Source organism: Chiloscyllium plagiosum, unplaced genomic scaffold, assembly GCF_037043375.1.
Source record: "Chiloscyllium plagiosum isolate Xiang-an unplaced genomic scaffold, Cpla_swu_hap1 HiC_scaffold_44, whole genome shotgun sequence".
NCBI classification, from domain to species: domain Eukaryota; kingdom Metazoa; phylum Chordata; class Chondrichthyes; order Orectolobiformes; family Hemiscylliidae; genus Chiloscyllium; species Chiloscyllium plagiosum.
In genome coordinates this window covers 46,740,357-47,028,714 of record NW_028270182.1, presented here as the reverse complement: position 1 = coordinate 47,028,714, position 288,358 = coordinate 46,740,357, and positions in this window count along the sequence as shown.

Genomic DNA, 288,358 nt, shown 5'->3' with positions numbered 1-288,358 from the left:
CCCCAGCACCACAGATATATTTCCCTCCACACCCTTATTTGCTTTCTGTAAAGACCATTCCCTCTGCAACTCCCTTGTCAGGTCGACACCCCACACCCCATCAACCCACCCTCCCCTCCTGGCACCTTCCTCTGTCACCACAGAAATTGCAAAACCTGTGCCCCCAACTCCCTCTCACTTCCCAAGTGCCCTAAAGCAGCCTTCCACATCCAACAGAGCTTTCGCTGCACTTCCACACATGTCATTTACTGTACACATTTCTCCCGATTCAGTCTCCTCTACATCGGGGATACAGGTCGCCTACTTGCTGAGCTCTTCAGAGAACATCTCCGGGGCACCCCCACCAACCAATCCCACCACACCGTGGCTGAAAACCTCTCAACTCCCCCTCCCACTCCGCCGAGGACATGCAAGTCCTGGGCCTCCTCTATCACTAAACCCTAACCACTCGACGCCTGGAGAAAGAATGCCTCACATACTGACTTGGGACATTGCAACCACTCACTATCAATGTGGATTTCACCAGTTTCCTCATGTCTCCTCCCCTTCACAATTCCCTCCACCAATCCCAGCCCCAACCTTCCAAATCGGCACCACCCTCTTGACCTGTCCTACCTGTCAATTTTCCTTTCCACCTATCCAATCCACCCTCCCCTCCGATCTTTCACCTTTGCCCCCAACTCCAAACACTTACTGAACTCTCAGCTCCCTTACCCCCTCCCCATCTCCCATTTATCTCTCCAACCCCTTGGCTCACAGCCTCATTCCTAATGAAGGGCTTTTTGCGAAAATGTCGATTCTCCTGCTGTTCGAATACTGTCTGACCTGTTGTACTTTTGCAACACCACATTCTCGACTCTGATCTCCAACATCTGCAGTCTTCACTTTTTCCGAGACGTTCATCTGCTTGATCCTTCTATCCCTAGAATCACTAGCTCACAGCCTCGGGAGTAATCCAGATATTACTACCCTCGAGGACCTCTTTTTAAAATTCCTGCCGAACATTCTATCTCCTCTCTTCAGCATCTCATTCTTTTTCCTTCCTGTTTCGTTCGTTCCAATGTGCACAGTGACCTGCTGCTGGTTCCACTGCCTTTTGAGGATATTCTGCCTTGATCCTGGAAACAGGGAGGCAACATACCATTCTGATTTCTCGCCATTGGCTGCAGAAACATCTGTCGGTGCTTCTGACTACAGAGTCCCCTCTCACAATCGATCGCTTGGTACTTGACATATCCCTCGTAACATTACAGCTTGGTTCGGTCCCAGAAACTTTGATGTTCATGCTTTCACACCCTACATTTTCCAAAACAGCCGACTTGTTTGAGATCGGGTTAACCACAGGAGACTCCTGCACTACCTGCCTCCCTCTCCTACTTTTCCTGGTTTTTCTCCCTTCCTTAAAATTACAATCCGTCAGATGCACCTAGCTCCTGTAAATTCCTCATTGCCTCAAACTGTCACTCCAACTGATCGATGCGATCTGATAGGATTCAGAACCAAATACACTTACTGCTGACATAATCATCAGTATTAAGGAAATTCTCCCTAATCTCCAACAGCTCTCAGGAAGAGTACATCACTCCACTTAAGTCCATCTTTGTACTTTAACAACCTACAGAAAATAGCATAGCCTCATGCACTAAAAAAAACACTAATCCAGTCTAACCTATTTTCTATGTTTCATATTTTTAAATTTTAATCAAAGGACAGATCTCAAAAAAAAAGAACAAACAAAACCCACTCCACTCACTGTTAAAAACGACAGCAATATTACACTTAAAAACCATGCACTTATCTGCTCCTGTGCTGTATGCTTCCAACATAGGTTCCTCGAATGTCAGTTGTGAATTTTGCTGTTTGTTAACTTTTCTTCAACGCACTCCAAAGTCCGGAAACACTTGAACTCAAACAGCAAAGACAGTAACTGTGCAGATTCACCGCTGCGTCAGTCAGCAGTGTAGGTTTCTTTCTCTCTGTCTCTGCCTCTCTCTCTCTCCCTCGCTGTCTCTCTCCCTGACCATGTGGTCACTACCTATGTTCACTTTCTTCTTTATAAAGTGCCATTGTTTTGATCTTTTCTCCCAAACTTCCAAAACAATGCAACAGCTTAAAAACAGTAATTACTGCTTATGGAATTCGAGGAACTCACTTTCAACACCTAAAATACCCGAAAAGCGAGCAGTTCCTACAGCCAAAACTTTTCCCATCCTCGATCGTGGATTACCCAAATCCTAATAGCTTTTGCTCCATCTCCATGTAAATCCTTATCACTCATCAATTGGGTTTCCCTTTTTCAGTTTGGTTACTTGTCTTCTAATCCTGATGAGTGTAGGGCAGAAATGTTCATTTTTGTTTTTCTCTTAGAAACATTTGGTTTTGTTCAGTTCTACAGCAATAGTGGGTGGCACCGTGGCACAGTGGTTGGCACTGCTGCCTCACAGCGCCAGAAACCCGGGTTCAATTGGCGCCTCCGGCGACTGACTGCGTGGAGTTTGCACATTCTCCCTGTGTCTGCGTGGGCTTGCTCCCACAGTCCAAAGATGTGCAGATCAGGTGAATCGGCCATGCTACATTGCCCGTAGTGTTCGGTGAAAGGATAAATGTAGGGGAATAGGTCTGGGTGGGTTGAGCTTCGGCGTGGACTTCTTGGGCCGAAATGCCTGTTTCCACACTGTAAGTAATCTAATTACCCACTATCTTCTTTTTAAAGACCTTTCCACTTCTCTAATGGCTATATTTATCGCCTTCAGTTGTGAGGAATATTATTCCCTATTCTTGAAGAAATGAGTCAATCTTGTACCAAGCTGGTTGAATATCAGACAGATCAGGGAGTCAGGCATCATTCACCCCTAGAGATACACTGACAAGGAAAGCCCAGACTTCAATCAGGTTTTTTCTTGTTTCTCACCAGCTATTCCTTAAGATACTGAAACTTGACTGTCCTCCAGTCCATTTCTGGAGTTCTTAATCCATGAACCTTCAACCTTCAGTAGGGCCAATGGTGAAATGCCACAGTGGGGGTGATACCTTCAAAAAGGAATTAACTTGCATCAGAGATGCTAAAATGGCTCAGTATATCTAATGCAAACTAAATTTATTTGACTTTTATCGAAAATATTAAACCTGTCTCACACAGGTTAATTAACCTGAGCATAAACAGACTCAGTGAACATGGCTTGGGCCTGGATGTGGTTAACAGCACAATCTCATTGCTTTAGTTCGTTATGAACACGTCGGTGTCTCAGCAGGTTGAGGGAGTGAGCAAACCCTTCTTACACACGGAGCAGGTGATTGGCCTCTCCCTGGTGTGAACTCAGTGATGTTTGATGTCAGACGATTGACTGAACCTGGTCCTGCAGTGAGAGCCCCAGAAAGGTTTCTCATCATTGTGAACATGTTGATGGAATATCAGTTCCCTGGAACCTTTAAAGCGCTTCCCACAGTCTGGACATTTAAAAGACCTCGTCTCAATAAGAACTCACTGGCCTCCCAGTAGGGCAGAAGATTGAGTAAATACCTCCCTAAACACAGCGCAACGAAATGGTCTCACCCTTGTGTGAACTCACCGGTGTTTTTGCACATAGGATATGGTACAGAATGCCTTCTCATTCGGCTCAGGGGAACAGTCTGAGTTTGCCGATATATCTGCAGCTGGATGACTGAATGAACGCCTTGCCGCAGTCAGAGCAGGTTCTCAGCCTCTACCCAGTGTGATCTCGCTGGTGTGTAGTGAGTTGAAATGATTGTCTGAACTTAATGCCGCAGTGAGAACTCCTGAATTGTCTCTCCTCTGTTCAAATACGTCAATGGCACATCAGATGTCCAGAATTTCTATGGCATTTTCCACAGTCTTGTCATTTAAAAAGTTCTTTTACTGGGTGAACTCAATGGTCTACCTGCAGTAGAGAAGACTGAGTGAATCCTTTCCCAAACTTGGAGCAAATGAATGGTCTTTCCTCAGTGTGAGTGCACTGATGAATTTCCGGTTGAGGTGGGGACTTGAATCCTCCTTCACCGTCCTCATATTCCCATACTTTCTCCCCAGCGTGACTGTGATTATATCTTGACAGTTCAGATGATTTCATCCACACACAGGACAGGTGCACAGTTTCTCCTCACTTGGTGTTTTCTCCTTCCAAATTCAGAATTGAATAATATTCCAGTCATAAAATAAAAATCAATCTTTCCAATTCTAAAATGATACCTGGTTCTGTTTCCTTACCACAAACTGTCACCTTTACATATTCTGTGAAGCTAATTAAAGAGAAGGAAAATGAGTGAGAGAAGACCACAATCTGACTGAATGGTCATCACTGAGGTAAAAACAGGTAAAAACAATGGCTGCAGATGCTGGAAACCAGATTCTGGATTAGTGGTGCTGGAAGAGCACAGCAGTTCAAGCAGCAGCCGAGGAGCAATAAAGTCGACGTTTCGGGGAAAAGCCCTTCATCAGGAATACAGGCAGAGAGCCTAAAGGGTGGAGAGATAAGTGAGAGGTGGGTGGAGGTGTGGAAAAAGTAGAACAGTACAATCAGTGAGTGGGGGAGGGGATGAAGGTGATAGGTCGGGGGGGAGGATGGAGTGGACAGGTGGAAAAAGAAGATAGGCAGGTAGGACAAGTCATGGGGACAGTGCTGAACTGGAAGTTTGAAACTGGGGTGAGGTGGGGGAAGGGGAAATGAGGAACCTGATGAAGTCCACATTGATGCCCTGGGGTTGAAGTGTCCCGAGGCAGAAGATGAGCCGTTCTTCCTCCAGGCGTCTGGTGGTGAGGGAGTGGCAGTGAAGAAGGCCCAGGACCTCCATGTCCTCCGCAGAGTGGGAGGGAGAGTTGAAATGTTGGGCCACATGGCGGTGTGGTTGATTGGTGCGGGTGTCCCGTAGATGTTCCCTAAAGCGCTCTGCTATGAGGCGTCCAGTCTCCCCAATGTCGGGAGACCACATCGGGAGTAACAGATACAATAAATGATATTGGTGGATGTGCAGGTAAAACTTTGATGGATGTGGAAGGCTCCTTTAGGGCCTTGGATGGAGGTGAGGGAGGAGATGTGGGCAGAGGTTTTGCAATTCCTGCGGCGGCAGGGGATGTTGCCAGGATGGGAGGGTGGGTTGAAGGGGTCGTGGTCCTGACCAGGTAGTCACGGAGGGAACGGTCTTTGTGGATGGGGGAAAGGAGTGGGGACGGAAATATATCCCTGGTGGTGGGGTCTGTTTGGAGATGGCTGAAATATCGGCGGATGTTCCAAACTTCCAGCTCAGCACTGTCCCCATGACTTGTCCTATCTGTCTATTTTCTTTTCCGCCTATCCACTCCACGCTCCACATCCCGACATATCACCTTCATCCCCTCCCCCACTCACCTATTGTACTCTATGCTACTTTCTCCCCACCCCCACCCTTCTCTCACTTATCTGTCCACCCTTCAGGCTCTCTGCCTGTATTCCTGATTAAGGGCTTTTTCCCGAAAGTGGGCAGCACGGAGGCACAGTGGTTAGCAATGCTGCCTCACAGCGTCAGAGACCCGTGTTCAATTCCCGCCTCAGGCGACTGACTGTGTGGAGTTTGCACATTGTCCCCGAATCTGCGTCGGTTTCCTCCGGGTGCTCTGGTTTCCTCCCACAGTCCAAAGATGTGCAGATCAGGTGAATTGGCCATGCTAAATTGCCCGTAGTATTAGGTAAGGGGTAAATGTAGGGGTATGGGTGGGTTGCGCTTCGGCGGGGCGGTGTGGACTTGTTGGGCCAAAGGGCCTGTTTCCAAGTAATCTAATCTAATCTAATCTAATTTAATCGAAATGTCGATTTTACTGCTCCTCGGATGCTCCCTGAACTGCTGGTCAGCACTGAGACCTGGCTGCAGGATGAAGTTCTAGGACATTCCTGAAGAGGGCGCGCGATGTCTAACCCCCCCCCCCCTCCCCCCCCCCAGGACACCAGTGCGCAGGCGCTGGATTGAGCACTTTGGAGCATGAGAGATTTAATGAAGGCCCCTTTTTCTGTCTCCAGATAATGGCGGGGAGGGAGTGCTCCTGGAGGTATAATAGAGCCAGCGATGGGAGAGGTGGTGCAATCCGTCTCGGTAATACCCAGTAAAGATCCCGCGAACCGAATAAGAATTAGCAGGTCCCGCGGGTTCATCCCTGATTTTAATTCCCGGGACCTGGGCCGTGGCCACCATTTTGTTTGGGACGAGGCGCATGCGCGGTTATTCTGGTGACACACAGCGAGGGGGCGGGGCCTCCCGTCCCATTGACGGAGACAGTGGAGGTGGGGAGGGGGATGTGGCAGTGACCCCAGGAAGAGGGAGAGCCTGGAGGGGCTGGCATTCACAGGTCTGGTGATGGTGAGGGAAACATGACAGGGACAAATAATTCACCAGTACTGGAATGGTCTGAACTTCTCTCCTGTACTGACAGTGATCACTTTAAAAAACTTCTTTTACAGGGGATCAGGAGAGGGCTAGAGAAAGGAAACTCAAACCAAACCAAAAACAGTCAAAATCTGATACAACACAATGAATCAGGAACTGAATGTTATCGGTGTTTGAACGTGGAAGCAGAAGTTTACAACCAGATACACAGCCTCGGAAAAGCTTTGCACCATTCACAGCAGACAGGACCTGGACAGCATAGAGTTACAGAGATCTACAGCACAGAAAAAGGTCCTTGAGCCCTTCAGCAATTTAAACCAAACACACAGAAAAACTCACCTTGCCTCGTAATCTGTTAAAGTATGAGTGACAGAAGACTCCCAAATTCCACCATTTAAAGAAAATTATCAATGTTATTCTTTATCCCTAAACGTGAATATGAAACATTAAACAAAAGTGAACATTTAAATGAACATTTTAATTGGGGAAAATGAAATTATGACAAGAGTTGGGAAGTACAAACTGGGAACAATTGTTCCACAGAAAGGGCACAGCAGACATGTGGAGACTATTTAAGGAGCGGTTGTTGCAAGTGATGCACGAAGTTGTTCCTCTGAGACAGGTAAGAACGGGTAAGATTAAGGAATCTTGGATGACAAGAGCAGAGGAGCTTCTCATCAAAAAGAAGAAGGCAGCTTACGTTAGATGGAGGAAGCAAGGATCTCGCACAGCTTTACAGGATCACAGACGTGCTAGAAAGGAGTTCAGTAATGGACTGAGGAGAGCCAGGAGAAGGCACGCAAAAGGCTTGGCAGGAAGGACTAGGGAGGACCCAAAGGCATTTTACTCATAAGTGAAGAATAGAGAACGATCAGGGAGAAGATAGGGCCAATCAGGGGTAGAGTAGGGAACTTGTGCGTGGAGTCTGAGCAGATAGGGGAAGCCCCAAAAGAGTTTTTTTTTTGCTTTGGTTTTCACTAAGGGGAGGGACCTTGTTAATGAGAACTTTGAGGAGCTAGGATACAGGCTGGAACAGATCAAGATTGATGAGGTTCACGTGCTGGACATTTTGGCAAACATTAACATTGATAAGTCCCCAGGACCAGGAGAAAATGAGGACTGCAGATGCTGGAGACCAGAGTTGAAAAATGTGGTGATCGAAAGGCGCAGCAGGCCAGGCAGCATCCGAGGAGCAGGGGAATTGACGTTTCGGGCATAAGCCCTTTTTTCAGGATTGAGGCTGATGTGCCAAGCTTGGCACACCAGCCTCATTCCTGAAAAAGAGCTTATGCCCGAAACTTCGATTCTCTTGCTCCTCGGATGCTGCTTGGCCTGATGCGCCTTTCCAGCACCACACTTTTCAACTCAAGTCCCTAGTACCAGACCAGATTTATCCTAGGCTACTACGGGAAGCAAGAAAGGAGGTTGCTTACCGCTGGTGAAGGTCTTTGCTTCCTCACTCTCCACAGGAGTCGTTTAGGAGGATTGCTAGGAGGCGAATGTTGTTCCTCTTTTCAAGAAGGATAATAGGGAAATCCCTGGCAATTACAAACCAGTCAGTCTGTGGTCAGCAAGGTTTTGGAAAGAATTCTGATGACTATTTGGAAACGCATAGCGTGATTAAAGGCAGTCAGCATGGCGTTGTGAGGGGCAGGTCATCCATCCTAAATCTTATTGAGTTCTTTGAGGAAGTGACAGAACAGATCGATGAAGGTCAAGCTAGTGGATGTGATGTATAAGGACTTCAGCAAGGCATTTGATAAGGTTCCCCATGGTAGGCTCATCCATAAAGTCAGGAGAGGTATGGGTTTTGGGAGATTTGGCTATTTGAAATCGGAATTGGCTGGCTGACAGAAGATGGAAAGTATTCTGCCTGGAGGTCAGTGTTGAGTGGGTTCCCACAGGGGTGTGTTCTTGCGCCTCTGCTCTTTGCAGTTTTTCTAAATGACTTGGATGAGGAGATTGAGGGGTGGGTTAGTAAATTTGTAGATGTCATATAGGTTGGAGGTGCCATGGTAGTACCGAGGGCTATTGCAGGCTGCAGCACAACATAAACAGGATGCAGAACTGGGCTGAAAAATGGCAGATGGAATTAAACTCGATAAACGCGAAATGATGCAATTTGAAAGGTCAAACTAGAATGCTGAATCCAGGATTAAAGACCGGATTCTTGGCAGTGTGGAGGAACAGAGGGATCTTGCTGTTCAAGTACATAGTTCCCGTAAATATGCCACCCAAGTGGATAGGGTTGTTAAGAAAGCATATGGTGTTTTGGCTTTCAATAACAGGGGGAAATAAATTTAAGAACCGAGAGGTTTTGCTACAGATCTACAGTTCCCTGGTGAGACCACACTTGGAATATTGTGTCCAGGTTTGGTTGCCCGACTATTGAAACTGATTGGTTGATTTCAAATGGTGGTCAAACTACTGAGGTATAGAGTTTACAACCAAATGTTACATATTTTCAATTTTCTAGTACACTCTGAGACTGCTACTCAGTCACACGACAGTTGCTCTCGCTGCCAAAACATCTCCCTGAAAGGTACAGTATGCATCTTCAACTTCATAGCAACATCTTAAATATTTGGAGAGTTTCTCCTTCTGAACCCCTTACAGACAGTGAGTTCCCGTTTCCCAACCACCCTGGGGCTGTGTTTGTGTGTGGGCAAGGCTTTAACTGATCACCCAAACTGGAGACTAGCAACAACATCAGTACCACAGGGAAACCATGTAAACATGGGGATTGTGGAAAGGCATTCAAATACTCATTTCTGCTGAAAATGCATCCGCACAGTCACACTGGAGAGAAGCCATTCTCCTGCACTCAGTGTGGGAAAGGATCCATTCAGTCAACAACTCTGCTGACATACCAGCTATTTCACACAAGGGAAAGGCCATTCACCTGTTGTCGCTGTGAGAAAGGATTCACCTAGAGTGACTGGTAGATCAGGTTCATACTGAGGAGAAGCTATTCATTCCCCTGTTCCATTTGAGAGAGGGATTTACTCAACTGTCACAACTACCGATCCATCAGCATGTTCTAACTGCGGAAAGAATATTCGTCTACCATGTGTGAGAAAGGATTCACTATTTCATCTAAACCTCTGACCCATCAGTGAGTTCACACTGCGTCGAGGCCATTCGCCTGCCCTGTATGAGAGGAAGGATTCACAACTTCATCCAACCTCTGACACATCAGCCGATTCATACCTGGAGTGACCTCTTCAACCTGTGCAAGTAGATTTAGTCAGCTCACACGCCAGCAAGTCTATGTGTGACTGCAGAGGTTGGAATATTCCATTATTCCTGTTGCTCGTGACATCCAGCACTGAATCAGGTATGTCCATACAGTAAGGGTTTGTTTCTGCTGAAGTTACTTCCTTATCACTAGAGTAGAGTTGAAGATTGTTGTCATTGTAGCTGACAGCGTTCTTCGGGGTATAGTGACTTTTTAAAACCAGCTCTCTGTGATCATTCTGCCAAATTCAGACAAAGTTCACAGACAATTAGTATGCAACTAATATTGAATTTCTGCTTCAAATGGAACTTGCTCCCTGGTAAAAGAACTGAAATTTAATATCTGAAATGTTCCCTTGGGATTAAAATCTCCAGTAAGAAAATGATGATGAATCCTTGCTGACAAATCTTACTGACTTGAATATTGCACACATGGCCCTACTTTCCTACCAGGAAGAATGGGAATCAAAGTTTATGTCAGACTCGAGGAGATTGGTGTCAGTGACTGTGGGGCTGGTTTACATCAGACCGGGGGAGATTAGTGTCAGTGAATAAGGAGCTGATTTATATCAGATAAGGGGAGATTGGTGTCAGTGACTGCAGGGCTGGTGGAAATCAGGTGCGGGAGATTATTGTCAGTGTCTGTGGGGCTGGTTTCAACCAGACAGGCGGAGATTGGCGTCACTGACTGTCTGGCTAGTTTATATCAGAAGGGGAGAGATTGGTGTCAGTGATCTAGGGGCCGGTTTATATCAGACAAGAGGAGATTGGTGAAAGATTTTGTGGAAATGTTTTAAATTGGACAGGTGAAGTTTGTTATCACTGCCTGGGGGATTGGTTTATATCAGGGGAGATTGGTGTCAATGAATGAGGGGCTCGTTTATATCAGACAGGGGAAGATTAGGGGGAGATGTATTTAATAATGAGAGGTGTTCATAAGGTAGATAGTGAGGAAATTTTCCCCTTGGACGAGGGAGCTTATTCGCCCCGAGACTTCAGGACTTGGGGACATATTTTTACAGTCAGAGGATAAAGATTTAAAAGGGAAATGAGTGTCAACTTTTCTGCACAGAGAGTGGTTCATGTGTGAATGAACTTCCAGAGGAATTAATGGATGCGGGTACAGTTCCAATGTTTAAAAGGTATTTGGACAAACAGGAAAGAATTGAAGGGATATGGGCCAGGAGCAGGCGGTGGGACTAGTTTTGTTTGGGATTATGGTTAGCATTGACTTGAGGGGAACCAAAATGTCTGTTTCAATGCTGTTTGACTTTATCACTGACATTCCCCTTAAGTCTCCTCCCTCTTAGCTTAAATATCTGCACTGCCTTACAGTCTTTACAGCATTTGTCTTAATTGGTTCCTCCATCAAGGGGAATATTTCCTTACTGTCTACCCAATCAACACCTCGCATTATTTTATATATCTCAATGATGTCATAGAGTCAAACAGATGTACAACAAATAAACAGATCCTTCAACCCAACTCATCCATGCCGACCAGATATCCGAAATTAACCTAGTCCCATTTACCAACACTTGGCCCTCTAATCCCTTCCAATTCAAGTTAAAAATCACACAACACCAGGTTATAGTCCAACTGGTTTATTTGGAACCATTAGCTTTCGGAACGCTGCTCCTTCGTCAGGTGGTTGTGGAGTTTTCTTCTACACTCCCGATGCCTTTTATATGTTACTAGCCACGTACTGGCCTGCACTTCCTCTTGCATACACGCACCGCCTGTTGCATGAAAAAGTTGCACCTTCGGAACCTTGTAAGTCTTTCTCCTCTCACTCTAAACCTAAGCCCTCTAGTTCTGGACTTCCCCAACCGCCCCCCTCTCCCCACCCCCACCAGGGAAATGACCTTGTCTATTAACCCTATCCATGCAGCCATGATTTTATCAACCTCCAGAATGTCACTCCTCAGCCTTCGACACTCCAGGGAAAATAGCTGCAGCCTGTTCAGCCTCTCCCTGTAGTTCAAACCCTCCAACCCAGGCAACATCCTTGTAAATCTTTTCTGAACCCTTTCAAATTTCACAACATCCTTTTTGAGGAATCAGAGCAGAATTGCACACAATACTCCAAAGGTGGCCTAACCAATGTCCTGTACAGCCACAACATGACCTCCAAGCTCCTTTACTCCGTGCTCTGACTAATGAGGTAAAGCATCTCAAATGCCTTCTTCACTATCTTATCTACCTGTGACTCCCCTCTCAATCTCTCTGGCCGAAGGAAAACGACCCAATCTTTCCAGTCTCTCTTCATAACTGAAACTCTCCAGCTCAGACAACATCTTTCCAAGTCTTGAGAGCTAACATATCCCTTCTTAAATGTGGATTCCAGAAATGCAGACAACAAGCTAGCTGTCCCCTAGCCAATGTTTTAAACTGTTCCAACATAACTCCCCAGCTCAAACTTTGTGCTTAATAACGAAAGCCGAGCTTATCACCTATTCCGGTGCTTAAATGACTGGTGGACAGGCACATCAAGGTCCCTCTGATCTTCAGTGCTTTCCAGGGTCCTAATGTTCATCATGTATCCCCTTGCCATGTTTGTCCTCCTATGATCTAAGCCTATCTTCCTCATTTGCCACCACACTTGTTTTCATACCATCTATGAATCACTGATCAATCCTCCTACTTTCATGTGGAAATTATTTCTATTAACCCAGAAACAGCAAGGACACAATACTGGCCTCTGCAAGATCCCTCTGGGCACAAGCTTCCAGTTACAGAAACACATCTCAACCCCTGTCATTCTCTGCTTCCTGCCACTCAGCCCATTGTGTATCCAGTTTGCAAACTTTACTTGGAATCCATGGGCTCTTGTCTTTGCCATCAGTGTCCCGTGCAGGACCTTAACAAAAGACTCACTGAAGTCCAAGGAGACTACATCAAATGCATTGCTGTCATCTAAACGTCTGGTCACCTGTTCAATAAATTCAATCAGGTTGGTCACACATGACCTTCCTTTCATAAAACCACACCTAACATTCTTACTTGACCCCTTCATGCTGCAAGTGCAGATTCATTATGTTCCTAATTATTGATTCCAACATTTTCCCCACCGTCAGTCTGATTGGCCGGTAGTTTCCCGGTTTCTCCCTCCTTCCTTCTTGAAGACCTTGTCACGTTGGCTGTTTTTAATTGATGTCTGCAGCCAAGTGTTAGGTCTCTTGTACAACTTAGCGAAGGTGGAAAGGGACAGTGGTAGCGACTTTACCTCTGAGCTAGGAGATCCAGGTTCAAGTCCCACTTGGTCAAGAGGAATATCGTACCATCACTGAACAGTTTGGTTGAGAAATTATCTCCAAGGTGTTTTTGATCCAACTGGAATTGTTTGCTGCTCTCCTGAAATGACTTAGTTAATCCAGAATAGACATTCCAATAATACCTCTGCACCTGAATGGCACTATCTCTTCTCAATCTAATGTTACTTGTACCTTCCATCCCAACCTCTTTTGGGAGCTGTACAACACTCACTTTACTCTAGTTGTGACATTTGCAGCTTTTAAAAACTTTCACATTTGTATCTTTGCCAGTTTTATTTTGAAAATCAAAGACCAATCAACCTGAAACAGTAGCAGGAATTTATCTTCTTGGATACACAATATAACCACACACACACATGTTTTGATGGATAGATGATTTCTTCCAGGACTGAACCCTAAACTTGGATGATAACTGCAAATGACTTCCTGGATCTTTTTGTGCAGCGCCCATTGCATCGACAGCATTGGTCTGTTTGTGTGCCTGCTTTTTTAAAGCGTGGCCAAGCAACAAGTGATTCATAACAGTTTTCCTCCAATGCATGTTTAATGCATGTGTTTGCGTTATGTTTCACTGAGTGTTGATCTAGTCTTCTAAAATGGGGAGTGGTTTCCATCCCATATTACCACACCAGCGTGCCTTTAGGGCCCTGAGGAAATGATTAGGGAAGTGTATGTGTACCGTTCCAACTCCTGCACCCTGTACCGCCAGATAGTGCTCCCTCTGTACCTCAGAAAGCACCTCCTCAGTATACTTACCCCTAAAGTATCTCGAAAAACATTCATGCCTTCAACGCCTCAGAAAGCAAACCTGTTTCCCCCTTGGACCGTGTTCATCCCCAAATCCCTTCTCACTGTGATGATCCACAGCCGCCCCCAAGATTGGAGCCCAGGGCCCAGAACATTATTTGGGTCTCTGGATTGATCACAGAATCCATACGATGTGGAAGCAGGCCATTCGGACTATCAGGTTCACACTGACCCTTGGCAGAGCATCCCACCCACCTTCTCTATCCCTGGATCCCTTCATTTCCTCTGGCTATTCCACCTAGCCTGCACATCTTTGGACAGTGGTAGGGAACTGGAGCAACCTGAGGCAGACAGGGGGAGAATGTGCCAACTCCACACAGACAGTCGTCCGAGGCTGGAATCGAATCAGGGTGGGGTGAGGCAACACTGAGCTTCCGTGGCAATCACATCATCTCCTCCCCGTTGATGACCGTTTGATTTATATTTTCGAGGAGTATCTAACTTTTCTAGTGTTTATTTAAGAACAACGAGGGACAAGGACATTGTGTCCACACGTTCAAGATGCTCGATTCCGCTCTAAAAATGTTTCTATCAATTTCAAAAAATACTTTATTAATAAAAACGTCTTTATGTACAAACGTAGTTACTGAAGTTAAATTGATAAGGATCTTTGTAAAGTGCATGTAAATCTTTATTTGTTCTCCCATGTACCACGCCCTCCGAATACAGTACCTTACAAAGCATTAAACATGTTTGTTAGCTTTCAGCAGAAGCAGCCTCAGGGAATTGAACACAGACTGAATTGCTCAGTGACGCTTGAATCAGGTCAGATCAAATTCTCAAGCAAACAGATGGCTGGGGAAATTCAACAGATCATGCAGCAACGGTGAAGAGAGAGAGGAACAATTCGCATTTCAAGTGACCCTTCCTCAAAACGGTCTGTTCTGAAGGAACTTCCCGCAGAAATCGCTGGATTGAAAGGTGAATTCTCTCTCTGTCTCTTTCTCCCTCTCCCTTCAGAAATGCTGCCGGACATGCTTAGCTTCTTCAGCAATCTCTGTATTGATGTTTCAGGTCGCCAGCGCGTCCGGACAGGTTGGTTTTAGTGTTAAATTCCCAAGCTTGTTATATTTAAGGGATAGAATTCCTCTGTTACAAAGGAGGGTCAGTTACCTCAGCTAACAGGTTCGTGATGCCAACATCGTTGGCTCAATCTCTATCATGTCTGAAATTACCATGAAGGCCCCAACTTCTCAACATCGCCCCTCACCTGAGGTTTGTGATCCACCAGCCCTCTCTGTCTGACAAGGTAGCAGCTCTCGGGTCCTCCTGGTCTATATTAACTTTCTAACTTTAAAATGACACTCCAATAACAGAGCTCTTTACATGGTTCAGGTCAAAATCCTGGAGCTCCCCCCCTAACACCACTGTGGGACACCCAAGGATTGCAGCAGGAGAGGACAGCTCACTCCCACCTTCCAGGCAACTATTAGAGGGTGTGGTAATCATATGCAAGCCAAATGTCAAAATAAGTTTTATTACAGGGTCACAATGGATGGTCACTAAGACTGTTTCTTTACCTCTGTTGAAATCAGCATAATGAAGAAGCAAAGGGTGGGTTGAAAATGACAATGACAGCCTTTCGTAGGTTGGTGTTTATTAGAGTTTGTATCGACAGTATGAATGTTTGACCACTGATTCAAGGGCATGCAGGTAGCTGCCAGAGGAAGTGATGGGGGCTGGTACAATTGCGACATTTAAAAGGCCTCAGGATGAGTATGTGAATAGGAAGGGTTCAGAGGGATATCAGCGAAATGCTAGCAAATGGAATGAAATGAGATGAGCATATCTGGTTGGTATGGACGAGTTGGACAGGAGTGTCTGTTTCCATGCTTTGCATCTCTGTGACTCCGTACCACTAAATAGACGATTGCAGAGAATTTCAGACAGGGCTTGGTTTGTGTATCTCTCTCATGTTTCGCAGAATCTACAAACGCTATGTCTCCAAATTTCCACAAGACTCTAAGAAATAGAAAAAAGAGGGTCAGTTCTGAGGGAGTGCTGCACTGTCAGAGGGTCAGTACTGAGGGAGTGCTGCACTGTCAGATGGTCAGTACTGAGGGATTGTTGCACTGACAGTGAGTTAGTACTGAGGGAGTGCTGCACTGTCAGAGGGTAAGTACTGAGGGAGCGCTGCACTGTCAGAGGGACAGTACTGAGGGAGTGCTGCACTGTCAGAGAGTCAGTACTGAGGGAGTACTGCACTGTCAGAGGGTCAACACTGAGATAGTGCTGCACTGAATAAAGGTCAGCACTGAGGGAGTACTGCACTGTCAGAGGGACGGTACTGACGGAGTGGTGCATTCTCAGAGCGTTAGTGCTGTGGGAGCGCTACGCTGTAAGAATGTCAGAAATAAAGAAGTGATGTACTGTCAGAGGGTCAGTACTGAGGGCGTATCGCACTGACGGAAGGTCAGTACTGAGGGTGCACCACACTGTCACACTGTCGGTATGGGGGCAGTGTCGCACTGTCAGAGGGTCAGTACTAAGAGAGTGCTGCACTGTCAGAGGGTCAGTACTGAGGGGGTGCTGCACTGTCAGATGGTCAGTACTGAGGGATTGCTGCACTGTCAGAGGGTCAGTACTGAGGGAGTGCCGTATGTCAGAAGGGCGGTACTGACGGAATGGTGCATTCTCAGAGGGTGAGTACTGAGGGAGCGCTACACTGTAAAAATGTCAGAACTAAAGAAGCGCTGCACTGTCAGAGAGTCAGTACTGAGGGTGTATCGCACTGACAGAAGGTCAGTACTGAGGGTGCACCACACTGTCACACTGTCGGTAGGGGGCAGTGCCGCACTGTCAGAGGGTCAGAACTGAGGGTGTACCGCACTGTCGGTATGGGGCAGTGCCACACTCTCAGAGGTTCAGTACTGAGGGAGCTCTGCACTGTCAGAGGGGCAGCACTGAGGGAGTGCTGAACTATCAGAGGGTCAGCACTGTGGGATCACTGCGCTGTCAGAGGGTCAGTAGTGAGGGACTGCTGCACTGTCAGAGTATAAGTACGGCGGGAGTGATGCACTGTCGGACAGTCAGTAGTGAGGGGCTGCTGCATTACCAGCAGACCATCTCTGAGGATTACTACACTGTCAAAGGGTCAGTACTGAGGGAGCACCACACTGTCAGAGGTTCAGTCCAGAAGAAATGCCACACTGTCAGAGGGTCAGCACTGGGGGAACACGCACTATCAAACGGTCAGTACTGTGGGAGCGCTACACAGCGAGAGTGTCAGTTCTGAGCGAGTATTATTTCAGAGGGTCAGTATATAGAGGTTGCTGCACTCTCAGATGGTCAGTACTGAGGCACTACTGGACTATCAGAGGTACAGGACCGAGGCAGAGTGTCAGCACTGAGGGAGTGCTACACTGTCAATGGGTCAGTACTGAGGCATTCCTGGACCATCAGAGGTGCAGGAATGAGGCGGTGCCGCACTGTCAGAGTGTTAATACCGACGGAGTTTTGCTCTGCCGGAGGGTCAGTGCTGAGGGAGAGACTGTCGGAGCATCAGTACCGAGACAGAGCGGCACTGTCAGAGTCAGCACTGAGAGAGTTGCACTCTCAATGGGTCAGCACTGAGGGATTGCTGAGCTATCAGAAAGTCAGTACTGAGGGAGTGCTGCACTTCAGAGGGGCAGTAATGAGGGAATTCTGCACTGTTAGAGGGTCAGCACTGAGGGAGTGCTGCACTGTCAGAGGGTCAGTACTGATTAAGCGCCACACTATCGGAGGGTCAGTATAGGGCCACTTCGAAACTGTCAGAGGGTCAGTACTGAGGGTGTGCTGCACTGACAGAGGGTCAGTACTGAGGGAGCGCTGCACTGTCAGAGGGTCAGTACTGAGGGAGCGCTGCACTGTTAGAGAATCAGTATGGAGGGATTGCAGCATAGTCAGAGGGTCCGGATGGAGGGAGTGCTGTGCAGTGAGAGGATCAGTAATGATGAAGTGCACACTCTCTGAGGGTCAGTACTAATGATGGCCTTGCTGTCAGTGTGCCGCACTGTGAGAGGTTTACTACTGAGGGAGCGCTGCACTGTGAAAGGGTTAGAACTGAGGGAGCACCGGGCTTTGAGGGGTCAGTACTGAGGGAGCGCCACGCTATGTGTCGAACAGTCAGTACTGAGGGACTGCTGCATTGCCAGAAGATCAGTACTGAGGGAGCGTTGTACTCTCAAAAGGTTACTACTGAGGGAGCGCTATACGGTAAGTGCGTAGGTTTTGAGGGAGTGTTGGTTCTGAGGGTCAGTCCTGAGGCAGTGCTACAGTGCCAAAGGGTCAGTACTGAGGCATTCCTGGACTACCAGAGGTGCAGGAACGAGGAAGTGCCGTACTGTCAGCGTGTCAGTATCGAGGGAGTTCTGCTCGGTCATAGGGTCAGTATTGAGAGAATGCCGCGCGATCAGTGGGTCAGTACCGAGGGATTGCTGCCCTGTCAGAGCATCTGTATTGAGGGAGTGCCACACGGTCGGTGGGCCTGTACAGAGGGAGCGCCACACTGTCGGAGGGTCAGTACTGAGGGAATGCTGTTGTGTCACAGTGTCAATTCTGAGGGAGTGCTGCAGTGTCAAAGGGTCAGTGCTGAGGGAGAAATGCACTGTAAGAGGGTCGGTACTGAGGGAGTGCTGCACTGTCAGAGTGCTGGACTCTCAGAGGGTCAGTACTTTGGGAGTGCTGCACTGTCAGAGCGTCAGTACTGAGGGATTGCTGCACTGTGAGAGGGTCTGTACTGAGGGAGTGTTGAAGTGTCAGAGGGTCAATACTGAGGAAACACTGCACTGTCAATGGTCAGTGATGAGGGAGAACTGCACTGTCAGAGGGTCAGTACAGAGGGAGTGCTGCACTGCAACAAGGTTAGTTCTGAAGGCATGCTGCACTGTCAGAAGGACTGTACTGAGGGAGAGCTGCACGCTCAGGGGTCAGTATGATGGAGTGCTGCACTGTCAGAGGGTCAGTACGGAGGGAGTGTTGCACTGTCAGAGGGTCAATAGTGTGGGAGTGCTGCACTATCAGAGGGTCAGTAGTGAGGGAATGTTGCACTGTCAGATGGTCAGTACTGAGGGAGTGCTGCACTGTCAGTGTGTCAGTTCAGATGGAGTTCTACACTGTCAGAGGGTCAGTCCTGAGAGAGCTCTGCACAGCCAAAGGATCAGTACTGAGGGAGTGCTGCACTGTCAGAGGGTCAGTATTGAGGGCCGGCTGCATTGCCAGAGAGTCAGTACTGAGGGAGTAAAAAATTGTCAGAGTGTCGGGACGGAGGAAGCGCTGAAATGTCAGAGGGTCAGTACTGAGGGAGTGCTGCACTGTCAACGTGTGAGTACTGAGAGAGTGATGGACTGTCAGAAGGTCAGTACTGAGAGAGCTCGACACAGCCAAAGGATCAGTACTGAGGAAGTGCTGCACTGTCAGAGGGTCAGTATTGAGGGCCGGCTGCATTGCCAGAGAGTCAGTATTGAGGGAGTGCAATATTGTCAGAGTGTCGGGACGGGGGCAGAGCTGAAATCTCCGAGGGTCAGTGCTGAGGTAGCGCTGCACTGTCGGAGGGTCAGTACTGAGGCATTGCCGCACTGTGAGGAATCCTGAAGCAAGAGATTGCTGCACTGTCAGACGGCCAGTACTGAGGGTGTATTGCACTGTTAGAGTGTCAGTACTGAGGGAGTGCTGCACTGTCAGAGTGCTGTTCTGTCGGAGGGTCAGTACTGTGGGAATACTGCATTGTCATAGAGTCAGTACTGAGGGAGCACTACACTGTCAGAGAGTCAGTACTGACGGAGCGCTGCACTTCCAGAGGGTCAGTAGTGAGGGAGTGCTGCACTGTCAGAATTTCAGTACTGAGAGAGTGCTGCACTGTTGGAGTGTCAGTACTGAGGGAGTGCTGCACTGTCAGAGGGTCAGTACTGAGAGAGCTCTACACAGCCAAAGGATCAGTAATGAGGGAGTGCTGCACTGTCAGTGGGTCAGTACGGGTGGTGTTCTGCACTGTCAGAGTGTCAGTACTGAGAGAGTTCTACACAGCTAAAGGATCAGTACCGAGGTAGCGCTGCAGTGTCGGAGGGTCAGTACTGAGGCAGTGCCGCACTGTGAGGAATCCTGGACCAAGAGAGTGCTGCACTGTCAGAAGGTGAGTACTGAGCGAGTGCTGCACTGTTGGAGTGTCAGGACTGAGTGAGTGCTGCACAGCCAGACAGACAGTCCTGAATGCATGCTGCACTGTTATCTTGTCAGTACTGAGGGAGTGCTGCACTGTCAGATGCTCAGTACTGAGGGAGTGCTGCACTGTTGGAGTGTCAGGACTGAGTGAGTGCTGCACAGTCAAACAGACAGTCCTGAATGCATGCTGCACTGTTAGACTGTCAGTACTGAGGGAGTGCTGCACTGTCAGAGGGTCAGTACTGAGGGAGTGCTGCACTGTCAGAGCGTCAGTACTGAGGGATTTCTGCACTGTCAGAGGATCTGTAGTGAGGGAGTATTGCAATGTCAGAGGGTCAGTGCAGAGGCAAAGCTGCACTGTCAGAGGGTCAATACTGAGGGAGTGCTGCACTGTCAGAAGGTCAGTACTGAGGGAGGGCTGCACTGTCAGAGGGTCTGCACTGAGGGAGTACTGCACTGTCTGAGGGTCAGTGCAGAGGCAAAGCTGCACTGTCAGAGGGTCAGTACTGCGGGAGCGCTGCACTGTCAGGGGGTCAATACTGAGGGAGTGCTGCACTGTCACAGTATCAGTACTGAGGGAGTGCTTCACTGTCAGAGTGTCACTACTAAGGGAGTGCTGCACTCTCAGAGGGTCAGCACTTAGGGAGTGCTGCTCTGTCAGAGGGTCAGCACTGAAGAAGCTCTGCACCGTCAGAGGGTCAGTACTGCGGGAGCGCTGCACTGTCAGGGTGTCAATACTGAGGGAGTGCTGCACTGTCACGGTATCAGTACTGAGGGAGTGATGTACTGTCAGAGTGTCAGAACTGAGAGAGTGCTGCTCTGTCAGAGGGTCAGCACTGAAGAAACTCTGCACCGTCAGAGGGTCAATACCGGGAGAGTGCTGCACTGTCAGAGGGTCAGGACTGAGAGAATGATGTACTGTCAGAGGACCAGTACTGTGCATGCGCCTCACTGTCGGACGCTCAGTATAGGGCCACATCCACACTGTCAGAGGGTCAGTACTGAGGGTGTACTGCACTGTCAGAGCGTCAGTAGTGTGGGAGCGCTGCATTGTCAGAGGGTCAGTACTGAGGGAGCCCTGCACTGTCAGATGGTCAGTACTGAGGGAGTGCTGCACTGTCAGAGGATCAGTATGGAGGGAGTGCAGCATAGTCAGAGGGTCCGGATGGAAGGAGTGCTGTGAGGTGAGAGGATCATTAATGATGAAGTGCACACTCTCTGAGGGTCAGTACTCATGGATAGTCTTGCTGTCAGAGTGCCGCACTGTGAGAGGGTTACTACTGAGGGAGCGCTGCACTGTGAATGGGTTAGAACTGAGGGAGCACCGCACTCTCAGTGGATTAGTACTGAGGGATCACTGCGCTGTGAGGGGGTCAGTACTGAGGGAGCACTACGCTATCTGTCGAACAGTCAGTACTGAGGGACTGCTGCATTGCCAGAAGATCAGTCCTGAGGGAGTGGTGTACTCTCAAAAGATCACTACTGAGGGAGCGCTACACGGTAAGTGCATAAGTTTTGAGGGAGTGTTGTTTCTGAGGTTCAGTCCTGAGGCAGTGCTACAGTGCCAAAGGTACTGTACTGAGGCATTCCTGGACTATCAGAGCTGCAGGAACGGGGAAGTGCCGCACTGTCAGAGTGTCAGTACCGAGGGAGTGCTGCCCTGTCAGAGCACCTTCATTGAGGGAGTGCCACACTCTGTCGGTGGACCTGGACTGAGGGAGTGCCACACAGTCGGAGGGTCAGTACTGAGGTATTGCTGCACTGTCAGAGGGTCAGTATTGAGGGCCGGCTGCATTGCCAGAGAGTCAGTACTGAGGGAGTAAAGCATTGTCAGAGTGTCGGGACGGAGGAAGCGCTGAAATGTCAGAGGGTCATTACTGAGCGAGTGCTGCACTGTCAGACGGCCAGTACTGAGGGTGTATTGCACTGTCAGAGTTTCAGGACTGAGGGAGTGCTGCACTGTCAGATGGTCAGTACTGTGGTTTGCTGCATTATCAGAGGGTCAGTACTGAGGGAGCTCAGCTCTGTCAAAGGGTCAGGACTGACTGAGCGCTGCACTATCAGAGGTTCAGTACTGAGGGATTGCTGCACTATTAGAGGGACTGTACTGAGGGAATGCTGCACTATCAGAGGGTCAGTGCAGAGGCAAAGCTGCACTGTCAGAGGGTCAGTACTGAGGGAGTGCTGCACTGTCAGAGGGACAGTACTGAGGTATTGCTGCAGTGTTAGGAATGCTGGACCAAGTGAGTGCTGCACTGTCAGAGGGTCAGTACTGAACAGGCGCTGCACTGTTAGTGGATCAGTACTGAGGGAGTGCTGCACTGTCAGAGTGTCTGTACTGAGGGAGGACTGCACTGTCAAATGTTCAGTACTGAGGGAGTTCCACACTGTCAAAGAAGCAGTACTGAGGGATTGCTGCACCGTCAGGGAGTCAGTACTGAGGGAGTGCTGCACTGTCAGATGGTCAGTACGGAGGGAGTGCTGTACTGTCAGAGGTTTAGTCCTCAGTTTGTGCCTCATTGTCAGAGGGTCAGTACTTTGGGTGCGCCACACTGTCGGAGGGTAAGTATAGGGCCATTTCCCAACTGTCAGAGGGACAGAGCTGAGGGAGGGCATCACTGGCAGAGGGTCAGGATGGAGGAAATGCTGCATGTTAGAGTGTCAGTACTCTGCGTGTGCTGCACTGTTAGAGGGTCTGTACTGAGGGAGCGCCGCACTATCAGAGCCTCACTACTGAGGGAGTGCTGCACTATCAGAGGGTCAGTACTGAGGGCCACTTCCACACTGTCAGAGGGTCAGTACTGAGGGTGTGTGGTACTGTCAGAGGGTCAGTGCAGAGGCAAAGCTGCACTGTCAGAGGGTCAATACTGCGGGACTGCTGCACTGTTAGACTGTCAGTACTGATGGAGTTCTGCACTGTCAGAGCGTCAGTACTGAGGGAGTGCTGCACTGTCAGAGGGTCTGTACTGAGGGAGCGCCGCACTATCAGAGCCTCACTACTGAGGGAGTGCTGCACTGTCAGAGGGTCAGTACTGAGGGCCACTTCCACACTGTCAGAGGGTCAGTACTGAGGGTGTGTGGTACTGTCAGAGGGTCAGTGCAGAGGCAAATCTGCACTGTCAGAGGGTCAATACTGCGGGACTGCTGCACTGTTAGACTGTCAGTACTGATGGAGTTCTGCACTGTCAGAGCGTCAGTACTGAGGGAGTGCTGAACTGTCATACGGTCAGTACTGAGGGAGTGCTGCACGGTCAGAGGGTCATTACTGAAGAAGCGCTGCACTGTCAGAGGGTCAGTACTGAAGAGGCGCTGCACTGTTGGTGGATCAGTACTGAGGGAGTGCTGCACTGTCAGAGGGTCAGTACTGAAGAGGCGCTGCACTGTTAGTGGATCAGTACTGAGGGAGTGCTGCACTTTCAGAGTGTCTGTACTGAGGGAGGACTGCACTATCAAATGTTCAGTACTGAGGGAGTTCCACACTGTCATATAAGCAGTACTGAGGGATTGCTGCACCGTCAGGGAGTCAGTACTGAGGGAGTGCTGCACTGTCAGATGGTCAGTACGGAGGGAGTGCTGTACTGTCAGAGGTCTTGTCCTCAGTTTGTGCCTCATTGTCAGAGGGTCAGTACTTTGGGTGTGCCACACTGTCGGAGGGTAAGTATAGGGCAATTTCCCAACTGTCAGAGGGTCAGAGCTGAGGGAGGGCATCACTGTCAGAGGGTCAGGATGGAGGAAGTGCTGCATGTTAGAGTGTCAGTACTCTGGGTGTGCTGCACTGTTAGAGATTCAGTACGAAGGGTGTGCTGCAGTCTCAGAGTGTCAGTACTGTGTGAGTTCTACACTGTCAGAGGTTCAGTGCTGAGGGCCACTTCCACAGTGTCAGAGGATCAGTACTGAGGGAGCGCTGCACTGTCAGAGTGTCAGTAATAAGGGAATGCCGCACTGTTAGGAATGCTCGACCAAGGGAGTGATGCACTGTCAGCCGGTCAGTACAGAGCTAGTGCTGCACTGTCAGAGGGTCAGTACTGAGGGTGTGCTGCACTGTCAGAGTGTCAGGACTAAGAGAATGCTGCACTGTTAGAGTGTCAGTATTGAGAGAATGCTGCACTGTCAGAGGGTCTGTACTAAAGGAGTACTGCACTGTCAGAGGGTCAATATTGAGGGATGGCTGCACTGTCAGATGGTCAGAACTGAGGGGTTGCTGCACTGTCAGAGGGTCAGTACTGCGAGAACTCGACACTGCCAAAGGATCTGTACTGAGTGAGTCCTGCACTGTTAGGAATGCTGCACCAAGGGAGTGCTGCTTTGTCAAAGGGTCAGGACGGAGTCAGGTTCGCACTGTCAGACGATCAGAACTCAGGGATCACCGCACTGTCGGACCGACAGTATTGAGGGCCTACTGCATTGCCAGATATTCAGTACTGAGCAAGTGTCACATTGTAAGTGTGTCAGGACGGAGTGAAGGGGGTAGTGTAATTTTTAAACGGTTAGCTGCATTTTAGTCTTTTCTACCTTATAGTAAACACAAGCAGACACTCGAAACTGTTGCCGGACCTCCCCCATGTTTTTATGAATGAAACAATTGTAACAGCTTTCCTCGATAGTTGAGAGACCGCCCTCAACCACAGTTGTACAACATCATCCATATAAGGAAAGAACGGGGAGCTCGAACACTGATTGGCCAAGTGAATAACAAAATAATCGCAGGCACCAGAACCCAAATAAGGAAAACAGTGGGGAACCCTAGCACTCATTGGTCAAGACAGCAGTAGGAGACCCAGCCCACATATACGTGTATATAATGCGTGAAGATTACTATGCTTGTGTGTGTACCCACGGGAACAACACCCGACTTTGCAAAGTTGAATGAAAAGTTTTGGACAGACTCCTCCGTGTCTTTGTTCCTGGGAAGGGAAATAAAAGTTCCGGAGATGGGGCCGGACAGCCGCTTATCTCGCACAATTGGGGGCTCGTCCGGGATGAAATAATTATTGCCGGGGGGAAGTCTCTTCGGCTCACGGATCAAGCCTGATCACAACAAAGACGCGTCTAGTATATATTTATACTTCTTACTGATTAGCTTGGTCCGTCGGCCGTCGGCCAAGAGAGGATGTGACCTGGCTCATTTAAAAATAATTTTGAATCCTGGAAAAATGAACACACGGACGAGTGCTGGGACGACCGGTTAGTGACTATACACGGGGGTACACACATTTAAAAAGGCCAGACAACTCTGTGCAGGATCAAAGTAAGAGAGTTTCTTTTGTTCTTTCTTGTTGGCCACGTGGTTTTGACGGTCATCTGTGAAAACGCTTTGGGCGTTTAAGACCAGGACCGAAGATAAACCACGGGAAATTGTGGTTTTGACGGTCATCTCTGAAAACGTTTTAGGCGTTTAAGACCAGGACCGAAGATAGACCATGGGAAATCAGACTTCTAGATTTACTAAGGAGAAGTCAGGGAAGACTGCAAATGGGAAAGAAATACCCCCCGATAGTCCACTAGGTCGGAAGTTAAGTCTATGGACGGAAAGTAGTAGAACGAAGGACTTAAAGAAAGAGACCATGATAAAATATTGTTGTTTTATATGGACCAAAGAACCTATCCGCGCCCCCTCGGTAGTTTGGCCCGAGTAAGGGTCTGATGAAGACTGGGTGTGTCAAATCCTAAATGTATATGTTAACAGAAAACAACCGTTTGACCCAGAAGAGAGCAAATACGCCGCCGCCTGGTTGGCGGGCGACGGCGAGAGTCTCACGCGTCTCTATCCTCTGATTCCCCAAACAGACCGAGGAAGCCCCAGACGTCTTGGGACATCCTCACCGATGGTTTGCCACCGTCCGCCCCGCCCCCGTATATACCACCCGCGCACGACCAGGCGTCCAGCGCGGACCTCCCTCCTGCGACAGAAAAATCCGATTCCCAGCAGGCTACGACCAGTGAGGAAGGGACTGCTGGGGGGGCACAGGAGGGGGCGCAGAACCCACCCCAGGCACTAGGAAATCAGTCCGACTCGAGATGCGGAAAGGTCGAGAAGAGGGATTGAGAGCTGGGAGACCATAAGACCATAAGACCATAAGACATAGGAGTGGAAGTAAGGCCATTCGGCCCATCAAGTCCACTCCGCCATTCAATCATGGCTGATGCGCATTTCAGCTCCACTTACCAGCGTTCTCCCCGTAGCCCTTAATTCCTCGAGACAACAAGAATCTATCAATCTCGGCCTTGAAGACATTTAGCGTCCCGGCTTCCACTGCTCTCCGTGGCAATGAATTCCACAGGCCCACCACTCTCTGGCTGAAGAAATGCCTCCGCATGTCTGTTCTGAAATGACCCCCTCTAATTCTAAGGCTGTGTCCACGGGTCCTAGTCTCCTCGTTTAACTGAAACAATTTCCTAGCATCCACCTTTTCCAAGCCATGTATTATTTTGTACGTCTCTATTAAGTCTCCCCTTAATCTTCTAAACTCCAACGAATACAATCCCAGTATCCTCAGCCGTTCCTCATATGTTAGACCTGTCATTCCAGGGATCATCCGTGTGAATCTCCGCTGGACACGTTCAAGTGCCAGTATGTCCTTCCTGAGGTGTGGGGACCAAAACTGGACACAGTACTCCAAATGGGGCCTAACCAGAGCTTTATAAAGTCTTAGTAGTACATCTCTGCTTTTATATTCCAACCCTCTTGAGATAAGAGACAACATTGCATTCGCTTTCTTAATCACGGACTCAACCTGCATGTTTACCTTTAGAGAATCCTGGACTAGCACTCCCAGATCCCTTTGTGCTTTGGCTTTATTAATTTTCTCACCATTTAGAAAGTAGTCTATGCTTTAATTCTTTTTGCCAAAGTGCAAGACCTCGCACTTGCTCACGTTAAATTTCATCAGCCATTTCCTGGACCACTCTCCCAACCTGTCAAGATCCTTCTGCAGCCTCCCCACTTCCTCAGTACTACCTGCCTGTCCACCTAACTTCGTATCATCGGCAAACTTCGCGAGAATGCCCCCGGTTCCCTCATCCAAATCGTTAATATATAATGCGAACAGCTGTGGCCCCAGCACCGAACCCTGCGGGACACCGCTCGTCACCGGCTGCCATTCTGAAAAAGAACCTTTTATCCCCACTCTCTGCCTTCTGTTAGACAGCCAATCCTCAATCCATCCCAGCAGCTCACCTCGAACACCATGGGCCCTCACCTTGCTCAGCAGCCTCCCGTGTGGCACCTTATCAAAGGCCTTTTGAAAGTCTAGATAGACCACATCCACTGGGTTTCCCTGGTCTAACCTACTTGTTACCTCTTCAAAAAATTCCAACAGGTTTGTCAGGCATGACCTCCCTTTACTAAATCCATGTTGACTTGTTCTAATCAGACTCTGCTCTTCCAAGAATTTAGAAACCTCATCCTTAATGATGGATTCTAGAATTTTACCAACAACCGAGGTTAAGCTGATTGGCCTATAATTTTCCATCTTTTGCCTTGATCCTTTCTTGAACAAGGGGGTTACAACAGCCATCTTCCAATCATCCGGGACCTTACCTGACTCCAGTGACTCTTGAAAGATCTCAACCAATGCCTCTGCTATTTCCTCAGCCACCTCTCTCAGAACTCTAGGGTGTATCCCATCGGGGCCAGGAGATTTATCAATTTTAAGACTTTTTAACTTTTCTAGCACTATCTCTTTCGTAATGGCAACCATACTCAACTCAGCCCCGTGACACCCTTTAAGTTTTGGGATATTACTCATGTCTTCCACTGTGAAGACTGACGCAAAGTACTTGTTAAGTTCTCCTGCTATTTCCTTATCTCCCATCACTAGGCTTCCTGCATCAGTTTGAAGTGGCCCAATGTCTACTTTTGCCTGTCGTTTGTTTCTTATGTACTGAAAGAAACTTTTACTATTATTTCTAATATTACTGGCTCGCCTACCTTCATATTTGATCCTCTCCTTTCTTATTACACTCTTTGTTATCCTCTGTTTGCTTTTGTATCCCTCCCAATCTTCTGATTTCCCACTGTTCTTAGCCACTTTATAGGATCTCTCTTTTTCTTTAATACATTTCCTGACTTCCTTTGTCAGCCAAGGTTGTCTAATCCCTCCCCGGTTAATCTTTCTTTTCTTGGGAATGAACCTCTGTACAGTGTCCTCAATTATACCTACAAACTCCTGCCATTTTTGCTCTACTGTCTTCCCGGTTAGCCTCTGCTTCCAGTCTATTTTAGTCAGTTCCTCTCTCATGCCCTCATAATTACCTTTATTCAACTGTAACACCATTACATCCGATTTTACCTTCTCCCTTTCAAACTCCAGACTGAACTCTATCATATTATGGTCGCTACTTCCAAAGGGTTCCCTTACTTTAAGATCTTTTATAGAATCTGGTTCATTGCAAAGCATTAGGTCCAGAATAGCCTGCTCTCTTGTGGGCTCCATGACAAGCTGTTCCAAAAAGCCATCCTGTAAGCATTCCATGAATTCCCTTTCTTTAGATCCACTAACAACATTATTTACCCAGTCCACCTGCATATTGAAGTCTCCCATGATCAATGTAACCTTGCCTTTCTGACATGCCTTCTCTATTTCCCGGTACATGTTGCGTCCCTGGTCCTGACCACTGTTAGGAGGTCTATACACAACTCCAATTATGTTTTTTTTTCCTTTGTGGTTCCTCAATTCCACCCACACAGACTCCATATCATCCGACGCTATGTCATTCAATACCATAGATTTAATTTTGTTCTTAACTAACAAGGCAACCCCACCCCCTCTGCCCACCTCTCTGTCTTTTCGATAAGTTGAAAAACCATGGAGGTTTAACTGCCAGTCCTGACCCCCCTGTAACCAAGTCTCTGTGATGCCTACTACATCATAATCATTCACTATTATCTGTGCCATTAGTTCATCGGCTTTGTTATGTATGCTACGAGCATTCAGGTAAAGTGCCTTAATGCTAACTTCCTTATCATTAGAGATGTTGGAAGTCATATGTCCTAAGTTATCCTTGCTTTTTACTGCATTCTCAGTCTGCCTCAATTTTAAATCTGCCTGGAAACATTCTATCCTGCTGCCAATCTTGCCATTTACCTCCATACTCCCTGTTGCTTTCACTTTCCCTTCCCCCCAACTCAGAAGTTTAAAGTCCTACTGACTACCCTATTTATCCTCTTCGCTAGAACATTGGTACCTGATCGGTTCAGGTGGAGACCGTCCCAACGGTACAGATCCCCCCTGTTCCAAAACTGATGCCAATGCCCCATGAAGTGGAATCCCTCTTTCCCACACCAATCCCTTAGCCACGTGTTTACTTGCCTAATTTTCTTGTCCCTATGTCAATTGGCACGTGGCTCGGGCAGTAATCCGGAGATTATGACCCTTGAGGACCTGTGCTTCAATTTCCTGCCTAGTGCTTCATAATGCCCAAACAGGTCCTCCACCCTAGTCTTGCCTATGTTGTTGGTACCAACGTGGACCACAACAACTGGATCCTCCCCCTCCCGCTCCAATATCCTTTCAAGACGGTCGGAGATGTCTCGCACCCTGGCACCGGGCAGGCAACACACCATGCGAGACTCCCGATCCGGCTTGCAAAGGATACTATCTGTCCCCCTAATTATAGAATCCCCTATAACCACTACTTGTCTTTTTGCTCCCCCCTCTTGAATGGCCTTCTGCACCATGGTGCTTTGGTCAGTTGGCTCATCCTGTCCAGAGCCCTTTTCCTCATCCGAACAGGGAGCAAGAATCTCGTACCTGTTGGACAAGGTCAAGGGCTGAGGCTCCTCCACTCCTGAACTCCGGTTCCCCCTACCTGCCTCACTTACAGTCACACTCTTTTGTGCCTGATCACTAGCTGAATGTGAATTACTTAATCTCCCAGGTGTGACTGCCTCCTGAAACAAATCATCCAGGTAACTCTCCCCCTCCCGGATGTGCCGCAGTGTTTGAAGCTCAGATTCCAGATCATCAACTCTGATCCGGAGTTCTTCCAGCAACCAACACTTGCTGCAGATGTGGTCACTGCCGTTCACAATGGGATCAGCCAGCTCCCACATCATACAGCAACAACACATCACCTGCCCAGCCATCTCTGCTTAGTTAGTTAATTAGTTACTTTGTACAAGTATGAATGAGAATACCTTCTGATACCTCTCTGCTATAGTTTTTTTTTACCCTAAATAAGGACTTGATGTATACACACACAAAAAAAAAGAGTAAATTTTTAACTAGTCCCTGGTAAAGAAATAAAAATCCTTACCTTAAAAGAAAAAGCAGACTAGTTAAGAAGGTTAGAGGAGGAGGGTGGAGTGACAATATTGAACAGCTGAACCCCTTACGAGAGGTGCCGTCTGGGAACGAACGGGCCGGATTCGTAGTACAATCTTTAAATTCTGGGGATATCCGGCAACTCCGTAACGAACTACCCCGTCTACTGGACGACCCCGTCAGTGTGGGAATACAACTGGTCCAATTTCTGGGGCCCAGTATATACACATGGGCTGAACTGCAGGCCATGATGAGAATACTATTTATTTACGATGAAATTGTTATGATCCGGAATAGTGCAATGGCCATTTGGGATAGGGAGCATCAGGACGGCCCTCAGCGTGGAGAGCAGAGGTACCCCTTAGAGGACCCCCGGTGGGATCATAACGACGCGGGGAGACGGGCCAATATGACAGATCTCAGAAGCCTTATAATCAGGGGGATCCAAACCTGCGTGCCCAAACAGCAGAATTTAGCGAAAGCATTCGAAGTTGGACAGAAAAAGGATGAATCCCCGAGTGAGTTTTTAGACCGTTTGCGGGAGTCCATGCGAAAGTATTCAGGTTTAGACCCCGATGGGGAAATAGGCAAGGGCATGCTTAAGGTGCACTTTGTGACTAAGTCATGGCCTGACATTCAGAAGAAATTACAGAAAGTGGAGGTTATGGGCTGGAAAGAGGAACGTCGAAGGAAAGTTGGAGAGGGAGAGGAGCGAGACGGGGCAGAAGTGAGAGAGGAGGATCTTATGGAATTGAGCGGCCTCAGGTGGCCGGATGTTACCATTGCGGGAAACTGGGACACTTCAAAAGGGATTGTCCCGAGTTTAAAAGGGAATAAGAAGGGATGTATGAAATGGAGCGTGAACAAATTGATTAGGGAAGTCAGGGGAGGATCGGAACACGGACCTACCAAGAACCTCTGGTAAATTTACGGGTGGGCCCATTTAGAGAAGATGTTACCTTCTTAGTTGACACAGGCGCCGGCAGGTCCTCAATTCCCCTCCATCCTAGGGGGGGTTGGCTTCCAAGCTAAAACATTAAACATTTCAGGAGTTAAGGGTGGGGTTTTTAGTGCGAAAATATTCGAACCACAACCCTTGCGGCTGGAGGAGGAGAAGCTCCAGGTGGAACTCCTTCACCTCCCCCATCTTCCCTATGGGTTGTTGGGACGGGATTTGATAGTCCGTTTCGGATTACGAATAGAAGTGGGAAAAAGAGGAAGAATTAGCCGTTACCATGTCATACCTTAGTGAGTCCCGATTGACAGAGATAGACCCTAGGGTTTGGGTCGCCAAAGGGAACGGTTGGGGGACTCGCAATTCGACCTGTGGAGGTAAAATTAAAGCCCCAGAGCCCCAACGTCAGAGTGCGCCAATACCCCATCTCTTGGGAAGGGAGGCAGGGCCTGAAGACAGTTATGGAAAACCTAATAAAAGATGGATTGGTAGAGCCCTGTATGTCACGATACAATTCCCCCATCCTGCCGGTCCGGAAGTCGGACGGGAGCTACCGAATGGTCCAAGACCTAAGGGAAGTAAATAAAATTGTCCAAGTACGGCACCCCGTGGTACCGAACCCATACACTATTCTGGGGCGAATACCCCCGGACCACGGCTGGTTTAGTGTTATAGACTTAAAGGATGCCTTCTGGGCGTGTCCCCTGGACAAGGACAGTAGGGATCTTTTTGCTTTTGAATGGGAGGATCCTGATACTGGCAGAAAACAGCAGTACAGGTGGACCGTGCTCCCCCAAGGATTCACTGAGTCCCCGACTCTGTTCGGGCAGATTCTGGAACAATTATTGGAGGGACTAACCTTGTCCCCGGCCCTTAAGCTTATACAATACGTGGACGATCTCCTTTTATCCGGACCCGCGGAGGAGGACGTCCTACTTGGGACTAATGCCCTGTTAAATTACCTAGCTGAGAAGGGGTTAAGAGTGAGTCAGAAGAAGCTCCAATATGTCGAGAAAGAGGTTTAGTACCTGGAACACTTGATAAGCCAGGGACAGAAACGAATAAGTCCGGAAAGAGTGCGGGCAATAATCGAACTCGGCCTCCCAACGACCAAGAGGGAGTTGCGGAAGTTCTTGGGACTCTTAGGCTATTGTCGGTTATGTATAGACGACTATGCCTCCCTTATTAAAGACTTGTACCTAAAACTCATTGAGGAGGCACCCAACAGAATAAAATGGGAGGAGGAGGAGAAAAAGTTAATTGGAATCCTAAAAGAAAAATTGATGACCGCACCTGTTTTAAGCCGGGACCATCTACACTGACTCTAAGTATGCCTTTGGGGTAGTACACACCTTTGGGAAGATCTGGAAGGAAAGGGGAATGATAAATAGTAGAGGAAGGGAGTTGGTCCACGAGGAACTAGTAGCCATGATCTTGGAGGATGTGTTACTGCCACAAGAGATTGCTGTAGTACATGTGAAAGGGCACCAGAAAGACGATAAAATAGAGACCCTTGGGAATCAATTGGCAGATGAACAGCCAAAATTGGCCGGGATGGGGAAGGAAGTAATAAACTGCCTGGTAAGGATTCCCCAGATATCCGAAATTACCGAAGTGCCCACGTTTACTGACAAAGAAGAAAGTCTTCTTGCGTCTCTGGTGGGTACAAAGGATAGGGATGGGAAGTGGACCTTACCCGATGGCCGCCAGCTACTAAATCGACCGTTGACGCGGGACATTATTGCCCGTCTACACCAAGGGGGTCACTGGGGCGCCCAGGCACTGTGTGATGCCTTCCTGCGCCGATATGCTCACCCTGGTCTGTACACGGTAGCCAAGCAGGTCACAGGAGATTGCATAACATGTCGAAAGATTAACAATAGGGGGCTGCGGCAGCATGCAAGACAAGGGGGTAGGAGTCCGGCCTATAGGCCGTTTGAGTATGTCCAGGTAGATTACACTGAGCTCCCCCCCATAGGTCGCCTGAAGTATATATTAGTAATAGTAGATCACCTGACAGGATGGGTGGAAGCTTTCCCCACTGCCACGGCAACGGCAACTCAGGTTAGCAAAATTCTACTCGAACAAATCATCCCACGATTTGGGCTACCCCGCGCTATTGACTCTGACCAGGGGAGCCACTTCACCTCGACCGTCCTCCAGAATGTAGTGCAAGCAATGGGGATTGACTGGGATTTGCACACCCCCTGGCATCCCCCTCCTCGGGAAAGGTCGAAAGAATGAACGAGACCATCGAAAAGCAGCTAACCAAACTCACTAGTGAAATCGGCCTGCCTTGGACCAAATGCCTACCCCTTGCCCTATTGCAAATTCGCACCCAGCCAAGGCGAGATTTGGGCGTCTCCCCTTTCGAAATGCTGTTTGGCCTCCCGTTCCATGGGCCGAAGGGGGAACCTCCTGTATTCGAGTCTCAGGATATGTTTGTGCAAAAATATGTGGTGGCTCTGGGGTCTGCTCTATCTCGTTTACGCCTACAGGGACTTTTGGCACAGACGCCGCCCCTCGAGTTTGCGGTGCACACCGTCAAGCCGGGTCAGTGGGTCCTGATTAAAAGCTGGAAGCAACGTACCCTCGAACCAACTTGGGACGGTCCCTTCCTGGTACTTTTGACTACCGAAACGGCTGTCCGTACGGCCGAAAAGGGCTGGACACATTACACTCTAGTCAAGGGACCAGTGCCACAACCGACGGAGGACGAACGAACCTCTCTGACAAAGGCATCTAAGGAACAGAGACCCTGAGAACAAACTAATCGGACTTTGGCGAGTCTAAAGGAACTGTGCCCTCTGGCTACAGGTGTCGCGACAAAATGCGGTCAATCGCATTGTTAACTTGCTATGCCATTATCCTTGGGCTGGGTCATAGTGCGCGTGTTACCCAATTTGGCCTCTGGAAAAAAACAAACAGCGGACCGTCAGTGGTTCTCCATCTCCGTGCCTGCCAACAAGCCAACACAGACATTTAGCTTAGACCTATGTGGGTTGGTGCACTGTGGACTAAAAGAGAACTGAATCAAACTAAGCAGAACCTAGAGAGAGAAAGGGGATTCCAGGGTCAGACGTTAGTATTACAATTGCATGGTAGGGAAGGCATAAATAGGCCTCCAGCCCCCGGGGTCCAGGCTATGGTGTCAGTTGTCCGTGATCCCATCACCCCTGGACGGGACTGTGGGCAGAATCAGTGCAATCCGCTCTATCTGACCATAAAGAACTTGGGAAACAACGGGACGAGCCTTAATGGAACAATCCTGGGTATTAGGGTTGGGGGCCAGGCAGGACAGGAGGGGTTGCAGCTGTGCTGCACGCGTATCACGATCATTGAAGCTGAGTCTGGGGGCTCATCCGCCACCGATGAGCAGGAAAAGATTAGAATAATTGAGGTGACGGATTTGGAAAAGACCTTTGAAATAGAAACGGGATACGGGGAGGCGAATGCCTGGATGGAATGGGTCAAATATACTGTGAGGAGCATGAAAAAGAGTGATTGCTACGCATGCACGAGTGCCCGCCCTCACCCTCAGGTGGTCCCTTTCCCGATGGGATGGGAGAAACACCCATGAGCCTTGGACTGCATGATCAGGCTGTACCAGGACCGAGAGGCCTGGAACGACTCCACTTGTCGACCCTTGATTTTAAATTTTCCTCCGTCAGGTCTGAGGGGGCGCCCCGCCCGCCATCATTCTCAGGGGTAACGGGTACGCACCAGGCCTGCGTCTCTCGGACGGGACTACAGTGGGACAACGATGTGGGGACATTTGCAATGAAACTACCGGGGGCGGGAATTACTCCCACATTCATGTGCCTAGGGCAGACCTCTGGTGGTACTGTGATGGGAGGGTTCTGCGACCGACCCTGCCCAGAAAATGGACGGGCACTTGTGCAATCGTTCAATTGGCCATCCCATTCACCTTGGCATTCGAAAAACAAGAGCAACCCCGTTCCAGTGGAAGAACTGAGAGAGCATTGGAGACCTCTTTCGATGATAACATATATTTAGATGCCATAGGGGTCCCCAGGGGTGTTCCTGACGAATACAAGACTAGAAACCAGATAGGGGCGGGTTTTGAGTCGTCACTGTTCTGGTGGGTGACCATCAATACGAACGTGGATTGGATTACTTATATTTACTCCAATCAGCAGAGGTTCATTAATTATACCCGGGATGCAGTGAAAGGAATAGCAGAACAACTGGACGCCACTAGCAGAATGGCGTGGGAAAACAGGTTGGCCTTAGACATGATGTTGGCAGAGAAGGGGGATGTTTGTGTCATGATAGGCACTCAGTGCTGCACTTTCATCCCCAACAACACAGCCCCTGATGGGTCCATCACCCGCGCCCTGGATGGACTCACCACATTGGCGGACGAACTGGCCGAAAACTCGGGCATCGACTCAGGCCTCACGGACTGGTTGGAAGCTTGGTTCGGTAAATGGACGGGGGTGGTCGTTCCCTTTCTTGTCTCATGTATAGTGGTGGCAGGGGTACTCACTGCCCTTGGGTGTTGCGTTATTCCCTGCATCCGGGGATTAACTCAACGACTGATCGAAACTGCCCTTACTAAGAGGGATGTTCCCTATGGGCAGGTTGAACGAATGAATCTCGAGATGGAACAACGTGAATCCCTCTTGGGCGGGGGTAGTATTAGAGACGGGCAGGTTGATGAACAAGCTCGGGAGTTATTAAACGCCCTGGAGAAGAAACTTACGTTTTAAAAATTACAGGCCGTAAGAAAAGACACGGGGGATTTGTAGGGGGTAGTGTAATTTTTAAACGGTTAGTTGCATTTTAGTCTTTTCTACCTTATAGTAAACACAAGCAGACACTCGAAACTGTTGCCGGACCTCCCCCATGTTTTTTATGAATGAAACAATTGTAACAGCTTTCCTCGATAGTTGAGAGACCGCCCTTAACCACAGTTGTACAACATCATCCATATAAGGAAAGAACGGGGAGCTCGAACACTGATTGGCCAAGTGAATAATAAAATAATCGCAGGCACCAGAACCCAAATAAGGAAAACATTGGGGAATCCTAGCACTCATTGGTCAAGACAGCAGTAGGAGACCCAGCCCACATATACGTGTATATAATGCGTGGAGATTACTATGCTTGTGTGTGTACCCACGGGAACAACACCCGACTTTGCAAAGTTGAATGAAAAGTTTTGGACAGACTCCTCCGTGTATTTGTTCCTGGGAAGGGAAATAAAAGTGCCGGAGATGGGGCCGGACAGCCGCTTATCTCGCACAGGAGGAGGCGATGAACTGTCAGAGGGTCAGTACTGAGGGTGCGCTGCACTGTCAGAGGGTCAATATTGAGAGAGCTCTACACAGCCAAAAGATCACTGCTGAGGGAGTGCTGCACTGTCAGAGGGTCAGTACTGAGGGAGTGCTGCACTGTCAGTGGGTCAGTACTGAGAGAGCTCTACACAGCGAAAGGATCAGTACTGAGGAAGCGCTGCACTGTCAGAGGGTCAGTACGGGTGGAGTTCTGCACTGTCAGAGGGTCAGTACTGAGAGAGCTCTTCACAGCTAAAGGATCAGTACTGAGGAAGCGTTGCACTGTCAGACGGTCAGTATTGAGGGCCGGCTGCATTGCCAGAAAGTCAATACTGAGGGAGTGCAACATTGTCAGAGTGTCGGGACGGAGGAAGCGCTGAAATATCCGATGGTCAGTACTGAGGGAGTGCAGCACTGTCAGAGGGTCAGTACTGAGGGAGTGTCGCACTGTGAGGAATCCTGGACCAAGAGAGTGCTGCACTGTCAGAGGGTGAGTACTGAGCGAGTGCTGCACTGTCAGACCGTCAGTACTGAGGGAGTGCTGCACTGTCAGATGGTCAGTACTGAGGGAGCGCTGCACTGTCAGAGTGTCAGTACTGAGGGAGAGCTGCATTGTCAGAGGGTCACTACTGAGGGAGTGCTGCACTGTCAGAGGGTGAGTACTGAGCGAGTGCTGCACTGTCAGACCGTCAGTACTGAGGGAGTGCTGCACTGTCAGATGGTCAGTACTGAGGGAGCGCTGTACTGTCAGAGTATCAGTACTCTGGGAGTTCTACACTGTCAGAGGGTCAGTACTGAGGGAGTGCTGCACTGTCAGAGGGTCAGTATGGAGGGAGTGCTGCATTGTCAGAGGGTCAGGACGGACAGAGTGTTACACTGTCAGAAGTTCAGTACTGAGGGAGTGCTGCACTGTCATTATGTCAGTTCTGAGGAAGTGTTTTTTCAGAGGGTCAGTACTGAGTGAGTGCCAAAGAGTCAGTGCTGAGACATTCCTCGACTTTCAGAGGTGCAGGAACGAGGCAGTGCAGCACTGTCTGAGAGTCAGTACCGAGGGAGTTCTGCTGTGTCGGAGGGCCAGTACTGAGTGAATGCCGCGGTGTCGGACGGTCATTACAGAGGGAGTGCTGCTCTGTCAGAGTATCTGCATTGAGCGAGTGCCACATTGTCGGAGGGTCAGTACTGAGGGGGTGCTGCACTGTCAGCAGGTCAGTGCCGAGAGAGTGGTGTACTGTCAGAGGGTCAGTACTGAGGCAGCGCTGCACTGTGAGAGAGTCAGTACTGAGGGATTGCTGCACTGTCAGAGGGTCAGTATTGTGAGATTGCTGCACTGTGTGAGGGTCAATACTGAGGAAATGCTCATTCTCGTAGGGTCAGTACTAAGGGATCGCCATGCTGTCAGAGTGTTAGTACTGAGGGATCACCGCACTGTCGGATGTTCAATACTGAGGCAGTGCTACACTGTCAGAGGATTAGTACTGAGGGATCACTGCATTGTAGGACAGTCACTACTGAGGGCCTGCTGCATTGAGAGAGTTCTGCACTGGCAGAGGGTCAGTCCTGAGGGAGTGCTGTACTGTCAGAGTGTCAAAACTGAGGGAGTGCAGCACATTCAGTGGTTCAGTATGGAGGGGGAGCCCTATCTGAGGGTTCGGACAGAGGAAGCACTGAAATGTCAGAGAGTCAGTACTGAGGGATTGTCGCACTGTCATAGGGTCAGTACTGACGGAGTGCTGCACTGTCAGGTGGTCAGTCTGAGGCATGGCTGCACTGTTAGAGGGTCAGTCTGAGGGACAACTGCACTGCCAGAGAGTCAGCACTGCGGGAGGGCCGCACTGTCAGAGGGTCTGTACTGAGGGAGCGCAGCACTATCAGAGTGTCAGAACTGAGGGAGTGCTGCGCTGTCAGAGGGTCAGTAATGAGAGATTGCCGCAATGTCAGAGGGTCAATATGGGGGCAGTGCTGCACTGTCAGAGGGTCATTACTAATGGAGCGCTGCACTGTCAGAAGGTCAGTACTGATGGAGTGCCACACTGTTAGAGGGACATTACTGAGAGAACGCTGCACTGTCAGCTCATCAGTCTGAGTGACACCTGCATCGTTGGAGAGTCAGTATTGAGTGAGTGCCACACTATCAGATGAACTGAATGGCCTAATTTATGCTTCCATGTCTTGTGGTCTGAGAAGAATATGTGGAATTGTTCGGTGTATTTCTGCCTCTGCTTCCTACAGACCCTGCTCAGCAATGATTCCCACGTCCAGATTCCAGACACTGTGTTCAAACAGACCGTCTTCAATTGGATATTGATCTGAAAAGGTTCCACCCTCTTTTCCCAGGGATCGAGTTTTTGTTTCACGTGACTGGCCTGCCAGCTCAAAGGGATATTTTTATGTTGCAGGTCTGAGGTTTATTCCTCAGCTTCCATGTGCTCATGCCGAATGAAACCCACTGCCCCGCACTCAGCAGAGTGGTGTGTTTATTATTTCTGAGCTTCTCTGTGCTAATCCACATCCAGATTGACATCCCACCCTCCTCCAAATCGCATTGCAGGTTAATTGCCTGGGAGACAGGAGTGCTAAGAGGGCAACTAGAAATCTGAAAGTACCTTACAGTGATATGAAGGATGAATTGATAATGAGAGAAAGAGTACGTTGTGAAACACAGTGATAATGGATCCAGAGGCGATAGTGAATGGATGCATTATGTCAGTGCTCATCGGGACAGGGTTGATGTGAAATCGTGGAGATGCTCTGTGATACAATTAATGAATTAGCATATATATGGAAAGAGATGACTCTGAGTGGCCTGGCCTTCTTAAAACCAAATAAATCTCCAAAACAGTGGAAATTTATCTCTGTTTACCGAATGAAGTGTTGGAGGAAGTAGCAGGTGTGCTTGCAAACATGTTCAAAACCTCTCTGGCCACAGGAGAGTTGTCGTCGGACTGACCATGTGGTACTGTTAATCAGAAAGAGCATGGGGTATAACGGGCAGCTTCAGGCCAGTCCTCCCTCTCTTTGTCTCCACTCTCTCTGTCCCCACTCTCTGTCCACGTCTCTCTCTGACCCCTCTCCATCCCCCTCACAGTTCCCCCTCTCTCTGTCCCTCCTCTCTTTGTCCGACCTCTCTCTGTCGACCCACTCTATGTCCCCCACTCACTGTTCCCACTCTCTGACCACACTCTCTCCGTCCCACCTCTCTCTGTCCCCCCTCTCTGTCCGCCCTTTCTCTGTTCCCGCGCTCTCTGAACCCCTCTCTCTGCCCGCGCACTCTCCCCCACGCCACTCTCTTTTCCCTTCCTCTCTGTCCCCTCTCTCTGCCCCCTTTCTGTTGCCCTGTCTCGCTCCGTCCCCATCGCTCTGTCCTCCCTCGCTGTCCCCGTCTCTCTGTCCCCTTCTGTCTGTCCCCCTCTTCTCTGTCGCCCTCACTCTGTCAACCCCTCGCTCTCTACCCTCTCTGTCCCCCACCCTCTGTCCCCCTCTCTGTCCCCTCTCTCTCTGACCCCCTGTCTCTCTGTCCCCTCCTCTCTGTCCCCCACACTCTCTGTCACCCCACTCTCTGCCCCCTTCTTTTTGTCACCCCGTCTCTGTCCCCTCGTCCCTCTGTCCCCACTCTCTGTCTCCCTCTCTTTGTGCCCCCAACTCTCTGCCCCCATCGCTCTGTCCCACCTCTCTCTGTCCCCGCTCTCTCTGTCCCCCGTTCCCCCTCTTTCTGCCTCCAACCCTGTGTCCTCCCTCTCTCTGTCCCCTACTCTCTGTCCCCGTCTTTCTGCCCCCACGCTCCCTGTCCCCCCGCTCTGTTCTCCCTCTCTGTCACCCGTCTCTCTGTCCCCCTCTCTGTCCCCGACTCTCTGCCCCCTCTCTCTGTCACCCCCTTGCTCTGTCGCCACCTATCTGTCCACGTCTCTGACCCACCTCTCTGTCCCCCATTTCTGTCTCCTGTCTACTCTCCCCCTCCTCCCTGACCCCCTCGCTCTGTCACCCCTCTCTCTGTCCCAACTTTCTGTCCCCTTCTTTCTGTCCCCTCTCCTGTTCCCCCCTGCCCCACTCTCTCTGTCCCCACTCTCTCTGTCCCCACTATCTCTTTCCCCTACTCTCTTTCCCGTCTCTCTCTGTTCCCCACTCTCTGTCCCCCTCTCTCTGTCCCCTCTCTCTGCCCCTATCTCATTCCCTCCTCTCTCTATTCGCCCTCTCTCTGTCGCTCTGTCTGTCCACCAATCTCTCTATCCCCCTCTCTCTGTCCTCCCTCTCTCATTCCTTCTCTCTGTCCCCCACTTCTGTCCCCTCTCTCTGTCCTCCCTCTCTATGTCTCCACTCACCTTGTCCCCCACTCTCTGTCCCCGTCTGTTTCTGTCCCTCTCTCTGTTCCCCTCTCTCTGTCCCTCTCTCTGTTCCCCTCTCCCTGCCCCCCTCTCTCTGCCCCCCTCTCTCTCCCACTCTCTCTGCTCCCTCTCTCTGTCCCTCCATCTCTGTCCTCCCTTGCTATGTCTCCGCTCTCTCTGTCACCCACTCTCTGTCCCCGTCTCTCTCTGTCACCCCTCCTCTGACCCCCCTTCTGTCCTTCCTATCTCTGCCCCTCTTTCTGTCCCCCTCCCTCTGTCCTCCTCTTTCTGTCGACCCTCTCTCTGTCCCCACGCACTCTGTCCACTTCTCTCTGTACCACCTTTCTCTGTCACCCCTCGCTCTGTCCCCTCTCTCTCTCCGCCCTCGGTGTCCTACCTCTCTCTGTCCCCAAACTCTCTGTCCCCCTCTCTCTGTCCCACCCCTGCCCCCGCTCTGTCCCCCGCTCTCGGTCACCCTCTCTCTGTTCCCCCCTCTCTCTGTCCCCTCTCTCTGTCCCCCCGCCCTCTATCACGCCCTCTCTGTCCCACAATCACTCTGTCCCCCATCTCTCTGTCCCCCTCTCTCGATCCTCCCGCTCTCTGTCCCCCTCTCTCTGTTCCCTCTCCCTCTATACCCCCTCTCTGTCTCCCAATCACTCTGTCCCCCTCTCTCTCTGTCAGCCCTCTCTCGGTCACCCCTCTCTCTGCCACGTCCTCTGACCCCCAGATCTTTCCCCCCTCTCTGCCCCAATCTCTCTGTCCCCATCTCTCTGTCACCCTTCTCTGTCCCCCTCTGCCGCTCTGTACCCCTCCCTCTGCCCCCCCTTTTTGTCCCTCTCTCTCTGTCCCCCTCACTCTGTCGTCACTCTCTCTTTCCCCACCTCTCTGTCCCCTTCTCTCTCTGTTCCCCTCTCTCTGTCCCCCATCCCCCTCTCACTGTCCCCACTCTTTCTGTCCCCAACTCTGTCCCCTCTCACTGTCCCACCTCTCTGACCCCTCTCTCTGTCCGCATCTCTCTCTGTCGCCCCTGTCTGCCCACCCCTCTCTCTGTTCCCCTCTCTCTGTCCTCCCTCTCTCCGTTCTTCTCTCTCTGTCCCCCCTCTTTCTGTCCCCCTCTCTCACTTCGCTCACTCTGTCCCCCTCTCTCCGTCAACCTCTCTCTTTCCCCCCTTCTCCCTGTCCCCTCTCTCTCTGTGTCCTCTCTCTCTGTGCCCTTCTCTCTCCCCCACCACTTTCTCTGTCCCCCTCTCTGTCCGCCTCACTGTCCCCTCTCTCTGTCCCCGTCTCACTGTCCCCCTCTCTTGCCCCCCTCTCACTGTACACCCTCTCTCTGTCCCCCTCTCTCTGTCCTCCTCTTTCTGTCGACCCTCTCTCTGTCGAACCTCTCTCTGTCCCCACTCTCTGTCCCCACTCTCTGTTCGCCCACTCTCTGTTCCCGCGTTCGCTTCTTCCCTCTCTCTGTTCGCCCACTCTCTGTGACCCCCTCTCTCTGTCCCCCTGTCTCTGTCCCCACACACTCTGTCCACTTCTCTCTGTACCTCCTTTCTCGGTCACCCCTCGCTCTGTCCCCTCTCTTTCTCCGCCCTCGATGTCCTCCCTCTCTCTGTCCCCAATCTCTCTGGCTCCTCTCTCTGTCCCCTTTTCTATGTCTCCACTTTCTCTGCCCCACTCTCACTGTACACGCTCGATCTGTCCCCTTTTCTCTGTCCTCTTTCTGTGGACCCTCTCTCTGTCGACCCACTCTCTGTCCCCACTCTCTGTCCCCACTCTCCGACCACCTTCTCACTGTCCACCTCTCTCTGTCCCCACTCTCTGTTCGCCCACTCTCTGTTCCTGTGCTCTCTGTCCCCTATCTTTCTGTCCCCTTCTCTCACTAACCCCACTCTGTCCCCCTCTCACTGTCCTCTCTCTCTGTGCCCACGTACTCTCTCTGTCCCCCTCTGTGACCCCCTCTCTCTGCCTCCCTCTCTCTGTCCCCACACACTCTGTCCACTTCTCTCTGTACCCCCTTTCTCTGTCACCCCTCGCTCTGTCCCCTCCCTCTGTCCGCACTCGGTGTCATCCCTCTCGCTGTCTCCACTCTCTCTGTCCCCCTCTCTCTGTCTCCCCTCCCTCTATAACCCCTCTCTGTCCCCATCTCTCTGTCCTCTCTCTCTCTGTTCCCCCTCGTTCTGTCCTCGCTTTCTGTCCACCTGTATCTCTGCCCCCTATGTCCCCCACTTTCTGTACCCCCTCTCTATGTCCCCCCGCTCTGTCCTCCTCTCTCTGCCCCCGTCTGCTCTCACTGTCTTCCCTCTCTCTGAACCCACTCTCTCTGTCCACTTCTGTCTGTCCCCCTCTCTCTTTCAACCCCGCCCAATCTCTCTGTCCCCTCTCTCTGTTCCCCTCTCTCTGTACCCCTTCTCTGTACCCCCTCTCTCTGTCCCCAATCTCTCTGCCCCATCTCTCTGCCTCACCTCTCTGTCCCCCATCTCTCTGTCCCCACTCTTTGTACACGCCTCTCTGTGCCACCCCAGCCTCCTCTCTCTGTCCCCCCGTCTGCTCTCTCTGTCCTCCCTTTCTCTGAACCCACACCTCTCTGAACCCACACCTCTCTGTCCCCCTCTCTCTGTCCCCCCGTCCACTCTCCCTGTCCGCTTCTCTCTGACCTCCTCTCTGTTCCCCCTCTCTGTACCCCCTCTCTGTCCCACAATCTCTCTGCCCCCATCTCTCTGTCCCCCCTCTCTGATCCCCCTGTCTCTGTCCCCCTGTCTCTCTGTCACCCTCCTCTCTGTCCCCACCTCTCTCTCTGTCCCCTTCTCTCTCTGTCCCCCACTCTCTGTCCCCCTCTCACTGTCCCACCTCTCTGTCCCTCTCTCTGTCCGCATCTCTCTCTGTTGCCTCTGTCTGCCCACTCCTTTCTCTGTCTCCCTCTCTCTGTCCTCCCTCTCTCCGTTCTTCTCTCTCTGTCCCTCTCTTTCTGTACCCCTCTCTCACTCCACCCACTCTGTCCCCTCTCTCCATCACCCTCTCTCTCTCTCCCTCTTCCTTGTCCCCCTCTCTGTCCCCCCTTACTGTCCCCTCTCTCTGTCCCACCTCTCTCTGTCCCCCTCTCACTATACACCTTCTCTCTGTTCACCTCTTTCTGTCGACCCTCTCTCTGTCGAACCTCTCTCTGTCCCCACTCTCTGTCCCCACTCTCTGACCACCTTCTCTCTGTCCACCTCTCTTTGTTCCCCCTCTCTGTTCGCCCACTCTCTGTTCCCGCGCTCTCTTCTCCCCTCTCTCTGTCCGCCCACTCTCTGTCGCCCCTCTCTCTTTACCCCTCTGTGACCCCCTCTCTCTGCCTCCCTCTCTCTGCCCCCACACACTCTGTCCACTTCTCTCTGTACCGCCTTTCTCTGTCACTACTCGCTCTGTCCCCTCTCTCTGTCCGTCCTCGGTGTCCTCCCTCTCGCTGTCCCCACTCTCTCTGTCCCCCTCTCTCTGTCCCATCCCTGTCCCCTCTCTCTGCCCACGGTCCCTGTCACCCCTCCCTCTATACCCCCTCTCTGTCCCACAATCACTCTGTCCCCCATCTCGCTGTCCCCTCGCTCTCTGTTCCCCCTCTCTCCGTCCTCCCTTTCTGTACACCTGTCTCTCTGCCTCCTCTGTCCCTCACTTTCTGTACTCCCTCTCTCTGTCCCCCCGCTCTGTCTCCCTCTCTCTGTTCCCCCATATGTCCTCCTCTCTTTGACCCTGTCTGCTCTCTCTGTCTTCCCTCTCTCGGAACCCACGCTCTCTGTCCACTTCTCTCTGTTTCCCCTCTCTCTGTCCCCCTTCTATGTACCCCCTCTCTCTGCCCCCAATCTCTCTGCCCCATCTCTCTGCCTCCCCTCTCTGTCACCCGTCTCTCTGTCCCCACTCTCTGTACCCCCTCTCTGTCCCGCCCTCTCTGTTCTTCTCTCTCTTTCCACCCGTCTGCTCTCTCTGTCCTCCCTCTCTCTGAACCCCCCTCTCTGCCCCCCTCTGTACCCCCCTCTGTCCCCCAATCTCTCTGCTCCCATCTCTCTGTCCCCCCTCTCTGATCCCCCTCTCACTGTCCCCCTGTCTCTCTGTCCCCCCCCTCTCTGTCCCCACCTCTCTCTGTCCCCTTCTCTCTATCACCCTCTCTCTGCCCCCTCTTTCTGCCCCACCCTCCCTGAACCCCTCCTCTCGGTCCACCCTTTCTCTGTAACCCCATCTCTATGTCCGCCTCTCTTTGTTCCTCCCTCCCTCTGTCACACCCTCTCTCTGTCACCCTCTCTCTGACCCCTATCTCTCTGTCCCCCTCTCTGTTCCCCTCTCCCTGTCCCCTCTCACTTTTTCCCCGCGCTCTCTGTCCCCCCTGCCTCTGTTCCCCCTCTCTGGCCCCCTCTATCTGTCCCTCTGTCTCTCTGTCCCACTCCTCTCTATCCCCCACTCTCTCTGTCACCCCCGCTCTGTTCGACCTCTCTCTGTCCCCCCTCGCTCTGTCCTACTCTCTGTTCCCCCTCTCTCTATCCCCTCTCTGTCCTCCCTCTCTCTGTCCGCTCCTTTCTGCCCCCAGGCACCCTGCCCCCTCTCTGTCCACGCTCTCTCTGTCCCTCTCTCTCGCTCTGTCTCCCCTCGCTCTGTCCGCCGTCTCTGTCCCCGTCTCTCTGTCCCCCGCCTCTGTGTCCCCGTTTCTCTGTCCAATCTCTCTGTGTCACCCACTCGCTCTGTCCCCCCTCTCTCTGTACCCCCTCTGTACCCCCCTCTCTGTCCCCCAATCTCTTTGCCCCCATTCTCTGTCACCGTCTCTCTGTCCCCCTCTCTCTGGACCTACTCTCTCTGTCCCCAATTTCTCTGCCCCTCCCTTTCTCTGCCCCCCTCTCTGTACAGCTCTCTTGCTTTGTCCCCCCTCGCTCTGTCCTCCCTCTCTGTCCCCCTTCTGTCTGTTCCCCTCTCTCTGTCACCCCTCTCTCTTTATCCCCGATCTCTCTGTCCCCCTCTCTCTGACCCTCTGTCTCTCGGTCCCACTCCTCTCTGTCCCCCACTTTCTCTGTCACCCCACTCACTTCCCCGTCTCTCTGTCACACCATCTATGTCCCCCCTCGCTCTGTCCCCCCTCTCTGTCCCCTCGTCTCTCTGTCCCCTTCTTTGTCTCCCTCTCTCTGTGCCCCCTCTCTCTGTGCCCCCTCTCTCTGTGCCTCTCGCTCTGTCCCACCTCTCTCCCTCTCCCCCCTCGCTCTGTCCCCCCTCTCTGTTCCCCCACTCTTTGTCCCCCCTCGCTGTCCTCCCTCTCTCTGTCCCCCTCTCTCGCTCTGTCTCCCCTCGCTCTGTCCTCGCTCTCTGTCCCCCTTCTCTCTATCCATGCTCTGTGTCCCCGTTTCTCTGTCCCACCTCTCTCGCTCACCCCCTCGCTCTCTCTCTCTCTGTCACCCCTGTCTCTGTCACCCCTCTCTGATCCCCCTCTCTCTGGTCCCGTCTCTCTGTCCGCCTCCTCTCTGTCCCCTCCTCTCTCTGTCCCCCTCTCTCTATGCCCCTCTCTCTGTCCCCCTCTTTCTGTCCCCACCCTCCCTGTCCCCCCTGTCTGTCCCCCTCTCTTTCTCTCTGTCCCCTTCCTCTCGGTCCCCCCTTTCTCTGTATCCCCCTCTCTCTGTCCATCCACTATCTCTGCCCCACACCTCTCTGCCCGCCCCTCTGTCTCCTTTTCTCTCTGTCCCCGCACTCTCTTTCCCTTCTCTCTGTCCCGCCTCTCTGTCCCGCCTCTCTGTCCTCCCTTTCTGTCCTCCTCTCTCTGTCCCCCCAATCGCTCTGTCTCCCTCTCTCTGTCCCCACTCTCTCTATCCCTTTCTCTCAAGTCAGCCGCCCCCAGCTCGGTCTCGCTCTCTATGCTCCCCTCTCTCAGTCACCCCCCCCCCCCCCCCACGTCTGTCCCCCTCCCTCTGTCACCCGTCTCTCTTTCCCACTCTCTCTGCCCCCCCCTGTACACCTCTCTCGCTCTGTCCCCCTCGCTCTGTCCTCCTTCTCTGTCCCCTTCTCTCTGATCCCCTCTCTCTGTCCCCCTCTCTCTGTCCCTCCCTCCCTCCCTCTGTCACACCCTCTCTCTGTCCCCCTCTCTCTTCCCCATCTCTCTTTCCCTCCACTCTGTTGCCCTCTCCCTTTTTCCCGCTCTCTCTGTCCCCGTCTCTGTTCCCTCTCTGCCCCCTCTCTCTGACCCTCTGTTTCTCTGTAGCACTCCACTTTGTCCCCCACTTTCTCTGTCACCCCACACTCTACCCCCTCTCGCTTTCACTCCATCTCAGTACCCCCTCGCTCTGGCCCCATCTCTGTCCCCTCGTCTCTCTGTCCCCCTTCTTTGTCTCCCTCTCCCTGAGCCTCCTCTCTCTGTCCCTCTCGCTCTGTCCCACCTCTCTCTGTCCCGCCTCGCTCTGTCCCCCCTCTCTGTTCCCCTGTCTCTGTCCCCCTCTGTCCTCCCTCTCTCTGTCCCCCCTTTCTGCCCCCATGCTCCTTGTACCCCCTCTCTGTCATCCCCACTCTCTGTCCCCCTCTCTCGCTCAGTCTCCCCTCACTCTGTCCTCCTCTCTGTCCCCCGTCTCTCTATCCACCCTCTGTGTCCCCGTTTCTCTGTCCCACCTCTCTCTGACACCCCCTCGATCTGACCCTCTCTCTCTGTCACCACTGTCTCTGTCCCCACTCTCTGATCCCCCTCTCTCTGTCCCCGTCTCTCTGTTCCCCTCCTCTCTGTCCCCTCCTCTCTCTGCCCCCTCTCTCTATCCTCCCTCTCTCTGTCCCCCTCTTTCTGTACCGACCCTCCCTGCCCCCCTGTCTGTCCCCCTCTCACTCTGTCCCCCCCCTCTATCCCCCTCCTCTCAGTCCCCTCTTTCTCTATAACCCCCTTTCTCTGTCCACCCTCTCTCTCTGTCCCACATCTCTCTGCCCGCCCCTCTGTCTCCTTCTCTCTCTGTCTCCGCTCTCTCTGTCCCCCCTCTCGCTCTGTCCCCCTCTCTCTGTCCCCACTCTCTCTGTCCCTTTCTCTCGCCCCCACCTCTCCCCGCTCGGTCGTCCTCTCTCTGTTCCCCTCTCTCAGTCCCCCTTGTCTGCCCCCTCTTTCTGTTTCCCGTCTCACTGTCCCCGTCTCTCTGTACCCACTCTCTCTGTCCCCAATTTCTCTGTTCTCCCCTCTCTCTGCGCCCCTCTCTGTACACCTCTCTTGCTCTGTCCCCCCTCGCTCTGCCCTCTCTCTCTGTCCCCCTTCTTTGTCTCCCTCTCTCTGTGCCCCCTCTCTAAATGCCCCACCTCTCTATGTCCCCACTCGCTCTGTCCACGCTCTCTGTTCCCCCTCTCTCTGTCCCCACCTTTCTGCCCCCACGCTCCCTGTCCCCCTCTCTGTCTCCCCCACTCTCTGACCCCCTCTCTCGCTCTGTCTCCCCTCGCTCTGTCCACCCTCTCTGCCCCTGTTTCTCTCTCTCACCTCTCTCTGTCACTCCCTCGCTCTGTCCCTCTCGCTCTGTCACCACTGTCTCTGTCCTCCCTCTCTGATTCTCCACTCTCTGTCCCCCGTCTCTCTGCCCCCTCCTCTCTGTCCCCATCTCTCTCTGTCCCCCTCTCTCTATCCCCCCTGTACCCCTCTTTCTGCCCCCACCCTCCCTGACCCCCTGTCTGTCCCCCTCTCTCTAGGACCCCCTTTCTCTGTAACCCTCTATTGCTGACCACCCTCGCTCTGTCCCACACCTCTCTGTACGCCCCTCTGTCTCCTTTTCTCTCTGTCCCCCTCTCTCTGTCCCGCCCCTCTGTCCTCCCTTTCTGCCCCACTCTCTCTGTCTCCCCTCTCGCTCTGCCCCCCCCCCCCTCTCTCTGTCCCCACTCTCTACATAGAACATAGAACATAGAAGAATACAGCGCAGTACAGGCCCTTCGGCCCTCGATGTTGCGCCGATCCAAGCCCACCTAATCTACACTAGCCCACTATCCTCCATATGCCTATCCAATGCCCGCTTAAATGCCCATAATGAGGTAGAGTCCACCACTGCTACTGGCAGGGCATTCCATGAACTCACGACTCGCTGTCCTTTCTCTCGGTTCCCCGACCCCGCTCGGTCACCCGTCTCTCTGCCCCCCTCTCTCTGTCCCCACACTCTCTTTCCCCTATTCTCTGTCCCCGTCTCTCTCTGTTCCCCTCTCTCTGCCCCCCCCCCTCTGTCCCCCTCACATTGTCCCACTCTCTCTGTTCCCCTCTCTCTGTCTCCCTCACTCTGTTCCCCCGTCTCCCTCACTCTGTTCCCCGGTCCCCCTCCCTCTGTCTCCACTCTTTCTATCCCCCTCTCTCTGTCCCTCCTCTCTCTGTCCGCTCTCTGTCGCCCCACACAGTCCAGCCCTCTCTCTGTCCCCCTCATTCAGTCCTCCCTCTCTCTGCCCCTCTCTCTCTGTCTCCCACTCTCTGCCCCCTCTCTCTGTCATCCCGTCTCTGTCATTCCCTCGCTCTGACACCCTCTCTGTCCACTCGTTTCTCTGTCCCCCCACTCTGTTCCCCCTCTCTCTGCCCTCATCATCACTCTCTCTGTCTCCCTCTTTCTGCCCCACTCTCCCGGTATCCCCTCTCTGTCCCCCTCACTCTCTGTCCTCTTCTCTCGCTCTGTCCCTCTTCGCTTTGTCCTCCCTCTCTGTACCGCGGTCTCTCCATCCCCGCTGTGCCACTCTCACTTCCCCCCTCGCTCTGTCACCCCCTCGCTCTGTCCACATCTCTCTGTCCCCCCTGTCTCTGTCCCCCCCTCTGTCAAACCTCTCTCTGACACACATTGTCTCTGCACCCGTCCCTCCTCGCTCTGTCCCTCCTCTCTCTGCCCACACCCTCCTTGTTAGCAATCTCTGTCCCCCTCTCTCTGTGCACCTCTCTCTGTCCACACTCTCTGTTCCCCCTCTCTCTGCCCCCCTCTCTCTGTCCACCCTCTCTCTGTCCCACCTCTCTCTGTTCCCCTCCTCTCGGTCCCCCCTTTCTCTGTAACACCCTCTCTGTTCCCCCTCTCTCTGACCCCCTCTCTCTGTCCACCCTCTCTCTGTCCCACCTCTCTCTGTCTTCCTCCTCTCTGCCCACCCCTCTGACCCCTTTCTCTCTGTCTCCCCTCTCTCTGTCTCCCAGTCTCTGTCCTCCTCTCTTGGTCCCCACTCTCCCTGAACCCCTCTCGCTGCCCCACCAGGTCCCCCTCTCTCTGTCCCCGCTCTCTCTGTCCCTTTCTCTCTGCCCCCACCCCCCGGTCGCCCTCTCTCTGTGCCCCTCTCTGTTCCACCTTTCTCTGTCCCCCTCTGACTGTCCCCACTATCTCTTTTCCCTACTCTCTGTCCCCGTCTCTCTCTGTCCCCCACTGTCTGCCCCCACGCCCCCGGTCGCCCTCTCTCTGTGCCCCTCTCTGTTCCACCTTTCTCTGTCCCCCTCTGACTGTCCCCACTATCTCTTTTCCCTACTCTCTGTCCCCATTTCTCTCTGTCCTCCCTCTCTCTGTTCCCCCACTCTCTGTCCCCTCCCTCTCCCCCTCTCTGTCCACCCTCTCTGTCCTCCCTCTCTCTCTCCCCCCTCTGTCTGTCCTTCTCTCTCTGTACCCATCCTAACACCATCTCTGTCCCTCCTCTGTGTTCACCTCTCTCTGTCCCCCCCTCTCTGTCCCCTCTCTGTCCTCCCTCTATGTCCCCCCTCCATATCCCCCAATTACTCTGCCACGCATCTCTCTGTTCCCATCTCTCTGTTCCCCCCTCTCTCTGTCACCCTCTCACTTTGTCCCCCTCTCTTTGTCTCCCCACGCTCTGTCCTCCCTCACTGCTCCCCTGTCTCTCTGTCTTCCACCTCTGTCTCCCTCGCTCTCTTTGTCCCCTCTCTCTGTCAATCCTTCACTCTGTCCCCCCTCTCTGTCCCCCTCTCTCTGTGCCCCCTCTCTCAGTCACCCTGTATCTCAGTTCCCCTCCTCTCTGTCCCCACTCGCTCTGTCAAACCCTTTCTCTCACAACCCTCTCTCTGCCTCCCCTCTCTGTCGCCCCTCGCTCTGACTCACTCTCTCTCTGTGCCTCCCTCTCTGTGTGGCCCCCTCTCTTTGTCCTCCTATCGCATTGTCCCACCTCTCTCTGTCCACGCTCTCTCTGCCCACCCTCTCTCTGTCGCCCCCTCTCTGCCCACCTCTCTCTGTCCACCCTCTCTGTCTCTGATCCCCTCTCTGTCCCCCTCTCTCTGTCCACCCCTCTCTGTTCCCTCTCTGACCCCCTCTCTCTCTCTCTGTCCCCACTCTCTCTGTCCCTTTCTCTCTGCCCCCACCCCCCCCCCCGGTCGCCCTCTCTCTGTGCCCCTCTCTGTTCCACCTTTCTCTGTCCCCCTCTGACTGTCCCCACTATCTCTTTTCCCTACTCTCTGTCGCCATTTCTCTCTGTCCTCCCTCTCTCTGCACCAACTCTCTCTGTCCCCCTCTCTCTCCCCGATATCTCTGTCCCCTACATATGCCCCCCTCTTTCTGTCCCCGCTCTCTGTCACCCTCCCTCTGCCCCCTCCCTCTGTCCTCCTATCATTGTCCCCCTCCCTCTGTCCCCCTCTCTCTGAACCCCAATGTCTTACCCCCACTCTCTGTTCCACCTCTCTGTCCTCCTCTCTCTGCCCCCACTCTCTCGGTTCTCCTCTCTCTGTCCCCCTCTCTCTGCCCCCCCTTTCTCTGACGCCCTACCTCTCTACCCCTCCCTCTGTTCCGCTCTCGCTGACCCCACTCTCTGTCCCCTATTCTCTGACCCCCCAGAGTCTGCCCCCCCCATTCTCTGTTCCCCTCTCTCTGTCACCTTCTCTCTGTACCACTCTCTCTATCCCCTTTCTCTATCCCCTTCTCTTTGACCCGCTCACAGTCTCTCTCACTCTCTCTGTCCCCTTATTTCTGTCCCCTTCTCTTGTCACTCTCTCTCTGTTCCTCCACTCTATTACGCTCAACTCCCTTATCCCCTCTCTCTGTGCCCCCTCTCTCTGCCACCCATTCGCTCTGTCCCCCTCTCTTTGTCCCCCCTGTCTCTGTCACCCCCTCGCTCTGTCCCCCTCTCACTGTTCCCCGACTCTGTCCCCTCTGCCCCTCTCTCTGTTCCCCTGTCTCTCTGTCCTCCTCCTCACTATCCCCGACTCTCTCCGTTCCCTCTCTCTCTGTGCCCCCTCTCTCTGCCCCTCTCTGTCCCCCCTCGCTCTGTCCTCCCACTCTCTCTCCCTCTCTCTGTGCCGCCCACTCTCTGTGCCCCCTCTCTCTGTAACTCCATCGCTCTGTCCCACCTCTATCTGCCCATCCTCTGTCTGTCCACCCTCTCTGTTTCCCCTCTCTCTGCCCCCCTCTCTCTGTCTCCCCTCTCTCTGTCCACCTCTTTCTGCCCCCACTCTCCCTGTCTCCCCTCTCTGTCCGTCTCTCTCTGTCCCCCTCTCTCTGTCGCTCTCCTATCGGTCCACACTTTCTCTGTAACGCCCGCTCTCTGTCCCTCTCTTTCTGCCCCCACTCTCCCTGCGCCCCTCTCTGTCCCCCTCTCTCTTTTCCCCCTCTCTGACCCCTCTCTCTGTCTCCCCTCTCTCTCTGTCACCAATCTCTGTCCCCATCTCTCAATCCCCCCTCTCTCTGTCCTCACTCTCTATCCTCCCACTTTGTCCCCCTCTCTTTGTCCCCCTCTCTCTCTGTCCCATCCTCTGTCCCCCTCACTATGTCTCCACACTCTCTATTCCCCACTCTCCGTTCCCGTCTCTCTCTGTCCACCTCTCATTCTCTCCCTCTCTCTCCCCATTCTCTGTCCGCCCTCTGTCCTCCCTCTCTGTCTCCCTCTCTCTGTGCCCCCCTCTATCCCCACTCTCTCTGTCCCCCCTCTCTGTTCCCCCTCTCTCTGCCCCATCCTCACTCTCTCTGTCTCCCTCTTTCTGCCCCACTCTCCCTGTAACCCCTCTCTGTCCCCCTCACTCTCTGTCCTCTTCTCTCGCTCTGTCCCTCTTCGCTTTGTCCTCCCTCTCTGTACCGCCGTCTCTCTGTCCCCCCTGTCCCCCTCTCACTTTCCACCCTCACTCTGTCACCCACTCGCTCTGTCCACATCTCTCTGTCCCCCCTGTTTCGCCCCCCCCCCTCTGTCAACCCTCTGACACACACTGTCTCTGCTCCCGTCCCTCCTCGCTCTGTCCCTCCTCTCTCTGTCCACACCCTCCTTGTTCTCAATCTCTCTTACCCCTCTCTCTGTGCACCTCTCTCTGTCCACACTCTCTGTTCTCCCTCTCTCTGCTCCCCTCTCTCTGTCCACCCTCTCTCTGTCCCACCTCTCTCTGTTCCCCTCCTCTACGGTCCCCCCTTTCTCTGTAACACCCACTCTGTTCTCCCTCTCTCTGCCCCCCCCTCTCTGTCCACCCTCTTTTTGTCCCACCTCTCTCTGTCCTCCTCCTCTCTGCCCACCCCTCTCTCCCCCTTTGTCTCTGTCCCCCCTCTCTCTGTCTCCCAGTCTCTGTCCTCCTCTCTTAGTCCCCACTCTCCCTGAACCCCTCTCGCTTCCCCACCAGGTCCCCCTCTCTCTGCACCCCTCTCTCTGTTCCCCCTCTCTCTGTTCACCTCCCTCTCCCACCCTCTCTGTCCACCCTCTCTCTGTCCTCCCTCTCTCTCTCCCCCTCTGTCTGTCCTTCTCTCTCTGTACCCACCCAAACATCATCTCTGTCCCTCCTCTGTGTTCACCTCTCTCTGTCCCCCCTCTCTCTGTCACCGTCTCACTTTGTCACACTCTTGTCCTCCCTCTATGTCCACCCTCCATGTCCCCCAATTACTCTGTCACGCATCTCTCTGTCCCCATCTCTCTGTTCCCCCTCTCTCTGTCACCCTCTCACTTTGTCCCCCTCTCTCTGTCCCCCTCGCTCTGACCCACTCTCTCTCTGTTCCCCCTCTCTTTGTCTTCCTATCGCTTTGTCCCACCTCTCTCTGTCCACGCTCTCTCTGCCCACCCTCTCTCTGTCGCCCCCTCTCTGTCCACCTCTCTCTGTCCACCCTCGCTCTGTCCCCTCTCTGAATCCCTCTCTCTCTCTGTCCCCCTCTGTCTGTCCCCACTCTCTCTGTCCCTTTCTCTCTGCCCCCACCCCTCCCCTCCCCGTTCTCCCTCTCTCTGTGCCCCTCTCTGTTCACCTTTCTCTGTCCTCCTCTGTCTGTCCCCCCTCTCTCTTTTCCCTACTCTCTGTCCCCGTCTCTCTCTGTCCCCCACTCTCTGTCGCTCTCTCACTGTCTGCCTTCTCTCTGTCCCCCTCTATCTGTCCCTCCTCTCTCTCTGGCCCCCTCTTTCTGCCGCCACTCTCCCTGCGCCCCTCTCTGTCCCCCTCTCTCCTTCCCCCCTCTCTAACCCCTCTCTCTGTCTCCCCTCGCTCTCTCTCTCTCTGTCCCGAATCTCTGTCCCCATCTCTCATTCCCCCCTCTCTCTGTCCTCACTCTCTGTCCTCCCACTCTGTCCCCCTCTCTTTGTCCCCGTTCTCTCTCTGACCCCTCTCTCTGTCCCCCTCTCTCTGTCCCACCCTCTCTGTACTCCTCTCTCTGTCCACCCTCGCTCCGTCCCCTCTCTGAACCCCTCTCTCTCTCTCTCTGTCCCCCTCTCTCTGTCCCCACTCTCTCTGTCCCTTTCTCTCTGCCCCCACCCCTCCCCGTTCTCCCTCTCTCTGTGCCCCTCTCTGTTCCACCTTTCTCTGTCCCCCTCTGTCTGTCCCCCCTCTCTCTTTTCCCTACTCTCTGTCCCCGTCTCTCTCTGTCCCCCACTCTCTGTCGCTCTCTCACTGTCTACCTTCTCTCTGTCCCCCTCTATCTGTCCCTCCTCTCTCTCTGTCCCCCTCTTTCTGCCGCCACTCTCCCTGCTCCCCTCTCTGTCCCTGTCTCTCTGCCCCCCTCCTCTCTGTCCCCCACTCTCTGTCAACCCTCTCTCTGACCCCCCTCTCTGTGCGCCCTCTCTGTCACCCCCTCGCTCTATCCCCACTCTCTCTCTCCCTCTCTCTGTGCCTCCCTCTCTCTGTGCGCCCTTCTCTGTGTCCTCCCATCGCTGTCTCCCGCCTCTCTCTGTAACCCCCGCTCTCGGTCCACCCTCTCTCAGTCCTCCTACTCTCTACACGCCCCTCTGACCCCCTTTCACTCTGTGCCCCCTCTCTCTGTCACCCTCTCTCGGTCCTGCTCTCTCTGCCGCCTCTCTCTGTCCACGTGTCTGTCACCCTCTTTCTGTCCTCTCTCTCGCTCTGTTCACCCTCTCTGTCCCCCTCTCTCTGTCCCCCCTCTCTGTCTCCCTCTTTCTGTCCCTCTCTATCTCTGTCCCACTCTCTCTGTCCCATCTCTCACTGTACCACCCTCTCTCTGTCACCACTCTCTCTTTCCCATACTCTCTGTCCCCGTTTCTCTCTTTCCCCCCACTCTCTGTCCGCCTCTCACTGTCCCCCTCTCTCTGACCCTCCCACTGTCTTACCGCCCTTTCTCTGTCCCCCCTCTCTGCCCCCCTCTCTCTGACCCCTCTCTCTGTCCCCCTCTCTCTATCTTCCTCCTCTTCCTGTCCCCTCTCTTTTACTCCCCTCTCTCTCTCTCCCTCCTCTCTCTTTCGCTTGCTTTCTATCCCCCTCTGTGTGTCCCCCCTCTGTCTGTCCCCTTCTCTCTTTCCCCCACTCTCTGGCCCCCACTCTCTGACCACACACTCTCTGAACACGCTCTCTCTGTCCCCTCTCTGTTCCCGCCACTCTCTCTCTCCCCTTTCTTTCGGTCCACTTCTTTCTGTCCGCCTCTCTGTTACCCTCTCTCTGTTCCTCTGTCTCTGTCCCCTCTCTCTGTACCCCCATCTGTGCCCCCCCCGTTCTGTTGTTCCGCTCTCTAACCCCCCTCTCGTACCACCCCACTCTCTGCGACCCCACTCACTGCCCCCCTCTCTCTGACCCCTTCTCTCTGTCACCTCTCTCTCTGTTCCCCCTTCCCTCTGTTCCCCCCTCTGTCCTCTCTCTCTCGATCCCCCTCTGACCCAACTCCCACTTCTCTGTCCCCCTCTCTCTATCCCCAACTCGCTCTGCCCCCTCTCTGTTCCCCTCACTCTGCCCCCCACTCGCTCTGCCCCCCTCTGTTCCCCTCACTCTGTCCCACTCCCTCAGTAATTCTCTCTCTCCCTCCTATCTCTGTCCCCTGTTTTCTGTCCCCCGCTCTCTGTACCCCGACTCTCTTTCCCCCTCTCTTTGTCCACCTCTGCCTTCCCCTTTCTCTGCCCGCCTTTAGCTGTCCCCTGTCCCGCTGTCCACCCTCTGCCCCTCTCTGCCCTCCCTCTCTGTTCCCCTCTCTCTGTCCCCCTCTCGGTCCCTTCTCTCCCCCCCTCTGACCCCAGCTCTCAGTCCCCCTCTCTCTCCCCCTCTCTTTCTCTGTCCCCTATTTCTGTTCCCCTCTCTCTGTCCCCCATTTTCTGTCCTCCCTATCTGTGCCATGCCCCTCTCTGTTTCCCCACTCTCTGGACCCCTTCTCTCTGTCACCCCTCCCGCTATTGCCTCTCCCCTCTGTTCCCCCGTCCTCTCTCTCTGTCACCTCTCTGACCCAACTCTCTGTCCCGTCTCTCTGTCCCCCTCTATTTGTCCCCTTTTCTCTGTCCCCTCTCTCTCCGCCCCCTCTCTGTCGCCCTCACTCTGTCCCACTCCCTAAGTACTCCTCTCTCTCCGTCCTGTCTTTCTCCCCTGTTTTCTGTACAACCCCCTCTGTCCCCCCCACTCTCTGTGCGTCAACTCTCTTTCCCCCCACTCTCTTTCCCCCTCTCTTTGTCTGCCTCTCTCTTCCCCCCTTTCTCTGTCCACCTTTATCTGTCCCCGGTCTCTCTGCTCCCCGTCCACTTCTCTATCCCCTCTCTCTGTCCCCCTCTCATGTCCTCCTCTCTCTGTCCCCTTCTGTCCCCCCTCACTGTCCCCGCCTCTCTCTATCCCCCCTCTCTGTACTCCTCTCTCTCCCTCCTCTCACTGTCCCCCTCTCTCTGTCTCCCATCTCTATTTACCGCTCTCTGTTCTGTACTCTGCCCCCTTTCTCTGTCCACTCTCTCTGTCCCCCTCTCTCTGTCCGCCTCTCTCTGTACCCCCTCTCTCTGTACCCCTCTCTCTGTCTCTCTGTCTCTGTCCCCTTCTCTCTTTCTCTTCTCTGCTTCCCCCCTCTCTGTTACCCCTCTCTCTTCCCGTAGTCTCTGTTTCCCTCTCTCTGTCCCCCTCTCTCTGTCCTCTTCTCTCTTTCCGTTTTTTTGTTTCCGCCCTTTTTGTCACCCCTCTCTTTGCCCGCACTCTCCGTTCCCCTCTCTCTGTCCCCCTCTCGCTGACCATCTCCCTTTCTGATCCCCTCTCTCGGACCCCCTCTCTCTGTTTAAACTTCCCTCTGTTCCCCCGTCCATCCTCTCTCTCTGTCCCCCACGCTGTTCCACTCACTCTGTCGCACTCCCTCAGTACTCCTCTCTCTCCCTCCTCTCTCTGTCCCCCTTTCTCTATCCTCCACCCTCTGTACCCCCGTCTCATTTCACTCACTCTGTCCCCGCACTCTCTGTCCCCCTCTCTCTGTCCACCCTCTCTGTCCCCTCTCTGAACCCTTCTCTCTCTCTGTCCCGCTCTCTCTGTCCCCACTCTCTCTGTCCCTTTCTCTCTGCCCCCACCCCCCCCAGTCGCCCTCTCTCTGTGCCCCTCTCTGTTCCACCTGTCTCTGTCCCCCTCTGTCTCTCCCCACTCTCTCTTTTCCCTACTCTGTGTCCCCCTCTCTCTCTGTCCCCCACTCTTTGTCCCTCTCTCACTGTCCACCTTCTCTCTGTCCCCCTGTATCTGCCCCTCCTCTCTCTCTGTCCCCCTCTTTCTGCCACCACTCTCCCTGCGCCCCTCTCTGTCCCCCTCTCTCTTTCCCCCCACCTCTCTGAACCCTCTCTCTGTCTCCCCTCTCTCTCCGTCTTTCTGTCGCTCTCTCTCTGTCCCACTCTCACTGTCCCCTACTCTCTGACCCCGTCTCTCTCTTTCCCCCACTTTCTGTCCCCCCTCTCTGTCCCCCTCTCTCTGCCCCCTCTCTCTGTCCGCCCTCTCTCTCTTCCTCCTCTCCCTGTCCCCTCTCTTTTACTCCCCTCTCTCTCTCCCTCCTCTCTCTTTCGCCTGCTTTCTATCCCCCTCTGTCTGTCCCCCCTCTGTCTGTCCCCTTCTCTCTTTCCCCCACTCTCTGGCCCCCACTCTCTGACCACACACTCTCTGAAATCCCTCTTTCTCTGTCCCCCTCTCTCTGTCCCCACTCTCTCTGTCCCTTTCTCTCTGCCTCCACCCCCCAGTCGCCCTCTCTCTGTTCCACCTTTCTCTGTCCCCCTCTGTCTCTCCCCACTCTCTCTTTTCCCTACTCTGTGTCCCCGTCTCTCTCTGTCCCCACTCTCTGTCCATCTCTCACTGTCCACCTTCTCTCTGTCCCCCTCTATCCGTCCCTCCTCTCTCTCTGTCCCCCTCTTTCTGCCGCCACTCTCCCTGCGCCCCTCTCTGTCCCCCTCTCTCTTTCCCCCCACCTCTCTGAACCCTCTCTCTGTCTACCCCCTCTCTCTGTCCCCAATCTCTGTCCCCATCTCTCAATCCCCTCTCTCTCTGTCCTCCCATTCTGTCCCCCTCTCTTTGTCCTCCCTCTCTCTCTGACCCCTCTCTCTCTGTCCCCCTCTCTCTGTCCCACCCTCTCTGTCCCCCTCACTATGTCTCCACACTCTCTATCCCCCACTCTCCGTTCCCGTCTCTCCTCTCTCTGTGCTCCCCTCTCTCTGTCACCCGCTCGCTCTGTCCCCCTCTCATTGTACCCCTGTCTCTGTCCAGCCCCCTGTCCCCCTCTCTCTGTCCCTGTCTCTCTGCCCCCCTCCTCTCTGTCCCCCACTCTCTGTCAACCCTCTCTCTGACCCCCCTCTCTGTGCCCCATCTCTGTCACCCCCTCGCTCTATCCCCACTCTCTCTCTCCCTCTCTCTGTGCCTCCCTCTCTCTGTGCGCCCCTCTCTGTGTCCTCCCATCGCTCTCTCCCGCCTCTCTCTGTAACCCCCGCTCTCTGTCCACCCTCTCTCAGTCCTCCTGCTCTCTACACGCCCCTCTGACACCCTTTCACTCTGTTCCCCCTCTCTCTGTAACCCTGTCTCTGTTTCCCCCTCTCTGTCACCCTCTCTCGGTCCCGCTCTCTCTGCCGCCCCTCTCTGTCCCCGCCTCTGTCACCATCTCTCTGTCCTCTCTCTCTCTCTGTCCCCCCTCTCTGTCCCACTCTCTCTGTCCCACCTCTCTGTACCCCTCTCTGTCACCACTCTCTCTTTCCCCTACTCTCTGTCCCCGCCTCTCTCTTTCCCCCACTCTCTGTCCGCCTCTCTGTCCCCCTCTCTCTGTACCCCTCTCTCTGTCACCACTCTCTCTTTCCCCTACTCTCTGTCCCCGTCTCTCTCTTTCCCCCACTCTCTGTCCCCCTCTCGCTGACCATCTCCCTTTCTGAACCCCTCTCTCGGACCCCTATCTCTGTTCAAACTTCCCTCTGTTCCCCCGTCTCTCCTCTCTCTCTGTCCCCCACTCTGTTCCACTCACTCTGTCGCACTCCCTCAGTAGCGCGACAGAGTGAGCGGCACGGTGGCACAGTGGTTAGCACTGCTGCCTCACAGCGCCAGAAACCCGGGTTCAATACCCGCCTCAGGCGACTGACTGTGTGGAGTTTGCACTTTCTCCCCGTGTCTGCGTGGGTTTCCTCCGGGTGCTCCAAAGATGTGCAGGCCAGCTGAATTGGCCATGCTAAGGGTAAGGGTAAGGGTAAGGGTAAGGGTAAGAGTAGGGGTGGGTGGCGCTCCCGCGGGGCGGTGTGAACTTGTTGGGCCGAAGAGCCTGTTTCCACACTATAAGTAATCTACTCCTCTCTGTACCCCCGTCTCATTTCCCTCACTCTGTCCCCGCACTCTCTTCCCCCTCTGTCGGTCCACTGCTCTCTGTCTCCGTTTCTCTCTCTCTCCCCTATTTCTGTACATCTCCCTCTATCCCCCATATTTCTGTACCCCCCATGTGTGCCACCCCCTTCTCTGTTTCCCCGATCTCTGGACCCTTCTCTCTGCCCACCCCACTCTCTGGCATCCCCACTCTCTCCCCCTCTCTCTGGTCTCTGTTCCCCCTCTCTGTCCTCTCTCTTTTCCCCCCCCTTTGTCCAACTCACTCTGTCGCACTCCCTCAGTACTCCTCTCTCTTTCATATCTCTGTCCCCTGCTTTCTGTCCTCTGCTCTTCGGCTTCCACTCTCTGTCCCCCTCTCTCTGTCCCCCCTCTCTCTTTCCCCTCTCCCTGTCCCCTCTCTCTTTCTCTCCTCTCTCTCTCTCTCCTCTCTCTGTTTTCTGCTTTCTTTCCCCCTCTGTCTGTCCCCTCTCTCTGTCCTCTCTCTTTCTCTGTCCCCTATTTCTGTACTCCTCTCTCTGTCCCCCACTTTCCGACAGCCATCTGTGCCACCCCTCTCTGTTTCCCCGCTCTCTGGACCACTCTCTCTGCTCACCCCATTCTCTGCCCCCAACACTCTGTCCCCCTCTCTGACCTCTTTCTCTGTGCCCCCTCTCTCTGTTCCCCCATCCCTCTGTTTCCCCTGTCTGTTCTCTCTCTCTGTCCCCTCCTCTGTCCCCTTCTGTGTCCGCCCGCTCTGTCCCCCTCCATCTGCCCTCTCTCTCTGCCCCCTCTCTCTCTGACCCCGCGCTCTATCACTCTCTCTCTGTCCCCCTCTCTCTGCCCCTGTCTTTGTCCCCCTAATCTCTGTCCCCTCTATCTGTCACCTGTCACTCTGCACCCCCTCAGTTACCCCCTCTCTGCCACCCCTCTATGTTCCCCTCTCTCTGTCCACCTCTCTGTCTCCTCTCTCTGCCCTTTGCTTTCTGTCCTCCTTCTCTCTGTCCGCCATATCTCATCCCCCTCTCTCCCCTTCACCGTTCCCCTTGCTCTGCCCCCTTGTCTCTGTCCTCCTCTCTCTCTGTCCCCTCTTTCTGACCCCCACTCTCTGACCCCCACTCTCTGTCACCCCTAACTCTGCCACACTACTCTCTGTTCCCCCTCTCTCTGCCTCCCTCTCCCTGACCACGACACTGTCTGCCGCCCAACTCCCTGTCACCCTCACTCTGTCCCCCTGTCTCTGTTCCCCTGTCTATGTTCTCCTTTCTCTGTCCCCACTTTCTGTCCCACACTCTCTATTCCCCTCTCTCTGTCCCACCTCTCTCTGTCCCCACTCACTCTCTCCCTCTCTCTGTCCCACGTCTCTCTTTTCCCTCTCTCTGTCCCCCTCTCTCTGTTCCCCTGTGTCTCTGTAGCCCCCGCCCCCTTCTCTGTCCCCCTCTCTCTGTCCTCCTCTCTCGCTCTTCCCCCTCTCCGTGTCCCCTCTCTCTTACTCCCCTCTCTCTCTCCCTCCTCTCTCTGTCGCTTGCTTTCTGTCCCCCTGTGTCTGTCCCCCTCTGTCTGTCCCCTTCTCCCTTTCCCCCACTCTCTGGCCCCCACTCTCTGACCATACACTCTTTGACCCCCCCCCTCCTCTCTCTGACCCCCTCTCTGTCCCCGCCACTCTCTCTCTCCCGCCTCTTTCGGTCCCATTCTTTCTGTCCTCCTCTCTGTTCCCCTCTCTCTGTCCGTCTGTCTTTGTCTCCCCGTCTCTGTCCCCCCTATCTGTGTCGCCCCCGCTCTGTTCTCCCGCTCTCTGAGCCCCCTCTCTCTGACCACCCCACTCTCTGCAGCCCCTCTCACTGCACCCTCTCTCTCACCCCTTCTCTCTGTCACCCCTCTCTCTGTTCCCCTTCCCTCTGTTACCCAGTCTTCTCTCTCTCGATCCCCGCCGTCCCAACTCTCTGTCCCCGCCTCTTTGTCCCCCTCTCAATGCCCCCCTCTCTCTGTCCCCCACACTCTCTGCCCCCTCTCTCTGTTCCGCTCACTCTGTCCCACCCCCTCAGTAATCCTATCTCTCCCTCCTATCTCTGTCCCCTGTTTTCTATCACCAACTCTCTGTCACCCCACTCTCTGTCCGTTCACTCTCTGTCCCCCCACTCTCTTTCCCCCCTCTCTCTGTCCGCCTCTGTCCTTCCCCCTTTCTCCGTCCGCCTTTATCTATCCCCGGTCTCTCTGCAACCCCGTTCCTCTCTCTGTCCTCCCTCTCTGTCCCCCTCTCATGTCCTCCTCTCTCTGTCCCCCCTCACTGTCCCCACCTCTCTCAGTCCCCCTCTCTCTGTACTCCTCTCTCTCCCTCCTCTCACTGTCCCCCTCTCTGTGTCCCCCTCTCTGTGTCCCCCTCTCTCTATTTCCCGCTCTCTGTTCCGCTCTCGGTCCCCCTTTCTCTGTCCCCCTCCCTCTGTCTCCCTCTCTCTGTTCCTCTCTCTCTGTCCCTCTGTCTTTCTCCCCCTCTCTCTGTCCTCTTCTCTCTTTCCCGTCTCTCTGTTTCCTCCCTTTTTGTCAACTGTCTCTGCTTGCACTCTCCGTTCCCACTCTCTCTGTCCCCCTCTCTCTGACCACCTCCCTTTCTGACCCATCTCTCTGTTCCCCCTCTCTGTCCTCAGTCTCTCTCCCACCACTGTCCCCTTCTCCCTGTCCCCCCCTCTCTCTCTGCCCTCACTCTGTCCCCCTCTCTCTGTCCCCCAGTCTCTGTCCCCGTCTCTCTCTCCCCTCTCCTTCTCTGTCCCCTATTTCTCTACACCTCTCTCTGTACCACCCATCTGTGCCACCTCCTCTCTGTTTCCCTGCTCTCTCTTGACCCCGCTCTCTGCCCACCCCAATCTCTGCCACCCCCACTCTCTGCTCCCCTCTTTCTGTGCCCTCGCTCTGTTCCCCTTCCCTCTGTCCCCCCTCTCTGTCCCGCTCTCTCTGTCCCCCTCTCTCTCTTTCCCTCTCTTTGTCCCACACGCTCTGTCCCACTCCCTCAGTACTTCTCTCACTCCCTCCTATCTCTGTCCCTGCTTTCTCTCCCCCGCTCTCTGTCACCCTCTCTCTGTCCCCTCTCTTTCTCTGTTCCCTATTTCTGTACACCACTCTCTGTCTCCACTTTCTGACCCCCCCATCTGTGCCACCCCCTTCTCTGTTTCCCCACTCTCTGGACCCCTCTCTCTGCTCACCCCATTCTCTGCCCACCCCACTCTCTGTCCCCTCTCTCTGACCCCCTTTCTCTGTGCCCCCTTACTCTGTTCCCCCTTCCCTCTGTTCCCCTGTCTGTCCTCTCTCTGCCCCCCCCCCCTCTGTCCCCCTCTGTGTTCCCCCCTCTGTCCCCCTGTCTCTGCCCCGCTCTCTCTCTGTCCTCCTCTCTCTGCCCCCTGTCTCTGTCCCCCTACTCTCTGTCCCCTCTCTCTGTCCCCTGTCACTCTGTACCCCCTCTGTCACACCCTCTCTGCCACCTCTCTCTGTCCCCATCTCTGTCACTGACTCTCTCCCCCCTCTATGCCCCCCTCTCTCTGTCCACCTCTCAGTCTCCTCTCTCTGTCCTTTGCTTTCTGTCCTCATTCTCTCTGTCCGCCATATCTCAGCCCCCCTCTCTCTCCCCTTCTCTGTCCCCCTCGCTCTGTCCCCTTGTCTCTGTCCTCCTCTCTCTCGCCTCTCTCTCTGTCCCCTCTTTCTGACCCCCACTCTCTGACACCCACTCTCTGTCGCCCCTATCTCTGCAACACCACTCTCTGTTCCCCCTCTCTCTGACCCCCCTCCCTGACCACGCCACTCTCTGCCGCCCATCTCCCTGTCACTCTCTCTCTGTCCCCCTGTCTCTGTTCCCCTGTCTCTGTTCTCCTTTCTCTGTCCCCACTTTCTGTCCCCCACTCTCTATTCTCCTCTCTCTGTCCCACTTCTCACTGTCCCCCACTCACTGTCTCCCTCTCTCTGTCCCACCTGTCTCTTTACCCCCACTCTGTCCGCCTCTCTCTGTTCCTCTTTCTCTGTTCCCCTGTGTCTCTGTAACACCCGCCCCTTCTCTGTTCCCCCCTCTCTGTCCCCCCCCCTCTCTTCACCCTCTCCCTATCTGCCTCTCTCTTACTCCCCTCTCTCTCTCCCTCCTGTCTCTGTCGCCTGCTTTCTATCCCTCTCTGTCTGCCCCCCTCTCTCTGTCCCCTTCTCTCTTTCCTGGAGGAGAAAGTGAGGACTGTAGATGCTGGAGATCAGTGTTGCTGGAAAGGCGCAGCAGGTCAGGCAGCATCCAAGGAGCAGGAAAATCGACGTTTCGGGCATGAGCCCTTCTCTCTTTCCCCCATTCTCTGGCCCCCATTCTCTGACCATACACTCTCTGAACCCCCTCTCTCTCTATCCCCCTCTCTGTCTCCGCCACTCTCTCTCCCCCCTCTTTCGGTCCCCTTCTTTCTGTCCGCCTCTCTGTTCCCCTCTCTGTCTCCCTCTGTCTCTGTCCCCCCTCTCTGTCCCCGCATCTGTGCCACCCCCCGCTCTGTTCTCCTTCTCTTTGACCCCCATCTCTCTGACCACCCCACTCTCTGCACCCCCACTCACTGCCCCCTCTCTCTGACCCCTTCTCTCTCTCACTCCTCTCTCTCTTCCCCTTCCCTCTGTTCCCCCCCTCTGTCTTCTCTCTCTCGATCCCCCCTGTACCAACTCTCTGTCCCCGCCTCTCTGTCCCCCTCTCACTGTCCCCCTCTTTCTGTTCCCCTCACTCTGTCCCACTCCCTCAGTAATCCTCTCTCTCCCTCCTATCTCTGTCCCCGGTTTTCTGTCCCCCGCTCTCTATCCCCCCACTCTCTGTCTTTCCATTCTCTGTCCCCCCACTCTCTTTTCCCCCTCTCTCTGTCCGCCTCTGTCTTTCCCCCTTTCTCTGTTGGCCTTTATCTGGCCCCGTCTCTCTGTCCACCCTCTGCCCCTTCTCTTTTCCGCTCTCTGTCCCCCTTTCTCTGTCCCCCCTCTGTCTCCCCTCTCCCTGTCCCACACTCTCTGTCTGCCCCCTCTCTGTCCACCTCTCTCTGTTCACCTCTGTCTGTCCCTCTGTCTCTGTTCCCCTCTCTCAGTCCCCCTTCTCTCTTTCCCCTCTCTCTGTGTCCCCTCTCTCTGTCCCGCTCTCTCTGACCACCTCCCTCTCTGACCCATCTCTCTGTCATCCCTCTCTCTGTTCCCACTTCCCTCCGTCGCCCCTCTATGTTCCCTTTCTCTGTCCCCTCTCACTTCCCTCTGTGTCCTCTATCTCTCTCCGCCTCTCTCTGTCCCCCTTATGTGCCCTCGCTCAGTCTCACCTCGCTCCCCCCTCTCTGTCTCCCACTATCTCTCTCCCCTTTCTCTCTGCCCCCCCTCTCTCTGACACCCTCCCTCTCTGACCCCTCTCACTGTCACCCCTCTCTCTGTTCCCCCTCCCTCCGTCGCCCCCTCTAATGTCCACTCTATCTGTCCCCCTCTGTCTCCGATCTCTGTCCACTCACTCTGTTCCCCTCTCTCTGTCCCCCTCAATGTCTGCTCTCTCTGTCCCCCTTTCTCTGTCGCCCTCTCTCTGCACTCCTCTCTCTCCTCTCTCGGTCCCTAGCTTTCTGTCCCCTGTCTCTGTCCCCCTCGCGCTGTCCCCTCACTCTATCCTCCGCTCTCTGTAGCCCCATTCATTTCCCTCGCTCTGTCCCCGGTCTCTCTGCCCAACTCTCTCTGCCCCCCACTCTCTGCCCCCCCTTTCTGTCCCACACTCTCTGTTCCCTCGCTCTTTCCCCTCTCTCTGTCGCTCTCTCGCTGTCCACCTCTCTCTGTCCCCTCTCTCTGTCCCCCTCTCTATCCTCCGTTCTCAGTACCCCCATTCATTTCCCTCGCTCTGTCCCCGCTCTCTCTGCCCAGATCTCTTTCCCCTCTCTCTGTCCCCCCCTCTCTCTGCCCCCTCTCTGTCCACCTCTCTCTGTCCTCCTCTCTCTGTCCCCCTCTCTTTATCCTCCGCTCTCTGTACCCCCCACTCATTTCCCTCCCTCTGTCTCCGATCTCTGCCCAACTCTCTTTGTCCCCCACTCTCTGTCCTTCGCTCTCTGTCCCCAGCTCTCTGTCCCCCCGATGCTGACCCCCACTGTCTGTCCCCCACACTCTGTCCCCCTGTCTCGCTGTCCCCATTCTGACCGCCCCTCTCTGCCCCCTCTCTCTGTCCCCCCTCTAGATCCCCCACTATCTCTCTGCCCCTCTCTCTGTCCTCCATTCTGTGTGCCCCTCTCTCTCCCCCTCTCTTTCTATGTCCCCTATTCCTGTACCCCTCTCTTTGTCCCCCACTCTCTGTCCCCCCATCTGTGCCACGCCCCTCTCTGTTTCCCCGCTCTTAGGACCCCTCTCTCTGCTCACCCCACTCTCTGCCACACACACTCTCTATCTACCTCTCTCTGATCCCCTCACTCTGTGCCCCCTCTCTCTGTCCCCCCTTCCCTCTGTCCCCCCTGTCTGTCCTCTCTCTCTGTGTCCCCTCTATCCCAACTCTCTGTCCCCCTCTGTCCCCTCTCTCTGACCCACTCTCTGTCCCACTCACTCAATCCTCCTCTCTCTCCCTCGTATCTCAGCCCCTTGCCTTCTGTCCCCTGCTCTCTGTCCCCACTCTCTCTCCATCCACTCTCTGTCCCCCTACTCTCTTTACCCCGCTCTCTGTCCACCTCTCTCTTTCCCCCTTTCTCTATCCGCCTTTACCTCTCCCCCGTCTCTCTGTCACCCTCTCAGACGCCCTCTCTGTCCCCCCTCTGTCCCCGTATCTCTGTCCCCTTTCTCTGTCCCCTTCTCTTCCCCCCACCACCCCCCACCCCGTCTATCTGTCCCCCTCTATCAGTCCCTCTCTCTCACTGACCCCCTTTCTCTGTCCCCCGCTCTCTTTCCCACGCTCTCTTTCCCCGGTTTTCTGTCCCCCCTCTCTCTGTCCCCTTCTCTCTGCACCCCTGTCTCTGTCCGCCTATTGTCTGTCCCCCTCTCTTTGTCCCACCTCTCTCTTTCACCCCTCTCTCTGTCCACCTCTCTCTGTCCCCCTTTCTCTGTCGCCCTGTGTCTCTGGACACCCCAGGCCTCTTTCTCTGTCCCCTCTCTCTGTCCCGTCTCTCTGCCCCCTCTCTCTGTCCCACCTCTCTCTCTTCCCCTCTCCCTGTCCCCTCTCTCTTTAACCCTCTCTCTCTCTCCCTCCTCTCTCTGTCGCCTGCTTTCTTTACCCCTCTGTCTGTCCCACTCTCTCTGTCCCCGTCTCTCTTTCCCCACTCTCTGGTCCCCGCTCTCTGACCACCCACCCGCTGACCCCGCCTCTCTCTCTGTCCCCTTCTCTCTGTCCCCACCTCTCTCTCTCACTGCCCCCCCCTTTCGATCCCCTCTTTCTGTCCCCCTCTCTGTTCCCTCTCTCTGTTCCTCTGTCTCTGTCCCCCTCTCTCTGTCCCCCACTCTCTGTCCCCCCAATCCGTGCCACCCCCGCTCTGTTCACCCGCTCTCTGACCCCCTCTCTCTGACCACCCCACACTCTGCCACCACACTCTCTGTCAACCCTCTCTCTGTTCCCCTTTCCCTCTGTTACTCCCTCTCTGTTCCCTCTCTCTTTCCCCCGTCCCCCTTTGTATGTCCCCCACTCTCTGTCCCCCTATCTGTGCCACCCCCTCGCTCTGTTCCCCCGCTATCTGACCCCCCTCCCTCTGAACTCTTTTCTTTGTCACCTTTCTCTCTGTTCACCCTTCCCTCTGTCCCCTCTCTCTGTTCTCTCTCTCTGTCACCCCCTCTGTCCCATCCCTCTGTCCCCCTCTCACTCTGCCCCCTCTCTCTTTCCCCCGCACTCTGTCCCAATCCCTCAGTACTCCACTCTCTCCCTCCTATCTCTGTCCCCTGTTTTCTGTCAACCGCTCCCTGTTCCTCCACTCTCTGTCCGTCCAATCTCTGTCCCCCCCACTCTCTTCCCCCTCGCTCTGTCCACCTCTCTCTTTCCTCCTTTCTCTCTCCGCCTTTATCTGTTCCCGTCTCTCTGTTCCCCCCCCCTTCTGTCCCCCTCTCGCTGTCCCCCTCTCTCTCTTGTCCTCTCTCTGTTCCCATCTCTCTATCCCTCTGTCTCTGTTCCCCTCTCTCTGTCCCCTTCTCTCTTTCCCCTCTGTCTGTGTTCCCTCTCTCTGTGTCCTCTCACTCTGGCCGCACTCTCTGTCCCTCTCTCTCTGATCACCTCCCTCTCTGACCTATCTCTCTGTCACACTTCTATCTGTTCCCCCTTCCCTCTGTCGCCCCCTCCATGTCCCTCTCTCTGCCCCCCTCTGTCCTCCCTCTGTGTCCACTCCCTCTGCCCCGCTCTCTCTCTCCCTCCTGTGTCCCCTCTCTCTGACCTCCCTCTGTCCGCCTCTCTCTGTCCCCCACTATCTCTCTCCCCCTCTCTCTGTCCCCCCTCTCTATGACCCCCTCCCTCTCTGACCCCTCTCTCTGTCACCCCTTTCTCTGTTCCCCCTTCCCTCCGTCGCCCCCTTTATGCCCCCTCTCTCTGTATCCCATCTGTCCCCCTCTCTGTCCCCTCTCTCTGCACACCTCTCTCTGTCCCCTATCTCTGTCGCCCTCTCTCTGTACTCCTCTGTATCCCTCCTCTCTCTATCCCCGGCTTTCTCACCCCCCTCTCTATTCTCTGCTCTCGTAGCCCCCTCTCATATCCCTCGCTCTGTCCTCGCTCTCTCTGCCCACCTCGCTCTGTACCCGCTCTCTCTGTCCCCCTTTCTCTGTCCCCCTGACTCTGACACCCCACTCTCCCTCCCCCACTTTCTGTCCCCCACTCTCTGTCCCCCGTACTGACCCCTCTCACTGTCCCCTCTCTCTTTGTTCCCCTACTGTCTGTCCACTCTCTCTGTTCCCCTGTCACTCTGTCCCCCCGTCACCCCTCTCTGCCCCCTCTCTCTGTCCCCCTCTCTCTCTCCAACTCTCTCTATCCTCTCTCTATGTACTCCTCTCTCTGTCCCCCCCTCTCTCTCTCCTCTCTCTGTCCCTTGCTTTTTGTCTTCCTTCTCTCTGTCCCCCATATCTCTGCCCCACTCTCTCGCCCCCCTTCTCTGTCACCCTCTCTCTGTTCCCTTGTCTCCGGCCTCCCCTCTCTCTCTCGCCTCTCTCTCTCTGTCCACCTCTTTCTGTCCCCCACTCTCTGACCCTCACTCTCTGTCCCTCCTAGCTCTGCCACACCCCTCTCTGTTCCCCTCTCTCTGAACCCCCTTCTCTGACCACCCCACTCTTTGCCGCCCAGCTCCCTGTCCCCCTCTCTCTGTTCCCCTGTCTCTGTTCCCCTGTCTCTGTTCCCCGGCTCTGTCCCCACTTTCTGTCCCACATTCTCTCTGTTCCCCTCTCTCTGCCCCCCAACTCAATGTTCCCATCTCTCTGTCCCACCTCTCTCTTTCCCCCCTCTCTCTGTCCGCATCTTTCTGTCCCTCTTTCTTTGGCCCCCTCTCACTTTACTCCCCCGGACCCCTTCTTTGTCCCCCTCTCACTTTACCCCTCTCTCTTCCCCATTCTTCCTTACCCCTCTCCTTGTACCCTCTCTCTTACAACCCTCTATCTCTCCCTCCTCTCTCTTTCGCCTGCTTTCTGCCCCCCCTCTGTCTGTCCCCTCTCTCTGTCTCTTTCTCTCTGTCCCCACTCTCTGTCCCCCACTCTCTGACCACCCACTCTCTGACCCCCCCTCTCTCTTTCTCCCCGTCTCTGTCCCCACCTCTCTCTCTCCCCTCTTTCTGTCCCATACTTACTGTCCCCCTCTCTGTGTCCCCCTCTCTGTGCCCCTCTCTCTTTCCTCCTCTCTGTCTCCCCCCTCTCTGTCACCTTCTCTCTGACCCCCTCTCTCTGTCCCGACTCTCTCTGATCTCCTCTCTCTTGCCCCTCTCTCTGTGCCCCTCTCTCTGACCCTCACACTCTGAACTTAAGCTCTCTCTCCCCCTCACTGTCTCCTCTCTCTGTCCCCCACTCACTGTCATCCCTCTCTTTATCCCCCTCTCTATCCTCCTCGCTCTGTTCCCCTCTCGCTGTCCCCTGACACTGTCGCGCTCTCTCTGTCCCCCCCACTCACTGACCCCCCCTCTCTCTGACCCCCTCTCTCTCTGAACCCTATCTATGTCACCCCTCCCTCTTTCCCCTTCCCTCTTGTCCCCCATGGCTCCCTTCTGTTCCCCTCTGTCCCCTTCTCTGTCCCCCTCTCCGTCCCCCTCTCTCTGTCCCCTCTCTCTCTGCACCCCTCTCTCTTTCCCCCCCTCTCTGTCCCCCACACTCTGTCCTCCTCTCTCTGTCCTGCACTCTCTGTCCCCCTGTCTCTGCCCTGACTCTCTCTGACCCTCTCTCTGTTCCCTCTCTCTGTCCCCCCTATCTCTGACCCCCACTCTCTGAAGAGGAGAAAGTGAGGACTGCAGATGCTGGAGATCAGAGCTTAAAATGTGTTGCTGGAAAAGCGCAGCAGGTCAGGCAGCATCCAAGGAACAGGAGAATCGACGTTTCGGGCATGAGCCCTTCTTCATTCTTGAAGAAGGGCTTATGCCCGTAACGTCGATTCTCCTGCTCCTTGGATGCTGCCTGACCTGCTGCGCTTTTCCAGCAACACATTTTCAGCCCCACTCTCTGAACCCCAACTCTCTGTGCCTCCCTCAATGTCATCCCTCTCTCTGTTCACCCTCACTCTGTCCACCTCTCTCCGTTCCCCTCTCTCTGTCCCCTCTCACTGTCGCGCTCTCTCTTTCCCCCTCTCTCGGTCCCCTCTCTCCGTGTTCCCTGTCTCTGTCCCCCTCCCTCTGCCCCCCTCTTTCTGAACCCCTCTCTCTGACCCCCTCTTTCTCTGACACCTCTCTCTGTCACCCCTTTCTCTGTTGGCCCTTCCGTCTGTCCCCCCTCTGTCCCCCTCTCTCTGCCCGGTCTGTTTGTCCCGTCTCTCTCTGCACCCCTCCCTCTTTACCCCTCTTTCTGTCCTCCACTCTCTCTCCCTCTCACTCTATCCTGCACTTTCTGCCCCCCCCTCTCTGCTCCCTCTATCTGTCCCCCACTCTGCCCCCCCCCCCCCCCGGTCTCAGTCCCCTGCTCTCTGTTTCCCGTTTTTTGTCCACCGCTCTCTGTCCCCCGACTCTCTCTCGGTCCACTGTCTGTCCCCTACTCTCTTTCCCCCTCTCTTTGTCCGCCTCTCTCTTTCCACCTTCCTCTGTCCACCTTGATCAGTCCCCCTCTGTTTCTGACGCCCCACTGTCCACCTCTGTGTAACCCACCTTGCCCTCACCCCTCGCCTTGTCCCCGCTCCGTCTGCTCCACTCTCTCTTTCTCCCGCTCTCTGTCCCCGCTCTCTGTCCACTGCTCTCTGTCCCCCTTTTTGCCCCCCTCTCTCTGTCCCCCTGTCTCGGTCCCCCTGTCTCTGACCCCTCACTCTCTGTCCCCACGCTCTGTCCCCGTCTCTCTGTCCCCATTCTGTCCCACCCTCTCTGACCCATCTCTCTGTCACCCTCTCTCTCACCACACCACACTCTGCCCCTGCACTCTCTGTCCCCCTCTCTCTGACCCCCTCTCTCTCCCCCCTCTCTGTTCCCGCTTCCCTCTGTTCCCCTTCTATCCCCTCTCTCCGTCCCCCCTCTGTCCCTTCTCTCTGTCCCCCTATATCTCTGCCCCTTCTCTCTGTCCCCCCTCTGTCCCGAACCCTGAGTACTCCTCTCTCTCCCTCCTCTCTCTGTCCCCTGCTTTCTGTCCCCCGCTCTCTGTCCCCCCACTCTTTTTCCCCCTTTCTCTATCCACCTCTCTCTTTCCCCCTTTCTCTGTCTGTCTGTCTCTCTGTCCCGCCTCAGTCCCTCCTCACTGTTTCCTTCGCTGCCCCCTCTCTGTCCCACTCGTTCTGCCTCTTCTTCTCTCCCCCCATCTCTGTGTCCCCCTCTCTCAGTCATCCTCTCTCTTTCCCACTCTCTCTATCCCCCGCTCTCTGTTCCCCTTTATCTGTCCCCCTCTCTGTCCCCCGCGCTATGTCTCCAGCTCCCTGTCACCCGCTCTCTTTCCCCCGCTCTCTGCCTCCCACTGTCTCTACACCTCTCTGTCCCTCTGTCTCTGTCCCCCCAGTCTCTGTCCCCTCTCTCTGTCACCCTGTCACACTCTCCCCCTCTGCCAACCCCTCTCTGTCCCCTCTCTCTGTCCCCCACTCTCTATCTCCACCCCTCCACGACCCCCCTGTCTCTGTCCAACTCTCTCTCTCCTCTTTCTGTCCCTTGCTTTCTGTCCTCCCTCTCTCTGTCACCTATCTTTCTCCCCCTCTCTCTCTCCCCCTCTCTTTGTCCCCTCTCTCTGTCCCCCCGTCTCTGGCCTCCTCTCTCTCTCGCCTCTCTCTCTCTGTCCACCTTTCTGTCCCCCACTTTCTGATCCCCATTCTCTGTCCCCCATCTCTGCCAACCTCCTTTTTGTTCCCCCTCTCGCTGACCACCCTCTCGCTGACCCCCCCTCTCTCTGACCCACCTCTCTCTGAACACTCTACTCTCTGCCGCCCAACTCTCTCTCCCCCTCTCTCTGTTCCCCCGTCTCTCTTCCCCTGATTCTGTTCCCCTGTCTCCGCCCCCCTCTCTCTCCCCTCCTCTCTCTGTCCACTGCTTTCTGTCCCACTCTGTTTGTGCCCCTCTCTATGTTCCCCGCTCTCTGTCCCCCCTCTCTCCCCTTCTCTCTGTCCCCCACGCTCTGTCCCCCACTCTCTGTCCCCCACTCTCTGTCCACTCACTCTCTTTCCACCGTCTCTCTGTCCCTCTCACTCTGTCCCCCTCTCTCTGTCCCAACTCTCTTTGTCCCCCCTCTCACACCCACTCTCTGTCCCCTTGTTTTTGTCCCCTCTCTCTGACCACCCCTCTCTCTGCATCCCCACTCTCTGCTCCCTCTCTCTGTCCCCCTTTATCTGTCCTCCTATCTCTGTTCCCTTGTCTCTGTCCCTCACTTTCTGTCCCACACTCTCTGTCTCCCCTCTCACTGTCCCACCTCTCTCTGTTCCCCCACTCACTCCCCCACCCGTCCGCCTCTCTCTTTCCCCTTTTGCCTGCCCCCATTCTCTGTCCCCCTGTCTCTGTCCCCCGGTCTCTGTTTCCCTGTCGTTGTCCTCGTGTCACTGACCCCTGTCTCTCTGCGCCTCTGCCCCCCTCTCTATCCCCCTATCTGTCCACTCTCTATGCCCCCGCTTTCTGTCCCCCTCTGTCTGTATCCCTCTCTCTCTTCCCCCACTTCCTGCCCTCTCTCTCTTTCACACCTCTCTCTCCCTCCTCTCTCTGTCCCCCGATCTCTGTCCCCTACTCTCTGACCCCCGACTCTCTGAACCCCCCACTCTCTCCCTCTTTGTCGCCTTGTTTCTGTACCTCATTTCTGTCCCCCTCTCTCTCTGTACCACCTCTGTCTGTCCCCTCTCTCTGTCGCCCTCTCTCCGACCCCTCTTTTGGTCTCCCCTCTCTCTGTTCCCCACTTTCTGTCCCGTTCTCTCTGTCCTCCCCTCTCTGTCCCCCTCTCTCTGTCCCCTCTCTCTGTCACCCCTCTCCCTGACACCCTCTCTCTGTCCCCTCTCACTGTCCCCCTCTCCCTGTCCCTTTCTCTCTGTCCCTATCTCTGTCCTCCTTTCTCTGTCCCCTCTCTCTCTGTCCGCTCTCTGTGTCCCCCTCTCTCTATCCCTCTCTCTCTGTCCCACCTCTCTCCTTTCCCGTCTCTCTCTCCCCCTCTCTCTGTCCCCCTCTCTCTGGCACCCCTCACTTTGCCTCCCCTTTCCCGGTCCCCCTGTCTCTGTCCCCCTCTCTCTGTCCCCTCCCTCTCTGTCCCCCTCCCCCTCTCTCCCTCTCTCTGTCCGCATCTTTTGTCCCCTCTCTCTGACCACCCCTCTCTCTGCATCCCCACTCTCTGCTCCCTCTCTCTGTCCCCCTTTATCTGTCCTCCTATCTCTGTTCCCCTGTCTCTGTCCCTCACTTTCTGTCCTACATTCTCTGTCTCCCCCTCACCGTCCCACCTCTCTCTGTCCTCCGCACTCACTCTTCCCCCCTCACTGTCCGTCTCTCTCTGCCCCACTTCTATCTCCCCCCCCGTCCGCCTCACTCTTTCCCCTTTTGTCTGCCCCCTTTCTCTTTCCCCCTGTCTCTGTCCCCCGGTCTCTGTTTCCCTGTCTCTGTCCTCCTGTCACCGACCCCTGTCTCTCTGCCACCCCCCCCCGTATCCCCTCTCTATCCCCTCCCTGTCCCCGTCTCTCTGCCCCCTCTCTCAGTCCCCCTCTCTCTGTTGCCCTCTCTCTGTTCCTCTCTCTCTGTCCCCTCTTTCTGTCCCCCTCTCTCTGACCCCCTCTTTCTGTCTCCCCTCTCTCTGTCCCCCACTTTCTGTCCCACGCTCTCTGACTCCCTCTCTCTGACCCCCTCTCTCTGTCCCCCTCTCTCTGTCCCCCTCTCTCTCCCTCCCTTCTCTCTGTCCGTCTCACTCTGTCCCCCTCTCTCTGTACCACCTCTGTCTGTCCCCTCTCTCTGTCGCCCTCTCTCTGACCCCTCTTTTGGTCTCCCCTCTCTCTGTTACCCACTTTCTGCCCCCCTCTCTCTGTTCCCCCCTATCTCTGTCACCCCTCTCTCTGACACCCTCTCTGTGTCCCCTCTCACTGTCCCCCTCTCTGTGTCCCCCTTTCTCTGGCCCCTCTCTCTCTGTCCCCTCTCTATGTCCCCCTCTCTCTGAACCCCTCTCTCCGACCCCCTCTTTCTATCTCCCCACGCTCTGTCCCCCACTTTTGTCCCCACCTCTATTTCCCCCCTCTCTCTGTCCCTCTCTCTCTGTCCCCTCTCTCTGTCCCCCCTCTCTCTGACCCCCTCTTTCTGCCATCTCTCTCGGGCCCCCCTCTCTCTGTCCCACTCTCTCTGTCCCCTCTCTCAGTCCCTCCTCTCTCTGACTCCTCTCTCTGTCCCTCCTCTCTCTGACTCCCTCTCTCTCTCCCTGTCTCTCTGTTCCCACTTCCCTCTGTCACCCCTCTCTGTCCCCTCTCTCTGCCCCCCCGATTCTCTCCCCATCTTGCACTCTCACCCTCTCGCTCCCCTCTCCCTAATTTCTTCTCCCTTCGCTCACCTCCAGCTCCCTCTCCCCCTCCCATTCTCCGCGCTCTCTCTCTCCCGCTCTCTCTCCCCTCTCTCCTCCACTCTCCCACCCTCCTCACTCCTCTCTACCCCCAACCCCTCTCTCTCACCCCCTCTCTCACTCCCTCTCTTTTTTCACTCCTCCCCGCTCTCTCCCCATCCACTGTCCCCCCTCGCTCTCTCTCCCACTCTCTCTCCACATTTCTCCCCCCCTCCCCCTCTCTCTCCGTCTCTCTCTCCCTCTCTCCCCTACCCGCTATCTCTTTCAACGTCAGTCCCCACACTCTCCCACTCTCTCCACAATCTCTCCCCATCCCCATCTCCCCTCCCCTGCCCCCTCTCTCAAAACCGTCTCTGTCTCCCACTGTCTCTCCCCACTATCTCCCTCTCTTTCTCCCACTCTCTCCCCCCTCCCCACTCTCTATTCCGCCTCTCTCTACCCCATCTCACGCTCACCCTATCTTTCTCCACCCTATCTCCCCCTCTCTCCACCTGACTTCCTCTCCCCCCTCGCCAATCGCTACCCCTCTCTCTCGCCCCACTCTTCCTGTCTCTCCCCCTCCATACTTCAATCCCCTTCCCCCACTCTGCCCCCTCTCCCATCCACCGCTCTCCCCTCCGTCTCCCCTCCACTCTCTTCCCCGCCTCTCTCACGCGCTCCTTTCTCACGCCCTGCCCTATCTTGCCCTCCCCCTCTCGCACCACCCTCACTCAACCTCCCCTCTCTCTCCACTCTCCCCTTATCTCGCTCCTCTCTCCCCTATCTCTCACCCCTCTCACTCCCCACTCTCTCCCCTCTCTCTCCCCCTCTCTCCCCTCTCTCTCCCCCACTCTCCCCTCTCTCGCTCTCCCCTCTCTCACACCCCTCTCGCGCCTTTCTCACATCCTCTTTCTTCCATCTCTCTCTACTCCTCTCCCTCCCGGTCTCTCTCGCCCTCTGTTTCTCCCTCTCTCTCCCCTATCTCTCTCCCCTCACTCTCCTCCTCTCCCTTCCCCCTCACCCCCCTCACTTGCCCCCCACCTCTCTCCCACTCTTTCTCCCCATCTCTCTCCCTCCTCGCATTCCACTCTCTCTCCCCCTCTCTCACCTCCACCACCGTCCCTCTTCTCTCGCCCTCCCCTCTCTCTCCCCACTCTCTCCCCTCTCTCTCCCCTCTCTCTTCCCTCTCTCTCCCCCACTCTCCCCTCTCTCGCTCTCCCCTCTCTCACCTCCCTCTCTCGCGCCTCTCTCACACCCTCTTTCTTCCATCTCTCTCTACTCCTCTCCCTCCCGGTCTCTCTCGCCCTCTGTTTCTCCCTCTCTCCCCCTATCTCTCTCTCCCCTCACTCTCCCCCTCTCTCTTCCCCTCACCCCCCTCACTTGGCCCCCACCTCTCTCCCACTCTCTCTCCCCATCTCTCTCCCTCCTCGCATTCCACTCTCTCTCCCCCTCTCTAACCTCCACCACCGTCCCTCTTCTCTCGCCCTCCCCTCTCTCGCCCCCACTCTCTCACGATCCCTCTTCTCTCTCCCTCCCGTTCTCTCGCACTCCCCTCTGTCGCCCTCCCCTCTCTCTCTGACTTCTCACCCCTCCCCCTCTCTTGCCGTCCCTCTCTCTCCCTCTGCCTCTCTCGCCCTCCCCTCTCGCCCACACATTCCCTCCCTCCCCTCTCTTCCCTCTCTCTCCCACTCTCTATCCCCACTCTCTCTCTCCCGCCCTCCCTCTCTCTCACTCACTCTCCCATCTATCTCTCCCCTCTCTCCCCCTCACTGCCCCCTCTCTCTCCCGTCTCCCTCCCCTCTCTCTCCCCATTCGTCTCCTGCCCCTCTCTTGCCCTCCCACTCTCTCGCCCTCCCCCCTCGTCCTCCCGTCTCTCGCCCACTCCTCTCTCGCCCAGCCCTTCTCGCTCCCTTTCCTCTCTCCCGCCCTCCCCTCGTTTGCTCCCTCCCCTCTCTCACTAGCACCCATCTCTCTTGCCCTCCCCTCTCTCGCCTTCCCCTCTCTCGCCCTTCCCTCTCACGCTCCCTCCCCTCTCTCTTGCTCTCCCGTCTCTCGCTCCCACCCATCTCTCTTGCCCTCCTCTCTCTCGCCCTCCCTCTCTCGCCCGCCGCTCACTTCCTCCCTCCCCTCTCTCTTGCCCTCCTTTCTCTCGCCCTCCCCTCTCTCTCACCCTCCCCAATCGCCCTCCCCTCCCTCGCCTTCCCCCTCACTCTCCCCTCTCTCAACCTCCCCTCTTTCGCACCCTCCCCTCTCTCTCGACTTCCTCTCTCTCGCCCTCCCCTCTCTCACCCTCACCTCTGTTGCTCCATCCCGTCTCTCTCGCCCTCCCCTCTCTCGCCGTCTCCTCTCTCGCCCTCCCCGCTCTCACCCTCCCCTCTCTCGTTACCTCTCCTCCCTCTCGCCCTCCCCCGCCCTCCCCTCTCTCGATCCCTGCCGTCTCTCTCGCCCTCCCTCTCTCGCTCCCTCCCGTCTCTCGCTCCCTCACCTCTCTCTTGCCCTCCTCTCTCTCTAGCCTTCCCTTCTCTCTCCATCCCCTCTCTCGCTCCCTCCCTTCTCTTGCTCCCTCCCCTCTCTTTCGCCCTCCTCTCTCTCCCTCCCCTCTCTCGCCCTCTCCTCTCTCGCCCTCCCCGCCGCCCTCCCCTCTCTTGCCCTCCCCTCTCTCACTCCCTCCCCTCTCTCTCGCTCCCCTTCTCTCGCCCTCCCCTCACTTGCTTCCTCCCCTCTCTCTTGCTCTCCTCTCTCTCGTCCTCCCGTCTCTCTCGCCCTCCCCCAAACGCCCTCCCCTCCCTCGCCCTCCCCCTCACCCTCCCTCCTCTCTCCCTCCCCTCTCTCGCTCGCACCCCTCTCTCTCGCCCTACTCCTCTCTCCCTCCCCTCTCTCACCCTTTCCCCTCTCGCCCTCCCCTCTCTCTTGCCCTCCACTCTCTCGCCCTCGCCTCCCTCGCCCTCCCCCCACCCTCCTGTCTCTCGCTCCCTCACCTCTCTCTTGCCCTCCTCTCTCTCGCCCTCCCTCTCTCGCCCGCCACTCACTTGCTCCCTCCCCTCTCTCTTGCCCTCCTCTCTCTCGCCCTCCCCATCTCGCCCTCCCCAATCGCCCTTCCCTCCCTCGCCTACCCCCTCACTCTCCCCTCTCTCACCCTCCCCTCTTTCGCTCCCTCCCCTCTCTCTTGCCCTCCTCTCTCTCGCCCTCCCCCCTTGCCCTCCCCGCGCTCTCGTCCTCTCCTCTCTCACTCTCTCCCCTCTTTCCCTCCCTCCGCTCTCTCAGCCTCTCCTCTCTCGCTCTCCCCTCTCACTCACCCTCCCCCCTCGTCCCCCTCTATCTTGCCCTGCCACTCTCTTGCTCTCCTCTCTCTCGCCCTCCCCCTCTCTCTCCCTGCCACGCTCTCGCCCACCCCCTCTCCCGCCCTCCCCATCTCTCGCCCTCCTCTATTTTGCCTTTCCCTCTCTCCCGCCCTCCCCCTCTCTCTCGCCCTCCCCTATCTCTCGCCCTCCTCTCTCCCCTCACTGCCTTCTCGCCCTGCCACTCTCTCTCGCCTTCCTCCTCGCCCTCCCCTCTCTCGCCCTCCTCTCTCTCGCCCTCCCTCTCTCGCTCTCACCCTCTCTCACCCTCACCCTTCTCTCGCCCTCCCCTCACTTCCTCCCCTCTCTTGCCCTCCCCTCCCTCCCCTCTCTCGCTCCCTCCCTCTCTCCCCCTCACTCCCTCCCCGCTCTCTCGCCCTCCCCTCTCTTGCCCTCTCCTTCCCTTCGCCCTCAACTCTCTCCCTCCGCTCTCTCGCCCTCATCACTCTCGCCTCCCCGGTCTCTCGCCCTCCCCTCTCTTGCCCTCTCCTTCCTTTCGCCCTGAACTTTCTCCCTCCCCTCTCTCGCCCTCATCATTCTCGCCTACCCGGTCTCTCGCCTTCCCCTCTCTCGCCGTCTCCTTCCCTCTCACCCTCATCTCCTTCCCTCCCCTCTTGCACCTCACCTCTCTCTCGCACTGCCACTCGCTCTCGCCCGACTCTCTCCCCCTTTCGCCCTCTCCCTCCCTCTCACTCTCCACTCCCTCCTTCCCCTCTCTTGCCCTCCCCCTCACTTGCCCTCCCCTCTCTCGATCTCTGCCTTCCGCTCGCCCTCGCCACCCTCCCGCCCCTCTCTCGCCCTCTCCCTCTCTCACCCTCTCCCTCACTATCGGCCTCCCATCCCGCTCTCCCCCTCCTGCTCTGTCCACTCTCTCGCACACCCCTCTCTCACCCTCCCCTCTCTCGCCCTCCCACCTCCCTCCCTCCCCTCTATCGCCCTCTCCATCCCTCTTGCATTCACCTCCATCCTTCCTTCTCTCACACTTCCCTCTTTCGCCCTCCCCGTCTCTCGCACTCCCCCTCTGTCGCCCCCCCACTCCTGCCCTCGTCTCTCTTACCCTCTCCCTCCTTCTCCCCCTCCCATCTCTGGCCTTCCCCTATCTCGCCATCCCCTCTCTCTCCCTCCCTCTCTCTCCCCTCCCCTCACTCTCTCCCTCACTCTCGCCCTCACCTCCCTCACCCTCTTCTCCTCCCCTATCTTGCCCTCCCCTCTTTCTTCCTCCCCCTCCGTCTCTCCCTCCCCTCCCTCCCTCCCCTCTCTCGTCCCCCGCTCTCTCGCCCACCCCCTCTCTCCCATCCCCTCTCTCGCCCTTTCCCTTCCTCTCGCCCTCCCTTCCCCTCCCTCCCTCCCTCTCTCGCGCTCCACCCCTCCCCTCCCCTCTCTCGCCTTCTCCCTTCCTCTCGCCCTCCCCTCCCTCCCCTCTCTCGCCCTCCCCCTCTCTCGCCCTCCCCCTCACTTCCTCCCCTCCCTCCCCTCTCTTGCCCTATCTCTCCCTTGCCCCCTCCCCACTCTTGCCTTCTCCTCGCTCCCCCGTCCCTCCCTCTCTCCCTCCCCTCCTCTCCCTCCCCTCTCTCGACCTGCCCTTCCTCCCACCCTCCCCTCTCTCACCCTATCTCTCCCTTGCCCCCTCTCTCTCTCTCCCCCTCTTGCCCTCCCCTCTCTCTCCCTCCCCTCTTGCTCTCCCCTCTCTCACCCTACCTCTCCCTTGTCCGCTCTCTCTCTCCCCACGCTCCTTCGCTCTCTCTCTCCAACTTCTCTCACTCTCGACCCCCCTCAATCGGTATCTCTCTCTCCCCACCCCACTCTGTTTCTCTCTGACGAAATCTCTCTCCCTCCTCTCCCTCCCTCCCTCGCTCTCAGGCACACTCTGTCTCCCTGGTCCGTCCCTCTCCCTCCGACCCAGAGACTGGGGGATGGGGCGGGGGTATGGTGGTCGTGAGGCTGCGTGTGGGGTGTGAGATACGAGGAGAGGAAAATGGGGTCGAGATGGAACTGCTGGAGGGAGACAGAGTCGGCAGGACAGAGAGAGTGAGGGTGAGGGGAAAGGGAAGAGTGTAGGCCGGTGGAGAATCCGGGGTTGGGGGGTGTGTGTGAGAGGGGGAATGAGGGAGTGTGAAGAGGAGAGGTGGTGAGAGAGAGGGAGAGAATTAAGTAGAAAGAGTGGGGGGGGGGGGATGAAATGGGGAGGACAGGCTGCAATGGGGGCAGAGAGAGTTAAACCCAGCTCCTGAGCTCAGGGCCTGGTGCCCTCCCCTTCCCTGAGGACCAGGACTTGGGGCTGAATCTGCCTCTCTCCAACTCAGCTTCTCCAACACAAAGACACACAACAACATCGGTCACTCTGCTGCTCGGCACGCTTTAATCAACATTTTTATTGTTTACAAATGGAAGTGATGGATACAGTCAGTGGGATGGTACCTTTTCTCACTGGCAACTGAGTTGTCAGAAACATTGAAATGTGTCCCTGTAACCCCCCTGTGGGATAAGGATGGACAAACCAGCGCTACCCTCAGTCTGTTACCATAGCGACAGGCTGCTCCATCGCTGAAACACTGAACTGAAATGAGAAATCCCGGATGGATTGATTCATGATGGAATTTGATTGATGGATGGATTTGGGTGAAGGGATATTTCAGCACATTCTTCAGCTGCTGTCTGAACTTCGTCTGGGTCATGGCATAAATCACGGTGTTTGTGCAGCAACTGAGGAGCTGCAGCATGAAGCCCAATTCCCGCACAAATCGATGGACAGACACAGGGTTATCCACAATATCCCACATCCGTCTCCATATAGAATACAGCATGAACGTTGACCATAACAGGATGAAATTGGCCGAGATCACAAACAGTAAAATGATGGATTTTTTTCGGTTTCTCATTTCAGTGTCAGACTGAGCGTCCCCATTGGTGTGAGCGCAGAGTCTCCTGCGGGCTCTGCTGGTCACTAAAATGTGTCTGACGGTGAGAACATTGAGCAGCAGAATCAGGAGAAATGGGACACACGGGGTTAGAATGTGATGGAGGGACTCGATTGTGCCCCAGACAATGGAGTATATAACAGCGCGTGTTATTTCACAAAACCAGGGGCGGTTCCACAGGTAATACCGAGCCGTGAGTATAAAATACCAGAAAATGTTCATAAAACAGCTCAGCACAGTCACTGCTCCCAGAACCACAGCCGCCGTTTTCTCACTGCAATATTTACTTTTCAGCTTCTGGCAACAAATGGCCACAAACCGATCAAAGGTGAAAGTGACGGTGAACCAGACAGAGCAGTCAGTGGCTGCATAAAGCAGGACCGCGTGGATATTACACACGGGGACGGAGTCCTTCAGGAAATAAAACTGTTCCCGATAAACAATGGGAATGTGTCTCAGGATCAGGTCGAGGATAATGACCAGGAGATCCGCCGCTGCCATGGCCCCCAGGTAACGTCTGACACATGGACACAATCCACAATCTTTATAAAACAGGACGTAGATGGTCACTACATTAACTGTGAGGAAGGAAAACAAACCCATTATCCATCAGCCTGGAGACAAAGGGACCCGTTTGACTGGGGACACAGTGAGATTTTCAAATGTGTCCCTGTACTCAGGGATTTATTTAAATAATTGGAGCTGGAATAATAAATGGGAAGGCCTGAATTATAGACAAAAATGTGACATAAACCACAAGAACCCCTCCCTCCCCAAATACACAGAGACACATCCATAAAAACAGATGGTTTCGAGAACATTCCCACACACTCGATCACTCGAGAGCAGACAGGTCACTCCTTCCCAGTTCCTAATACGGAGGGTGGAAGCATTGTTGTCCTGAAGGATCCTCTCCCAGTTTCCTGAAGACAGACGGAGTTTGGGAATTTCTGTATTTTGGTCTAAATTGTGGTGGATCCTGTGTCGTGAAGAAATGTAAACACAGGGAAAATGTATTCAACCCTTTAACTGCCTGAGGGGCCTTCGGAACAGCATCTCCTTCTCCCTGGAACGGGATCTCTTCCGTCGGGATATTATCGTTTGTTCAATTCACTGACGTCCGGCCATTCACAAACAATGTCAGGGACAGAACGTTCCAGGGAGTGTCAGTTAAAGAATGTCGGGGATAGAACGTTCCAGGGAATGTCAGTTATAGAATGTCGGGGACAGAACGTTCTGTGGAATGTCAGTTATAGAATGTCGGGGATAGAACTTTCCAGGGAGTGTCAGTTATAGAATGTCGGGGATAGAACTTTCCAGGGAATGTCAGTTGGAGAAAGTTGGGGACAGTACGTTCAGGGGAATGTCAGATATAGAATGATGGGGACGGAACGCTCCGGGGAATGTCAGTTATAGAATGTTGGTGACGGAACATTCTGGGGAATGTCAGTTTTCGAATGTTGGTGATGGAACGTCTGGGGAATGTCAGTTATAGAATGTTGGTGACGGAACATTCTGGGGAATGTCAGTTATAGAATGTTGGTGATGGAACGTCTGGGGAATGTCAGTTATAGAATGTCAGGGACAGAATTCCTTGACCTGTCCATCACTTTCCACCCTACCCACCCCACCAACATCATGTACTGTGCCAGGGCATATTTTAACATTAATGGGGTGAGAGACGGTGGATCGAATCACGGGAATGGGAACTAAAGGCATTGTCAGATCAGTTGAAACGGTTAGATATACCACATTCTCAATCCAGCTCACAGAACCAGCCCAGACCCCATAAACCCAGAGTAGATATCTGTTCACCATGGGACACTGTGTAGTTCAGGCTAGTGTACTGCTCAGATTCATCCATTTCTCTGGTCAGTACAGTCCAGCAATCTGTCCAGAGTGGAGCACTGCACAGATCAGATCAGGGCATTGATCTATAAACCCGGAATAGATATCTGTCCAGCACGGGGAGCTGTGCAGACCACAGCAGGGCACTAACGTATAAACCTGAAACAAATATCCATCCAGCATAAGGAGCTAAACAAACCACAACATTGCATTATCAATAAACCTCAACCAGATAGTCTGACTAACACAGCAAAGTGCAGTGATCAGCCATGAATTAATCTGTAACCCTCCCAGCATGTAGTACTGTGTACCCCATCCCAGTGCACTGATCTGTAAACCAGGAGCAGTTACCCTCCCGGCATTTAGGACTGTGTACATCCCCACAGTGTATTGTTCAGTAACACTGTGTTAGATCAGTGCCCAGTGTGGGGAACATTGCAACCCATGCTAGAAGTGACAGTATGTGCAGCTCCCATCCATTTCCAGCTCCTTATCTCCATTGTGACATGACAAGGGGGTGCTGTGGGTGTGAACATCATTGCCAGAGAGATATGGCGGGGGAATCACTTTAAATATCAGCACATGGGAGGGGTTTGGGATATAGACACAGAGGGAGAGACTGAGAGACAGTGTCATGGAAGGATGTGTTCCCAGGTTGCAGAATGCTGGAATGTCGACACTTTGATAGCATTCTGTAACATCAGCCAGTCTTCCCAGGAAAGATTGTAAAAAGGGATATTGGTGTGAAGTCAGATGAGCATTTGTTCTGCATCTTTTTAACTGGAATTAGTTTAAACAGAATCTATGACTCATTGGACAGATTCTAACAGTAATTTGTTAGAATTAATGATATTTTCATTGAGTGTGACAGAGGGATTGTCTGTACGAGGCCGAGCTAGTTTCCTGGTGCTATAATTGTCGAACTCACCTCATTAACTATCCACCCCACCCTATGGTGTACCTCTCATTCAATACCAGCCCGATTCTCCCACCCATCATGGCTGAAGGTACTCAGCATTTCCCGGATGCCCCTGGGTATTCCGTGAGCCCTGGCACTGGCGCCATCTTTAAAAGGCCACTGGGCACACGGTTGAGCTTTCTCAGTTCGGAGCTGCCCTGCACAGTTTACCCCGAGCATGGCAGATAAGGGACAATTAAACGGCGGTTTGTCGATGGGGCACAGACGTCCTGGTGGATGGGGTAGTAGAGAGGGGGACCATTCTCGTCCCAGAGGGGGCCACACCACCAGACCCACCAAGCATGTTTTGAGCTCCCCACCCAGCTCAGTGCAAGATCTGCGGTCTGCAGAAATGTCCAGCAATACAGGACATGCATCAATAACCTTCCCCACTCTATCAAGGGTCACCGTATTCTCTCTGCTCCCACACACTCACTGTATATCTGTTATAGCACCAAACCCCGAACAAGTCTGTCCCTCTCTTCCTCTCCTCCCTCTCCCCCTCCCTCCCTCCACCTGCGACCCCCCCCCCCCCCCCTACGCCCCGCCACACACACACACACTAATAATACTGCATGGATACAAAACTGTGGACTGACTCCCTCCGGACACGTCACAATGGCCCTATCCCCCACCTACACCAGCATTAACAGCAGGAACACCCACTCCCACCCTCCCTCCTTTTCTCCCATTCAAGGAGAAACAGCCTGGAATAGGACAGAAAGTGCCAAGCCGGGTGGTGGAGTGCCTGATATCCGTTCCCTCAACCCCCTCCCCCAGCCATGTGGGGAAGACCCTGTTAGGAGCCGGAGAGGACAGGGACGCCTCGTGTGGAGATTCTGAAACATCCACGTCCCACCGACCGAGTAAGGAGCAATGTTCAGTGAAGGACAATTCTCACTTTAAACCCACTGGCAGTTCCGTTTCCCCCCGGCACAACTTAGAATTCGTGGCCTGATGCCATCTCCCTTTTGTGTCGAGCTGGTACAAATGGAATCCCCATGGTCTCGGTGGGCACGAGGGTGGGCTCACAACACATCGTCACCTCCACCTCCCAGGAAGGGAGCACGGAGACTCCCTTCTACACCTCCTCCTGTAAACAGTTCAGATACTGAAACTAATCTGTGATAGTTACTGCTCTCCCCACTTGTCCTGACATCTTCAATCATCTGTGCTCATATACACCAGCGCCCTCTGCTCCTGCACCCCCTTTATAACGGAACATCCTTTTTAAACTGTCTTTCATTGACTTTCCAACCAAAGTGCATCACCTCACACAGCTCTGCATTGATCCCCATCTGCCATAAACTTGAACACCACACCAACGTGTGATCGTACTGTTAGATTTCCATACTGTCTTCCACAGACTTCAGAGTTTTTCCAGGTTTGGTGCCATCTACAAACATTGACATTGTCATTGCATCACAGTCCCCATGAAACAACTGAAATCCTGCCATACTCACGAGTGTGAGCAAGTGAAATACTGATATGTTCCCACGGACAGAGTCGAATGGAGCAATGGAGCAACAGAGTCGAATGGAGCAACAAAAATCCTGACACATACGAGACAGAGTAGATGAAATAAGAGCAAGAGAAATCCCGATAGGTTCCAATTATCTATATTCATCAGGGTATAATGTGATGAAGTTGAAAGCGTGTACTGTACCTTTAAGAGAGGGTGAATGCTGTTATGAACTGAGAGTTTACACGCACCTGTGATATGAGAGGATGGCAGACCCAGAAACAGTATATTGTTATAGAGCTGGAGTCGGGTAATACACAGTTAAGAGAAAGGGGGTCTCAGAGTTGTGAATAGTTGATGTAAAATGTTCACTTTCAGAGTGAAAAAATAAATGGATGTTTTTATTTAAACAGTGGAAATTGGCAGATCTATCCTTAATATTTTAACAGCTTACGAGGCAAATTCTGCATTTGTTTATGTTTCATGTAAGTTACCAGATGAGCTTTACGCCGTGTCCTAACCATTCCCGTGTGTGTATCTGTGTGTCTCTGTGTGGAGCAGGTCTGGCCGTCTCTGTGGTGCTTAAAGTGATGCAATATCACCCTCTGCTGGCCTTCCCACACCACTGCACAGGCATTGGCAGAGGGTGAAAACCAACAGGGATACATTCAGAGAGCGGGAGGGAGAGGGCAGCTGCGCACAGCACCATCCAAACTGATGTCTTATCCATGTACTGATCTAAATGTCCTTTAAACATTGTGACTGTCCCTGCTTTCACGACTTCCTCTGGAAGTTCATTCCACATACAAGCCAGATTCTGCCTAAAATATTAACCTTTCAAGACTTTTGCAAATCTTTTTCCGTGCACCTTAAAATATCCCTCAGTTTTGAATTCCCCACTCTAGGGAAAAGACATCAGCCCTTCAGTTTCTCTATACCCCTCATTATTTTATAAATCTCTGTAAAGTTACCCCTTACTCTCATACTCTCCAGTGAAAAAAGCTCCAGCTTACCCAGCCTCTCCTGATAGCCCAATCCCTCCTTTCCCAGAAACATCCAGGTTAATCTCTTCTCAATCCTCTCCAGTTTAATAATATCAAGTCAATAATATCAAAGTGAATAGTCAAGGTATTTTCTAAGGGTATGGGGAGACCAAAACTTGAGGACATAGGCTTAAGTTGAGAGGGGAACATTTAAAACTGACCTGAGGGGCAGCTTTTTCACCCAGAGGGTGGTGTGTCTATGGAATGAGCCGGCAGGATGACCAGACTGGACGCAGTATTCCAGAAGAGGTCTCACCAATGTCCTGTACAACCACAACATGACATCGCAATTACGATACTCAAATACAAGTGCGTGAAACACCTTCTCATCCACGCTATCTATATGAGATGAAATTTTAAAAAATTATACCTGACGGCCTTGGTTTCTGTTCCACAACACTGCCAAAGGCCCTACTTTAAATTGTGTAGGTCCTGCTCTTGTTTGATCTCCCAAATCCAATAACTCGCATTAATTCAAACTAAATTCCAAACGCAACCCCTCAGCCCAGTGAGTGATATTACCACCTCCATACCTTACCCGTTTAATTTTAAAATTCTCTCCCCTCTCCAGGAGGCCTGCACACTCCGGCCTTTATTTTCACAAAGGCCCTGAGCTTGGGTGGCCTTGTGTGGTTAGGGGAGAAGGGGCAGATTGCAGACACAATCAGTCGGGAGGAGAGGCTGGACAGAAATCAACGGCCTGGTATCATTTCATGGTTTTAGGCAGAGGGCAGTCACACACGTTATTGGTACTTAAAATATGATCCAAAATCTTGGTATGGTAGTGTCCCTGCCTCTGACCCAGAGCTCTCGATTTGACTCAAATTCCTGAACTTGTGTCGTAGTGTTCCTAGCTCTGTTCTAGAATGTCTGATTCAAGTCCTGCCTGTTGCAGAGGTATGTCACAGCATGTTAGAACAGGCTGATGAGCAAATACACAGAAGAATAATGTTACAGCTTTATGCATATTGTCGAGTGGTGCTAATGACCCTACTTTCGGGCACAAAGGTCGAGGTGTAAATACCACAGATGTGTTTCATAATACATCTGAACAAATTGATTAAAATGGATTTAGAATTGTGACCTGAAGGAGAAAGAAGAGGTGTCAGCATTGAATTTCAGAATGTAGGCCCAGGATGACTGAAAGTACAGCTATTCGTGTTGATTGGAGTCACATTTCGCCACAGTAGCGGTTTATAAAATCTGAATGGTCATGGGTAGGGTGAGTAGTCAGAGTATTTCCCCAGGTTAGGGGCGTCCAAAAGTTGAGGGCGTTGGTTGAAAGTGAGAGGGGAAAGGTTTTGCAGAGGCCAAAGGGGCACCTTTTCACACAAAGGGTGGTGCACGTATGGAATATCAGAGGTAGTGGTGGACACTGGTATGAATAGAGCATGTAAAAGGCATCAGGATGCGGACAGACCTGCCGAGATTTTCCAGCAATTTCCTTATTTGTTAAAAAATGCATTTATTTTAACTCATGTATTCTGAATACATTAAACACTTTATTTCTTAATGACGCAGGGATATGTAACTCATCTTTAAATCGACCGAGAGCACTTTCTGCTAAGGGCATGGCTCTGTGTATGACAGCAGCAATGATGCATCCACATGGAACAGAGAATGCGATGGAGACATGGTTTGGACAATGTACAAGGAGACCTCACATGGTCCAGTTTGGGAGAGGATGACTTTACTGTGTGATTCAGCTCAGAGAGGGAGACAATGTAATCTGCCCGAGAAGGAACGGCCTCTTGCACTCTCTCTCCCTCATTATTGCTCATCACAGCAATGTGTGCGAGCTAAAACAAAACATCTACGGTCATCGTTACCATTCTTATAGAATCCCTGCAGTGTGGAAACAGACACTTCATCCCAATAAGTCCATGCCAACCATCCAAAGAGTGACCTTCCCAGGCCCGTTCCCTTACATTTACCAGTTACTAATGTTACAAACCAAAAATCCCTGAACACTATGGGCAATTTAGCATAAACAATCATCCCAATCTACACTGCGGGAAGAAACTGGAGCACCAATTAGAAACTCATTCAGACAGGGGGAGAATATGCAAACTCCACACAGACAGTTGCCCACGGCTGGAATTGAAACCAAGTCCCTGCTGCTGTGAGGCAGCAGCGCAAATCACGAAGCCACCGTGCTAATCTTTGGGCAACCCCTGACGAGAATTCATTGGAATTTCCTCACTGCCTAATGCAAAGGAAATTCAGCAAAATCCAATTGTTCCAGGATGAAATCCCATTGATAGCAGCTTGTGTGAGTAGAATATCTTCAGAAGCAGAATAACATTTTGAACAATCACTCAATTTTTCCTTTTGTCATGAGTTACACTAATATATGGGCAAAGTTATTTTAACTTCAAATTGCAGAGATTTTGTTTACCGGTGCGTGTGTATGTGTGTGTGTGTGCACCAGTGTTTTTAGAAAGGGAAATGTCGATTCTTTATTTGCAATACCCAAACAGTTTGCCATTCATCTTTCCATCATAGTTTGAGTAACATTCCTCTGGATCATAAACGTGCTATTTCATCTGATTAAAGACACTAGCTTGACTTGTTCCTAAAACTGACCATGACCCAGTCTGAGACCAATATCATCGGCCATATCACGAACCTTGTTACATTTCGAATTTGTTGTGAGCAGTGGAGGAGTGGGACTAGAAAAGGAAACAATGACCCAAAAAGCCGGGGAACTATAGACCGGTGAGCCTGATGTCAGTGGTGGGTAAATTGTAGGAGGGGATGCTGAGGGACAGGATTTACATACATTTGGGAAGGCAAGGGCTGATCGGAGTCGTCAACGTGGCTTTCTGCATGGGAAATCATGTCTCATTAATTTGATTGAGTTTTATGAAGAGGTGACAAAGGATATTGATGAAGGCAGTTTGGTAGACATTGTCTATATGGACCTCAGCAAGGCATTCATAACATTCCGATTGGTAGACAGATTAGCAAGATTAGATCTCATGGGACACAGTGGAAGCTGGTCACAATTGGCTTGATGATAAATGGGTTTTTTTCAGACTGGAATATTGTGACCAGAACTGTTCTGCATGAATCATTACTGAGTTCACTACATTCATCATTTATATCAAGGATTTGGACGTGAATATTGGGGACATAGTTCGTACGTTTACAGATGACATCAGAAAGGTGGTATAGTAGATTATCTCAGTGTACAAGACCACAATTAGATGGGACAAAGGGGAAAATTGTAACAGATGAAATTTAATTTCGAAAAATACAAAGTTTTGCATTTTGGGAAGGCAAATCAGGGCAGCATTTCTATACTTAATGGTAAGGTCCTGGGGGATGTTATGGAACAAAGGAACCCAGGGCTACAGGTACATTGTTCCTTGAAAGTGGAGTCGCAGGTAGACAGAGTGGTGCTGAACACATTTGGCACATTTGCCTTAATCTGTCAGAGCATTGAGTACAGGAGTTGTGGTGGCATGTTCCATCAGAACAGAATGTCGGTGATGCCACTTTAAGAATACTGAAAATATTTACACGGATGTTCCAGGACTGAAGGGTTTGAGTTTTAGGGAGATGTTGATTAGTTTGAGGTGGTTCCCCCGGAGTGTCAGAGGTTGAGGGGTGACATTATAGTGGTTTATAAATTCATCAGGGGCATGGATAATCTGAACAGCCACGTTCTGCTCCCCAGGATAGCTAGAGGGCGAATGCTTTAGAATGGACCTGAAGGTAAATGTTTCACACAGAGAGTGGTGCGTGTACAGAAAGTGCTGTCAGAGGAAGTGGTGAAGGCGGTTACAATCGCACATTTAAAAGGTATCTGAAAGAGGAGGGATTTTGGCCAAATGCTGATAAATGAGATAGGATCGGAGTGAACAGATTGCACTAACGGGTCTGTTTCCGTTCTGCATGACTCTCTGTTTCTTTGAGAGAAGGAAGAAAACTTCTGAAAGGACCTTTCAAGTCAGAATTCTCTGAACTGGAACTTTATCGTGCCTCTCTGTTCACATTGATTCAAAGCTGAGTTAGTTAAATATTTGACAGACAAGTGAATCACGGATAATGGGACAAAGACAGGAAAGTGTGGCTGAGACCATAACCTGATCAGCCACAAACTTAGTGGCTGGTGGAGAAGGCTCAAAGTGTCTAATGACCCACTCCTGCTCCTCAGTCCCATGTTTCTGTGTTCCATTCAGCACCTCAAACCTGCTCGACAGGAGCAGTTGGAGGCCACTTACTGTTATGACCTGGTACACAGAAATAGAGGACACCTTTCAGCCCCTCAAGTCTCTCACACACGCTTTGAGATGATTTGTGAAATGCAATTGGATATTAAAGAGGCCCCTCATCTCTCTTTCAGAGCTTCCCCTCTCCGCAACTTGTGCTTCATTTGTTGATCATGTTGTAGACCCAGATTCACTGTGAATACAGTCCACATACCTCACCCAGCAATGGCTCACAAAATCCTCTGGTCTCCCTGACTGCAACATTCAATAACAGAACATTAATGAAAATAACACCCACTAACTTTCCAATAACAGAATGTGAGAACATCAGAAACAAGAGCAGGTCATTCACTCCCCAGCCTGCCTTGCCCTCCACTAAGATCATGACTGATCTTCTCTTGGTCTCAAATCATCTTTCATACCCAATTCTTCATAGCCCTCAACTCTCTGACAGGTCGATATCCATAGACCTCCTCTTCAAATACTTTCAGTCATCTGGCTCCCCCAATACTCTTGAGAAGAGAAACCCAGACATTCAATAGCTCCTGTTTGAAGAAAACACTTGCTGCTCCTATATCATGGCCTATTGATGTGAACAAAAGATTTTGAGACAAGGGTTCAGCTAAAAATGACTGGCTCTGATATCAAGGCAATGGTTGACTTCTGTTGACATCAAGGAACTGTTCTTAATGGGAATCAGAGTAAACTGCTCAGTGTTTGGTGTCAAACATGGAAAAAGGAAGATGTTCATCATCTCAGTCTTGGGTCACCTCTGTGGGAGATCCTCAGGGTAGCGTCCTCTTCGCAAACAGCTTCAGCTGCTTCTTAAATGTCTCCCCGCCCCCACCCTCCCCACCATAAGATCAGATTTAGGGATGGTCACCGAAGATTCCACAATGTTCAGAACATTTTGTCCACGGTCAGCTTCTGAACTGGCCTGTGTCCATGTGCAGCAAGACCCAAACTGCATTGATGCATGTGCTGTTAAATGGTCCATATCATTCATGTAACAGCACTGCCTGATACTGCACATTGCCACAGTAAAATAAGAGTTCATTCAGCACCACACACTGGTTTCACAGGAATATGAAGAAGTCATTCAGCCCATAGACATTATTGGAGAATATCAGGGATAGAAATGTGTTGCTGGAAAAGCGCAGCAGGTCAGGCAGCATCTAGGGAACAGGAGAATCGACGTTTCGGGCATTACCCCTTCTTCAGGAATGAGGAAAGTTGGTCCAGCAGGCTAAGATAAAAGATAGGGAGGAGGGACTTGGGGGAGGGGCGTCGGAAATGTGATAGGTGGAAAGAGGTCAAGGTGAGGGTGATAGGTCAGACTGGGGTGGGGGCGGAGAGGTCGGGAAGAAGATTGCAGGTTAGGAAGGCGGTGCTGAATTTGATGGATTTGACTGAGACAGGCTGGGGGGGGGGGAAATGAGGAAACTGGTGAAATCCGAGTTCATCCCTTGTGGTTGGAGGGTTCCTAACCGGAAGATGAGGCGTTCTTCCTCCAACCGTCGTTTCGCTGTGGTCTGACGATGGAGGAGTCCAAAGACCTGCATATCCTTGGTGGAGTGGGAGGGGGAATTGAAATGTTGAGCTACAGGGTGGTTGGGTTGGTTGGTCCGGGTGTCCCAGAGGTGTTCCCTGAAACACTCCGCAAGTAGGCGGCCTGTCTCCCCAATATAGAGGAGGCCACATCGGGTGCAAAGGATGCAATAGATGATATGTGTGGAGGTACAGGTGAATTTGTGGCCGATATGGAAGTTTCCTTTGGGGCCTTGGAGGGAGGTGAGGGGGGAGGTGTGGGCGCAAGTCTTGCACCTCCTGCGGTTGCAGGGGAAGGTGCCGGGAGTGGAGGTTGGGTTGGTGGGGGGTGTGGATCTGACGAGGGAGTCACGGAGGGAGTGGTCTTTACGGAACGCTGATAGGGGAGGGGAGGGAAATATATCCTTGGTGGTGGGGTCCGTTTGGAGGTGGCGGAAATGGCGGCAGATGATGCGCTGTACATGGAGGTTAGTGGGGTGGTAGGTGAGGACCAGTGGGGTTCTGTCCTGGTGGCGGTTGGAGGGGCGGGGTTCAAGGGCGGAGGATCGGGAAGTGGAAGAGATGCGGTGGAGGGCATCGTCGACCACGTCGGGGGGGAAGTTGCGGTCCTTGAAGAAGGAGGCCATGTGGGATGTGCGTTTTTGGAACTGATCCTCCTGGGAGCAGATGCGGCGGAGTCGAAGGAATTGGGAGAATGGGATGGCGTTTTTACAGGGGGCAGGATGGGAGGAGGTGTAGTCCAGGTAGCTGTGGGAGTCGGTTGGTTTGTAGTAGATGTCCGTGTTGATTCGGTCGCCTGAGATAGAAATAGAAAGATCGAGGAAGGGGAGGGCGGAATCTGAGACTGTCCAGGTGAGTTTGAGGTCGGGGTGGAAGGTGTTGGTGAAGTGGATGAACTGTTCAACCTCCTCGTGGGAGCACGAGGCGGCGCCGATACAGTCATCGATGTAGCGGAGGAAAAGGTGGGGGGTGGGGCCGGTGTAGTTGCGGAAGATGGATTGTTCCACATATCCTACGAAGAGGCAGGCATAGCTGCGGCCCATGCGGGTGCCCATGGCTACTGCTTTCGTTTGGAGGAAGTGGGAGGATTGGAAAGAGACGTTGTTCAGGGTGAGGACCAGTTCAGTCAGTCGAAGGAGGGTGTCTGTGGAAGGGTACTGGTCGGTACGGCGGGAAAGAAAGAAGCGGAGGGCTTTGAGTCCTTCGTGATAGGGGATGGAGGTGTACAGGGACTGGATGTCCATGGTGAAAATAAGGCGTTGGGGACCGGGGAAGCGAAAATCATGGAGCAGATGGAGGGCATGGGTGGTGTCCCGAACGTAGGTGGGGAGTTCTTGGACTAAGTGGGACAGGACGGTGTCAAGGTATGCGGAGATGAGTTCGGTGGGGCAGGAGCAGGCGGAGACAATGGGTCGGCCAGGGCAGTCAGGTTTGTGGATTTTGGGCAGGAGGTAGAAGTGAGAGGTGCGGGGTTGTGGTAGTATGAGGTTGGAGGCGGTGGATGGGAGATCCCCCGAGGTGATGAGGTTATGGATGGTCTGGGAGATGATGGTTTGGTGGTGGGGAGTGGGGTCATGGTCAAGGGGGCAGTAGGAGGAGGTATCTGCGAGCTGGCGTTTGGCCTCAGCGGTGTAGAGGTTGGTGCGCCAAACTACAACTGCGCCTCCCTTGTCTGCTGGTTTGATAGTGAGGTTGGGGTTGCAACGGAGTGAGTGGAGGGCTGCGCGCTCCGAGGGTGAGAGGTTGGAGTGGGTGAGAGTGGTGGGGGAGTTCAGGTGGCGGTTAATATCGTGGCGGCAGTTGGCTATGCAGAGGTCGAGGGCAGGTAGGAGGCCAGCACGGGGTGTCCAGGTGGATGGGGTGTGTTGGAGGCGGGAGAAGGGGTCGTCAGAGGGTGGGTGGGAGTCTTGGTTAAAGAAGTAGGCGCGGAGGCGAAGGCGGCGGAAGAATTGTTCGATGTCACGCCACGTGTTGAATTCATCAATCCGGGAGCGTAGGGGAATGAAGGTGAGGCCTCTGCTGAGGACTGATCTTTCATTCTCAGAGAGGGGTAGGTCTGGAGGGATGGTGAAAACACGGCAGGGCTGGGAGCTTGGACCTGGTGTGGGGCTGGAGCTGAGTGTGGGGCGTGGTTAGGTCTGGGGGCGGGGACGGAGATAGGCGTGGGGGCGGGTTCGGGCGTGGTGATGGCGATAGGCGAAGGGGCGGGGTTAGACGTGGTGACGGAGATGGGCGTGGGGGCGGTGTTACGCATGAAGTCAGAGATCGGCGAAGGGGCGGGGTTAGGCAAGGTGACTCGCCGATGGGGCGGGGTTAGGCGTGGAGATCGGCATGGGGGCGGAGACACATGCGGTGTTAGTGACGTCAGTGGCTGCGGCGACAGCAGAGACAGAGTTATTCCCCATAGCCGCGGAGGTCGCGAATCTGTCGGCGATTGTCTTCATGGCGATCGCGGAGGCGGTTGTTTGGGCGGCGATCGCGGAGGCGGTTGTTTGGGCGGCGATCGCGGAGGCGGTTGTTTGGCCGGCGATCGCGGAGTCTGCGAGGTCGGTGGGGCGGAGGTGACGTCATCGTCGGCGGCGGCGGCAGGTATTGCAGCGGGCGATGTAACGGCCGCGTGCGAAATGGCGCCAGACTGATTTCGGAGGCCGATGGAAGATTCTGGAACAGTTGAGGAATCCGGAGTGTGGGGTAAGTACATGAAAGTTTTCGGTACTTCCTGTCTTTAATTTCCGATATGGCTAGGAAGAACTGTTTGTTTAGTTTATGGATCCTTCTGTGGATGAAGAACAGTAGAGGTCTTTTACAGGTCTGTGAGAGTGTTGTCCTGAGCTGGGGTAGGTCGAGTTGCAGGGAATGTAGATAACGGCGCATGGCTGCAAGCGTGGAGCGGAGGATCCGGAGGGACGTCTGTTGCTGGAGGCTTCGGATTTCTTGTAGGTACTGGTTGTCCTGGTTGGGTCCAAGTTTTATTGGTCGGAACGTAGTCCGGAGTCCGTGCGGGATCAGTCGGTTCCGTAGGCAGGTGCTGAGGAAGGAGATGTGGCTGTGGTAGCGAGTCTGTTTGAGAATGTGGCTGAAGAGCTTCTGTGCAGAGGAGATGACCTGGGCGGTGCAGTGAGAGAGGGACTCACTGAAACCTTTGTAGAGGGAGAAAGAGAGCTTCTTCAAGGAAGGCATCCTTGTAAGGGGATTCGCAGTAGGTTGAAATCTTTGAGGAGAAAGTGAGGTCTGCAGATGCTGGAGATCAGAGATGGAAATCTGTTGCTGGAAAAGCGCAGCAGGTCAGGCAGCATCTAGGGAACAGGAGAATCGCCATTTCGGGCATTTGCCCTTCTTCAGGAATGAGGAAAGTTGGTCCAGCAGGCTAAGCTAAAAGATAGGGAGGAGGGACTTGGGGGAGGAGCGTCGGAAATGTGATAGGTGGAAAGAGGTCAAGGTGAGGGTGATAGGTCAGACTGGGGTGGGGGCGGAGAGGTCGGGAAGAAGATTGCAGGTTAGGAAGGCGGTGCTGAATTTGATGGATTTGACTGAGACAGGCTGGGGGGAGGGGAAATGAGGAAAATGGTGGACTGAGACAGGCTGGGGGGAGGGGAAATGAGGAAACTGGTGGACTGAGACAGGCTGGGGGGAGGGGAAATGAGGAAACTGGTGGGCTGGGGGGAGGGGAAATGAGGAAACTGGTGGGCTGGGGGGAGGGGAAATGAGGAAATTGGTGGCTGGGGGGAGGGGGTAGACCACTCAGTGCCTGCAGCCTATTACTCAGGAAGAGAAGGTGTCTAGTGTGATGGTCCACACCAGAGCCCCTCGAAAATGTATGAAGGCGGTAACTTAGTCTATAATGTTTTTATATTTTAAAGGAAATGTAAAGTGTCTGTTCCAGATGCAATGTGACTGGTCAAACTGCTCGGTGTGAAGCAAAACACCATCTACTTAAACACGAAAGATAAAATGAAACCAAAGAAAAATGAATGTAGAATAACGTAATTCTATTGGACAAGTTAACAGAAAATTAGATCTAGGTACTATTACTAATGAACTGTCATAATCTAGGGAAATCCCATAAACACAGCCCTTGGCGAAAAGGAATATTCAGACACAGATTGTCACAAATATTTCTCCAATCCAGGAATTAAAAACAGCATCAAGAGAAATATCAGAGAGAGTAGCATCCAGGAGACATTCACTGACGCTTCCAACTCTGTGGAGACTCCAATTGTTTCTGATGTTGTCGAGAAACCAAAACCCAGAGATCCTAATCTTTGAGAGCTGGCCACACCCATTCAGTTTGCATTAAAATAAACCTAAGTCCTCCCAAGCTGTATACTCAAGTGGACTTAACTAGCCAGCTTGGTAACGGTCGTTCAATCTCTCTCTTAAAATAATCCAGGACAAAATAATTTCTTAAAGCTGTAGCATCATCACAGTAGTCAATACATCGAGCTTTCAAACAGGAACCAGGGGTAACCCAATCAGGCCCTTAGCCCTGTTGAATCGGACGAGGAAGAAGCCAGTCAGTCTTTTCAGTCACTTACCCGGCAACAGGATGAGGCCATTCAGCCCCTTGCGTCACTTACATAGGAACAAGGGGAGGCCGTTCATCCCCTTGAGCGACTTAGGCATGTGAGAAACAAAGCTCACACACTTCAATAATTGCAGTCCGAGACAAAATCTGAATCAGCTGTGTCCTTTATTTTATACTTGCAAGTGGGTGTGATGTCCAGGGACATTCACACCCCAAGTTCAATTAATACAGAACATTTATATAATTTGTTATCTTTTGTTTTACATTGCTCCTCCCCTCTTTACATCTTCCACTTCTCTAAGACCGGCACCCATTACTCCTGTTTATCTCTTGCCTTATCAGGCCTTGACTGTTACAAAATGCGTTTTCTGACCTTACAAGGCCGTTTGACCTCATCCCGCTGTAGGTCATTGTTAGGCATATTCTTTCTTCATCATTATCTACTCTCTCCATCTGTGACTTCCCCTACCATACTGATCCTTATGACCCTTATAATTGGGGTTTGTTCCTGTGTCTCTGTAAAAGTGGGAAACAGATGTTTATACCAACTGTTTGTACAGGCGTATCTCGCTTAACTTCCTCCCCTCACAACATCTTATCTATTCGCCTGTAATATCTACTATTGTTTTGCAGTCACGTTTCATTCTGGCATACAATTTTAGCTAATACAAAAACAATTATGTATTTCCTCCACATAGTTTCCATTCTTATTGACTCAGCTCTTGGCTAAAACAATTGCACACTGGTGTGAGTTCATTTACCTTGTATAAGTAAATGGAATTGCAGAAGTAACACTATTTTTCCCACATCCCACAATTTCCCCTTTTTCTTTAATTACTTTTTGTTATCTTCTGCAATTTTTCTTTTAAGCATCGCCCCCGAAATTCGCAAACATCATTCCGGAGATTTCATCCATCTTGGTCTCACTCATCCCTTCATTATTTCGTCGATAATGTTCCTCTGCCTGATTCCCTTTTCGGGGCATCTGTTTCGTCAAGGTTGTTTCAATCAGTCGTTGGGTGAGCCCTCGTATACAGGGTATGATACAACAGCCAATGGCCACCAATACCCCGACTACTACTATCAGGGAAGTAAGGATAGAAACCACCACCCATTCCATCTTCCAAACCATGATTCAAGCCATCCCGTGAGAGATGTCTCTACTCCTGAATTCTCAGCCAGTTCCTCTTCTAAGGTAGTCAATCCTCTTAAGGCCGGAGTAATTGAACCATCAGGTGCAGTGTTATTAGGAATAAAGGTACAACAGCTTCCTCCTAACATCACACGCACACATCTTTTTTCTGCTAAAATCATATCAAGGGCCATTCTGTTTTCCCATGCCATCCTATTTGTCGCATCCAGCTGTTCTGATATTCCTTTAACCACATCTCTTGTGTAATTTATAAATCGCTGTTGATTATAGAAAATGCAATTTATCCAATCTACATTTTTATTAATTGTTACCCACCAAAAGAGAGCTGACTCAAAGCCTGCTGCAATCTGGTTACGAGCCTTGAATTCATCAGGCACTCCCCTAGGGACTCCTACCGAATCGAGATAAACCCTGTCATCGAAAGAAGTGTCTAACAGTAATCTCTTACCCCTTCCTTTCTTCCCTACTATCTTTTCCTTCTCAAAGGTCAGGGTAAATGGAATTGCCAATTATACAATTGCACATTAGATTAGATTACAGTGTGGAAACAGGCCCTTCGGCCCAACAGGTCCACACCGAAGCGCAACCCACCCATACCCCTACATGTACCCCTTACCTAACACTACGGGCAATTTAGCATGGTCAATTCACCTGACCTGCACATCTTTGGACTGTGGGCGGAAACCGGAGTACCCGAAGGAAACCCACGCAGACATGGGGAGAACGTGCAAACTCCACACAGTCAGTCGCTTAGGGCGGGAATTGAACCGGGGTCTCTGGCGCTGTGAGGCAACAGTGCTAACCACTGTGCCACCGTGCCGCCCACATATCCCTCTCCAATCCGGAGGTAGCGTGGGTCTCAATATTTTGCCTCCACAGTACCAACACAGATCCGCTCGGGGAACCTTTAGTGCTGAGTAGTTCCCTCCTTTGTCCGTTTCGGTAACATTCTTAATCTCTGTACATAATTTCAGCTCCCCCAAATCTCTCGACCGACTTGTACCTCGTCTACGCACACACGACGCGTGATTTCCAACTGTGGTGGTAAATGTGGGGGGACGTTTGCATCTTCCTTCTCCAAGGGAGGGAACATCAGAGATAAGGAGGGACAATTCCTATCATTCCATGAAGTCTCATCCTGATACAGGGCTATCATGCATTTCATGTCCTTCCTATCTCGCTTCCACCCGAGCGGAAAGGGCCTGGGCCATTGGACTACCGGAGGCACATGCATAGCAATTGCTCTTGTTCAGACTTTTTCAGTATACTTTACCATTCAACCCAGGCATTTGCATCCCCGTACCCAGTTTCTATTTCGATTCTCTGTTTCAAGTCCTTTACATCTATAATTTTTACTACTTTAGGGTCATCAGAAGAGGTGAAAGGTTGTATCTTATTACCCAGTAGTTCTACCCGTTTTCCCTGTCCTACACCAATTCGAAAACAACAGCCCAAGAAATCCTTCCCATTTGCTTTCATTTCTATCCCAAATGTTTCATTTAATTGTATCTCATAGATGCCCCCCCCCCACCCCCCCGAATTGCTTCGTGCCATGTGGTTTTCGTTATTGTTAGGTATGTTGGGTTACACTTTTTATCGGGACAATCGCGAGCTGGTCGGAAGGGGGCCCGGTATACTGTGACGAGACCATTATACCAAGTAGCATCCCCGAGGCCATCCCCTTAGGACTTAAGATGTATGTCAGAGCTGCAGTACTGTCTCTGATTATCTACATACCCACAATTTACTAAGCTGCATGCATCAGCGTCTATTACTTGTGGATTATCAGACTCAGGAACCGTTAATAATACATATGAAATGATATTTGACAAAATCCCAATGCTAAGAGGGCGAGCATCATAACTCTAAGCATTCCCAGTATTCTAAACATCATGCTGAAGCACAAAAAGACTTAATATGCAATCTTACAGAAATAATCCCGCGCTCGCGTCACCACTGTATAATCAGTTACGCAAAGTCTCTTTAGTCTGAGTTTCAGCGGGTCTTGCGTTGATTTAGCTGTCCAGACTTCTTCCTCAACTGGAGGTTCCACTGGCCCTTTGATCTGAGTGTAATGAGTCAGCTTTTCTCCGCCGTCCTTATTGCCGTTTCAGTGGTCAAAAGAGCCTGGTACGGCCCTTCCCAGTCCGGCCACAATTTAGTCTTTATCCATGATTTTACTAAGATCCAATCGCCCGGCTGGATGGGATGAACGGTGAATTCAAGAGGTGGAGTCTGTCCCAATAAACCCTGTTTCCTGAGGAAAGACAAAGAGGAGGACAAGCCCAGTAGATATTTCTTTAAAAACAAATCTTTAGTTTCGGGAATTGGCAATTCTTCGTTCGTTCCCAGGTAAGGTAATCCAAATAAGATTTCATAGGGGGATAGTCCCAAATCTTTACTTGGGGCTGTTCGTACTCGCAAGAGAGCTATAGGTAAACATTGGGTCCAAGGGAGTCTGGTTTCTATTATCAATTTAGAGAGCTGACATTTGAGTGTTTGGTTCATTCTCTCAACCCTTCCCAATGATGGCGGGTGCCATGGAGTATGGAACTCCCAGGAAATTCCCAACACTACATTACCCCCTGTAACACTTTAGAGGTAAAATGAGTAATAGCCCAAATCGGGGAATTATGTGCTCCAATATTGTTTTAGACACCCCACTCGCAGTGGCAGTAGCTAGGGGGTATGCCTCAACCCAACCAGATAGATGATCTACTATAACCAACATATATTTAATCTTCCTACTCTGGGTAATTCAGTATAATCTACTTGTATACTCTGGAAGGGTCTCAATCCTGGGTCTATTACTCCCGGGGTCTGTTTTCTCAAGACTTTCTTATTTACCTTTCTGCATTTGATACATCCCTCACATATTTGTTTAGCAATTGTATATATCCCTTTACATCCATATTCCCTAAGAACTAAATCACACAATGCTTGTACTCCCCAATGGCTGCCTTGGTGTAGGACAACCATAATCTCTCGCATCATCATTTTGTTTAACATTTCCCTTCCATCAGGTAACCTCCAATGCCCGTCTGCTGTTTTAACAGCCCCTAAATCTCTCAATTCTTTTTCTTCACTTTCAGTAAATATAGGAGCTTCCCTAGGACCTGGGACAGTAGGTATTAGGGAATGAATCACCACTCCCTGTGGGTTCAGGGCGGCTTCCTCAGCCACTTCATCGGCTATTCTATTCCCCCTAACCTCTCGTTCATTTCCTTTCTGATGACCATGTACATGCACTACCGCTATTTCTTGGGGGAGTAATAAGGATTCCAAGACTATTTTAATCAATTCTTCATGTACTAATTCCTTCCCCCGGCTATTGATCAGTCCTCTTTCCTGCCATATCTTTCCGAAAGTGTACACAACACCAAATGCATATTTAGAGTCAGCGTATACTGTTCCCTCTTTATTTTCTAATGCCCTAAGGGCTCTCTCCAATGCATACAGTTCGCAGGTCTGAGCTGACCACCCATTTGGCAAACTTCCTGCCTCCACCACACTACCGTTTGGCCCGTCTACGACTGCATACCCATTATGTCTTTTCCCTTCAGTCACCCGGGATGATCCGTATATAAAAAGTCTAGCCCTTTCATGAAGTGTAACATCTCTCAGGTCCATGCAGACCTTAGTTTGTTATTCTATAATGTCAAGGCAGTCGTGCCCTGGATTCTGAGGACAGTCTCCTTCCCCTTTCCAAAGAAAGGCAGCTGGATTTAAACAAATTGTCCGTGACCAACACTAGATCATCCTTTTCTATTAATATTGCCTCATATTTCAGAATCCGCAAGTCTGTCAGCCATCGCCCAGCTTTTTGTTTTAGGATCGTTCTCACTTGGTGTGGGGTGCTTACTATTAGGGTTCCCCCAAATGTAAGCTTTCTGCTTTCCTCCACCAACAGTGCAGTAGCAGCCACAGCCTGCACACATTCATGCCATCCCCGGGATACTGGATCCTATAGCGACGAAAGATATGCGACTGGCTGTCTCATTCCTCCCCACCTCTGGGTTAATACTCCCAAAGCCGCTCCCTTATCTACGGTAGCAAAGAGGTGGAAAGGTTTATCTAGGGAAGGTAAGGCTAACACGGGGGCATGGATCAGATCTCTTTTGAGTTCCTCAACTCGTTCTGTTCCCTCATCATCCCAACTTAAACACTTTGGTTCCCCCTCTAATAGTTTGAGATATAATTTCTTAGTCTTCTGAGCATAGGAATCTATCCACAATCTGCAATATCCCATTAGACCCAAAATTGTGCGTAACTCCCGTTTAGTGCTGGGCAGTGGAATCCCCACTATTCCCTCTATTCGTTCTGGGCTTATCTTTGACTTTCCCTCACTATCTAAATGTCCCAAGGATTTCACTTCTTGCTCCACACATTGTAGTTTGTTTTTAGATACTCGCAGTCCCTGTTGGCCCAGGAAATTCAATAATTTGTTAATGGCTTCTACTACTCTTTCTCTTCTTTTTCCTGTTACTAAGAGGTCATCTACATACGCAACAGGGTAGTCCCCTTAGGCAGCAAAATTTCTCGAATATTTGTTCTAACATCTGTCCAAATAAATTCGGGGATTCCGTAAACCCCCTGGGGGAGCACGGTCCACCGGTATTGCTGTTTCCGTCCTGTCTTGGGGTCTTCCCATTCATAGGCGAACAAATTCCTACTTTCCTGCGCCATGGGACAAGCCCAAAAGGCATCCTTTAAATCTATCACACTAAACCATTTGTGGTCATGAGGGATCTTACTTAATAACGTATAGGGTTTTGGCACCACTGGGTGCCTGATCTGTACGATTCGATTCAATGTTCTCAAATCCTGCACCAATCGATAAGTTCCATCAGATTTCCGCTGGTAGAATTAGGGTATTATAAGGAGACATACATGGCTCCAACAGTCTATCTCTAATCAGTCCTTCAATTACTGGCTACAGTCCTCGTTTACCTTCCATGGAAATGGGATAGTATCGCTCACAGACAACGTCCCCTTTCCTTTTTAAATTTATTAGAAGGGGAGGGATCTGTAGTTTCCCACGATTCCCTTCTCTAGCCCATACAATAGGGTCTCTCTCTCTCTCCACATCCTCTGTCAACATTGCCATTTGTGCAACTAATTCTTTTTCCTGAATTCCTATCTCCAGTCCTAAGAGGATAATTAAGTCTCTCCCTAGTAAGTTACTTCCTATATCAGGGATATACAGCAGTTACTCTGTGACCCTATCCTTAGGACCTTCTATCATCATAGTTTCAAATACTGGAACAGTAAATCCTTCCCCTTTCACCCCGGAAACAGTAATTGACCGTGTCGACATTTCTACTTTCTTTGGTTTAAAATTCAGCGATGACTGTGCTGCCCCCCGTATCTACCTCTTCCCTATAGGGTCCCACCTTCAAGATTATCAACGGTTCCTGGTGGGCCCCCGAGGGCAGGAACCCCTGACACCCCTATTCTTCATCAAATTTCATAAGCGGAATTGCCCTTTCTTCCCTTTGTCGATCAGGACAGTTCCACTTAAAAAGCCCTATCTTTCCGCAATAATAGCATCCTGCCTGTGGAGACCTCCATCTCTGCCCCTGTCGCTCGAACCCTCTATCAAATGCTCCCCCTTGTCCTCTCCCTCTCCCTCTTCCTCTCTGTCCTACATGCTGCCACCCGCCGCTCCGGTTACTCACTATTGGTTTCATTCTTTTCTTAACTACCTCATCAACCATAGCTACCATCATTTTCACCTTCTGTTTTTGTCTCTCATCCTCTCTCTTTACAAACACTTTCTGTGCCTCTCTTAACAATTCATCTAATGGTTTTTTACTCCACCCTTCTATCTTCTGTATCTTTCTCTGTATGTCTGGCCATGCCTCTGTCACAAAATGGACTTTCAAAAGACTCTGTGCCACAGGGTCCTCAGGGTTCATTCCAGAATATTTCCGCATTGAGTCTCTTAATCTTTGCAAGAATGCTGAGGGAGTCTCATCCTTCTCCTGTCTAACTTTAAAGGCTTTAGTCAAATTCTGTGACTTCGGAACTGCCTCTCTTATTCCTTTTAGAATCAGGTCTTTCAATTCCCTCATGTCTTCTCTATGCTTCGGATTTTGGTTTTCCCACTGGGGGTCTCTGAGGGGAAACTTCACCTCTCCCTGTCCAGCATCCCCATCTCCAATCGGGTGTTCCCTGTCCCATATTTTAATGGCTGCTCCTCGTGTAAGTCCCCTTTCTTCCCCAGTAAATAGTATATTCAAAATAGGCATTAACTCAGCCCAAGTATACAGACTGGGCCCCAAGAATTGATCAATTTGGACAGACAACCCCACCGGATCCTCAACCAGGACCTTCATTTCCTTTTTAAATGTTCTGACCTCCCCACTGGTGAGAGGGGCACTTCCAAATCCCTATTGGTACCTCCCGAAGGTCGTTACGTTCATCCCTTTATTTTGTTTTCCCCCTTTAGGCTTTGATTTAGATCCTCCGGAGGCCTCCTCTATATCTACTGTAGCTTTCCTTTCTTTTGCTGACGATTGAGGGTCAGGAACAACAACATCCCCGTCCACCACGCCTTCGTCCTCCTCTTGTGAGTCATCTGTTCCCTGTCCCTGTCTGTCTGTCTCTCCTCCTCCCCCATGTTCACCTAACCTGATTTTATGGTACGGGGGTGGCAAACAGTCAAGAGGATCCCAGGGACTAGGTGGGGCAGTGGGGGAATCCTTTGTCTTTACTACCATCATTCCCAAACTGCCCTTCCAACAGGACGCATAGTCCGCCTCCTCTTGACTAAAAGGTTGTTTTTTTATTCACATAAAAATCTAAATACTGACAGACCCAATCCTCGTCCGAACCATACTTTGGCTAGAAGACTGCCGGACGAAGGATTGGATCTTTGGTCCATACTAAACAACAATATTTAATCATTTTCTTTTTATTCTTTGCCCTTGTACACGTATTGCTTGTCCATTCCCGCAAAATCCTCCCCACCGGACTTTCAGGAGGAATGTTACCAGGGACTTTTTCTTCTTCCTTTACTCCGTGATAGCTACTCTGCCTGCCCCCCATTTCGCGGGACCCTCGCCAGTCCCTCAGCGAGTAAATACCCCTTTTCCCGGCCACCAAGGCAATACTTAAAAGTCAGGTTTCTTACCTTGGTCTGTGCACAGAGTTGCCTGGCCCCTTTTCGCCGTATTTTCCATCGAGCTCCTATCACTGTCTGATTCAGATGTGTCTCTTGTGGGATCCGTACCAGTCGCCCAAGGGAGCAGACCTAACCGGGACACGAGCCCGCTCCTCAATTGGGAACGGGACGCGTCTTCCCAATGTCCAAGGCCAGCCACTCCCCACAGCGATGGAAGAATATCCCGGACAACCCCCAATTGTGAGAAACAAAGCTCACACACTTCAATAATTGCAGTCCGAGACAAAATCTGAATCAGTAGTGTCCTTTATTTTACTCTTGCAAGAGGGTGTGATGTCCAGAGTCATACACACCCCAAATTCAATTAATACACAACATTTATATAATTTGGTTTCTTTTGTTTTACATTGCTCCTCCCCTCTTTACATCTTCCACTTCCCTAAGACCGTCACCCATTACGTCTGTTTATCTCTTGCCTTATCCGGCCTTGTCTGTGACAAAATGCTTATTCTGGCCTCACCAGGCCGTTTGACTTCATCCCGCTGTCGGTCATTGTTAGACATATTCTTTCTTCATCATTATCTATTCCCTCCATCTATGCCTTCCCCTACCATACTGATTCTTATGACCCTTTTAATTGGGGTTTGTTCCTGTGTCTCTGTAAAAGTGGGAAACAGATGTTTATACCTACTGTTTGTACAGGCGTATCTAGCTTAACTTCCTCCCCTCACAGCATCTTATCTATTCACCTATAATAGCTACCATTGTTTTGTAGTAACGTTTCATTCTGGCATACAATTTTAGCTAATACAAAAACAATTATGTATTTCCTCCACATAGTTTCCATTCTTATTGATTCAGCTCTTGGCTAAATCAATTACACACTGGTGTGAGTTCTTTTACTTTGTATAAGTAAATGGAATTGCAGAGGTAACACTATTTTTCCCACATCCCATAGACAGGAACAGTACGAAGTCATTCCCCCATCAACGCACTTACAGAGGGACAGAATGATGTAGTTGATGCGGATTCCTGATGAAATACTTATGCCCGAAACGTCGATTCTCCTGCTGTTTGGATGCTGCCTGACCTGCTGTGCTTTTCCAGCAATCAACTTTCTACTCGTATCTCCAGCTCACTGTCTCCTAATAGATGCTCTAACATGTTGCACAAGTGGAGCAGAGGTTGCACAGACAGACTGGTCCACGCTGTTCCTCCTGGCTCCGTTGCTTATGATACACACGTGGGACTTTAACGTGGTTTTCTAGTGTTGAGGAGGGAAGCCATATGTCTTGTATGAAGTCTCAAGAAGACATCTTCCATCTCCGAGAAGCCAGCCTGTGTTCTCGATGTAGGGCGGAAGCTGATTGGAATGGCTACCTGTTTTAAATGGAAGGTATTGTGGCTGCTGTTGGGGATTATGAGCAACCTGACGTTCAGTACTGGGTTCACACGCCGACTGTCCAATAACATGGGGAGAGTTAATTTAGGCATATAATCTATTCGGAAAATCACGTTAGACTGATGAATGGGCTCTCCAAGTTCAAATAATGCTGATCTTGTACATGTTGATCGTGTCTAGTGCACTAGGAGAAAGTGAGGACTGCAGATGCTGAAGATCAGAGCTGAAAAATGTGTTGCTGGAAAAGCACAGCAGGTCAGGCAGCATCCGAAGATCAGGAGAATCGATGTTTCGGGCATGAGCCCTTCTTCAGGATTCATGCCCGAAACGTCTATTCTCTTGTCTCGTGCACGTCCTGTTCAATGTAACCTGCATGACTTACTCTGTCCAAGTCTATTTCCACCCTATTATCTGCCTGGCCATGCTTACTATGATCTGCCTCCACTGCTCATAAATAAAGTGTTTCCCTGTACTGAGTTACACTTGACAATAAATCAAACCAATCAATCCTGGGTAAAGTATGGAATTTCTCACCCAATCAATGTCTCTTTAATAAATAAAAGAGACATTGCTGCCACTCCTCGTGTTTCAGCGTCACTATTTCTTCGTCTCTCATAGTTCTACAGATTAAACACTCAGCTTCTTCACTCTGTCCTCATGTTACCATCACCCGTGTCCGTGGTAAGGAGATCATTCCTTACAAAGGTGATAAAATCTGTACAGAGTGCCCCAAATGCTCTCTCAGCAAAGCTCTACAACAGCAGGAAGATGGCTTTACTTATGTACTCGAATCATCTTACAATGAAGGGCAGCATACCATTGACTGCACCCATCACTTATACAGAGTTTGATTCAGAGCAGTCAGCATAGACTTGTGAGTTGGAGACAATGATTCCCAAATTTGTTAGAGTTATTTGATGAAGTGACCAAGAACGTTGATGAGGGCAGAGCGGCAGGTGTAGTCTCTATGGATTGCAGTAAGGCCTTTGATAAGATTCCACATGGCAGTATGCTCTGGTAGGTTATACCACATGGAATGCTGGGGGAACTGACCAATTGCATACACAGTTGGCTTGATGGTAGGAAGCAAAGGGTTTAGTGGAAGGATGCTTGTCAGTCTGGAGCATAGGTCCATTGCTGGTTGTTAACTATGATTTGGTTGAGAATGAACAAGGCATGATTAGAAAGTTTTCAGATGACACTAAAATAAGTGAGAGCGTGATCAGTGAGGAGGTTTATCAGAAATTGTAGCAGGACCTTAATCAGGTGGGGAATTGGGCCGAAAATAGCAATGCAATTTCATTAGATGCGTGATGTCTTGCATTTTGTAAACTCAAATCAAGGTAGGAGTTTCATGCTGTTCCAACAACCCACATATCATACATTACAATCTCAAGCCCACACAGTCTCCATCTTCCCCGCTGTGTTCACTCTTCCAGCTGCTGATCTCCCTGGGTCATTTTTTTTAACTACAAGTAGGCTTGACATGAGCATTTATCTTTCATAGAGGGTGTTTGAGATGGTCAGTTCGCACTTCTGCTCTACAGCAGTTACTCTGCTGTTGGATGGCAGTGGCTCTCCCTCTAATGTTCAAAATGCTGGGTTTATATACTTCCCATGATACAATAATTCTCATAATTTGGTTGCTTTCCAGGTGTCCAAACAATAATATTCAAATTCCGTTGGCTTCTGGTATCCTGAGCGTTATTTAAACTCCGTGATTGCATTCGAATTGCTGTCAAAACAGCAACCAAAACTCAGGTACCCATTCCCCAGCTAATTTTTACATTTCGAATAGTCTGACCTTTAGCTGGCATCTGTGGCTATACTTTATATTTAGCAAGACCCGTTCTGTCTTAAAGTGACCAGACATGATTTCGGATTCATAACATTTCCCACATTCATGAAAACAAATTTGAAGCAACAGAATGAAAAGATGGCTCCATTTCTTTTCCACTAATTCTTAATCCCATTTTTATGAAATACAAAAGTATTAATCTCAGTTATACCATTCATGTTAATTCTGCACACATATATAACACTGGAATAAGTCAAATTTTATCTAAACCTCTTCCCTTAACTTCACGATAACACACCTACTATAACATTTTTACGATCCACAGCATATTCATTTGAAAGTTCAAAGTCGGTTACATAAGATTCCAATGAAGTAGTCTAATGTTTCGGTCTTTAAATATCCAAAACAAAAATGCGACAGGATTATTATTGTTGTCCACAACAATCTCCGACAATTTATTTGTAATGGAAACATGAAAATACTGTCAGGCCAGTCCGAAACTCAATCATTCTTTCTCAATAATGGGGATGTTGTATCTATTTCTGGTGGATATTGAGTTTTTTTTTTCTACAAGTAGCGAATTGGCCATTCAATTCCATCATCATCTTTCTGCATTAATACATTTCTGACCTCTATATCCCCAGCATCAGACAATTTCCAAATGATTTCAAAATATTTGGTGCAGATAAAACTGGTGCAGTGATTAAGCCTGCTTTAAAATTCTCAAATGCCTCCTGGCATTGTTCTGTCCACCACAATTCTGTGTTCTTCTTTAATAAATCCATCATTGGTGCCAATACGCTGTTAAAAATTGCAACAAAGTTCCGATAGAATCCACTCAGTTCGAAAAACTGAAGCACCTCTTTCTTCGAGGATGGTCGTGGAAATTTCTCAAAGCCCTTCAATTTTGTTCCATGGGGTCAACTTTCCATGTCCAATGTAATGTCCCAAGAACATCACCTCTACCTTCGCGAATTCTGTTTTCTTTAAGTTTATTACCAAGTTTGCTGCTTGTAATCCTTCAACATGCTCTGCCAACTGTAAAATGTGAGCTTTCAATCACTTGCTAAAGGTCACTACATCATACAGATAAACAGCACAGTTTATACATCTGACCACAACTCTGTTCCTAAGTCTTAAATGTGGCTGGAGCATTATTCATTCACATGACATACTCGATAAAGTTTTTTGTCATATCTGGTATCTTTACCAGATAGTTTAATTGGCTCAACATTTTTTTAATTTGAAAGGGGCCACTAAACCTGGCTTTGAAGTGATTTCCGACCACTGCTGGCAATACTAATACGTCATCCTCACTTGCTTTACTCTATGCCGTGCCCACGTCATGTGCTGTTGAGCTAACTCACCTACTCCATTTAATCTCTCCCTCACCTCACATACATATTCCAAGTGTGAGATCTCCGACTTCGGTCCTGTCAATTTACATTTAATAAATTTCAAAGGACCTCTCACTTCATGTACGAATATTAAGACAAAGGAAGTAAACGGACTAGATTTACTTGGGGAATCTTCGATGATAAGCAATTTAATGGGACACCATTTTTCCAATCATTTGGCCAATTCTGACAGCTGTTAACATGGTCTTCAGTGTCTGATGCTAACTTTGCAATGCTCCCTGGAATTCAGGATGGGGCACACTTGATTTGAAGTGCTGTGCCTAAGCCATTCATGACTTCCTTAAACAGCTGAGAGGAAAAATGAGGCCCTTGGCCTGACTGAATCTCTCTTGGTAGGCAACAGCGAGTAAAGAAAGCTACCAACCCATCCACCTCCCGTTTTGCCTTAACACTCCGTAATGGAATTGCCTCTGGAAATCTGGGAGACACATGCATTATTAAGAGCAAATATTGGTTTCCACTTTTATTTTGGAAAGTGGAGCTACACATCTAATCATAACCCACGTGAAAGGTTCGTCGAATGCAGGAATTGGCAACAACGGTGCTGGTTTTATCACTGTCTGTGACTTACCTACCTTTTGGCATGCATGAAAAGTACAACAAAAGTTAACCACGTCCTTGTGCATTCCAGGCCACCAGAAATGCTTCTGTACCTTAGCATGATTCTTCCGTACACTTAGGTGACCACCTGCAGTTAATTCGTGTGCTATCCGTATCACAGTATGCCACCGGTAACACGATTTAGTGCACTTCGGCCCACTTCCCTTCTGAACTAACCTACCCTTTCTCTCCACGTTCAGGTGTTTTCCTGCACTATTACACCAAATAGGGTGTGAGTGACACGAACATCAACTCCTTTGTCTTTATCTTTTGTTTTTCCATCCTGCTGTAACTTATGACAGTGGTACCTTGTTAGTACACAGTGTGGAAAAATTCCTGGGTATATTTCGTTTAACTCCTCAGTTCCCTCGTTTTCATTTGACTTCTCCACCACAAAGTGTGTCTCTCCCACCTTGGATCCTGCTAAATCGTTTCCAAGAATAAACCGTATTCCTGGGACTGACAGTCTGTCACTCACTCTCACTTTTACTTCCCCAATCTTGATTTGGCACTCCAACCTGATGTTACTGTCCCCTAACCTTAATTTCTGTCCCCGTTCCACAAATTATCATGCTGTTGATTAACATGTGAGAAAGAGTGAAAATACTTCCATCTCTTATATTAGGGGCTGAGAGAAAGTGAGGACTGCAGATGCTGGAGATCCGAGTTGAAAACTGTGGAGCTGGAAAAGCACTGCAGGTCAGGCAGTATCCGGGATGCAGGAGAGTTGACATTTCAGGAACAAGTCTTTCATCGGGAAAGTTGGGAGTAAGGGGGGGCAAGGGAGCTGAGAAATAAATAGGAGGGTTGGGTGGAGCTGGGTGCAAGGTAGCTTGGAAGTTGATAAGTATATGCAGGTGGGGTGTGGTGGTGATAGGTCGGAGAGAAGGGTGAAGTGGATAGGTGGTAGGAAAGCTGGACCCCATAACTATACAACATCAACATCGACTTCACCGATTTCCAAATCTCCCCTCCCCCAACCTCATCCCAGATCCAACCGTTCAAATTAGCACCGCCATCTTGAACTGTCTTAATTGTCCATGTTCTTTCCCACATATCGACTCCATGCTCCTCTCCGACATATCACTATTACTTCCACCTACATCTTCTTATATCCTTCCCAGTAACCCTCCAGCCAGCCCAGCTCTTACCGTCCTATTTAACTTTCAGCCCCCTTGTCCCCAAACCACATACCTGACGATGGGTTTCCGCCTGATATGTCGATTGTCGTGCTCTTCAGATGCTGCCTGATCTGTTGTGCTTTTCTGGCGCCTCATTTCTCAACTATTAGAGACTGAGGAGATCTCGTATCTCACAAAATTTTAATTTTTTTGTCCTTCCCCCACCCTCACCCCCCCGCACCCCGCCCTTTCTGATAAAGTTTATCCACAGAGGCAAATTCTTTACAGAAAACCGGTACTAACTCCGTAACTAGCCCCTGCCTCGGCTGTACACTCTCCTGCAGCTCCTCGACTCCACTTGTGAAATCCTTTACCAGTTTCAGCAATGTCACTGGCTTAGCCTCTTTTACAACATCTTTTCACAAAGTGTCTTCCTTCAATGCCCATCACTGTGTGTCCCAACTTACTGCAGTGAAAACACATTTCTCCCACTGCCCTTCTTAAACCATCAGCACTGTAATTTTATATGTTCCACTCCGTTATAGTGAGAACACCTGAGGCCTTTCACCTCCTTTCAACCCCTTTGGGCTTCTTTTTTCACCTGCGATAAACTATTGTCAGCGTGCTCTACTGTTAACTTTGTAGTGTAGGATCTCACCTTCTCCCAACTTCTATCCTTCACCGGATGAAAATCCTCTCACATGCTAAATTTCATTTCATGCACCAATAGATTTTACCTGCCATTTCTGCCACGCTTCTCACTTCTTGAACTTTCTGTTCATTCACATTAATTCTTACCATCTCTGCCGGTGAGTTTTTAAACTTCTCCAGCAGAACAATCTCCCTTCGCGCCTCACAGGGCTTATCAATTTTTAAGGCCAGCACCCATCTATCAAAATGACTGTGGTCAATTCTTTCAAACGAACATAAGTCTGACCTGGTTTGGTCTCTATATTTCTGAACCTCTGTCTATATTCTTCTAGTAACAATGCATAACCACACAAAATAGCCAGTTTGACATCTGCATAATCTCTTGAGCCTACATCTGATAGCGACGCACATACCTCACTAGCTGTGCCCACCAGCTTAGTTTCAACGAGCATTACCCATAAGTTCATCTGCCGAGCCATTTTTAAAAAATAAAATATTAACAGATTTTGATATTTTTCTCACCGAAGTATGGCAATGTACTAACATAGCTGTATACATCCCGCCGTTCTCCCTTCATCTCTATCCTGTTAACTTAACTTTCTTGTCTAATTCCCAACATTTGAATTTCAAATTCTCTCTCTCTTTTCCTCTCTTTCCCTTTCTCTTCGTTCTCTCTCTGTTTCCGTCCCTTTTCTCATCTTCTAACTCCAGTTGCCATATTTGCAATTTAAGTTTTTTTTAATTCTACTGCAGTTGCCTGTTTCTCTGACACACCAAAGTGCTTGACCAACCCCATTACAATTTCAGCTTTCCTTTTGTCCCTGGTTAAACCCAATTCAAACCTATTTGCTAATTCTAAAAATATTCCTTCTTCTGTCTTTGTAAACTTCCTTGGCAAATTTGGGAACCTCTTTAGTAAAATTTAAAAATAAATCTCTCACTTTTAATTTAACCAACCACAAGTTAAAAAAATTAAATGAATTTTCCCACCGGATTAATTTGAAGATATATGTCACTAATTGCCACGTGTTGGAATCTGCTGGGAACTTTTGTACCGCAAATCTGTTCAACTCTGTCCAAATCCCATACGGCAAGGCCCCAAACTGTTTTGACATCAATGTCGAACCCCTCTGTTAATTAAAACCACACACCCAGAAAATCTCATCTCACATCATAATCTTTTAAAACGTGGGTGACAGAGAACTCCTAAATTCCACTAATTAACGAAAAATGGCAATTTGCATATATGCAAGTTAGTTCGCTGAGCATGAATGTTTGTTTTCAGACGTTTCGTCACCATGACTAGGTGACATCATTAGTAAAAGTTTCCGCTGAAGCGCTGGTGGTATGTCCCGCCTCTCTATTTATAGGTTTTGGTTTCTTAAGATGGGTGATGTCATTCCTTTTTTTTATTACAAGAGAAGGTAGATAGGATCCAAATTGATATGTTTATTAATGAACTTCTGGTGAGAATATCATTCCTCTAAGAATGTCCTTGCGTGTCTTGGTATGCACGTGTGTTGTTCCAGTCAAAGTGGTGCACTTCTTTGACTGTATTATGGAACATAGTGATAGTGGGTCATGTCTTTTGTTGGCCAGTTGGTGTTCATGTATCCTGGTAACAGGACAACAGGACGATTTCAATGGCAGAAAAACGATTTTGTATACATTGTTTAATCAATGAGTGTGCGTGAATATTTTTCATATGTGCACAACACATTCTAAATGAACAACAGAGACACAGTTATCGAATAATGATGCACATGATGTATACAATTTATAAACATTATTTGATGCTCATCTGATGTGATATGTTCCCGTTCTCTCAATGTTCCCTCCTTTTCTGGAATTCTCTACTGTAATCTCCCATTCTTATCAGGATGTATGCTCCAAATTCTTGTTTCTGGTGTCCCAACTTATTTCAGTTAATCCCCTTTAAAACCGGGAATTCAATATATTAGCGTGCTGGGTTATTTCCAAAGTTATTATCTGTCATATTATTGGAGATTAACATTCTGCTATGAGACCCAGCATTTGAACACATTACTCTGTTGTACATGCACTGACCACAGCACACAGGAATTGCCAAAACGCTGAGGGATTTGCATCTACTTCTTTCAATAATCTAGTTTTCTCATTTTTCACCTGTCCTCATCTATATCCTCTCTCTCGTTCTCTATTTGTATCTCGTTAAGAAATTTGCCAATTATTCTTTATGTCCCATCTCTCAAAACTACTTCTTTCGTTTTATATCCATTGTTGTCTTCTTGATGTTATGTGATTATAATTGAGCAATGTAACTAGAAAGACATGCGGAAGGAGCTGGCCAGAGATAATTGGAAGGGGTGCCGAGCAGGGAAGACCATGAAGCAGCATTGGCAGGAATTTATGTTCAATAATTCGGAGGATATCAGAAATTCTCCCAAAAAAAGATGAAACATACTCATAGGAGGACAAGGCAGCCATGAGTGATAAGGCATCAAACTATAAGAGGAAACATACAATGTGGTGAAGATGATTGGGAATTCAGAGAATTAATTGGCTCTGAAACTACAAAAGGCTGGCATCACTGACACTACAGAGGTCTTAATCACGGCCAGTGAGAGAAACAGAGGGAATCACATTCAATTTAAACACAGAAGATGGGATTACTCAAAGAAAAAGATTCAGATGAACTAAACAATTGAAGTAAAATCAGTTAAACATTTTTTATAGAAAGTGTCAGATTGGAAGCATGACCTCAGCAGAATGAGTAAATGAAAATGAAAGTGTTGCCATAACAGAAACCACAGTAGGTCACTGAGTACAGGGTTGATGGGTGAATGGGTCTCGATGTGAACTAGGGGACAGACAGCAGAATTGCATTTCAGATATTGCAGCTCAAAATTGCATATTCATGTAGTGCTGTAGACCACAGCAGCAGAAGAAGCAGCACACCATTCAACCACCACCTGTAACATTTTGCCCAGGGATAATTTCCTTAGTCTGCCATTACCATCAACACGATCTATGTTTCAGTAATGACTGTGGGTGAACATGTCAGGGTCAGAACCATGTGAACCTAAATATGATGCTAGCCTATTAATGTTACCGCACTTGACCAACAGATTTGATCGAAGCTCTGCAGTCCTGCCACATTCAGTCATAAATGGTGATGGATGATTAAACAAATGACTGGAGGAAAGGGATCCACAAACATCCCCATCCTAAATAATCGAACATGCCTACACATCAGAGTAAAAGACAATGATGTAGTATCTGTAAAATCCTGTGCTAGAAGTGTTGAGTTGATGATCCACCTCACTGTCGCCATGATGCCCACGGAACCACAGATGCCAATCTTCAATCAATTCGATTCGCTGCACGTGAGATGAAGAAACATCTGAACACAGTAGATAAGACAAAGGCAATGGGCACTGACCCCATTCCTACAATAGGACTGAAGACTTGTACTGCACAACAAACCGTGTCCTGGGAATGCTGTTTCATTCCAGCTCTAACTCTGATATCTCCCTGGTAATGAGGAAAATTACTCAACTACGTCCCGTTCCCTAAGACGGGAGTAATTACAATCTGACCAATTATTACCCCCTCAGTGCAATCACGATAGTCACATTGGTGGGAGTTCTTTTTGACAGAGCTATCAAGCAGCACAGAAATAAGCTGCTCAATGTGGTTTCTAATCGGTCCCCATGTGGAGATTGTGCTGTTGTCGAAAAGTCACTGGATTACTCATCCAGATCAGGTTAATGCTCTGGCAGCTGGTGGACGTTAAAAACAATTAATAAAATATGAACAAGCAAAATCTGGTAACTGTAATATGACCTTGAAGCCAATGTCGATTGTCAGCAGCAGTTTGCTTCTCCAATATACTTTCAGGAAGTGAATCTCTCGTGCTTTCCGTGTCTGGCCTAAAAGTGACTTCAGACACACAGACGTGTGATAAACTCATCAATGGTCTCTGAATCGGCCAAGCAAGTCACTCAATTGTATCAAACTGTTCCGATGTCTTCAGGATAAAACCAGACCGAACACCCGGCATCAGCCACGGTATCGGAAAAGGGAAAGATGTACACAATCCTGTTGACCCTGCAGAGACCTCCTTCCTAACAACTGAGAGTTTGTGACAACTTTCCCACAGACTACACAGAAACACCGGTAAAGAAGGAGGTCATACAACATATTGAGCCTCCCCCATTCCATGTTCAAACATCTCCTCAATGCACTTATCCCGCACAAGGAATATATCCCGTTAATGTGAGTAACCTTGGAAAGCTATACATAGGAAGTACAGTACTCCCTTTGGTCCATCATCTTTGCTACCCAATTCAATATAATGATGGCTGGCCTTTTATTTCCATACCGTTCTCCTGCTCTTCCACCATCCCTTTACTATCTCTAAACCCGTATTTATGTTCAGTGTGTTGGCTTCCAGATTCCACACATTCCCTAAGTCCACCAGTCTCTTAGTGCAGACAGTTATTGTCATCTCAATGCAGAGTGGCCTGTCTGTATCTAATGCTAACGTCCCCTGTTTTAGACAACACAGCCTGGGGAATTATCATCCCTGCTTCCAATCTGTCTCACTGAGATCTCCACCCATTTTCCTAAAGCCCATGAAATGCAGGCCCAGTCGCCACAAACTCTGCTGCCACAACAAGCCTGTCATCACAAAGATCGGTCTGGTCATCCTTCACTGCTCTCTCTCTTTGTCAGGTTTGTCCTTTGGTAGGTACAGAGACCAAAACTGCACACAATTCTCTACAATGTTCGAGATGGGGTCTCACTAAGGCCCTGTACAGCTGCAGGAAGACACCCTTACTCCTGGATTCAAATACCCCTGAAATGAAGGTCAACACAACATTTATCTTCCTAACTGCTTTCTTTCCTACAATATTGTTTTCAGTGACTGGTGTACAGGGAGATCCAGATCCTTTTCAATGCTGCAGCTCCCCGCTTGGTGGGTCGAAATACACTGGGCAGTGTGACAATGCCATTCCCAGTATTGACGTCTGGGTTCAGAACTCACTGTGCTGGAGGGACCTCGGAGGGCTGCACAGAAGGAAACAACAAAAAGGAGCACACGTCCCTTTGTAGATCAACATGTTTCAAACAATCCCTTTTCAAACGATAGGCTTCCAGGCTATTTTTCCCACCAAACGGCACACGGTCACCTCTACCCACATTGCTCTCCACCTGCAACGCCTTTGCCCATTCACTCCACTTGTCTTAGTCACCTTGAAGTTTTTTTGCAGCCTCCTCTCCCATTCACAATCCAACATCCTTTAGTTCTGTCAGCAGGCTGGGATATATCGTATTTGGTTCCAGCAACCAAATGTTTAATGGATACTGTGAACAACGGGGGCCTGAGCACCGATCCCTATAATACCTAAGCAACCTTCCTCTGTTATTTTTTAAAAATACTTATTTCCTGAACCAACTAAATGCAGTCAGATGGAATAAATGTATCATTTTGTTCTGGCAAATGTACCTTGTGTGGTGCCACAGATTTCAGTACTCATGCATGCATTAATTATTTTTCCTCAATATTATTACTCGGTTGACAGGATAGAAAATGCTGTAACCAATCTTTCAGATGACACTAACAACGGTGGGAAATTACTTCGGAATGGAGATGTCAGAAGTTTGAAAATGGATATGAATAATTTGGTTTAATGGGCTAACATTTCACAATAAAAATTAAAGTGGATAACTATGAGATTACTCAATTTGGCCAGCGAAATAGAAAGGCAAATTATTATCTAAATGGAGAGACACTTCAAAGTGCGGGGTACAGAGGGGTCTATGTGTTCTGGTTCATATCACAGAAAACCTGCATACAGCTACAGCAAGTAACGGGAAAGGCAAGCGTAGGTTCAGTTTTTATTTGTAAAAGGATAGAGTAGAAAGGTAGGGAGTGTTGGTGTAGCTATGCAAGACATTACTGACGCTGCAACTGGAGTACCGTTTGGGTGGTATGACTTGCGGAAGGATGCATCTGCATTGGAGGTTAATCAGAAGAGGTTCATTAGATTGATTCCAGAGATGAGGGGCTTGTCTAATGAGCAGCAGTTCAGGTCTATAGTCTCATGTTTATAATAATGAACGGAGATCTCATTGAGGTCTGTAAAATCCTAAATGTAATCAACAGTATAGATGTGGAATGGATAATTTTTCATGTACAGCAATCTACCACAACAGACCAGAGTTTCAGGATAGAGAGATGGCAGGAAAGTGGACAGAGGCCGGGATGACATCAGCCATGATTGTATTCAGTGGTGGATCAGGTTGGAGCGGCTGAATTACTGACTGATGTTTCTTATTCTTATTCACCCCTTCGAATGTGTTACACAGGAATGGGGAGGACTGTGTATCAAACAGGAAGCAGGCACTCCGGATAAATCAGTCTCAATCAGTTAACAGAACGTCACCAGTGGAGTCACACAATAAACATGCTGGGTCCTCAACTATTTACAATCTATATCAATGATCAGGAAGATGGAACAGATGTACTACTACTAAGTTTGGTGATGACTCTGTGATATTCAATACATTAAATTATCAAGAGAGGCAGGTGGAATATAACATGATATGACCTGTCATTACATTTACAGGAAGAATGGAGGGGAGTATGTTACTGAAATGGAAAGAGATTACAGGGCTTAGTAATACTGTGTATTGGGGAGTTCACTCAGACCAGTTCAGACATGGGAGGTTTTGCTCCATCTCTCTGATGGTCTGTTCCATGACATTCCCAGTGGACCAGTTGCTTTCAGTACATAGCCATATTTTAATATTGTTCGTTGGTAGTGTGGGCAGTGTTTTGAAACGTGTAGCAAGGGGACGGCCTTTAAGATACATTCATTTCTTTCTACAGGGAGACCGATGATGACGGAATAGTCTGACTGCTTCTGAAAGAAGAGGCTGTGGCTGCTGCGAGGACATGATGTACTGTGCATGGACGCTCTGTAACATTAATGGAGTGAAATGTCCTTCATTTCCCCTCCATCTCCTCAATGACATGGGGACCTGCAGAGCCATGTACATCATTGGGAAAATTACTGGGAAAACAAGGATGCACTCAGCAGCTCCCTGCTGAGGGAGAAAACACTGTATTCACCTCATCCGCCATATATATATACTCCGTCTCTGAATGGTGACATTGATGTCGACATACTGGGAAATGATGGATATGTCACCAGTCCTGCCTGGGAAGTTCCAGATCATAGAATTCACAACACCCCCTTTGAAAAAAAGTGAACAATCAATATGCAAAGGTGACTTCATTTTAAACTCCTTATTCTTACTGTTTCAGTAGACTACAATACATATATATTGTATTGACACTAAGCATGCCAACATTCGCAACTTCATTTTATATCAGTCAGTTTACTTCGGCCACAGAACGTCTCTGTCCTTCTTCATCCAAGTCTCGACAACTTGGCAGCAAGTACAGTTTCTCATCCTGTCACCTGTATAACTTCATAAGTGGATGGCAACAATACTAACCTCTACCTGAATAGCCCGGAGGTTTTCTCCCTAAATTTCTCCAAAAACGTTTAGGAGTTATGATCATATGTAGATTTGTCTCGGGCACGTTATTTTCAAGTTAAATGATGAAATGTTGTAATGCCAACACCAAGCTCACGGCCCAATTGTGAAATATTTCTGTTGATAGTTTAACCGGACACTCCAACCACACATTACATAATGGAGCAAATCCCATCTCTCCAATAGTCCTTCTCAATGACATGTCTCCTCGTGTCTCAGCTTACAAGATTTACATGCTTCTGTACTGCTCAATGCTGAAACCTATTTACCTGCTACTCCTGACCCATGCCAGTAAACCTTACTCTCACAGGTATATATTTTAAGATCTCGCACATTCTTCTCCACCCTTCACAGAAGCCAAACTTTGATTTATGGAACAACTGCTAATCATTAGTCATTTCAGCTTCTCGGCTTGCCATTTTAACTTTCTGCTCTTACGACTGCAGAAACTGATTTTTTGAACTCCTCCCAGGTAAAAGTCTCTCTAAGAGTGTCATAGATTGCTTTGTTTTTAATACCCTTATCCACCTTTCAAAATTACTTTATTTGATTCTTTTAAACCCAATGTACACTTCACGAGGAACGCTTTTTTCACCCCCTCATACTGACCAGATACCTCATCCGATAGGGATGCAAATACCTCACTCCTTCTACCGACCCGCTTTGTTTGGATCAACTAAATCCACTTGGTCAGTGCATCCGTTCAGCCACTTTCTCAAATGAAATTAAAAAGGCGTCTGCATCCTTCTCATCAGATTTAGATAATGCCTGGATGTATTTAAACAGATCCCCATCTGACCTTTGGCTACTATAGAGTTGCTTATCCTCACGCTCCACCTCATCCAGCCTACCGTCTGCCTTCATCTCCACCCTGCTAAGTCGACTTTCCTCTCTAATTGTTAACTTTTGAAGTTGAAACTCTCTCTCTCTTTCTGCTTTTCTTCTTTCTTTTTCTGTCTTTCTTCTTCCTCTCCTTTTTAAAAATTCTACTTTGAATAGTATTTCAAACTGTTTCAATTCCGTTTTGTGTTCAATCTGCCTCTTCTGCGATTTAATTCCAGACATTTCCAAAGATTCTGATGGTGTTTCCACGAAAATGTAAATGCCAAGCTACAGCTATAATTATCTCTCCTTCTCTCACTGACAAACACAAACCCAACTACAGCTTGTCTGCCATTTCTAAAACATTTGCCTTGCTCACCTTTTGTAAAATCTCTAACTTCACTTCTTTCACACGAGAACTCTTAGAGACAGAAAGGACCATTATACACAAAGCACTTTTCAAACCACCTGAATTCGACACCCGGAACAAAAGACACCAACAACTATCAAAAGCCGCCTTTGAGCCCAACAATCTCCCTTTGCACATTCTCCACCTCCCCACGTGGGTTTCCTCTGGGTGCTCAGTTTTCCTCCGACAGCCCAAAGATGCGCAGTTTCGGTGAATTGGCCATGTTAATTTGCCCATTCTGTTCAGGGATGTGCAGGTTAGGTGCATTAGTCAGGGGTAAATATGGAATAGTAGGATAGGGGAATGGGTCTTGGTGGGTTACTCTTCGGTGGATTGGTGTGGACTTGTTGGGCCAAATGGCCTGTTTCCACACTGTAGTGATTCTGAACCTGAACCCAATTTGGAAATATCGATTTCGAAACGGACAAGAGTCCGTTTGCTTTGGACCAGACCTGACTGCCTTAAAATTATTTCAGGTGGCAGCCTGGACGCCAACTTTGTTTTAAAGTAAAGATGGATGTGAAATGGGTGTTCCAGATGTGACGCAGCTGTTCAAACCACTCAACTTAAAGCAAAATACAATTTATTTAAACACACTAATAAAGATACATGCAAAAAGAAGAGGAATGTCGAGGAACTTTACTGGAAATCTCAACAGAACAATATAGTACCTTCTAGTAATGAACTGTTCCAATGTACAATCATCCCATTATCTCATCCCTTGGCAAAAAGACACATCCATGGCCAGTCAGTCATGCATGCAGTTCTCCACTCCAGGAGGAAACAGCATCAAGACAGATCTCAGAGAGAGTAGCAGCTCGGGATCATTTACTGAAGCATCCAACCCTTCTCCCACCCCAGGCACCTGGTGATTGTTACAGCTCAGAAAACTGGAAAGCCTGGTCTGTGCGAACTGACCATTGTTCTCACTATTTATAAACAAAACTAAATGCCTCCCAAGTTATTTACTTCAGCCGTTTTCAACAGGCAGTTCGGCCTTTAAGATCTCTCTTTAAAGAAAAGGAGCAAATATCCTTTATTTAAAGTGAAAGCATTGTCAGAGATGTTAGGTATCTGGTCCTTTAAAATAATACTCAAGGGGCTTCCTCGTGTTACTGACCACACGATCAGTTCAAAGCGACAAACACAGAAATCAGACGTTCAGTGGCCAGGCACAGATCAAGTTTATAAGATGTAAGTCAACACTGCTGAGAACCCTATCCAACATGGAACGCAACATGGGATACACCGGGAACTGAAGAACAACCCGACACACCTCCCCCTTTCTAACATGGAGCACCACACGGGATAAACCTGGAAGTGAACAACAGCCCGACACACACACCCCTTTGCAACATGGAGCAGCACATGGGATACACCGGGAAGTGAACAATAGCCCGACACGCACCACCCTCCCACCATCCATGGAGCACTATATGGGATGCCCCTCTAAGTGAACAACAGCCTGACACGTACCAATTCATTGTTTGTGAGCTTCACAATGCCAGCACTCGATACACGAGAGAGGTAAAAACCAAGGTCAAGGAAACTTACAGAGGGACAGAACGATTCACGTTAAAGACAGAAACAGACAGTTACTTAACTGAGATCGTGTTGTGGAAATACATAGATTAAGACTGGGTAGTGGGATGAACTGTTGGATTGAACCCTTAGAGAGCAAAATTACACGAATGTGAACATGAAACAAAGGTTTATTCAGATCAGCTGAAATGGTTTGTTTCATCAAATTTTGAATCGGCTTCACAGAATACTTCCATCAACGCAAACTGGAACAAGGTAATGGACTAACAGGGTGGGCTCTGCAGGCCATGCTAGTGTATTGCTCAGTAATCTGGATTATCTGGCCAGCATGACGATTATTGGTAACATTACTATCATATGCGAACGATGCACATATCAAATACCCACATCAGGAGAAGATTTCTATCTGCATTGGACCTGTATAAGGTGTGTGTGTGTGTGTGTGTGTGTGTGTGTGTGTGTGTGTGTGTGTGTGTGTGTGTGTGTGTGTGTGTGTGTGTGTGTGTGTGTGTGTGTGTGTGTGTGTGTGTGTGTGTGTGTGTGTGTGTGTGTGTGTGTGTGTGTGTGTGTGTGTGTGTGTGTGTGGTGGGGGCGTGCATTTGGGGTGGTTGAACCAGGTTAAATATGAACAACTGGCAGGGATTTGGATAATCGAAACAGAGAGATTGAGAGAAGTTTCATGGACAGATGAGTTATATTGCTTAAGAATATTAAAATAAAGGCATTGCCAGACACAATAGAGATATAGATCAGCGTGCACAGGATTTTCAGATGGATGTGATTTTGGGATGAGTTCGAATCAGATTTGTTTCTGCAGGCTTCAACCCGAGAGTATCAGCAGCAGTTGTTGCCATCGTTAAGTCTGTATTTCACAGCTCAATGTTCAAACAGCAGATGCGTTAAGCCAATGAAGTATATTCTGGAGCACCGAGTAGTTAAAGATAATAATGGTCAGGGCATGGTGTCAGTAATCAGCTCATGGCCAAAGGATCACCAAAGTTGTGATTCGTCTGTGTCAAACAGCACATGCAAGTTTCATCTCCCCCCCCACCCCCCACCCCAATCCCGCCCCAAGCTACTCATCGCGCTGATTTGGAAATATACTGCTGTTCCTTCACAGTCGTTGGGTCAAAATACTGGAATTCCCATCCTACTGGCATTGTGAGTCAACCAACAGCAAATGGACTGCAGCGATTCAAGAAGGCAGCTCACCCTCACCTTCTCAGGAGCAAATAGAAATGGGCTATCAATGCTGGCTCGCCAGCAACACTGAAGTCTCACAAATGAATAAGTAAAAATATGTTGGCCAGGGTTGGGATGGAATCCCTTTGAGGAAATGGAGTTTGTAAACATAATAGAGGACAATGACCTCCACAATCCCAAAATTTAAATAACACGGGCAGAGAGATGATGGTTCACATCTGAAAGTGAGTAGGTCAACATAGAGACCCACGAGTAATACAGCCAGATTCAAGGAGGAATACAGGAATTGAACTGGATTCAAAGTATCACCAGGTACACTATCAGTGGCAAGAGGTGTAGACTATATGAAGGAACAGTAATGCAGTCGTAACTAGCTTAAAGAAAAAAAAATCTGGACAGTGAGACTTACCAGGGACACCAACGATAGACAGGAGAGGATAATAAATGTATTGAATAATGCAAAGAGCATAGTAGATCCGCCATGATAACGACAACCGATCATAATATGTAGAAAGATACCAAACAGAATTGGATAAACCCCTGTCCATTTTTGGAACATTCCAGTCTAATGTTCTCAGATTCTGATCCATTGTTGGAATCTTCCAGGCTAATGTTCTCAAATTCTGATCTCTCTTGCCTGGAGCCACTAATCCCTGTTAGTACTGTCGGTGATGTTCCCACTCATACTGTGGAATAACATGTTGATGGAGCCTATTTATCAGTAAAAGATGGTAACCCTCCACTGGAATAATTACAATCCATGGAGACTTATATTAATCACAGTCATTGAACAAACAGGTTCAGTTAAACCCTTCTTTATATCATATTTCATATCATAATAAAACGGAACATTTACTCAGTCTGGATGGAATGGATGAGGGTTACTGATGGACCGACTATAAATCTTTCAATCTTTCTTTTTACCATTTACTTGTATCTGGGAGAAATTCCAGAGCTGTGCAAGGCTGTATAAGCTCCACTCTGTTCAGAATAGGAGACTGGGATAAAATAACTGACCAGCTGCATAAAATGTCTGGTGGGGAAATTTCTGGATACACTAACTCAAGGGAGAAATTGAGGATGGCAGATGCTGGAGGTCAGAGTGAAGAATGTGGTGCTGGGAAATGCACAGCCCTTCAGGCAGCACCGGAAGAGCAGAAGAATCCACATTTCATGTGTCAGCCCTTCATCAGAAATGAGGCTTGTCACCCAGAGGTGCTGAGAGATAAATGGGAAGGGGATGGGAATGGCAGAAGGTAGCTGAGGATGTGATAGGTAGATGAAGTTGGGGTGGAGGTGATATATCGGAGAGGATGGTGGAACAGAAAGGTGGGAAGGAAGATGGGCAGGAGGCAGGTCATGGGGGCTATGCTGAGTTGGAAGGTTAACCTCTGGTAAACGAAAATGAGGAAACTAATGAAATCCACATTGATCCCGTGTGGTTGCAGGCATCAGGTGGTTAGGGGGTGGTGGTGGTGGAGGCCCAGGACCTTGGCGGAGTGGGAGGGTATGCTGAAATGTTCGGCCATGGGGCAGTGGGGTTGGTTGGTGCGGGTGTCATGGAGATGTTCTCTAAAGTGTGCCGCATGTTCGCGTCCGGTCTCCACAATGTGGAGGAGACAAGATCGGGAGCAACGGATACAGTAGGTGCCATGTCTGGAAGTGCAGGTAAAACCCAGATGGATGTGGAAGGATCCTATGGGGCCTTGGACGGAGATGAGGGCGGAGGTGAGGACGCAGGTTTTGCAATTCCTGTGGTGGCAGATGAAGGAGCTGCGATGGGAGATTGTTTTGGTGGGCGGTGTGACCTGATGAGGTAGTCACGGAGGGAACGGTCATTCTGGAATGCAGATAGAGGTGGGGAGGGAAATATATCACTGGTGGTGGGGTCTGTTTATAGGTGGCGCTAATGGGAGAGGAAAATACATTGTATCTGGAGGATTGATGGGGTGGTATGTGAGGAACAGGGATGTTATTTTCCTATTGCATTAGGAGGGGTGGAATTCGAAGGCAGAGGTGTGGGAAGTGGATAAGATGCGCTGCAGGATATCGTCGACCATGTGAGAGGGGAAATTGCGATTTTTGAAGAAGAAGGCCATCTGAGATATTCACGGGGTTCAGAGTGTGGTGCTGGAAAAGGAGGCTAGATCAGACAACATCCGAGGAGCAGGGAATCGATGTTTTGACCAAAAGTCCTTTAACAGGAATCGGACTTTTGCCCGAAACATTGATTTTCCTGCTCATCGGATGCTGCCTGTTATGCTGTGTTTTTCCAGACCACACTCTCGACTCTAATCTCCAGCATCTGCAGTACTCATTTTCGTCTACTCACTAGGTTCAGCCACTTCTGTAATACTGCCTTGAAGTCAGTTCTCCCTGCTATAGAAAAGATATTGTTAAACCTGAAAGCGTGCAGTAAAGATTTACAACTATGTTGCTGATGTTGGGGGAGCGGCTGATGTTGACCTACACAGAGATTATGATTAGGTTGGAGCTATATTCCCTGTAGCGTTGAGTCTGAGGATTGACCTTACTGTGGTTTATAGCGTTGAATCCTAATGCTCCAGGGTGAGCAAGGTCAAAGACCAGGGAAATAGACAGGACAGTTATTCACATTATAACTGGACAATTACTCATTGGGCAAGTTGCCTAAACATACAAGTAGACTGAAAAATGGGACTGGCCGGAGGATTCGGAATTTGGAGGGTCCAATCACAAGAATGAGAACCAAAATAAAGGCATTGCCATATCGACTGAAATGATTAGTTATATCAGATTCTCAATCCACCTCAAAGAACCAGCCCTGACACGATAAGTTTGGAGGAGATATCTGTTCAGCATGTAGCACTGTGCAGACTAGGTTCGAGTTCTGCTGTGTACAACCCTGCAATCGTTCCAGCGTGGAACACTGTGCGGACCATAGCAGTGCATTGATCTATAAACCCAGATCAGAAAAGATTTCAACATGGAGCACTGTGCAGATCGGGCTGATGTACTATACAATAAAAGCCACAATCTACCCAGCGTGGAAAGGTATGCAGACCACTGCAATGCATTGATCTATAAACCCAGGTAAGACATGTGACCAGGGTGTGGAATTGTGTCCTGAAAATGTGTTGCTGGAAAAGCGCAGCAGGTCAGACAGCATCCAGGGAACAGGAGAATCGACGTTTCGGGCATAAGTCCTTCTTCAGGAATTGTGGAATTGTATCCACCAACCCAGTACATTGCTCAGTAACACTGTTTTAGATCACTGGCCAGGGTGGGGAAACTTGTAGCCCTTGCTGGGAGTAACAGAATGTGCAGCTAACATCCATTTACAGATCCATATCTACACTGTGCCATGTAAGGAATGCTGTGGGTGTGAACATGACTGCCACAGTGCGATCGCCTGGGAATCAGCTTAAATACCAACAAATGAGAGGAGTTTGGGGTATAGACAGAGAGGGCGAAATTGAGAAAAAATGCCATGGATGGATGTGTTCCCATGTTCCAGAATGCTGAAATGTAAACTTTTCAACAGTATCCTTCAACATAAGCCAGTGTTTCCAGGACTGATGGGTGAAAGGGATATTGGTGTCAGATCAGATGATGGAGAGTATTGGATGAGCATTTGTTTTGCAGCTTTGTAACTTGGAGAAATGTCAGCACAGACTTCGATTCATTTGGCTGAATCTAACAATAACTTGTCACAGTGACATTTTCATGAAGTGTGACAGAGGGATTGTCTGTACTAGGTCGTGTTAGTTTCCTGGTGCTATCTTATTGAACTCACCTCATTAACTACCCACCTACCCAATGGTGTCCCTCTCATTCAATGCCAGCCTGTTTTCCCACCCATCATGTCTGGAGGTACTCACCATCGTCCGGATATCCCTGGATGTTCGGTGATCCCTGGCATTGGTGCAATCTTTAAAAGGCCAATGGGCACACGGTTGAGCTTTCTCAGTTCAGAGCTGTCCCGAGCATGGCAGATAAGGGGTAATTACACCAGGGTTTATCAACAGGGGCAAGGAGGTCCTGGTGGATAGGCTGGTACAGAGGAAGACCACTTTCTTCCCAGAGGGGGCCACACCACCAGACCCACCCAAGCATGTTCTGAGCTCTCTCTCTCTCTCTCTCTCTCTCTCTCTCCCATCTCTCACTCACTCTCTCTCTCTCCACTACACCCCTTACACTAATAAGATTGCATGGACACATCACTGTGGACTGACTCTCTCAATACACCTCACCATGACCCCCTCCCTACCTGCACCAGCAATAACAGAAAGGCCATCCAGTCCCACTCTCCCTCCCTCCCTTTCTCCCAGTCCAGGAGAAACAGCCTAGAATAGAACAGAAAGGACCAAGCTGGTGGGTGGAGTGCCTGATATCCATTCCTTACACCTCCCTCACTCCTGCCATGTGGAGAGGACCACGGCACGAGCCGGAGAGGACCGGGACACCTCGTGTGGAGATTCTGAAATATCCACGTTCCAGCGACCGAGTAAGGAGCAATGTTCAATGAAGGGCAATTCTCACTTTAAACCCACTGGCAGCTCCGTTTCCCGCCGGCACGATTTAGAAGCCGTGGCCCGGATGCCATATCTCTTTTGTGTCGAGCTGGTACAAATGGAATCCCCACGGTCTCGGTGGGCAGGAGGGTGGGCTCACAACACATCGTCACCATCATCTCCCAGGAAGGAAGCACGGAGGCTCCCTCCTACATCTCCTTCTCGAAACAACTCAGATACTGAAACTAATCTGTGATAGTTACTGCTCTCCCCACTTGTCCTGATATCTTCAATAATCTGTGCTCATATTCATCCAGGGACTTCTGTTCCTGCACCCCTTTTATAACCGTACAGTCTGTTTATATTGTATTTCAATGTTCCTCCTACCGAAGTGCATCATCTCACACTGCCGTGCATTAATCACCATTTGCCATAAAACTGAAAACTACACCAGTGTGTCACTAAAATGTTGGAGTTCCACACTGTCCATTCCATCTTTTAATTCTTCCAGGTTTGGTATCTGCAAACATTGAAATTGTCCTACAGTCACACGCCACACAGAATTCACTCATTATTGTGATCAAGTGCAATACTAACACCCTCCCTGAGGACAGAATTAAATACTGATACACACCAGACAATGTAATTGAAATATTGACAAGAAAAACATGGAGCAAGAGAATTACTGACAGACACTCCATGTCTGTATGAGTTTCCGAGTATTAGTGGGTGTCTCGATTACTCTGTATTAGTGTTTGTGTATATCTGTGTGTATCAGTGTGGGGCGAGACTAACAGTCTCTGTGGTGCTTGAAGTGACGTAATATCCCCCTGACATGAGTTCTGAGGAAGCGTCACTCTACCTGTAACGTTAACTTTCATTTCTGTGCACAGATGCTGCCAGATCGGCTGAGCTTTCTGTTGTTGTTACTCTCTGCTGGCCTTCCCACACCACTGTACAGGTGCGAGTGGAGGGTGAAAATCATCAGTGATTCTATTTACGTGGGACAGAGTGAGGGCAGCAGCTCACAGCACCATCAACACACACAGACACACACATAGACACGCACACACACACACACACAGACACATAACATGCACAGACAAATAGATGCACACAAGAGGCACACAGAGACACATAAAGACACATAAACATAGACAAGCGCGAAAAGAAATATGCAGATACATGCTTGGACATACAAACACACACGGAGTCATAGAGTTACACTGGGTGTTTGGAAACAGACCTATCCGCTCATACAGTCCATGCTGATTATAATCTCAAACTAAACCAGTCCCAACTGCCTGCGCTTGGACCATATTTTCCCAAACCTTCTCTAATACTTGTACTTTATCAAATGTCTTTTAAACATTGTAACCCTACACACATCCATCACTTCTCAGGACATTCCTTCCATACACGAACCAAATGATGTGTAATCAAAATGCCCTTCATGGGTCCTGATCAGGTATTCATGACAACTCTGTGGGAAGCTCGGGAAGTGAGTGCTGGGAATCTTGATGACGTTCTTATCATCAATAGCCAAAGGTAAGGTTCTGGGAGACATGAGGCTGACTAACGTAGTACCATAATTAAACAAACTGGGAAGAAAAAGCCAGAGAACTATAGACCAATGATCCTGACATCGGTGGTGGGCAAGTTATTGGAGAGAAACCTGAGGGACAGGACGTTCATGTATTTGGAAAGGCAAGGACCAATTAGGGATAGTCAACATGGCTTTGTGCATGGGAAATCATGCCTCACAAACACGGTCATTTTTGCTTGAAGGAAAGGGAATGATGAGGGCAGAGTAGTTCACCTGATCTATATGGACTTCTGTAAGGCGTTCGACAAAGATCCTCATGGTAGACTGGTTAGCAAGGTTAGAGCTCATGGAATACAGGGAGAACTAGCCACTTGGATACAGAACTGGCTCAAAAGTATAAGACAGAAGGTGGTGGTGGTGGGTTGCATTTCATACTGGAGGCCTGTGACCAGTAGAGTGCCATAAAGATCGGTGCTTGTTCCACTGCTATTTGTCATTTATATAAATGATGTGGATATGAACATTTTTGGTATGGTTAGTACGTTTATAGATGACACCAAAATTTGGAGGCGCAGTGGACAGGGAAAAAAAGTTACCTCAAAGCATAACAGGATCTTAATCAGATGGACCAATGGGCTGAGGAGTGGCAGATGGAGTTTAATTTAGAGAAATGTGCAGTTCTGCATTTTAGAAAATCAAGGCCTGGCTTATACATTTAAATTTAAGTTCCTAGGGAGTGTTGCTCAACAAAGAGACCTTGGGTTGCAGGTTCATAGTATTTGGAAACTGGAATCGCAGCTATAGCGGATAGTGAAGAAGGTGGTTGATATGCTTGCTGCTGTTGGTCAGTGCATTAGATGTAAGATTTGGGAGGTCTTATTGCGGCTGTACAAAATATTGGCTAGGACACTTTTGAGTACTTCGTGTAATTACGGTTTCAATAATAGAAGAAGGATGGTGAAACCTGAAAGGATTCAGAAAAGATTTACGAAGGTACTGTCAGGGTTACGGTTCTGAGATTTATGGAGAGGCTGAGTAGGTCGGGGTTATTTTCCCTGGAGCATCAGTGGTTGAGAGGTGATCTTAGAGGTTCCAAAGTCATAAGTGGAATGGATAGTGTGAATAACCAAGATCTTTTCCCCAAGGGAGCACGTTCCAAAGCTAGACGGCATAGGTTGAAGTTGAGGGAGGAAAGACTTAAAACGTATCTAAGGAGCAACGGTTTCAATTAGAGGGTGCTGTGTATGTAAGAGCTGCCAGAGGAAGTTGTGGAGGCTGGTCATTTAAAAGGCAACTGCATGGGCACATGAATAGGAAGGGTTTAGGCGATATGGGCCAAATGCTAGCAAATGGACCTACATTAATTAAGGACATCTGGTCAGTAGTGACGAGTTGGATAGAAAGGTCTGTTTCCATGCTGGACAGCTCTGTGACAATATGTCGTCCGTTAAACATTCTCCTGTCATCTTAAAATTACCCCCAGTCTTGAAATCCACCACCCTAAGGAAAGGACACCAGCCATTCAACACTATCTATACCCCTCATTGTTTTATAAACCTCCATAAGGTTGATAAGGTCTCAACCTTCTATGCTGCAATGGAAAAGTTCCCAGTCCATCGAGTCTGTCCTTATAACTTAAAGACTCCATTCCCAGCAACATCCTGGTAAATCTTTTCTGAACCGTCTCCAGTTTTATAATATACTCAATGTAACTGACTGACCAGAACTGCACACAGTACTTCAGGAGAGACCTCACGAATGTCCAGCACAACCTGAAGATAATGTCCCACCTCCTGTACTCAAAGGTCTGAGAAATGAAGGCCAGCAAGTCAAACGCCTTCATACTTAGCCTGCCCACACATGATGCAAACTTCAAATAAATATACCAGATCCCCGAGATCTCTCTGTTCTACAACACCACCAATGGCCTGACATTGAATTGTATATGTCCTCTCGTTGTTTGTTTTACCAAATTCTGATACCTTGTATTTATCGAAACGATACTCCATCTGCCACTCCTCAGCCCGGTGAGAGTGATAGTACTGGGGAAGAAAGGCTGGAAAGTAGCTCACTGCCTTGGATTATTTCGTGGTTTTAAGAAGAGGGCAGTCACACGTTAGAGGCGCGAAAGAGTGAGTGGTGTTTTTGATCCAGAAAGTATGCTCTTTCTTCATCTCTGGTGTTCGGTGAGAAATATCTGTTCCAGATCCTATATCGTGCAGAGTGTGTATGCAGGATGCCTTTCCCTCATATTGCAGATGTTAGATAACAGCCACTTAAGGTGGAAATCATAGCCAAACAATTAAAGATATTCATAGTTTATCTCGAAGGCAGAGCACATAATCTCACCATCCTATCGTTGAGGTGAGTAACTTTCATCTGTTAAACAATGTAATTCTTTTAACTGTGTAAGTCAGTAAAAGTGAACCAAATTTTAATGAATCCACAACGAGCTGAAAGCTGACATTTGAAATCTTGACCCAAAATCTGGGCATGTTTTAAGTCTTGTGTCGTGGGCAACGCCCATGCATCTGAGCCAGAGCTCTGGGTTAGATTCCAATACCTGAACGTGCGTGGTAGCGCCGCTCACTCTGTACCAGAAGGTCTAGATTCAAGTCCTGCCTGTCAAGGAGGTATGTCACTGAATTTAAAACAGTCTGATGAACAAACACACAGGATAATAATGTTGCAGCTTTAGGGATTGTTGCAAAGTGGTTGTGGTTTCCCTGCCTCTGAACCCAAAAGTCTAGATTCAAATCCCACAGAAGTGTTTCAAAATGTGACTAAACAAGTTGATTAAAATGGTTTTAGAACAGTGACTTGATGCAGAAGGAAGAAGTGTCAGTATTGAATTTCAAAATTTAGGCCCGGGATGACTGAAAACATAGCCATTCGTGTTGATTCGAGTCACATTTACACATTCTAGTGGTCTATAAAATCATGTAGACCATGGATAGTGTGAACAGTCAGGGTCTTTATCCCAGGGTAGCGAACTCCACAACTAGAGGACGTAGATTTAAGGTGAGGTGGACAGAAGGTAGTGCATGTGTGCAATGAGATGCCAGAAGAAGTGGTGGAGGCTGGTGCAATTACAACATTTAAAAGGCATCTGGATAGGGACATGAATTAGAAGGGTTGAGAGGGATATGGAACAACTGCTCGAAAATGAAACAAAGTTAATTTACGACATCTGGTTGGCACGAATGACTTGGACCAAACGGTGTTCTGTATAACTTCATGATTCATTGCTGCAATTAATTATGATCTCTTTATAATCTTATGTGACCTTCTACACCTTCCACGAAATAACTAATCTTGGTGTCATCCGTAAACGTGCTCACAATACCTTCTATTATTTACATCTAAATTACTGATATAAATGACAACCAAAAGTGGATCCAGCACCAATCCCTGTGGAGCGCCGCTGGTCACAAGCCTCCAGTCCAAATGACAACCCTCTTCCACTACCCACTGTCTCCCGCCAATAAGCAGAAACTCACACACACATACAGACATACAGAGACACAGACTCAGTTCTGTCTTTAAGGCAGATATAGATACAATTTGATTAATATGTGGATCAAGCATTACAGTGAGAAGGTGGGAGAATTTTGTGGCGAAACATGTCGGCCATGATCGAACAGCTGATCAGACTCGATGGACCAAACACTGTCGTTCTGCACCAATTTTGTACTCTCTATGGTTTACACTATCGGAAATGTCGACCCAACAGAGCAGCGGAGGCTGAGTTTGATAAACACTTTACTGAACAGAGTCAATGAGAATGTGGGATAGGTTTGAGGAGCTGAATGGTCCATTTCTTTCCTGTTCGTTGTGCCCTCGTGTCTAAAAAAGAGAACCTGACTTGCTGTGAAGTTCATACACTTTTAAATTTAGAGGTTCACCCATTTAAGATTGAGATTATGATGTTTCTATCTCCTTAGGATTGTGCTGTCTGTGGTATTCTCATCCCCAGGGTGTAGTGAAGACTGAGCCATTGAAGATATTCCAGGCTGATCTTGACTGACCTTTGTTGGACAGGGGAGTCAGTGTTTATTGGCAATAGACAGGAAAAGAGTTTTTAGCCGCAAACAATCTAGCCATAATCATGATAAACTGATAGGCCGGCTGGAGTTCCTTTCTCATATGTTGTTCTCTCACTGCACCCCTTGGGCTTGTTACAGAGGGAGAGGAAGACCTCATTCAGCCAGTCAGTATCGCTGCAATGTGGCAGGAGGAGCCCATTCTGCCCCTCTAAGGAGATATACAGGAATAGAATGAATGATTCAGTCATAGTGTAATATAGATATACATCAGGGAAACATACTCTTAGGTTCAACTTATCTGTGCCAACCAGATGTCCTACAGTAATTTAGTCTCATTTGCCAGCATTTTGCCCACATCCCTCTGAATCATTCCTTTCCATACAGCCATCTGGATGATGTTAAATATTGTAATCACACCAGCATCCAGCAATTCCTCTGGCAGCTCATTCCATACACACACCATACACTTTGTGAACAAGTTGCCCCTTAGGTCCCTTTGATATCTTTCCCATCTCACATTAAACCTCTACCCCTAGATATGGACTCCCTTAGCCAAGGAAAAGGACCTTGCCTATTTACCCAATCCATGCCACTGATGATTTTCTAAACATCGATAAGGTCGCCTCTCAAAGACAATAGTTTTTTTTTTAAATGTGCAGTGAATGCGACAATTTTCCAACACAGCACCAACAGCCAAAAATGCAATTAATGATTAAGATTATTGGTTGAGTTGTTAAGGGGACGCATGTTAATCAGACTAATAGGAAATCTCTCCTCTTCCTCAGTGTCAGTCTGGTGAAAATTAAGTACATGACTGATATTGCAGAATGGTTCTATTGCTGCATCTGAAAGACCACATTTTTGACGGGGGAGCAATCCCTTCATATCTTAGTTTATATTTTGTGCTCATCTTTTAAACTCTCATTGATCAGGATCATTGACGGTATGAACTATACCTAATCATCGAACAACAAATGGCCGGAAGGAGGATCACTGAGATTAGAAACAAATCGACAATCAGCTACACAGCATGGCACGAGGCCATCAAAACATTCTGGGCAGGTACACAGGAACAGGGAAGCTCTGGTTAGCTACCAGGAAATATAGAATAGAGATTATTATTTATTTTCAGGTTGGAAAGCTGTCACTAGTGGATCTCCTCAGGGATCAGTGTTGGGTCATCAACAGATTGCAATCCAGATTATTGGTTTGGATGAAGGGGCTGAATGTACTGGAGCTCAATTTGCTCAGACAACAGAATAGTCATTAAATAAGATGTCAAGTGGTGACACGGTGTCTGCAATGGGATAAAGACATGGGAAGGTCGTGAGCAAACATTCAGCACAAAATAAAATGCGCAAAGTCGGTAACGGGAAGTTTGTGTTTTGGAGGAAGCATAAACCCACCAACACTCTCAAATAAAAACTAGCAAACTTAAGAGACCCTGTACATCTCATGTACAAAACCAACGTCGTCTACAAACTTCCATGCAAGGACTGCCACAAACACTTTGCAGGACAAATAGGAAGAAAGTTAGCCACCAGGATACACGAAGATCAGCTAGCCACAAAAAGACACGACCCTCTGTCCCTCGTAGCCCGACACACAGAGAAAAATAAACACCATTTCGACTGGGACAACACATCTATCCTGGGACAGGCTAAGCAAAGACATGCCAGAGAACACCTCGAGGCCTGGCACTCCAACCACAACGCCATAAACAAACACATAGATCGAGACGCCATCTATCAACCCCTCAGAAAACGAACAGGAAATGGCATTACCACAAACCCCAGGAACCCTATCCAGGAGAAAGATATAAATAGAAAGCAGGAGACAAAAGCTTCGCTTCACTTGGAGGTCGCCATTGATGATGATACCTAGCCAGGTAATGAAACGTCTGGAAATCAAACCTACAGCTCAGCGAGCAAACCTACACCCTAGCGATAGGATTTGCATGCAATTGTAGCTGCACCAACTGATTAGGGACAGTCAACATGGTGTTTTGCACGGGAAATCATTTCTAACAAAATTGATTGCGTTTTTTGAAGAGATGTACAACAAGTTTAATGAAGGCAGTGTGGTAGACGCTGTCCATACAGCCTTCAGCAAGGCATTCGACAGGATTCCACATGACAGACAAGTTAGTAAGTTTGGATCATAAATGGACCCAAGATAAGCTCGCCACTCCACGACAAAATTACAGTGAATGTAGCAGGCACAGGGTGGTAGATGACTGATTTTCAGACTGGAATCCTGTGGCCCATGGTGTAACACAACGTGCTGAGTCCACTGCTTTTGTCATTTAGAAAAAGTGAATTGGATGTGAATATTTACCTGTTTATTATGTTTACAGATGACATCAAAATTGGAGGTGCAGTGGTCAGCAAGATTTTACTTGGAGTACAATGGGACCCTGATCAGATGGAGCAATGGGCCAAGGAGTGACAGATGGAATTAAATTTAGATAAATGTGAAGTGCTGCATTTTGGAAAGGTAAAATACGGCAGGACATATACAATTAATGGTGAGGTCCTGGGTAGTGTTGTTGAACAAAAGGCTGCAGGATAATTGTTCCTTAAAAGTGGAGTTGCAGGTAGACAGCGTGGTGAAGAAAGGGTTTGGTATGCGTGCCTTTATTGGTCAGTACATTGAGTATGCGAGTTGGTAGATCATATTGCAACTGGGCAGGATGTTGATGAGGTGACGTTTAGAATATTATGTCTAATTTGGTTCTCACTGCTATAGGAAATATGTTATTAAACCTGAGAGGGTGCAGAAAAGATTTACAAGGATATTGCCGGGCATTGGAGGGATTGTGCTGCAGGGAAAGGCAGGACAGACTGGGTATTGTTTACTCTGGAGCATCAGAGGCTGAGGTGTAATATTATAGCGGTTTATAAAATCATGAGGAACATGGATAAGCTGAATACCCAAGGTCTTTTCCCCAGGATCGGTGAGTTCAAAACTATCGGACAAAAGCTAAAGGTGAGAGGGAAATACATTAAAGGGACAAAAGTTTTATGCAGACTGTGGTCTGTGTATGGAATAAGCCGTCAGAGAAAATGAGGCAAGCTGCTAAAGTTACATTTGAAAGGCATCTGGATGTGCTTATTAATAGGAAGAATTTAAAAAGCTATGGGTCGAATGTTGGCAAATGACTTGAGATCAGATTGGGATGTCTGGTTTACGTGGACAGGGTTCCCTTCTGTACGACACTGTAAGACAGATGAGGAGTAATTCTCAAAGGGCCACTTGAGTGGGAATCCTTTTCCACATAGGTATGTGTTGCCGCTTTGTTCACATTTATTCAAACTGAATTCATTAAATATTTGACAGAGATTGAGTCACGATAATGGGATACAGACAGGAAAGTGGGGCTGAAACCACAACCTGATCATCCACAAACTTAATGACTGATGGAGAAATTTCATAGTGTCGAGTGACCTAATCTTGCTCCAGAGTGTGATGTTCCTTTGTTCCATTCAGCCTCTCCAAACTGCTAGACAGAAGCAGTTGGAGGCCAGTTACTGCTATAACCTGGTGCACAGAAACTGGAAAGACCATTCAGAGACCTTTCAGTGATCTAGCTCCCCTGACTCTCCTGAATAGAGAATTCCCGACATTCACTCCTCTCTGTTTGAAGAAACCATTGCCTGCTCATACACCATGACCTATTGATATGAGAGATAGAGGTGAATACAAGGGCTGAGCTAAGCGCCACTGGCTCTGATATCAAGGCAGTTTTTAACTGAGAATGACATCAAGGATCCTGAGCAAAGTCGCACTTCATGAGAATCCATTGTAAACTCTCCAGTGTTTGGAGTCATTCACACCACAAGGGACGATATTTATCATCATTGGGCATCAATCATCTCAGCTGTGGAACATCACTGCCGGAGATCCTCAGTGTAGCTTCCTTAACCCAGGCATCTCCAGTTTGTCAGCGGGGAATCCATGCAGTGTGGAAGCAGACCATTCAGTCCATTGAGTTCACACCGATCAGAAGTGAGGATATTCACTCTAGGTTACACAATGTTCAGAACACTTAGCTATCCCTCAGGTCCTAAAGGAGTCTGTGCTCATGCGCAACAAGACCTGGACAACATTCAAGTTAATGTGTCGGCAACATTCATGGAACATTGCTGCCAGACACTGCACATTCGACAGTAAACGAAGGAGTTCATTTACACCTCAATCTGACTTCACAAGATGTGGGAAAGTCATTCAGCCTATCAAAACTATTGTGCAAAAATCGGGAAATCCCATTCAGTCCCTCCCACCTGTTACACAGGTATAAAAGGAGTCTGCTCACTCCCACACGTCACTTACTAAGGATCAGAAAGAGACCATTCCATCCCCGGAGTCATTAAAAAAGAACAGGAAGAGGTCATCCAGCTTCTCAAGTCACTAACCAGACACAGGAATATGTCAGAGATGCTCCAGTATCACAAACAAATGGAGCAGGGGCTTCACAGATAGACTGCTCCACCTTATTCTACGTGGCTTCATTATTCATAGCACATAAGTTTTGCTTTAACATGCTATCCTGGGAGTAGAAATGAAGCCAATTTTTAACTAATTTCAAAGGCATCTTCCATCGTTGAGAGAGCAGACCCATGTTCTCTCTGGAATTAAGAAGCTGGTGGGGAATGGCTAACTGTTTCAGAATGAAGGTATTATGGCTTCTGAAAGGATTGGGTACAATCTAACATTGAGTGCAGGGCCACACAGTAAGTGTGCATGAAACTGTTCAGAGTTCATTCAGAGCCTGTACCTCTCTGTCAATCGAAATGAGTTCTATGCACAGGAATCGAGCATCCTATGGAAAATATGGAATTTCTCACCTTATCAATGGCTGCTTGAGACGTAATGAGGGTCCATCCATAACCATCAAGTTTCAACTTCTTATTCTCTCACAGCACGGCAGACTAAAAACATAGTTACTGCAATCTCACCTTATGGTAACATCATGCTAGGGTTCAATCTGGTGAAAATACTTTGCACTGTCTCGGTGACATTGAGATCATTATTTATAAAGCAGACTCAGTCTGTACACCATACTGGCTAAATACTGACTCAACAAAACATTACCATTAAGTAAGATATATTTACTCTGGTACTTCAATATTTTTCCATGGTGGACCACATATCCTTTACAGTTAGAATTACATACTGCCCCATATGAATTCTGTTAGTGACTTATAACCAAGGAAATCCAGGTCCTTTTCAACAACAGCCCTTCCCAACCTCTCACCATTTAATAAACTTAAATGTGAATGATGGTATTTGTTCACATCTGAATCATTTTAATGCCGTGTACACAGCTATTGCACAAGAGCTGATCCTTCTGAGACCCCACAAGCATTCAGTCCAGACAAAATAAAAACTCTACTCTTAATGTTGCCCATTATCCAATATTTAATCCATTCGGGGTATTCCACCCTCACCTACCCATGGACTCTAACATTCTCCACCCACCTGCAATCAACGATGTCAAACTTCTTCTGAAAATTCAATTACTCCACTCCCACTATTTCTCAATTGTCAATGACACAACGGACAGAGTCCACAAACTCCAACTGGTTTATCAAAGATCATTTCCCTTTACTGAATCTAGGTCAAATCTATCAAATTATATCATTATTCTCCAAGTGTCTAGTTGTCACATTTAGTATAAAAGGCTACAATGTTTTTTTTCTCACAGCTGACATCAAACTATTTAGTTTTCTGTTTTCCCTCTCTGTCCTGTTTTAAATATTTATGTTTACAATAGATGTTTTCCAGACTGCAGGATCCTTTCCAGAATCAAACCAGCTCTGAAGAATAATTAGTAATTCTTTCACTGGCTCTGTTGCCACCTCCTCAATACTCTGGGATTGAACTCAGAGTAAGAGAGCTCAGAAGAGCCAGGAGGACATGAGAAGTTGTTGGCGGATAGGATCAGGGTTAACCCTAAGGCTTTCCATAGGTATGTCAGGAATAAAAGAATGACGAGAGTTAAATTAGGGCCAATCAAGGATAATAGTGGGAAGTTGTGTGTGGAGTCAGAGGAGATAGGGGAAGCACTAAATAAATATATTTCGACAGTGTTCACTATCGTAAATGAAAATGTTGGTGAGGAAGATACAGAGATACTAGACTAGAAGAGATTGGGGTTCACAAGGAAGAGTTCTTAGAAATACTGCAGAGTGTGAAAATAGACAAGTCCCCGGGGCCGGATGGGATCTATCCTAGGATCCTCTGTGAAGCAAGGGAAGAGCTCGCCGAGCTTTTGGCATTGATCTTCAAATCATCATTGTCTACAGGAATAGTGCCTGAGGGCTGGAGGGTAGCAAATGTGATTCCCTTGTTCAAAAAGGGTAGTAGAGACAACCCTGGTAATTACAGACCATTGAGTCTCACTTTAGGGGTTGGTAAAATGTTGGAAAAGGTTATACGAGATAGGATTGAAAACCATCTAGAAAAGAATAATCTGATCAGGGACAGTCAGCACGATTTTGTGAAGGGTAGGTCGTGCCTGACGATCCTTATTGAGTTTATTGACAAAGTGACCAAACAGGTAGATGAGAGTAAACAGGTTGATGTGGTGTATATGGATTTCACCAAGGCGTTCGATAAAGTTCCCCACAGTAAGCTTTTATACAAAATGCGGGGGAATGGGATTGTGGGAGACATAGCAGTTTGGATCAGTATTTGGTTTGCTGAAAGAAAACAGAGGGTTGTAGTTGATGAAACATGTTCATCTTGTTGTCCAGTTACTAGCGGCGTACCGCAAGGGTCAGTGTTGGATCCACTGCTGTTTGTCATTTTTATAAATGACCCGGATGAGGGCTGAGAAGAGTGGGTTAGTAAATTTGCTGACGACACTAAGGTCGGTGGAGTTGTGGATAGTGATGAAGGATGTAGTTGATTGCAGAGAGACATAGATAGGATGCATAGCTGGACTGAGAGGTGGCAAATGGAGTTTAATCTGGACAAGTATGAGGTGATTCACTTTGGATGGAGTAATCGGAATGTAAAGTACTGGGCTAATGGTAAGATTCTTAAGAAGGCATACAGTGTTTTGGCCGTTATTAATAGAGGGATTGAGTTCCGGAACCAGGAGGTTATGCTGCAGCTGTACAAAGCTCTGGTACGGCCACACTTGGAGTATTGTGTACAGTTGTGGTCACCGCTTTATAAGAAGGATGTGGAAGCTTTGGAAAGGGTGCAGAGGAGATTTACGAGGATGTTGCCTGGTATGGAAGGAATGTCTTACGAGGGAAGGCTGAGGGCCTTGAGGCTGTTCTCGTTAGAGAGACGAAGGTTGAGAGGTGACTTAATAGAGACATACAAGATAATCAGAGGGTTAGATGGGGTGGACAGGGAGAGTCTTTTTTCCAAGTATGGGGACGGCCAACACGAAGGGACACAACTTTAAAGTGAATGGAGATAGGTATAAGACAGATGTCAGAGTAGTTTCTTTACTCAGAGAGTAGTAATGGTATGAAATGCTTTGCCTGCAACGGTAGTAGATTGGCCAAGTTTAAGTGCATTTAATTCGTCATTGGACAGGCATATGGACGTACATCGAATAGTGTAGGTTAGATGGGCTTCAGATTAGTATCTCAGAGCGGCGCAACATCGAGGGCCGAAGGGCCTGTACTGCGCTGTAATGTTCTATGTTCTGGATGCAGCACCTTCCCTACCTTTAATTCGAATGGATTTTCAAAAAACATTCTCTTCATTAATTCTAGTTTTGTGCAGTTCCGCATGTTCACCAGACCCCCTGTTCCCTAGTATGTCTGGAAGTTTGCTTCTGTACCTTCCTCACGGAGATGGACTCAATGTCTTCCTCTTCGCTGGCACATGGTTTCTGACAGCCAGTGAATATTTCGGGGGACTGCACTTCGGAGATGATGAAAATGTTAACAACTCCTGCCTGTAATGTTCCCGAATTAACCCAGTTCACTTCATGGTGAGTGTCAGCACAGTCCTGTCTCTGGTGAGTTCATAGATTATACTGACGGAGGAGACGCAGCTCAGTGACCACATCATTTTTGAAAGGTTCACAGTTTATGTTTGAAATTGGTTCAGCTCAGAAAAATATTCCTGGAAATCCCAGGGAGGATCGTACAATGCCCAGCCCTTCCCCGTGTACAGAGCTTACCATCTGTATAGGTTCAGCTCCAGTTGTTTCCCATGGACCCAAACACGCTCTAAATGCAGTGTCCAGAATGAGATCACCAGACCCTCGGGTCTCTCTGAATGGATGCAGCAGCTGATAATACACAAACGCGAGGAAAGCATCAATGGAACCTTCCCTTACTGTCTAATGACAGGCGCAAGTCAAAACCTCACACACACACACAGTGCACCCATTTCATGTTGAAAATGTTTCTCTTCCTGGCTGAAAAAGCCGTTACATCTCTACACAATCCCACAGTAACAGTCCCTTTCTCTGAAGAAGCAGTTGACAATATAACATTACGTTTCTCAGTACCTCAGTAACTATAAGGACAACATCTGTATTAACAATGGAGTTTATCATCACACTCCGAGAAGAGAGATAGAGGGAATATAATTCACTTTTTAACAGGGGCATATCAAGATTGACGTGATATTCAGGAATAAGGGAGAAAGGGGTTATGTTAGAAGAAGCTCCCTTTTTATTTTCCTTCTACTTCGTTATCAGCTGTCCCTTTGTTTTCTTTTCAGTTCTTTCCCTGTATCTCTCTCTCTCTTTCTCTCTCTTGTTGGGACAGTTCTCCATTCATTCAAATAACATCCTCTTCACTCATCCAGCCGTCCCTGGTAGAAATAATATTATATCTCGGTTGCTTTCAGTGTTGATATAGAGTCACTAAACTTGCAACTTTATCTGTTTTTCTCCTGACAGAAAGGATGTTCTGTAATTTGAAATGGCTCAGAGAAAAAAGACATGATTAAACGGGATCGAAGTGACAGCTTTTTCAGGCACACAGTGATGTGTGTATGGAACGAGCGGAGAGAGAAAGTAATGGATACCGATACTATGACAACATTTAAAAAGTATCTAGATGGGTATCTGGACAGTAAGGGCTTAGAGATACATGGGCCGAATGCTTGTAAATGGGATGGATTTATTTCGATCTTCTGGTCAGCATGGATGAGTTGGACTGAAAGGTCTGTTTCCATGCTGTTCATCTGTATGACTTGAAAACTGTGCATTTTATAGAAGAGATGGTGCTGGAGGTTTTAAAACACAAAGCTATGTTAAGTCACAGAACCTGATTAAGTGTATCACAGGACATTGCGGGATGCTAGGGAAGAAATTGTGGATCCCCGAGCAAATGTACTTGGACCATTGACAGCCATGTGTGATGGGCTGGAAGGCTGGAGGGTGGAATAGTGGACAGTGAAGGAAGGTTGCTAAGATTACAAAGGGATTTTGATGACATGGATGAATGGGCTTAAAAACTGTGGATCGAATTCAATCTGAATAAATGCATTTTGTAAAACGAACAAGGCAGACCTTATACAATTAATGCTGGGGCTTTGGTTATTGTTTTAGAGCAGAGGGACTTCTGGGTTCAGGTACATAATTCTTGAAGCTTGCATCACAGGTCCTTGTTCTTTCAAGAAGGACATTTGCCCATCCTCAAGTGGTTTGCCCGACATACCCACAGCAAAGTGTTTGTCTCTCAATTACCCTCTGAAATGGCTGAGCAAGCTGTTCAGTTCCTGGGCAGCTAGTGCTGAAAAAGAAAGGCTGGTCAGCCAGAGACACCCACATCCCATACCTGATTTAAAAAAAAAATCATTAGGATGGTCCCACTTGAACCGTGCTGGGACCAGGGTCCTGGCCAATCATGTCTGTAGGTTTATGGACAGGGCTTTAAACTGACATAGAGGATGCAGGTATAGGGTTCAGGTCAAAGGAGTTTTCCAAAGAGAAAAGGTGAAGCATTGGAAACACAATGGGAATGTGGCTGAAGACTAGCGGAAAGGAACAGGAAGGGATAGAGTTTTACTAAAACTGCATATCAACGAATAAGGTTGTGAAAGGAAATTGTGGGAAAGAGTAAAGTATGTTTCTTTTGGAATGGACAAGGTCTCATCAATAATATAGATGGATTTGTGACACAGACATAAAAGCGATTTAGACACCAGGGAGACATGGTTACAGAGCGAACAAATGGTTCACAGCCTTGTGGATACTCAGGCAAAATGGACAACGCTAACAATAATGGATCACAAAGACACTGCAGAGGAAGCATTTGGCCTCAGATCATGAAGTAGAGTCAGTCTGAATGTACGTTCTGACTACTACTTGCCAAGGTCACAAGCAGCAGAACAGTTTTAGCCACTGAACAGCATTTCATTGCTCATCACTGCATTAAACAGGAACTCATTGGAATTTTTTAAAAAGGCACTATGATAAATTTGAAAACCTTCAGGATTTTCATAATCTAGGACAGTCACACTGACAACTGTGATATTGGAAGAGGAGTTCGGAGAATATTTTGCAGTGTCTCTTTGAATAACACATTGTGGAACTGGCTAGAGATGTAACTATCTCAGATCGACAGTTGTCATGAAACTTAGTAAATGAGAAAAATCATCTGGAGAGATCCTCTGGGAAATTCTGATAAAGTGCAGTTTAAAGGAATATAAAGTTTTAAAGTGAATGACAGAAAGGACAAGCTACAACTAGAAACAAAAATAGCCAAGTACATGAGCTTGAGGGAAGAACTGACCAAGGTAAAGAGGCAAAGCAGACTGAAACATGTGTCTATAAATGAACAGTGGAAAACATTAGGAAGAACAGTGTAAAACACTCATTGAAACAGACAAAGACAAGAAATTCACATCCGTCCCTCACTCAGTACAAAATGGATCGTATTAGATTATGAGGCTGAGAAAATCACCAAAACGTACTCAAAATCCTGAAGAGACAGAGTGTTTTCAGAGTATGTTTTAACGAGATTGCAAAGGATCTGCTAGCAGGAGGATGGCAGTGGGAATGGGAATCATTGTCAGGGTTTATTGACACGACAGGAACAGGGAGAGGTGAAGGTGCTGGAGGTGGTGAGAGTGTTACAGAGAGTGCTCAGGGCCTGAACAGTGTTACAAAGCCAGTACGGATTGCAGCAGCTGGAGGGAGTTGCAGAAGTAGGGAGGGACAAATGTATTTTTATGTATTCATTCATGGGATGGATCAGCAATCTTACCCCCGCTGCGAATTGTCCAGAGGGTAGCTCAGAGTCATCCATATTGCTGTGAGTGTGGAATCACATTTTAGCCAGACCAGGTTAGAATATTTGATGTCCTTCCCTAAAGGAGGTTAGTGAACCAGATTAGTCCTTCCGACAGATCAACAATGTTTTTTTATGGTGACCCCACCAGTGTCTTGTACAGCCACAACATGAACTTCTCAACTCCTACACTCAATGTTCTGCCCAAAGAAGATAAACACCCCAAGTGCCTGCTTCACTAGCCTGTCTACCTGTGACACCACTTTCAAAGAACTGTGTACCTGCATCCCTGGGTCACTAACTGACAACACTACCCAGGACCCGAACATTAACTGTACAAGTCACTCCCTGGTTTGTTTCACCAAAATGGAACACTTCACGTTTATCTAATAAAACTTCATCTGCTGTTCTTCAGCCCACTGTCCCAGCAGTACTGTCCATCCTGTTAACCTTCTTCATTGTCCACTTTACCACCAATTTCAGTGTCACCCAAAAAACTTACTTACCAGGAAACCAATATTCCCATCCAAACCATTTATCCAAATGACAGACAACAGAGGACCCACTACACCGCTGGTCACATGCTTCCAGTCAGAAAAACAACATGTTTCCCATCACCCTCTGTCTCCTACCATCACGCCATTTTTGTATCCAGTTCACTAGCTCCTCCTGAATGCCATATCCTTTTTACACTGATCTGAGTTTATTAGCCAGTTTACCATACGGAACTTAGAACACACAACAGTACAGCACAAGACCCTTCGGCGGTGATGCCATGCTAACCTTTTATCCGACTGTAAGATCAAACTAACCTACATTCCCTTTATGTTACTATCATCCATATGCCTATCCAAGAGTCTATTAAATATCCCTAATGTATCTAATTTTACTAACACTATTGTCAGTGCATTCCAACCACCTACCATTCTCTATCCTCTTATCTATCCTCAATTCACCTTAAAATTACACCCCCTTGTAATAGCCATTTTTGCCACAGAAGGAAAAGTCTCTGACTATTCACTCTCTCTGTGCCTCTCATCATCTTGTTCACCTCTATAAAGTCTCCCCGTCCCCTTCTTCACTCCAGTAGGAAAGCCTGAGCTCCCTCAACCCTTCTTCAGAAGAAATGCTCTCCATTCCAAGCAGCATCCTGGTAAATCTCCTGTGTACGCTCTCTAAAACTTGCACATACTTCTTGTAAATAGGGGACCAGAACTGAACACAATATTCCAAGTGTGGTTTCACCAGGATGCTATAAAGATGCAGTAAAACCTCACGGCTCTTAAAATCGATCCCCTTGCGAAGGGAAGCCAACGCAACATATGCCTTTTTAACAACCCTATCAACATGTGTGGCAACCTGAGGGATCTATGGGTATGGACTCAATGATCTTTCTGTTCCTCCACACTGCCAAGCATTCTGCCTTTCACCCTGTATTCTGTATTCAAATTCGACCTTCCAGAATGAGTCACTTCACACTTCTCCAGATTGAAATCCATCTGCCACTTCCAGCCCAGCTCTGCGTTCTGTCAATGTCCCAATGCAACCTACAACAGCCCTCCACATTATCCACCACTCCACCAACCTTCGTGTGATTGGCAAACTTACTAACCCACTCTGCAACATCCACATCCAAGTCATTTATAAAAATCACAAACAGCAGAGTCCTAGAGCAGATTGCTACAGAACACCACTGGTCACTGAGCTCCTGGCTCAATATTGTCCATCTGCTGCCATACTCTGTCTTCTCTGGGCCATCCAATCCTGTATCCGAACAGACAGATTTCCCTGTTTCCCATGTCTCCTCATTTTCTGAATGAGCCACCAACGTATTCTGTCATATCCTCAAATAATTCAATAAGGTTTGTGAGGCATGGACTGTTACTCATAAACTCATGCTGACTGTCTCTAATTTAACTATGGTTTACCAAGGAGTCATAAATCCTGTCTCTGAGAGTCCTCTCCAATAATCTGCACACCACAGACATAAGACTAAATCTGTAATTCCCAGGATTCTAACTCCGTAACATCGGATTCGACAAATCTCCCCTCCTCTGCCACGTTCCCCAGAATGGCACTGGAGTGTGGCGAGGGTTACAGAGGTAGAGAGGGATAACAGGGCGAGAAGGATTTTGCAGACATTAGGAGGTTTGCAGTGCCAAAAGGAGGCTTCAGTAATTGTGAGGTTTCATGGTGATGAAGGGATTTGAGGAGGGAGGGAGGGAGGATTGTAAGGAAATGAGGTGTTTCACAGTTCAGATGTTTTGTTAGGATTGCAGGAGGTTACTGAGTTGGAATGGGTTTAAGCAGTGGAGGATTTAACATAAACATCGAGGGGTTGCAATGACAGGAAGAGGATTAAGGAAGCTGGAGAGTATGGGGTCTGAACAAGCTAACACGAATGGGAAGATTTGTCAGAGATGGAGGTGTTTACAGAGACAGCAATGGCCTGATATGGAGGAGAGCACCCAGATTGGGAGGGGTGTGGGGACTGGAGGTGGTTTCACATGGAGAGAGGACCATAGACCCACAGGAGGTTACAGAAATATACAGAACTATAGGGCTGACAGGGGTTCATGGGATTGGGAATGTTGGGAGGGATGGTGAAGTATACAGAGATAAGGATGTTTGTAGGACAGCGCTGGATTACACCGACAGGGAATGTTTTAGGGAGCTAAGCAGATTACAGAGATAAAGATGTTTGTATCTGCTGGAGGAAAAAAACAGAGATATGGAGGGAAGTCGTGATTTAAGATGTTTATAGATATAGGAAGTCTGCGGTTCTTGGGGTTATTTAAACATGGAGGCTATGGAATATGTATTCTTTCTTCAGAGATTGGAGTAGCACGTTTGGTTGGACACAGTTTCACAGATAAGGGAGCATTGCATAAACCGGAGGAAGTTCCTGCTGTAGGGAGGGTTCTAGTGGAGAGTGATGTTTACACAGATAGGAGTGTAAGAGCTGGCGAAGGTTAAGCAGATGAGTAAATGTTTGGAGATATAGGGGGAGCTTACATTGTCAGGGTGGGTGATAGTGACGGGAGGATGTTACACAGTTAATGAGTCTTGTAGGAGCAGGACCGGGAGAGGCACAGGCATTGGAGTGGGTTCTACAGGTCGGGAGTGTTGCAGGGACCTGAGAGGATAACACAGATAGGGATGGAGGTAGGATCTCCACAGACTGATGGTGTTTTAGGGACTGGAACAGGTTATCTAGATAGGGAGGGCTGTAAGAGCTACAGGTGCTTATGGAGAGTTGAAGAGATCGAGCAGTTTACGGAGGGATTTTTCTCAGTCAGGAGTAGGTTATAGACAATGAGAGTTGTGTGGCTTGAGTAAGTTAAAGAGAGGGAGAGTTTTTGGATCTGGAAAAATATGCCACTGATATGGACGGTTGAGGCGACTGAAGCAAAAATGCATCGAGAAGGTTACACAGATACTGAGGGATGTAGGGACTGAAGGTAAATACACAGATTTGGAATGTTGTATTGTTAGACAGAGCTTAGCGGGATAGGGACCGGTGTAGAGATTTACACAGATAGGGAAGGTTATGTTTTTGCAGAAGGTTACACTGATACAGACAGTGTTAGGGAGTGTTTAATGGACGACAGAGGAGCTCAGAGAGAATATATTATGGAGAGTGGAGGAGATTACAGACACAGAGAGCTTCTACAGATCCTCCATGCTGTAAGGCTGGGGGGAGGTGATAATAGTGAGTGTTACCAAGACTTAATTACTTCACTGATTTACAGCAGGTCTCAGCATGTAACTGTCAAAGGGAGGTTGGGACAGTCCGGATGAGTTTTCAGCGATACAAATGTTTATGGGAGTTTCAAGAGGGAACAGTGATTGGGAGTGCTGTACCATATAGCAATAGTTATAGGGAGGGTTCTAAAAGCAGGAAGAGGTAACATACATATCGATCTTTGCAGGGACTGGAGAAGCTTACATAGGTAAGGAGTATTCTAGAGTCTGAAGGAGATTACAGTGTTAAGGAGATTATTGTGGATGAGGCAAGGTTTAAGAGACGGGGATGGTTGACAGGACTGGGCAAAGATCTGAATAGAATCGCCACAGTGTGGAACCAGGCCATTCGGCCCAACCAGTCCATTCCAACCCTCTGAAGAGCATCCTACCCAGACCCACCCCTCGACCTATCCATTAAAGCCTTCACTTCTCATGGTGAACTTACTTAAACCACACATTCCTGAATACTACAGTCAATTGATGATGGTCAATCCACTGATCGTGCAACTTTTGGACGGTGGGAGGAAACAGAGCACCCGGAAGAAACCCACACAGTCGGGATGGGGAGGGGGAAACATGCAAAAACCACGCAGACAATTGTCCAAGGCTGGAATTGAAGCCAGGTCCCGGAAGCTGTGAGGCTGCAGTGATAACCACTGAGCCACCCCTGCATCTGATTATACAGAGCACTACAGACATTTGACCAGGACCCAAAGTTTACAAGGGTTTATTGGAACAGGAGGAGAATGTAGTCAGGAACAGAAAAAAGATTTCTTAGATAGTGACCATGAGAGGGACTGGAGGAGGTTAACGCAATAGGGAGGGATATGGATTCTCTAGGCAATTAGAGTTAGGGACGATTGGGGAGACTGGATGAAGTTAGTCTTATTCAGAGTTGTATGCACTGGGTGAGGTTACCGAGTTAGCAAGGATTCTCTGGGCTGGCTGAGGTTATAGACAGAGGCAGATTTGGGATGAAAGTTGTTACAACAATTGAGAGGATATTTCAGACACATGGATGGTTTTAGTGGCTGCAGGATGTTCGAGAGCTAGGAAGGCTAATACTGACTGAAGGTAAGGAACATTGTCGTGATGGGAGTTAGTCACAGAGACAGAGAAGATTGAAGAGAGAGCAAGAGGGCAAGGTTACAGATCTCGAGAGCGTTCAGGTGGCTTCAGAACGTTACACAAAGGGAGGGTTGGCAGGAAATGCCGTAGCAACTGGAGGACTCAGTACAGACAGTGAGGTGAAATGGATGGTGGAAATTTAGAGGTAATGAGGTGCTGTGGAACAGAATGGAAGAGTGCTGCGGTGACTGGAGAAGGCTACAATGACATCATGTGCTAGAGAGGCTGGAGGAAGGAACACGGATCGGGAGGTCAGTAAGGGCTGGATGTTACAGACAGAGTGGGCAGTAGGTGCTGGACAAGATGACCGACATAAGGACTTTTCTAGAGTTTTGCCAATAGTGGTCATAACACTAGGTTTCAAAGTCATTTTGGAAAAAAAAAGATACTGCAGATGTGAAGAGGCAAACCCCCTAATCATTAGAATATCACGGTCACTGGGCATTATCACTATCATGATACAGGATCTGGCAACCACAGACTGGGAGGAACTATTTGCAGTTGGGTTCATATTCGGAATAAGGAAGAATGTTAAAGTAATACAGTGATAATTCCGGGCCAGTGTGCTCCCTGCAGAGTGAATGACAAAGGCAGTAACCACAGCGAATACAGGTCAAGCGATACTGTGAGTTGGACAAAGGAAGTACAGTGCGATGGAAACAGGCGAAGCCCTTCAAAAGTATCAAGAGTGCAATGGGGTCCTTAAAATGAGGTTCAAAGAATGGGCATGCAATATCCTCGTTAAAATATTGTTAAGGAAATGTCACAACGTATGTTATGAGTATAGTTAGAGGAAGAGGATTCCTAGCTAAAGCGTGGGGCCTGTTAGAAACCAAAAGGGACAATCTGTGCATGGAGCCAGAGAAAGTAGGTGAGGTCATCAATGAATACTTCCCATCTGTATTCACACAGAAGAAAAACATTGTAGCCAGCGATTTCAGTTGGGATGGTAAGACTCTAGAGCAAGCCAAGATCCATCAGGAAGAGGTATTAAATTGCTTTCACAGGCATAAAGGTTGAGAAATCCCCAGTGTCCAATGAAGTGCATCCCAGGCTGCTATGGGAGGTAAGGGAGGAGACTGATGGGGCCCTGGCGGATATTTTTAATACTTTGCTGGCCACAGGTGAAGTGTTGAATGACTGGAGGATAGCTCATTTGGTTCCTTTGTTCAAGGAGGGCAGCAGGGATAGGCCAGGTAATTACACAGCAGATAGTCTGACAGCAGGGAGAGGGACATTGGGAACAATTCTGAGGTTGAATCAACATTTGTAAAGGCAGGGATCAACTCGGCTGAGTCTTCACGGATTTGGTAGAGGAAGAAATTGTCTGAGGCATTCAGTGGAGTTTTTTGAAGTGGTGTAGGGCAGTACAGATGATTTGGGCTCCATGACCCTGAATAAGGCCTTTGACAAGGTTCCACGTGGAAGGCTGGTCCAAAAGGAAACAGCCCCAGGGAGTCAATGCAATTTGGCAAATTGGAAACAAAATTGGTGGATAGACTTCTTCGTGTTTGAAATTCTTTCACCAGCGGGTGTACCGCAAGGATCTGTGCAGGAACCATCGCTGGTTATTCTGTGGAATAATAACTCCGAAGTGAAAGCAGAAGATATCATTAATCGGTTTGCAGATGACATGAAAGGTCAGGATGTTGTTTACAATGAGGAGGATGGTCTCCAGCTACAGTCTAATATCGATCAGATGATAATCTGATCAGAGATTATTGGTGATCGAAGTGAGGTCCTACCCTGTGGAAGGTATGATAAACAAAGGACAGACATAATGAATGGTCGTTCCTTGCGGAGTACCAAGGAACACAGGGACCTTGGTGGATAAGTGCATAGATCCTTGCAGGTGTCAGCACACGTTGACAGGGTGGGAAGGACAACTGAACGGGGGGGGGGGGGGGGGGGGGTTGGGGGTGGGGGGGGTGGGGGGGCATATCCTTGTGGGGAGAATTGCAAGAGCTGCTTGAGAGAATACATACTAGTCTGGCAGGGTGTTGGACATTAAACAGTCGTAAGGCGGAAAGAAGATCAAGGCTGGTACACAAGTTAAAGAGAGGAATTACAACAGACAAGGCAGGCAAGAACATAGCAAGGAATGGGGAAAAACTGATGATTAAACTGCATTTATTTCAATGGAAGGAGCCTGACAGCTAAGGAAGGTGAACACAGGGTATGGATTGGAACATGGGAATGGGAGATTATAGTTATTACAGAAACACAGGTGAGGGAGGGGCAGGGCTGGCAGCTGATTGCTTCAAGGTGGAGATGCCCACAGGATATTCCTGTGGGATCACCCAGTGAAGCTATGTTAGCAGAACTGAGAAATAAGTATGGGTCATCACTTTGATACGATTGTCCTACTGACCCAGAATAACCAGTGTCAGAATGAGGAACAAATATATCATGAGATCTCAAATATCAATCATAATAATAGGGCTGTTAAATCGGGGTTCTCAAAATTTCAAAACTGAGTCTGGGACTGCTAATGTTCAGCATTTGCAAGGGAGGAATTTGGTAACTGCATTCCGGAAACTTCCAATTAATATGTAAATGGACTGAAAAGAGAAAGGGCAAAACCTGACCTTCCCTTGGGAAACAAGGTCGGGAAAGGGACTGAGCTGATAGTGGGAAATCATTTTGCCAACGTGATTACCGTTCTATTAGTTAGAAAACAGCTATGGAAAAGGACAGGTCTGATCCACAAGTTCATGTTATAAAATGAGGCCAGACCAATCTTGATCCTATCAGCCAGGAACATTCAACAGGTGACTGGGGAGTCTATTTGCAGGGAAAGGGAAGTCTGGCAAATGAGAATATTTTGGAAGTGGGTCAAGTTAAGTGTTCAGCGCCAGCATATTCATGTTTGTGTGCAGCTCAATGCTGACAGCATTCGGAAACACTGGCTGTCTATTGAGGGTCTGGTCAGGGAAAAGGGGGCGCATGCCAGGTATAGCCAGCTGGATCAAGGGAATCCCTGAGGAGCACAGGGGCTGTTGGAATACACTTTGGATGTAAATCAGGAATGCGCAATGAGTACTAACATAGCATTTGCGGAGAAGGATCAGGAGAATCCAAAACTGATTGTATAAATATATTAGGAGTAAACGAATATCTCGAGACAAAACAGGGGCCGTTAAAGATCACTGAGGCCATCGATGTGTGGAACTAGCAGATATGGCTAAGACCCTAAACAATGTTTTCACTCCAGACCTTACTATGGACAAAGACTGGGGAACTCAGGGAACAAGAGTTATACGTTAGGCCACAATTGGCAGACTCTGCAATTCCAGTCTCCCTGCTATAGGCAGGAAGTTGTGAAACTTGAAAGTGCTCAGAAAAGGTTCACAAGATGTTGCCAGGGTTGTTGCTGAATACGCTGGGGTTATTTTCCCTGGAGCATCGGAAACTGAGGGGTGACCTTACAGAGGTTTATATAAACATGAGGGGCATGGATTGTGTAACATTCAAGGTCGTTCCCAGGGATTGGGAAGTCCAAAACTAGACGGCATAGGATTAAGGTTAGAGGGACTGAAGGGACAGCTTTTTCACGCACATGGTGATGTGTGTATGGAATGAGCTAAGAGAGAGAAAGTAACAGAGATTGATACTATGACAACAAATAAAAGGTATCTGGATGGGTATATGAATAGTAAGGGTTTAGAGGTACATGGGCCAAATGATGGTAAGTGGGATGGATTTATTTTGATCTTCTGGTAAGCATGGATTAGTTGGACTGAAGGGTCTGTTTCTAAGCTGTACATCTCTATGACTTGAAAAAAAGTGCATATTGCAGAAGCGATGGTGCTGGAGGTTTTAAAACACAAAGGTGTGGAGAGCTCCAGGACCCTGATTAAGCGCCAGGACACTATGGGATGCTAAGGAAGAAATTGTGGAGCCCCGAGCAAGCAACGATGTTCGTACCATTGACAGTCATGGAGGGTGGCATCGTGGACAGTGAAGGAGGTTTGCTAAGATTACAAAGGGATCTTGATAATATGTGGGAATGGACTGAAAAATTGTAGATAGAACTCAATCTGAATAAATGAGAGGTAATGCATTTGGCAAAATGAACAATGGGGTGGAGGTTATACAATTAATGTTAGGGCTTCGGTTCGTGTTTTAGAGCAGAGGGACCTCCGGGTTCAGGTACATAACTCCGGGTTCAGGTACATAAGTTTGCATCACAGGACGGATAAGACAGTGCTTGGCATGCCTGACTATTGCTCAGTCCATTGAGTGCAGGATTTGGAACGTCATGTTGAGATTGTACAGACATTTGTGAGACCTCTTCTGCAATACTCCATCCAGTTCTGGTCGCCCAGTTGTAGGAAGGATATTTTTAATCTGCAGGGAGTTCAGAAGAGATTTACCAGGACGTTGCTAGATATGGAGTGCCTGAGTTATTAAAAATGGCTGGATAGACTGATTCATTTTTCACTGGAGCCTTGAGGTTAAGAGATGGCCTTAAGGAAGTTTAATAAAAAAAATAGGGATATAGATAGAGTTAATGGCAGTTACCTTTTCCTCAGGATGGGGAAGTCTCAAGAGAATGGGCAACATTTTTTAGGTTAGAGGAGAGAGATTTTTAAAAAATGACATGAGGGGCAAATTGTTACGCAGAGGGTGGTTTGAGTGTGGAATGAACTTCGTGAGGAAGGGGTGGATGTGGGTACAATTCCAACATTTTTTACAACATTTGGATAAGTACGTGAATACGAAAGGTTTGGAGGGATATGGGCCAGGAACGGTGCAGCTGGGATGAGTTTAGTTTGAGATTATGTTTGGTACCAACTGAAGGGTCTGTTTCCATGCTGTACGACTCGAACAAGAATATGTTTTTTTCCCATTATTTGAGAAAGGCTGCGATGGAAAGCCAGGGAACTAAAGACCAATTAGTCGGTCATCAGTGGTGGATAAGCTGGCTGTGATTCTGTGGGACAGGAGTTACATGAATTTGGAAAGTCCAGGATTGATGGAAAATAGTCAGCACAGCTTTGTGCGTACAAAGTCAGACCTCACAAACTTGATTGCTTTTGCTGAAGTGGTGACCATACATTGTCGATACAAACGTCAGCAGGACCTTTGACAGGGTTTAGCATGATATACTGGTTCATTAGGTTAGATCACATGGGATTGGAGTAGCTCGCCAACTGGATACAAAATTGGTTTGACAGTAGGAGACAGAGGGTGGTGGGAGAGAGTTGTTGTTCAGACTGGAGTCATGTGACCAGCGGTGTGCTGTAAGGATGGGTCCACTGATGTGCATCATCGACTTAAACGATTTGGTTGAGAATACAGGAGTCATTGTTCGTAGGTTTGTGGATGATCACGTTAATAGTGTAGTGGCAGTGAATATAATAATCAAAGGGGCTCTTGATAAACTGGGCCAGTGGACCAATGAATGAAAAATTGAGTTTAATTAAGGTGTTGTGTTTTGTTAAGACAAACCAAGCAGAACTAACACGGTTAATGGTAGGACCCTGGGCGGTGTTGTCGAACAGAGACAGACCAAGGTGGACAGTTACATTGTCCCTTGGAAGTGGTATTACAGGGGGACAGGGCGGGGAATGCGGCATTTGGCACTCTTGCCCTCATTGGTCAGAGCATTGAGGACATGAATTGGAGGTATTTGTAACGTTGTCTTCCATATTTCCCCTTAGCACGGGAGGCTAAGGGGTGACCTTACAAAGGTTTACAAAAACATGTGGGGCCTTAGTAAGGTGAATAGGCAAGGGTAGGTGAGTCCAAAGCTCGAGGGTATAAATGAGAGGTGAGAGAATATAATTTAAAGAGGGAGCTGAGGGGAAACATTATCCACAGAGGATGGTGCAGAAACGGAACGGACTGCCAGGGGCACATGGGGGTAACACGAACAATGAAAAAATGTAAAAGACATTTGAGCAGTTACATGGACAGTTACGTGGAAAGGAAAAAGTTTGAAAAGATAAGCGCCAAATGCAGGCAAAAGCGACTTGTTCGGTTTGGGATATCTGGTCCATGGATTGGTTGGATCGAAGGAACCGTTTTCGTGCTGCATATCTCTGTCTCCAGTTATTGGTGGAGACTACTGAGATAAGGCATCTTGTAGACACTGAAGCATGTTACAGGGATAGGGATGGTAGTCTGGAATGCAGTACATTTCAAATATGTGGAGGGACTGCAGGGAAGGGAGGAAGTTACAGTGACGGGAACTGATATAGGAATAACAAATTTTTGAAGACACTGGTCTATGAGACATGCCATAGGTAGTATTGGAGAGGGAATACAGAATGGAAAGATCGCAGGCAGCGTTCCCACCCTCTCGTGGGAGGCCTGCTTTACCCCCGTTGTCCTGATGCTCACTAAGACGGCACAGGCCTGGATTGATAACTGTGACACTCCTGATGCAGTTTTAGTACAACAAAGCTTACAATACGGGTGGTGATTGAGCCTAAGGTGTGGCTGTACTGTGCTCCCCCTCCAGTACTGTATCTAGGTCATGTCTTATTAGCTGATATTTGGAGCCCTCTCACTGCTCTCTGCTCTGTGCACTGTGAGTGATCTTACCTCACTGCAGGATTCATTGAAGACTCCAGATCACCCTGCCATTTTTCTCTCTGGCCGACAAACCGTCTTCAATATGGTGATGGACGAGACACCCAGCAGCTGGGAAGTCTATTGAGTCAGGCCCTTCATGAGTACCTGCAGGAGACAGAGAAATAGACAGAATGGGAAATTAGACCGATGCAGTGAGGTTACACATATAGAATAGCACGGAGTACCACAGAGATCTGGAAAATCACAGTCTCCATCCCTGGCCTGTGCGGCCTCGTCTCTCTGGAATGGAGAATTCTGTTGGCTCAGGATCTGGAGTAGCTGCAAGAGCGAGAGACACTGACAGAGGCAGCAATTAGCCCCACACAGTGAGGGATACCACATGGAGAGATACTGAGTGATATCACCAGATTGCTGGAAGATTTCATGATCAAGCAATTGTGTGGGAAGAACAGGTTTAGCTTCATGATGCACTGGTGTCAGTGCTCAGGGATGAGCAACGAGTGAGCAGACGAAGTGATCAGCTAGTGATATTATTGCTAGAGCATGTATCCAAAACCTCAGCTAATTTTCAAGGGAGGCAGGTTTGAATCCCATCATCAGAAATTGTGGAATTTGAAATCAATATTTTAAAAAAAAAACAATAATAATTATCAATCCATAAATATGCGTGACACCCAAACACTTGTCATTTCGAGAAGGATATCTGCCCATCCTCACGTGGTCTGCACGACATACCCACAGCAAAGTTTTTGCCTCTCAATTACCCTCTGAAATGGCAGAGCAAGCTACTCAGCTGAAGGGTAGCTAGGGCTGGGCACGAAATGCTGATCAGCCAGTGACACCCACATCCCATACCTGATGTAATAAATAATCTATTCGGATGGTCCCACTGGAACGGTGCTGGGACCAGTGTACTCTCCAACCAAGTCGACAGGGCTTCAAAATTAGAGAGGATGCAGGGATAGGGTTCAGGTGTAAGGTGGTTTCCAAATCCAATGAGAAAAGGTGACACATTGGAATAGCATGGGGATGTGGCTGAAGACAAGCAGAAAGGAACAGGAAGGGACAGAATTTATCTAAAACTGTAAACCAGCGAATTGGTTTGTGGCAGGAAATTGATGGGAAGAGGAAATCATGTTTTTTTGGAATGGACCAAGTCTCTGCAATAAGGTAGTTGGATTTGTGACACAGAGATCAAAGAGATTTATACACCAGGGATACGTGGTTGCAGGTCGAACAAAAGATGAGACATAAATATTCAATGGTTCACAACCTTGTGCAAACTCAGGCAAAATGGGTAACGCTAACAATAATGGATAACAAAGGCATTACAGAGAAAGCATTTGGCCTCAGATCATGAGATAGTCAGTCTGAATGAAAATTCTAGCTATTACTTTCCAAGGACATAAGCAGCAGAACAGTTTTAGCCACCGAACGGTATTCCATTGCTCATTACTGCATTAAACAGGAACTCATTGGAATTTCTTAACAAAGACACTGTGATAATTTTGGAAAACTTCAATATTCGTATAATCTGGGACAATCACACGGTCAACATTGATATTGGAAGGAGTTCGGTTATTCTTTTTTCAGTGTTTCTTTGAATACAAGATTGTGCAACTGGCTAGGGACATAACTATCTCAGAGCGATCATGTGATGCAACTTAGTGAATGAGTAATGTCACCTTCAGAGATCCTCCGGGAAATTGCGATAAAGTGCAGTTTAAATAAATATAAAGTTGTAAAGTGAATCACAGAAAGGACAAGCTACAACTAGAAACAGAAATTGCCGATTACATGAGTTTGAGAGAAGAACTGACCAAGGTTAACAGGCTAAACAAACTGAAATATGTGTCTGTAAATGGACTGGGGAAATCATTTGAAGGGATAGTGCAAAATACTCAACAAAATGACATTCCATTGAAATAGAAAATCCTCAACAAGCAATTCCCATTCGTGCGTCAATCAGGACAAAATCGATCATATGAGATTATGTGGCTTAGAAGATCACCACAAAGTACTTAAAATCTTGAAGTGATAGTGTGTTTTAGGAGTAACTTTTAAAGGGATTTCAAAGGGTCTGCTAGCAGGAAGAGAGCAGTGGGAAGGTGAATCATTGACGGGGTTTAATGTCACAATAGGAACAGGGAGAGGTGAAGGTGCTGGCGGTGGGGAGAGTGTCAGAAAGTGGTCAGGACCTGAACGGTGTTAAAAAGCCAGTACGGATTGCTGAAGCTGGAAGGGTTTGCAGAGGTAGGGAGGGACATATGTATTTTTCTTTATTCATTTGTTTCATGTGACTGTCACTGCCTGGCCAGTAAACTTTGCCCCCCACAGCTAATTGCCCAGAGGGCAGAGCAGAGTGAGCCATATTGATGTGGGTCTGGATTCACATGTAGGCCAGACCAATTAGAATGTCAGTTGTCCTTCCGTAAAGAGTTCGTCCAACTAATCAACAACGCATTTATGTTGGCCTCACCAATGTCTTGTACAGCCACAGCATGACATCCCAACTCCTACTCTCAATGCAGTGACCAATGAAGGTAACCATCCCAAAGGCCTGCTTCCCCAGCCTGTCTACCTGTGACACCACTCTCAAATAACTGTGTACCTGCAGCCCTGGGTCACTGATTGACAACTACACCAAGGGCCCGAACATTAACTGTATAAGTCCCACCCTAGTTTGTTTCACTAAAATGGAACACTTCACATATATCTAATTAAACTCCATCTGCTATTCTTCAACCCACTATCCCAGTAGTACTGTTCATCTTGTTGTATCATGAATAACCTTCTTCACTGTCCACTTTACCACCAATTTCAGTATCACCCAAAAACTTACTTACCAGGAAACAAATGTTTCCATCCAAACATTTATCCAAATAACAAACAACAGTGGGCCCATTACAACGGTGGCCACATGCCTCCACTCAGAAAAACTAATGTCTCCAATCACCCTCTGTCTCCTACTATCAAGCTAATTTTGGAACCAATTCATTAGCTCCTGTTGAATGCCATTTTCTTTTTACTCTGGCCTGAGCGTATTACCCAGTTTACCATACGGAACGTAGAACGTAGAACAGGACAGTACAAGACCCTTCGGCCATGATACCATGCCAACCTTTCATCCGACTGTAAGATCAAACTAACCTACATACCCATCATTTTACTGCCATCCATGTGTCTATCCAAGAGTCTATGTTATGTCGCTAATGTATCAGACTCTCCTACCACCGCTGCTAGTGCATTCCACCTATCCACCACTCTGTGTGTAAAGAACCTATCCCTGAAATCTCTCCTTAACCATCCGCCAATCACCCTGAAATTATGCCGGCTCAGAATAGCGGTGTTTGCCATGGGATAAAGAGGTTTCTCACTATTCACTCTTTCTATGCCTCACATCATCTAGTTCACCTCTACCAAGTCGCCCCTCACCTTTCTTCACTCCAATGAGAAAAGCCTTAGCTCCCTCAACCTTTCTTCATAATACATACCCTCCAATACAGGCAGCATCCTGGTAAATCTCCTCTTTACTCTCTCTAAAGCTTCCACATGCTTCCTGGAATGAGGGGACCAGAACTGAACACAAAATTCCAAGTGTGGTCTAACCAGGGTTCTAGAGGGCTGCAACATAACCTCACGGCTTTAAAACTCAATCCTCCAGCTAATGAAAGCCAACATAACATATTCCTTCGTAACAACCCAATTAGCTAGAATGGCAACTTTTTGGGAGCGATGGACGTGGAACCCAAGTTCTCACTGTTCCAGAACATTACCAAGTATTCTGCCTTTAACGCTGTATTCTGCATTCAAGTTCGACCTTCAAAAATGAATCATTTCATACTTTTCCAGATTGAACTTCATCTGCCACTTCTCAGCCCAGCTCCGCATCCTGTACTATCCTGCTGCAACCAGCAACAGACGTCCACACTGTCCACCACTCCAGCAAACTCCACGTCATCGACAAAATTACTAACCTATTCTTCCACACGCACATCCAAGTCGTTTATAAAAAAAAAATCACGAAGAGCAGAGTTCCTCGAACCGATCCCTGCAGATCACCATTGGTCACAGAGCTCCATGCTGAATGCTTCCCATCGAACATCACCCTCTGTCTTCAATGGGCCAGGAATTCTGTATCCAGACAGACAGGTTTCCCTGTATCCCATGCTTCTGTACTTTCTGAATGAGCCATAAACCTGATTTATCATTTTCTCAACGTATTCAATAAAGTTTGTGAGGCACGACCTGCCCCTAACAAAGCCATGCTGACTATCTCTAATCAACCTATGGTTTTCCAAGGAATCATAAATCCTGTCTCTCAGAGTCATCTCCAATAATCTGCAATGTGAGGTCTGTAATTCCCAGGATTATCCCTATTCCCATTCTTGAACAAGGGAATAACATTTTTCACTCTACAATCATCTGGTATGACTGCAATGGGCAGTGAGGGTGCAAAGGTCATCACCAAAGGCGCAGCAATCCACCATCTTGCTTCATGCAATAACTTTGGGCACATCCTGTCTGGTCCAATAAATTTATCTATCCTTATATTTCACAAAATACTCAGCACACCCTCCTTCTTAACATCAATCTGTTCACATATATCAGTCCTTTTCACGCTGTCTTAACAAATGACAAGGTCTCCCTCAGTAGTAAATATTGAAGCATAGTAGGCATTAAGAACCTATCCTACCTCCTGTGCCTTCAGGCACAATCGGCCTCTACTATCCCTGACCGGCCCTACCCTCACGTTGACCATCCTCTTGTTTCTCACATAAGTGGAGTATGCCTAACAGTTTTCCTTAATTCATCCCAATAAAGCTTTTTCATGCCTTCTTCTAGCTATTCTAAGTCCATTCCTCAGTTCCTTTCTGCCCACCTTCATAGAGTCCCCAGAGTGCGGAAACAGGCCATTTGGCTTAACAACTCTATGCTGACCCTCTGAAGGGTATCCAATTCAACATCATTCCCCAGCCTATTGCTCTCCATAATGTGTCAATCGTGCACATCCCTGAACTCTATGGGTAATTTAGCATGGCTGATTAACCGAACCAGCACATCTTCAGATGGTGGGTGGAAACTGGAGCACCTGGAGGAACCCCACACATTAATGGGGAGAATGTGCAAGCTCCACACAGACATTCGTTCGGCACTGAATTGAAATCGGGTCCCTGGTGCTATATAGCAGCCGTGCTAACTGCTAAACCACCGTGTTGTCCCCATATAACCCTATAGAGATCTCACGATGCTTGCATCCTCAAACTGATGTACGTGTTCTTCTTCCTCTTGACTAGATTTTCTACGTCCCTTGGAAACTTGTCAAATGTTTTGCTGAAGTCCATGTAGAAAACGTTGACTGCTCTGTCTTCATCTATCTCTTGGTCACTTCCTCAAAGAATCAATCCAATTTGTGAAACACGGTTTTCCACTCACAAACCCATGCTGACCAATCTGAATAAATGCGAGATAATGTGCTTTGCAAAACAAACAAGGTAGAGCTTCTACAATATCTCTATCTCTAATCTCCTCCAGCCTCACAAATCTCTTTGTTATGTGCCTTTCTCTAATTCCAGCCTCGAGGATAGTCCATTTTTATTTCAGATTCCTGCAACCTGAGTTGCAAACGTTCCTGCAAAATATCTCTGGCTAAGTTTCCTCCCATAAACATTAATCAATCATGAACCATCTAATCTAATATCACCTTCTCTGACCTTGTTTCAAATATGGCTTGTCATATTCGGATATTAAGTGGCTCAGATGCCTCGAGGACACAAAATGGCTCTGTGGTCCATCAGGCCTGTGCTGTAAAGAAATCTATCAGCTAACTATTCTAATCCTATTTTCCAGCACTTAGCTCATAGCCCTGTCAGCCTTGGCATTGCAATTGTATTCCTAAATACATTTTAAATATTATTGGGATTTCTGTGTCTCCCACCCTTACAGACAGTGAGGTTTAGTGCAACTGTTGTTCTACGATGACATCACCCACAGGAACACAGAACAGCTGGGTCTCTGCAAACCAGAAATTCCCCACACATTGGGAAGGATGGCAGGGTCCCTGAGAGGGGGCACAGGGGATTTACCACGATGGTTCAAGGAATGGGGGATTTTAGTTGCATGATTAGGATTTCAGCACATTAGATTTTCATGTGTTGCTAATACACATCAAAAATAGCCATCTACAAGAGAATGGATACTCCTTCTCAACCTCTCCCCTTGCCTGGGCTGGGGAAACCATCAGGTTTAACCACTATCAGCCATCTTTCCCTAATGAGAGAGCAGCCCTATGGTCTGGTAGGACAATGCTGACTTTTCCTTTTACACAGTGATACCACTGTGCCTCGGGGGTGGTGAGAGGGAATGCTGAAATTCGTGGATGGAACTCCACTCAGGCACAGTGCTTTGTCCCGGAGGATGCTCACTTTCTTTAATATTGTTGTGGGCTGCACTGATGCGGGCAATTGGAGAATGTTCCAACACAATCCTGATGTGTGCCTTATGGAGAACAAACAGACATTGGGGAATCAGGGGTTTGGGGAGATTGCTCTCCTTGTAGTAAAGAAAACTGAGTGGAGCTGTGATAGATGGATTAGGATGATAAACCTTACACTCATCAGCTCATCATAAAAGGAATACAGGGCACATACCGAAGATTTGGGGGAGATGTATTGAGAGAATGGGGTGATGTAAAGGTGAACTTTTATGCAGCAAATGTGAATGAGCTGGAAGTTAATACTCACACACAATGCGATAACCCAAGTCCAGATGAATTCAGTAATTCTGTCTGAGTTTGTGTTACAATTACTAAGATTTCAGCACATTAGTTCTGCCTCTGAGTGTCCACCTGTAATATCCTGTGATACAAGTTTATCAAATCCGTCACTGTCAGTTCAAGTTAGAAACTCACACCATCCCCTTCTCCTGGCCCAGGATGACTGGACACATTCTCCATTGTGGAGGTCAGCAGTCAATTCGGGGGAAATCTATGTGGATTTCTATGAGTTTCCACTTTGCATCTTCATGTGACTGAACAGGGCAGATCTTTGACACATGGGACAAAATGTTCCAAGAGTCAGTGAGATGCAGAGAGCAGCATTTGCTTCCTTTTCTTTTCTTCAGTGCTGCTGCTGTGCCTCATCAATACGACATGGTGTGTGAAAGGCTCATGCAGCTTGATGGGCAAGTTGTCTCAGTTCTGACCAATGGGCAGCAAGCTCTTACCAGTCATTCCAAAGAGTATCCCTAAAAAGACAGCAGCTCGGCATGATTCCCACTGCCCAGTGCTCCCAGTAAATGTTTAGAAGAATGGGGTGTGTGAACTGGGAGGTGGGGGAGTGGTTCTCCGAGAGAAGGCATACAGTAATGTTCTCAGAGAATTATAAAGAGAGATATTGATAGGAGAAATGGGCAACCTGTTGGCAGATGGCGTATAATGTGGGGAATTGTGCAGTTGTTCATTTTGGAGGAGATAATAAAAGAACAAAGGACTATTTACACTGTAGAAAGATGCACCACAAAGGGACCTGGGGGCATTTGTACAGGAAACACAGAAAACTAGCACACAGTTACAGCAGGTCATCAGTAAGGGGAATGGAAAGTTGTTCCTTATTTCATGGGATTTGCAATATAGGAGTTTGGATTATCTACCATTGGGCAACTGTACAATGTGCTGGTGATACCACATCTGGAGAAATGAGAGCAGTTTTGGTCACTTTATTTAAGGAAATATATTACGTTATTGGAGGCATTTCAGAGAAGATTCACTGGGATGATCCCTGGTTTGAAGGGATTATGTTTTAAGCAAAGGCTGAAGAAGTTGGCAATCTACTCACTGGATTTGGGAATAATGAGAGGTGATCTCATTGAAACATATAGAAATCTTAAGGAGTTTGACAGGGTAAATACGGAGAGGATGTTTCCCATTATGTGGAAGTCTGGAACCAGATTTTGGGTCAGTTGCGGAATCAAGGGTTATGTTTCAGATTTGGCAAGTTTAATGCAACACATAGGGGTTTCAGTACCAATGGAGCTGGGGTGCGTGGAGACAAGCAACATTTTAGAGATTGGAATTCCTGGTGTTTGAGATGGTGTAGATGTCTGATCAGAAGGTCACCTTGGGGTCAGATATGACAGCAATATTGTGAAGGGTGTAGTTCTGCCTCAGACAGTTCCCAGTGAGAGGGAGGGGCTCAGCAGTAAGGGAAATGAATTTGTAATAGCAAATGAAGGCAATGGGTTTAACCATTACAATGTTTCATTTGAGGAAGTTGCAGCTAATCGAGTAGTGAAGTGATAAGCAGTTTGATAATTGAGTAACAGTGCAGCAATGGAGAGGGATAATGGGGAGGGAGAGCTGGTCATTGTTAGTGTACATGTGAAACCTGACACGGCGCTTTTGGACGATGTCACCTCCTGGCAGTATGTACGTGAGAAACAAAAGGGACCAAAAATAGATCCTGGAAGGACACTAAATGCAAGGAATTCAGAAAGGAAACGGAGAGGGGAGATGGAGCAGGATTCTCCAACTGCGATGTGGTCAAATATTACTTTTTAGCAGAATGGGTGAGAAGAAAAGACAGACAGACAGAACAAGGAATAGTATCTGTGAATTGATTGGGGTGGGGGTGGGGGGGGTGGGGGGGGTGGGGGGGTTGACACGCAGGAGGAGGAGACACAGATTTGGACTGTGTATTATTTAGCTAGACTAGGGTAAAGGGGAAAAATGTGCTCTAATAAGGCTTGACAAGAGACTGGAGAAAGCTGTTAGTTTAGGACTAAAATGAGGAGAACTATGTGAGGCAGTTTGGCTCAGTTGAGCTAGTGAAAGGGAGGGAAGCAGCAGCGACACCTGATTGAATTGTCTCAATCGATGTACTCCTCGCTCTTGTTGTTGGAGGGGAGGATTGAAATCCCACCTCGGTAGACGGTGGATCCGAAGTCACAAAAAAAGTAACTGGAATGAAGAATCTACGTAACCACGTAACCATTGGGGATTTTTCTTTCCGTCAATGACAATGTCCTTGAGGGAAAAAAAAAAACTGCCAACCTGACAGTTGTGGCAGCAGGTTCACCATAAAGTCTGCAGCTGTACAAGAAAGTCAAACATCACCCTCTCCACAGGCAACAGAGCTTTCGCGTTGATCACTGGTATCTGTGGAAGGAGAAACACATTTAATGTTTCAGGGAGTGAAATATAAATTATAGGGAATAAAAATGGTGCAGAATTTGACTGTCAGAAATGGAAGGAAAATCCAGTCGCTTATTGGAAAAAAGAGTTATTGACTGTCAAAGATATTGTCGAAAAAATAACCTGATAATGGAGCCGCATACGGTCAGGAGCCGGGCAGCAGTGGACAATTCATTTACAAAAAGGTCTGTGAGCAAAATACACTCATGAGAGACTGAGGAAGCCAGATAACAAACAAGCGGACCTCAAGGAGCCCAGAGGTTAATCAGAGCACTGTTCACTTTTATGATCCAGCACCAAAACAGGCTCTTTGGACCAACCGTCTATGCCACACAGATATTCTAACCTGATCTATTCCCGTTTACCAGCACTTGGCCGACATCCCTCCGAACCCATTCTATTCAAATACCTTTTAAATATTATTATTTTATTTGCCCTTCAGGCCCCTTTTGAATTTTCTCCTCTCACCCTCAACCTATATCCTCTAGTTCTGGGCTCCAACAGCCCAGAGTAAACACCTTGTCTATTTATGCTATCCATGCCCCTTACAACTTTATAAACATCTATAATATCTCACCTCAGCCTACACACTCCAGGGAAAATGCCTCCCCCTGCAACTCAATTCCTCCAACCCTGGCAACAACCTTGAAAATCTATTCTCAAACCTTTCATGTTTCAGTGCCTCCTTCTGACAGGAGGGAGATCAGAATTGCATACAATATTCCAAAAGTGGGTGAACCAATGTCCTGTCCAGCTCCTGAACATTATCACAGGAAGTCCGCACCGACGGCGAGGATGACCACGTGGTATAGTCTAGTCCCGCCCCTCATTCACCCCAATTGCCCACCAGGTCCTCCAGTTCCACCCCTGTCGTTCCGTTGGTCCGCCGCTGACATCAATCAACGGGGCCCATTGTTGGCTGGAGCTTGCACAGTGCTTCGTGGCTTTTGCCACTGTTTATCAGTTGCAAGAGTTAGGGACAAAGTTAAAAATCACATAACCACCTGATGAAGCAGCAGCAAAGCTGTTGGAGTATAACCTGGTGTTCTGTGAATTTTAATTTTGTCCATCCTAATCCAATCCCAGCACCTCCAAGTCACAAGTGAGGGAGGAATACAGAACATAAGAACAAAAGAACTAGGAACAGGAGAAGGCCTTCCTGCCATTTGATCATACTCTGCCACTCAATAAGATCATGGCTGATCATTTTGTGGACACAGAATCATTTACCCACGTTCTCACCGTATTCCTTAATTAATTATTTTTTTGAAAAAAATCTATCCTAGCTTTAAAAACGGTTATTGAACTAGCATCAACTACTTCCCTGGGCAATGAATTCCATCGAGACCAAGAAGTTCCTTCTCAATTGTGTCGGAAATTTGCTTCCTCTAATCTTGAGATGATGCCCTCTTGTCCTAAAAACTTCTGCCATTGGAAACATCCTCTGAACTTGTATTTTATCCATTCCATTCATTATTTTACATGTTTCCATTATTCTGAATTCCAATCAATATAATCTCAATCTACTCAGTTTCTGTTAAGCCAACACCCTCAACTCCTGAATCAACCTAGTTAACCTCCTCTGCATCCCTTCTCATGCAAGTACATCCTTTCTCAAGTAAGGAGATAACAACTACATGCAGTACTCCAGGTGTGGCCTCACCAGCACCCTGTCACCATCTCTCTGTCACCGTCTCTCTGACCCCTTCTCTCTGTCCTCCTCTCTCTCAATCCCCCTCTCTCTGTACCCCCCTCTCTTTGTACACCCTCTGTCTGTCCACCGCTCTCTGCCCCTCTCTGTCGTCCTCTCTCTGCTCCCTCTCTCTCCGCCCCCTCTCTGTCCCCCTCTCTCTCTGTTCTCCCTCTCTCCATCGCCCCGTCTCTGCCCCCCTCTCTGTCCCCTATCTCTCTCCCCCGCTCTCTGCCCCCCTCTCTGTCACCCTCTCTCTGCCCCCTTCTCTCTGCCCCCCTCTCTGTCCCCCTCTCTGTCAGTCCCGCTCTCTCTCTGTTCCCCCCTCTCTCTCTGTCCCCTACACTCTCCATCCCCATACCCTCTGTCCACCGCTCTCAGACCCCTCTCTCCCCCCACTCTGTACCCCTCTCTGTCACCCACTCTCTGTCCCCTTCTCTCTGTCCCCTCTATCTCCCCTCTCTCTGTTCCCCTCTCTCTGACGCCTCTATCTCCCCGACACTTTGTGCCCCTCTCTCTGTCGCTTCTTTCTGCCCACCTCTCTCTCTGACCCCCTCGACCTCCCCCACTCTCTGTCCCTCTCTCTCTGTCCCCCTTTCTCTCTGTCCTCCTTTCTCTCTGTCCCCCTCTCTCTCTGCCCCCCTCTCTGTCCCCCTCTCTCTGTCCCCCTCTCTCTGTCCCCTCTTTCTCTGTTCCCCTCTCTCTCTGCCCACTCTCTCTGCCCCCCTCTCTCTGATCCCTTCTCTCTCTGTCCTCCTCTCTCTCTGTCCACCTCTCTCTCTGTCCTCCTCTCTCTCTGATCCCCCTCTCCTGTCCCCCCTCTTTCTGTCCCCCCTCTGTCTGTCCCCTCTCTCTGTCCCCCGCTCTCTGCCTCCTCTCTCTGTTCCCCCCTCTCTGCCCCCTCTCTCTGCCACCCGCCCCTCTCTGACCCCTTCTCTCTGTCTCCTATCTGTCTCCCCCGCTCTCTCCCCCCCCCCTCACTGCCCGCTTCTCTCTGCCCCACTCTCTGTCCCCCTCTCTCTCTTTCCCCCCTCTCTCTGTCCCCCACACTCTCCATCCCCCACTCTCTGTCCCCCTCTGTCTTTCCCCCTCTCTCTGCTCCCTCTCTCTGTCACCCTCTCTTTGTCCCCCACTCTCTCCAACCCCCAATCTCTGTCCACCTCTCTCTGACCACCACTCTCTGTCCCCCTCTCTCTGTATCCCCTCACTCTTTTCCCCTCTCTCTGTCCCCCTCTCTTTGTCCACTCCATCTCTCCTCCGCTCTCTGTCCCCCTCTCTCTGTCGCCCTCTCTCTGCCCCCTCTCTCTCTGTCCTCCTCTCTCTCAGTCCCCCTCTCTTTCTGACCCCCTCTCTCTCTGAACCCCTCTATCTCCCCCACTCTCTGTCACCCCTTCTCTGTTGCCCTCTCTCTGACCCCCACTCTCTCCCACCCACCTCTCTCTGTCACCCCCTCTCTGTTGCCCTCTCTCTGACCCCCACTCTCTCCCACCCACCTCTCTCTGTACCCCCTCACTGTCCCCCTCTTTCTCTGTCACCACTCTCTCTTCCCTCCTCTCTCTATCCCCCTCTCTCTGTCCCCTCTATATCTCTGTCCCCCTCTCTCTGTCCCCTCTCTCTCTCTGTCACCCTCTCTCTGTCGCCCTCTCTCTGTCCCGCTCTCTCTCTGCCCTCCTCTCTCTGTCCCCTCTCTCTGTCCCCTCTATCTCTCCCTCTCTCTCTGCCCCCCTTTCTGTCCCCCGCTCTCTCTGCCGCCTCCCTCTCTGCCCCCTCTCTCTCTGCCCCTGTCTCTCTGCCCCCTCTCTCTGTACCCCGCTCTCTGACCCCCTCTCTGTCGCCCTCTCTCTGCCCCCTCTCTCTCTCTGCGCCCTCTCTGTCCCCCTCTCTCTGTCCTCCTTTCTCTGTCACCCTCTCTCTCTCTGTCCCACACTCTCTCCATCCCCACACTCTTTGTCCCCCTCTCTCTGAACCCCTCTCTCCCCCAACTCTGTACCCCTCTCTGTCCCTCACTCTCTCTCCCCCCCACATCGCTGTCACCCTCTCTCTCTGTCCCCTCTTTCTCTGCCCCCTCTCTTTCTGTCCCCTCTCTCTCTGTGTCCTCTCTCTCTCTCCCCCGCTCTCTGACACCCTCTCTGTCGCCCTCTCTCTTCCACCCGCCTCTCTGTCTGACCCCCTCTCTCCCCCAACTCTGTACCCCTCTCAGTCCCTCACTCTCTCTCCCCCCCACATCTCTGTCACCCTCTCTCTCTGTCCCCTCTTTCTCTGCCCCCTCTCTTTCTGTCCCCTCTCTCTCTGTGTCCTCTCTGTCTCTCCCCCACTCTCTGACCCCCTCTCTGTCGCCCTCTCTCTTCCACCCGCCTCTCTCTCTGTCACCCTCTCACTGTCCCCCTCTCTTATCCCCTTCTCTCTCTGCCCCCTCTCTCTGCCCCCTCTCTCTGCCTCCTCTCTCTGTCCCCCTCTCTCTGTACCCTCTATCTCTCCCTCTCTCTCTCTCTGTCCTTCTCTCTCTCTGTCCCCCTCTCTCTCTGCCCCCTCTCTCTGTCCCCCTCTCTCAGTCTCCTCTATCTCTCCCTCTCTCTCTGACCCCCTCTCACTGTCCCCCTCTCTCTGTCCCCTCTATCTCTCCCTCTCTCTCTGCCCCCCTCTCACTGTCCCCCTCTTTCTGTCCCCTTCTCTCTCTGCCCCCTCTCTCTGCCTCCTCCCTCTGTCCCCCGCTCTCTCTGTCCCCCAACCTCTCCATTCCCCCACGCTCTGTACCCCTCTCTCTGTCCCCCACTCTCTGTCCTCCTCGCTCTGACCCCCTCTATCACCCCCACTCTCTGTGCCCCTCTCTCTGTCACCGTGTCTCTGTCACCATCTCTCTGTCACCATCTCTCTGTCACCGTCTCTCTGACCCCTTCTCTCTGTCCTCCTCTCTCTCAATCCCCCTCTCTCTGTACCCCCCTCTCTCTGTACCCCCTCTGTCTGTCCACCGCCCTCTGCCCCTCTCTGTCGTCCTCTCTCTGCTCCCTCTCTCTCCGCCCCCTCTCTGTCCCCCTCTCTCTCTGTTCTCCCTCTCTCCATCGCCCCTGTCTCTGCCCCCCTCTCTGTCCCCTATCTCTCTCCCCCGCTCTCTGCCCCCCTCCATGTCACCCTCTCTCTGCCCCCTTCTCTCTGCCCCCCTCTCTGTCCCCCTCTCTGTCAGTCCCGCTCTCTCTCTGTCCCCCTCTCTCTCTCTGTCCCCTACTCTCTCCATCCCCATACCCTCTGTCCACCTCTCTCAGACCCCTCTCTCCCCCCACTCTGTACCCCTCTCTGTCACCCACTCTCTGTCCCTTTCTCTCTGTCCCCTCTATCTCCCCCATCTCTGTTCCCCTCTCTCTGACGCCTCTATCTCCCCGACACTTTGTGCCCCTCTCTCTGTCGCTTCTTTCTGCCCACCTCTCTCTCTGACCCCCTCGACCTCCCCCACTCTCTGTCCCTCTCTCTCTGTCCCCCTTTGTCTCTGTCCTCCTTTCTCTCTGTCCCCCACTCTCTCTGCCCCCTCTCTCTGTCCCCCTCTCTCTGTCCCCCTCTCTCTGTCCCCTCTCTCTCTGTTCCCCTCTCTCTCTGCCCACTCTCTCTGCCCCCTCTCTCTCTCTGTCCCTCTCTCTGTCCCCCTCTCTGTGTCCCCCCTCTCTCTCCCCCGCTCTCTGACCCCCTCTCTGTCCCCCTCCATCTCCATCCCCTACTCTCTGTCCCCGTCTCTCTGACCCCCTCTCTCTCCCCCAATCTGTCCCCCTCTCTCTGTCCCCCTCTCTCTGTCCCCCTCTCTCTGTCACCATGTCTCTGTCACCGTGTCTCTGTTACCGTCTCTCTGTCACTATCTCTCTGTCCCTCTCTCTCTGTCCCCTCTCTCTCTCCCCCTCCCTCTGCCCCACCCTATTTTTTCCCCTCTCTGTGTCGCCCTTTCTTTGTCCCCTCTGTCTCTCCTCCGCTCTCTGCCCCCCTCTGTCGCCCTCTCTCTGCTCCCTCTCTCTCTGCCCCTCTCTGTCCCCCCTCTCCATCCACCCGCTCTCTGTCCCCCTCTCTCTGTCCCCCTCTATATCCCCCTCTCTCTGTCCCCCTCTCTCTGTCCCCATCTCTCTGTCCCCCTCTCTCTCTGTCCTTCTCTCTCTCTGTCCCCTCCTCTCTCTCTGTCCCCCTCTATCTTCGCCACACTGTATCTTCCCCCTCTCTGTCCCCTCAGTCTCCCCCTCTCTCTGTGTCCCTCTCTCTGTCACCCTCTCTCTGTCCCCCTCTCTCTTTCCCCCTCTCTCTCTGTCGCCCTCTCTCTGTCCCCCTCTCTCTGTCCCCTCTCTCTCTGACCCCATTCTCTCTGTCTCCCCTCTCTCTGTCCCCCCTCTCTCTGTCCCCCCTCGATCTGACCCCTTCTCTCTGTCCACTCTCTCTGTGACCCCCTCTCTGTTTCTCCCTCTCTCTGTTCCCCCTCTCTCAGACCCCTACTCTCTGTCCCCCTTCTCTCTGTCCCCTTCTCCATGCCCCCCCTCTTTCTGTCCCCCCTCTCTCTGTCCCCCTCTCTCTGTCCCGCCTCTCTCTGACCCCTTCTCTCTGCCCCCCTTCTCTCTGTCCCCCTCTCTCTCAGTCCCCCGCTCTGTCTGTGCCCCGCACTCTGTTCCCCCTCTCTGTCACCCCCTCTCTGTCCCCCTTCTCTCTGTCCCCCCTCTCTCTGTCCCCCCTCTCTCTGTCCCCCTCTCTCTCTGTCCCCGTCTCTCTCTATCCCACTTTCTCTCTGTCCCCCTCTCTCTGTTCCCTCTCTATCTGTCCCCCTCTCTCTCTGTCCCCCCTCTCTCTGTCGCCCTCTCTCCCTGACCCCCTCTCTCTCTGCCCCTCTCTGTCTGTACCCCTCTCTCACTGTCCCCCTATCTCTCTGTCCCCTCTCTCTCTCTGTCCCCTCTCTCTGTCCCCTCCTCTGTCGCCCTCTCTCTGTCCCCTCTCTCACTGTCCCCCCTCTCTGTCCCCCTCTCTCTGTCGCCTTCTTTCTGCCGCCTCTCTCTCTGTCCCCCTCACTCTCTGTCCCCTCTCTCTGCCCCCATCTATTTACCCCACTTCATGACCCCCTCTCTCCCCCCCAAATCTGTACGCCTCTCTGTCCCCCACTCTCTGTCCCCCTCTCTCTGTCCCCTTCCTCTCCCCCTCTCTCTGTCCTCCTATCTCTGACCCCTCTATCTCCCCCACACTCTGTGCCCCTCTCTCTGTCGCCTCTTTCTGCCGCCCTCTCTCTCTGACACCCTCTCTCTGACCACCTCTATTTCCCCCACTCTCTGCCCCCTCTCTCTGTCGCCCTCTCTCTGACCCCCACTCTCTCCCACCCGCCTCTCTCTGTACCCCCTCACTGTCCCCCTCTCTCTCTGTCACTCCACTCTCTGTCACCTCTCTCTCTGTTCCCCTTTTTCAATGTCCCCCTCTATCTCTGAGCCCCTCTCTCTCTGCCCTCCTCTCTCTGTCCCCTCTCTCTCTCCCCCGTTCTCCGAACCCCTCTCTGTCGCCCTCTCTCTGCCCCCTCTCTCTGTCCCCCCTCTCTCTGCCCCCCTCCTCTCTCTCTGTCCCCCTCTCTCTGTCTCCCTGTCTCTCTGTCGCCATCTCTCTGTCCCCCTCTATCTCTGTCCCCCTCTCTCTCTGTCCTCCTTTCTCTCTGTCCCCCTCTCTCTCTGCCCCCTCTCTCTGTCCCCCTCTCTCTGTCCCCCTCTCTCTGTCCCCCTCTCTCTGTTCCCCTCTCTCTCTGCCCACTCTCTCTGCCCCCTCTCTCTCTGTCCCTCTCTCTGTCCCCCTCTCTCTGTCCCCTCTCTCTCTCCCCCGCTCTCTGACCCCCTCTCTGTCCCCCTCTATCTCCATCCCCTACTCTCTGTCCCCGTCTTTCTGACCCCCTCTCTCCCCCCCAATCTGTCCCCCTCTCTCTGTCCCCCTCTCTCTGTCCCCCTCTCTCTGTCACCGTGTCTCTGTCACCGTGTCTCTGTTACCGTCTCTCTGTCACTATCTCTCTGTCCCTCTCTCTCTGTCCCTCTCTCTCTCCCCCTCTCTCTGCCCCACCCTATTTTTCCCCTTCTCTGTGTCACCCTTTTTTTGTCCCCTCTGTTTCTCCCCCGCTCTCTGCCCCCCTCTGTCGCCCTCTCTCTGCTCCCTCTCTCTCTGCCCCTCTCTGTCCCCCCTCTCCATCCCCCCACTCTCTGTCCCCCTCTCTCTGTCCCCCTCTATATCCCCCTCTCTCTGTCCCCCTCTCTCTGTCCCCATCTCTCTGTCCCCCTCTCTCTCTGTCCCCCTCTCTCTCTGTCCCCTCCTCTCTCTCTGTCCCCCCTATCTTCGCCACACTGTATCTTCCCTCTCTCTGTCCCCTCTCTTTCTGTCTCCCCCTCTCTCTGTGTCCCTCTCTCTGTCCCCCTCTCTCTGTCCCCCTCTCTCTTTCCCCCTCTCTCTGTCGCCCTCTCTCTGCCCCCTCTCTCTGCCCCCCTCTCTCTGCCCCCCTCCTCTCTCTCTGTCCCCCTCTCTCTGTCTCCCTGTCTCTCTGTCGCCATCTCTCTGTCCCCCTCTATCTCTGTCCCCCCCTCTCTCTGCCCCACCCTATTTTTCCCCCTCTCTGTGTCGCCCTTTCTTTGTCCCCTCTGTCTCTCCCCCGCTCTCTGCCCCCCTCTGTCGCCCTCTCTCTGCTCCCTCTCTCTCTGCCCCTCTCTGTCCCCCCTCTCCATCCCCCCACTCTCTGCCCCCTCTCTCTGTCGCCCTCTCTCTGACCCCCACTCTCTCCCACCCGCCTCTCTCTGTACCCCCTCACTGTCCCCCTCTCTCTCTGTCACTCCACTCTCTGTCACCTCTCTCTCTGTTCCCCTTTTTCACTGTCCCCCTCTATCTCTGAGCCCCTCTCTCTCTGCCCTCCTCTCTCTGTCCCCTCTCTCTCTCCCCCGTTCTCCGAACCCCTCTCTGTCGTCCTCTCTCTGCCCACTCTCTTTCTGTCCCCCTCTCCCTGTCCCCCACTCTCTCCATCCCCCCATACTCTGTCTCCTTCTCTCTCCCCCACTCTGTCTCCCCCACTCTGTCTCCCTCTCTCTGTCTCCCTCTCTCTGTCTCCCTCTCTCTGCCCCCTCTCTCTGTCACCATGTCTCTGTCACTGTCTCTCTGTCACCGTCTCTCTTTCCCCCTTCTCTCTGTCCTCCTCGCTCACAATCCCCCTCTCTCTGCCCCCTCTCTCTGTACCCCCTCTCTCTGTCCCCCCTCTCTCTGTCCCCTCTCTCTATCCCCCTCTCTTTGTCCCCTCAATCTCTCCCCCGCGCTCTGCCCCCCTCTGTCGCCCTCACTCTGCTCCCTCTCTCTCTGCCCCCTCTCTGTCCCCCTCTCTCTGTGTCCCCCTCTCCCTCTGTCACCCCTCTCTCCATCCCCCCTCTCTCTGTTCCCCTGTCTCTGTCCCCTATCTCTCTTCCCCGCTCACTGACCCCCTCTCTGTCACCCTCTCTCTGTGTCCTCTCTCTCTCTCCCGCTCTCTCACCCTTTCTCTGTCGCCCTCTCTCTTCCACCCGCCTCTCTCTCCATCCCCTCCTCTCTGTCCCCCTCTCTCTGTCCCCTATCTCTCTCCCCCTCTCTTTCCCCCCCTCTCTGTCCCCCCTCTCTCTGTCCCCACTCTCTCTGTCCCCTCTTTCTGTCCCCCTCTCTTTGTCCCCTCTATCTCTCCCCCGCTCTCTGCCCCACTCTGTCGCCCTCACTCTGCTCCCTCTCTCTCTGCCCCCTCTCTGTCCCCATCTCTCTGTGTCCCCCTCTCTCTCTGTCACCCCTCTCTCCATCCCCCTCTCTCTGTCCGCCTGTCTCTGTCCCCTATCTCTCTCTCCCGCTCTCTGCCCCCCTCTCTGTCACCCTCTCTCTGTGTCCTCTCTCTCTCTGCCCGCTCTCTGACCCCCTCTCTCTGTCGCCCACTCTCTTCCACCCGCCTTTCTCTCTGTCCCCCTCTCTCTGTCCCCTTTTCTCTGTCCCCCTCTCTCTGCCCCCTCTCTCTACCCCCTCTCTCTCGGTCCCCCTCTCTCTGTCGCCACTTTCTTGCCCCACTCTCTCTGACCCCCTCTCTCTCTGACCCCCTCTGTCTCCCCCACTCTCTGTCCCACTCTCTCTGTCGCACTCTGTCTGAACCCCACTCTCTCCCACCCTCCTCTCTCTGTACCCCCTCACTGTCCCCCTCTGTCACCACTCTGTCGCCCTCTCACTGTCCCCCTCTCTCTCTGCGCCCCTCTCTCTTTGTCCCCCTCTTTCTTTCCCCCCTCTCTGTGCCCTCCTCTCTCTATCCCCCTCTCTCTGCCCCCTCTCTCTCTGCCCCCTCTCTCTGTCCTCCTCTCTCTGTCCCCTCTCTGTCTCCCCACTCTCTGACCCTCTCTCTGTCGCCCTCGCTCTGCCCCCTCTCTCTGCCCCCTTCTCTGTCCCCCTCTCTCTCTGTCCCTCTCTCTGTCCCCCTCTCTCTGTCCCCTCTCTCTCTCCCCCGCTCTCTGACCCCCTCTCTGTCCCCCTCTATCTCCATCCCCTACTCTCTGTCCCCGTCTTTCTGACCCCCTCTCTCCCCCCCAATCTGTCCCCCTCTCTCTGTCCCCCTCTCTCTGTCCCCCTCTCTCTGTCACCGTGTCTCTGTCACCGTGTCTCTGTTACCGTCTCTCTGTCACTATCTCTCTGTCCCTCTCTCTCTGTCCCTCTCTCTCTCCCCCTCTCTCTGCCCCACCCTATTTTTCCCCTTCTCTGTGTCACCCTTTTTTTGTCCCCTCTGTTTCTCCCCCGCTCTCTGCCCCCCTCTGTCGCCCTCTCTCTGCTCCCTCTCTCTCTGCCCCTCTCTGTCCCCCCTCTCCATCCCCCCACTCTCTGTCCCCCTCTCTCTGTCCCCCTCTATATCCCCCTCTCTCTGTCCCCCTCTCTCTGTCCCCATCTCTCTGTCCCCCTCTCTCTCTGTCCCCCTCTCTCTCTGTCCCCTCCTCTCTCTCTGTCCCCCCTATCTTCGCCACACTGTATCTTCCCTCTCTCTGTCCCCTCTCTTTCTGTCTCCCCCTCTCTCTGTGTCCCTCTCTCTGTCCCCCTCTCTCTGTCCCCCTCTCTCTTTCCCCCTCTCTCTGTCGCCCTCTCTCTGCCCCCTCTCTCTGCCCCCCTCTCTCTGCCCCCCTCCTCTCTCTCTGTCCCCCTCTCTCTGTCTCCCTGTCTCTCTGTCGCCATCTCTCTGTCCCCCTCTATCTCTGTCCCCCCCTCTCTCTGCCCCACCCTATTTTTCCCCCTCTCTGTGTCGCCCTTTCTTTGTCCCCTCTGTCTCTCCCCCGCTCTCTGCCCCCCTCTGTCGCCCTCTCTCTGCTCCCTCTCTCTCTGCCCCTCTCTGTCCCCCCTCTCCATCCCCCCACTCTCTGCCCCCTCTCTCTGTCGCCCTCTCTCTGACCCCCACTCTCTCCCACCCGCCTCTCTCTGTACCCCCTCACTGTCCCCCTCTCTCTCTGTCACTCCACTCTCTGTCACCTCTCTCTCTGTTCCCCTTTTTCACTGTCCCCCTCTATCTCTGAGCCCCTCTCTCTCTGCCCTCCTCTCTCTGTCCCCTCTCTCTCTCCCCCGTTCTCCGAACCCCTCTCTGTCGTCCTCTCTCTGCCCACTCTCTTTCTGTCCCCCTCTCCCTGTCCCCCACTCTCTCCATCCCCCCATACTCTGTCTCCTTCTCTCTCCCCCACTCTGTCTCCCCCACTCTGTCTCCCTCTCTCTGTCTCCCTCTCTCTGTCTCCCTCTCTCTGCCCCCTCTCTCTGTCACCATGTCTCTGTCACTGTCTCTCTGTCACCGTCTCTCTTTCCCCCTTCTCTCTGTCCTCCTCGCTCACAATCCCCCTCTCTCTGCCCCCTCTCTCTGTACCCCCTCTCTCTGTCCCCCCTCTCTCTGTCCCCTCTCTCTATCCCCCTCTCTTTGTCCCCTCAATCTCTCCCCCGCGCTCTGCCCCCCTCTGTCGCCCTCACTCTGCTCCCTCTCTCTCTGCCCCCTCTCTGTCCCCCTCTCTCTGTGTCCCCCTCTCCCTCTGTCACCCCTCTCTCCATCCCCCCTCTCTCTGTTCCCCTGTCTCTGTCCCCTATCTCTCTTCCCCGCTCACTGACCCCCTCTCTGTCACCCTCTCTCTGTGTCCTCTCTCTCTCTCCCGCTCTCTCACCCTTTCTCTGTCGCCCTCTCTCTTCCACCCGCCTCTCTCTCCATCCCCTCCTCTCTGTCCCCCTCTCTCTGTCCCCTATCTCTCTCCCCCTCTCTTTCCCCCCCTCTCTGTCCCCCCTCTCTCTGTCCCCACTCTCTCTGTCCCCTCTTTCTGTCCCCCTCTCTTTGTCCCCTCTATCTCTCCCCCGCTCTCTGCCCCACTCTGTCGCCCTCACTCTGCTCCCTCTCTCTCTGCCCCCTCTCTGTCCCCATCTCTCTGTGTCCCCCTCTCTCTCTGTCACCCCTCTCTCCATCCCCCTCTCTCTGTCCGCCTGTCTCTGTCCCCTATCTCTCTCTCCCGCTCTCTGCCCCCCTCTCTGTCACCCTCTCTCTGTGTCCTCTCTCTCTCTGCCCGCTCTCTGACCCCCTCTCTCTGTCGCCCACTCTCTTCCACCCGCCTTTCTCTCTGTCCCCCTCTCTCTGTCCCCTTTTCTCTGTCCCCCTCTCTCTGCCCCCTCTCTCTACCCCCTCTCTCTCGGTCCCCCTCTCTCTGTCGCCACTTTCTTGCCCCACTCTCTCTGACCCCCTCTCTCTCTGACCCCCTCTGTCTCCCCCACTCTCTGTCCCACTCTCTCTGTCGCACTCTGTCTGAACCCCACTCTCTCCCACCCTCCTCTCTCTGTACCCCCTCACTGTCCCCCTCTGTCACCACTCTGTCGCCCTCTCACTGTCCCCCTCTCTCTCTGCGCCCCTCTCTCTTTGTCCCCCTCTTTCTTTCCCCCCTCTCTGTGCCCTCCTCTCTCTATCCCCCTCTCTCTGCCCCCTCTCTCTCTGCCCCCTCTCTCTGTCCTCCTCTCTCTGTCCCCTCTCTGTCTCCCCACTCTCTGACCCTCTCTCTGTCGCCCTCGCTCTGCCCCCTCTCTCTGCCCCCTTCTCTGTCCCCCTCTCTCTCTGCCCCCTATCTCTCTGTCCCCCTCTCTCTCTGTCCCCCCTCTCTCCATCCCCCCTCTCTCTGTCCCCCTCTTTCTGTCTCCCTCTCTCTGTCTCCCTCTCTCTTTTCCCCTTCTCTCTGTCCCCCTTCTCTCTGTCCCCCTTCTCTCTGTCCCCCTCTCACTCTCTCCCCCCACTCTCTGTCCCCCTCTCTCTGATCCCTTCTCTCTCTGTCCTCCTCTCTCTCTGTCCACCTCTCTCTCTGTCCTCCTCTCTCTCTGTTCCCCCTCTCCTGTCCCCCCTCTTTCTGTCCCCCCTCTGTCTGTCCCCTCTCTCTGTCCCCCGCTCTCTGCCTCCTCTCTCTCTCTGCCCACTCTCTCTGCCCCCTCTCTCTCTGTCCCTCTCTCTGTCCCCCTCTCTCTGTCCCCTCTCTCTCTCCCCCGCTCTCTGACCCCCTCTCTGTCCCCCACTATCTCCATCCCCTACTCTCTGTCCCCGTCTCTCTGACCCCCTCTCTCTCCCCCAATCTGTCCCCCTCTCTCTGTCCTCCTCTCTCTGTCCCCCTCTCTCTGTCACCGTGTCTCTGTCACCGTGTCTCTGTTACCGTCTCTCTGTCACTATCTCTCTGTCCCTCTCTCTCTGTCCCCTCTCTCTCTCCCCCTCTCTCTGCCCCACCCTATTTTTCCCCCTCTCTGTGTCGCCCTTTTTTTGTCCCCTCTGTTTCTCCCCCGCTCTCTGTCCCCCTCTGTCGCCCTCTCTCTGCTCCCTCTCTCTCTGCCCCTCTCTGTCCCCCTCTCTCTGTCCCCCTCTATATCCCCCTCTCTCTGTCCCCCTCTATATCCCCCTCTCTCTGTCCCCCTCTCTCTGTCCCCATCTCTCTGTCCCCCTCTCTCTCTGTCCCCCTCTCTCTCTGTCCCCTCCTCTCTCTCTGTCCCCCTCTATCTTCGCCACACTGTGTCTTCCCTCTCTCTGTCCCCTCTCTTTCTGTCTCCCCCTCTCTCTGTGTCCCTCTCTCTGTCCCCCTCTCTCTGTCCCCCTCTCTCTTTCCCCCTCTCTCTGTCGCCCTCTCTCTGCCCCCTCTCTCTGCCCCCCTCTCTCTGCCCCCTCCTCTCTCTCTGTCCCCATCTCTCTGTCTCCCTGTCTCTCTGTCGCGATCTCTCTGTCCCCCTCAATCTCTGTCCCCCTCTCTCTCTGTCCTCCTTTCTCTCTGTCCTCCTCTCTCTCTGCCCCCTCTCTCTGCCCCCCTCTCTCTGCCCCCCTCCTCTCTCTCTGTCCCCCTCTCTCTGTCTCCCTGTCTCTCTGTCGCCATCTCTCTGTCCCCCTCAATCTCTGTCCCCCTCTCTCTCTGTCCTCCTTTCTCTCTGTCCCCCTCTCTCTCTGCCCACTCTCTCTGTCCCCCTCTCTCTGTCCCCCTCTCTCTGTCCCCTCTCTCTCTGTTCCCCTCTCTCTCTCTGCCCACTCTCTCTGCCCCCTCTCTCTCTGTCCCTCTCTCTGTCCCCCTCTCTCTGTCCCCTCTCTCTCTCCCCCGCTCTCTGATCCCTCTCTGTCCCCCTCTATCTCCATCCCCTACTCTCTGTCCCCGTCTTTCTGACCCCCTCTCTCTCCCCCAATCTGTCCCCCTCTCTCTGTCCCCCTCTCTCTGTCCCCCTCTCTCTGTCCCCTCTCTCTCTCCCCCGCTCTCTGACCCCCTCTCTGTCCCCCACTATCTCCATCCCCTACTCTCTGTCCCCGTCTCTCTGACCCCCTCTCTCTCCCCCAATCTGTCCCCCTCTCTCTGTCCTCCTCTCTCTGTCCCCCTCTCTCTGTCACCGTGTCTCTGTCACCGTGTCTCTGTTACCGTCTCTCTGTCACTATCTCTCTGTCCCTCTCTCTCTGTCCCCTCTCTCTCTCCCCCTCTCTCTGCCCCACCCTATTTTTCCCCCTCTCTGTGTCGCCCTTTTTTTGTCCCCTCTGTTTCTCCCCCGCTCTCTGTCCCCCTCTGTCGCCCTCTCTCTGCTCCCTCTCTCTCTGCCCCTCTCTGTCCCCCTCTCTCTGTCCCCCTCTATATCCCCCTCTCTCTGTCCCCCTCTATATCCCCCTCTCTCTGTCCCCCTCTCTCTGTCCCCATCTCTCTGTCCCCCTCTCTCTCTGTCCCCCTCTCTCTCTGTCCCCTCCTCTCTCTCTGTCCCCCTCTATCTTCGCCACACTGTATCTTCCCTCTCTCTGTCCCCTCTCTTTCTGTCTCCCCCTCTCTCTGTGTCCCTCTCTCTGTCCCCCTCTCTCTGTCCCCCTCTCTCTTTCCCCCTCTCTCTGTCGCCCTCTCTCTGCCCCCTCTCTCTGCCCCCCTCTCTCTGCCCCCTCCTCTCTCTCTGTCCCCATCTCTCTGTCTCCCTGTCTCTCTGTCGCGATCTCTCTGTCCCCCTCAATCTCTGTCCCCCTCTCTCTCTGTCCTCCTTTCTCTCTGTCCTCCTCTCTCTCTGCCCCCTCTCTCTGCCCCCCTCTCTCTGCCCCCCTCCTCTCTCTCTGTCCCCCTCTCTCTGTCTCCCTGTCTCTCTGTCGCCATCTCTCTGTCCCCCTCAATCTCTGTCCCCCTCTCTCTCTGTCCTCCTTTCTCTCTGTCCCCCTCTCTCTCTGCCCACTCTCTCTGTCCCCCTCTCACTGTCCCCCTATCTCTCTGTCCCCTCTCTCTCTCTGTCCCCTCTCTCTGTCCCCCCCTCTGTCGCCCTCTCTCTGTCCCCTCTCTCACTGTCCCCCCTCTCTGTCCCCCTCTCTCTGTCGCCTTCTTTCTGCCGCCTCTCTCTCTGTCCCCCTCACTCTCTGTCCCCTCTCTCTGCCCCCATCTATTTACCCCACTTCATGACCCCCTCTCTCCCCCCCAAATCTGTACGCCTCTCTGTCCCCCACTCTCTGTCCCCCTCTCTCTGTCCCCTTCCTCTCCCCCTCTCTCTGTCCTCCTATCTCTGACCCCTCTATCTCCCCCACACTCTGTGCCCCTCTCTCTGTCGCCTCTTTCTGCCGCCCTCTCTCTCTGACACCCTCTCTCTGACCACCTCTATTTCCCCCACTCTCTGCCCCCTCTCTCTGTCGCCCTCTCTCTGACCCCCACTCTCTCCCACCCGCCTCTCTCTGTACCCCCTCACTGTCCCCCTCTCTCTCTGTCACTCCACTCTCTGTCACCTCTCTCTCTGTTCCCCTTTTTCAATGTCCCCCTCTATCTCTGAGCCCCTCTCTCTCTGCCCTCCTCTCTCTGTCCCCTCTCTCTCTCCCCCGTTCTCCGAACCCCTCTCTGTCGCCCTCTCTCTGCCCCCTCTCTCTGTCCCCCCTCTCTCTGCCCCCCTCCTCTCTCTCTGTCCCCCTCTCTCTGTCTCCCTGTCTCTCTGTCGCCATCTCTCTGTCCCCCTCTATCTCTGTCCCCCTCTCTCTCTGTCCTCCTTTCTCTCTGTCCCCCTCTCTCTCTGCCCCCTCTCTCTGTCCCCCTCTCTCTGTCCCCCTCTCTCTGTCCCCCTCTCTCTGTTCCCCTCTCTCTCTGCCCACTCTCTCTGCCCCCTCTCTCTCTGTCCCTCTCTCTGTCCCCCTCTCTCTGTCCCCTCTCTCTCTCCCCCGCTCTCTGACCCCCTCTCTGTCCCCCTCTATCTCCATCCCCTACTCTCTGTCCCCGTCTTTCTGACCCCCTCTCTCCCCCCCAATCTGTCCCCCTCTCTCTGTCCCCCTCTCTCTGTCCCCCTCTCTCTGTCACCGTGTCTCTGTCACCGTGTCTCTGTTACCGTCTCTCTGTCACTATCTCTCTGTCCCTCTCTCTCTGTCCCTCTCTCTCTCCCCCTCTCTCTGCCCCACCCTATTTTTCCCCTTCTCTGTGTCACCCTTTTTTTGTCCCCTCTGTTTCTCCCCCGCTCTCTGCCCCCCTCTGTCGCCCTCTCTCTGCTCCCTCTCTCTCTGCCCCTCTCTGTCCCCCCTCTCCATCCCCCCACTCTCTGTCCCCCTCTCTCTGTCCCCCTCTATATCCCCCTCTCTCTGTCCCCCTCTCTCTGTCCCCATCTCTCTGTCCCCCTCTCTCTCTGTCCCCCTCTCTCTCTGTCCCCTCCTCTCTCTCTGTCCCCCCTATCTTCGCCACACTGTATCTTCCCTCTCTCTGTCCCCTCTCTTTCTGTCTCCCCCTCTCTCTGTGTCCCTCTCTCTGTCCCCCTCTCTCTGTCCCCCTCTCTCTTTCCCCCTCTCTCTGTCGCCCTCTCTCTGCCCCCTCTCTCTGCCCCCCTCTCTCTGCCCCCCTCCTCTCTCTCTGTCCCCCTCTCTCTGTCTCCCTGTCTCTCTGTCGCCATCTCTCTGTCCCCCTCTATCTCTGTCCCCCCCTCTCTCTGCCCCACCCTATTTTTCCCCCTCTCTGTGTCGCCCTTTCTTTGTCCCCTCTGTCTCTCCCCCGCTCTCTGCCCCCCTCTGTCGCCCTCTCTCTGCTCCCTCTCTCTCTGCCCCTCTCTGTCCCCCCTCTCCATCCCCCCACTCTCTGCCCCCTCTCTCTGTCGCCCTCTCTCTGACCCCCACTCTCTCCCACCCGCCTCTCTCTGTACCCCCTCACTGTCCCCCTCTCTCTCTGTCACTCCACTCTCTGTCACCTCTCTCTCTGTTCCCCTTTTTCACTGTCCCCCTCTATCTCTGAGCCCCTCTCTCTCTGCCCTCCTCTCTCTGTCCCCTCTCTCTCTCCCCCGTTCTCCGAACCCCTCTCTGTCGTCCTCTCTCTGCCCACTCTCTTTCTGTCCCCCTCTCCCTGTCCCCCACTCTCTCCATCCCCCCATACTCTGTCTCCTTCTCTCTCCCCCACTCTGTCTCCCCCACTCTGTCTCCCTCTCTCTGTCTCCCTCTCTCTGCCCCCTCTCTCTGTCACCATGTCTCTGTCACTGTCTCTCTGTCACCGTCTCTCTTTCCCCCTTCTCTCTGTCCTCCTCGCTCACAATCCCCCTCTCTCTGCCCCCTCTCTCTGTACCCCCTCTCTCTGTCCCCCCTCTCTCTGTCCCCTCTCTCTATCCCCCTCTCTTTGTCCCCTCAATCTCTCCCCCGCGCTCTGCCCCCCTCTGTCGCCCTCACTCTGCTCCCTCTCTCTCTGCCCCCTCTCTGTCCCCCTCTCTCTGTGTCCCCCTCTCCCTCTGTCACCCCTCTCTCCATCCCCCCTCTCTCTGTTCCCCTGTCTCTGTCCCCTATCTCTCTCTCCCGCTCTCTGCCCCCCTCTCTGTCACCCTCTCTCTGTGTCCTCTCTCTCTCTGCCCGCTCTCTGACCCCCTCTCTCTGTCGCCCACTCTCTTCCACCCGCCTTTCTCTCTGTCCCCCTCTCTCTGTCCCCTTTTCTCTGTCCCCCTCTCTCTGCCCCCTCTCTCTACCCCCTCTCTCTCGGTCCCCCTCTCTCTGTCGCCACTTTCTTGCCCCACTCTCTCTGACCCCCTCTCTCTCTGACCCCCTCTGTCTCCCCCACTCTCTGTCCCACTCTCTCTGTCGCACTCTGTCTGAACCCCACTCTCTCCCACCCTCCTCTCTCTGTACCCCCTCACTGTCCCCCTCTGTCACCACTCTGTCGCCCTCTCACTGTCCCCCTCTCTCTCTGCGCCCCTCTCTCTTTGTCCCCCTCTTTCTTTCCCCCCTCTCTGTGCCCTCCTCTCTCTATCCCCCTCCCTCTGCCCCCTCTCTCTCTGCCCCCTCTCTCTGTCCTCCTCTCTCTGTCCCCTCTCTGTCTCCCCACTCTCTGACCCTCTCTCTGTCGCCCTCGCTCTGCCCCCTCTCTCTGCCCCCTTCTCTGTCCCCCTCTCTCTCTGCCCCCTATCTCTCTGTCCCCCTCTCTCTCTGTCCCCCCTCTCTCCATCCCCCTCTCTCTGTCCCCCTCTTTCTGTCTCCCTCTCTCTGTCTCCCTCTCTCTTTTCCCCTTCTCTCTGTCCCCCTTCTCTCTGTCCCCCTTCTCTCTGTCCCCCTCTCACTCTCTCCCCCCACTCTCTGTCCCCCTCTCTCTGATCCCTTCTCTCTCTGTCCTCCTCTCTCTCTGTCCACCTCTCTCTCTGTCCTCCTCTCTCTCTGTTCCCCCTCTCCTGTCCCCCCTCTTTCTGTCCCCCCTCTGTCTGTCCCCTCTCTCTGTCCCCCGCTCTCTGCCTCCTCTCTCTCTCTGCCCACTCTCTCTGCCCCCTCTCTCTCTGTCCCTCTCTCTGTCCCCCTCTCTCTGTCCCCTCTCTCTCTCCCCCGCTCTCTGACCCCCTCTCTGTCCCCCACTATCTCCATCCCCTACTCTCTGTCCCCGTCTCTCTGACCCCCTCTCTCTCCCCCAATCTGTCCCCCTCTCTCTGTCCTCCTCTCTCTGTCCCCCTCTCTCTGTCACCGTGTCTCTGTCACCGTGTCTCTGTTACCGTCTCTCTGTCACTATCTCTCTGTCCCTCTCTCTCTGTCCCCTCTCTCTCTCCCCCTCTCTCTGCCCCACCCTATTTTTCCCCCTCTCTGTGTCGCCCTTTTTTTGTCCCCTCTGTTTCTCCCCCGCTCTCTGTCCCCCTCTGTCGCCCTCTCTCTGCTCCCTCTCTCTCTGCCCCTCTCTGTCCCCCTCTCTCTGTCCCCCTCTATATCCCCCTCTCTCTGTCCCCCTCTATATCCCCCTCTCTCTGTCCCCCTCTCTCTGTCCCCATCTCTCTGTCCCCCTCTCTCTCTGTCCCCCTCTCTCTCTGTCCCCTCCTCTCTCTCTGTCCCCCTCTATCTTCGCCACACTGTATCTTCCCTCTCTCTGTCCCCTCTCTTTCTGTCTCCCCCTCTCTCTGTGTCCCTCTCTCTGTCCCCCTCTCTCTGTCCCCCTCTCTCTTTCCCCCTCTCTCTGTCGCCCTCTCTCTGCCCCCTCTCTCTGCCCCCCTCTCTCTGCCCCCTCCTCTCTCTCTGTCCCCATCTCTCTGTCTCCCTGTCTCTCTGTCGCGATCTCTCTGTCCCCCTCAATCTCTGTCCCCCTCTCTCTCTGTCCTCCTTTCTCTCTGTCCTCCTCTCTCTCTGCCCCCTCTCTCTGCCCCCCTCTCTCTGCCCCCCTCCTCTCTCTCTGTCCCCCTCTCTCTGTCTCCCTGTCTCTCTGTCGCCATCTCTCTGTCCCCCTCAATCTCTGTCCCCCTCTCTCTCTGTCCTCCTTTCTCTCTGTCCCCCTCTCTCTCTGCCCACTCTCTCTGTCCCCCTCTCTCTGTCCCCCTCTCTCTGTCCCCTCTCTCTCTGTTCCCCTCTCTCTCTGCCCACTCTCTCTGCCCCCTCTCTCTCTGTCCCTCTCTCTGTCCCCCTCTCTCTGTCCCCTCTCTCTCTCCCCCGCTCTCTGATCCCTCTCTGTCCCCCTCTATCTCCATCCCCTACTCTCTGTCCCCGTCTTTCTGACCCCCTCTCTCTCCCCCAATCTGTCCCCCTCTCTCTGTCCCCCTCTCTCTGTCCCCCTCTCTCTGTCCCCTCTCTCTCTCCCCCGCTCTCTGACCCCCTCTCTGTCCCCCACTATCTCCATCCCCTACTCTCTGTCCCCGTCTCTCTGACCCCCTCTCTCTCCCCCAATCTGTCCCCCTCTCTCTGTCCTCCTCTCTCTGTCCCCCTCTCTCTGTCACCGTGTCTCTGTCACCGTGTCTCTGTTACCGTCTCTCTGTCACTATCTCTCTGTCCCTCTCTCTCTGTCCCCTCTCTCTCTCCCCCTCTCTCTGCCCCACCCTATTTTTCCCCCTCTCTGTGTCGCCCTTTTTTTGTCCCCTCTGTTTCTCCCCCGCTCTCTGTCCCCCTCTGTCGCCCTCTCTCTGCTCCCTCTCTCTCTGCCCCTCTCTGTCCCCCTCTCTCTGTCCCCCTCTATATCCCCCTCTCTCTGTCCCCCTCTATATCCCCCTCTCTCTGTCCCCCTCTCTCTGTCCCCATCTCTCTGTCCCCCTCTCTCTCTGTCCCCCTCTCTCTCTGTCCCCTCCTCTCTCTCTGTCCCCCTCTATCTTCGCCACACTGTATCTTCCCTCTCTCTGTCCCCTCTCTTTCTGTCTCCCCCTCTCTCTGTGTCCCTCTCTCTGTCCCCCTCTCTCTGTCCCCCTCTCTCTTTCCCCCTCTCTCTGTCGCCCTCTCTCTGCCCCCTCTCTCTGCCCCCCTCTCTCTGCCCCCTCCTCTCTCTCTGTCCCCATCTCTCTGTCTCCCTGTCTCTCTGTCGCGATCTCTCTGTCCCCCTCAATCTCTGTCCCCCTCTCTCTCTGTCCTCCTTTCTCTCTGTCCTCCTCTCTCTCTGCCCCCTCTCTCTGCCCCCCTCTCTCTGCCCCCTCCTCTCTCTCTGTCCCCCTCTCTCTGTCTCCCTGTCTCTCTGTCGCCATCTCTCTGTCCCCCTCAATCTCTGTCCCCCTCTCTCTCTGTCCTCCTTTCTCTCTGTCCCCCTCTCTCTCTGCCCACTCTCTCTGTCCCCCTCTCTCTGTCCCCCTCTCTCTGTCCCCTCTCTCTCTGTTCCCCTCTCTCTCTGCCCACTCTCTCTGCCCCCTCTCTCTCTGTCCCTCTCTCTGTCCCCCTCTCTCTGTCCCCTCTCTCTCTCCCCCGCTCTCTGATCCCTCTCTGTCCCCCTTTATCTCCATCCCCTACTCTCTGTCCCCGTCTTTCTGACCCCCTCTCTCTCCCCCAATCTGTCCCCCTCTCTCTGTCCCCCTCTCTCTGGCCCCTCTCTCTGTCACCGTGTCTCTGTCACCGTGTCTCTGTTACCGTCTCTCTGTCACTATCTCTCTGTCCCCCTCTCTCTTTCTCCCTCTCTCTGTCGCCCTCTCTCTGCCCCCTCTCTCTGCCCCCCTCTCTCTGCCCCCCTCCTCTCTCTCTGTCCCCCTCTCTCTGTCTCCCTGTCTCTCTGTCGCCATCTCTCTGTCCCCCTCAATCTCTGTCCCCCTCTCTCTCTGTCCTCCTTTCTCTCTGTCCCCCTTTCTCTCTGCCCCCTCTCTCTGTCCCCCTCTCTCTGTCCCCCTCTCTCTGTCCCCTCTCTCTCTGTTCCCCTCTCTCTCTGCCCACTCTCTCTGCCCCCTCTCTCTCTGTCCCTCTCTCTGTCCCCCTCTCTCTGTCCCCTCTCTCTCTCCCCCGCTCTCTGACCCCCTCTCTGTCCCCCTCTATCTCCATCCCCTTCACTCTGTCCCCGTCTTTCTGACCCCCTCTCTCTCCCCCAATCTGTCCCCCTCTCTCTGTCCCCCTCTCTCTGTCACCGTGTCTCTGTCACCGTGTCTCTGTTACCGTCTCTCTGTCACTATCTCTCTGTCCCTCTCTCTCTTTCCCCTCTCTCTGTCGCCCTCTCTCTGCCCCCTCTCTCTGCCCCCCTCTCTCTGCCCCCTCCTCTCTCTCTGTCCCCCTCTCTCTGTCTCCCTGTCTCTCTGTCGCCATCTCTCTGTCCCCCTCTATCTCTGTCCCCCCCCTCTCTCCATCCCCCCTCTCTCTGTCCCCCTCTTTCTGTCTCCCTCTCTCTGTCTCCCTCTCTCTTTTCCCCTTCTCTCTGTCCCCCTTCTCTCTGTCCCCCTTCTCTCTGTCCCCCTCTCTCTCTCTCCCCCCACTCTCTGTCCCCCTCTCTCTGATCCCTTCTCTCTCTGTCCTCCTCTCTCTCTGTCCACCTCTCTCTCTGTCCTCCTCTCTCTCTGTTCCCCCTCTCCTGTCCCCCCTCTTTCTGTCCCCCCTCTGTCTGTCACCTCTCTCTGTCCCCCGCTCTCTGCCTCCTCTCTCTCTCTGCCCACTCTCTCTGCCCCCTCTCTCTCTGTCCCTCTCTCTGTCCCCCTCTCTCTGTCCCCTCTCTCTCTCCCCCGCTCTCTGACCCCCTCTCTGTCCCCCTCTATCTCCATCCCCTACTCTCTGTCCCCGTCTCTCTGACCCCCTCTCTCTCCCCCAATCTGTCCCCCTCTCTCTGTCCTCCTCTCTCTGTCCCCCTCTCTCTGTCACCGTGTCTCTGTCACCGTGTCTCTGTTACCGTCTCTCTGTCACTATCTCTCTGTCCCTCTCTCTCTGTCCCCTCTCTCTCTCCCCCTCTCTCTGCCCCACCCTATTTTTCCCCCTCTCTGTGTCGCCCTTTTTTGTCCCCTCTGTTTCTCCCCCGCTCTCTGCCCCCCTCTGTCGCCCTCTCTCTGCTCCCTCTCTCTCTGCCCCTCTCTGTCCCCCTCTCTCTGTCCCCCTCTATATCCCCCTCTCTCTGTCCCCCTCTCTCTGTCCCCATCTCTCTGTCCCCCTCTCTCTCTGTCCCCCTCTCTCTCTGTCCCCTCCTCTCTCTCTGTCCCCCTCTATCTTCGCCACACTGTATCTTCCCTCTCTCTGTCCCCTCTCTTTCTGTCTCCCCCTCTCTCTGTGTCCCTCTCTCTGTCCCCCTCTCTCTGTCCCCCTCTCTCTTTCCCCCTCTCTCTGTCGCCCTCTCTCTGCCCCCTCTCTCTGCCCCCCTCTCTCTGCCCCCCTCCTCTCTCTCTGTCCCCCTCTCTCTGTCTCCCTGTCTCTCTGTCGCGATCTCTCTGTCCCCCTCAATCTCTGTCCCCCTCTCTCTCTGTCCTCCTTTCTCTCTGTCCTCCTCTCTCTCTGCCCCCTCTCTCTGCCCCTCTCTCTCTGCCCCCCTCCTCTCTCTCTGCCCCCCTCTCTCTGTCTCCCTGTCTCTCTGTCGCCATCTCTCTGTCCCCCTCAATCTCTGTCCCCCTCTCTCTCTGTCCTCCTTTCTCTCTGTCCCCCTCTCTCTCTGCCCCCTCTCTCTGTCCCCCTCTCTCTGTCCCCCTCTCTCTGTCCCCTCTCTCTCTGTTCCCCTCTCTCTCTGCCCACTCTCTCTGCCCCCTCTCTCTCTGTCCCTCTCTCTGTCCCCCTCTCTCTGTCCCCTCTCTCTCTCCCCCGCTCTCTGACCCCCTCTCTGTCCACCTCTATCTCCATCCCCTACTCTCTGTCCCCGTCTTTCTGACCCCCTCTCTCTCCCCCAATCTGTCCCCCTCTCTCTGTCCCCCTCTCTCTGTCCCCCTCTCTCTGTCACCGTGTCTCTGTCACCGTGTCTCTGTTACCGTCTCTCTGTCACTATCTCTCTGTCCCCCTCTCTCTTTCCCCCTCTCTCTGTCGCCCTCTCTCTGCCCCCTCTCTCTGCCCCCCTCTCTCTGCCCCCCTCCTCTCTCTCTGTCCCCCTCTCTCTGTCTCCCTGTCTCTCTGTCGCCATCTCTCTGTCCCCCTCTATCTCTGTCCCCCTCTCTCTCTGTTCCCCTCTCTCTCTGACCCTCTCTCTCTCTAAACCCCGTGGGTAGCACAGTGGTTAGCACTGCTGCCTCACAGCGTCAGAGACCCGGGTTCAATTCCCGCCTCAGGCGACTGACTGTGTGGAGTTTGCACGTTCTCCCCGTGTCTGCGTGGGTTTGCTCCGGTTTCCTCCCACAATCCAAAGATGTGCAGGGTCAGGTGAATTGGCCATACTAAATTGCCTGTAGTGTTAGGTAAGGGGTAAATGTAGGGGTGTGGGTGGGTTTCGCTTTGGCGGGTCGGTGTTGGGCCGAAGGGCCTGTTTCCACACTGTAATCTAACCCCTCTATCTCCCCCACTCTCTGTGGCCATCTCTCTGTCCCCTTCTCTCAGACCCTCTCTATCGTTCCCCCTCTCTCATTATGTCCTCCCCTATTTCTCTCTCTCCCTCCCTCACCTTATCTCTCCCTTTCCTCTCTCTCTCCCTCTGTCTCTCCCTGCTCCATCGCTCTCTCTCCATCTTCTCCCACTCTCGATCCCCCTACATTGGTCTATCTCTCGCCACCTCCCTCAGTTTCTCTCTGACTCAATCTCTCTCCCTGCTGTCCTGCCTTTCCTCTCTCTCTGACACACTCTGTCTCCCTAGTCCTTCCATCTCCCTCTGACCCAGAGACTGGGGGTTGGTGGTGAGGCTGCGTGTGGGGGTGGGGGTGAGATGATCGAGAGATGTCGGAAGTGGGAGGTGGGGAAAATGGGGTAGAGACGACATTGCGGGAGGGAGAGAGAGACGGCAGGAGAGAGAGAGAGAGTGAGGGTGAGGGGGAGAGAGAAGAATGGAGGCAGGTGGATAAATTCATGTTGGGGGTGTGAGAGAGAAAGGGGGAGAGTAAGGCAGAAAGAATAGTGGAGGCAGGTGGAGAAACCGGGGTTGGGGGTTGTCTGAGAGGGGACGAGAGAGAGTGAAATGGAGAGGTGGTGAGAAAGACTGAGTGTGCAGAAAGAGAAAGAGAGGGAGAGAATTGAAGGAGGAAGAGTCGGGGAGAGGAAATGGGGAGGCCAGGTTGGAGTGGGGGGGGGGGCTCAGAGGGAGTTAAACCCAGCTCCTGAGCACAGGGCCCGGTGCCCTCCCCTTCCCTGAGGACCAGGACTTGGGGCTGAGTCTGTCTCTCTCCAGCTCAGCTTCTCCAACACAAAGACACACAACAACATCGATCATTCTGCTGCTCGGCACGCTTTAATCAACATTTTTATTATTTACAAATGGAAGTGATGGATACAGTCAGTGGGATGGTGCCTTTTCTCACCGGCCCCTGAGTTGTGAGAAACATTGAAATGTTTCCCTGTAACCCCCCTGTGGGATAAGGATGGACAAACCAGCACTACCCTCAGTCTGTTACCATAGCGACAGGCTGCTCCATCGCTGAAACACTGAACTGAAATGAGAAAATCCTGGATGGATTGATTAATGAGGGAATTTGATGAATGGATGGATTTAGGTGAAGGGATATTTCAGCACATTCTTCAGCTGCTGCCTGAACTTAGTCTGGGTCACGGCATAATTCGCGGTGTTTGTGCAGCAACTGAGGAGCTGCAGCATGAAGCCCAATTCCCGCACAAAGTCATGGAGGTACGCAGACCGATACCCAATATCATCCATCCGGTGCCATATAGAATACACCATTAACGTTGACCATAACAGGATGAAATTGGCCGAGATCACAAACAGTAAAATGATGGATTTTTTTCGGTTTCTCATTTCTGTGTCAGACTGAACGTTTCCATTGATGTGAGCGCAGAGTCTCCTGCGGGCTCTGCTGGTCACTAAAATGTGTCTGACGGTGAGAACATTGAGCAGCAGAATCAGGAGAAATGGGACACACGGGGTTAGAATGTGGTGTAGGAACTCGATTGTGACCCAGACAGTAGAGAATTGCAAAGTGGTTATTCCATCACAAAACCAGGGGGCGTTCAACAGCCAATACCGAGCCGTGAGCATAAAATACCAGGAAATGTTCTTTAAACAGCTCAGCACAGTCACTGCTCCCAGATCCACAGCCGCCGTTTTCTCACTGCAATATTTACTTTTCAGCTTCTGGCAACAAATGGCCACAAACCGATCAAAGGTGAAAGTGACGGTGAACCAGACAGAGCAGTCAGTGGCTGCATAAAGCAGGACGGCGTGGATATTACACACGGGGACGGAGTCCCTCAGGAAATAAAACTGTTCCCGATAAACAATGGGAATGTGTCTCAGGATCAGGTCGAGAATAATGACCAGGAGATCCGCCGCTGCCATGGCCCCCAGGTAACGTCTGACACATGGAGACAATCCACAATCTTTATAAAGCAGGACATAGATGGTCACTACGTTAACTGTGAGGAAGGAAAACAAACCCATTATCCATCAGCCTGGAGGCAAAGGGACCCGTTTGATTGGGGACCCAGTGAGATTTTCAATTGTGTCCCTGCATTCAGGGATTTATTAAAATAATTGGAGCTGGAATAACAAATGGGAAGGTCTGAATTACTGACAAAAATGTGACATAAACCACAAGAAACCCTCCCTCCCCAAACACACAGAGACACATCCATAAGGACAGATGGTTTCTAGAACATTCCCACACACTCGATCACTCCAGAGCAGACACAGGTCACTCCTTCCCAGTTCCTAATACGGAGGGTGGAAACGTTGCTGTCCTGAAGGAGTCTCTCCCAGTTTCCTGAAGACAAATGGAGTTTGAGAATTTCTGCATTTTGGTCTAAATTGTGGTCGATCCTGTGTCGTGAAGAAATGTAAACGCTGGGAAAACATATTCACCCCTTTAACTGCCTGAGGGGCCTTCGGAACAGTGTCTCCTTCTCCCAGGAACGGGATCTCTTCCCTCGGGATCTTATCGTTTGTTCAATTCACTGACGTCCGCCCGTTCACAAACAATGTCAGGGACAGAACGTTCCGGGGAATGTCAGTTATAGAATATCGGGGACAGAACGTTCCGGGGAATGACAGTTATAGAATGTCGGTGACAGAACTTTCCGGGGAGCTCCTTGACCTGTCCATCACCTTTCCCTCTGTCCACCCCACCATCATGATGTACTGTGCATGGGCACATTGTAACATTAATGGGGTGAGAGACGGAGTGTCCAATCACAGGAATGGGAACTAAAGGCATTGTCAGATCAGCTGAAATGGTTAGATATACCACATTCTCAATCCACCTCACAGAACCAGCCCTGACACCATAAACCCAGAGGAGATATATGTTCACCGTGGAACACTGTGCAGACCAGGCCAGTGTATTGTTCAGTAAAACCCAGCAATCTGTCCAGATTCATCAATTACACTGGTCAATACAATCCAGCGATCTGTCCTGGGTGAAACACTGCACAGATCATGTCACATCACTTATCTTCAAACGCAGACTAGACATCTGTCCAGTACGGGAAGCTAGGATAGAGACAGAAAAACTGCAGATGCTGGAGTCCAAAGTACACACGCAGGAAGCTGGGAGAACACAGCAATCCAGACAGAATCAGGGGGTGGAGATTTCGACATTTCGGGTGTTACCCTTCTGTAAGAGTCCTGAAGGAAGGCTACACCTGAAACATCAAATTCTACACCTCCTGATGCTGCCTGGATTGCTGTGTTCCTCCAGCAAGTATTCAGCATGGGAAGCAATGCAGACCACAGCAGTGCATTGATCTTTAAGCCCAGACTAGATATTTGTGCAGCACCGGGAGCTGTGCAGACCACAGCAGTGCATTGATCTATAAACACGGACTAGATATCTGTCGAGCACGGGGAGCTGTGCAGACCACAGCAGTGCATTGACCTATAAACACGGACTAGATATCTGTCCAGCACGGGGAGCTGTGCAGGCTACAGCAGTGCATTGATTTATAAGCCCAGACTAGATATCTGTCCAGCACAGGGAGCTGTGCAGACCACAACAGGGCATGGATCTATACACCCGGATTAGATATCCATCCAGCACGGGGAGCTGTGCAGAACACAACAGGGCACTAATGTGCAAACCTGAAACAAATATCCATCCAGCATGGGGAGCTGCACAAACCACATCATTGTATTATGTATCAACCTCAACCTGATAATCTGACCAGCACAGCGACCTGAGCAGTGATCACCCATGAATTCATCTATAAACCAGGAGCAGTTACCCTCCCAGAATGTAGGATTATGTACACCTCCGCAGTGCATTAATCTGTAACCCAGGAGCAGTTACCCTCCCAGCATGTAGAGCTGTGTACACCACCCCAGTGCATTGATCTGTAAACCAAGAGCAGTTACCCTCCCAGCATGTAGGACTGTGTACACCATCCCAGTGCATTGACCTGTAAACCAGAAGTAGTAACCCCCTCAGCATGTCGGACTGTGTACATCCCCCCAGTGCATTGCTCAGTAGCACTGTGTTAGATCCCTGCCCAGTGAGGGGAAACTTGCAGCCCATGCTGGAAGTGACGGGATGTACAGCTCCCACCCATTTACAGCTCCATCTCTCCATTGTGCACTGACAAGGGGTTGCTGTGTGTGTGAACATTCACTGCCAGAGTGAGATGGCGGGGGAATCAATTTAAATATCACCACATGGGAAGCGTTTGGGGTATAGACAGAGAGGGGGAGACTGAGAGACAGTGCCATGGAAGGATGTGTTCCCAGGTGTCAGAAAGCTGAAATGTAGACACTTCGATAGCATCCTGTAACATGAGCCAACCTTCCCAGGAAAGATGGGAAAAAGGGATTTTGGTGTGAGGTCAGATGAAACAACAGCTGCTGCGTGGTTTTGCAATTACGTTTATGTAATTTTAATAAGTGTCTTTTTGAAACAGTATATTGCTGTAGAGTTGGAGTAGGGTAATAAGCAGTTAAGAGAAAGGGGGTCTCAGAGTTGTGAATAGTTGATATAAAATGTTCACTTTCAGAGTTAAAAAAATGATGTTTTTGTTTAAACAGTGGAATTTGGGAGTTCTTTGTCACTCATATTTTAACAGTTTAAAAGGCAAATTGAACATTTCTTTACGTTTAGTTTAAATTACCAGATGAGCTCAGTGTTGTGTCCTAACAATTACTGTGCGTGTATCTGGGTGGGGCAGGTCTGGCAGTCTCTGTGGTGCTTAAAGTGATGCAATGCCACCCTCAGCAGGCCTCCCCACGCCACTGCACAGGCATTGGCAGAGGGTGAAAACCAACAGGGATTCATTCAGAGAAGGGGAGGGACAGAGCAGCTGCTCACAGCACCATCCAAAGTGATATCTTATCTATGTATTAATCTAAATGTCCTTTAAACTTTGTAACTGTCCCTGCTTTCACCACTTCCTCTGGAAGTTCATTCCACACACAAGCCAGATACTGTCTAACATAATTACCTCTCATGACTTTTGTAAATCTTTTTCCTCGCATCTTAAAATATCCCTCAGTTTTGAATTCCAGCCCTTCAGCTTATCTGTACCCTTCATTATTTTATAAACCTCTGTAAAGTTACCGCAGAATCTCATATTCTTCATTGAAAAAAGTCCCAGCCTACCCAGCCTCTCCTTATAGCTCAATCCCTCCTTTCCCAGCAACATCCAGGTTACTCTCTTCTGAACCCTCTCCAGTTTAATAATTTCAAGGTCAATAATATTAAAGTGAAGAGTCAAGGTATTTTTTTAGGGTACGGGGAGTCCAAAACTAGAGGACATAGGCTTATGGTGAGAGGAGAAACATTTAAAAGTGACCTATGGGGCAGCTTTTTCACCCAGAGGGTGGTGTGCCTATGGAATGAGCGGGCAGGATGACCAGACGGGACATAGTATTCCAGAAGGGGCCTCACCAATATCCTGTACAACCACAACATGACGTCCCAATTCCAATACCCAAAGGTTTGATCTATGAAGACAAGTGTGTTAAACACCTTCTTAACCACACTATCTATATGAGATGCAAATTTTAAAGAATTAAACCTGACGGCCTAGGTCTCTGTACTACAGCACTGCCAAAGGCTCTACTTTTAATTATATAGGTCCTGTTCTTGTTTGATTTACCAAATCCAATGCCTCGCATTAATCCAAACTAAACTCCATCTGCCACCCCTCAGCCAGTGTGTGATATTACCACCTCCTCACTCTCCCCCTTCAATTTTAAAATGCTCATCCCTCTCCAGGCTGCCTGCACACTCCGGCCTTGAGTTTCACAAAGACTCTGAGCTTGGTTTGCCTTGTGTGGTTAGGGAGAGGAGGGACAGATTGCAGACACAGTCAGTGGGGAGGAGAGGCTGGACAATAATCAGCGGCTTGGTATCGTTTTATGGTTTTAGGAAGAGGGCAGTCGCACGTCAGAGGTGGGTAAGAGTGATCGGTGTTTTGGGACCAGAAATTAAGCTCTTCCTTCGTCTCTGGTGTTCAGTAATAAATATGTATTTGACACCCTTCATTGGGCAGAGTGTGTCTGCAGGATTTCTTTCCCTAATATTGCAGGCTACAGATAATAGCAATTAAAGATGGTCATAGTTAATTTCGATAGCATAGCAAGTACACTCAATATCCTACAGCTGAGACAAATATCTTGCATTTGTTTAACAATACAAAGTGTTTTTTTGTAATTCAGTAATGGTAACCTGATTATAATAAATCACACCGAGCTGAAAGCGGGCACTAAAATATGACTCAAATCTGGGTATGGTAGTGTAGTGTGTAGTGTCCCTGTCTCTGAGCCAGAGCTCTGGATTTGATTCCAATTCCTGAACTTGTGTGCTAGTGTTCCTAGCTTTGGGCTAGAAGGCCTGGATTCAAGTCCTACCTGTTGCAGAGGTATGTCACAGCATGTCAGGACAGTCTGATGAACAGACACACAGGAGAATAATGTTACAGTTTATGGGTATTGCTGAGTGATGCTAGTATCCCTACTTCTGGGAACAAAGGTCTAGGTGTAAAGCCCACAGAAGTGTCTCATAATGCATTTGAACAAACTGATTAAATGGATTTAGAATTGTGACTTGCTGGAGAAGGAAGAGGTGTCAGTATTGCATTTCAGAATTTAGGCCCAGGATGACTGAAAGTACAGCCATTCGTGTTGATTGTAGTCACATTTCGCAGCAGTAAAGGTTTATATAATCAGAATGGTCATGGATAGGTTGAGTAGTCAGAGTTTTTCCCCATGTTAGGGGCGTCCAAAACTAGAGGGCATTTGTGGAAAGTGAGAGGGGAAAGGTTTTGATGAGGCTGAAAGGGCACTTTTTCACACAGAGGGTGGTGCGTGTATGGAATGAGCTGCCAGAGGAAGTGGTGGAGGCTGGTACAACTACAGCATGTAAAAGTCATCTGGATGCTGACAGACCTGCCGAGCTTTTCAGCAATTTCTGTATTTCTTTAAAAAATGCATTCATTTTAACACAGGTATTCTAAATAAATTAAGCATTTTTTTTAATGACACAGGGACATATAAACATATCTTCAAATCGACCAAGACCATTTTCTGCTAAGAGTATGGCTCTGTATATGAAAGCAGCAATGATGCACCTACATGGAACAGGGAACGTGATGGAGACATAGTTTGGACAATGTACAAGGAGACCTCACATGGTCCAGTTTGAGAGAGGATGACATTCCTGTGTGATTCAGCTCAGAGAGGGAGAAAATGTAATCTGCCTGAGAAGGAATGGCTTACTGCACTCTCTCTCCTTCATTATTCCTCATTTCAACAATGTGTGCAAGCCAAAAAAAAAACTCTAAAGTCATCATTACCATTCTTATTTTTATGGAATCCCTGCAGTGTTGAAACAGGCCCTTCAGCCCAACAAGTCCATACCAACCTTTCCAACCCATTTCCCCCTGACTAATGCATCTAACCTAGAAATCCCTGAACACTACAGATAATTTAGCATGACCAATCCACCGAACCTACACAGTTTGAGCTGTGGTAGGAAACTGGATCACCCATTTAGAAACTCACACAGACAAGGGAAGAATGGGCAAACTCCACACAGATAGTCACCCAAGGCTGGAATCGAACCCAGGTCCCTGGTGCTGTGAGGCAGCAGTGCTAACCACCGTGCTAACCTTTGGGTGATCCCTGACCAGAATTCACTGGAATCTCCTCACTGCCTAAAGCAAAGGGAATTCAGCCAAATCCATCTCTCCCAGGATGAAATCCCATTGCTAGCAACTGTGAGTACAATACCTTCAGAAGCAGAATAATGTTTTAGACAATCTTGCATTTTTTCCTTTGTCATGAGTTCCAATAATATCTGGACAAAGTTCTTTCAAGTTAAAATTGCAGTGTGTGTGTGTGTCAGTGTTTTTAGAAAGGGAAATATTGATTATATTATTGCCATACACAAACAGTTTGCCATTCATCTTTCCATCATAGTTTGAGTAACATTGCTGTGGATTATAGACGTGTTGTTTTAGCAGATTAAAGAAACTAACCTGACTTGTTCCTAAAACTGACCCTGACCCAGTCTGAGACCGACATCATCTTCCATATCACAAACCTGGTTACATTTAACATTTGTTGTGAGCAGTACAACCAGAACGCAATTAGATGGGATAAAGGGGCAAGGAGTGACAGATGAAGTGACAGATGAAGTTTAGTTTAGATAAATACGAGGTTTTGCATTTGGGGAAGGCAAATCAGGGCTGAAACTATACACTTAATGGTCAGGTCCTGGGGCGTGTTGCGAAACAAAGGGACCGAGGACTGCAGGTACATTGTTCCTTGAAAGTGGAGTCGCAGGTAGACAGAGTGGTGCAGAACACATTTGGCACATTTGCCTTAATCAGTCAGAGCATTGAGTATAGGGGTTGTGGTGGCATATTGCACCTGTACAGGATGTTGGTGATGCCACTTTAAGAATACTGCGTACAATTCGGTTTTCTGCAGAATTGACTTACACACAGATGTTGCAGGACTGGAAGTTTGAGCTTTAGGGAGATGTTAATTAGGTTGAGGTGTTTCCCCCTGGAGTGTCAGAGGTTGAGGGGTGACATTATAGAGATTTATAAAACCAGCAGTGGCACGGATATTCTGAACAGCCATGTTCTGCTCCCCAGGGTATGGGGAGTCCAGAACAAGAGGGCATAGGCTGAAGGCGAGAAGGCAAATGATTTAGAAGGGAGCTGAAGATAAATGTTTCACACAGAGTGGTGTGTACAGAAAGTGCTGTCAGAGGAAGTGCTGAAGCCGGTTACAGTCGCACATTTAAAAAGTATCTGAAAGAGGAAGGATATTGGCCAAATGCTGGCAAATGGGACTGGATCAGATTTGATATCTGATCGGAGTGAACAGATTGGACTAATGGGTCTGTTTCCGTTCTGCATGACTCTCTGATTCTATAAGAGGGATGACGAATAATTCTGAAAGGACCTTTCAAGTGGGAATTCTCTTCACTGGAAGTTTATCGTGCCTCTATGTTCACATTGATTGGAAGCTGCATTAGTTAAATATTTGACAGAAAAGTGAGTCACGGTTAATGGATACAGACAGGAAAGTGCAGCTGATACCCCAACCTGATCAACCACAATCTTATGCCTGGTGGAGAAGGCTCAAAATATCTAATGGCCCACTCCTGAACCTCAGTCCCGTGTTTCTGTGTTCCATTCAGCCCCTAAAACCTTCTACACAGGAGCAGTTGGAGGCTACTTACTCCTATAACCTGGTGCACAGAAACAGAGGAGACCACTCAGTCCCCCAAGACTGTCACACACGCTTTGAAGTAATTTGGGAAATGAAATTGGAAAATCCAGGCACGGGTATGAAAGAGGCCACTCATCTCTCTTCACAGAGCTTCCCCTCTCTCCAACTTGTGCTTCATTTGTTGGTCATATTGTAGACCCAAAATCACTGTGAATACAGCCCATATACCTCACCCAGAGATGGCTCACAAAATCATCTGGTCTTCCTCACTGCAATATTCAATAACATAAAATTCATGAAAATTACACCCACTAACTTTCCAATAACAGAATGGGAGAACATCAGAAATAGGGGCAGGTCGTTCACCCCCCCAGGCCTGCCTTGCCTTCACTAAGGTCATGGCTGATCTGCTCTCGGTCTGAAATCCTCTTTAATGCCCAATTCCTTATTGACCTCAACTCTGTGACAGGTCAATATCCATCGACCTCCTCTTCAAATACTTTCAATCATCTAGCTCCCCGAACACCCTTGAGAAGAGAAATCCTGACATTCAATACCACCTGTTTGAAGAAAACCCTTGCTGCTCCTATATCATGGCCTATTGATATGAACAAAAGAGTTTGAGACAAGGGTTCAGATAAAAATGACTGGCCCTGATATCAAGTGGTTGCCTTCTGTTGACATCAAGGAGCTGAACAAAACTGGACTTAATGGGAATTAGAGTAAACTCTCCAGTGTTTGGAGTCAAGCATGGCACAAAGGAAGATGTTCATCATCTCAGTCCTGGGTCACCTCTGTGGGAGATCCTCAGGGTATTTTCCTCTTCACAAACAGCTTCAGCTGCTTCATCAATGTCTCCCCGCCCCCACCCCCCACAACATAAGATCAGAAGTGGGGATGGTCACTGAAGATTCCACAATGTTCAGAACATTTTGTTTCCCCCTCAGCTCCTGAACTGGTCTGTGTCCATATGCAGCAAGACCCGGACACAATTGAGGCTTGTGTCGTTAAAGGGTCCATAACATTCATGTAACAGCACTGGCGGGCACTGCACATTGCCACAGTAAAACAAGAGTTCATTCAGCACCTCACGCTGGTTTCACAGGAATATGAGGAAGTCGTTCAGCCCATTGACACTATTGGAGAAGAACAGGGACAGCACATTCAGTGCCTCCAGCCTATTACTCAGGAAGAGAAGGAGTCTAGTGTGATGGACCACACCAGAGCCCCTCGAAAATATTTGAAGGCGGTAGTGTAGATTGTAATGCTTTCTTATTTTAAAATGTCTGTTCCAGATACAATGTGACTGGTTAAACTACTCGGTGCGAAGCAAAACACCATCTACTTAAACATGAAAGATAAAATGAAACCAAAGAAAGAGGAATTTAGATTACCGTAATTCTATTGGACAAGTTAATAGAATAATAGATCGAGGAACTATTACGAATGAACTGTTCCAATATAGGAACATCCCATAAACACAGACCCTGGCAAAAAGAAATATTCAGACACAGATTGTCACAAACATTTCTCCAATCCAGGAATTAAAAACAGCATCAAGAAAAAATTCAGAGATGGTTGCAGCCAGGAGACATTCACTGAAGCTTCCAACTCTGTGGAGACCCCAATAGTTTCTGATGTCACTGAGAAACCAAAACCCAGAGATCCTAATCTGTGAGAGCTGGCCACACCCATTCAGCCTGCATTAAAATAAACCTAAGGCCCCCAAGCTGTTACTCAAGTGGTCTTAACGAGCCAGATTGGTAATTATCGTTCAATCTCTCTCTGAAAAGAAACCAGGACAAAATAACCTCTTAACGCTACAGCATCATCACACTTGTCAGCACATCGAGCTGTCAAACAAGAACCAGGGGTAACCCAGTCAAGCCCTTGGCACTGTCCAATCGGACGAGGAAGAAGCCAGTCAGTCCCTTGAGTCACTTACACGGCAACAGGAATGGGCCATTCGGCCCCTTGCGTCACTTCCACAGGAACAATGGGAGGCCATTCATCCCCTTGAGCCATTTAGGCAGGAACAGTACGAGGTCATTCCCCCCCTCAAGGCACTTCCACAGGGACAGAATGAGGTAGTTGATTCCGATTCCTGATGAACTGCTTATGCCCAAAACGTTGATTCTCCTGCTCCTTAGATGCTGCCCGACCTGCTTTGCTTTTCCAGTATCTCCAGCATCGGTAGTCTTAAGTGTCTCCTAATTGATGCACTAACATGATGAACAAGTGGAGCAGAGGCTGCACAGACAGACTGCTCCACGTTGTTCATCGTTGCTCCGTTGCTCATGATACACACGTGGGACATTAACGTGGTTTTCTAGTGTTGAGGAGGGAAGCCATATGTCTTGTGTGAAGTCTCAAGAAGGCATCTTCCATCTCCGAGTAGACAGTCTGGTGTTCTCTATGAAGGGCAGAAGTGGGTGGGAATGGCTACCTGTTTCAGATGGAACGTATTGTTGTTGCTGTTATGGATTGTGAGCAACATGACGTTCAGTATAGGTTCACACGCCGACTGCACAATAACGTGGGGAGAGTTACTTTAGGCATATAAACTATTAGGAAAGTCACGTTAGACTGATGAATGGACTCTCTAAGTTCAAATAATGCTGATCTTGTTCATGTTGATCTTGTCTAGTGCATGTCCTGTTCAGTGTAACCTGTATGCCTTACTCTGTCCAAGTCTATCTCCACCCTATGATCTGTCTGGCCATGCTTACTATGACCTGCCTGCACTGCTCATAAATAAAATGTTTCCCTTTACTGAGACACACGTGGCAATAAATCAAACCAATCAATCCTGGGTAAAGTATGGAATTTCTCACCCTATCAATGTATCTTTTGGAAATAAAAGAGACATTGATGCCACTCCTCGTGTTTCAGTGTCACCATTTCTTCTCTCTCACAGCTCTACAGATTAAACACGCAGCTTCTTTACTCTGTCCTCATGTTACCGTCATTCGTGTCTGTGGTAAGGAGATCATTCCTTACGAAGGAGGTTAACTCTGTAGAGAGTGCCCCAAATTCTCTCTCAGCAGGGCTCTACAACAGCAGGAAGATGGCTTTACTTATGTACATGAATCATCTTACACTGAAGGACAGCATACCATTGACTGCACCCATTACTTATGCAGCGTTTCATTCCGAGCAGTCAGCATAGACTTGTGAGTGGGAGACTATGCTTCCCAAATTTGTTCGAGTTCTTTGATGAAGTGACCCAGAAGGTTGACGAGGGTAGAGCGGCAGGCATAGTCTCTATGGATTTCAGTAAGACCTTTGACAAGGTCCTACATGGCAGGCTGCTCTGGAAGGTTCCATCACGTGGAATGCTGGGGGAACTGGCCAATTCAATACACAGTTGGCTTGTTTGTAGGAAGCACAGGGTTTAGTGGAAGGATACTTGTCAGACTGGAGCATGGGTCCATTGCCGTTTTTTATCTATGATTTGGTTGAGAATGTACAAGGCATGATTAGTAAGTTTGCAGATGACACTAAAATAAGTGGGAGCGTGATCAATGAGGACGTTTATCAGAAATTGCAGCAGGGCCTTAAGCAGGTGGTGAAGTTGACCGAAAATTGGCAAATGGAATTTAATATAGAAGTGTGAGATCTTGCATTTTGGAAACTCAAATCAAGGTAGGAGTTTCATGGTGAATGGCAGGGCCTTATGGTTTGCAGTGGGCAGAGAGACCTTGGCATTCATGTGCATGGTTCTGTAAGAGTGGAGTCACAGGTAGGCTTTTGGCACACTGGCCTTCGTCAGGCAGGATATTGAGTATAGAAGTTGGGAATTTATGTTGCAGTTACACAGGACATTGGTAAGGCCGCACTTGGAGTATTGTGTTCAGTTTTGTCACCTTGTTATAGGGAGGATGTTATTAAATTAGAAAGAATGCAGAAGAAATTTACAAGGACGTTGCCAGGACCCAATGGCCTTAGTTATATGCAGAGGTTGGAAAAGCTAGGGCCTTTTCTTTAGAGTGTAGGAGACTGAGGGGGTGAGGTGGGGGGCCATTATAGAGCTGTATAAGATCATGAGGGATATGGATAGGTGAATGCGCTCAATTGATTTCCAAGGTGTAGAGAATCGAGGACTAGAGGGGATCAGTTTAAGGTTAGAGGGGAAGGAATAAAAGGGAAACCGAGGGGCCATTTCTTTACACAGAAGGATAGTACATGGATGGGCTGCCAGCAGATGTGGTTGAGGGGGATACATTAACAACATTTCAAATGCATTTCGATAAATATGTGATAGGAAAGGACTAGAAGGATTTGGGCCAACTGCAGGGAAATGGGGTTACCATGGATGGACATTTACAAAGTGGAGTAGAACCAAACACGCAGAAAAACTCCCCTCACCTCATAATCTGTTAAAATATGAGTGACACAGATCTCCGACATTCCACTATTTAAACAAAAATAACAAGTTAGTTTCTTAACTTTAATAGTGAACACTAAACAACAACTATTCACAAATACAAGCTCCTCTTTTCTTAACTACTTACTAACTGACTGCAACTCTGTAAAAATATGCTGTTCCAACAACCTACATATTAAACATTACAATCTCAAGACCACACAGTCTCTATCTTCCCCGCTGTGTTCATTCTTCCAGCTTCTGATCTCTCTGGGTCATGTTTTGTTTACTGCAAGTAGGTTTGTCATGAACATGTGTCTTTGATAGAGAGTGTTTTGAGATGGCCAGTTAGCACTTCTGCTCTACAGCAGTTACTCTGCTGTTGGATGGTAGTGGCTCTCCCTCTAGTGTTCAAAATGCTGGGTTTATATGCTCCCTATGATACAATAATTCTCACAATGTGATTGCTTTCCAGGTGTCCAAACAATAATATTCAAATTCCGTTGGCTTCTGGTATCCTGAGCGTTATTTAAACTCCTTGATTGCATTTGAATTGCTGTCAAAACAGCAACCAAAACTCAGGTATCCATTTCCCAACTAATTGTTGCATTTGGAACAGTCTGACATTTAGCTGGCATCTGTGGCTGTACTTTCCATTCAGCAAAACCCGTTCTGTCTTAAAGTGACCAGACATGCTTTCGGCTTCATAACGTCTCCCCCCTTCAGGAAAAAAAATATGAACCATCAGAATGAAAAGATGGCTCAATTTCTTTTCCTCTAATTCTTAATCCCATTTCTATAAAATACAAAAGCATTAATCTCAGTTATACCATTCATATTAATTCTGCACACATATATGGGAAGTTGCGTGTGGAGGCGGAAGAGATTGGGGAGACACTGAATGAATACTTTTCTTCAGTATTTACTCAGGAACAGGGCATTGTCGTCGATGTGAATACTGAGTCACAAATAAGTAGAATGGATGGCTTTGAGGTATGTAGAGAACAGGTGTTGGAAATCCTGGAAAAGGTGAAAATAGATAAGTCCCCTGGGCCTGATGGCATTTATCCTATGATTCTCTGGGAAGCAAGGGAGGAGATTGCAGAGCCATTGGCCTTGATTTTTATGTCCTCTTTGTCTACAGGAGTAGTGCCAGAAGACTGGAGGATAGCAAATGTGGTTCCCTTGTTCAAAAAGGGGAGTAGGGATAACCCTAGTAACTATAGGCCGGTGAGTCTCACTTCTGTTGTGGGCAAAGTCTTAGAGAGAATTGTAAGGGATAGGATTTATGCACATCTGGATAGGAATAATGTGATCAAGGATAGTCAGCATGGTTTTGTGAAGGGCAGGTCGTGCCTCACAAACCTTATTGAATTCTTTGAAAAGGTGACGAAGGAGGTTGATGAGGGGAAAGCGGTAGATGTGGTATATATGGATTTTAGTAAGGCGTTTGATAAGGTTCCCCATGGTAGGCTACTGCAGAAAATACGGAGATATGGCATTGAGGGTGAGTTGGAGGTTTGGATTAGGAATTGGCTGGATGGAAGAAGACAGAGGGTAGTAGTTGATGCAAAGTTTCTTCATGGAGTGCCGTCACTAGCGGTGTTCCGCAAGGATCTGTTTTGGGACCATTGCTGTTTGTCATTTTTATAAATGACCTGGAAGAGGGGTTAGAAGGTTGGGTGAGCAAGTTTGCGGATGATACGAAAGTCGGAGGAGTTGTTGACAGTGAGGAAGGATGTGGCAGGTTACAGCAGGATATAGAGAAGCTGCAGAGCTGGGCAGAAAGGTGGCAAATGGAATTCAATGTAGCTAAGTGTGAGGTGATTCACTTTGGGAAGAATAACAAAAAGATGGGGTACTGGGCTAATGGTCGGATACTTGGTAGTGTGGATGAGCAGAGGGATCTTGGTGTCCATGTACACAGATCTCTGAAAGTTGCCACCCAGGTAAATAGTGCGGTGAGGAAGGCATATGGCGTACTGGCTTTTATTGGTAGAGGAATTGAGTTCCGGAGTCCTGAGGTCATGATGCAGTTGTATAAGACTCTGGTGCGGCCGCATCTGGAATATTGTGTGCAGTTTTGGTCGCCATACTATAGGAAGGATGTGGAGGCACTGGAACGGGTGCAGAGGAGGTTTACCAGAATGTTGCCTGGTATGGAAGGAAGATCGTATGAGGAAAGACTGAGACACTTGGGGCTGTTTTCATTAGAGAAAAGAAGGTTTAGGGGTGACTTGATTGAGGTGTACAAGATGATTAGGGGGTTAGATAGGGTTGACAGTGTGAACCTTTTCCCGCGTATGGAGTCGGGTATTACAAGGGGGCATAGCTTTAAATTAAGGGGGGGTAGATATAGGACTGAAGTTAGGGGTAGGTTCTTCACTCAGCGAGTCGTAAGTTCATGGAATGCCCTGCCAGTAGCAGTGGTGGACTCTCCCTCTTTATGGGCATTTAAGCGGGCATTGGATAGGTATATGGAGGATAGTGGGTTAGTATAGGTTAGGTGGGCTTGGATCGGCGCAACATCGAGGGCCAAAAGGCCTGTACTGCGCTGTATTCTTCTATGTTCTATGTTCTATATAACACTGGAATAAGTCAAATTTTATCTACACTTCTTCCTTTAAATTCACGATAACACATCTGCTATAACATTTTTACGACCCACAGCATACACGTTTTGTAATTTTAAAGTCGTTAACATAAGACTCCAATGAAATAGTCTCATATTTTCGTCTTTAAATATCCCCAAAAAAATACGAGAGCATTGTCGTTGTTGTCCACAACTGTCTCCGACAATTTGTCATGTAAACACTAAAATACTGTCAGGCCGGTACGAAACTCAATCATTCTTTTGCAATAATGGCGATGTTGTATTTATTTCTGGTGGATATTGAGGTTTTTTGACAAGTAGCCAATTGGCCATTCAATTCCAGCATCATCTTTCTGCATCAATACATCTCCGAGCCCTATATCCCGAGCATCAGACACAATTTTCAAAGGATTTCAAAATATTTGGTGCAGCTAAAACTGATGCAGTGATTCAATCTGCTTTAAAATTCTCAAATGCCTCCTGACATTGTTTTGTCCACCACAATTCTGTGTTCTTATTTAATAAATCAATCAGTGGTGCCAAAACACTGCTGAAGTTTGCGACAAACTTCTGATTGAATCCACTCAGTTCGAATAACTGAAGCACCTTTTTCTTCGAGGATGGTTGTGGAAATGCCTCAAAGCCCTTCGTCTTTGTGTTCAATGGGGTCAACCTTCCATGTCCAATGTAATGTCCCAAGAACATCACCTCTGCCTTCGCGAATTCTGTTTTCTTTAAGTTTATTACCAGGTTTGCTTCTTGTATTCGTTCAACATGCTCTGCTGGAGCTCTGATCTGCAGCATCTGCAGTCTTCACTTTCTCTCTCCCTCAACTCACATAAATGTGAGCTTTCAATCACTTGCTAAAGATCACTACATCATAAAGATAAACTGCACAATTTGTTCATCTGGCCCCAACTCTGTTCCTGAGTCTTAAATGTGGCTGGAGCATTATTCATTCACATGACATACTCGATAACGTTTTTGTCATATCTGGCATTTTTACCAGATAGTTTAATTAACTCAACATTTTTTTTTTAATTTGAAAGGGGCCACTAAACCTGGCTTTAAAGGGATTTCCTACCACTGCTGGCAATACTAATACGTCATCCCCACCTGCTTTTCTCTCTGCTGTGCCCTCTTCTGGTGCTGTTTAGCTAACTGACCTACTCAATGTAATCTCTCCCTCACCTGAAAAATGTGTTGTTGGAAATGCGCAGCAGGTCAGGCAGCATCCGAGGAGCAGGAGAATCGACGTTTCGGGCATAAACCCTACTTCTGAAGCCTTTCCTGAAGAAAGGCTTATGTCTGAAAAGTCGATTCTCCTGCTCCTTGGATGCTGCCTAACCTGCTGCGCTTTTCCAGCAACACATTTTTCAGCTCTGATCTCCAGCATCTGCAGTCCTTACTTTCTCTCTCCCTCAACTCACATACATAATCCAAGTGTGAGATCTCCGACTTCGGTCCTGTCAATTTATAATTAATAAATGTCAAAAAACCTCTCACTTCATGTATGAATATTAACTGAAAGGAAATAAACGGAGTATATTTATTTGGGGCATTTTCGATGATAAGCAATTTAATGGGGCACCTTTATCCCAATCACTTGGCCAACCCTGATAGTATGCTGTTAACATGATCTTCAGTGTCTGATGCTAACTCTTCAATGCTCCCTGGGATTCAGGATGGGAGGCCCTTGATTTGAAGTGCTGTATGCCTAAGCTATCCATGACTTCCTTAAACAGCTGAGCGGTAAAATGAGACTCTTGGTCTGACTGAATCTCTCTGGGTAGGCAACAGCGAGTAAAGAAAGCTACCAACTCCGCCACCTCCCATTTTGCCTTAACACTCCGTAACGGAATTGCTTCTGGAAACCTGGGAGACACATACATTATGGTCAGCAAATATTGGTTTCCACTTTTACTTTAGAAAGGGGAGCTACACAATTAATCATAACCTACGGGAAAGGTTCTTCAAATGCAGGAATTGGCAACAAAGGTGCGGTTTTATTACTGCCTGTGACTTACCTACCCTTTGGCATGTATGACATGTAAAACAAAAATTAACCATGTCCTTGTGCTTTCCAGGCCACTAGAAATGCTTCCGTACCTTAGCCTGAGTCTGTGACCACCTGCAGTTAGTTCGTGTGCTACCCGTAACACAGTATGCTACCAGTAACACGATCTAAAGCACTTCGGCCGATTTCCCTTCTGAACTAACCGACCGTTTCTCTCCACGTTCAGGTATTTTCCTGCACCATTACATCAAACAGGGTGTCATGTCAGTTAACTAAACATCAACTCATTTGTCTTTTTCTCTTTTTTTTCCTTCCTGCTGTAACTTATGACAGTGGGATCTTGTTAGTACACAGTGCGGAAAAATTCCTGGGTATATTTCTTTTAACTCCTCAGTTCCCTAGTTTTCATTTGACTTCTCCACCACAAGGGGTGTCTCTCCCACCTTGGATCCTGCTAAACCGTTCCCAAGAATAAAGCGTATTCCTGGAACTGACAGTCTGTCACTCACTCTCACTTTTACTTCCCCAATCTTGATTTGGAACTCCAACCTGTTGTTTTTTTCCCCCAACCTTAATTTCTGTCCCATTCCACAAATTTTCACGCTCTTGAGTAACATATCAGAAAGAGTGAAAATACTTCCATCTCTTACTATTAGGGGCTGAGAGAAAGTGAGGACTGCAGATGCTGGAGATCCGAGTTGAAAACTGTGGGGCTGGAAAAGCACAGCAGGTCAGGCAGTATCCGGGAGGCAGGAGTGTTGACGTTTCAGGCACAAGTCCTTCATCAGGAAAGTGGGGGATAAGGGAGGGGGAAGGGGGCTGAGAAATAAATAAGAGGGTGGGGGTTGAGCTGGATGGAAGGTAACATGGAAGGTGATAGGTAGATGCAGGTGGGGTGTGGTGATGATAGGTCGGAGAGGAGGGTGAAGTGGATAGGTGGTAGGATAGCTGGACCCCTCAAACTATACAGCAGCAACATCAACTTCACCAAATTCCAAATCTCCCCTCCCCCAACCTCATCCCAGATCCAACCGTTCAAATTAGCACCACTCTCTTGAACTGTCTTAATTGTCCATCTTCCTTCCCATCTACCCACTCCACCCTCCCCTCCGACATATTGCTATCACTCCCACCTACATCTTCCTATAGCCTTCCCAGTGGATCTCCTGCCAGACCAGCTCCTACGCTCCTATTTATCTTTCAGCCCCCTTGTCCCCAAGCCGCATTCCTGATGATGGGTTTATGCCAGATATGTCGATTGTCCTGTTGTTCAGATGCTGCCTGATCTGTTGTGCTTTTCGGGCGCCTCACTTCTCAACTGAGAGACTGTCAGATCTCGTATCTCACAAAATTATAATTTATTGTCCTTCCCCTTCCCCCGCCACCTCCCCGGCCCCCTCCGCCACGCCCCCCCCCACCCCCTGTCCTTTCTGAGTAAAGTTTATCCACAGAGGCAAATTCTTTACAGAGATCAGGTACTAACTCCATACCTATCCCCTGCCTCGGCTGTGCACTCTCCTGCAGCTCCTCGGCACCACTTGGGGTCTCCTTTACCAGTTTCACTAATGCCACTGGCTTAGCCTCTTTTACCACTTCTTTTCAAAAAATGTCTTCCTTCAATGCCCAGTACTGTGTCCCCCAGCTTACAGCAGTGAAAACACCTTTTTCCCAGTGCCCTTCTTAAACCCTCAGCACTCTAATTTTAGGTGCTCCACTCCCTTATAGTGAGAACACCTGAGGCCTTTCACCTCCTTTCAACCCCCTTGGGCTTCTTTTTTTCATTTGTGCTAAACTATTGTCAGTGTGCTCTACTGTTCACTTTGCAGTGTAGGATCCCACCTTCTCCCAATTTCTATCCCTCACCGGATGAAAATCCTCCCAGAAGCTACACTTCATGTCATGCACCAATGCGTTTTTACCTGCCATTTCTGCCGTACCTCTCACTTCTTGAACTTTCTATTCATTCACGTGAATTCTTACCGTCTCTGGAAGTGAGTCTTTAAACTCCTCCGGCAGAATAATCTCCCTTCGAGCCTCACAGGTTTTATCCAGTTTTAAGGCCAGCACCCATCTATCAAAATGACTGTGGCTAATTCTTTCAAACCCACATAAGTCTGACCTGGTTTCGTCTCTATATTTCTGAACCTCTGTTTATATTCTTCTAGTACCAATGCATAACCACACAAAATAGCCAGTTTGACATCAGCATAATCTCTTGACCCTTCATCTGACAGCGCTGCACAAAGCTCACTAGTTGTGCCCATCCGCTAAGTCTGAACTAGCATTACCCACAAGTTCACTGGACGTACCATCAGCCGAGCCATTTTTTTTTTCAAAGAAATAAAAACAGATTTTGACATTTTTCTCACCGAGGTATGGCAATGTAGTGACATAGATGTATACATCCCGACGTTCTCCCTTCATCTCTCTCCTGTTAATTTAACTTCCTTGTCTAATTCCCAACTTCTGAATTTCAAATTCTCTCTCTCTTTTTCGTCTCTTTCCCTTTCTGTTTGTTCTCTCTCTGTTTTCGTCCCTTTATTCATCTTCTAACTCCAGTTGCCATATTTGCAATTTAAGTTTTTTCTAACTCTACTGCAGTTGCCTGTTTCTCTGACACACCAATGTGCTTGACCAACTCCATTACAATTTCAGATTTCCTTTTGTCCCTGGTTAAACCGAATTCCAACCTATTTGCTAATTCTAAAAAAAAAGTCCTTCTGTCTTTCTAAACTTCCTTGGCAAACTTGGGAACCTCTTTAGTAATGTTAAAAGCCATTTCTCTCACTTTTAATTAAACCAACCACAAGTTAACAAAATTAAATTAATGTTCCCACCGGTTTTATTGCCACGTGTTGGAATCTGCTGTGACCTTTTGTACCCCAAATCTGTTCAAATCTGTCCAAATCCCATATGGCAATGCCGCAAAATGTTATGACATCAATGTTGAAACGCTCTGTTAATTAAAACCACACACCCAGAAAAGCTCACCTCACATCATAATCTGTTAAAACGTGGGGGACAGAGAACACCTAAATTCCACTAATTAACGAAAAATTACAATTTATATGTGTGCAAGTTAACTCGCTGAGCTTGAACGTTTGTTTTCAGACATTTCGTCACCATGACTAGGTGACATCATCAGTGAGAGTTTCGCTGAAGTGCTGGTGGTATGTCCCGCCTCTCTATTTATAGGCCTTCGTTTCTTAAGGTGGGTGATGTCATTTCCATTTTTTTTATTACAAGAGAAGGTAGATAGGATTTAAATTGACTTGTTTATTGATGGACGTCTGGTTAGAATACCATTCCTCGAAGAACGTCCTTGCGTGTCTTAGCATGTGCGTGTGTTGTTCCAGTCAAAGTGGTGCCCTTCCTTGTCTGTATTATGGAACTTAGTGATAGTGGGTCATGTCTTTTGGTGGCCAGTTGGTGTTCATGTATCCTGGTAACACGACAACAGGACCATTTCAATCACGGAAAAAATGATTTTATATATACTGTTTAAGAAATGTGTGTGTGTGCAGATAAGTAACATTTTTCATGTGTGCACAACACATTCTAAATAAACAACGGAGACACAGTTAACGAAAAGTGATGCATGTGATGTATAAAATTTATAAAACATTAAAACATTATTTGATCCTCATCTAAAGTGATATATTCCCCTTCTCTCAATGTTCTCTCCCTTTCTGGATTTCCCTACTCTTGTCTCTCATTCTTATCAGGATGCGTGTTATAAATTCTTGCTTCTGGTGTCCAACTTATTTCAGTTAATCCCCTTTCTACCAAGAATGAAATATATTGGCCTGTTGGGTTTTTTCCAAAGCTAGAGTCTGTCATATTATTGGAGATAAAATTTCTGGCATCAGACCCAGCATTTGAACATATTACTCTGTACTGTACAAAGGACCGCAGTACACAGGAGTTGCCAAAACATTGAGGGATGTACATCTACTTCTTTCAATAATCTAGTTTTCTCATTTTCACATTTCCTCATCTATATCCTCTCTCTCTCTTTCTCTCCTTGTAGCGAGTTAAGAAACTTACCAATTATTCTTCACGTGCCTTCTCTTAAAACATTTTCTTTCAGTTTATATCAATTGCTCTCTTCTCGATGTAATGCGATTATAATTGAGCAAAGTAACTCCAAGACCTTCGGGAGGAGCTGGCCAGAGTTAATTGGAAGGGGAGCTGAGCAGAGAAGACCTTGGAGCAGCAAAAGCAGGAATTTCTGTGGAAAATTCGGAGGATATCAGAAATTTATCCCAAAGGAGATGAAACATACTCATGGGAGGACAACGCAGCCATGAGTGATAAGGCAATTCAGGGACAGCATCAAACCAAAAGAGGAAACATACAATGTGGTGAAGATGATTGGGAATCCAGAGAATTCATTGACTCTGAAACTACATAAGGCTGGCATCACTGACACTACAGAGCTCTAGATCATGGTCAGGGAGAGAAACAGGGAAACACATTCACCTCAAACACAGAATGTGTTACTCAAGGAAAAAAAGATTCAGATGAATTAAACAATTGAATTAAAATCAGTTAATTGGTTTTGCAGAATGTGCCAGATCGGAAGCATGACCCGGGGAGATACCCTCAGCAGAATGAGAATATGAAAATGGAAGTATTTCCACATTAGAAACCAGAGTAGGTCACTGAGTGCGAATGGGTCTCGATTTGAACTAAGGGACAGACAGCAGAATTGCATTGCAGACATTGCAGCTCAAAACTGTATATTTATGTAGTGCTGTAGACCACAGCAGCAGGAGAAGCAGACCTGCATTCAACCTCAACCTGTAACATTTTGCCCGGGATAAGCTCCTCAGTCTGCCATTACCATCAACACGACCTATGGTTCAGTGATGAGTGTGGATGAACATGTCAGGGTCAGAACCACGTGAACCTAAACCTGATGCTAACACATTAAAGCTACCACACTCGACCAACAGATGTGATCGAAGCTCCGCAGTCTTGCCACATTCAGTCATAAATGGTGATGGACGATTAAACAAATGACTGGAGGAAAGGGCCTCAAAAATATCTCCATCCTAAATAATTGAACAGCCCTGCACATCAGTGTAAAAGACCAGGATGCACTATCTGCACCATCCTCAGCCAGAAGTGTCGAGTTGATGATCTACCTCACCCTCGTCATGATGCCCACAGAATCACAGATGCCCGTGTTCAAACAATTTGATTCGCTGCACATGACATGAATAAACAGCTGAACACAGTAGATACGACAAAAGTAATGGGCCCTGACACCATTCCTGCAATAGGACTGAAGACTTGTGCTGCACAACAAGCCTTGTCCCTGGGTCAGCTGTTTCATTCCAGCTCCAATTCTGACATCTCTCTGGCAATGTGGAAAATCACTCAACTATGTCCAGTCTCCTAAGAGGGGAATAATTACAGTCTGACCAATTACTACTCCCTCAGTCCCATCACGTTAGACAAATTAATGGGAGTTCTTTCTGTCAAGCAGCACAGAAATAACCTGCTCAGTGTGGTTTCTAATAGGTCCCCATGTGGAGATAGTGCTATTGTGGAAATGTCATTGGATTGTATGGAATATAAAGAGCATGAGAGCATGGGAAGAGTTAAAGCATGAAGGACCCTGGCAATCTGTGGTGTGTGGAAGGTAAGGTGCAATCAGAATAGTGGAATGTTCTTTCACCAATTAGCAGAGTAAGGTTAAGGCTGAAAGGTCACCGTGGCAAGATGAGATAACACAAGTAAAAAAAACAAGTTTCTCTGTTACGTATTATTATGACAATATTGGGACAATAAATATTTGGGACGTGACATTAAATATCTAATTACTAGTCTGTAGAGTCAGCTTGAGACAGGAGACTATTGTAACAGATGGAATAGCAAAATATCTATTATGACAGGTTAGTCTGGAATTGAAGATCACTGTAGCAGAATTAGCAATAAATATCTAACCATGACATTAGAATAACATTAAGTAGAATGTACAAAGAGATAATGGGAACTAACATCACTGGTATATTGTGTAGCTAGAGTGAGGTACTGTGATTAATACAGTTGGACATGCTGATAAGCTAGTAGAAACATGAAAAACAAAGATATAAAAATCCACGGATCCTTTTCAATGTTACAGCTTCCCACTTGGGGGTCATGTGTACACTGGCTAATTCCATGCCCAGTATTGTCTTATGTTTTCAGAACTCACTGTGCTGCAGGGACCTCGGAGGTTTCTGCGGAAGGAAACAACAAAAAGGAGCATACGTCCCTTTGTAGATCAACACGTTTCAGCCAATCTCCTTTCAAACGATAGGCTGCCAATCTATTGTTCCCACCAAAGTACACACCGTCACCTCTACCCACTTTGCTCTCCATCTGCCACGTATTTGCCCATTCACTTCACTTGTCTCAGTCACCTTGGAGCTTTTTTACAACCTCCTCACCCACTCACAATCCCACAGCCTTTCGTGCTGTCAGCAGGCTGGGATAGATTGTACCTGATTCTCGCATATGTAATGGGTATTGTGAACAGCTGAGGCCCAAGCATCAATCCCTGCGTCATCAGCAACCTTCCTCTGTTAAAAAAAAGTTTATTTAAAAATGTATTTATTTCGTGAATCTGGTTGTCACTGGCTGAGCGAGCATTTGTTGCCTGTCCCTAGTTGCCCTTGAGAAGGTGGTGATGAGCTGCCTTGTTGCATTGCTGTAGTCCACCTGCTATGGTTGACCCACAATACTATTAGGGAGGGAATTCCAGGATTCTGACCCAGTGACTGGAAAGGAACGGTGATATATTTCCAACTCAAGATGGTGAACAGCTCGGAGGGGAACTTGAAGATGATGGTGTTCCCATACTTCTGCTGCTCTTGTCTTTCTAGATAGATGTGATCATGAGTTGGGAAGATGGTGTCTGAGGATCTTTGGTGAATCATTTCAGTGCAGCTTATAGATAGTAAGAAACTGCTACTGCTGAGCGTTGAATGTGGTGGAACGTTGAATGTGGTGCATTGTGGATGAAGTGACAGTCAAACCTGCTGCTTTCTCTTGGATGGTATTAAGCATCCAGAGTGTTGTTGGGGCTGCACTCATCCAGGCAAATGGGGAGTACTCTATCACACTTCTGACCTTATAATGGAATGAAGGTCATTGATGAAGCAGCCCTGAAGATGTTTGAGCCTAGATCACTGCCCGAGGGACACCTACAGACTTGTACTGGAGCTAATTTGACTGAACTTCATCAACCATCACCACATTCCTACCTGTTAGGTATGATTCTAACCAGCGGGGAGTTTGTCTCTGATACCCATTGGTTCCAGTTTTGCTAAGGCCCCTTGATGCCATACTTGGTCAAAGGCAGCCTTCCTTTAAATGACTGTCACTCTCACCCCACATCTGGAATTCAGCTCTTTTGTGCATGTTTGAACCACGGTAATGAGGTCAGGAGCTGAGTGGTTCTGGTCGAATCCAAACTGCGCGTCATTGATCAGGTTACTGCTGAGCAGGTGCTGCTTGAAAGCACTGAAACCTTCCAACACTTTACTGATGACCGAGAGTAGACTGATGGGGTGGTAATTGGCTGGATTGGATTTGTTCTGCTTTCTATGTATAGGGGATACTTGGGGTAATTTTCCACATAATCGGGTAAATGCTGTTGTAACTGTATTGGAACAACTTGGCTCGGGCAGTGGAAAGTTCTGGAGCACAAGATTTCAGTACTATTGCCAGAATGTTGACAAGGCATGTACCCTTTGCAGGATCTAGTGTCTCCAACCGTTTCTGGATATCGCATGGACTGAATCGAATTGGCTGATGACTGGTAACTGAATTACTGAGGACCACTGGAGGAGGCCGAGATGGATTTTCCCCTCAGCACTTCTGACTGAAGATTGTTGCGAATGTATCAAACTTGTCTTTAAAACTGAAGTGCTGGGCTCTTCAGGATGGGGATACTTGTGGAATATCCTCTTCCAACGACTTGTTTAATTGTCCATAACTATTCTCAACTAGAAGTGGAAGGACTGCAGAGCTAAGATCTGAACCGTTGCTTGGGGGATCAATAAGCTCTATCACTTAGTGCTTATGCTGTTTGGCGCACACGTGGTCCTGTTTGGTGGCTTCACCAGGCTGACACCGCATTTTCAGGTATGCCCGGTGCTGCTCCTGCCCTCCTGCACACTCCATTAAACCAAGATTGATCTTCTGGCTTGATGGTAATTATTGCAAGCGGGATATGCCAGGCCATAAATTTGCACTGGAGTACAATTCTGCTGCTATCTCTGACCCACAACACCTTATGGAAACCCAGACTTGAACTGCTAGATCTGTTTGAAGTCTGTTTTATTTAGCACGGTGGTAGTACCACCCAATATGATGGAGGTTTTTCTCAATGTGAAGGTGGGACGCCAACAGATACTGACATGGGCAGATATTTCAGCAACTGGTTGATTAGTAAGGGTGTGATCAAGTATGTTCTTTTCCTCTTTTTGCTTCCTGCACCACCTGCCATGGACCCAGTCGAGCAGTTATATCCTTTAGGATCAGACCAGCTCGATCAGTAATGCTGCAGCTGAGCTACTCTTGGTGGTGGACATTGAAATCCCCCACCCAGAGTACATCTTGCGTCCTTGCCACCCTCAGTGCTTCCTTCAAGTGTTGGTCAGCATGGAGGAGTACTGATCCATCGGTTGAGAGAGGGTGGTACATGGTAATCAACAGGAGGTTTCCTTTCCCACGTGTAAACTAACGCCATGAGACTTCATGGGATACGGAGTCAGTGTAGAGGAGTCTCAGAGCAATTCCCTTCCATTTGTATCCCAATGTCTCACCATATCTGCTGTGCCTGTCCTGCTGGTGAGAACGGAGATATCCAGGGATGATACTGGCGGTGTCTGGGAGATAGTCGAACTCACAGAATCAAACCTTGCAGACAATGTCAGGCTCTTGCTGTTTATTTCTATTCTGTTTATTTCTATTCACTGTTTCATGACAGCTGTCCCATTCTAGAAACATGTCCATATATTCGCTCCAATTCACTCAGATTTAATTTTGCAAACGAGGCTTGGAGCTTTACCAAAATGTTTATGAAAATCCAAATGTGTTACATCTATTGATTCTCTTTCATTTGTCTCCCAGTCTGTTTGTCAAACAGAATTCCCATTTCATAAATCTATGTTAGTGTTGTCTATGACCATTACTGCCATTCCCAATAATTTCTCCTCAACCATTTACTTATTATGTTTGACAATCCATGTACGAGATCCTTTTCCCACACCAGACTTGCTTTTCCTGGTATTATTAGTATGTTCTGTGAAGACAGAGCTGAAGTAGCAGCTTCATAGTTCTGCCATTTTCCTGTTCTCCATTCTCCATTCTCTGGTTTCAGATTGTAAGGAAGCTGCACTTGTTTTCTCATATTTCTCTCATAGCCATGATTTAACAAGCTATTATAATTCACTCTTATAACCCTTGTGAATATACTCTTCAGAAACCCACCAATTCCTGCCTTAAGCTGCTCAATAATTGATCTTTCACAGCCATACATTTAGTGGAGAATAGATTCTTTACTGTCAGAAATACAGCACGGTCTATATTAGTCCCACTTTTATACACCAGGCCCATAGTCAGGAATGTTATGACACTTCCAATTACTCGTCCAAGCAATTTTTAACGGTTGTGAGGTTACCCGTGATAATTCTCCTCTCAGGAAGTACATTTTAGATCCCAATACCCTCTGGGTGAAAAAAATCTTTAAATCCTCTCAAAACCTTCACTTTAAAAGTGTGATCCCCTTGTTCTTGTCCCTCTGACTAAAAGGAACAGCTGCTGTCTATCTACCCTAACCATGTCCCTCGTAATCTTATCCTTCTGAATCATATCCCCTCAGCCTCCGCTGCTCCAAAGTAAACAACTGGAGCTTATCCAGCCTCTCTCCATAGCTCATATGATCCATCCCAGGTAACATCCTGGTAAATCTCCTCTCACACCCTCCAGTACCATTCTGTCTTTCTTGCAATGTGGCTCCCAGAAATTCACACAGTACTCCATCTTGGCCTAACCAAAGCCCTGTACAGCTCTTATAATCTATGCCGCGATTAATAAATGCTATAGCCAAGTGCACCACATCATATTTATCAGGGTTACATTCCATCCGCAATTGATCTGCCCATCTGACCATTCCATCTGTATCTTCCTGTAACATAAGACCTTCCTCCTCAATACCAACTAACCAGGCAAACACAAACTTACTTATCACAACCCATGCCCCCTTCACCCACCCCTCTCCATTCACATCTGCACCATTTATGAATGCCACACATAATAAGGGACACAGCACTGATCCCTGTGATACACCAGGGGACACTGGTTTCCATTCACACAAACATCCTTCTCCCACCACCCTCTGTCTCCTGCTACTAAGGCAATTTTCGTTGTAACTTGTCAAGTTATCCTTGCTTCCATAAGATTTTAGTTTATTTTTCACTTTTCCATGTGGAGCTTTGTCAAAGGCCTTGCTGCAAAACTAAATAAGTGACCTCCTCGAACTAATTCAAATTCGTTAGGTGTGACGTCTCTCTGATAAAGTCATGATGATTATCCCGATCAACCCTTGCCACTCTGATTGGAGTTCTATTTTCTCCATCCCTCTCTTCTCCAGTAGTTTCCTTGACAGTGATCCAATACTTGCTTGTCTATAGTTCCCAGGTTTATCTCTCCCACACGTACTGTGAAGTGGAATCATATTAGCTCTTCTCCAGATCTCTGGCACCTCCCCTATGGTCAGATTCTAATGACAATTTTCAGTCAGGGTCTTTCTTCCCTTGTCTCCAACAGCAGTCTGTGATACAATTCATTCAGACCTGGCAATCAATACAATTTTATACCAGACAGAGCCTCAAATCCCTGCTCGCATTTTACATCAATCTGTTCAAGAGCTTCCCCATCCATCTTCTCGAATTCTGTACCTGCCTCCTCCTTCTCCCAAGTAAAACAGATGTGAAGCTCTCATGTCACAATCTCTCAATGTTCTCCAGCTTCACACAGATTGCCCCCTTGCTTTCTAATGGACACGAACTGTTCACTGATTATTCTGTTCTACTTGTTGTCCGTGTAGAATATCATGTGATTCTCCCTAATCACGCCTGCATGCACTTCTCCATGTCCCTCTGTTATTCAGTCCCCTCTATGTTTCTAAATTTCTAAGATTCACTACGATCACCTCTCATTATTTGAAATTCGAGATCACAGGTTGAGTTTCCTAATCAGACAATTTTGCCATCTTAGGGATTAATCTGGAGAATGCCTTTTGCAGTTCCTCTGTACTCAGTATATTCTTTCTTAGATGGGGACTCCAAAACAGTACACAATACTCTACGTTTTGTCTCAGTAACACGCTATGCAACTGGTGCATGACATCCTCTATATTTTAATTACATTCACGTGAATATAAACGTAATTTCTACTCTCCTATTTGCATATGATCTTCCTAATACCTTTCGCTTTAACATTTCTCATGATACTAGTGCGTGAGTTCTTAAATAAATCCACCTGACTATCCAACTATACGTTATCCATTGATTCCTCATTGCCGATGTCTACAAGAATCATCTTCAAATCATATAAAAAAATGTTTGCGACTTATGGTTTTCCTTTCATCGATGCGTTATCATACTCTCCGGTTTTGCCACTACCTTCTATATATCTAGTAGCATGTTGTTAGTAATCGAGTCCAACAGACTGCGGATGACAAGTTACTGGTCTGTAGTTCACCACCCTCCATCTTCATCCTTTCTTAAACTAGCGGATTACATTTATAACCGTCTCTTATCCCGATTGGCTACCTGTCTTTCGGGAATGTGTTGGAAAATAACGAGAAAATCCGTAATGCAATCAATGTAACTATTGCTGTTTCCACTGAAATGTTTGCATGAAGTAAATCTGGTCTGTCAGATTTATTAACACTTAATCCAGCTGTCTTCTCAAATACTACCTAATCACTTATATAATGATCTTAGACTTTACTTACACAAGTCCCATGGTCACTTGGCATTTTTTGGCGAATCTCTGGATATTCTTCTATGAAGACTGACGCAAAGAGACTGTTTATTTTCCCTGTAATGCCTCTGTTCTCTACAATAAATTACCCTGTCCACACACTCACTCTTCCACATTTGGCCTTGTTCTTATTTTTGTTTCATACATTCATAGAAGCTTTTCAGCTGTTTGTTTTTGTTGTATTTTGTTTGCCTGTGTTTTTCTCTTTTTGATTTTTTTCTCAGTTTCTTTGTCCTCCTTTGCTGGGTCCTACATTACTCTGAATCCACTGGCTTACTATAATACTTGGCATCTTTCTAAGCTGCTTCGTTTGATCCGTTCGGTAGATGAGGATGTGTGTGTGAAAGTGATAAGTCGGAGAGGAGGGTGGAGAGAATAGGTGGGAAGGAAGATGGACACATTGGAACATTCAAGAGGGCGGTGCCGAGTTGGAAGTTTGAACTGAGATATGGTGGGAGGAGGGGAAATGGGGAAAATGGTGAAATCCACATTGATCCCCTATGATTGGAGGGTCCCATGGTGGACGATGAGGTGTTCTTTCTCCATTACTCAGGTGGTTAGGGTTTGACGATGGAGGAGGCCCAGGACCTGCATGTCCTTGGTGGAGTGGGAGGAGGATTTAAAGTGTTCAGCCACAAGGCGGTGAGGTTGGCCAGTATGGCTGTACCAGAGATGGCCTCTGAAATGATCCAGAAGTTGATGTCCTGTTTCGCCGATGTTGACTGGACCACATCGGGTTGAATGGATGCAGTAGATGAGGTGTCAGTCTCCCTTTCAACCCCTCCTTCATCTACCTCTCACAGTCCAGGCTTCCTTCCCTGCCACACCCCCTTCACATTTATCTCTCAGCCCCCTTGGCTCACAACACTCATTCCTGATGAAGGGCTTATGACTGAAACGTCGATTCTAGTGCTACTAATGTGCTGTCCGATCGGCTGTGCTTTTCCAGCACCACATTCTTCGACTCTAAACTCCAACGTCTGCAGTCCCCACTTTCTCCTCACACTTTCATGGCTTGCATGACTCAAATTCGTAACGGTTATGTCAAATAAAACATAAACTGTCGCGTCCTCAAACATCAGAAAACCAATAGAGACAGCACCCTGCTTCATTATCGAGCAATGCTGCCTAACAACAACATCCTTCTCATCAAATTTAGATAATGTCTGGATGTATTTAAACAGAACCCCATCAGACCATTGGCTACTTTATGGTTGCTCATCCTCACTATCCTCCTCATCCCACTGACCGTCTACCTTCATCTCCGCCTTGTATGCCAACTTTCCTCTCTAATTACTTACTTTTGAAGTTGAAACTCTCTGGTTATCTTCTCTCTTTTTCTCTCTTTCTTCTTTATTTCTTTTTCTTTTATTACTTCTTTTCATCACAATTCAAACTGTTTCAATTCCGTCTCATATTCAAGGTGCCTCATTTGAAATTGAATTCGGGCCATTTCCAAAGAGTCTGATGGCAGTTCTACTAAATGTAATTTCCGAGCTATAGCTGTAATTATCTCTCATTTTCTCACAGACAAACGCAACCCCAACTCCAGCTTGTCTTCCAATTCCTACAGCTTTGCCTTCATTACCTTTTGTAAAACCCTCAACTTTACTTCTTCCACACACAGAGAACACTTAATGACTGAACGCATTTTTATACACAAAACACAGTTTAAACCAACCGAATTCAACATCCGGAACAAAAGACAGTAACAACTACCATACGCGACCTTTGAACCCAAAAGTCTCCCGGTGCACACTCTCCAGTGTCTGCATGAGCTTATTCTGGATGCTCTGGTTTCCTCCCACAATCCAAAGATGCTCATGTCAGGTGTATTGGCCATGGTAAATTGTTCATATTTTTCAGGGATGTGTGGGTTAGGTGCCTTAGTCGGGGTAAATGTGTAATAATAGGGTAGAGGAATGGGTCTGGGTAGATTACTCCTCGGCAGTTCGGTGGAGACTTGTTGTGTCGAATGGCCTGTTTGCACACTGTAGGGATTGTAATTCTAAACCCAATTTGGTATTATAGATTTAGAACCAGACAAGAGTCCCCAGTTTGCTATAGATGAACCAGACTGACTCAAACTATTTTAAGAAGTTAGCTTGGATGCCAACATTTCCTTAATTTAAAGGTAGATGTGAGTTGGGTGTTCCAGATGTGATGCTCCTAGTCAAACCACTCACCATTATGCAAAACACAATATATTTAAACACTCTAATGAAAATCCATACAAAATGAAGAGAAATTTAGAATAACTTAACTATTGGAAACCTTAACTGAATGATGGATACAGTACCTTCTCCAAATGAACCGCTTCAATATACTAACATCACCTAAACACAGGGTGGCACCGTGGCAGCATGGTGGCACAGTGGTTAGCACTGCTGCCTCACAGTGTCAGAGACTCAGGTTCAATTCCCACCTCAGTCGACTGACTGTGTGGAGTTTGCACATTCTCCCCAAGTCCACGTGGTTTCCTCTGGGTGCTCCGGTTTCCTCCCACAGTCCAAAGATTAGGTGAATTGGCCATGCTAAATTGCCCGTAGTGTTAAGTGAAGGTGTAAATGTAGGGGAATGGGTCTGGTTGGGTTGCGCTTGTTTCCGCAATGTAAGTAATCTAATCTAAGCATCCCTTGGCACAAAGGAACATTCAGACATACATTCTTGCACAGTTCTCCAATCCAGGAGGAAACATTATCAAGTGAGGTTTCAGAGAGAATAGCATCGAGGGATAATTTACTAAAACTTCCAACCCTTCTGGGACCCCATGCAAGTTGGCCGTTGTTCCTACTATTTATTATAAGGCCTCATAAGTTATTTACTTGAGCCATTTTCAGTAGGCAATTTTGTCTTTAAGACCTCTTACTAAAAAAAGAGGAGAAAATAACCTTTTTTGAAAAAAGGTGAGAGCAGTGTCACACAATTTAGATGCCTGGTCCTTTACTCAAGGGGCTTCCTCGTGTTACTGATAGCAAGATCACCTGAGAGGGGCAAACACAGGCACAGACCAAGTTACAACTTCTGAAACATGCCTGTCCATGGACCATCACATAGGACGTACCGGGAAGTGAACAATAGCCTGACACACCCCATTTCATTATTTCTGAGCTACACAATGCCAGCACTCGATACACTAGGGAGCCAAAACCCAAGGCCAGGGAAAGATACAAAGGGACAGAGAGATTCACAGCAAAGACAGAAACAGACAGTTAATTAACGGAAAAGATATTGTGGAAATAAGGGGAAAAAGACAGGGCAGTGAGATCTTCGAGAGTAAAATGACAAGAATGAGAACATTTAATAAAGGCATTGTCAGATCAGCTGGAATGGTTTGTTACATCAAATTCTCAATCTGCTTCACAGAACATCACAAACAACATAAACTGGGTCAAGATGACAGCCCATCATGGAGAGCTGTGCAGAGCATGCTTGTGTGTTGCTCAGTAAACTGCACTATCTGCCCAGCATGGAGAGTATTGCAAACTTTACTATCATATGCTAACTATACTCGCATCGAGATTAACTGCCTACAATGGGAAGGTTTGCTCTCTCTGCGTGTGTATGTGTTCATGAGAGACTGAGAGAGAGTGCGTGCACGATTGGCGTGTTTGAATGCGAAACTCATTGTTTGAGAAGGAACGCACATGGAGGAAACTATTTTAAATACGAACAACTGACAGGCTTTTTGTTAATCAATAGAGAGAACGAGAGAAGTTTCATGGACAGATGAGGTAAAGTGTTTGAGAATGTTACATAAAGTCATTGCCAGACATAACAGCAATATACATCGGCGTGCACATGAATGACAGATGGATGGGAGTTTGGTGTGAGTTCGAATGAGATTTGATTCAGCAGGTTTGAAGCTGGGAGCGTCAGCAGCAGATTATAGGCTTCATTAAGATTGAATCATAGCTCATGATTCAAACAGCAGATGGAATAAGCCAGTGAGATGTATTCTGGAGTGGTGAGTATTTCAAGTTAGAAATGGTCAGGCAATGGTGTCAAGAGTCAGCGCATGTTCAAAGGGATGCCCCACAGTTGTGACTTGTCTGCTTCAGCTGCAGATATTGGCCAGGGATGGGATGGAAACAGTGGAAGGAAGTGGAATGTATAACTAGAACAGTAGACAGTGACCTCCATGCTCTTAATATTTAATTAACAAAGGCAATGATGCATTGCATTGTGGTCTCCGCTGAAACTGAATAGGTCCACATAGAGACCCGTGAGTAACACTGCCAGAGCAGAGAGGGAAACAGTAATTGAACACCTTCACTGATGTAGTTAGCAGTGGTCTGGAGAGTGAATATCTGGATTCAGAGTTACAACAGGAACAATAATAAGGCAAAAAGTGTAGACGATATGAAAGAACAATAATACAGTCATAATTGGTTTATACAAAACAAAATCTGGACAGTGACGCTTACCAGGAACACCAACAATAGCCAGGAAGGGATAATAAAGTATTGTATAATGAGAAGAACATAATAGATCTGCGATGATAATGACAACCAATCAAATGCAGAAAGATACCAAACATAATCGGATAAGCGCCTGTCTATTGTTGGAATATTCCTGTCTAATATTCTCAGATTCTGATCCATTGCTGAAACATTCCAGCCTAATGTTCGCATATTCTGATCTATTGTTGGAATATTCCAGTCTACTGTTCTCAGATTATGATCCATTGCTGGGTGGGCGGCACAGTAGTAGTGGGCGGCACGGTGGCACAGTGGTTAGCACTGCTGCCTCACAGCACCAGAGACCCGGGTTCAATTCCCGTCTCAGGCGACTGACTGTGTGGAGTTTGTACGTTCTCCCCGTGTCTGCATGGGTCTCCTCCGGGTGCTCCGGTTTCCTCCCACAGTCCAAAGATGTGCAGGTCTGGTGAATTGGCCATGCCAAATTGCCCATAGTGTTAGGTAAGGGGTAAATGTAGGGGTATGGGTGGGTTGCGCTTCGGCGGGTCGGTGTGGACTTGTTGGGCTGAAGGGCCTGTAATGTAATCTAATCTAATGTAATATTCCTGTCTAATGTTCTCAGATTCTGATCGCTCCTCCCCATTTCTCTGGAGCTGCTGATCCTTGTCAGTGCTGTCGGTGATGCTCCCGTTCATGTTTGATAAAACACATTGAACGGAGCCCATTTAAATTAAAAGATGGAAACCATCCACTGGGATAATTAGAATCCATGGAGACTGGCATTAATCACAGTTACTGAACAAATAGGCTCAGTTAACCAGTTCCATACATCACTTTTCATATCACTATAAAAGGGAACATTTACTGGGTTTGGATGGAATGGATGAGGGTTTCTGAAGGATGGACCATAAACCTTTCAATCTTTTTAATCTTTTGTGCCTTGTATATGAGAGTATTAACCGAACACTGCAGGGGTCTATATATGTTCCACTCTGTTTATGAAAGGAAGCAGTCATAAAATAACAGATCAGCTGCATAAAAGTCAGTCGGGTGGGCAAGTTTCTAGATACCTGAACACAAAGTACGGTACTTATTGACCAGTGTGAGGCTCCTCCTGGTTTTAATGCCCTGTATTCAAATCCTTTCATAATCTTGAGACAGAGCATTGAGACTGCTGCTCAGGAACAGGCCAAGCAATTCTGTCCCTATGAATATATTACAGAGGGATTAGAGAAAACCATTCAGCCCATATTAGCCTGTTGCTCCTTGAAATGTGGTAAGCAGGAAAATTGGCACATTTTGTCAACAGGATCATTCAGAACAAAGGGATGTGTTGCTGCAACTGTATGAAGTGTTACTGAGAGGGCGCCTGGAGTACATTGTGTTGTTTGTTTTTCTGTAACTGAGAAGGGATGGGCCTCCATTAGATACAGTTTACCGGCTGCTCATAATCCACGGGTTGCTGTGTAATTTAATGTCTCGGATCTGTTACACAGAGACAGGAGAAGGCCATGAAGTCTCTCGAGTGTGTTATGGAGGAACAGGAAGAGGCCATTAAGCCTCTCCAGTTTATTACAGAGGGACCGGAGGAGGCCATTCAGCCCCTCGAGCCTGTTACAGAGGGGCAGGAAGTGTGCATTTAACATTTCAAGTCTGTTGCGCATAAATATTAGTTTTACACTAGTTGTGGAGTTAGGAAAGACCTGATGTAAACATTAAAGTTCTAACTTTGAATAAGGCCAATTTTGAAAGTGTTAGGCGAGCCCTGTGAAAGGCTAATTGGGATACCCTATTCATAGATAAAGGGATGGTTGGAAAATGCAAGGGCATCAAACCTTGGTTTCAGAGAGTCCAGAGCCAAAGTGTTCCCATTAGTGAGATGGGCAAGGCTGGTGGGTGCAGGCAGTGCTGGATGGCTAGATATATTGATCCTCTGGTCAAGGTAAGGAAGGAAGTGTATGTCAGGAAAACAGAGCTGAGATCAAGTGAATCCCGAGAGGAGTATAAGGGCAGTAAGTGCATAGTCAATGAGGAAATTGGGCCAGAAAAATGTGGACATGAGATGGCTTCACAAAATGGGGTTAACGAGGTATTGAAGAAATTCTATAAATCCTTTAATGGCAAATTATTAACTTGGGAGAGAATAGGGTCCCTTAAAGATCAGTAAGGCTAGCTATGTGTGGAACCACACGAGATGGGAGGGATACGAAACAAGTATTTCTCCTCAGTATTTAATGTCGAGGAGGTTACAAGAGCGAGAGAATGCAGAAATATAGTGATACCTTGAACAGTACCTATATTACAAGGAGATGTAGGACATTTTAAAATATATAAAGGTGAGCAAATTCCTCGGACCTGATTAGTTGTATCCCATAAGTATGTAGGAAGCTACGAAAGAGGTTGCTCAGCATTTTGCTGATATATCTATATCATTGATTCCACAGGTGATGTGTCAAAAGACTTGCAGGGCTGCTAACATAGTGTCATTGTTTAAGAAGGTAAGGAAATCCAAGGTAACTATAGATCGGTGAGCATGACGTCAATGGTGACTAAATTGTTGGAGGGGGTTTGAAGGAAAGGATGTATATGCATTTGGAAAGTCAAGGACTGAAGAGGGCTTTGTACATTGGAGATCACGTCTCACTGGCTCGGTGGAATTTTTTGAGGAAGTGATGAAGATGATTGATGAAGGCAGGACAGTGGATGTTGTCTTTATGGAATTCAGTATGAAAAGCAAAATGTTCTACATGGTAGCCTGGTGAGCAAGGTTAGACTGCCTGGGATCCAGGGAGAGCTCGCCATTTAGATCCAAAATTTTATTGAATATTGGAGACAGGGCGTGACAGTGGACATTTGTTCTTTAAACTTGGAGACCTGTGACCAGTGGCGTGCTGCAAAGATCAATAGTGAGTCCACTGCGTTTTGTTACTTATACAAATCATTTGTATTTGAGTATATGAAGTATGGTCAGTAAGTGTGGATAATTCCAAATTTGCTGGTGTAGTCGACAGTGAAGAATGATCTCTCAGAATATAATGGGACATTTATTAGGTGAGCCGAGGGGTGGCAGATGGAGTTTATTTTAGATAAATATGAGCTGTTCCATTTTGGCAAGACAAATCAAGGCAAGACATATAGGTAGGGTCCTGTCGAAAGTTGCTAATCAAGGAGAACTCCATAGAAATGATCGAATCCCTACAGTTAGGAAACAGGCTTTTCGGCCCATCGAGGCCACACCGACCCTCTACACAGTATCCCACTGGACAATCACCTGCCCTATCCCTCTGAGCCTGCATTTCCCATGGCTAATCCACCTCGCCTACACATCCCTGGGTACGGTGCGCAATTTAGCATGGCCAATCTACCCTTATCTGTATATCCTTAGACCGTCGGAGTAAAATATAGCACCCGCAGGAAACTCACGCAGACACGGAGAGAATGTACAAACTCCACACAGCCAGTCATTCAAGGATGGAATTAAACCCAGGTCGCTGCCCTGTGAGGCAGCAAAGCGAGTCCTTGAAAGTGCTGTCACAGGTAGACAGCGCAGTGAAGAAGGCATTTGGTGATCTTCCCTTTGTTGGTGCGTGCTTTGAGTCGAAGCATTTGCATGACATGTTAAATCTGTACAGGACATTGGTTTGTCCAATTTTGTAATATTGCCTTTTATTCCGGTCTCCCTGCTGTCGGAAAGGCGTTGTCAAAATTGAAAGGGTGCAGAAGAGATTTAAAAGAATGTTGCAGATGTTGGAGGGTCAGAGTTACAGTGACAGTTTGAATTGGCTGGGGCTATTTTCAAGTGTTGAAGCTGAGGGGGGACATTAAAGAGGTTTATAAAATCATGAGGGGCATAGATAAGGTAAACAGTCACTGTCTTTTCCCAGGATAGACGAGTCCAAAATTAGAAGACAAAGGTTTAAGGTGGGAGGAGAACGATTTAAAAAGGGACATGAGGGACAACATTTTCACACAGAGACTGCTGTGTGTATGGATTGAAGAGCCAAAAGAAGTGGTGGAGGCAGGTACAGTTACACCATTTAAAAAGCATTTGGATGGATATATGCATGGGAAGTGTGTAGAGGGAGATGGGCCAATTGCTGGCAAGGGGGACGAGATTAATTTAGGATATTTGGCGGTATGGTTGACCAGACCGAACGATCTTTTTCCGTGCTCTACGTCTCTGAGAGTCTATTGACTCTTCAGAGTATAACACGGGAATAGGAGGAGGCTTTTCAGCATCTGAATTCTGTCAGTCAGCTTGTTTGCTCAATTACTGAGAGTCAAATACAAAAATACATCATTCAGATTTTGATGGTGTTTTACAGAAACAGGACAAAGGCCTTTCGTCAAGAAAAGCTGTAAAGAATGTGAAGAGGCCATTCAGTCCCTCGCCTCCATTCCACAGGAGCAGCAGGTGAGCACAGAACTATTGGAGCCTGTTACTCAGGAGCAGGAGGAGGACATGTATTTTCACAAACTTGGGATCAGGAGGCAGTCATTCAACTGCTTGAAACTGGGGCACAGGAACAGGAGCCAGTATTTCAATTGCTCAAAACTGGCGCACAAAGAAATCTGGAGGCTAGTGAGGCCCGAGGATCATGTTACGCAGGAACAGGAGGAGGTGACTCAGTCCCCACAATTATGGGACACTGGGAGAGAAGGGGAGTTTGCTTGGAACAAACAGAAATATATGAATAAATTGCATTAGTGGTCCATTCAATCCTGCCCCACCATTCACTCAGACCACGTCTGATCTGATGGTGATTCCCTCATTCCATTTTACAGAGACTGTCCTCTCTGCAGCCTCTGCTCCATTTGTTGCCGACACAGATGCTGTAACAACAGTCACGATGACTCATCCAAAAGGATGGGTCAAACCGGATGAGTCAGGATTTGAAGAGTCCAATCACAAGAATTAAAACACAAAATAAAGGCATTGCCAGATGTTTCGTTCTCTCACATTTGCAATCCAACTCACATAACCAGTCCATCCATTACATATTCAGGATGGAGCACTGTGTAGATCCGGCTAGTGTCTGCTGAATGCAACCCAGCTATGTCCAGAGTGAAACTCTGTGCAGCCCACACCAATGCTGGATCTATAATCCTGGGCTAAATGTCCAGCGTGGGGAGCTGTGAAGTCCGCTCTGGTTCATTCATATATAAACCCAGGCTGTTGCATTGTTCGGTAACACTGTGTTAGATCACTGCCCAGTGTGGGGAAACTTGCAGCTAATGTTGGAACTGACAGGATGTGCAGCTCCCATCCATTTACAGCTCCATATCTCCACTGTGCCTTGACTGCAAATGTGAAAGTCACTGCGAGGAAGAGATGTAAATGGAAACAATTTACATATGAATAGTTCTGATTAAGGTGCGTATCACCTAGTATTTAAAGATGAAATAACTGAGATAATATCCAATGAGATTTTATAAATTATGCAAACAAGTAAGAGGGGGTGGTAATGTTATAGTGGTTGCACTATAAGCCTTCAAATAATCAATGGGAATTAGAAGAACAAATATGCAGGGAGACTGGCGAGACTTGTAGGAGCAATAGGGTTGTCATAATATGTGATTTTAATTACCCTAACATAGACTGGGACTTCCAGAGGGTTAAGAACTTAGATGGAACGTAATTTGTTAAGTCCATCTCCATACATCTACTAATCCTAATTCTTTGTTCAAATCCACCAATTGTCTAGATCTGGGAGATACTCCTGCAGTACTCTTGGGAATCCTATCTATTTCCGGATCCATGATACAATTAAAGTCTCCCCCTATAATTGTATGACGGGCACCAAGACACATCAATTTTGAGAAGGCTTCCGTTATAAATTTAAAGGGGTGTGCCGGGGGCAGTACAAATTTAAAATCCCATATCCCTCTCCATTTATCAGGGCTTTAATCAGAATATATCGTCCAGATTCGTCTTTTATCTGATTTAGGATTTTGAAAGGGAAATTCTTCCGAATAAAATAACAACTCCCCTGCTTTTTGAGCTAAAAGAAGAAAGAAAGGCCTGATCAAATCCACCCTGTCGTAATTTCAAGTGTTCTTTATCCAACAGGTGTGTCTCCTGAAGGAGAGCTATATCAACTCTTTCTTTCTTGAGATTTGATAATATTTTCTTCCTTTTGACTGGCGAATTACTCCCCTTGACATTCCAGGTGCACCACTTAACCGATCGATCAACCATAATCGTCCGGGCAAGTCCGAGACCCTTCAAGAGGGGAAACCATATCCAGAACATTCCGAGCATAGAGCATATAAAATTCACAAAAATAAAGGCTCTCTAATACACTCACAAAAGTATAATAAAAAACTATTTCTAAATAAAAAAAATGTATTTAAATGGAGATTTTCCCCTTTGTTCCCAGAGGGTATCACTTCCTTTCCAAAGGTCCATTGTATCCTCTCCCAACCAGTGCCCCATCCTTGACCCAGGCTCACCTCAATAGGAGGAGAATTCAAATATACTACAGAGCTAGAGTTAACAGTGAGCACACTACCCCCACCCCCCACTCACACCAACACCTGGATATATTTGGTAATGTTAATACCATGCATAAACATATATAACTATAAAATTACAACCTCAACAAGTAACAATTAAATATAATAATACGAAATAACAAGGGAAAACAACCCCGCTCCTAGAGACAGAGGTAAAATAGAATAAGGTAACCACCTCCCCCCACCAAAATTAACTCGACCCCCATGGCTTATATATACATTTCTAAAGAATAATTTAAAAAAACCAAGGGTGGGGGGGAGAAAATCAATAAGTAGAGAACAAATAAATAAATCCCTCTCCCCACCCCCCAAGATAATATTAAACAGTAAGGTAAAAAAAAGAAAAGGGGGGGATTATAAACCGGAGTGGGGGGAAGGCAAACCAACATCCATTATCTCTTACAATTTATCTAAGAGAGTCCAAAAATTCCGTAGCCTTTTCCAGCGATCCAAAGTTATACACGGATCCTTCATGGTTAAAGCATAGCATCGCTGGGTAGCGTAAGGAGTACTGAATATTTAAGTCCCTTAAACACTTCTTCGCCTCATCGAATGCCTTCCTCTTTCAGACCAGAGCTGGGGAAAAGTCCTGGAATAACATGATCTTGGATCTCTAATAGATCATGGCTTGGGAATCTTTTCCAAGATTTCTGGAGGCTTCCAGGAGTATCTGCCTCTCCTTATAGCTCTGCAGCCGGAACAGAACCGGGCGGGGGCGCTGGTTCGAGCCGGGCCCGTGTATTGCAAGCCGATAGGCCCATTCCATCCTTACCTGGCCTGATCCAGCCTCCAGATTTAAAAGTTGTGGAAGCTACCGTTCGAGGAACACTCTAAGCTGCCCTTCCTCTATCCGTTCGGGAAGGCCCAGCAAACGAATATTTTTTCAAAGACCTCGATTATCGAGGTCGTCAATGTGATTCTCTAAGGTCCGGACTCGCTGTTCGAGAGTCCGGACCCGATTCCACGGCCGATTGTGCTGTAGTTTCGGAGGTCGTGGCCTTTAGCTCCGCCCCTCTGACTCGGCACTCGATTTCCTTAATGTCTCGGTCGTGCTTTTGCAGCGCGGCCGAGAGTGAGTCCCATTAGCTTCGGGACTCTTCAATAAAAGTGTCGATCTTCGCATTCAGTTTGGAGATGATTTCCACGAGGCTCGCCACCGTAGGTAAGTCCCCCGGGGCGGCTGCGAACGCCTCTGATGCAGCGGGAGAGGGTGGGGGAGGGGTTCCTGCTTGCTGAGAGCTGCGGGATCCCTTCCCTTTAGTAATTTTTACTGAAGATTAGATTGTTTAAATTTAATACTAAGCAACTAATTAAATTAAACAGCTATTTTAAATGACTTTTTGAGTGTGGTGGGGGTGGGTGACCCACTTTGCCCAAGTCTTGGGAGGAGCATTGTAGACTCAGACTTGCTGGGTCGCCGCCATCTTGGATCCCCCTATCATCCCCATTAAGATGATTGATGTTTCAGTGACGAATGTGGGTGAATATACCTGGGTCAGAACCATGTGTCGCTAAAACTGATGACAACCCATTTAAAGCTACTGCACTTGACCCTGCACTTAGATTCCAAACAGTAGGACTAATATCTGATAGAGAGGGCGAAATGATCACAAAGCAAGCAGATCAGATCCAAGCTCTGCAATCCTGCCTCATCCAGTCAGAAATGGAGTTGAAATATGAAAAGACTGACGAGAGAAGAGGTCTCCACAAATATTATTTTTAAAAAATGTTCAATAGGTTAAGGCTTCGCAGTCTAGGTCATAATTTATTGCCCAGAAGGCAGTTAAGAGTCAACAACATTGCTGTGGGCCTGGATTTACATGTGGGCAAGAGCAGGTATGGATGGCAGTTTCCTTCCCTAAGAACATTAGTGAAACAGATGGGTCCTTTCCCACAATAAGCAATTGATTCATGATCATCATTAGACTCTTAATTCCAAACATCTGTTGGATTTGAATTCCACCATCCGCTGTGACAGGATTCGAACTCAGGTCACGAGAAAATTACTGGGGTTGTTAGACTAACATCTCAGCAGCTATTGTTGAGGCTATTACTCTACAATTCCTGGAACGAATGGATCTTGAGTTGCGAGACTAATAGCCCAGCAACACCACTAGGTGTTGCCATCCCCCAAAGAATGTAACCATGCCACACGTCAGTGTAAAAGACAAGGATGGAGTGTCTGCACCATCCTCAGCCAGAAGTGTTGCTTGGATACGGCCCACAGAATCACAGATGCCAGTCTTCAACCAAATCGATTCGCTATACCTGACATGAAGAAACAGCTGAACACAGTTGATACGACAAAGGCAATGGGCCCTGACACCATTCCTGCAATAGGACTGAAGACTTGTGCTGCACAACAAGCCGTGTCCCTGGGGAAGCTCCAAACCTGAGATCTTCCTGGAAACGTGGAAAATTACTCAACTATGTCCAGTCCTCTAAGAGGAGAATAATTACAATCTGACCAATTACCACCCCTCAGTCTCATTACGACAGTCAAATTAGTTGGAATTCTTTTTGATAGAGCTGTGAAGCAGCACAGAAATAACCTGTTCATTGTGCATTCCGATAGATTATCTATTGGAGATGGTGCTGCTGTGGAAATGTCACTGTAATACTAATCCATACCAGGCTAATTCTCTGGCAGCTGGTGTAAGTTAATAATAATTAATAAACTATCGAGATGTAAAATCTGGTGTCTGTAACTGTGACCTTGAAGCCAATGTTGATTGTAAGCACCAATTTCCTTCCCCAATGTACTTTCAGGAAGTGAATCTCCCGTGCTTCCCTGGTATGGACTAAAAGTGACTCCAGACACACAGACATGTGATAAACTCTTCAATGGTCTCTGAAACAGGCAAGCAAGACACTCAGTTGTATCAAACTGTTCCGAGGTCTTAAAGGATAAATCTGGACAGAACAGCCGGCCCCAGCCATGGTATCGGAAAAGGGAATGTGAAACACAGTCATATTGACCCTGCAGAGCCCTCCTTCTTAACATCTGAGAGCTTGTGGTGACATTTACAGAGCTTTCCCACAGACTGCACAGAAACATCGGGAAAGGAGAAGGTCATTCAACACATTGAGCCTTCCCCATTCTAGTTCATAGAGAAAATCTCCTCAATGCACTTTTAGCCACACAGTATTCATGTTCCTTAATACTTTTAAACATTGTGAAATATAAAATAAGAACTGCTGTAGTCCCTTCGGCCCATCAATTTTGCTCCTCCATTCAATATACTGTCAGTTCTCTGTTAGTGAATGTTTATTAAATGTGATTTGGCTACATTGCGATTCGTGAATTGTGCAACTTTTTCTATAAAGTGAACTCCGATTCATGGTGACACTATTCCTTGCCGGGCACCAGCTGAACAGCAAGACCCAGCCTCAAGATCCTCTCTCTTTAAAATGCACTCTCTGTGTGTTCTGCTAAAATAAGAATGCAATTCGCTCTGCAAGCCCTGAAACTGAGCCTGAAACTGGGAATTGTAGTCTTCATTTAGAAGGAACTTTGTTTCAACCCGGGGTAGAGAATCTTGGGGAGAACTAGAATTCCACGTCGGCATCATGTGGTCAGTTGTCTCATGCGCTTTCTGGTGAAGAGCTCGGAGAAAGGTACAGTGCTATAGTCAGTGACTGTATTGTTAAAGCGTTACATTCTCTGAACTATTTCATTATAGTATATGATTTAAAGATTTACTTAGACTGTGCTAGTGTATGTGTTAGACTAAATTTAGTTTTTGTTTTTTTACTGATATTTTGAGGGGTTCGCCCCTTACCGTCTTTTTCCCACAGGCCCTGTTATTAATATTGCATGATTTCCTACAACACATGAATACAGCTACCGCGTTATTGGAGAACAATCTGTAATGGTATCTGATCCTCTATCTTCACACGACACTCCTGCCCTCTTCCTATCTCTTCAGTGTAACGAAGTCCTTATTTATATTCAGTGTCTTGGCTTCCACTGGCTGATCTGGGAGAGAATTCCCCAGGTTCACCAGCCTCTGAGTGCAGACAATTTTTCTCATCTCAATGCAGTGTGACCTGCCTGTATCTAATACTGTGGCCCCTTGTTTTAGACGTCTCAGCCAGGGGAATTATCATCACTGCTTCCAATCTTTCTCACCCTGTCAGAGTTTTATATATTTCACTGAGATCTCCACTCATTTTCCTAAAGCCCATGGAATACAGGCCCAGTAGCCTCAAACTCTGCTCCCACAACAAGCCTGTCATCCCAGAGATCAGTCTGGTCATCTTTCGCTGCTCTCCCTCAATGTCAGGTTTGTCCTTTATTAGGTAAGGAGAACAAAACTGCTAAAACTACTGTACAATGTTTGAGATGGCATCTCACAAAGGCCTTGTACAGCTGCAGTAAGACATCCTTATTCCTGCACTCAAATCCCTGTGAAATGAAGGTGAATAAGCATTTATCTTCCAAACTGCTTTCTGCTCCTGCAATATTGCTTTTAGTGACTGGTGTACAGGGAGATACTAACATTTTCAATGTTACAGCTACCCACTTGGTGGGTCTATGCACACTGGTCAGTGTGTCAGTGCCATTGACTTTTGGCTTCAGAACTAACAGCCCTTCATGACCTTCGCAGGTCTGCGCAGAAGGAAACAAAAATGCAGCTTAAGTTCCTTGAAATATCAACATTTTTCAAACAAACCCTATTCAATTGATAGGGTGCCGTTCTAAAGTTCCCACCAAAGTGCACAACGGCACATCCCCTCCCGATTGCTCGCCATCTGCAACGTATTTTCTGATTCACTCCACTTGTCTCAATCACCTTGGAGCTTTTTTACATTCTGCTCACCCACTCACAATCCAACGTGGTTTAGTGACATCAGCAGATTTAGAATATTGCATTTGGGCCCCTCACCCAAAGGTTTGGCGTGTATTGGGAATAATTGGGTCCCAAGCCCCGATCCCTGCTATAATCCCCAAGCCTTCCACGCTAAAAAAACACATTGTTTTATTCTTACTCTGTTAGCTCTCTCATTCTAAAATCATGTCCAATATTATCCTGTCCCAAACGATTCGAGTTTGCACAATAGGCTTGGGGCTTTATCAAAAATCTTTCAGAAAATCCAATCGTATTGCATTGATTGTGTCTCCATATTTTTTTCTAAAAGTCAGTTGTTTCAAATATGACTCCCATTTGATAAATCTCTGTTGACTTTGTCTATGCCCATTACTTTCGGTTCCAATACTTGCTCTAAAACGCTTTTGTTGCTAATTTCATTCTAGTCCCTTTTTGTCACGAGACTAAAGTTCCCTAGTATTGCTGGGAAGATTTCTATTTTGTTTTGTTTTCTTCTGTGAAGACATAACTGAAGTATTTGCTTCAAAGTTCTGCCATTTCCCTGTTCTCCATTCTCCATTCTCCGGTTTCAGACTGTTAGGAAGCTGCTCCTTTACTCCCCGTTATTTTACAATCGACGTACTTTTAGAACCTATTATCAGTTCACTTCTGTAACCCTTGTTAACATACTGTTCAAAAACCATCAATTCCTGTCTTAAGCTGCTCAATGATTGACATTCCACAGCCATACAACCACAGGAGCATAGACTCTCTACCGTCACAAATACAGCACGGAATTCATTAGTCTCAGTTTCCTCAAAAGGACCATAGTCATGTATGTTATGTCCCTTCAAGTGCACGACCGTGTAATTATTAACGGTTGTGAAGTTAGGTGTGCCAACTGCCCTCTCAAGAAGGGCATTCCAGACCTCAACACCCTCTGGGTTAAAAGAAACGTCTCAAATTCTCACTAAACCACAAACCCTTCACTTGAAAAGTGTGCTCCCTTGTTTTTGACCCTTTGATAAAAAGGAATAGCTGTTGTCTATTTACCCTATCCATGTTCCTCCTAATCTTATCCTTCTGAAAATGCCCCCCCTCAGCCTTCTCTGCTCCAAACTAAACAAGCCAAACTTATCCAGCCTCTCTCCATAGCTGATCTGGTCCATCCCAGGGAATATCCTAGTGAATCTCCTCTGCACCTCCTCCAGTACTATCGCATCCTTCCTGTAATGCTTCCCAGAACTACACACAGTATTCCATCTTAGCCTAATCAATGTTCTGCATAGCTCTTATAATTTATGCATCGATTAAGAAAGGCTATGTTTACAGTTCCCTATGCTTTCTCAACTTGTGTATTAACCTGTTTAGCCACATTCAGGGATGTGTGGAGAAGCATCCTCTGAGCTTCCTCGTGTACTGCCATTCATTGAGTTCTCCCCTGTCTGGTTCTTTCTTCCAAAGTTCATCACCTCGCAGTTATCAGGATTCCATTCCATCTGCCATGGATCCACCCATCTGACCATTCCATCTGCATCTTCCTGAAACTTAAGGCCTACCCCTTCACTGCCAATGACTCGGTCAATCATTTTTAAGGTGAAAATTCCCACACCACCAGGTTGTTATCCAGTAGGTGTATTCGGAGGGACTAGCTTTCGAAGCGCTGCTTCTTCATCACGTGAGTATGCGCTCAGAAATCGAGTGCCTCCGAAAAACCTGTTGGACTATAATCTGGTGTTTTCTGACGTTTAACTTTGTAAACCCCAGTCCAACACTGGCACATTCGAATCACAAATAATAATGGACACAGCATTGATCCCCGTGGTGCATCATTGGACACTGGTCTCTCGTCACAGAAACAGCCTTCTACCACCGCCCTCTGTCACCTACCACTAAGTTGATTTGGATGCAACTTGGCAAGTCACTAATGAAACCTAACTGTTCCCTAGTTATTCTGTTCCACTTGCCACACTTGTAGATTATCTGGCGATTCTCTCTAATCTTACCCTGCCAGCAGGTTTCTATGCCCTTGTGTTAGTCAATCACCTCCGAGTGAAGAATTTCCACCTTATTGTGGTCTTAAATGGCCTGTCTCTTATCCTGCTATTATTTGCCTTAAACGTAGAGTAGACAGCCAGAGAAACACCCTGTTTATTTCCACTTTGTCATATGTTTAGTGCATTTTATAAATTTCTCTGTGACCCACCTCTTATTCTTTGAAAGTGTAGAGATCACAGGCCACGTATCCTCATAAGGCAATCTCGCCATTTGAGGGATTAATCTGGAGAATGTCCATTGCACTTCCTCTGTGGTCCGTATATTCTTTCTCAGATTGGGTCACCAAAACTGTACACAATACCCCAATACAAGCTCAGCAACACGCTGTGAAACTGCTTCAACATGTCATTCCATATATATGGGCGGCACGGTGGCACAGTGGTTAGCACTGCTGCCTCACAGTGCCAGAGACCCGGGTTCAATTCCCGCCTCTGGCAACTCTCTGTGTGGAGTTTGCACATTCTCCCCGTGTCTGCGTGGGTTTGCTCCGGTTTCCTCCCACAATCCAAAAATGTGCAGGTTAGGTGAATTGGCCATGCTAAATTGCCCATAGTGTTAGGTGAAGGGGTAAATGTAAGGGAATGGGTCTGGGTGGGTTGCAGGTCAGTGTGGACTTGTTGGGCCGAAGGGCCTGTTTCCACACTGTAAGTAATCTAATCTAATCATTTATGTAAGTAATCTAATCTAATCATATATTCTGATTCCCTAAAATGAAGGCGAGACTGACTTTAACTTCCAACTTACATACAATCCTCCACGTACCCTTCACACTAACTTATTTATAAACCCATTGCGTGAGTTCTGATAAATAGCCTTCTGAAAATCCAAATATGCCTTTTCTACTGGTTCCCGATTATCTCTGGTTTAAGAAACAAGTTCAAATAATTCCAAAGTTTGTCAAGTATGATTTCCCTCTCAGAAATGCATGCTGATTCTCTCCAATGTTGTTGATAATTTCTTAATATCCAATATAACATCCTATGTAATAGATTCCAACAGTTTCCCTACAGATGCCAAATTAATTGGTCTGCAGTTCTCAACAGTATATCTTCTTCCCTTTAGACATGTTTGGATCCCGTTTACTATCTTCCGTGTATCTACAATAGCTTCCGGTCTCTGCAGAATACACAGGGAAATAAAACACTGTCATCGATAGCGTAATTAATATTTCTGTTGCTGATTTATTTCTAATATTTTGATATGAAATATATCTGGTTCATAAGACTTAGCAACCCTCAGTCCAGCTGCATGTTCAAGTACACTCTGTTACTGATATAAATTGACTTTATTATTTTAGTTTCTGCATATGTTCTGCATACTCATTTGGCATTTCTGGATGAATTTCTGGATCTTCTTCCATGAAGATGGATTCAAAGTAACTGGTTAATTTCCCGGCCATTTCCTTGTTCCCAACAATACATTCTCCTCTCCCGATTACGAATTTTCACATTTGACCTTGCTTTAATTTTGTTTTCTTTGAAATACTGATTGTGGATTTATGCAGTTGTTTATGTTTTTAGAATGCTTACAGTGTGGAAAATGTCCTTGGGCCCAACAGGTCCACACTGCCCCTCCAAAGAATAGTCCACGTAACCCCATTCCCCTCCCACTCTTCATTTAGCCCAGACTAATGCACCTTATTTACACATCCTTTTGACTATGGGACAATTTAGCATGGTTAATATGCTTAACCTGCAGACCTTTGGATTGTGGGAGGAAACTGGAGCACCCAGAGTAAACCCACAGAGACATGGGGAGAGTGTGCAAACTCCACACAGACAAATTTCTGAGAATTCTCAAGTTTCCACCATATCTGGAATTCATCTGAAGTCACTTTCTATGATTAATATAAATTTTAATTTGTTCTGTTCACCATCATTAAGTCACTTTCTCCTTTCTTTTGTGATTGTACCTGAAAGAAATGGACGTATATTTCAGAATTTGCAGTATTTCTATAGATCTCCTGGTCCTGACGAGATATATCCAAGAACACTTCAATCGGCAAGATAAAAACCTGCGGGGGGCCTTGTCTGATACTTTTGCATCATTGTTAGGCCCGGATGAAGTCCCGGAAGACTGGTGGGGAATGAATGTTGTGCCGGGATATAAGAAGGGCTGCAACGAAGAACCTGCGAATTATAAACCAGTTAGCTTAACAACTGTGATAGGTAAGTTACTTGAGAAGACTCTGAGATAAGATATGCATGCATTTAGAAAGACAGAGTTAGATAAGGAACCGTCAGCACAGCTGTGTGCGTGGGATGTCATGACTTCAAAATGTTTTAGAGTTATTTGATGAAGTGACCTGGAATGTTGACGAAGGTAGGGTGGTAGACGTAGTTATATAAATATCAGAAAAGCCTTTGATAAGATTCCACAGGATAGGCTACTCTGAAAGTTTGATCACATGGAATCCCGAGGGAGCTGGCAAACTGAACACGCAATTGGCTGGATGGTCGGAAGCAGAGGGTAATAGTGGAAGGATGCATGTCGGACTGGAGGCCTGTGACAAGTGGAGTGCCTCGAGGTCGGTACTGGGACAATTGCTGTTACCTATATCAATGATTTTGTTGAGAAAGTACAAGGCATGATTAGTAATTTTGTTTATGACACTAAAGTAGGCGGTATCGTGGACAGTGATGAAGGTTATCAGAAATTGCAGCAGGAACTTGGTCAGCAGCGGAAGTGTGTCGAGAATGGCAAATGGAGTTTAATGTAGACAAGTGTGAGGTCTTGCATTTTGGAAAATCAATTCAAAGTAGTATTTTCATGGTGAATGGCAGGGTCTTAAGGAGTGTAATGGAACAGAGGGTCCTTGGCATTCAGGTTCTCTCAAAGTAGAGTCACAGCTAGACGGCAATGAACAAGTCTTTTGGCCTTGATCCGTCAGGGAATTGAACATCGAAGTTGGGAGTTAGTTTGCAGTTATACAGGCCGCTGGTGAGACTGCACTTGGAGTATTGTGTTCGGTTTTATTCAATTTGCTCCAGGAAGGATGTGATTAATCTGGAAAGAGTGCAGAAGAAATTTAAAAGGATATCGCCAGTATTCAGTGGTCTGAGTTGTCGGAAGAATTTGGACAGGCCAAGTCATTTTTCTTTAGACTGTAAGACACTGAAGAGAAATCTTATAGAAAATGTATAAGATGATGGGAGGCATGGATAGTGTAAATGCAGTCAGTCTTTTTCCCAGGGTTGGGGAAATCAAGGACTAGAGGGCATCAGCTTAAAGTTAGAGGGGAAAGAACAAAAGGGAACCTGAGGGGCAACTTTTTTTAATACATAGGCTGGTACACATATGGAATCAGCTGGCAGCGGAAGTGGTTGAGGCGGGTATATTAACAACATTTAAAAGACATTTGGACAAATATATGGATAGGAAAGGATTCGAAGGATACTGGGCAATGGCAGGGAAATGGGGTTAGTGTGGATGGGCATTTAGGTCGGAATGGATCAGTTTGGACCAAAGGGTCTGTCTCCATGCTTTAGGACTTTATGACTCTAATAACCATTGCTTGTCTCCCACTGAATGTTATATCGTATTTTCCCAAATCACTGGAGTGAACTTGACCCTCTAGCCTCCAGGCTTCCATGATGCTTGACCATAATGTTCAAACATTCGATATTGTATGCAGGGTCCATGTGAAATGCAACATATTAATGTCACTATTCCTCAGAACAATGTTATTAATTAGTCCTTCTGACCACACAGCACCAAATCCAAACTAACCTTGTCTCTAGTTTGGATCAGAACATACTCTTCAAGCTATCTAATACACACTTGTGGAATTTATTTTTCACAGCATGAGCAGTCACTAAGATAACGCAGTTTCGATGCAACTTGAGATATTTCAGTATTACTGCAGCACTCACAACATCTAATTTCCAGAGCATAAGATGCACAAAATTTGCATGACAGTTTTCGACGACATAACACACCAATGTTTGTTTCTCGTTGCTAAGATCCTTCCAAACTGATTCTGTGGAATCTGAGGGACAGGGTCTGTGGCATTATTGACTTGAACAAGAAATTCGGGGAGGCTCACCTCGACGCTGAAATGATCTGAAGAAATGTCCAGCAATACAGGACATTCTGTATCCCCGTTCTGTCAGGATAAGTGTCATCATATTCTCCCTGCTGTCTCACACTCACTGTACATCTGTTATAGCACCTACCCCCGAACAAGACTCATGCTCTATCTCCAAATAGGTTTCATGCACGATCAGTCTCACTATTGAATTCAGCACCTTCCTTCCAACATTTTGCCTGTCGCATATTCAATACCCCTATACTAATAACACCTTATGGATTCTGCACTGTGGACTGACTCCCTTTGGACACCTCACCATTCACCACCATCACCACCTACAACAGTACTAACAGCTTATTGCCCCATACCCTTTCTCCCATTCTAGGATAAACAGTCTGGAATAGGACAGAAAGGGCCAAACCGGGTGGTTTCGTGCCCGATATCCGTTCCCTCACCCCGCCCCCTCATCTCCAGCCATGTTGGGAGGACCCTGGCACAAGCCGGAGAGGACCGGAGTGAATTGTAATATCCACAGCCCAACAACTGAGTAAGAAACACTGTTCAATGGAGGGTAATATTCACTTTAACCGCTCTGTCTGTTCCACTACTTCTCTCCCTCCCAAAACAACAACGATTTTGAGAACGATCAGCTGGATACATATTTTCCCTTGTCAGGGTGTTTAAAACTGCGGAATTAATTTTAAGAATAAGATGTGCTGATTGTTGTGAATGTATAGGCGTGCACTGAACCTTTTAAACAGAGTGAAAGCTGGCAAGGACTTAACAAAGAGAGTGTGCTGAAACGTTTTTAAAAGGTGACATTTGGCTGAAACAAATTGCTGGGGTGAGTGCTATGGTATACAGTAAATTCGAATTTGGCCAATCAGTTTAACTTACGCCCCAAGAAATCCAAATCCAAACGAATTAGAATTTTAACAATATCAAACCAATGCGACAATCCGATGTTTTGGGGTATAAAATCAGGCATTTTGAACAGTTTGCCAGAGCAGCAAAGAGCACTAACAAATGCAGACTGCCTGCAGAATCGCTCTCTGAAAGCTACCTGTATCTATGAAATCTGTGCAGCAGAAGACCGAAGAAAAGTCCCAGGAAACCCTACCGAGGAAGATTTACAGGAAAATCGACATAACTCGCTTGGGGTTTTGAAATTCAATTTTTTTTTTGTAAATCTCAATCGGGTGGTTTTATCGGATCAGTATATTGCTGTAGAGTGGGAAGTAGATAAATTGATGAGACAAGGATGATTACAGTGTAGAAAGTTGCTGCTTAATGTTCTGAACTTTTCTTGGAGTTAAAGAACGAACTATAAATAGTCTGATTGGGTCGTTCTTTGTCACTCACACTTTTACAGACTATGAGGCGCTGTGATTTTTTTTCTGTGTGCCTAGTTAAAATTAGCAGAAGGGCTTCACATGTGCCGTAACATTGATTTTAGCGCAGATATAATGAAAACATCAACCGATTTCTTAAAATTATGCAAACACATATAAACATTCCATCAAATTGTAAACTGGGATTTTGTTTTTGTTTTTGCTTAGGAAAGGCACTGTGTACAACATCAGTAATGATGCACTTGCACATAGCCCATTTTCATCCATTCCAGAGAAATTTCAAGGAAATCACACATGGTCCATTTTGGTGTTCATTTAACATTATTGCATATTTAACACAGGGAGGGAGAAAAACGTTACCTGCCTTAGAAGCAGCAGCCTATTGCTTCGTCTCTCTCTCTCTCATGTTGTTCCGCCTGACAAGAGAAAAATAAACTGCATCATATTTACCAATCGTGGAGGTTTCCTGATGAAAGATTCTTTGGCATCTTTCTACTATCTGAAGCAAAGCGAATTGAACCAAATCCAATTGTTCCAGGGAGATATCCTTTTACCAGCAGCTTGTGTGAGCGGAAGAACTTCAGAGGACAGAATAACATTTGGGACACTCAGTCATCCTTCCATTTGTTAAGAGTTCAGCTATTATGAAACTCTGGAAAGCTTTCATTTTTCTGTTTTGTCTTAAAATGTGTGAGTTCATGAGTGCATGCAGATGCATGTTTGTGTGTTTGTCACATTTTTCTTGAAGATGAGCCAGGCTTGCAATTATATCATTGGCCTTATCACTAAACTTTGAAATGTGTCGCAACCAGTGGAGGAATGTGACTGCAAAAGGTATCAGTGACCCTGTAATATTGGTTGGAACACGAATGAGAAATTCTGAAAGAGCTGTGCAAGTGGGAATTCCCGTTCTCTGAAGTTTGTGATGTTTGGGTGTTTGCATTTATTCAAAGTTGTGTCTATTAAATATTTGACAGACAAGTGAATGAAGGAAAATGGTGCCCATACAGAAAAGTGCTGCTAAGTCCACAACCAGATCAGCCACGAACTTAGTACCTGGTACAGCAGTGACAGAGTGGCTAATGACCCACTCCTGCTCCTCACTCAAATGTTACAATGTTCTATTTAGCCCCCGCACAGGAGCAGATGGAGGCCACAGTTACATAGGATATAAAACAATCCCTCCAGACCGACACACACAGTTTGGTGTGGGTTGGAAAATGTTATTGGGAAATCCAAGCTGGGTTTGAAAGACGCCTCTGATCTCTTTACAGAGTTTTTCCTCTCTGCAACTTGTGGTTCATTTGTTGGTCATGTTGTGGACCCATATTCACTGTGCATACAGCCCACAGACATTACTCAGAGATGATACACAAAAGCCTTTGCTCTCTCTGACTGCAACAGCAATGACAGAACATTCAGGAAAATTGCAACCATTAACTTTCCAGTTGCAGAATATGAGAACATAAGGAACAGGATCAGGTAATTCAGACGGTAAATCCCGCGGTGCCATTGTATACCATCATGGCTGATCCATTGTTGGCATTAACCCCATTGAAATCCCAATTCCTCACACCCCTCAACTCAGTGATTGAGGGCAAAAAACAATCTACCTCCTCTGTAAATACTTTCAGTGATCTAGCTCCCCGGACTCTCTAGTCCAGATAGTTCCTGACATTCACTAGTCTTTGTGAGAAGAAAACAGTCCCCACACAATAACCTATTGATATGTTCAATAGAGGTGAACACAGGAGCCCAGCTAAGAGTGACAGACTCTGACATCAAGGCAGGTGTTGACTCAGGATGGTATCAAGGAACGCTGACTCAATTAAATTTAACGGGAATCAACCACAATATTTCCTCTGGTTTGGGCCATCCATAGCACAAAGGAAGATGTTCGTGGTTTGTGGACATCAATCCTTTCAATCCCAGGACATTCCTTTAGGAGATCTTCAGGGTAGCTTCCTTCGCACAAACATCTCCGGCTGCTGCATCAATGTCTTTCCTCCACCATAAGATCAGAAGTTGTGATGGTCACTGAAGATCAGACAAATTTCAGAACATTTTGTCTCCTGTCAGCTCCTGAACCAGTCTGTATCCATGAGCAGCGAGACCCGAACAACATTCAGGCTTGTTCTATTAAAGTGCCGGTAATATTCATGTCACAGCAGGGCCAGACACTGCACATTTCCACAGTTAAAAGAGGAGCTCATTCAGCGTCTCAAGCTGGTTGTACATTGATATGAGGAAGTCATTCAGGCCATCGAAACGAATGAGCAAGAAGAGGGACAAACCATTCAACCCTTCTGCTTGTTTCATAGGAAAAGCAGCAGTCTGGTCAGTGCATCTAACTGCTAAACAGGAAGGTGCAAAGTCCAATCAGACCCTTGTACGTATTCCATGCTACCAGGACGAGAACATTCAGCCCCTCAAGGGTTTATGCAGAAATAGGAGGATGTAATTGATGCTCCAACGTGACAAAACAATGGAGCAGAGACTACACACAGAGACGGCTCCATGATGTTCCTCGTGGCCCCATTGCATGTCGAAATTGTGCTATTTTAACATGGTTTCCTGGTAGTGAGGAGAGAAGCCAAATATTTTGTTCCAAGTCTCAAGGAGGCATTTTCCACCTCCAAGAAGACAGACCCATGTTCTCCATCGAGGATAGAAGCTGTTGGTAATAGTTAACTGTTTCAGAGTGAAGGTATTGTGGCTGCTGTCGGGATTGTGGATAACATGACGTTCAGTGCAGAATCACACAAATCGAATGCGCTGTATTAATGTCGGGTGATTGTCTGCAAAGCCTGAACCTATCTCTGTCAATCGACATGGAGAGTGGGGCTGAAGTAGGCGAAACGTTCTCAGAGGTAATTAAACTATATATTATATATACTAAGAATTTTTACCCGAGTGAAGAAACAAACAATGGAATTTATCACGTTCTTAGTGTCTGTTTAGAACATAATGAGTAATTGTCCATTCCCATCAAGTTGCAATGCAATTACCTCTTATTCTCTCACAGCGCTACAGATTAATCTTCACTCACTCCTCATGGTACCATGATCCCAGTGATTAGTCTGTTGATATTCTTTCACACTTTCTCTGTGACGAGGAGATCATTCCGTATAAAGGTGAGAAAATCTTCCCACAATACCATAAATACTGCCTCAACAACAATCTCAGGGATGATCACAATAAGTCTATTCCCTCACTTTGCCATCTCTGTTTCTTTCCTGTGGTGTGAAAAAGCCCTGAGACTGACGTGAACTTTACAAGTTCCTTCCGTCTGTACATCAACATCAATAAAGCCAATACCAGAGATGGAGATGAACATCAATCTTGTGAAGAATTTCAAAGAGATAGAATACACTTAAAACAAGGTATGGTCACCTACCTGAATGGAAATGAGCTGTCGGAGTATGGTAAACAGGCAGAGGAAGGATCTATCTTTCCATTTGTTCTTCTCTCACGGGATGTATGCAGCCCTGGTCGGGCCAACATTGTATACCGATCTAAAACTGAGTGGCTGGTTCAGCTGTTCGACAGGACAGTTAACAGTAAACTACTTTGCTGTGAGTTTGCAGTCACACAGAGACCTGACCAGGCAAGGATGACCCATTGCCTTCTTTAAAGGACACGAAGTAAGCAGATGGGCTTTTTCTCACAAATGATAATGGTTTCATTTTAATTATATCAATTTCCTTTATTAGATATCAATGGATGGCAGTAGATTGTGAGTCAATGACTTGAGCACAATACACTGTCTTACATCTGACAGATTCATTGCAGAGAACAAGTTAAACATCTCAAGTGCAATTATTTTGTAACGGACACGTGGTTTGAAGAGACTTGAAGAAACAGCTGTATCGGATTTAACAAAAACACAAACGACAGTTCATTCAGCAGTTGCACTGAGGCTGAGGAGGACACTGGGATATCATAATGGTGGTATTGGACAGGATTGGTATGTGGGGAGGATATGGAAATGTAAATCTGTGCAGGACAGAAAGGATTATGGAGTTTGAGAGCAGTCTGGTTCCTTCTCACATATCAGTGAGTAATTTGTAAATAGTAATTTGCTTTGTATAATTTACAAGGAAAGGATTTTTTGATTCGAAGTGAAGACATTGATTTCCATTTTCTAAATTTAACATATATTGAGCAGAAATTCAGTTTAACCCAGTTTAACAGTCAAAGAGAATGACTTACTAGCAACACCAACTATAGCGCGGATGGGATAATAACCACCTTGAATAATCCAAAGGATACCCTGGATCCGCCATGCTAATGATATCCAAGGCTGAGAAAGATAGTAAAGACCAAAGGATAAACTCCTGTCCATTGTTGGAACATTCGAATGTAATGTTCTCAGATTCTGATCTCTCCATCCCTTCTCTCTGGAGGTGCTGATCCTTGTTAGTGCTGTCAGTGATGCTCCCTCTCACACTATGGGATAGCACATTGACAGAGCCCATTGATCGTTTATCGATGGAAACCTCCACTGGGATAATTAGGATCCACAGAGATTGACAATAATCACAGTCAGTGAACAAAAAGCTTTCAATTTAACCCCTTTCAATTCAATATTGATTTTATTAAAATTCAAAATAACGTTTAAAACTTACACATTCAGGATGAGAAATGCGGGAGTGACTGAGGGAAATGATGTTGGAGATAGCAGATTTCTTGTGTGTAATCATTCAATCTACCTTGGATATGGGAGTAATGACAGAGGACTGTTGGAACATAAGCCAGTTTCGTCATTTATAAATGGAAACATACAGCCTGAAATTATTGATCAGTGATTATAATGCTGAGTTAACTTTTATAGTCCAAATCTGGTGGGAAAGGGTGCTCAAAACAACATGGATTATAACAGGCAAACTGCACTGATATGTTAACAGGGAATTGTACGTGATAAATACAATTCAGATTGTTATTCGAGGATTAGAAGGAGCAAGTGAGGGTCATGCTGTTCATGTTATTGATGTCAATGAACTATGATGAAGTATCATTTATTGGATTTCAATTACTATGTGATTATGACATCGTGGAGGTGACAGAAATCAGAGAGAATTGGAGGAAATTGCAGATGAGACTGAAGGGAGAGATAATGATATTGCCAGTTATCAGTATTGGAACATGCCACTTTATAAATCATAAGGTCATATTCAGGACGCACCTATAGTGAGGGATGAGGACAGCCAACTTTAGCCGTCAGACCAGAAGACATCGGAGCATAAATTTGGCCTTTCAGCCCATTAAGTCTGCTCCGCCATTTGATCATGGCTTCTCGACGCCACTCTCCCGCTTTCTCTACATAACCCTTGATCTCCTTGACAATCAAGAACCTATCGATCTCAATATACTTAATGACCAGGTCTCTACAGCTTCTGTGGCCTTGAATTCCACAGGTTCCCCACTCTCTGGCTGAAGAAGTTTCTCCTTATCTCTGTTCTAAAAGGTCTTCGCTTTATGCTGGGCCCTTGGGTCCTAGTCTTTCCTATCAATAGAAACATCTTTCCAACATCCTCTCTACCCACGTCATTCAGTATTTTGTAAGTTTCAATTAGATCCCCACATATCCTTCTAAACTCCACCAAATATTGACCAATGTTCTCAAATGTTCCACATGTGTTAAGCTTTTCATTTCTGGAACCATTCTTATGAATCTTCTCTGAACATCCTCCAGTGCCAGTGCATCCTTCCTGAGATATGGGGCCCAAAACTGCGCAAAATACTGAAAATGTAGTCTGACCAGAGCCTTATACAGCCTCAGAAGTATATCGCTGCTTTTATATTCACACCCTTTTGAAATGAATGGCATCCTAACTACTGACAACCTGCAAGTCTACCTTGAGAGACTCCTGGACTAGAACTCCCAAGTCTCTTTGCACTTCAGACTTCTGATTTTACTCCAAATATTGAAAATAGTCCATGCCTCTTGTCTTTCTGGCAAGAAGCACGACCACACACATTCGCACACTGTACTCTATCGAGCAGTTCCTTACCCAATCTCCCAACCTGCGCACATCCTTCTGCAGGTGAAGGGGAAGAGTGCAGATGCTAGAGATCACAGTCCAAAAGCGTGGTTCCGGAAAATCACAACCGGTCAGGTAGCATCCAAGGAGCAGGAGGTGTGACATTTCAGGCATAAGCTCTTTGTCAGGAGCGAGTGGGGTGGGCGGAAGGTGGCTGAAAGATAAATAGGAGAGGGTGAGGCTCGGGGGATGGTAGCGTGGAAAACGATAGTTAGATGAAGGTGGGTTGTGATCGTGAAGGTCAGAGAAGATGGAGAGATTGGACAGTTCAAAGGGGCAGTACGAAGTTGGAGTGTTAGATCCGAGATAAGGTGGGGGAAGGTGAGTTGAGGAAACTGGTGAAATTGACATTGATAGCGTGTGGTTGTACGGTCCCAAGGTGGAGGATGAGATGTTGTTCTTCCAGGTGTTGGTTGGCTTGAGATTGACAGTGAAGCAGCCCCAGGACTGGCATGCCCTTGACGGATTGGGAGGTAGAGTTGAAGTGTTCGGCCATAGGGTGGTGGGGTCAATGTGTGTGTGTGTGTGTGTGTGTGTGTGTGTGTGTGTGTGTGTGTGTGTGTGTGTGTGTGTGTGTGTGTGTGTGTGTGTGTATGTGTGTGTGTGTGTGTGTGTGCGTCCCCGAGATGTTCCCTGAAACGTTCGAAAATTTGACATCCTGTCTCCTCAATGTACAGGAGAGGGGAACAATGGACACAGTACAATGTCTACGGAGTGTGGAAGGATCCTTTGGGGCCTTGGATGGAGGTCAGGGGGAAGGTGTAGGCGCGCGTTTTACACAACTTGGGATGGCAAGGGAAGGTGCCGGGAGTGGATGATGGCTTGGTGGGGGGTGGGGGCGTGGGCCTAATGAGGGAGTCGTGGAGGGAATGGTCTCCGCAGAATGCTGATAGGGGTGGGGAGGGAAATATATCTTTGGTGGTGGGGTCTGACTGGAGGTGGCAGAAATGGTGAAGGATGATGACTTGTATCTGGAGGTTGGTGGGGTGGAAGTTGAGGACCATGGGGGTCTATCCTTGTTGTGGTCGGCAGGGTGAGGTTCAAATGCCGAGGTGTGGGAAGTTGAGGAGATTCAGTGGATCACGTTTCTGCAAGCTCTCCACCTCTTCAATGCTATCTGACCCTCTTCATATATCTTTCTTTTTGAACAACTGGCTATGTGTGTCATGGTGTTTAGTGCGGCTGCTTCACAGTGCTAGGGGCCCAGGTGCGATTCCCAGCTCCGGTCACTGCCTGTTTTGAATTTGCACATTTTCCCCATATCTGCATGTGTTCTGTTTTCCTCTTGCAGTCCAAACATGCGTAGATTAGGTGAAATACGTATGATAAATTGCCCATGCATTAAGTTATTAGTCAATGGAAAATGGGTCTGGTTGGGTTATTCTTCGGAGGGTTGGTGTGGACTTACTTTTCCAAAAGGCCTGATTCCACACTCTAGTGATTCTAATACTAAAAATTAGCCAAAGTGCCCTCAGTTCCTTCATCTAAATCGTTAACTGTACAATGTGAAATTTGGTGATCCCAACACTGAGTCTTGTGGAACAATGCTTGTCACTGACTGCCATCGTGAGAAGGCACATTTTATCCTTACTTTCTGCTAGTTTTTATCGATGCTAGCGCGTTGCCTCTGACACCAGGGATCCCCTTTCTCAATAACATCCAGTGTAGCAATTTGTCAAAGAACGTCTTGAGTTGTGGGTAGATAATATCCATTGGTTCTCCTAATCTGCTCAATACGTCCTCAAAACATTCTAGTGGGTTTGTCAGGTATGACCGCCCCTTGATGAAACCATGCTAACTCTGCCCTGTTTTACCATCTACATCAAGTATTCAGAAATCGCATCCTTCACGATGGATTTCAGGATCTTACCCACAACTGATGTTAGGTTAATCAGTCTGTAATTTTCTGTCTTCTGTCTTAATCCCTAGTTAAACGGGGTGTCACATTAGCGATTTTCCAGTCCACTTTGCCCTTTCCTGATTCTAGTCATTCCTGCAAGATTACAACTAATGCTTGCACTACATCTTCAGCTATCTCACTTACCAGGCTTGTGTGTAGTCCATCTGGTCCAGATGAGTTATCTACATTCTGACCATTCAAGTTTTCCAACACGTTCTCTTTGGTGATGACCACCATACTCCGTTCTTCCTCTCACTCTGTCGAACTTTTGGGAAATTAATGGAGTCTTCCACTGCGAAGACTGATGCAAAGTTCGTCAGGCATTCCTTTGTTCCCCACCACTACCTCTCTGGCATCATTTCCAATATCTACATTTGCCTCTCTTTTGGTCTTTATATATCTTAATGGCTAACTTACCCCCTTATTTAATTTTCTCCCTCCTTATGCATTTTTGTTGCCCTCTGTTGGTCTTTGTAAGCTTCCAATCCTTCAGTTTCACACTGTCCTTCAACACATTATATACTTCTCTCGTTTGCTTTGATGCTATCCCTGACTTCCCTTGTCAGCAAAGGTTGCCTCATCCTCCTGTACCACACCCCTTTCTCCTTGCAATGAATTTCTGCTGTGTGTCCTAAATTACTCTTAGATCCTCCCGCCATTGCTGTTCTATTGTCTTTCCTGCTAGGCTACTCTCCCAGTCAATCCTACCGAGCTTCTCCCTTATGCCTCTGCAGTTGCCTTTATTCAGCTGAAGTACTGTTGCCTCTGATTCTATCTTCTGCCTCTCAAATTGCAGAATAAATTCAACCATGTTATGATCGCTGCTCCCGATGGCTTCCTTCACCTTCTCTAGTCTGCCTCTTTGCACAACACTAAAACCAGTATTGCCTGTTCCCTCGTGGACTGCACCACAAGCTATTTAAAAAAAAATCTTGTCGACATTCCTTGAATTGCTTTTCTTACAACCCACTACCAATCTGATTTTCCCAGTCCCCCTGAATATTGAAATCCCCATGATCACTGTAACCTTGCCTTTCCTACACATCTTTTCTATCTCCTGATGTATCTGATGGCCCAGCTCCTCACTACTGTTTGGAGGCCTGTATAAGACTCCAACTGTGTTTGCTTTAACATTATGCTTCCTCAATTTTACCCATGCAGACTCTACACCATCTGACCCTATGTTATTTCTTGCTATTGATTTAATTTCATTTCTTACTAATAAGGCAACCCCACCTTGTCTGCTCATCTGCGTATCATTAGGGTAGGGTGCATATCCTTGAATATTTAGCTCCCAATCCTAACCCCCTTGCAGCCATGTATCCGTGATGCCCATCACGTCATACCTGCCAATTTCGATCAGGGTCACGAATTCATTTACACTATTCCTTATACTGCATGCATTCAGACATAACACTGTCAGTCCTGTATTACCCATCCCTCTTCTCATGGTCATTCGTTTTCCAGTGTACTTGAAGTTTGTTTGTTAACCATTTCTGGATACTCTATCCTCTTTATGTCTGTGCTGGAGATTTTAATAATCTATCCTGAATTCTGCACTCTTACTTCCTCTTTTAATTCAGCTTTTCGAATTACCCCTATAACTGATTCCCGTTCCCCCACCCGCACCACCACTCCTATTCCATTTACATCCCTGTCTACCGCCCTAGTTATGCAATTCATTCAGACTCTGGTCCCAGCATGGATCCGATGAAGGCTGTCCCATCGGAACAGGTCCTTTCTTCCCCAGAAATGAAATGTGTTTATTTCAACACAAAATACAGGGACAAAATGATTATCTTAGCAAACCAATATATGAAATGTACGAAGAGATAGGATTGTTAAAATACACTCATTATATCGAGCTATATGAAGTGAAATGTGGATTACTAAACCATGGAAGTGGTGTCCAAACTTTTTTAGTCATTACTTGACCCACAGCTAAGATGCTGATTTCCCCTCTGTCAGTGATCCCCCTCACTGAGATTCTCTGGCCCAGTCTCTCGCACTGTATCTCAGGGGGTTATCAGTTCCTGCTACTGTTGGCACAGTCTATTTAAATTAACCCACTTTCTCTCTGGAGCCAGTCAATTGGTCTATTGGATTCTGTTTAGCGGTCAGCCACTCAATTCTGTGATATTATAGGAGATAAATGATCTGGGATCACAACCAGTATCAGCATGGGGCCCACAGGGTATGGTTCCCAGACAAAGAGCTTGCGGTTCAGGGGAACTTTTAAATAAAACTTCCATCTTCTGTCTATTTCTCCTCATGCTCTCTCCTGATCTATCCAATTTCATCCCCGTTTTACACCCCTTCATTTCTCACTCATTCTGTCACTCCGTTTTCTCTCCTCTCTGTTTATCTCCCTTCACATTCTTTCTATTTAATTCTCTCTCTCTCTCTCTATCTATCTCCAATAACTTTCTCTCCTTTCAGATAACGTAGTTGGAGAGCTTGTGGGTGTACAAAGGACTGAATGGCTTCCGTCTGTGCTCTATTAATTCTGAGGTTCTCTGACCCACAATAAAAACGTTAGGTGTCTGTAGAGACACCTGGTTCAGTGAAGGACACAGGGCACAATCATCCATTATCTCTTGCTGTTCTCTGGTATACATCGACCTCGAAATATCTGTTCAAATAAAATAGACTGAAATTCGAACAATCGGGAGGATGTTTGCCTGATGATATAGCAATCATGATTTAATAAATAGTTGCCACATACAAAATGTGGATTTGCCTGATAGCTGCTCCTCCCAACTAACACTCCCTAGCTCCTGCCTGATATTGATGTAACTTGCCTGACCCTAATTCCATTGCTTCTCAAAAGGTCCTGCTTTATCGATGTTCTTAGCTATCTTAAAACTGAAGGAGTTTCCAAAATAATTCCAAAATGCTATCTCCCTGAAATGTCATTCACCTGTCCAGGCTCATTAGCCAATACGAGGTCCAGTATGGCCCTTCCTGTAGTGGACTATCCGCATACTATTTCAAGTAATCTACTTGGATGTACCAAACAAATTCTGCCCCGTCTAAACCACTAGCTCTAAGGGAGTCCCAGTCAATATTGGGGATGTTGAAGTCACTCACTATGACAACTCTGTTTTTATTACACCTTTCCATAACTGGCTCACACATTTGTTCTCAAAGTCTCGGTGGCTGTTGAAAGGTCTATAGTATAATCTGAACACAGTAATTGCATCAATCTTATTTTTGTGCTGTACTCAGTGGTGAGACCTCCAGTACGTCCTCTCTAAGTGCAAATGCAACATTATCTCTGATTAGTCATACAACTCCTCCACCACTTTTACCTCCTTCTCTATCTCGTCTAGCACAACAAAACCCTGGAACGTTGAATGCCCAGTCCTGGCCCTCTCCAAACTAAGTGCCTGCAATGGCTGCAACATCAAGGTCCCATGTATTGATTCAGGCTGTAAGCTCATCTGCCTTACCCATAATAATCATTGCGTTGACATAAACACACTTCAGCCCAATGCAATCAGATCCTGACCTGATAGTTAGTTTGAGTTTCCCTGATGTAAATTCTTCTCTTCTATTCTCAGCTAATAGGAGATTACAAAATACTATCGGTAAAACAGACAATATTATAAACAGACAATTCCAGTTTCCTCCCTTGTCCCTTCAATCCGTACATTGAATCACATAGTCTGTCCAATTCCAGTAAAGTGCTGGATAATGATTTTACATTAAACAATTGTTTCCAGCCACTCACTGTCTATTCTACAATTCTCTCTGGACCAATGGATTGACATCTCTCTTGTCCCTCTCTCAAACAAATCTCTATAATATTAACATAGCAGTTATATATACTCACCCAAGCTCCAAGTTCTTCCGTCCTGCCTGTCATACTCCTCACTATATAATCAGCGCACTTCAGAGCGCCAGGCCCATTGCGTTCAATAACCCCTGCCTGTTTGTTGTTGGTCTTAGCTGTACTGGGATTTGTCGCCAACCTCGCCTCAGTCGTGTACTTGTGGACCTACTGCTCTAGTTCCCACTGTGTCCCCCCTCCCTCCAGCGGCTACACTAGTTTAAACCCTCCTGAGTGACACCAGCAAACCTGCCTGCCAGGAGATTGCTGACAGTTCAAGTCCATCCCGTCCTTCTTGTGTATATCCTACCGACCCGGGAATCCCAATGATGCACATATCGGAAGTGCTGCCTCCTCTACCAACTCTTTGCCCATGTATTTAACTGTACTACCTTCCAATTCCCAACCTCATTGGCACATGGAATAGTCTTGTCGCACCAAAATTTAAATATCATTTCAGTACTACTCCGGCAAGAATTTTTTTCTCTAAATAGACAGACTTGATAATAAATACTTAAGTGTGACTTCATTAACTGGTAAAGAGGAGTTCTCTGAATCAGTCCAGAGATGACAGGATCTGATATCTATTACCTCCACCAAAACTGCTTGACAACGAACCCTATTTTGACAGATTGGCGAGGAGAGAAGGAGGAGTGAAGCGAGAGCTGCAGGGAAAGTTAGGTTTACCTGCTTAAAAAGGGACTGACCTCGGGAGTCGGGCCTCCATTTTGCCAGTGCGGTGAGGAGAGAAGGAGGCGTGAAGTGTGGGCTGCTGGGAAGGTTAGGGCTTAATTTATATCCCCTCCCCCCCCCCCCCCCCCCCACACACACACACACTTACCGGAATGAAAAGACCCTGTAAGTTAAGGCTTTTATTTGTTTTGCTTCTTTTTCATTTACTTAAGTGCGTTGTTTGCTTTTAGTTAGTTGATATATAGCTCAGCTTACAATGGCAGGGGATCTCAGAGGCGTAGCATGTGACTTGCTTGATGTGCGAGCTTAGGAATGTGTCTGACGTTCCTGAATCTTACACTTGCAAAAAGTGTGTCCAGCTGCAGGTGTTGTTTGATCGCATGACGGCTCTGGAGCTGGGGATGGACTCACTGTGGAGCATCCGCGATGCTGAGGAGGTAGGAGATAGCACGTTAAATGAACTGGTCACACTGCAGGTTAGGATTGCTGAGGGAGACAGTGGATGTCTTCAGCTACCACATGATGCAGAAACAACACATCATCCGACCCGCCATCGTTATTCTATTTAGCTCGTGATGAATTTGTTTTTGTTTTAATTTTTAACTGTTTTCATATCTCTGCTTATATAACTTGTAACCAATAGATGAACAAAATTCAATTTAAGGCCGATTCATATTTCGCAGAATCCCAATTAGCCAATCAAATCACATCCTTCCTTTGTCAAACTTGCACATTATCTTCTGAAAGAATTCTGACAGATCTGTCAGCGGGACCTCTCTTTGACGAAGTCATGCTGACTCAGCCCTATTTTACTATGCACCTCCAAGTACTACATTACAAGGGCCCAGTTCTTCAGGGAAATATCCCAGGCCAAGCCATCTCCAGCTGCTCCACCAATATCCTTCCCTCCATCATAAGCTCAAAAGTGAGAATGTTCAATGACAAATGTGCAATTAATGCCACCCACAACTCCTCAGTTGAAATTTAACATAACACCATCAATTAGTGATTGGGCTACTTTAGATTTAGTCTTATGCAACGAGAAAGTCTAATTAATAATGTTGCAATAATGGAGCCTGTGAGATCTGACTGTAGCGTAGTTCATTCTGAAACTAGAGTTTGAAATTTGAGCAAAGGAAACTAAAAGGGCATGAGTGGCAATTTGGCTGAGTTGGCAAGTTGGTGGCTTGGGAAATCACTAAACGCTTTGCAGTAGATAGGCATGAGCTAGTATTTGAAAATATACATCAATTACAACAGACATACATTCTTCAAGTACATAAAAATCTAACTGAAAACATAAATCAACCATGGCTAATGAGGCTGGTACAATTGCGACATTTAAAAGGCACGTGGATGGTTATATGAATAAAAAGTGTTTAGAGGGATATGGGCCAGGTGCTGGCAAATGGGAGTGGATTAGATTGGGATATCTGTTTCGGCATGGACGAGTTGGACCGAAGGGTCTGTTTTCATGCTGTATATCTCTATGACTCTACTCTCCAGCCTCATTGTTAATAGTTGGCTCGAAAACCCGATTAATGACCGATGTCAGGCCAACTGCCTTATGATTTCTTGTCGTATGCTTCCCTTCCTTCATTGCACAGAGATTTTACAATCCGATTTGCCACTTTCTGGGACTCTCCCTGACGACAGTTATTTCTGAAAATCCACCAGCAGTGCCTCCACAATCTTCTCCTGTATTTCCTTCAGAACTTTGGGATGTTATCCTTCCCGTCGGTGTGATTTATCCATCTTCAAACATTGCAGCTTCCACAGCACATTCTCATCAGCACTCACCACTACACTCATCTCTCGCCCTTGACTGTCTTGAAGTTCTGGAATGCTGCCAGTTGTCAACCATTGTGAGGACTGATGCAAAGCACCTAATCAGTTCATCCTCTAATTCTTTGTTCTCCGTTTCTCTGTAGCCAGCCTCGTTTTCTACTTTTCCGATGTACACTCTTGCATCTCTTCTTTTTATAGATCTCACCTAAACTCCCGCAGTTTCCTTTTATATGGGGAGCTACCTTATACGTTCCATATTCTCCAACTTATTGTTTCTGTATCTACATCAAGGGCAGACGACATGTTTTTTTCTCGCCGAGTGTGGTGCCTCAACGTTTCTTAAACCTTTTTTACAGGATGTGCAACAATGGGCGTTTGTTCTAATAATTTGCTTCCAATTCAAGGAAGACATGAGAATATGATTTGAACTCCGGCAGTGTGTCAATTAGATGCAATTTAATTGAATCTCTATCCTCATCACACTCACTCTTTCAAACAAACAATAAATGTGTCCGTAAATCCTGCAGATTTTTTTTTCAACTCTGAATATCGCTGGAAATGTAACAAAGGACATACTTCAGTGTCACGGAAAATACAAATGTTCCAGTGCAAGATGCCAAATCCTAGTCCATCCTAAATTATTTACAAGCTTTATAAATAAATCATGCAGAGGTGGCAGATTGTACGTAACAGGAAAGTTCAGGTGTGTTCAAAATGCTATTTCTGGCTCCCTCATAAAAGACCTTAACTACGTCACTCTGTAAATAAACCAAAATAAGAACAGCAAGAGACTGGAATTCTTAATTCTTCCTCTGTGAATACCATCTGGATAACAGGAAGAAAATCAAGGTTTGTATGTGATATTCATAAATGATGATGGTGAGAATATGGAAGAAGCTGGCAGTGGAATAATAAATAATTGTGTGGAAGGCACAAAGATTAGCTAGGTGGTTCACAGTGAGGAGGAAAGGGTTAGGTTGCAGGAGGGTATAAACAGATTATTCAGATGGCCAGAACAATGCCCAATAAAATGTAACACTGATAATTGTGAGGTGATGCACATTAGAAGTAACAAGACAAGAGAGTACTCAATCTATGAAGGGGGGATAAATTTGCTCAGTATTTCTTTGCAACAGGGAAAGTTGAAGAGGTGTTTAAGGCCACAAGATGAATAGTTGTTCCGTTCAGTGGAAGTTTAAAGAACAAAGGAACACTACCGACAGTATTCCAGCTGACTGCCCCCATTATAACTGCAGCAATAAGATGCAGCTTTTCCTTCACTGTAATACAGATTTCTAGCTGTAACGGTCTTATTTCTCTGAAGCATAATAAGTTCCTTCACAGGTATTTGCTTTGACAAACAGCAAGTTTTCCAGTGATATCCTGCCGGTTGTTCATCACAGCATTCACCATCCCACCCCAACCCAACATGCATGGTCCGATGATTTTGCTAATTGCTTTCTTAATTCAGTTCCATGTTTCTTTGACTTGAACACGTGATTCCAAACAGAATGTTCGTATTTGAGACAGGCCATTTTGAGTGGGTATAAAAACACTAGTGTCCCAATAGAACTCAAACCCATTCTTCAGCATCATTTCAAAATCCTCAGGTCCTGGAACAGGCTGTGTCCCTCTTCCGAAATATGTGGACACTATTTCGGTTTAGCTGATGAGTGGCAAACAAGAATAATTCTTTAATTTGACCAGGCAGTAATTATCTCAAATAGGAGAGAATCCACAAGCCTTCTATTGATATCAGTGACATAATCAATATCCAAAGACAAATATCAAGTGTATAAGTATTGATCAAAAATTCAACTGTACTGGCCATGGAAAAACAGCATTTCAGATGCTAGTAATTTTGTTTTGAGTAACTCACCTCCTAAAGCTCCCCAAAATCTATCCATTATTTACATGGCACCAGGCAGAGAGTGTAAAGCAAGACCTTCTGGTGCCTGGATGAGTACAGATGCAACAACTGTTGTCGAGGGGAAAGCAGGCGGCTAGTTAAACACTGCCTCCATTACTAATCAGTAATACTGACTCGCTGCAACACTGACACACAAGCTGCACTGTTCAGACTCCGTCCCAATAGCACTGTGAATTACCGACATCAACTGCACTGGGGCTTCTCAAGGGCAATTAATGCTAGTCTACCTCCGTTAAAATCCCACACGAATTTTTTTAAAAAAAAACTAAATTTGCTAATAATTATTGAACAATGCAGATATTTTTATTAATCTCATGAGCCTGTTTTTGCCTCTGACGTTGTGTGATCTATTTGTAGAAACCATTTGACGCATAAAATAAAAGACTAACTGACAACTCAGGCAAAGCATTTAAGAAGCAGCTGATCCACGACTACAAATGCCAAACAGAGTAGGCTATAATCTCGATGTAAGTGAGATTAATGCAGTTTGTTGGCTTTTGGCTCGCATATATCTGTTGGGCTGAAGGACCTGTCTGTATGCCGTACGGCTTTATGAATCAAAGTTTTGAGAACTGAAGATGTAGTCCCACTTTTTCCATGGCTGTGAGCATCATGTGGTGTGGAATACAATCTCCAAGGTTACACAGCATCCTGACTTGAATCAATATCATTGTCCCTTCACTGTCACTTGTTCAGAATACTGTGGCTCTCTGTGAAACATATCTGTTAGTGTTCCTGCAACACAAGGATCTGTAGGGTTCACCACCATATTCTGAATGGAAATTAGACACAGGCAATAAATGATGGTCTTGCCAACGGATAATTAAAAGCAATGCACCCAACGAAGGTTTCCTTGCCTTATAATATGGTAAGGGAGTGTGACAAGTGATGTAACCTACCTGCTTTTTGACACCCAGTTTGTTATAAAGGAGTGGTTCAATGAAATGGAATCCTTTCACGCACTCTGTAGTTAACAAGTACTATTTGCCTGTCGAGAGGTGACACCGTGGCTCAGGGGCTAGCACTGCTGCCTCACAGTGCCAAAGACACAGGCTTGATTCCAGCCTCGGGTAACTGGCTATGTGGAGATATCACATTTTACTCGTGTCTGCATGGGCTTCAAACACGTGCTCCTGTTTCCTCTCACAATCCAAAAATGTGCGGGTTACTTGAATTGGGCATCTAAATTGTCCATAGTGTTCACGGATGTGTAAGTTAGGTGCATTAGTCAGGGGTAAATATAGTTAATAGAGGAATGCATCTGAGTGGTTTACTCTTTGGAGGGTCAATGTGGTCCTTGTTCGTCTGAAGGGACTGCTTCCCTACCCTAGGCATATTATGATTCTAAATTTAACAGTGAACAAATCACTAACAAACTGAACAATCACTCTGTAATTAATTACTTATTCTGGAATAAAACAAGATTTTCCTGATATGCGTTTTCACTAATGCGGATTCCACTCATAAATCTATTATTAGTAAGAACAAAATTAAACTTAGTTTCTCAACGTTCATCCAGAATGGACTCTTTTGAAATTTCTATTTCTTATTCCATCGTCTTTCTCTGTCTGAAATGCTTTCTCAGTTGTTTTCTGGTTTCAAGAATATTTGCTCAGCGTGTTGTGCGCTTTTATTGATGGATAGAGCATTTTAGGCAGAGCATGTGAGACCCCAATATTTCTTTCACAGATGACACTTCTCTGTCATCATTTTTTCAGATAGCAGTTGACTCTCCCCCTCTGTCCAATTGCCTCTCTGTTATATAAACCTCCTTGACACAAGAAATTCTTATTATATGATTGGTTTCATATTGTTAACACTAAAATGGATCCTCAATCTCCAAGTGCCGTTTTAAGTTAATTGGCAACATTTGAACTGTTGACTGGATAAAAACGCTGCTTGTGCCTGATAACTGAACGGGTTTGATCCATTCTGTCAATTTGGGCATCTGCAAACTGCTTACCCACAGACATTCGTTCTTCTGTTTAATCATCGACAAACACCTTGCCTTTTCAAAGGTCATCATGGTATTGCCCAAAAGTTTGCAAGTTCGCCGTTTTTATGCACCAATAGACTGATAGGCACACTGATATCTCCACCTCTAAAATAATAGTCCGATCAAAAAATCCTGATTAAGATTTTTAAAAAATCTTATTTCAAAACCAGGCAGCTGTCTGGTCTTCTCCATATTCCTGTCTTATTTTCTTATTCTTGGGGATTCTGCTTCCCAGGTCTTTGGTTGATAAAGGTACCTGTCAGAGAGCAGATCTTTCTGCTGCCAGGCTAGACTTGTTGGCGGCTTGCTGCCCTTTGCCACTCTCGCCAACTGTTCAAAATGTTTGATATTTATACCCCTAAAGAATGAATTGTTTCATTGGTTTCTGGGACAACACTACTATTATAGGACAAGCCAAACAGAGAACAGCCAGGGAATTCCTAGAGGCATAGCAAACATCCACAGATTCTATCAACAAACACATCGACCTGAACCCAATATACCGGCCACTGCAGCAGACAGCTAGAACTGACAACCGGAAGCGGCAGAGACAAACCACTATAAATGCGGAGGAAACAACACAGACGCGCTTCACAGGAGGCTCCCAAGCACTGAGGATGACACCTAAACAGGGGACGAAACGTCTGCAACACAAATTCCCAGCTCAGCGAACAGAACCACAACAACCCAGATACTGCTAGCTGTTTGACCAAATATTGCATTTTTAATTTTTCCAGTACTCTGTGCAATTGTTAAACCCTTGTCCAGCCTTTCAACTCTCTTGAAGGTATAGTACACATAAAAATTCATAACACTGTCCACCTTATCTAACCCTCTGATTATCTTATATAGATCAATTCAGACACCTCTCAACCTTCTTCTCTCGAATGAAAACAGCGTCAACTACCTCAGACTTTCCTTATAAGACCTTCCCTCCAAATCAGGCAACATCCTCGTAAATCTCATTTGAACCCTTTCCAAACCCTCCACGTCCTTCCTGTAATGCAGCAAGCAGAAATATATGCAGTACTCCAAGTGCGGCCACACCGGAGTTTTGTGCACCTGCAGTATGATCGTATGGCTCCAAAATTCTATCCCACTTCCAATAAAAGCTAACATACTGTACGCCTTCTTAACAAGCCTATTAACCAGATTGGCATCTTTCAGTGATCTACGTACCTTGACACCGAGACATCGACACTGCCAAGAGTCTTGCCATTGTCCCAGTACTCTTATTCCTTTTGCTCCTTCCAAAGTGAATCACCTCACACTCTTGCACATTAAACTCAAGTTGCCACCTCATAGCCCAGCTCTGCAGCTTATCTGTGTCCCTCAGTAACCTGCAACATTCTTCAGCACTATCCACACTTCACCAACCTTAGTATCATCATTAAATTTACTAACACATCTTTTTTATGCCCTCATCTAGGTAATTTATAAAAATGACAAACAGCAGCAATCCCAACAAGTTCCTCTGTAGGAACTACAGTTTGTGGCGTAGTCTATGAAAACAGAAAGCATTGATTTTGTGCCTCTGCCATTTTTGAGTTTTTCATCGTTACCTTGTCAGTTGCAAAGAGCCATCACTTAGTTTCACTCTGCGCTTCTTTTTTATGTACTAGTGAAAGCTACTGGTATCAGTATTTATGTTTCTGTTCATTTCCTGTCATAGCTTCTTTTAATGTTGTGTGTTAATCCTTTGCTGATTTTTTTTGTTTGTTTTCATTAATTCACAGGAAGAGGGCATTGCTACGTAGGCCGGCATTTATTACCCATCCTTGATTTCCCAGAGGGCAGTTACTAGTTATCTACATTGCGGTGGGTCTGGAGTCACATATCGGTCAGACCAGGTAAGGATGGCAGTTTCCTTCCCCATAGGACATTAGTGAAACAGGTGAGCTTCTCCTGACAATCTATTCATGTTCACCATCAGTTTGTTAATCCCAAATTTGAATTCAAATTCCACCATCTGCCATGGCAGGATTCGAATCCAGCTCCCCAGAACACTATCTGTGTCTCTCGATGAACAGTTCAGCTATAATGCATTAGGCCACTGCCTTACCCAATCCCGCGGTGTGTGACGAACTTGTACAGTATGATTTGCCCTAGTTTTTTTCCCTCATGCTGTCATTGAATTCCTTATCTAGACATGGATAATTTTTCTCTGTCATGCAATTCCTCTTCTCTCACTAATATACTTTAATTGAGAGGTATTTAGTATCCCCTTAACTATTTGCCAAATTTCTTCATCTGTCCTACCTTTGACTGTTCCGCCCCCCCCCCCCCACCCCCCCACCAGCAACACCTTCCTTAGGCCACTGTAAGTATTATTACCCAACACTAAGGCTCTCGTTTATAACTCTGTTTTCACTCTTTCAATCTGAATTTGAAACTAAAGTATGTTGTGGTCATTCTTTCCAAGAGGATCCTTTCCTGCAAGATCATTTTTCATTCCTTCCTTATATCAAATCTAAAGTACCCTGCTCTCTGGGTGGCTCCATGACATGTGTTCTCAGAAACAATCCTTCATATACTCTACAATTTGTACTTGGAGCCTACCCTTTGCCAAGTTGATTAATTGATTCAATATGTACGTTTATCCCACCGTTGTTAACGTGTCATGAGCCCTCATTATCTCCGCCCTCAGAAGTACTTTGGGGAGACGGTGGCTGAAAATTACTTTCCAAAGAGGTTTCTTCAGTTGCTTTTTATTTGCACCTGGGCTGATTTTCATTTTGTTCCCATTGCCAATATCGTTTCTTAATAGAGCCTTGATATCCTCCTAAACCAATACACCAATTCCACCTCCTTTACCTTCATGTCTATCATTTAGGAATACCAAGTACCCATGGACGGTTCACTGTCCAGTACTGATCTTCCTGTAACCATGTTTCAATCGTCCTTACCAGGTCATACCCATTTATCTCTGTATCTACTGTCAGCTCATCAATTTTATTCCAAATGCTGCGTGCTTTTAGGCCTAAGGTTTTTAAATAACGTCTTTTGATTTGTTTTTCCACTTTAATGTTTTCTTGAGTACGAGCTTCCTGATCTCACACACCTCACTCCTTCACGTCCCCCATACATTCCATCTTCATTTGTAAATCTCTTATAAATATCTCTATCATTTATTCCAACCTCCAACTCACATTTTGGACTGATTTGATTCCTTCTCGCAGCATGGTCATGAGACTGGCCGTGCCTGATGTCCTACTCACCTCTACCTTCTGCTCAGTTCCTGACCTGCTGCTTTGTTCCCCAGCCTCCTGGTTTATTAGTTTAAATCCACCCAATTTACACTAGAAAACCTCCCCACCAGGATGTTGGTGCTCGTCCAGTTAAGATAAAATCTGCCCATTTCTTAAAGCCCCCTGCTGTACTGGAAGAGGCCCAATGATCCAGAAATCTGAAACCCTCGTCCCTGAGCTAGCTCTTTTAACATATGTTAATCGTTACCTAATCCTTACTCCTTTTACACGAGGCACTGGGTGTAATTCAGACATTACAGAGAATTATTTTCTCTGTCTCTCTCTCTCTCTCTCACACACACACACAGACACACATACACACACACACAAACACACCCTTCACTACTTTGAAGAAGAATACCTGTAACCTTATAAATAATCAGAATGATAATTGGAATGAAGAAATTAGTTAAAGGTAGGATGCGAGAAATTAGAGTAATGAAATTACTCCTTATTGATCAGAACAGACGAAGATGTGAACTTATTGCAGTGATCAAAATTATGAAAAAAACAGGGTAAAATAAGAATACTCCGTTTCTGTTAGCTGGCATTACAGATCCCAATTTCAAGATCGTCGGCAGAAGACCTCGGAATGAGATTAGGCAAAAGTTATTTATTGAGAGAGTTGTTAGGATTTGGAATGCGCTGCCTGGGAGATTTGTGCATGAAGATTCAAGAGGGAACTGGATATATATTTGAAAGTTCCCAAAATAAAGGGCAACAGTGATAGAGGTGGCAAATAGGAGGTTTTGGGAGACACTTCACAAGCTGATGCATACACTGTGGTCCAATAGCTTCCTTGTGTACATTAAAGTTCTGTACTCTATCATGTACAGATGCAAGTCAAGCCAGTATCAGATTATTTCCAGTTGTAAATGTTGGCAAATGTCTGATCGTTTTGCTGCAGCATTACCATATAAAATGCAAATATTTGAAAGTCAGCTTGATGATGAAGTCTAATTAGTACTCAACACACGAATATTTTAAATCATGTATCCCTACAAATAAAACTAATATTTCCTTTTTTTTGCCACAAAACCCTTTGAAATTTTCTGACTTCAATCACACGTTCATGTTGAATTATTGTCATTTTTCAATTGTTGGTAAAGAGCTGAAACTTGTACATTTAGTGAGAAATTAATCTGATTGATTATATATAAATTTGTTAGAACGCTATTTCTATATGATGGTTCAATCGTTTTCTCATTCTAAAAATACAATAATTCAGAAGCCAACGACTTTCCAAATGTTGCAACAACGATGTATTCTTTTGAATGCTGACAATGAGTATGTAATTGTCGCGGGTTTTGAGAATATTTGTAGCTCAGGTTGAGTTTTTGGATGTAGGCTTGCTTGTTGAGCTGGGAGGTTCATTTCCAGACTTTTAACCATCTTCATCTTCAGTGGGCCTCATGCGAACCAATGCTGAAAATTCCTGCTTTCTATTTATTTGATTGGGTTTCTTTGGATTGGTGATGACATTTCCTGCGGTTATGTTATTTCCTGTGGTGAAGTCTCGTCCTGTTTCTTGTCTAATGGTGGTAGTTGAGGTCCAACTCCATGAGGTTGTGGATAGAGTTCTGGTTGGAATGCCATGCTTCTAGGAATTCTCGAGCGTGCCTCTATTTGGTTTGTCCTGGGATGGATGTGTTGTTCCAGTCGAAGTGGTGTCCTTCCTCATCAGTATGTGAGGATACCAGTGAGAGAGGATGATGTCGTTTTGTGGTGAGTTGGTGTTTATGTATCCAAAAGTATGTAATTGAGATCAGCACTATAGTCAGATAACACGTTCTTTGTTCGAAATTAAATAAAATATACATTCTTCATTTCTGTATCATAAAATGTTGGCAGGAAAGTATATTTAAGTTACATAAATATAATATCAACCTAATTGTTTTCAGAGATGATGCAATTATTGTTTGGTTGAATAATGATATTTCACGTTTTTGTGAATCACAATTCACAAACACAGCAAATATCTGATTTTTCAGATCAGCTTGCAATCATAACCTACATTGAAAAAAGATTTTGAAAGATTGCAATTCAGTCAAGGCAGCCTGTGATACTGGGTAAGACATTGTTCTGCTCTTAACTGAATCCAGACAGCTTCCACCTGGGTCAGGGCAGTCATTCAATCATGATTTCACAACAAATTATTTCGACTCCATCTTCGGTCTGAGCCTTGCCCGGGGGGCAGATGAATGGACATGGAGTGTCAGAATCACATTGCACAAGTTACTTATGGTGATGGCATCTGGCCTGCCTCCCAGACTCCAAGCATCTGAAAACTCGACCAGACACTGGGCGAAGACGTTAACAAGTTGACAGTATTCTGCGGCACATTGTGTCTCGCAAAGAAACCTCTAGAACCGTGTCCAATAAATGTCACCTTCACATTCACCAGTATCAAAATAAAATTGTACATCTCTGTTGATGGACAAAAATTAATACATGGGTCACCCAACAGAATTTATCTGAAGAAAACAGCAGCAAATGGCAAGTCCAGAATCACGTTAATACCTGAACTCTACGGATTCTGTCTGGTGTAGGTCGTCACACACATATTGTACTGATACTCAGGTTACTGTAAGAATGCACACCATATGTAGACGACTTGGCCTAACGCCCCTACAAAGCTTCCTGATCTCACACTCATCACTCCCTCACACATTCAACAATTGATAAGTATCCTCAAGCTGGGTGAAACATGAAACACAGAACAGTACAGCATAACGCAGATCTTTCGGCCCTTGACGTCCAGCCAACCTTTTATCCTACTCTAAGATCAGATTAACCTACATACCCTTCATTATGCTATCATTCATTTGCCAATCCAATAGTCGCTTAATATATCCCCAATGCAGCTGACTCTACTACAGTTGCCAGCAGTACATTCCATCCATTCACCATTCTCTGTGTAAGGAACTAGCTCTGACATCTCCACTATCCTTCCTCCAATTACATTAAAGTTTTTCGCCCTCATGATAGATATTTACACCATGGGAAAACGTTTCTGGTTATCCACTCTATCTTCGACTCTCATCATTTTGTACACATCTATCAAGTCATCTCTCATCCTTCTTTGCTCCAATGAGAAAAGCCCTGAACTCTTCTTTGTTAGCATCCTGATAAATCTCCTCAGCACCCTCATTAAAGTTTCCACATCCGTCCTACAATGAGGTGGCCAGAACTGATCACAATATTCTAAGTGTGATCTCACCAGGGTTCCATAGAGCTGCAGCTCTTAAACTCTATCCCCCTGCAAATGAAAACATCATACGCCATCTTAACAACCTTATCAAACTGGGTGATAACTCTGAGGGAGCTATGACATGGACCACAAAATCACCCTGTTCCTCCACAATGCAAGAATCCTGCCTTTTTTCTGCATTCAAATTCAACCTTCCAAAATGAATTGCTTCACACATTTCCAGTTGAACTCCATCTGCCACTTATCAGCCCCGTTCTGCATCCTGTCAATGTCCCATTGCAAACTACAACAGCCCTCCACACAATCCACAACTTCAACAATCTTTGTTACATCGACAGACTTACTAACCTACCCTTCCACTTCCGCATCCAAGTCAGTTATAAAAATCACAAACAGCAGAGGTCCCAGAACTGATCCCAACGGAACACCACTGATCACTGAGCTCCAGACTGTATACTTCCCATTTACCACCACTTTGTGTCTTCTATGTGCCAGCCAGTTCTGTATCAAGACAGACAGATTTCTTTGTATCCTATCCCTCCTTCCTTTCTGAATGAACCTGCCTTGGAGAATCTTATCAAACGCCTTGTTAAAATCGATGTACTCTACATCCATTGCTCCACCTTCTTCAATGTGTTTGATCCCATCATAAAAGGTTTTAATAAGTTTTGTGAGGCATGATCTGCCCCTCACAAAGCCATGCTGGCTATTTCTAATCAAACTATGATTTTCCAAGTAATCATAAATTCTGTCTCTCAGAAACCTCTCCAATATTTTGCCCAATACTGTTGTAAGACTGACTGGTCTGTAAATCTCAGGATAATCCCGAGTAACTTCCTTGAATAAGGAGTAACATTTACCGCCCTCCAATCATCTGGCACTACTTCAGTTGACAGTGAAGATGTAAAGATCATCGCCAAATGTGCAGGAAACTCTTCCCTGTCTTCCTGTGGTACCCTCGGGTTTTGTCCATCTGGCCCAAGGGATTTATCTATTCTTGTTTTTGTACTTGAATCAATTAGTACTTCACCTCAAAATGTCTACGCCCTCTCCAAACAAAGCTCGACTGCTTTCCATTTCAGGACTATATACAGTGCTGCCTTCTGGAACACGTATGGTTCCCAATATCCTGTCAATCATGAAATGAAAAACATGGGAAGGCATCAATGCCTTCCTGATCAAGGGCTGATGCCCAAAGCTTTGACTCTCCTCTTCCCCAGGTGCTGCCCAACTGGCTGTGCTTTACCAGAGCCACATGTTTCGATTCTGATCCCTAGTACCGGCATATCTCACTTTCTCCATTACTTAGAGCTGTCCCCTCTGCACACTGAACAGCGATTTAATCAGCAGAAACTCATTGCATGTGTAGCTGACTGTTTAGTTCTGGAAAGTTGCATTTGATGAATAAATTTATTAAAATGGAAATTACAATTCAACAAATATTCATTCATTCCCAGAGTAACAGTTTTGTTCGTGAATTGGGCAGCTTGAGAACAAACAATGAATGACTGAAGAACACCACGTTATAGAGTATTCCAGGTGTTATATTCCAGGCTGGATGTCCTTTACCTCAATGCTGGGAATATTGTCCGACAGACAGATATGCTAAGTGAACAAGGTGAAATGGGGAAGTGTGACATTATTGCCATCACAGAGATGTGTTTGAGGGAGGTCAGGGCTGACAACTCAATATCCAGTGGCACAAGATCTATAGGCACGACAGGAGAGGTGGTAAAAGAGGAAGTGTTTTTGCATTATTAATTATGGAGTCAGTTACTGCAGTAAGAAGGATCTTCTATTGAGGCTTGGTGGTTAGAGCTCAGGATCAAAACCATGACAGACACACCGCTGGGGATATATTGTAGACTCCCAGCTAAAAGAAAGTACAGGAGCTGATATAAAACCAATGTACTGATGTGTGTTAATATAACAATAGGATCATCATATTCAGGCATTTCAATTCAAACATTTATTCGGGCAGTGATAACTTTTTAGAGGGGACGGATGCCTTGAAAGTTATTCCACAGAGCTTATTGTATCAACGTGTAGCAGATACAACAATGGGCGGGGTTGTGCTGGGCCTCACCATGGGGAACGAAGCCAGTCAGTTGCAGGCAGGATTGGGAACACATGAAAGGACCAATAGCCGTGACTCATATGTTTTGAGTTTGTTAAGGAAAAGACCCAAAAATGTTTGAAAAATAAAAGCTTTTTGGATTTGGGAGACCGATTTTATGAAAAAATATGACAGGATCTGGCCAAAGTGCAGTTGCTTCTGGGTGAAACTATAGCAGAACAGCGTGGGGCGGGGGAGTTGGGGGATCACTTGATCAAAATGGAATTGATGACAGTGTCGGCCCAGAATGTTACACCGCAGATAAAATTTAGGAAGACAAGCCAAGAGAACCTCAGATGTGGACACAAATTTAGAACAGAATTAAAAAGGATAGAGAAGCTTAAAGCATTCCAAGTGAGCAGGTCAATGGAGGTCCGAGAAGAATATAGAAAGTGTAGGGCTAAACTTAAAAAGTCAGTAGAAGAGCAGAAGTGGAGGTGGGGAATTAAAACATTAGAGGGTAAGATTAGCAAGAATTCAACGACATTCTTTCGGTTTATTAAGGGGAAGAGGATTACGTGGGGAGTATTAGGGAGCAAGGGACCCTAATACACGGAGCAAGAGAATATGTTGAACATGGATTTTCTTTCGGTCTTTAGATTGAAAAAGGAGTTTCTGGATTCAGGGAGAGAGACCGTGTGATCCTTGAGTGAATTGGTACAGACACTGATGAAGAATTGGAAGTTTAAGTGGGATAGAGAGTGGGCAAATCCACAGATCAGGATGAGCTGTATCTTAGGCTGACATGGAAGATGAATGAGGAGATTACAGTCTCTTAACCTTTCATTTTTGTTTTGCCTCTGGCCACAGAGAAGGTGTGATAGGACAGGATAATACCTAATATTGGTACAACTTTCAGAGTGCTAGAAATACCGTATGGGGTTAAAGACCACCAAGTCTCACATCAGTGAGAGGGGGAAAAATGCAGAAAATTCTGTGGGCTGTTGAGGCTGGCTCATTAAATATATTCAGGGTTGAGGCAGACTAATTTTTATACAAGGTTTATGGGGAAAATGCAGACAAGTGGAATGGGGGATTATCAAAATAGATCTCATCTAATTGAGTGGAAAAGCAGACTCAGTGAGCCGATAGACATACTGTTGTTCCTATGTCGAATTGTATCATTTTTACAATAGCCTTGTATTCACTGGAACATCAACCTCTCTCGCTATGGAGTGAGACACAGTTTGTAATGCAGTCGACGGATTCATGGAATTCATAAATGCAGTACTATTAGACAGAAATGACCAAGGGACTGTGACAACGCGGATTGGCTGTCGGGGTGAAGCTTAGCATCAGCGCAGTCAGCACTACCAAAAGGAAGACCTCAGTAAGACATCTTCCAAGGCCAAGCGGTGACCTTGGCTGGAGAGCAGGTAGTCAGTGGTCAGGTGTCAAGGAATGCCTAATGCCCAAGTGCTATGTCACTGCAGTGTCTCCCTCCTTCCCTAACCAAAACTAAATGTGAAGGGGTAGAGATAAATGCTGTTGGTAGCAGCGTAAGTAATAATGTTTGGCTCAAGAGGCTTTGGAAAGCAACAGCTCAGCAAAAACTACAGGCAAGCTCTAATAAAGTCCTTTCAGCTTCAGTGTTGCAGCAGTGGGGATAGCAGTTAGGACAGTTGCACGTTCCTCCTACAGGATGTGCGATCTCAGGTAAAGTTTCACCGTCTCTGAAGATTATACGTGTGGAAAGTGAACCCAGCTGCAACTCCTGGGAGACCGTGTTCGGGAGCTGGAGCTGAATGCATTCAGGATCATCCGAGATACTGAGAACTTCATAGATAAGAGCTTTCTTGTTGTGGTCACACCCAAGACCCGCACCAATCATGTTTCTGTAATGACTATAATATCTCAGTCACACGTTAAGATCCATGCCATGTGTTCATCAGGCTTACCTGTCAGTCCTGTTGCATTTAAAGCAAGGCAATTCAATCCAACAGGCAGTCCTTGTTTCCTGTTGTGTTCAAGACAGAGAGGAGGTGGGCGACGACCTGGAATGGCGAACGGAGTAGGCAGAGAGTGCAGGAATCCCCTGTGGCCATTCCTGTCGAAAACAAGCATACCGTTTTGGATACTCTTCAGAGGAATGACGGTTCAGGGAAAATCAGTAGTAGCCAGGTTGGTGGCATTACCATTGACTCTGGGGCACAGTAGGAAAGGGTAACGGTAAACAGGACCTTAGAGATAGGAGAGTCGATTGTTACAGGCACAGATCGGAGATTTTGCGGCCTCAAACGGGAATCCAGGATGGTGTGTTATCTCCCAGGTGCCAGAATGTCTCCGAGTGGCTGAAGAACATCCTCAAGGGGGAGGGGGAGCAGTCAGAACTCATTGTGCACGTTGGCACAAATAACACAGGTAGATATAGGAATGAGGTCCTACTGAGTGATTATTGAGAGCTAGGAGACAAGTTAAAAACCAGGTGGTAATCTCCTGATTACTTCCAGTGTGATGAGCTAATGAAGGTAAGAACAGGAGGATATGGCAGATAAATAAGTAACTAAAGAATTGGTGCGGGGGTGGGGGCGGAGAGATTCAGATTTTTATATCATTGGGGTCTTTTCTGTGACAGAGTTGACCTGATCAGGAGGGACAGGTGGCACATGCACTGGGGAGGGGACCAATATCTTGTTGGCGAATTTTGCTGGTGCTATAAGGGAGGGTTTAAACTATATTGGCGAGCAGCGGTATCCTCATGATCAGCGAGGCAAATCCGAGGCTGGAAGGAGATACAGTAATCAGAAACAGTAAAGTGAAGAGACTGGTCAGGCTGGAACATGATAGGGAGCAAGGAATGCCTGTTGGATTAAATTGCATTTATTTTGATGCAAGAGGGTTGCCAGGTGAATCCAATAAACTAAGGACGTGGATAGGAACATGGGATTGGGATAATATAGCCTTTATAGAAACATGGCTAAGCGAGGGACAGGACTGGCAGATTAATGCATCAGGGTACAGGTGCTTTAGGCGGGACGGGGATGGTGGAAAAAAGGGAGGAGGAGTTGAATTTCTGAATAAGTGCATTATCACAGCAGTAATCAGAGATAAAATAACTGACCGATCATCCAATGAGGCTTTGAAGTAGGAGCTAAAAAGTAGGAAGGCGATGATGATGTCACAGGGGTTGTACTATAGGCCTCCAAATAGTCAACGTGAATTAGAGTAACAAATATGCAGGGAGTAGGGAGACATGCAGCAACAATATGGTTGTCATAAGAGTGGATTTTAATTTTTGTAACACACTGAGACTGCCGTAGCATGAGGGAATTTGATGGAGTGGAATCCGATAAATGTGTTCAGGCAAGTTTCCTCAAACAGTATGTAGAGGGTCCTACTTGGGAAGGGGCAAAACTCGAACAACTCTTGAGAAACAGAACAGAATAGGTGACTGAGGTGACAGTGGGGGAGCACTTTGGGACCAGTGACCATTTTCAAATAGCTATGGAGAGGGACAAAACTGGTCCAAAGCCTCAAGTTCTAAACTGGGACAAGGTGAATGTTGATGGGATTAGACAGAAGCTTGCAGTTTGTTTGCAGGTGAATGGACCTCTGGCTAGTGGGAGGTCTTTAAACGTGAGATAGCTAGAGTTCAAGATTTTTATGTTTCTGTGACTGTGAAGGGCAAGGTTGTCAGGAATGGGGAACCCAGGATGGCAAGAGATATTTAGGCTTTGACTCAATAAATGGGGATGCGTGGCTCAGGCACAGGCAACTGGGATCAAGGGAATCCCTGGCGGTATACGAGGGATATAGGAGTTTACCTTTGATGGAAATCAGGAGGGCGACAAAGGTGGTATGAAAGAACTTTGGCTGAGAAGATTAGGATGAATCCAAAGAATATGAAAGAAAAGCAATAACTAGCGAGAGATTAGGATCCCTCAAATACCAAAGTGGACATATGTGTGTGGAACCATAAGAGATGGACAAGGTCCTCAACAAATATTTCTTCTCTGTATTTACCATGGAGAAAGACATAAATACTTGGGAACTTGAGGAAGTTAGTGGTGATATCTTAGTAGCAGTCCATATCATAGTAGAGGAGGTATTGGACGTACAAAGATGTTTGACGGTGGATTAATCTCACAGTCCTTAACAAGTATATCCCTGAACACTGCAAGGAGCGAGAGAAGAAATTGCGGGAACCCTGGTTAAAAATTGTTATCAACATTAACCAATGTTGAGATTCCGGGAGACCGGAGGATAATAAATGCTGCGTCCTTATTCAAAAAGAACTGTAAAAAAAAAGCCTGGGAACTATAGACCAGTACGTTTAACATCATTGGTAGGTACATTACTTGAGAAGATACCAAGGAATAAGATGGACATGCATTTAGAAAGGCAGGGTTTGATTAGGAATAGTAAGCATGGTTTTGTGCATGGAGGTTCATGCCTTAAAAACTCTCAAAGTTATTTGATGATGTGACCAGGAAGGTTGACTTTGGCAGGGTGATAGACGTCGAAACGTATGCCCGAAACGTCGATTCTCCTGTTCCCTGGATGCTGCCTGACCTGCTGCACTTTTCCAGCAACACATTTTCAGCTCTGATCACCAGCATCTGCAGACCTCACTTTCTCCTTCCATTTATAACGTCAGGGCTGATCTGGACTGGGCAGCAATTTCTCTTTCATGCCCAATTCCTTGTAATCCTTGAATCTCTGACATGTCAAAATTCATTGACACCCACTCCTACCCCCTCCCAATCATTTCTGTAATGCAGCTGTCTGGGACAGAGAGTCCCCAACAGTCTCTACCCTCTGAGAGAAGGAAACACTCCCCACACATATACCTTGGCCTATTGACATGAACAAAAGACGTGAACTCAGCGTCAGAGTGGCTGGCCCTGACATTACGGCAGGATTTGACGGAGCAAGGTGTCAAAGAGTCTGAATAATATTGAACTGAATGGGATCAGGTGTAAACTCCCCACTGGGTCATTCAGAACACAATGTGGCTGGTGGACAGCAATCCTCTTAGTCCCTGGATACCTCTGTGGGCGATCCTTCGGGTAGCATTCTCAGCACAAACACTTTCAGCTGCTTCATCAATGTCTTTCCCTCCATCATTCGATCAAAAGTGAAGATGTTCTATGAAATTCACATAAAGATTCAAAACCTGGACAACGTTCAAACTCATGTTGTTAACGTGTAGGTAATATTCATGTAACAGCACTGGTAGACCCTGAACATTTTCACACGATAAAAAGAGGAGATCTTTCAGCATCTCAAGCTGGTTTCACAGAACTGTGAGAAAGCCATTCAGCCCATTGAAACAATAGGACAAGCAGTGTCACAGCTAATTCACTCCTGCCTATTACACCTGAAGAGATTTTTGTTTTTAAAATGTAAATATTGAAAAGCAGGAGGCCGGAAGATCACACCAAGCAAAGCAGCATCAGGAGGTGGAGAAGTCAACACCTCGGGTGTAACATTTCTTCAGGAGTGGGATTGGACGTAAGGAGGTTTACAGATAAAGAAGCGGCGTGGGGAGGAGGAGGTGGTGTGGTGAGGTGGGGATGGATCAACACTGGTAGAGGGTACCACCGGGTGAGTCGAATGGAGGAATGAATCCAGTTGGAAGCTGAAAGAAGGGTTGATCAGAGGATTGGAAAGGAGGTGGACGGGCTGGGAAGGGACAGGCAGATGATGGGAAGGGAGTGGAAGGGACTGCGAAGGGTGTCAGCAGATTGGAAGGGAGGTTATTTGGAATCAGAGAACTCAGTGTTCTTGGGACACTCGAGACATTGAAGCATCAAAGGAAGAGGCCATTCAGCCCCTCCAAACTGTGATACTGAAACAGGAGAATGTCTTTGATGCTGCAACATGACAAACTAATGAAGCAGACATACTTCTTCCTGTTGTTCCTCCTGGCTCCATTGCTAATGGTACACACGTGTTAAGTTAACATGGTTTGCTGACCGTGAGGAGGGAAAGTGAATGATTTGTACCAAGTTCCAAGGAGGCATCTTCCCTTTCGAGATGTTATGACGAGTCTAGCCCACTCAAAACATTCTTAAGCAAACAGCCCAGAGCATAACTTTGCAATTTGTTTCATTAAATGTACGATGAAAATTACGTGGTGTAATTTCGCTACGTTGACTACTGGATTTTAAAACAGACAAAAACTTTATTCACAAATGTACACAATGAAACACAAGAACAGAATAAAGTACCCCTACAGAACTCAACCTATCCAGCTCGACTTTATTATGCTGTTCCGAATGCACATAACAGTCCCAATAAGTAAACCCGCTTTGAAAACCAGTATAAATGGAACACAAGCTTATAGGTTGAAGTTGAAGGGCAGAAAAGAGGGAGAGTTTCCACACAGCTCCTTGTTGAACTTCCCAGTTCAAGACACAACTGAAAGCTGCTCAGCTCAGCTCAGATCAGCTAGTTCAGCTAAAAGAGCTCACCACTCCCCTTCCTTTATACAGGTCACTTCTAAAGCAAGACCACTTTGGCCTGAAGTCTCCTCTGTTTACAGATAAACAAAAGGCTACTGAAAATCCTTTTAGTCGCTGGACAAAACCAGACTGACCGGAATCAGGCCCTGTTTTATTGTCCCTCTGAAAGAAAATCAAGGACAGAATCCACCTGAGCAAATAAAAAGCTTCTTGACGAAAAAGGACTAGCTTTGTGACGCCTTCCCACTTAAAAATAAAAGCATCAATAGCAAAAGATGGCTGCATTTTTAACCATTCAAACCCAGCTGGTAGTCTAAAAATGCACATATACACTACAGCAACTGTAAACATGCAAACATGCACAAACAAATGCAAATTCAGGCTGCGGTACAACTCCAACCAAATGCCTCCATATCTCATTCAAGTTTCAATAACGCATCAGCAATCACGTTTTCACAACCTGCCACATGCACAATTGACATAAAGAATGGCTGCAACAACAAGCTGCATCAAAACAGTCTGGCATTGTTGTCCTTAATTTTTTCCACAAATATCAATGGGTTGTGATCAGCGAATACAATTGTCTCAGATGCATCGCTGGTGACATAAACACTAAAATGTTGTCATGCCAACTCCAAGCTTAAATTCTCTTTATCCACAGTTGAATATTTCTATTGATGAAGTTCAACTTTCTGGAAACATATCCGATAGGTCTTTTGATTCCCTTGTCATCTTCCTGCAGGAGCACCGCACCGACACCCACATCACTGGCCTCGATAGCCACCTTGACAGGCTTCGTGTAATCCGGTGTGGCTAATACTGGGAGCAGTGGTTAACACAGATTTTAGGCTGTCAAATGCCTTTTGACAGTTTGCTGTCCACTGAGGATTCTTGCCCTTTCTTAATAATTTGGTGGGTAGAGCAGCCACACTGCGAAAGTAAAATTTTCAGTAAAATCCTATCAATCCTACGAATCGTAATACTGTTTTTATCGATGGTGTGGGAATTTTCCCACTACTTTCTTTTTTGTATCTCATGGGGCTATTGGTCCATGTCCAATAACATGGCCCAGGAACGTGACTTGGGCATTCACAAATTCACTTTTAGCTAGGTTTATCACCAAGCCTGCCTTCTGAAGTCGAGAGAATAAGTCCGACAAATACTGAAAGTGTTCCATCAATGAGTGACAAAAAAATCACCAGGTCATCAATGTACACTACATAGTTAGGTAATTTGGCAAAGACATTATCAGTTCAAAGTCATGGCATTTGGTATGAAAAATACTCCAGCCACATTTCAGAGATTGACAATAATTCATTTGGTGTTATGAAAGCCGAAATTGCCTTTGCTCTCTATGGCAGAGGTCTTTGCCAGTAGCCTTTGTGCAAGTCTAACTTAGAAATGTAAGTGGCTTCTCCCACTTTTTCAACACAGTCCTCCAAACATGGAGTTGGATATGCATCAGTCTGTGTAACAGTGTTGACTTTGTGATAGTCCCCACATGACCATCGGGTACCATCTAGGTTTGGCATCATGACTGTTGGTGAGTTCGTCACTGTAACTCACTTTGATTATGCCATCTTGGAGCATTCTTTGTGAACCTGTGCCAACTTTGGAGGGTTATGCCTATAAGGATGTTGCTTAATCGGAACAGCATTTCCCATATCTACAAGATGCACAATTATGCTAGCAGTTCCCAGTTTATTTCCGTATATCTCCCAAAGTGATAGTAATAACTCTTTTGGGTCATTTTGATTTTCTTATGGATGATAACTCAATACTTAATCCCAATTTTTGACAACTTTCGCATTGATCAATTTGAGTTGAGGAATGTCCATTTCAGAACCCTCTGAACTTGGTTCATCCTTCTGTGCTGTAATCATCAATACCTTCTCTTGCTTTCTTTCACTATCAACCTATCTTTTGAGCATATTCACATAACACACTTTGTGAGATTTCTTCCTGTCTGGACTCATTATCAAGTAGTTCACCTCACTAAATTTCTTCTCAATTCGATAAGGTACACAAAACATTGTTTTTAAAGGCTCACCTGTTACTGGAAGGAACTTCAATGCCTTATTCCCAATTACAAAATTGTAAATTTTAAAGAGTTCTTATCCGCTTCCTGATTAATTGTATGCCGTGATACTATTAAATGCATCTAGCCAACTCTCCAGCTCTATTTAATCTTTCCCTTAAATTTGGCACATCGTCCAAATGGGTGGTCTCTGAATTCTGACTTGTTAATTCCTCCTTAAGCAATTTTAATGGTCTTCCTAGTTCTTGCCCAAAAAATAATTCAAATGGACCGAATTTGGTCGATTCATTCAGTGCATCTCTGATCGCAAAAAGTTAAAAAGAAATTTCTTTTTCGCAATCATCTGGATAATCCTGACCATAAATGCTCAACATGGTCTTCAGTTTTTGATGCCATCTCTCTCGTGCTCTCTGTGATTCTGGATAGTGAGCAATAGATTTGCATTGCTTTATTCCCAAGTTATCCATCACCTCCTTGAATAGTTTGGATGTGAAGTTTGATCGTTGATCTGACTGTATCATAATTGGTAGTCCATATCTAGTTTAAAAAAAGTTTTTTTTCTACAACCTTTTTCGCTGTGATGCTGCACAATGAGATTGCCTCTGGATATCTAGTCGACAAATCCATTATTGTTAATAAATGTTTATTCCCACCTTTCCTTTGTGGTAGGGGACCTGCGCAATCAATCAAGACTCTTGTAAAACGGTCCTTAAATACTGGAATAGGTATGAAAGGTGCAAGTTTTATTACTGTCTATGTGATATGTTTGACACGTCTGGCAAAACTCAGCTACATCTTTGTATAGTCTAGGCCTGTAAACAAATCCTTATATTTTAGCTGGTGTTGTCCTCACCCCAAAATTACCTCCAACTGGTAGCTCAACTGTCAATCGCAGCACCTCCTTGCTATACACAATTGGCAAATCAATTTGATGAATTTCTGCTCATGTCTGATCTGAGTGAAAGTGTGATGATCTCCATTTCTTCATTAAGACATAATTTGTTAAGTAGTAACAGACAGGAATGCTTTCTTTCTTGCTTGCTAAATTCCCTTTTGATATAACTGTTTTAATTCCTCATCTTTCTGCTGCAAGTCAATTAACTTAGCAGAGCTACAATGCTTGCATGTTTTCCTACTTGCTCCTTCTCTGTTCTACTTATCTGATCAAAATAATATTCGGATAACTCTACATCAGCTTCCTTTTGATCCCTCCCGCTTCAACCTGTACATTGTGATCTGTGATCACACATTCAGGGAAAATTCCTGGATAAACATTCTCCAGGTCTTCCGTTGCCTGCATCTCCACTGGCTTTCAACTAGAGTAGGCAGTATGCCTTTACCGGTGAATCAGCTATATCAATTTCAAGGACAAATTTTATTCCTGGAGCTGAGAGTTTGGGGTCCAGTACTCCTATCACACATTATCGACTGTTCTCCCTTTACATAACTGAGCACATTTTGTCTCACCATGAATTCTTGTTATCAGCAATTTTTTTGGCAATAGTCACTCAGGCGTGCATATATTCTCATCCCTCAGTAATGCAGACTGAGAAGATCCTGTCTCCTTTAATATTGGAAACGCTTTACCTATGACTCCTGGCCTATGTGAATAATCTTTACCCTTGTATGTATATTTTAAGCATATTTGGCACCTTCTCCTTGACCAACTTCTGATCATCTTGTACACTCTGAGGCAGTTGTCTAACTTCCCTTATGCTTTTTGTTACTGGTCCAACAAATCTTCCAGGGTTGTCTGGTTTTCCTACATCTGGTTGTCCTAGCCTACCAACACTGTGATTTTGTGTGGCCCCTTGTATTACAATGAAAACACCGGAGGCATTCAGCAAGAAAGAGAATGAATGCATTCCTATCTGTTACTATTTAACAAATGATGTCTTAATGAGGAAATGGAGGAGGCCATCACTTCTTATCCCTCTCAAGGTTTTTTTTTTTTTTAACCTGTGTTAAATTATCCTTATGGTCTTCACTGAGATCTATCTTTTCCTTTCCACGTGAGGATATCGCTTTGCTCCAATTTCTGTCCCTCATGGACTGAAATGGATTCTGAAACCCACCTGAGTTTACGGACCAGCTGATAATCATCAGCCACTTCAGCTGATAACTTTGCTGTTGTAACTCTCTTTTTATCCACATGAGGTCGCACTACTTCAGACAGTGAATTTTTGAATTTCTCCAAAATACTTACCCCTATAAGGGCAACATAGGATTGCTTGCTTTTTCAACTCTTATTCATCTATCAAAAGTACTCTGCTTGATCCTTTCAAACTCAAAGTAGTTTTGACCAGGATCCCTCATTAGATTCCAGAAACCTTGTCTCTAGCCTTCTGGTACAACTCATATGCAGTTAAAATGGCTTTTTTCACCTCCTCATATTCCCCAGATACCTCTTCTGATAGGGATGCGAATGCCTCACTAGCCCTACCTACAGGTTTCGTTTGGATTAACAAAACCCACATTGACTCTGGCCATTGCATTTGTCTAGACACCTTTTCAAATGAGTTGAAAAAAACTTCCATATCCTTCTCATCAAACTTAGGCAATGCTTGACCGAGGATTGGCTTCTGACTACCAGGGGTTTGTTCATCCTCACTCTCTTCCTCACTAACCGTACCCTCAGCCTTTATCTCCAGCCCTTTATGCTGACTTCCCTTTTTAAAGTGTCCGTTTTTGCTGTCCAAAAGCTCTCTCATTCTTTCTCCTCTGCTGCTCTCTCTTTTTCCATCTCTTCTGTTGCTCTTTGTCCCTCTCTTCTGCTTTTAATCCCAACTCTAATTGATTCATTTCTGCTGCCCTTTCCTTATATCTCGCCGCTAACTCAAGCTGCCTCGTTTGCAATTGAATTCTTGCCAGCTCTGTAGATTCTGATGGTTTCTCCAGCAAGTATAATTGATGAGCTACTGCTGTAAGTATTTCTTCTTTCCTCATAGAAGCAGGCAAGTCCAATTCCAGCTTCTCTGTTAATTCCTGCAGCTTGGTCGTATTCACTTTTTTCAAACCTTAAAAAGTCATTGCATCCACATCCAGAAAATTTTTGGTAACTGAAACAACCATTACTATCCCAAGCTTTGTCTGTCCAACAAACCCAACACCCGAAATAAAGACACGAGCACCTCACATTCGCTATGTGAACTCCCGCAAAGAGCCCCCAGTCTGTATGGACTAGGCTAGACCACTCAAAGCATTCCTAAGTAGGCCGTCCAGAGCATAACATTGCAACTTGTTTCAGTAAGTGCACAATGAAAATTACCCGGAGTAAGTTAGCAAGGTTGACTACTAGATTTTAGAACAGACAAAAACTGTATGCAAAAAGACAAAAACTGCATTCAAAAAATTACACAGTCCCGCTGATAAACATCAATGACAGGGTCTCCTTGAGCCAAGGAACAGCTTTTAAACAAAAAGAGGGACTAGCTTTGTGACAGAAAAGACAGGCTAGTGTTCTGTACGGAGGTCAGTAGCTGGGGGGAATGGCGAACTCTATCAGAATTCGACTGCTCACAGATTTGTGAAAAACATGACGTTCATGTTACACACCAACTGCACATTGAGATGGTGAGAGTTGATTCAGAATCTGGAGCTCTCTCTCAACCAACATGGAGGGGGGGGGGGGGGTCCACAGAGCTATGTAAATTATCATAGAGTCATAGAATCTTACTGCACGGAGACAGGCCTTTAGCCCAAACTGGTTCATACTGACCAAAATGTCAATCCATGCTCAGCCCATTTCCCTGCACTTGGCCCATATCGTTCTCAATGTTGCCTATCTATATATTTGTCCAAATGTGTAGGCGTGTATTGCTGAAAACACATAAAAGTTCACGCTATCAACGTGAAATAATGAGTGTTAGTCCATAACGTTCAAGTTTTAATGCAATCAGTTTTTTATTTTTTTGTAGCTTTACAGATTAAACACTAACTTCCTTCACACTCTTCTCATGTTACCATCACTGCAGGGATTAGTCTGGTAAAACTCCTTTATTCTGTTTCTATGTAGCAAGGAAATCATTCATTATAAAGGAGAGAAAATCTGTTCACAGTGTTCCACGTACTATCTCAAGAACACTCTACAAATGCAAGAAGGTGGCTTCACTCTTAAACTTTAATCATTTTGCAAACAATTTGTTGTCAGTGGCTCATGACCAAGGACATCCAGCTCCTTTTCAGCAAGACCACTTCCCATTATCTCGCCTTCTCATAAACACAAAATGAGAAAATGGTATATTTTGGTAAATAATTCCTTTCCCTTATAAAGCAAAACCACACCAACAGCATCATCACTATCGCCATTGGAGGTGGTTGGACATGCTGAGGAGGCAATGGCCTAGCTGTATGATCTCTGGAATATTAATTCAGGGACCCATGTAATGACCCAGACCCCGGATTTGAATTCCATCTCGGCAAATGTTGGAACTTGAATTCAATAAAATATCAGGAACTAAGAATCAAATAAAACAATGAAACCATTGTCGATTGTCCGACCTAGCACCCCCATGCCCTTCACGGAAGGAAATCCAACATATTCACCTGATCGGGCTTACGTGTGACTCCAGATCCACAGCAATGTGGTTAACTCTCAGTTGCAGTTGGAAATTGCCAAGCTAGCCATTCAGTTATATCAGTCACTATAAAGTCTTAAAGAAATGAAACCGGACAGAACTAAGCACTGACTACTTACAGCCCACGGACTGCACTGGTCAGCAAGGCAGCTCACAAACATCTTCTCAAGGACAATGGGCAAAGGGAATTAAATACTGGCCCAGCATCCCATTAATTAATAAAATAATATGTTTACACTCAGGGAAGAGAGACAAAGCAACATAACTCACTTTAAACAGTGACTTTGATGTATACCTTACATGGTCACAGTTTTCAGTAATATGATAACAGAAGAACAATAAATAAGGTTAATCTCATTTCTTTTCCACCCCAGCTAATCATCAAAAATCCGTTTTTTTGCTTCTTTCCCTCTGTCGTTCCCTTTCTCTATCTATTCTACTCAGTCCTTCTCCCCTTTACAGCAAACGTCTCTGTTACCAATATCAATCACACTATTTCCCAGCGGCGTTCACTTCTGATGTCTGGTCATTGGACTCAAAAATGCCAATTCTTTTTTTTTTCTCTCGATCTGAGGCTGACAAATCTCCTCGGTTTCTCTGGCACTTTCTCGTTCTTTTTGATTCTGATCTCTTGCATCATTCTTTGTTTTATTTAACCTTTACTGTTGTTTTTTTTTAGATTAGATTAGATTAGATTAGATTACTTTCCAGTGTGGAAACAGGCCCTTCGGCCCAACAAGTCCACACCGACCCGCCGAAGCGTAACCCACCCCTACCCCTACCCCTACCCCTTACCTAACACTACGGACGATTTAGCATGGTCAATTCACCTGACCTGCACATCTTTGGACTGTGGGAGGAAACCGGAGCACCCGGAGGAAACCCACGCAGACACGGGGAGAACGTGCAAACTCCACACAGTCAGTCGCCAGAGGCGGGAATTGAACCCGGGTCTCTGGCGCTGCGAGGCAGCAGTGCTAACCACTGTGCCACCGTGCCGCCCACAAATTACACGTGGATGTCTGCATCGCTGACAGGGGCAGTATTTGTTGACACTTTCCTGTGAGCTCATTCCCGAAGGTAGGACAGAGCCAAGCACATTACTGTGGGTTTGATGTCAGTCTTAAGCCAGATCAGGTAATAATGCTAGATTTCTTTTCCAAACGACATCAGTAAAATAGATAAACGTATAGACTATATGCTGGTGATGCTATGGTTATAATTATTGAAACTTGCTTTTATTTCTGTCATTTGAATTCACGTTCTGACATAATTTGCGGTAGGATATGAAACAGTGCCTTTATGTGTAATAACCTGTGCCTGTGAATTACATTTCTTGCAACATTATTACTCTGACACAGCGTCCCTGTCATGAGGTTTTTTTTTAGAGACAAGAACAAGGTTGCGATCGAAATATTTGCAACTTAAATTATGCTTCGAGGAGACCTTTAACCATAAAGTCATGAATAATGGTTTATTAAGCGTCAGCATTGATGCCAAGATGGTAACTGGGGATATTATCGAGCTGATCGTGGATAAGTTTGATGATGGACAGAATATCGAGACAAAAATGAATTCCGGGTAAAAATGTTCTTCGGGATTGTGAACAATCTTGCTCTCAGGTGTTTGTGAGGGCAGGGATGTGGGCGGTTCTGAAATTTGTGGACAATTTTATGGAATTTGCACTTGAAACTAAAGACAACATTTTCCGTCTTTGCCAAATATACGTAACAGAAATGGCAAGGAAGTTCGCCATGGTTTATGGGATTAGTAAATGGATAGAGATGGACGTACTTACCGGGAACACGAACAATAGCGAGCATGGGATAGTAGACTGTCTGAATAATCATCAGTACACCGTATATCAAATCTGATAATGTCGACCAATACCAGGAAAGATAGGAAAGACCCTCAGATAAACTCCTGTCAATTGTTGCAGTATTCCAGTCTAATATTCGTAGATTCTGATCCATTAATGTAACATTCCAGACTATTCTCAGATGTTTACTGCTCCTCTTCCTGTCTCTGCAGCTGCTGATCTCTGTTAGTCGTGGAGGTGATGCATCTGCTGATACAATGGCATAAAGCATTGCAAGAAGCCCCTTACTAATAGGAGAGGGAATCCGTCCAGTGACATCGTTAAGATCCATGGAGTTTGACATCAATCATAGTCACTGAACAAACAGGCGTTGTTCATTTGCAATACGGAAACTGCCTGAACCTCCAACACCACCCCTCTCCAAAACCACAATCCAGGTGTTGTTACCGTGCTGATTGCTCCTTGACTAGAACAGGCACCATCCAATATATTTACAGTGGATACATTTGCACTCCATTACACAGAAAGTGTGGATTTGCCTGGGCATTCCTTTCATTGACCTAATGAGGCAATTTTGTATCTTCAACACTCAATGTGCTTCAGCCTGAGGGATGGCGTTTTTACAGGGGGCAGGATGGGAGGAGGTGTAGTCCAGGTAGCTGTGGGAGTCGGTCGGTTTGTAGTAGATGTCCGTGTTGATTCGGTCGCCTGAGATAGAAACAGAAAGGTCTAGGAAGGGGAGGGAGGAGTCCGAGACTGTCCAGGTGAATTTGAGGTCGGGGTGGAAGGTGAACAGTTCATCCACTACACTAACACCTTCCACCCCGACCTCAAATTCACCTGGACAGTCTCGGACTCCTCCCTCCCCTTCCTCGACCTTTCTATTTCTATCTCAGGCGACCGAATCAACACGGACATCTACTACAAACCAACCGACTCCAACAGCTACCTGGACTACACCTCCTCCCATCCTGCCCCCTGTAAAAACGCCATCCCATTCTCCCAATTCCTTCGTCTCCGCCGCATCTGCTCCCAGGAGGACCAGTTCAAAATACGTACAACACAGATGGCCTCCTTCTTCAAGGACCGCAATTTCCCCCCCGACGTGGTCGACGGTGCCCTCCACCGCATCTCCTCCACTTCCCGCTCCTCCGTCCTTGAGCCCCGCCCCTCAAACCGCCACCAGGACAGACCCCACTGGTCCTCACCTACCACCCCACCAATCTCCATGTACAGCGCATCATCCGCCGTCACTTCCGCCACCTCCAAACAGACCCCAGCACCAAGGATATATTTCACTCCCCTCCCCTATCAGCTTTCCATATAGACCACTCCCTCCGCGACTCCCTTGTCAGATCCACACCCCCCACCGACCCAACCTCCACTCCCGGCACCTTCCCTTGCAACCGCAGGAGGTGCAACACTTGCGCCCACACCTCCCCCCTCACTTCTCTCCAAGGCCCCAAAGGAAACTTCCATATCCGCCACAGATTCACCTGCACCTCCACCCACATCATCTACTGCATCCGCTGCAGCCGGTGTGGCCTCCTCTATATTGGGGAGACAGGCCGTCTACTTGCGGAGCGATTCAGAGAGCACCTCTGGGCCACCCGGACGTACCAACCCAACCACCCTGTAGCACAGCATTTCAACTCCCCCTCCCACTCCACCGATGATATGCAGGTCATTGGACTCATCCACCGCCAAACCACAACAACGCGACCGTCGGAGGAGGAGCGTCTTATCTTCCGACTGGGAACCCTCCAACCACAGGGGATGAACTTGGACTTCACCAGTTTCTTCATCCCCCCTCCCCCCACCTTGTCTCAGCCGAATCCCTCCAGCCCGGCACCGCCTTCCTGACCTGCAGTCTTCTTCTTGACCTCTCCGCCTCCATCCTACTCCGACCTATCACCCTCACCTTGACCTCTTTCCACCTATCACATTTCCAACGCCCCTCCTCCAAGTCCCTCCTCCCTACCTTTTATCTTCTCCTGCTGAACACTCTCTGCTCATTCCTGAAGAATGGCCTGTGCCCGAAACGTCGAATCTCCTGTTCCCTGGATGCTGCCTGACCTGCTGTGCTGTTCCAGCAATAAAGTTTCACTTGGAATCCTTTTGTTTATACCTAACTGGTAATGTCTCAGGCAGAACACTTTCAAGACTTTAAATGAAAACTTGTATAATCAAGAGGACGTGGCCAGCTCTCTAGCTGGGCAGATCGGTTCAGTTTGGGGATTAGTTGAGTTAAGGTCACTGTTGAAATTGGACGCTTTCCCCCTCCTTCTGCTCTTCAGACCTCATAACCTGTTAGCTGTTTGCATCAGATTTGCTTTTTGTGATAAAGCATTTGTTTATTGGAATTCTTGCATGCATTTTGTAACAACATCCTAAAGTCAGGATAGCCTCTTGGTTGGATAAGGTACGTAACGTATTCTATTTTCAGTTTCATGTGCTTAATTCCGTAATTAGGTAAATACAGTCTGTTTGTTTAAAACTCGGCTGTCTAACCAGCTATTTCACTCCGGGAATATCCACTATACACTACCTTTCAACAAATACCAAAGTTACGTGTGGACTACCTGCTTAAAAAATGTTTTGAGAGGTCGGGCCTGGTCCATTGCAGATTGGGGGGCATTTGCAGAATTTAGACAGCGAGTGGGAGGTATTAGAGTCTCTTTTTCATGTGTTGATTTTGTGAGTAAACAAAGCTTCAGATAACATTAGCTCTTGCAGTCACAAAGGGTGTTTTGGAGATGGGAGAATCGAACTTGGGAGTTTTACAAAATGCACATAAGTCCAATCTGCGGGAATTAGTAGACAAGCTGGAGTTGAAGCTACCTCCTCATGTGAGGAAAGATGAGATGATTGCAGCAGTAGCTCAGTATTCCAATCTGCTGGAAACTCCATTAGGGTCTGTAGAAATGACTAAACTCCAATCGCAAATAAAGTAGCTTGAGTTAGTACCAGAAATGAAACAGTTTGTGTTAGGACTAAAATTAAAAGAGAAACAAAGAAAACAAATTGGTTTTATCCAGAAAAGAGAAAAATAGAATGGTTTTAGCAGGAGAGAAACAAAAAGAGAGAGCGTTTGAGCTTCAGAGATAGACACTGAGAGTGGAAAGTCAGCTGAAAACGATGGTGATGAAGGCTGAAAGTAAGCTTAGTTTGGAACAGCGTGAAGATGAGCAAACCATGGTAGTCAAAAGCCTGGTGAGATACTTTTTAAGTATATTCACGCTTTGCCTAAATTTGATGATTAGGATATGGAAATCTTTTTCATTTCATTTGGAAAAGTGGCTAAACAATTGCAGTGGCCAATGGCCATGTGGGTTTTGCTGATCCAAATGAAACTTGTAGATAGAGCTAGTGAGGTATCCGTGACAATATCAGAGGATGGATCTGGGGAGTATGAGGAGATGAAGAAAGTGCATATGAACTTATGCCAGAAGCCTATAGACAACATTTCTGGAATCTTAGGAGTGACCCTGATCAAACCTATATTGAGTTTGAAAGGGTCAAAGAAAGTAATTTTGATAAATGGATAAGGACTTTAAAAATCAAGCAAATCTATGATGCACTTAGAGAGATAATTATTTTGGAGGAATTCAAAGATTCATTGCCTGAAGTAGTGCAAACTCATGTGGAAGAGCAGAGAGTTAAAACAGCAAGGTTAGCAGCTGAAGAGCATGATGATTATGGATTGTTCCATAAAACACATTTTTTCTTCCAGAATCAATTTCAGTCCATGAGGGATGGGAATTGGGGCAAAGAGATATCCTCACATGGAAAAGGATATGTAGATCTCAGTGAAGATCAGAAGGATAAATTTCCACAGGGTAAAAAGGAAACCCTTGAAGGGGGCAAAGAAGCTAAAAAGCTCCGGTCTTTTCGTTACAATAAATTGTTGTTGTGGTCTGGCGATGCCTGCATATCCTTAGTGGA